Source organism: Bactrocera dorsalis, chromosome 4 (genome assembly GCF_023373825.1).
Source record: "Bactrocera dorsalis isolate Fly_Bdor chromosome 4, ASM2337382v1, whole genome shotgun sequence".
Classification (NCBI taxonomy): Eukaryota; Metazoa; Arthropoda; class Insecta; order Diptera; family Tephritidae; genus Bactrocera; species Bactrocera dorsalis.
Window position 1 is genome coordinate 41,192,777 of NC_064306.1, and position 240,522 is coordinate 41,433,298.

A 240,522-nucleotide genomic window follows, 5' to 3' on the forward strand; every position below is an offset into this window, starting at 1 on the left:
ACCGGCGAGTGATTAAAAGAGCTGGCAATTACTCGCACTGAGCAGTTGAACAAATAGTTGATTTAAAAATTAAAATAAAAGAAAAAAGCGAAACACTTTAATATACAAATTGCTTTGAATTGAAACGTAAAATAGTTCAACAAGCTATATACACACAAACAAATGTATATAAATTTGCATACATATGTATTAGTTAAAGCTAAATTCACTTTTATAAATACATATATAATGGCATATGTATGTACTTGCTTATTTGCTAAGCGTTATATGCACGTATACACCCGGTGCGACGTGGCGTATACGTAACACAGCACTTCTGACTGCTGCTGTTGTATGTAGCAACATTTCAAAAAGCCATAAAACAATATTAAAACATGAAAAAAGTCATTGAGTTCGTTTCGAATTCACATTTGTGCATGCGAATTGCAAAATTTGTTTGTAAATTATTTTCATAATAAAATTATATACAGGTATTTCAAAGGAATTGAATTTATCACTTCCTGTTACCGGCTAATTTCACACAAACACACATATTTTTCTATAGTTAAATTTGCGCGCGTTGGTTATATGATATTTTCATATTTTTCGTTGATAGTTTATGAATTTATTTATAGTGTAATAACGGTAATAATCAACGCAGCTAATAAGTTATTCATTCACAAGAGTTATTTGTCGGAAATATGAGATTTATTTTTTTTATATAAAAATAAATATTTTTACGAAAAATTAGCTGCATATTCATAGAGCTTAGGAATAAATATAAATAATTGGTTTTTCAAAGCAAAAAAAATTTAAAAAAATTTAAAAATGAAATAGCAGTAGTTCTTCTGAAATCTTTTTTTTTGTTTAAAAAATATATTTTTAATAAAAAAAACTAAATTAATGGAATAAAAAAGAATAAAATTTAAAAATATATTTTTTTAATAAAATAATAATTAAAAAATAATGGTAAAATTTAAAAATAAAAAATATTTTTTTGATAAAATAAATAATAAAATTAAAAATAATATTTTTTAATAAAATAAAAACGCAAAAAATATTAAAAAATTTCGAAAATAAGCATTAGTTCTTCTGAAATATTTTTTGTTTCATAAAAAAAATAGTTTTAATGAAATAAAATATAATAGAATAAAAAAATAATTAAAATAAAAAAGTATATATTTTAATAAACTAAAATTTCCAAAGAAAAACTAAAAATAAAAGTAAATACTTTTTTTTATAATATAAAAATAGAATAAAGTAAAAAAAATTGACATATGTATATTTTTTAATAAAACAAAAATTCCAAAAAAATAATAAAATTAAAAAATAGATTTTTAATACAAAAAAATTCAGAAAGTCAAATAAGCAGTAGTTCTCCAAAATTATTTCCTTTAAATATTTCTTTCTCATAGTATTTTTTAGTATATCGTGCTATTTTAGCAAAAGTATAACACTCGATCACAAATTACACCACTTATTGTTAATAAGCAAATTGATTTCATGGTTTCTATGTCATTGTTTATTTCTCTTCACATGTACCACCGTGTTTGCACCGTTATATAAACCACAAATAAAAACAACCACAACACATACAACAATTTACGTACACGTTTACCACGTTTGTTCGCCCATTGTATGTCGATCGTTTTGTACAACCGACCGCCCGTCCACCTGATCGTATTGCCCGTCCCACCTACATTACGAAAAACAAAATGTTTGAATGTATGTGTGCAAAAAAATATACACATCAAATCTACAATACACACGAAACGTATACATACATATATGTATTCGCATGTACGTCCAACGCCCATTCTGCCATGAACGCTATAGTTCCGAAGAGGAGGAGGAGGTTGTCGAGGAGACCAAAGAGTAAGTACTTCAAACTCATAAAAACCAAAAAAAATGTAAAAAACCATTTTATTGCACTCAAAAGAAATACATACACATACATACTCATTTGGTTGATTGCAATGGCAAATGAATTGGAAAAAAAAGAAAAAATTAAAAAAAAATTACTCATAACTGCATCCTTCACACACTCACTTCGTTACTTACTTCAATTAACCATTTCGTATTTCAAAATTTATTTTTATACTAAAAACGTATACACTACAAATTAATTTGAATTTATAAAATTAATTAATATTATATACATATTTATGTATGAAAGCACTGAACGATTGCAAATAGCGAAGCTGGCAAATTGATGAAAATTCCTTTCTTTTGATTGAATGAATATTATTAAATTAGAGAAATTATAATTATTCAATTAAATTACATTAAAAAATATAATTAATTTTTTTTTTTAATTTTTAATAATTAATAATTATAGAATTATTATTTTTCATTAAACCACATAATTAGTGAAACAAAATATTTCGGTAAAAAAAAATAATTATTAAACCAAATACAAAAATTAAATATATAAAACTTAACAAATAAATAAATTAATTTTCTTATTTTTTTTTAATGAGAAATAAAAAAAATAAGTTTTTACATTCATTAAAAAATATGTACAAAAAGTTCAAAAAGTTGTTATGTACATATTAATTAAAAAAAAAATAATTTAATTTAAAAAAAAATTAATAAGTAAAAAAAATATTCCGTTTAAGGAAAATTAAGTATTAAATTAAATAATTTAAAGTAAAAAAATATTTATCTTTTAATTTTTATATTTTTAATGAGTAATAAAAAATTAATTTTTATATTGATCAAAAAAAAAAAGAATGAAAAGATACTATTTATTAATTATGCAAAAAAAATATTAAAAAAGAATTATTTTTAATTTTTTAATAATTACATTAATTTTTTTATTTTTTAAAAACTCAAATTAAAAAGCTATATTAAATAAAAAATATTAATTTTTAGTCAAAAAATGTTTAATTTTTCATAAATTTTAAAACAACAATAAAGTTAAAAGCACTTTCTAGAATTTGAAAAAATATAAATTTTCGATCATATTTTGCAATCCTTCATAGCTTTTGTATTCGAAACACACAAAAAAATAATATATATGATTATCAAAAAAATTAAAAGGAAAAAAGCAATTTTAACAAAATTGTTAGAAGTGCAAAATTTTTAAATTTCAAAAAAAAAACATAGGGCAACAAAAAAATGAGTAAGGATTTAAATATTTTTTAGTTATTTCATGGCAAATATGCCTTTTTCTGAACAAAATTTCTAAAATTTCAAAAACCAAAAAAAAAATCCGCAAAATTTGCAAAATTCACAGTGTAAATGCAAATTTAAAATTGGCTGAGGTTTTCATTAATTGGCGAGGCAAAAAATACTGAAAAATAATGACAAATCAAATTAGATTACAAACTTTTATTGAAAAAGTAAACTAAAAAGCACTGTAATTGCAGCTAAAAAATGCAAAATTCAAAATTCGACGTACAAAATCAATCAAATTAAAAGCAGCAGTTGCAAATTGAAGCTATAAAAACTCACTCAAACTGGAAAAATTAAATTTAGATACCAAAAGGTAGCCCTAGCAACAGCAGCTATTGCTTAGAGCTGAACAATTTAAAACGAATCAAATGCAAATGAACCAAAATTGCCTAAAAGCGATTGGCAACGCTGCGCTGATGCAATATAAAAACTATTAATTTGCAAACAAGCAACAACAAAAAATTTACTAAACAAGTAAAACGAAATGCCAAGTGGCAGCCAAACAATTCGATTGTTCAAACTACCTACTAGACCCAAACAAATAATTTTCAATTGAAAAAAAATGAAAACAAAAATTGTTAACAACTACATACTGCTAACGGAAAATGGCAAAACAAATCAGCAACAACAAATTAATTTCTTACTAAATTCATACGAATTTGAAAACTTCTATTGACTCTACTATCTACTTGTACTTCCTACCATTACTCCACTCTTTAACGCTCTTTCACAACTCTCTACTACGTACTACTCGTATACTCACTCTACTACTCTCTAAACCACTTTGTACGTGTCTTGTATGTATATGTCTCACACGTATGTATGTATGCTCTTACTGCTACTAGCACAGCAAAATCCACCAACTAAAGCATTTAGTTTGAAATTCTTACAACAAAAATCTGGACAATTTGCCATTTCGTCAGCGACGCACATACATACCTACAAATCAACTTGAATATGTAAAATGTACATATTTACATATGCACATGTATTTGTGATACCTGGGTGTGAAGCTGAAACTGAACAAAAAATGTTTTTCCTTTGTTTTTTCTCTTTTTTTCTTTCTTTTATTTCTAATTGCAGGAAGTAAGTAGAGAAAATCCCTAAAATGCAAGAAATATGACAAAAAACCAATGAACAATAAACAGAGTATACAAGCAATATGCGCCACAAACATACACACTTACACATAAACGCGTTTATTTTTAAGTGTTGCAGAGCGGCGTTAACTATGAGTAGATGAGAGGACAGTAAAGAAAAATTGTTTATAAAAACATTTGAAAAAAATTAAAGAAAATCAAAGAAGAGTTAAAAAAAACATTAAATTTAATTAATTTAATTAATTAATTTAATTTAAAAAAATATTTTTAGTTAAAAATTAAAATTATTTTTTTAATTAAAAATTATTTTTAATTAAAGATTTTTGTTGTTAATTTTTAATAAAATAAAAAATTAAAAAAATTATTTTTAATTAAAAATTTATCCGCTAATGTAAAAAAAAAAATAATTTTTAATTAATAATTAAAAAAATTTGAAAATAATTAATTTTTAATTAAAAAAATTAATCATCAAAAATACTTAAAAATTCTCAAAAATAAAAAATTACCAAAGCGTTGAAAAATATGATGAAAAAGTATGTAAAAATACCTAAACAACTACTCTCATGTATGCACTTGCAACGAAGTAGCATACTCCTAGGCGTCGTACTGCACTTTTGTGCTATCATATAGCAGTTTTCAGGAAATTGTTATTTTTTGTTGAATAAAATTAAGTGCAACGTTGCCACAATCAATTTTCGCGTCTATATATATGTACATATATTTGTATATATACTTATAGCACACCAAATATACATACATTTGAAAATATATACATATATGCAAAAACTTATTTGTAAATATGCATATCATCAAAGAACAGCGCCGTTAGCAACAAACTAGATTATTTTTCAGCTAATTATTATGCATTCTACACTGAATTAAATACTTAAATGAGATCGTACGATTTTTGTTTGAATTGAAGCAGCAAAGTAAATAAGGAGCATACAAAAAGCGCTTGCCAATTTTATAAAAAAAAACTCAACGAACAACAACAACAAAAATCGCATTTGTAAAAACCGTTACGAAGCGTAAATTTAGCGCACTGTTTTTTTTTTCTTTTGACTTATTTTGAGACACATCTATTTTTGGCTCGTTTGCATAGTTTCCTTACTTTTTTCGAAAATAGTTTTAGCTTTGAGTTCAAGCATTCGTTTGTTTATATATATACATATATATAGTGCATATACATATACTTTGTATATACAAACATACATTTCAATACATTTACATAACTCTCTTTATATACTGTATATTTACCACGTATATATATAACACATTTTTAAACAAATATTTGTTTTTTTATATTCTTTCTTTTCGTCAACGTTTACCTTTTTTGTATTGTTGCGTGTGTGCGTATCTTGCAAACTCATGCGATTTTTTGTAAATGAATACGCCAAATTTAAACAAATGTAAAAAAAAAAACAAAAAATGTATTTGAAAAAAAAAAATTAAACAAAAAACAACAAATGCGTTTTTGCTAACATGCAAAAAATGTTGAAACACATCACCAAATAAATCAACCAACCAACCACACATCCTTCACTGTGGATATGCCAAAAACAAAAAAAAAAATATTATGAAATTAAAAAACGATTTTTGAAAAATTAAAACAAAAAAATATGTTGCAAATTTTATATCACACACAATTCAATCCAATCAATCCATCCACAAACTGTTTGCAAATGCCTCTTATGAAAACGTAGAAAGCCACCTCAAACACCAGCCGAGTAAGTGTTAGAAAATAAAGCCAAAAAAAAACTGTTTATAAATATTTTTAGTATTTTTTAATGTTGTGAACTCACCCCACGCCAAATTGGCTGCAAGTGAAGCGCTAAAAGCAAATTAAGCGAATCAAAAACAAAAACCGTGCCAAACGAGAACAAAAAACTGTTGCAAAAATTGTTGCACAAACTACCAAATTCGGCTACAAAAATTAAACAAAAAAATTTCCAGAAATTTCACCAAAAATTTGTTTTTACAGACACGAATTGCTGCACGTACTCTACCCAGGCAAATAAATTTAAAGTCAGCTGAACTTCGCTTGCAGCCATGTAAAATTTCCTTTCGCCCAAAGCCACAATTCCTTTGTTTGTTTTTGTAATTTTGCTTTATGTGTCATTTGTTGTGTGACCTAAATCCTCGCTAGCTACCCCCAAACCGGCATAAGTGCAAAATAATTTTGTTTAGTTAGTTGATTTAACCATTTTTGTACTCACCCAAAACAGTGATGTTTGAGTGTTGAACCGATAAGCAACAAAAAACAAGCATAAGTAAAAAAATTCAACAAAAAAAAGCAAAAATAAAATAAAAGTCACCAGCTATAAACTGCCCATTCGTCATCTATGTTATCAATGTGCATTTAGTTTATTTAATATATGGCATGCAACCAGGCCTGCTCGGCTCCATCTTGTACATACAAACACACACACATTTTAGCACCGAATTCTTAAGGCGATTTTCGGCTCTGAGCTGCACTAAAGTTGACAGCGCACAGCAAAAACAAAAATTGCAAAAAATTATCATTCATATCAAGTACTTTTTGTAATCGTAGCATAAAAATTCTGTGTTGTAATTGTATGTAGATATGTATTTAATGCGTACTTCATGTATGTGTTTATATTGATGTTGTTATTGTTAATGCATTACATTTGGTGTATCGCAGACATTCATTTCTAAAAGCTATCTTAGGCATTTTCATTTCGAAAAATAGCAAAGACAAGTCAAAAAGTGTCATTCATGTCAAGTAAAGACTATTACTTTATATACAAATATGTAGTCATTATTTTAACTTGACGATTTAAGTCTCAAGGGATGACAGTTCTACTGTTTGTCACAGAAGCGGTGCTGAGAGTCAAAAATAATAATCTTCAAATTCATTGATTTTATTGTTAAAATTACATAAGTAATTAAATAGCGCACTCGCTGCATCAGCAATACATGTAATGATTACATAATAGTAATATTATACAATGAAAATGTTTAAGTTACTAAAAAATGCATCAAAAAGGAATTTAAATTGCATGTAATTAAAATATAATTATTTACATGTAATCAAAAAGTAATTATAATTACATAATAGTAATCTTAGACAGTAAAAACTATTAAGAAACTAAATAAATCAAAAAAAAGGAATTCTAATTGCATGTAATTAAAATTTTAAAATTTAATTCTTTACATGTAATCACAAAGTAATTATAATTACATAACAGTAGTCTTAAATAATTAAAACTATTAAGACAGTAAAACAACTTTCAAAAAAAATAATAATTTTAATCGCATGTAATTTACTAAATGTAATTAATTACATGTAATCAAAAAGTAATTATAATTACAGAATAATTACAAATTTAAAATTTTTTGCAAATACATACGTGAAATTCAGTAAAAAGTAAAAAAGACATGATTACGTTGTTTATTACTTTTATGATTACATTTTGTAATTAAAATATAGTACTCTATGTTAGAAGATTTATTAAAATGCAAACCCAGTATAGACAGTAATGTATTATAATTACAAATAAATTTCAAATATCTCACTGTTTCTGCAACTTAATTTTTAATTAAAAGTAAACATCAACTTTATAAGCAAATCAAATACTGTAATTATTACATGTAAACATAATATTGAGTAATTTTCTAAATATTTTATATTTTTCAAAATTTTAATAAACAAAAAGCGACAAATATAAAAAAATAATAGTAAAGCATGTTCAAATAAATTTTTAATTACAAGTAAACATTACCATTACAGGCCAATGCAGACTATAATAATTACTTGTTATGCTAATATTGATTACCTTTACAAATATTGTAGCTAAACTCAATGACAAACAGAAAATAGTAATTTAAAATTATGTAATGATGTAATGATTGTCAGTAATTTATAATTATGTAATGATTACTGGTAATCATTATTATAACGTCAAGAACAAAGTAATCAAGTATGCTACAATAAGAAGTCACCACCAAACTGTCATCCCTGTGAACAGTAATTTAATTACATAAATTTGTAATTACAAAATTTTTTTAAGTAAATGTAATCAAGTATAAACTCATACACTCAATAACACATTGAGTACTTTCCATCATTTGTTTAACCATTGCATTATATGTGTTCACCAGTAAGCTATATATTATATGACATACGTTGACACTACTCACACATACTCATATTTAAGTATACTTACTCTCTTACTAAGTACTTATGTACGATTATCAATACTAAAAGTATTTGAAAACCAAATGTTAAAAAACTATTTAAGAATGTATATTTAACAGAATTTAAATGCCTTACTCTCAACTACTCTCTTATACTTTTAAATGTGAGCTCGTAAAACCGCTATTTTACCTCGCTCTCTCACCTATTTAATAACTATTAAAGGCACTGTAAAAACAACAACTAATTTATTGTTTTTTTCTCTTTCCCCCCACTCTTTCTCTATACTTGTTTGTACGGTACACTTAACAGAGGTGAGGGTGATCCAGAATTCATTAAGCGTCAGGATCAAAAGCGCTCCGATCTCGATGAGCAACTGAAAGAATACATCAATGAATGGCGTAAACAGCGTGCCAAGGAGGAGGATGAGTTGAAGAAGCTCAAAGAAAAACAGGCCAAGCGCAAGATCTCGCGTGCCGAAGAGGAACAAAAGATGGCGCAACGCAAGAAGGAGGAAGAAGAGCGTCGCGTACGTGAAGTTGAAGAGAAGAAACAGCGCGAAATCGAAGAGAAGCGTCAGCGTCTCGAGGAGGCCGAGAAGAAGCGTCAAGCTATGCTGCAGGCCATGAAGGACAAGGACAAGAAGGGACCCAATTTCACTATTGCCAAAAAGGAGGCAGGCGTGGTAATCCTTTCATTCTAATGCAATGCCTTATACTTATATGTGTTCCCTTGTTTTGTTTCTTCTCTTCCTATTTGCCGCTCTTACGCTATCCATGTCTCTTTCCATTTTCCATCTTTATCACAAACTATCACTATCCACATCTTCAAAATTCGCTGCCAAAAAACACACATTGGCTAAACGTATTCGAAAATCCAAAAAAAAAAATGAAAATTTTATTTAAAATACAAATTGAAAAAAAATTGTTTTTACGTGAAAAATTAACAAAATCAAATTTTCCGAACCAACTCACACACTCCAATAACCTCTTTGCTTGACTCACTGACCATTACCTTTCAATAATCCTATGCCTTTACCGCACCCAACAACTTTTCTCTGTGTCTTTCCTTTGTTGTTTCGTCAACTTTGCACCAAAAACGCAAATGCTTCTGTTGTTGTTCGATTCTACAACAAAAACGAAAACAAACACAAACTTCACAAACACTCTTTCGTGTTTATCTTTCTATCTTTCACTTTTATTTACGCTTCACAATTTACTTCTGTATTACACCCGACTCTCTATGGTCCATGCCATACTTCGGTCTTTATGGTCAACGCGATTATGCTACTGTGTGTTTCATCATCTCAAACCAAAAACCACCGCAAAAAAATAAATGAAAAAAAAATTGAAACAAAACAAAAACCAAAAAATCATATAGTTGGGACTCTCATCCGCTGCCATGGAGCGTAACAAGACTAAGGAACAATTGGAGGAGGAGAAGAAAATCTCTTTGTCGTTCCGCATCAAACCTCTGGCCATTGAAGGTTTCAACGAAAGCAAATTGCGTGAGAAGGCCCAAGAACTGTGGGAACTCATCGTCAAATTGGAAACTGAGAAGTATGACTTGGAAGAAAGGCAGAAACGTCAGGATTACGATGTGAGTAGCCAAGCATATAAAAACTATTAGCAAGAAACAAAAAGTGAAACTAAATTTCGTCATTCTATATGCAGTTGAAAGAATTGAAGGAAAGACAGAAGCAACAGCTCAGGCACAAAGCCTTGAAGAAGGGTCTCGACCCTGAGGCTTTGACTGGCAAATACCCGCCCAAGATTCAAGTCGCCTCCAAATATGAGAGACGTGTAGACACACGCTCATATGACGACAAGAAGAAGCTCTTCGAAGGTGTAAGTATCTTAATTCTAAGAGAACTCATAAAAACTGTTACATTTATTTACTTGTGGGTAGCTCAAGGGGATGATATTTATTATAAAATACGTTATAAGTCTATAGTTATGAATATATTTTATGTGTTCTTCCACGAAGGGTTATAATACGCTTTTCAAAGAGGCACTCGAAAAGCGCTGGCAAGAGAGGCAGGAAAGATTTACGTCGCGAACCAAATGTAAGAATACAAATCGGTTGTGTGACTGCCGAAGCTGAGACCTTATACCAACATCCCTGTTCACTTTCATTCACCATGACACAAGGCTTGGCGTGGGGTCTCATTTCTGCAGTAGCCTGTCCTTTATGTATTTGTCAATGTTGTGTTCGAAGAAAAATTAACAAAATGAATTGTTTGTATGTGTGAATTGTTCTCACAAGAAATGCGCTCATAGTTTGAGTGCTCCTCTATGAGTGTAATCACTGGAACATGTTAGTATTAACAATATTTTTATACTAAATTTCTGTTACTCCATCATCAAATAATGAACGAAACATGCACAAACCCCACAACTAGTAAACGATAGCGTTATTTGATTGGCATTAAAATGAAAAGAGGAAAAACGCACGCTAATTGGTTGTTCCAAAAAACAAGCGCTCTTAAACTCACTCGAAATCACTCACTCATTCAAAATGTTGAGAGTACAGTGAGCATACTGGTACTTAGTATTGTAGGAATCACGCCATCTCTAAAGACTTACACTCTTGTCGCAAGTATTTACGCTCTTTACAAAAAAATAATATTATGAAAGTAAATTTTTTGAATAGGACATAACGGTAGTTTTAGCAGTTACTTTAAATTGGTATTTCTACAAGGTAGACATGTTTACTCGAAACTTTCTTTCTACACTTAAATCATGTATGTATACCCACATTGTTAATAAACTATATATTTATACATATAAGGTCCACATTGAGTCAAACACATCCTAATACATACTCCTTAAGCATTCTACTACAATCATTGTCTTTCTCTCTCTCTTTTTGCTCTATTTCACTTGAACTTGGATTTTATGTATGCATTTGTTACGTGTTCCGTTATCGTCTGCATCCAAACGTAAACCACAAACACAAACAACAATAACATAAAACACATGTGTGGCCAATAGGGCTGGGAAGAAATCGGCAAGGAGGTGAATGAGAAGATCTGGAACGAGAAGAAGGATCAATACTCAGGCCGCCAAAAATGTACGTATGCAAAACAAAAAAAAAAACAAAAAAAATATATGATAACAACAAGCATAGATGCTTAGAACTTGCAGATTTTTTACACTTCAATACAACTCTGAAAACAGTTGCTCAATGTTTTGTCTTTTTGGCTAATAGTTAACTGGTTGTTAACCAAAAATTTCATGCGAAGTTTTTGCATTTTGACTAAACGCATTATTTGTTTATGCGAAAAACCGTTATTGATTGTTACTTTTCTTTTTCTTATACTTGCCATGTGCAGCCAAACTGCCCAAGTGGTTCGGCGAACGACCAGGCAAGAAGGCCGGCGAACCCGAGACACCCGAAGGCGAGGAAGATGCCAAGGCTGATGAAGATATCGTCGAAGATGAAGAAGAGGTCGAAGAGGAGGTCGTCGAAGAGGAAGATGAGGAGGCCGAGGAAGAGGAAGAAGAGGAGGAGGAAGAAGAAGAAGAAGAGGAGGAAGAAGAAGAGGAAGAAGAAGAAGAAGAGGAGGAGGAAGAGGAAGAAGAATAAATTAATTTAACTACATTTAATAAAATTTAAAAACAAAGAAAATAGTTATTATTAGCTTATTCGATCAACCAACAAAATAAAACACAAAAAAAAAAATCCAAAAACATATATATAACGAGCGAATAACAGAAGAAGAAGAAGACGCAGTAAAAAGAACATATTTAAATGTGGAAAACTGCTGAAATTGTCAAAGTACCTCTCTCACTCGAATTCGAATTTAAACTCACTCTGACACACTCTCGACTGATTATTCACTCACTCGAACACTCACACACTAGAACAACAACAACAGTGACAAAATGACGGCATTATCGCTCGCTCTCTCTCTGTCTTTTTTTTTTATATATAAATATATAGCAACTCAAGAACAAGAAAACACTGAGAAAAACAACAATTGTTCAAATTTGTTTGTAATAAATCTTTGAAAATGAGATGAAAATCTTAAATCAGACTTAATATGATAATTACATACATATATGTAGATATATCTGTCACATATTTATATACAGTTATATATAAATATTTAATGTTCACGTAGCAGGAAAGGTTGTTATAGGCACAACAACAACAACAACATACAACTACTTATAATAATATTTATAAGAGTGTAAACAGCAAGCAAGCAGTAACTAGAACATGATTACATAACACCTCTCTCTTAAAAATTCCTTTTCATTTAAGATATTTTAATTTTTTCTTATTAAAAAACAAAAAGTAAAAAAAATAATAAATTATTTTTGAAAACCAAAAAAACCGGAACTAAAAAAAAACAAAAAACAACAAAGCGAAAAAGCGTTGAATTTTTGCAAAAGCAAAGAGAGCAAAAGCAGAATTGAATAGCGGTAGGCCACAAATAGTAAAGAGATAGTAAAGCGAGATGACTCTCCAGAGCGCCGTTGTGCCACTGAGCATTACTCAACTATTCAAACGGGCTACTTTCACGTCCCTGCCTATTGAGCACATATTTATTTACATTAATAATGTGCCTCTACCAAAAATGTGTACTCAACTCCTAACCTAGAAAACCAGTTATCATTCGCAGCACTCTTTTGAGCGCAGGGCTTTCCTCTTACATTTCCATGAACATTTTTTACGCCTATTGAGCTGCGTAATTGAGTGGTCAAATTTAGTGTTTATAATGAGGGAATGAGCAAAAACAAAAATTTCAACAAAAGTCAAAGCAAAATGGCGGAAAAAACCAGCCAGCTGCCGCTCAAAAGACTAAACTGAAGCATAAAATAAAAGCAAATCGCTTTTATCGCCAAAGCCCACAGCAGTTACACCAAAAGAATTAGCCGCAACAGCATCGCAGGCATACAAATGAGAACAAAACAAAAGGATCGGCGGGTATTTCGTAGCTGACTGTCATTGCTGTGTGTGTGTGTGTGCGGATATGGTAAGCTCGTTGGATTTCTGGCACACATCAACAATGCTTATCACCAAATGAAAATCAAACTAACAGTCAGTATAAATTCCACAATTTTAGCTTTGACAAAGTATCTGCGTAATCATACAGCAATACATTCACGTAGGCTCAGTAGAACAGTGGCACAAAATGGCCTCAAGTTTTGGCGCAACACGTAAAACAGAGAGCCATTGAACTTTGACTGATACGATATAATAATGTGGCACGCTTTAGAGTAATCACAAAAGACAAGACCTAGTGAGCTCTCAAGTTGGCCGAATTATAGCTGCGAAGATTGCTTTTAGTTTGAGGGAAGCTGAGTATTATAATATAAAGTACCTATATATTATAGATCTTGTCTCAAGATTTTTCATACTCAGTGTAAGTCACAAGTAGTTCAGTAAGTCTTTTCTTTGAGTAGGATTCGCCTTTCCCTAACTCTAGGGTTGTAATCACTCGATAGTCAACACAAGCTTTGAGCCTACCTTTTTAATTTAAGTATATTGGTTCCAGTGTGGCAGTAACGTCAATCAAAACAAGTAAAAAAATTACTATATATTAGGATATTGAGACCAACGAAGGGTCTGGATCAATTTCATTTAGTTTTGGCAATAATAAAGCCATGTACGAGAACATAAATATTTCTATACTTTATTTAAAAAACAAGTCAACTAGAATAATCAAAATATAGGGGTTGAGTTAATTCATGACCGGACTTCACCCATTTACGGCACAAATCTGCAGCAGATCTTTCAAATTTCTATTGGAAAAGTTATTATATTTATTATAATGGGGCTAGAGAAAGTATTGAAACGATTTCATACAATTTTATGACAAGACAACATAATTGTCGTGATCATATGTGAATTAAGTTCCTTTAATATACCTTAAAGATAATGTTCACTATAAAGTCAGCTAAAGGCAATAAGAACCTTATATTCGGTCTCTAGTCCAATTTTAAGCTAGCCGACAAGGCTAAATTATATGGGGAACCCTTCTCCAAACTGCTGAACGGCAGTGAAAGAATAACATCAAAAGATGGTGAACCTGATTCCCCAATCGATGATGACCATGAAGAAGTTCGAACAGCAATTACCCCCTTGAAGCACAAAAAAACGGCGGGGGCCGATGGATTGCCGGCCGAGCTTTCAAACACGTCGGCGAAAAACTGATAAGGAACATGCATCAGCTTCTTTGTAGAATACGGTCGGACGAATACATGCCTAACGATTTGAATTTAAGTGTGCTCTGCCCAATCCACAAAAGGGAGACTCCACAATCTGCGCCAGCTACCGTGGGATAAGTCTCCTCAACATCGCCTATAATGTTTTATCGAACTAATTGCACTTTATCAGTGTGGCTTTAGACCTTAAAAATCAACAACCGACCAGGTATTCACCATGCGCCAAATCTTGAAAAAGACCCGTGAAAGGAGAATCGACAGCACAAAAAGGAGCTGCCTTTTTACCGCGATGTCTAATTTTGGTATCCCCACAAAACTAATACGGCTGTGTAAACTAACATTGAGCAATGCCAAAAGCTCCGTCAGGATCGGGAAGGATCTCTCCGAACCGTTCGATACCAAACGAGGTTTCATTCAAGGCGACTCCTTCCCTATCGTGCGACTTCTTCAATTTACTGCAGGAGAAAATAATTCGAGCTGCAGAGTAGAATCGATAAGGTACAATTTTTTATAAGACAGTTTAGCTTCCACGTCACTTTTGATAATCATAACTTCGAAGTTGTAGATAATTTCGTCTATCTTGGGACCAGTATTAATAGTAACAACAATGTCAGCCTCGAAATCTAACGAAAAATAACTACTGCCAACAGGTGCTACCTTGGACTGAGTAAGAAATTGAGAAGTAAAGACCTTTCTCGACAAACAGAGACCAAACTCTATAAGTCCCTCATTATTCCGGTCCTGCCATATGGTGCAGAGACATGGATGATGACAACATCTGATGAGTTGACATTACAAGTTGTCGAGAGAAAGGTTCTGCGGAAGATTTATGGTCTTTTGCACCTTGGCAACAGAGAATATTGCAGTTTATGAAACGAATTAAAAGACAGCGGTTACGGACATAGGTCGTGCCAACCGAATGGATGAAAATACTTCAGTACTTTCTGATACTCTGTTCCGAAGTGAATCGTATTACAGTGAGCATGTTCTGTATCGATCGGAACAAATGCTAAATAGTCTGAAGGGAAAAGGTCTGGGTTATAGGGTAGTGTGGGAAAACTTCCCAGCCGCTAATTTCCAAATTTTTTTCAACCGGTCTTTTAACTTGAGACCGAGCGTTGTCATGCTGGAGAATTTTTTGGCAATCGATCGCATTAGTCGGAATGTTCTCGCCCGGTTTTAGAAGCCCATAACACATTATGATCACGTCAAATGCCTTGGCGTCATGCCTATTTGGCTACGGCGTTTTCCATTTTTTGTCGTCAGATACAATTCGATACAAAAGTGAGTTATTTTTGTGACGCTTAAACATCATTTCCGACACGCAAAATAATCTTTCAAAATCTCTTGGGTTCAATTCATATGGTACACAATGTCCTTGCTTTTTGCCCTATCCGGCTATTTTTAAGCGTAATGAAGTGAATAACAAATACTCTGCGAGATTTTCTTGTCTTTGGCAACAATCTTAAACGAATAATGCTTTCAGTTCCTCATCTTTAAACTTTTTTAACCAAAATCATTATTTTAAATCGTGCAACCACTTCTGGCCCGTTCATTCAGCTAGAACATGTTCACGATGACTTTCGGCTGCGGTTTTCTTCATGTTGAAGTACTGAATAAGAACTCTTTCGCCTAGCAAAAAAACGCTCGGAGGCTTGCTTGAAAAAAAATCCATATTTTTATAATTCCACATCACAGTCCAACAATCCACTGATCACTAGTCATGAATTTCGTATATTTCTAATTATGATTTCGGTTGCGGCTTATTATCTAAGCTCAAAGTTTTGCAACCACTGACGTTTGCTAATCATCTTTCCAATACCGTCGTGATCACAACTCACTTCGCTGCAATTACCACACTATTTGTTGTTCATTTGTCCATTACAATTGCAGTGAGGTTAAGCGGATGTGCGCTTCGCAGCAGGCGTTGCACATTCGCGGTGGCAGTTGCTGTCATTTTCGATCCTTTCCTTTCCCTCCCAAAGCCAACGAACCATAATCCGTACAAACATGTTGAGTGCATTTCCCGCTTAATACACACACAGAGTCGCTTGCAGACTAGCGCAGTTAGTACGTGCATGTGTGCACGTTGGAGTGACTAGCCGGACAAATAAACATGCGCCAGCCCAACACCGTTTATCACTAAAACCGCAGTTGGCATACGCACGTGGAATTCCATATTTCGGTGGCCGACAAGACGGCAATGCGCTGCAATAAATCGGACTTATGCTGCTTCCTATATGTTTATATGTGTGTGTATATGTACGAGTATGTATGTGAACTACATGCTCATTGTTTTTGTTGTAGTGTAGAGCAATGTTTCACTTCATTGTTGCATGTTCTTTGTTTTTTCCACCGCGCTGAACTCAAGGTGATGAATCACATCACGTCACGTCACGTTATGCACGGCGTCCGCATCCGCAGCCACGTCACTTTTGAGTTGTACAAACACGATAATAGCACAAGGCCACGAGTGCGAGTTCGAGTGCGAATGCCAAAGTTTAAATTAAATTATGCGCAAATAAGTTTACCGCAATCGCAACTACCACTGGCAGCACACCTGTCAGTCAGTCCGTTAGGACGTGCGTGTATTCAACAACAAAAATAATATTTTATGAACGAGTAAGTGACCAGCTAAATAAGTCACTTCGGTAGGGCAATTATTTGCATATGGAAATGAGTTCCAGTGCTCCGACTTGTGAGCTTAAATTTTGACTTAGCGAGGATGATGGCCCGATGGCTTATCCCTGAAGAACAGAGCGAGGAAATATAATACAGCGGCACTCTGATGTTAAGTTATGTTAAACCATAATAACCCAGGTTTTCTTTTTGTTTTGTTTACCAGTTTACCAGAATTTGTAGGTGGAACATAGGACCTCAATAAACAAATTTTCTTTCTCTGTTTCAACCGGCGGGTACTGAAACGAATACTTTCAACGCTGGAGTGTTCTCATTCATCCGGGTAACATTACCTAGCCAGCGTAGGCGCTGTCTCTTGCGTCGTTGAATTATGAATGTACTTATGTATGTCAATGTGACTGAATATTGTATTTCACACAGCACATCTTTCCATCACCTGCGAAGACCGAACCAGTTCTGTCGTACAAATCGACCGTCTGAATTGAGACTGGGGCTGAAAGGTCAATCGAACCATCTAGTAGCTGGTTCCCTCCGAATTTCCCTCAGGATAGCTGATGCATATAAGTATTATGTAAAATAATCTTATCAGCTAAAGCGAATGATTAGAGGCCTTAGAGTTGAAATGACTTTAACCCATTCTCAAACTTTATGTGGGTAAGAACCTCATTTTTCTTTATATGAAGATTGATGTTATGATATAATGTGCCCAGTGGGTCACCTTTGCTAAGCAAAACTGGGACAAATGTTATGGTGCCTAAGGGCCGAAACACTTTTAACGCCGACTTAGTAGATTTTGCCATTGTCTGATGCCTCCGTATCCTATAGCAGGGCTTTTAGACTTTGGTCTTTATTCGTCGAGAGTCGAATTTTATTTCTAATTTCTTTACAACTTCAAGGCTGATATTGTTGTTGCTGTTAATACTGGTTCCAAGTTTGACGAAATTATCTACGACTTCGAAGTTATGACCGGCAACATTGACGTGTGAGCCAAGTCGCAAGTGCAACGACTGTCTGTTTGATACTATAATATATTTCTTCTTGTCTTCGTTCACTAACAGATTCATACGCTTCCCTTCCATATCCAGTCTGGAGGAAGTAGCACTAACGGCGCAATTGTTGAGGTCAATGATTTCAATACTATCGGCGTTCGCTAACAATTGTACACTCTTGTGGAGGATTATATGTTCTCTACTCAGCTCTGCAGCATTTTAATATGCAGATTGAAGAATTCAGTCGACAGAGTCTCCTAGTTTATAGTTACATACAAGGAGCGTTCCAAAGTAAATAGAATTTTTTTTGTAATCTAGTGCCCCCTGGTGGCGCCATCTGGTGCATTAGATTCTGCTATCTTTATCGATTTTCCAGTGAGAATTTCATGACATTTCATGGATTGGAAGCGAAGTTATTGGGTTTTAAGTGTCAGTATGTTTGTGTTAACGGTGCGGAAATGAGCTTCGAACAAAGAGCCAACATTAAATTTTGTTTTCAATTTGGTAAAACTTTTACCGAAACGTTTCAATTGATGAAACAAGTTCATGGCGATGATTGCATATCCCGTAGCAGAGCGCAACATTTTCACATTTTCAAAGTGGTCGAGAGGACATAAATGACGATGAACATGTGGGCCAATCAAAATCCGTGATCACCAGTAATTCCATCGAAACTGTGCGAGAATTTATCAAAAATCAGCCGAAATCATCATTGAAATTCTTGGAAATGAAATTGAACATCTCCAAAACATCGATTTATCGCATTTTGACCGAACATTTGGGCGAAAGGTGTGTGCACGGTTTGTTCCGCACAAATTGACTGACGACCAAAAATTGCTCAGAATCCAGCAGGTGATACCATTAATGAAGAACGTTACAGATAACAACCGAAACAAATTGAAATGCTCGATTGCCGTAAAAGGCTCGCAATTCGCGACTAGACACGAGACAATAGTTTGCCAAAATGATAACTCTCGGTCTCATGTTGTAAGACCGGTTAATAGAAAACCTCACTCGCCTATAGCCCAGGCCTTGCTTCTTCTGACTAAAGATCGGGTTTAAGCCCGAACAGAATTGCAAACATTTTATTGATTGATCGTAGATGTTTTTTTATCAAATTACTTTAAAAAAGAAAAGAACCACGAATATAGTTATACGATAAATACAAGTAACTCTTTATATGCCTGAAACATGTACTAATAACAGCAGAACTATATCAATAACGAGTGTTCAGTATACAGATTTGATCATACATTAGAAAAAGATTTAAAAATAAAAAAAACCTTCCACAAACCACAGCACAAAACCATAAGCAATTGCAACCGTCTCTCACAAAAACTAAAGGTCACCCCTTCACCACTCACAGCAGCCAATGGAGTGGGCGGAGGTGGAAGCAAGTCCATATATTTATACGCTTGACTGCTTGACCTATAAACAGAAAAACAAAAACATTCTTGCTGCCACTTTAGTCGCACAATGTCATTAATCTCTAAAATGCGGTCGTTGGAAAAACCATCATAAATATTCAACACATTTGTCATGTCCACATAGTGGAAATCTATCGAGCTAGAAAGTCAAAGCCAATGCACACGACGCCTACAAGCAAATACTTGTGCATACATGCATATAAACATACACACATGCGAGTATGTGCCGAATAATGTTGAATGGTGATGGTCGACATTTATTTTCGCAAATTAGAAACGAACGCTCCGCTTCATTGCTTCTACAACTCTGCTCTAGTATTGCTACTACTTACTACTTCGGTATTTATGGGTTTTCTGTGTATGCACCTATGGAGATAAATAAAGCATGACGTAAATGCTACAAAAAAAAATGCAGCAACAACAAAGCAAATTGTTTGAAAAATGAAACACAATTACTTTTGGGATAAGTTTAGTCGAATTTAAATAAGCACGTAGCGCCTAAGTGACGAAGCATTAGTTTTTCCGACATAATTCGATTCTAGGCACGTAATTTTCATTGTTGGCAAATCGGAGAATTTAAGGCAATCTTTTCCCCAAACAATAATGTTGCTATTTAGAAAACAGCTTAAAGTATTTTGGCCGTTCAAATGGGGTTATATGGTATAAAAAGGCATTTCACGTATACGTCATGGTGTACTCACTGCATGCAGTTGGCGTTTACGAAGCGAAAATGAGTTTTTGGTATTATTTTCAGTGAGGAATAAGAAAAAGGGTTTATTATGCTTTTTATATGTATATTTTTTTTTTGTTTTTTTACCGAAGTAATGAAAAACCGAGTGATAATATAGATTTTAGTAACTGCGAAAGGCACAAATAATCAATATGCCATGAGAAGCAGTCATTTGAAGTAAAGGTTACTTAAAAAGGATGGAATAATAAAATATTAACAGGAAGCTTAAAATGCAGTTTAGTACAAAGAAGTTTAATAGAAAAAGGAGTGGAGAGAGTAATTCTAGCAGAACAAGACAATATAAACCGGTGAAGCACAATAAAAAGTTTCCTTCGAAAAATGTGTTCGTTATCCTATTTCTGATTCCTAACCTTTCAATTCCTCATATAACAATAGTTTTCCGTGAAAATTTCCATATAGTCTATTTAAAATGAATATCATATCACTAGTATAGTTGTTGGTCAGGGCAAATGAGTAACCATACTATTTACACTCATTTTGCGACTGTGATGTAAGAGGCTGGTTCTAGCTAATTTTGGGTTACTAAAACAGAAACTTATAGTAAAAATTTCCTAACACGTGGGATGTTTTGTGTTGAAGTCATGGATTGTACCAAAACCATTTTTTAAAAGACAAAAATAGCTGTACGTGATGGAAAATTTTTGAACTCAAATTCGTAAACAGGACATCTCAAATACCCCACAGACCTTTTGCTAAATCAGTCGTAAATTTTTCCTAGTGTTCATATGTATAACTATGGAAACAATTTGATATTAACGGGTCACTACGGTAATCTTTTTTCAATTTTATTTTTTTTTTTTGCATTTTTTGTTTCCTTATACCCTTAGAATTAGTGTGGAAACCCACTTTATTATTGGAAGGTTTCGAAAGAGGCCCAAAAATAATAATACCGCTCGATGTTCGGAGCGCTCGGAGTGGACACCTCAAACTTTAAACTCGTTTTTCTCAAAACACACTTTTTTAAACTGGCGGACATGATTCCGGTCGAACTACTCAACCGATTTGCTTAATTTTTTTTAATGTTCACAAAACGCCTGGCTATCGTCCCTATAATTTTTTATAATTTATTGACAATGTTATGACAAAATTTATGTAAAAAAACATGGGGAAAAATTAAAAAAAAAACGTTAATTACTTTTTTATTTATCAACATTTTTTCATGATTCTAGTAGGGACGATAACCATTCACGTACTTTTTAAGAATAAATTGGGTTTTTGTATTTCAGATGATCCAAACATGAGAAATCGTGTCCGCCAGTGAAAAAACGCATCTCATTCACCCAGCCATTTCTCTGAGAGATGTCATAAAAAAAAACCGAAAAAATTGTTTATACGCTCACCGATATACCTCATGATATGTGAAAAAATTTTTATTGTAGAATAAAAATTTCTATGAAAAAAAATGTCAAAAAACAGGCCAGATTACCCTACTGACCTCTTAACATTAGTAGGGATTCGTTTAATCTCCTGAATGGTTATAACATTTCCTCACATGGAAGACATGGTAAAATATCACTCATTACGGGTTTATTTTATTGATATATCTTTCCTAATAATCAAGACTTATGCTATATAAGGACTGGTGGATCAGGTGGGGAAGGACCTGGCTACACTTGGTATCTCGAATTGGCGCCAAATAGCGCAAGGAAGAAATGACTGGCGCGCAGTTGTTAACTCGAACTAAGAAGGACTTAGGGATTACCAAATTTTACCACGCAAGCCACCAATGAAATTTGTGAAAATGGTAAATATTTGTTTATTAATTTATTATTATAAATATAAAAAAAATAGTTACAGTTTGATTAGATATACGAAAAGACTTTTTAGACTATCCAATATTAGAAGGTGGCACAATTTTCTACCAGTTGTGTCGTTGAGAGATAAAAGATAGATAACATGAAACTGTAGCTGAAAGTTACCCCAGGATTCACAAAAACCGATATTTCCATGTTTAAAATACTCTTTTGAGACCTAAAACATTATTCAATTATAGCCAACCAAAAATGTTTAATAAAGCCTGAAAGAGATAATTTCTTTTTTCTTATACTCATATTAAAGTCCAAGTTAGCGTGTCTTAGCTGTAGACTGAGCTTAACCGAATAATCCGTTACTGAGTTATGTCACTGTTCTTTACAGACAGCACTGAAATTTTCAGAGCCCTAAGGCGCACATGTATGGACATATGAAAAATTTTCTATACCCTGAACCTGGTATATTAAGCTTGCCACGATATCTGTAACATTCAGAGCGAAGCGTCGGAGACACAATAAACCATATATATATATATATATAAATGATCAGCGTGCCGAGTTGAGTCGCTTTAGACATGTCCATCTGTATACACGCGAAATAATCTCTCAGTTCTTGAGTTGTTGGTCTGAAAGATTACAAATTTCCTTTTCTAACTAAGAAGATGCTCATTTGTCGGAAGCGAGGGAATCAAGAGCTTGCATAGAAAACTATTTCATTTGAACTTAACGATTTTTCTTGTTTCTTTTTTTAGATTTATCTGAAACCAGTGGTAAACAAAATATCAGTATACGCCCTGTACTTGGGTTGCCTTTTATATTTAGGGATTAGAGAACAAAAACAAATATTAATGACTAAAATCGCTTTATTGTTTCGATCTATACACTTTTGCATGCGTTTGAACAATTGGCGAAGCACTTGTGTCACTCTGAGTGCGATATCTCCAAAACATGTGTTCTGAACGCATCAACCACCTCTTCAGGTATCGAAAAACGTTTACCTCTTAGTTTATTTTTACGTACGGGAATAAAAAGAAGTCATTCAGTACTCAAGACTATACCGAGGATTACTCATCAAATCGATTTTTGGTTGATCGGTTGGATCCGGATCCGGATTTCTCGAAAGACAACTGTCAACGTACCACTCAGAATTTACTGTTTTGCGTTGTTCTATTGGTATCGTTACGATATGTTAGTTTTTTCAAAAAACTGGTAACCAGCAAGTGCTTTGTGCGCGATTTTGAAACACCCATACAAACAACTGATTTTTACTTTAGGAAACATAGAATCATAAATACTTGATTCATCAACTGTTACGATGCCATAGACGTGTTTGGGAGCATTTTTTAACATTTCTCTCAAACAATCGGCGCAAATCTATTTTGAGCGATTAACAAATTATGTGCAGTCAAATGTTCAGGTAATATTGAATGTCTAGTCCCACTAATGCCTATAGTATAATCTTTTTTACGAAAAGTCGCACGACGATCTTGTAATATCAGTTTCCACAGGGCATCAAAAGTTTTTGGAACAAAAACTGTTTTTGTTCGACCATCATGAAATTCGTCTAGGAGTGATTTACGTCCTCCATTGAATTCACCGTACCATCGATAAACACTGGTCCTTGTTGGAGTTTATTAGTCAAAAATTTAATTAAGCCTATAGATGAACTGTTTATGAGTTAATCCATGTAGAAAGTTGTAAAAAATAATTGCAAGAAAATATTCGCGATTTAAGTCCATTCTTTGGCTGAGATAAATATTTTAAGTAACTGTAAGCAACACAAATATCGCTCGTATGTCAAAACGTTCTGAGTAAACATACCACCACAAATTGTCAAGCTCTTTGATGAAGTTGAGAGTTGCCAGATTGCAGCACTAGGGTTGCCAAATCGTGATGTATAGAAGGCAACCTTGGTGGCATATTGCTACCATACAAACTGCTCAGTCAAGATCAAGCACTTGTATGGAAAACTCTTTTATTTTTCTTGATTTTATAGATTTTTTAAGCAAATTTTAGTTTTGTGTCTATCAAACCACACATTGAACATACTAAACATTATGACAAATTGCAAAATTCGTTTTCACCAAAAAGAATATTAATAAAATAAAGAAACGTCATGACATTATTATTTCCAATAACATCTTTAAACATCAATGGTCAGTCTATGACACATAAACTAAAATATAAGCAATTAAAAAAACTATTGCAATAAAATTTCCATATTTGTCATTCGTACTTCATTCAAATATAAAAATAAAAATATTCTTGTAAATTTTTTTATCTCTCTGCTAAACTCAATGCATTTCTAATATTTTATTTTCCACTTGAACTGTCTAAATATTATATATATGTATGTATGTATATATATGAAACTGCTAACTTATAAACAATTCAATTTCTCGCCGCTAACCAGTTTTATACAACAAAAATGTATGCAGTGCAAACAAAAAGGCAAAGCAACTTCGTTTAAACTTACCAATAATTCGCTGCAAATAAATTTAATGCAAATAAATTCAATTATTTATGCAAATATTTTGATTCGCCTCATTCCGAAAAACACATGCAACAAAAATATGCGCAATTTCTCTAACACTATGCAACACATATTTGTACAGCAAACTTCAGTGGCTTTGCATTCGAATTATGCATATTTCTCACCCCACACATACAAACGCACACAAATTAGAGCTCGGACAATGTTCAATAAAATATGCAGATTCGTATTTATATTTATTTTGCTCGATATTCATGATTTTTCATAAGTAAAAAGGGAAGAGAAAGAAGTGCAAGAAAATGGCATTTCCAAGTACATATTCTACTTGATCTTTTGCTACTGGCATAATTCATGCATTATGCTGCGGTATTCGTGAGCGTGCGAGCGGAAACTTCAATAAAAGTAATAAAATAATAATAACAAGTAAGGAAGAGCTAAGTTCGCGCGCAATCGAACATTTCATACTCTTGCAACTTGAAAGGATTAAGCCATGGAAGTACCTTCATGTATATAAGGCTTGTTAGTTATATTGGATATAAGGCGAGTTTCACCCGACTTTATTCATTCTAAGCACAAAAATGCACTATTATTAAAAAAACATGCTCTCTCAATTTCATTAAGAAAACTCAGATATTGACCGATATATGCGGTATAAAACACTTGGAACTTCGAAAATATTTATATGGAGTATATAGAGACTCAGAGAAGTTATGACCCGATTCAACCCATTTTCGACACATAGACGTATATTATCAGCAAAGGATTCTCTAAAATTTCAATTATAACGGGTGATTTTTTTGAGGTTAGGATTTTCATGCATTAGTATTTGACAGATCACGTGGGATTTCAGACATGGTGTCAAAGAGAAAGATGCTCAGTATGCTTTGACATTTCATCATGAATAGACTTACTAACGAGCAACGCTTGCAAATCATTGAATTTTATTACCAAAATCAGTGTTCGGTTCGAAATGTGTTTCGCGCTTTACGTCCGATTTATGGTCTACATAATCGACCAAGTGAGCAAACAATTAATGCGATTGTGACCAAGTTTCGCACTCAGTTTACTTTATTGGACATTAAACCAACCACACGAATGCGTACAGTGCGTACAGAAGAGAATATTGCGTCTGTTTCTGAGAGTGTGGCTGAAGACCGTGAAATGTCGATTCGTCGCCGTTCGCAGCAATTGGGTTTGTGTTATTCGACCACATGGAAGATTTTACGCAAAGATCTTGGTGTAAAACCGTATAAAATACAGCTCGTGCAAGAACTGAAGCCGAACGATCTGCCACAACGTCGAATTTTCAGTGAATGGGCCCTAGAAAAGTTGGCAGAAAATCCGCTTTTTTATCGACAAATTTTGTTCAGCGATGAGGCTCATTCTGGTTGAATGGCTACGTAAATAAGCAAAATTGCCGCATTTGGGGTGAAGAGCAACCAGAAGCCGTTCAAGAACTGCCCATGCATCCCGAAAAATGCACTGTTTGGTGTGGTTTGTACGCTGGTGGAATCATTGGACCGTATTTTTTCAAAGATGCTGTTGGACGCAACGTTACGGTGAATGGCGATCGCTATCGTTCGATGCTAACAAACTTTTTGTTGCCAAAAATGGAAGAACTGAACTTGGTTGACATGTGGTTTCAACAAGATGGCGCTACATGCCACACAGCTCGCGATTCTATGGTCATTTTGAGGGAAAACTTCGGACAACAATTCATCTCAAGAAATGGACCCGTAAGTTGGCCACCAAGATCATGCGATTTAACGCCTTTAGACTATTTTTTGTGGGGCTACGTCAAGTCTAAAGTCTACAGAAATAAGCCAGCAACTATTCCAGCTTTGGAAGACAACATTTCCGAAGAAATTCGGGCTATTCCGGCCGAAATGCTCGAAAAAGTTGCCCAAAATTGGACTTTCCGAATGGACCACCTAAGACGCAGCCGCGGTCAACATTTAAATGTAATTTAAAATAAAAATTATCTTCAAAAAGTAAATGTCATGAACCAATCTAACGTTTCAAATAAAGAACCGATGAGATTTTGCAAATTTTATGCGTTTTTTTTTTAAAAAAAGTTATCAAGCTCTTAAAAAATCACCCTTTTACTATATCTCACACATTGGCCGATATTTTCGTTTAAAAAATCAACTGTAAGTACTGGGTCTACATATTCAGTTCTTAGGGGCTTAAACAGTTTTGGTTCGATCTGGACAAAAGGTGGCAAATCTGAAAGGAATTATTCGTGCAAAGTTTTATTGTAACATATTAATTGATTTCTGATTTGTATATTGGAAAATAAAGTTTCAAATGGAACTAAAAAAGGGTTACATGGAAGTGATATGCCATTTTAGACGAAATCATCTGGTCTCGAGATATGTGATTTCTCCTAAAAGTGGGTCGTACCATGTCCCTCCAATTTGATCCCAGCTCTTTCATACCATCTCAGAGGCAAAATTTAATGGGCTGGCGTATTTAGTTATTTTTATCGCGCTTTTACTAGTTTTTAACAAAACCGTTATATGGGAAATGAGCGAGGTTATCCTCCGATTTTACAAAATTTCCATTATCAGTAGTTCTTATAATACTTGAGTGGTGTAAATTTGGTTGTTGTAGCTTCAATAGTTTAGAGATATGGTATATAGATTAAACTTATAAGAGGGCGGGCAATGCCCAATTGGTGCCCCTTGCTAATACGATCCTCTATATCAGAATGGAGTTTTCCTAATTTAGAGCTTAGTACTTTATAAGTTTGGGTTAACGGCGTTTTGTGGTCGCGACAGTGGTCCGATTACGCCCATCTACAGAATCCTCCTAACTTTTTCATCAAGCAACGCGCATACCAAGTTGCATCAAGATATCTCTAGTTAAGTAAAAGCTTGCACGGACGGACAGACAGACGGATTTCAACTCCTATCGCAATCCTGATGATTTATATATACATACAGGGTTTATCCGGAAAGTAATAGGACTGATTTTCTTCCGCCACAACTGTAGTTCGGTAGAGGGCGTCCCTAGCTAACAAACGAGTGGCTGGTCAGTTGTCTGCGATGACTTTGAGAGGCAGGACAAACATTTTCGCGCATTTCTGTGAGTGGTGCAAGCCGAAAATGCAGCGTTCGTTAGAGCAGTGGTCCACGATTAAATTCTGTGTGAAAATCGGTAAATCTGTGACAGAGACTCTTGATATGATCGAGCAAGCTTACACAGATGTTGCTTTAGCAAAAATTGGTGTGTTTCGGTGACACCAGGCCTTTTTGGTGGGCCGGGGAGAGGGAGGTCGCTGGTAGAGACCGTGCTGGGAGACCTGCGACTTCGACAAACACCGACAATGTGACTCGTGTGCGCAAAGTCTTAAACTCAGACCGTCGACTATGTCGACCGTCGTCTGTGGTTTGTGACATTGTGACGGAACACTTTCCCTGCGAGTGGAAGTGGAAGGGCGGCACCCCAACACTTCCGTAGTCGCCCTACAGCCCAGATATGGAAAGCCCGCACTTTTATTTGTTTCCTTGCCTGAAAAGACCGATGAAAGGCAAGCATTTTGAGCCAAGCAGCATGCACCTCGGCTTTCAAGGCTATTCCGAAGAATGCCTTCCGAGACGCCTTCATTGGCGCAGAAGGTGCCTATTTTGAAAGTTTTTAAAGAATTGTAACGATTGATTCAATAAATTTTTGTAAATTGACTCAGTCGTATTACTTTCCGGACAAACCCTGTATATAACATTACATCTATCTCTTTAGCAACATTTTGCAAAAGTATAAAAATGAAAACAAGAAGAATGAAGCTATAATATCCTTCGCTGGTGCTCTCTAATTGCGTAAAGAGAATACCCTTCTGAGGTTTTCCGTCATTTTTTCCGTGTTATTACGGCGGCTGTATACTATACTGATCTGATCTGAACGATATTTTCGAAGTTTGTAAGGTTGTCTTGTACACTAAACCAGGCCAAATTTCATGAACATATTTCATCAAATGAAAAATTTTTCCTTACAAGCACTTTATTCCGATCATTCAGTTTGTATTCCAGCTATATGCAATAGCTATCCGATCAGTTTGTTTGAAGATTGTCACTTTTATTGGCTGTTAAGCCGTGCCTAATTTCGTGAAGATATCAGGTAAAATAAAAAATTTCTCCATACAAACTTGATTTTCGTCGATCTCTTTGTACGGCAGCTTTTGTATGATAGCCGATATCGCCAGCTCCGACAAATAAACAGCCTCTTAACGGAAAAAATGTGTTCTAAATTTCAGATTGATATCTTATATAATATCTAACTGAGGGGCTAGTTCCCGTGTATACAGAGAGCTGTTAGACGGACATGGCTAAATTGACTCAGTTCGTTGCCATGATCAGGGTACAATATTAAAAAGAAAAAAATAAATAAAAAAGAAAACGAAAATAAAATGAGAAAATAAGAATCGAAAATACGCGGAAAATAAAATGGCAAAAGAATGAAAAAGTGTGTACAAATAATAAACATAACGGCATAAGCCGACAGCGGAGCAATGAGGGAACACATTGACAAGATGATGCGCTGCTGCTGCAATGCACGCACGACAAGCGAGCGCTTCGAGTGGCAGTCACGCACTAACATTCAATTTCGGTTCAATTGTTGTTGCTGTTGCATTGCTGATATTGCTGTGACGCCGACATTGGCTTGAGAGCTGTCTTCAGCACGGCTAATGCCGCAAAGTAGTGGCAGCCGGAGAGATGCGCAACGCAAAATAACTGTAAATGGAGATTCAACAGCAGCAGCTGCTATTGTTGTTTTTGCTGTTGTTGCGGCTAAAGTAAAAGTAATACAATAGCTGAATGTTGTAGCAGCATTAGTGCGGCGCATTGCGAGGGCGAGGGAAGCGAACAATTGGAAAGAGGTAAGTGGCATGCGGCATGCGGCATTGTGTGGGTGGCTGCTGCGCTGACACAACGTTGACGTTGGCATGTCAACTGGCGTACATTTGATATGCAGGATGCAAAAGCTTTCAGTTGCATTACCATAATTGCATTCAGTGCGCTGCAGTGCTGCGGAGTGCATAAACTCTCTGCTTCGCCATTGCCGCTCACACGGCCGCACACCCACTCACTTTCACTCGCATTCAAACGGCACATCAACCGCTTTTACTCAGTCTACTTTGATAAATTTAAAATTCTGTTAAGTCTTTCTCTTTATAGTCGGGCAGAGCCAGCTACGAGACGGACACGCTCGAAGCCAATAATGCTGCTGACGGGCGATGGTGCAATTTCCTACTTCATCCAGCTCAGCGTAGCCAGGGTTGCCACCAGTTTCGCACTTCGTTGGTTGGTTCTCCCATTCGGCAGACAATAAGCGTAGACTGTGCGTCTCGCATATCTGCTATGGGTGTAGGTCAGCTTGGTGTGGGGGTTAAGTTCCAGTGCGCTACATCTCTGCTGTCGGCATAAGGAACGCAGCAATGCGTGGCATGCGGACAATGTTTCAGTGCTGTAGGACAATAGATTAAGTATGTAAAGTATTCTCAAATATAATATAATAATTTTCGACTTGATGTAGTTCGAAGAAAAGAAGCTGAAACAAATTATTCTTGACTAAGTTCACGTTACGTCAGGTAGGTTTGAGTAGCAAAGTTAACTTGCAGATTGAAAAATAAGTTCAGCATATAATTATCAGACCATTTTCTCGTTTCTTTAAACTTTTCTGGCGAGAAAAAAAAACAAGAAAACTTGCAGTAAGTTTGTATGTACATATGTATGTAACTTAGAGGAAATTTTGTTTAAAGCTGCCTCTTTATATTAAACCTGGAAATTCCTGTTCTCAAAATGATTTGTGGAACTTTGGCAAGCTTAGGAAATAATCATTAAGTTTGTGTTCCTCCTTTATTCTATAGTGATTCGATTTGAACAATTTCTTTTTAGCCAATGTCATGCCAATTTCTTAGAAGGGATCTATTCAAGGGATCTGAAAAAGCTTTCATTGCAAACAGTTGTGTCAGAGGATTCAGTTTCTAGTTGTGACAAATGAGCAGCCAAATGCTATTTAGTCCAATCTTACACTTATATGAATATAAACAAGTAAGGAAGTCTAAATTCGGGTATAGCAGATATTTTTTCCACTTGCAATTTTCAAATTAATAAACCTCACATATGAGCAAAAAATTGTAAGACTTTGTTCATAATTTTTTAAAAGAAGTTAAAAGAATAACTTATTCTTTAAAATATATGTCGTCTCGCTCAAAGTAGTCCCCCTTGGACCGAATGCACTTGGGTCAACATTTTTTCCAAACCTTGTTACAGTTGTTAAAGTCAATTTCAGGAATAGCCCTCAATGAGCGTAGCGATTCACTCGTAATATTTACAATTGTCTTTAAGCGGTTTCACCAAAGCGTTCGTTTGACTTTGCTGAATAGCCAGAAATCACACGGAGCTAAATCAGGCGAATACGCTGGCTGTAACACGATATTGGTTGAAAATTTGTCGAAAAACTCACGAAGAATCAATGCAGTATGCAACGGTGCATTGTCGTGGTGCTAAAACCAAGAGCTGTCGGCACAAAATTAGGGCCTCTTTTGAGGAATAGCCTCGCGTCAACGACGCATAATGATCAAGTAAATTCCTTGCCGATAGTTTGGCCGGCCGTAAGGAATTCGGAGTGCACCACACTTCGACAATCGAAAGGAAACTGTCAACATAACCTTAATTTTCCAACTGCTTCGTCGTGGTTTTTTCGGCTTCGGCTCACGTTTCACACGATATTCGGCCGAATGATCGCCTGTTTCCGGGTCGTAAGCATAGATCAGTAGCTGCCACACGTACTCCATGAGTCACTATTGCATCCTGAAAAAATTACGGTACGTTACTGTCAATGACAACCGAATATTTTTGGCACGAAATGGATATGGACCTGGACAACATGTAGTTTCAACAGGATGGCGCCACAAGCCACACAGCGAATATGACAATTAATTTATTGAAAACCAATTTTGGTGAACGTGTTATCTCACGTAATGGCACAGTCAATTGGCCGACTCGGTGGTGCGATTTGACGCCGTTAGCCTATTTCCTGTGGGGCTACGTCAGGTCCATGGGCTATGCCAACAAGCAGCCAGATTGACGAACTTCGTACGCACTTCGAACGTGAAATTGCAGCAGTATCGACCGATTTATGTTTAAAAACAGTTCAAAATTGGGTTCAGCGTCTGGACTCCAGCAAGCGTGCTCGTTGTGCCCATCAAAAGAAATTGGGTTCCATACATAGCAGCATCGAATGTATTTTCACAGGAATAAAGAAGATCAATGATATCCTAAACCGTTTTTCGTTTTATTTAAAAAAAAATTTGAAGCGATCCTTTTGGAAATCCCTTGCCTGCGTTTATTCAGTGAGTTAAAGGCAGTTTTCGCTGTTGTCAACTTAACCGCTATATGGAAAGTAAGCGTGGTTTTATTTGATTTCACTCACTTCATGGGCGTAGAAATGGACCGATTTCGCCCAACTTAAGTGTGAACGATCACGTGTACCAACTTTCATTAAGATATCTTAATATCTTTTACTGAAGTTATCATTTGCACTGAGGGACCGACGGATGGAAGAACAGACAGACAGTCATGCTTATCATCCTGATCGTTTAAATATATACATACTCGTATAACCCTATATATCTCAGGCTAAGTTTTATGTGATACAAACAAGCAGTGCAACATGTTGCGAGACCATAAATATATTGATTCTATTATGTTTATAAGCAAAACCGTTAGTTGAGTAAATCTACAACACGCCAAGGGGCAACATTGTAGCGCTCGAACATAATAATTCGCTGGTCATGGAGAAGCGTGGCGCTCCGCATCTTTTACCAGCCATTCGGGACGCTAATTGAATAAGTATACTCAATAGGATGGAATATTTTATCCGTTCCATTATGCAGCAAGGGTAAATGGGAGGCTACAGTGGTGCGTCGACTGTTTGTTGCGACGCTGCTGCGTCAAAATCATCAGAATTTATAAAGAGTAAAATAAAAGTTTTCTTCGCTTCGGATTCAATGAACACAAATTTCAACAACAACAAAAACAAAAAGGGTGGCGAAATTCCAAGCAGCAACTTGAAGAATTTCTGAAGGAATTTCGCTGCTCGATTATTTGTAGTTGGATAGTAGTTGCTTAAGTTGGCATGCAAACGAGTGAGTGCAAATGCGAATAATTATGTACTTGAGCGCGTGTGTAACTTACTTATGTACTATACTATATCTAAGTATATAGTCAGCATATAAAAGAATAAGTTTGTACTGAAAAGCTCAAGTGTCTGCGTTCGCCTTGGCGAGCAGTCTTCAATTGCCAATCGATGCAGTTGCACGCGGTTCGCTTGGCGTCACTCATCACCAGACTTCCTCTCCCCCCACCCAACTTTTGGTTGCAGCGGCAGTAATGCTGTCAATTTCATCGCCTTGCGGCGCGCACAGCTCGCTTTAATTACTCATCTTGTGAGGAGTTAACTCACTTTACGAACTGAAGACGCCTCAAGAGCAGCGCACGCAGGCCGCAAGATATGCGATGACGAGGTGTGCGCGCGGTGCAGTAGGGCCGATAAATAGCGTTGAGTCGGTGATGACAACGCGTGTAAATGATGTTTGTGTTATTGTAATTGTTGTCCATGTTGTTGTATCCGCTGATGCTTTTACTGTGTTGCGCTGTACGCCAACGAGTCGCCAAATTCCTTGCTCCATTGTGGATGCAATGAAGTGAAAGGAATTGATGAGCTTCATTTTCATCCATTTAGCCGCTTGACAGTTACTCGCTTATACAATTACCACTACATGCTTGCAAGTGTAGTGTGATGACATGAAGTACGCGTAGCTGCCACAAGGGAATATTGGAGTGTGAGTGGAAATTTAATATGGAATAATGCGTTTTAAGACACACATTGAGATGCAAAAGCAAAAATAACAAAAAGAAAAAATAATTCTAAGGCGATTAGTGAGCTTTTATAATTAAATGATTTTTCGGCGCGTCGTTTGGGGAAATTAGATTTTCTAATGAGAACTCGCTGAAACTGCAAGATGAGCATATAAGAGGAGTATCTTAACACAATTGCTTATGACGGTTAGGCTATTTTACAAAAAAGTATTCCGAGTATTGGAAGTTTAAAATTCGATTGAGGTTGCAGTGTAGAAATAAACAAGAAAAAACATAACATAATCTCTAGATTTATATTGATCAATCAGTTTGTATGGCAGTTATATGATATAGTGGTCCAATCTATACAATTTCTTCGTAGATTATGCCGTTTCCTTCAACCATAATCTCTGCCAAATTTCGTGAAGATACTTTGTCAAATAAAAATGTTTCCTATATAAGGTTTCCATGATGACCTTTCAGTTTGTATGACAGCTATATGATATAGTGGTCCGATCTGTACAATTTCTTCGTAGATTATGCCGTTTCCTTTAGCAATAATTCCTGCCAAATTTTGTGAAGATACCTCGTCAAATAAAAATGTTTCCCACACAAGGAGTTTTCGATCGATCAGTTTGTAATGCAGCAGATGCATAGATGTTCGGAGATTGTAGCAATAATCGCTGACAAATTTTGAGAAACTAATTTGTCAAAAAAAAGTGTCCATTCAAAGACTAGACTCTAATCGAAAATTGTAAATGTTAGCTAAAAGGTCAATTGAAAAGACCTCGGCCTAGCACAATTCCCTTCAAAGGTGATACACTGATCATAGCATCTACACGTGCGACATTATGCATTGGATTGGTGAAACAACACTTTCTTTTTCTTCAAATGCGGCAGTTTCTCAGCGATTTCGTCCTTCAAACGGCCAAATAACTCTATGTAATAATCGCGCAGTCCACACGGATGACTATCGATTGGACTTCGAAGTGAAAAGATGATCATACTTTTCATCCATTATCACATATCGACGCAAAAAGTCGGGTTTATTACGCTTGAACCTCTTCAAACACTGCTCCGTATCATCAACTCGTTGTTGTTTTTGTTATTATAGCTAGAGGAAAATTTGAGAACAGTCTCTGCGATATCGTGTAAAAGAGATTAGGCCTGGCTACGACATGGTGCCGTGGGGTTGGGGTGGAAAGATAGAGATGACTAGTATCGTCAAATATCTTGGTCTCACACTGGATTCCACACTGCTGTGGAAGCAACATGTTGACTTTACTTTGGTAAAAACTACTAAGATACTTATGATGCGCAATCGACTAGTTGGTAAATCCTGGATCTAGATGCCATGGATTGTCAAGTGGTTGCACACTATGATTGTGCTTCCGACTATTACCATCCTGCTGCAATGACTCGCCTGCATCTGCGTGTTAGGTGTCGTGCGCACATACCCGACGGCAGCACTTGAAGTCATGCAGGAACTCACCTGGTAATCAGTCAGATCGCCAAACACACACTGCTTGAAATGACAGCAGAAGGATTTCGCAGAGGCAAGGGAATCTCAACCCAGTGTATGAAGGACTTAAGTAGCGAAATACGATCGGCTCTTCTCCCAAGGGACAGCATTGTTAAAAGAGTAAGCTTCATTAAAGGTTCAAGGTTATCCAGTACGACTGAACTGAATGATTCTGCTTTCGAGCTACTGCTTAGGAGTATATTAGAATTTATCAGTATGCTGGGGTTAAGAAGTATCGTTGTGACTTAGGAGAGGTAACTGTAGACCTTAGGGCGCAGTGCAATCCTCATTTATATATATATTTTTTTAAATTGTTGTTAGTAGGTTTTGTCAGCGGTAGAACTAACTATATGCATTTAACTAAAAAAGAAAAATTATATCAAATGTGAAAGTAATTACAACACACGACTACGTCTAATAGCATATGTTGCACATTGTTAATTAAAGACCAAAACAAATGCTATGAGTTGTATAAATTAGTTGAGAACTAATAACTCTTCCAAAGTGTTGTTTTTACACATACTTTCTCATTAATTATGAAAACACTCGCGTCAAATGCAGAATTAACTACGTATGTGTACAAGTCTGAATGCACGCAGAAAGTTTCTCATTGTGGTTTGAACATTAGGGTGTAGCCAATTTTCCGTTTTTCGTTTTAGAACGAGTGAAATTGTCATTAGTTGCTTTTATAGCAAAGATTTTTTTTGTTTTATGTATTGAGTTTTCATTGTCTTCGATAAAATGACAAACATTCGGAAAATTAACTAAATTTTATTTATAAAGTTACCATCTCTTGAATAAGTTTGCAGCTTTCAACCTGTTGAAACCTTGTACCACGAGAGTTGAGGAGGGTAGCGAGACGCATTTGCAGACAAAAAAAGAGAAAGGCCGATATGTGTGAGTATGAAGAGCTTGACAAGCTGGCTCAAAATTCTACGAAAAGATGCGGCGACTAACAGAAGGTTTCGAGACCGGAGCATACTCTTATAGAACCCCCAGAAGTGACCTAGTGACTGATGCCCAGAACATACTGAAATTATGAAGGGAAGACTTCCCCAGCCTGCTGAATGGCAGATAAAGCATAACACCAGGAGGTGGTGAATCCGATTCTCAACTCGATGACGATGGAGCGGACACTGACCAGGAAGAAGTTCGGATAGCAAATACCCGTCTGAAGAACAAGAAAGCGGCGGGGCCGATGGATTACCGGAAAGAACTGATAAGGAGCATTATCAGCTAGAAGCAAAAAGGAATACCCCACAATCCGCGTCAACTACCGTGGAATATGTAAGCCTCCTCAACATCGCATGTAAAGTTCTATAAGGTTCTATCGAGTGTATTGAGTGAAAGATTAGCAAAGTCAACAAATTGATTGACCATTATCAGTGTGGCTTTAGGCTTGGAAAATCTACAACTGAGAAGATATTCACCATGCCCCAAATCTTGGAAAAGACCCGTAAAAAGAGAATCGACACGCACCAACTTTTCGTCGATTTAAAATTTTTTACGTGACCACAAAACGGGACTGTATAAAAAAACACTTTTTAGACTGTTTCGAATTTTTAAAAAATTGTAAAAATTTTAATATGCTTATCTATTGTGGTTATCTTTTTTAAAATAGAGTTTTGAGAAAAACGCTTTACGTTCACGTGCTTAGTAGACGCTGGTCGTCGACCCGCGCTTGTGCGATTGTAAGATCCTTTTTGCCTAGAGTAGAATGCAGGAGATATCTGAACTACTTACAAAGTACATCATTCATTTACCGCAATCGTATTGGTTTTTACTGGAAAATCGTGAAATAGACATACTAACGGTAAGGCTAAAAATCTTGTCAGACGTCAGTTTTCAGAATTATTTAGGAGAATATGGCTGAAAGATCAAGGCACTTTCTTTTCCCTTGTCCATCCATTGCAAAACTGAGATTGAAATAACTGGGAAGTCTTAACTTCGGTGAACTAGGAGATATAGCAAAAACTGATATTAGCCGTCAACAAATTCTGTGTTAGGCTCAAAGCGCTTTGTCGATATGATCCAGTGTATAGGAGTTTTAGGTAACACAATGAACCAGCGTTCTAAGTTGGCAAAGTGAAATCCCTGGTAGAATCTACGTCTTAACATAATCTTAGAAGTTTATGAAAGCCCTACGGACATTATTGGGAATATTTATAAAATAAAAATATAGTATATAGTTGCTGTTTGTAGAAATAATAATAATAAATATTTTTGAAACTTGAGGCAGAGCAGAATAAATCAAATTTCTAATCCTTAAATGGGAGAATGCTTTTAATCTCTTTGTAATAAGATACACTCGATTGAAAACAAAAAAACATTTGCACAAGTATGATGAACAGCTGATTCACCCATTAGAAAATTCGCACTGCATTTACATACATCACGGAAGTAAAGAATAAAACAAAAATTATTATAACAGTTGCTTGTTCTATTTATGTAAACTCATAAATTAAGAAAGATAAGGAAAATATGCACTTGACTACTTGCCAGTTGCGCCTCGCTTACTCAAACATTTTAAACTACAATAAAACACCAAAGTTTCCTTCTTTATGCATGTGTGTGTGTGTGTATGAGTATGACTGTACTTATGCACAAATGTGCTGCACGAATGCACAAGGGTTTTGCTGGTTGTCGGTTGCGGGCTACGGGGTGCAGGGTGCCCACATTAATGCGCCGCTTCTCTCTCCTCGAACGCCAAGAATCCACTTAATAAAGTCATAAATACGAAACGCAGCAGCTTCATATGCCATTCTTTAGCAATGCGCAGACAAACAAATACATATTTAGTTGAAAAGCAGGAAAAATAAATTGCTAAAAAATAAGCGGAGCAGAGCAGCGCCGAGTAGAGCACAAGAAAAGTCATTTGTCTTATTTGTTTGTATTATTTTTGGCATTTGACGCTGAAATTCGCCATGGGAAATAGAAAACAGCCACAATGAATTCCGCTGGGAGGCTGGCGTGCTGTTGTTGTTGCAGTGGTGCGATGTGTATGACTGTCTGTGTGTGTTTTTGGACTCGTCGACGGCGCAAACAAGTGGCACTTTGTGAAGCTGACACGACAACTGAGGCGTACAATGTCGTGGAAATTTGCAATGAATGCGTGTGTGCGAGAGTGTATATGCGTGTGTGTGCATATTATAACTTTTGATCCTCTTATATGCACACACACACTGTCATACATAAATTTTTTACTTCATAAAAGTCACTTTGGCAAAAGCAAAAAAAACAAAAAAAAAAAATAAGAGAATTACGAGAAACTCGTGCAAGCATGAAAAATACTCATAAACGAACGCGTGCGAAGTGGAAATCGACACACACTTATGCCGCTTGTAATTGACAATGCAGAAACAAAAACTAAAACAACAACAAAAACATTAACGTCGGCAAAAGTTTATGGCGTAAAAATTATTATTTATTTATTTTTTCCCACTTTTGAGTGGTTCATGAGAAGCTGACTGCAACTTTGCAAAGTTTAGACTAGAAATTTGTCGTTAAGTTTTCACAAATATGCAGCGACGTGTTATGGAGTAGTTTCACTATATTATAGGTACTAAGTGTGTAAGGAGTTCAAATTTGTGTGAAATATGCATTAACTATATTGAAGATAGTGACATATGATAGAGTATTCGACACGCTGTCGAAAAATAATGGTGAAAATTTTTAATCCACAAGACAGCATAAGAAAATAGTGAAACAAAAAATTATGAAATTCTTTATTTTTTAAACATATACCATAAAAGTTTTTTGTGGTGTATCGATCATACAAAAAAGCACACGGAAATTGTAATTATATTCCTCGGGTAGAAAATACTTTGCCAAATATCAGCGCGTCTGTAAACCTTTTTTGTTAACAGCAGCTACTTAAGTCGTTACACCTCAGTAGTCGGTTGCGCTTTTTACAAAGGATAAAAATATCGAAAAAAGAATTGGCCTCGAGTTTTGTATTTCTAACCAAATTTCGTGTGGAATATAACTGCCGATGAAACATATTTTATGAGTTTGACAAGCAAAGGTCAAAAGTGTTTCGAATGGAACTGGAAAAATCGTTGGCATGAGTGTACTCGTACATCTGATGGAGATTACTTTGAAGGCTACAAAATAAATATTGATGAAGAATTTCGCATTTTGCGTTTTATTTCCGGTACTTTTTTGTCACAATGTATGTATTGCTGAGTCTACTTCTTTTAATAGTTGGTAACTCCTGGAGCATGGGGGTCATGAGTAGAAGTTCACACAAGTGAAGAAAGTTCTCTAATCACCATTCACTTGGGAGTGGCCGAAACAATTCTTTTACATATGGCTCAAGCAGCTCACGACTTTCGTCCTAGACCAAATAACCTGTGGGTAGCCAAAGAACATCAGTTTTGAAGACGAGCTAAAATGAGAAGCCGAAACGTCGTCTCCACAGAGTTTGTGCGCTGGGTTTGGGACCCGACACGTAAAAAACGCCCGCAATGAAAAGTATTTACGACGCCATTGTCATAGTTCAGCGAATTTAAGAGGGTATTCTACTTTAGAATTTTGAAAAGTTCGATTTTTTTTTTTCAAATAATTTAAAGTTTGGACCCTTAAGAATATATCCTCCAAAGGATTTTTAAAAATTAAGATTATTTTATTAAAAATTAAAATTACTTTAGTGACGCAGTACCTAGCCCTTGTGGTAGCAATATGCGCCATTTGTTTTTTTTTACACCTGTCTCTCCCCCACCCTTATGCATTTTAATTTTTAATATTTTTTGTTAGAATTTTTTTCTGTATACTTAAGATATCAATAAAAACACCCATAAAGAAATGGATTGTAAAACTATTTTTGGTTTTTTTTTTTAATAAAATTCAAAAAAACTGCCCAAAAATTTGATTTCTAGACTAGAATACCCCCTTAATATGAAGAATGGGGAAAATTTCTCTCTAGATCGGAGTACTATGGCATATAGCAAACATACAGACTGAATGATCAAAGACAAGTTCTTGTGAAAACTTCTGTATTTTTGAAGGGTATTTTGACTTTGAAGCCAAAGTTTTTTCTGTTGTGTTTTTAATATTATGCTCAGTTTATTTTGATAAATAGGTGTCAACTCTGTTACAAATTATGTCCAAATAAAGATCAGCAGAATATTTTTTTTAAATTTTGTTCATGAATAACAATATCTCCGTCATTTCCACAAGTTGATTTTTTTTTGCTGACGGACCTAAAGTTTCAACAAGTTCTGCCTGTAAGTCGCCCCAGGACTTTAGCAATAGAATAGAATAGTTACTCGAAATACATATAGTTCGATTAATTGACTATTTCAGATTCGATTTTTTAGTGATATTTTCTCTTTATATTTTACTTCAAAAAGAAGTGCATCGAGTGATTTTAAAAATAATGAAAATTCGACCACTAGAAAGAATAATTTACTTTCGCGTTTAACATCCCCGATAAAACAAATTTGTTTTACATAAGTTTCGAAGTCAGTTACATTGAAGAGAGGTGATCTTAACTCATTTTCAGTGATATAAAGGAGATCATATTGACAGAAACGTTGATTTTGAATGACTTCAGTTGAACTAAGTCCTGTAACAAATTTGTACCGGAGTTTTTCTTGAGATATCCCTTTTTTATTCAAATAATAGGGTGTAAGGGCGGAACCAAAAATGGATAGTAAATATAATATTAATAGTAATACATTTTTACGCTATAAAGTGTCTGTCTTCTTGAAGTGTTTTTTCTCATAATTAGAACTTTTACCAGAAAAAATTTTGGTAGAAAATTAATAATTAATTCCCCATCAACTCAAACACTTTACAGCACGAAAATTTATTCAAGAGATCTTCATTTTACCAAAAGCATTAGCAAGAGAACGGAATCAATCTACCACCGTAGCAAAAGTTATCAAATGTAATGTTCTTCGCCTGAAGAATAACAAAGCTACAAGGGCCGGGAGATTACCGATCGAGCAATTCAAATGCGGCGCGAAAAACTGACAAGGAGAATGCGTAAGGTTTTTTACAAGATATGGTTGGATAAATGTATGTCCAACGATTGGAACCTAAGTGTGATTGGACTTTATGAGTGTGGCTTTAGACCCGGAAATTCAACTATCGACCAGATTTTCACCATGATTTTGCCTATCTGACCCAAGCAAAAAGCACAAACTTTTTGTCGATTTTAAAGCTACCTTCGACAGCACGAAGCGTATTGGGGTCAAGGGAGATAACTTTGAGTAGCACGAGATAGATTTTGAAGAATAAATTAAGTTTTTCAAAATTATGAAGTAAGTCTTACTATTTTTTGCTCTTAGTAGTATATATTGTTTGGAATATTTTATTGTAATGATATCAATGGAAATAAAAAAGACCGGGGACCATCCAAGGGTACGAAATTAATATAAGTATTAATAGCACAAATATGTTTGACTATTTCTACCTTCATAGAACTTTCTTTTTATTCAGTTAAACACAAGTATCCTTAATTTATATACTTTTCTTTGCTATCTCTTATAAATATTTATGTGTTTGCTACTCCTTAATTTTCCACACGCACATGCCAATCTATGCCTTGAAATTGACCGGTCACTCATACGACTAAGTTGCGCATACGCCACGGCACCCCAAATGCGACACTATTCCTTTGTTTTTAAGCAATGATAAAACAGATAACACAAACGAAAAGCAGGCATGGAGAAAAACAGGAAAGTGGAAGCGTAGAAACAAAAAAATATTTCCAAGAAAATTAGCAAAAAAAAATGAATGAAATAATATACAAAGTAGAGGAAGAAAATAAACAGATGATAAAATTCTTAGGCAACGCAATCTGGTGGAACTGAAAAAACATTGTAAGGGTGTATGAAGCAGCGTGCGGAACCAAATATGTGATAATTAACTTATTTTATGGAAGTAAAAAGAGGTTTTGTATGCAATATTTGCACCAAGGCTTATTGTGAGGCCACACTTTATAGGGGTGAGAACCGGAAATGGTGAAGGGTAAATGTTTTAGGTGGTCTATTATAACAGAAAAGCAAGTAGTTGAGTACACAATTATATAATATTAAACTATCTTCGGCTTCTTGCTGTTTCCAGGTACTCAAAAATTTGAGCCTGGAGACTCATTTTACCATACAAAGTTACTATACCCGTACCAAGAAGTTACGCCTGGGTATAAAAAATATACAAAGAAAGTGCAGTGAGGCGCAACACTGTCAGCTCTGTTGTAATTTATGCGTGAACACAATGATAAAATATCAACGCACCCCTCACACACAATCCACAATCCACCACCACCGACGACTTACGACAACAACACAACGAGCAGCGGGCGATGATGTGGTCAATAAATATAAACAAATGCGACAGTTGTGGGCTGCAATGGCTCCATTGATGCCAACACGCATAGGCAGCAGGCTGTCTACAACAACGGACTCCAACTTTTCTACTTCGTTTTTGCCACCCACCAATTTTCGTAAATCGCCTCCACACCACACATTCCCGGCCGATTTATGTCTCTAAGTGTGTGTAATACGCGCGTCGGGAATATTTAGTTAGTCGACTTAACGGCAATCTATTACAGATGGGAAGTACCTAGTTAGATGACAACAACAAAACAACAGCAACAACAACGACAATGCAGGTGAAGTAGGTGCGGCAGCAGGTCATGCCCTTAGCTGTCAGTTGTGGTGGTGAAGTGAAATAAATTACCACTTTTCGATTCAAAACCTACTACAAGCCGGCAGTGAGGCTGCCGTGGTTAAGCAACAACAAAAGCAACAGCAAACATATACACAACAATGCGCACATATTGTCTGCATAAATTCTGCTGTTCGCTGGCTGGCTGTTGCTGTTGCTGCGCATTCGTACATGCTGCTACGGTTTGATTGCCATTGTTTTGTTGGCTTCCAAGTTCGTTGTTGCCCTTATCATGTATTTGTTTGATGCCGCCGCCATCGCCACTGCCACTGCAGCTATTTGCGGCTAATATGGTTGACCGTAAATCATTCGACAATCGGAGCACGTTCGGCGGCACGAAAAAACATTGTCTGCCTGCCACCCACGTCGTGGCCTACACGTTCGCTTACGCCCGACTGCCCGACTGCCCGGCCCGTCTCCTCCGCTTTCAGCATCTCAGCACACTTTCCGCTTTTTCACTTTTATTTTGCCGTTGTCTTCCGTCTGTTTTTTCTCGGTTTCGCTTTTGCCAGCCTTTTGTTTGTCACCAACTGCCTTCGGCATTGAGCCACATATTTTTTCCTTTGCTCTAATGCAGAAGAATGCGCTAGGCTTGTTATTGCCTTTTCTCTTTGCCGGGAGTTGTTTACGTGTGGCGGTGACAAGCAGCTGTGTGCTGCTCAAACGTGCCGCTCACCCCATGCCCTTCAGTGCCGGAGGTTGAGTGGTTACGGCAGTGGAGGCGGCTAACCCCTAAGCTAGCGCGCTAAGCCTGTGCGCTTTAATACAACTTATTTTGGATAAGAAATACCTATAATCTATGTGCTTAGAGGCTATGTATTGAAATTCATACATACAGATATATTTACATACCTATATACACCCACAAATACAAAGATATTTTCACACATACCTCTTCACATTCACTTGCTCATTCCTGCATTGTTTCGCCTCACATTCCCATCCGAAAGTTATTATCTATTGCTGTAGTTACAAGAATTTAATCGGCGCATACTATGGACATATCTGAGATATGTAGCTACATATGTAAGCTCTGTATAAGTACTTGTTTGTGCTATTTTCTATATATTAGCATTGCAGCTAAATTGAATAGTTTCCAAGGCGTCAAAGGGTCCAATAATAGCAGCGCTTAAAGTTTGTTCGGCTTGCATAGCCTTTAGGGTTTAATTTAAGGCGAGGAAATATCCAATAGCATAGATTTTCGAATTCCTGTAGAAGTAAAACTAAATTGGGTACGAAGTACTGTCTTCCCCTACAACAAGTATTATATCCATATATACAGATAGTCAAGCGGCTGTTAAATCATTAAAGTTTCTTAGGTTTTCATCAAATGATCTCTAGGTGAGTCTAATATCCTGTTTCACGTTAAACTTACAATGGGCAGCAGAACACTGCGAAAACCCTGGCAACTGTGAAGTTGATAAACTAAACAGAGCAGGCACTACCCTAGAACTAGAATCTGAAAAAGAGGGAATGGCAGCTGGCTACTTGTCTTTAACTTGCCCCAAAAAAAACCAAAATACATAAATGGAATTTGGTAAGAACTTTGAAAGAGCGTTTACAGATCATTGTCTAATTGGCAGATATGCTTCCAAACTGGGAACACTATACAACGACTATTGTAGAAATTGTCAGGTGGTAGAAAAGTAGAAGGTTATAGAGTATCTTCTATGCGAAGGCAAAACTTTATATAGAAAGATATTCACAACTACTGGCCGAGGGATTCTTGATGATGTCTTGGAGGTTGTACACTTTTCGTACTGATGAATTTCATCAACAGCACAGCGTGGTTCAAAGAAATATCAATGATGAAGGCTTTTTTGGAGCCATTGTATATTAAGTTAAAGATGTTGCAGATTGGGTTGTGTGATTTCTTTAAAATACCGTTTCAATAAGAATAGTAGAGCAGCAAAACTCAATGATGACAAAACAAGTATTTTCTTTTATAGAATATAATGAGTAATTCTATGTGGTATTGACATTGATACGAGGTTTGACAATTAAGTAATGAGACTGATTTTATTGCCGCGGTTGTAGTAAACCTGTGACCTTGAAATTCCCTTTCTCTTTTTCCGGCAAAGATATGTTTGATCTAGCGTTGGTCTGATGGAAGATCAACCCCCTTTCTGTTGATCAGTTCTGGCCGTTTTTTTTCGATAACGAACTTCAAGCAGCTCATAGTGGATAATTCCTTTCCCATCCTACCAAACACTCAACATAATCTTTCTAGGCGTTAATCGGGCTTTGTCTCCATTTTTTGAGCTTCACCACGTTGATATTTTCGCACATTATTGTCATATTTGATCCACTGTTCGTCTCCTTTTACCATTCGCTTCAAAAATGGTTCGATTTCATTCCGCTTCAGCAAATAATCGCAGATGTTAATTCGGTCCATTAAATGTTTCACAGACAATTCATGTGGTACCCAAACATAGAGCTTCTTTTTGTAGCCGACCTTTTTTAAATGGTTCAAAACCTTTTGATAATGAATGTTAAGTTCCTTAACTTCTTAGCGATGCCATGGCTGACGGTCCTGGTCAATCTTTTCGATAATTTGATCGACTTTTTCAACGATAGATATTTCAAAGTTTAATTAAAACTAATTAAAAGTAGGTTTTTTAATTCCTGCAAGAAGAAATGAAGTAAGTGTAAGTATAACCAATAAACAAGAAATACTCATAAGTACTGCCGACGCCTCTGACATATATTGTAAATATTTTAGAATTAGAATTAGAATTAAATGCAAACCTTGTCCTAAAGTTAGGGATCAAGAGAACATAGAACACAAACAAAAAGCATACAATCGTTGTACATTTAAAAATTTGGGCAAAATCTATATTGCTGAATGAATAACTGAAGAATGTGCACGTAAGTAATATAGTAAATATATCTAAATATTTGTAAAATTTTAATTTACTACTCGTATTTTCATAAATCACATTCACGAAACCAAAAACTCAACACCAAAATCATCAGTATCAGTTAAGAATTGGCGATTTCACGAATAATTGCTACTTTCTTAATTTATACCATTTTTCCAAAACTTCTTTTCAATACTTTTAATTTGACAAAAATATCATTAAAATCGGTTAAGATTTGCCATTAATACAAAAAAAAACGCTGTTTTCTTCATTTCTTTCAAATTTCCAAAACTCCACTTCAATCCCATCATTTTAACACCAAAATCATCAAAATCAGTTAAGAAACACAAAAACTACGAAGAATTGCCTTTTTCTTCAATTTTCCAAAACTCCTCTCAAATCCCTTTAATTTAACACCAAAATTATTAAAATCGGTTAAGATTTGTCGAATTTACGAATTTAGGAACTTTATTTTTCATTTTGTTCAATTTTCCAAAACTCCATTTCAATCTCGTCAGTTTGACACCAAAATCATTAAAATCGGTTAAGATTTGCAGAAATTACGAAGAAAACCACTTCTGGTCCACTTCTGGTTACTTTGGGCACGTTTCATCAATTTTTTGCAGATTCACAAACCTCGATTTCTACCAGGCAACCATAACCAGCCAGTAGGTAGCTGCGGGAAAAAATTTTACTTTTCTGTAGCATACCTCCAAGGCGCAGTATGAACTGCGCTACCGGCATATGCAGGACAACCGGAACTGAAGGCTGATGCCACGTTTACTTGAATAACTTTCATAATTCAGCACCGATTTCGATCGTTCAAGCACCAAATGAAAGGGCAAGCGTGCAGCTACACGATCAAAAACTAAGGAATTATAGCAAACTACAAATAGAAAATATTTTTTAAAGCAAATGTATCGAAATGATCTATGATAAAAAACTGAAAATTCCATATCAATAAAGTAAGATGAAAGGATCTTCGTGTTACAAATCACTAGAAATACGCTTCATAAGTATATTCTGTTAACGGCAACATTTCAACTTCAATACATTCTTAATTAATGCATGTTTTTGAATAGCTTCTTTCTAGCTGAATTTCCATGCTTACGTAACAGATGAAAGTAAGTGCACAATACTAATGTGTTCTAGAAGCAATCACCTTTCATTTGCCACCAAAATCGTTGAAATCGGCTGGGGTTTAGCAAAGTTATAGCGTTAACGCAACTACAGGAAATGGTGGATAATGCAGTATTAATGCAGAACAGAGATCGATAATGCATAATCACTATAACTTTGCTAATATTCAGCCGATTTCAATGCTGTTGGTGGCAAACGAAAGGTAATCGCTTTAAGAATATAATTTTATAGCGCACTTTATTTCATCTTGTACGCAAACATTGCAATTCAGTGCGAAAGAAGCGCTTCTCAAAATAGCAATACAGCGGAATGTAGAGAATTTGAAATGATGCTATTTTGCAGACTATACATATAAAAGTATCTCAATCTATTAGTAGCACAAAGATTGTTTCATCTTGTTTTATAAATACAAAATTCGAGTTTTTCATCACTGTGTTGCTTGCTTGCATATTCCTGCAAAAATGTATTCTTATTGTGATTTGATAATGTTTATTTGTAGCTGATCGTGTAGCTGCACGCTTGCCCTTTCATTTGGTGCTTGAACGATCGAAATCGGTGCTGAATTATGAAAGTTATTCATGTAAACGTGGCATCAGCCTTCAGTTCCAGTTGTCCTGCATATGCCGGTACCGGTAGCGCAGTTCATACTGCGCCTTGGAGGTATGCTACAGAAAAGTAAATTTTTTCCCGCAGCTACCTACTGGCTGGTTATGGTTGCCTGGTAGAAATCGAGGTTTGTGAATCTGCAAAAAATTGAGCAAACGTGCCCAAAGTAACCAGAAGTGGACCAGAAGTGGTTTTCTTCGTAATTTCTGCAAATCTTAACCGATTTTCATGATTTTGGTGTCAAACTGACGAGATTGAAATGGAGTTTTGGAAAATTGAACAAAATGAAAAATAAAGTTACTAAATTCGTAAATTTCACAAATCTTAACCGATTTTAATAATTTTGGTGTTAAATTAAAGGGATTTGAGAAGAGTTTTGGAAAATTGAAGAAAAAGGCGATTCTTCGTAATTGTGGTATTTCTTAACCGATTTTAATGATCTTGATGTCAAATTGAAGGGATTGAAAAGGAGTTTTGAAGAAGTTGAAGAAAATTACGATTTTCGGAAATTTTGTTATTTCTTAACAGATTTTGGTGTAAAATTGAAGGGAGTGAAAAGGAGTTTTGGGAAATGGGAAGAACTGAAGAATAAAGCGATTCTTCATAATTTCGACAATTCTTAACCGATTTTGATAGCGCTTCTTCGTAGTATCGGTAAATTTTAATCGATTTTCATGATTTCGGTGTCAAATTGACGGGTCTGAAGTGGAATTTTGGAAAACTGAAGATAAAGGGGATTCTTCGTAATTTTGGTTTTATTAACTAATTTTGACGATTTTGGTGTCAAATAAAAGGAATTTGAAAATAGATTCGAAAAATTTTATCATTTAGTAAAATCTTAAATTTTGAAATCAAAGAAATTGAAAAACTACGGAAACAGTGTAAAAATAAATTTATGTGACAAGAAATAGTTAAATAAAAACATTTTTTGTTTTATTTCAATAATTTCTATTTTGATACCATATATTGAAATATTTTTACTAAAAAATTAATGATTTCTATAATAAGAGTTCGTTTTTGTTATTTTACATTATATTTGGTAAATGCATGCATGTCGTTCGACTGTTTTCATAAGGTATCTTTTTTTTACATTTTATTTTCTAATTCTAATTTACAAAAAAGTATTAATTACAATTAGATATAGAGATGTACATATGCAGTGAATAACGAAGCGCAGCGAGTGTGAAGAGTTAGTTAACACAGGCATGGGATGACGATACGTTAAGCGGAGATACTCTTATGTCAATGCTGCAAACCTTGTGAGCGCACGAGTGAAACTCGTCCAAATCGCTTTTCATGATTGTGTTTCCTCGACCCGTCTAATATACACTTGACTTCCAATTTTGGCAATATTAATTGTGCTGACAGGCTCTCTTTTGTCAATACAGCATATTCGACGTTATATTGTCCTACGAATGTGTATATGGAGGCGATCAGAACTTCTAAATGCCAGCAACAGATCCTCCGAAGTTACCTGAAATATGAGAAAAATTTTTATCAGTTGTAAAAACACATTACAATACATATACATATTATATGAAGTATATATGAGAAGTATAATTATTCAGTATGTAAAATAATGTTTTTGCATTAAAAATTCTTAAACGACTAGAAGGAGTATTATCGACAATTTGGGGGCTCTATAAAAGTTAAGGAAGTTTAGTGCAAGAATCTTGTAATGTTAAATCTCTTTCTTACGAATTTCATAGCATTGCATAAACCCATAAAGTATGCAATCTTGGCTTCTAGTAACTGCTAGGAGATCAACACTGAAATCTCACAATTTTAAGTGGTTTTGTAGTCTAATAATAAAAAAGTCGTTTTTATTTTATATTTTTAAATTTTAACTATTCAAGAATATTTTTGTAGACATGTAGATTTTTTAAACTCAAATTATTTTCAGACTTGCTGAACTGACATTCACAATAGTTCGGATTTTTTCGTAGAGTTCATCCCGAAACTGTCTTTTTCAAAACAATTCTCACAATTTATCTGGTTTTACTTAACTTAATTTTTAGGGATTATTTTTTATAGACTTTCTATCCACATCCCTAAATTTTAGTTTTTACTTAAAAAAAAACGAAATTGTTTAAAAAAGTGATACAAAAATCGTCTTTTTGTCAGGTAGTTGCCGCTTCGTGGAAAATTTCCAAATTTTCCGTAGAATCAGACATTGCGACATTATTACCGATGAATGATTTTTTTGATAGGTCAGTGGACAGAAAGAGTAGTGAGAGCCATAAGAACAAAGAGTTCGCAGTGGACCTTTTTCATTATTGAGGGCGTATTCAGCAAAGTTTCGTCGCAGTTGTATTGAATCTTAAGAACATCATCTTCTCTGTAATAGACGTTTGAATCGGATTGAACGAGCGAGTGGCTACAACGTAATCCGAGTAGACGCTGCTGAAAGCGACCTCTGCATAAATTAAAGCAAGCCCAAACTGGTGTTATTCCCCAAAAAGAATAAAATACCGGTGAGGCGTTTACCATGAGAGGAACGCGTCTTCAGCCTGCTGACAGTTTTAAGTACTTGGAGCTCATTCTAGACATGAAGCGCTCGTGAAAACCAATATCGAGGAAGGAGCAAGGAAAGTATCGGTTGCCCCGTATTGCTACAGGGGAGTCTTTGGTTAAAGATGGGGACGGTCTCCAAAGGTAGTTTTTTGGTTATATGAAACCATAGTGAATCCTATAATGTTCGACCGATTTTTTTTATTTGAAGACGCTGGAAAGTAAAACATTCTGGCAAAAATGGGCTTATATCTATATATACGCGAACTACTTAGTCCCTCAGTTTTGAAGATATTAGAATATCCCATGTCTTTTTCAGAACAAACAAAACTTTTTTATTTGACAAGATACGAGTACATTGGCGAAATTCGGCATAGATTATTATATTAGGCATCAGTACAAAAAATTGTTGAACCTCGGCTGTCCTCTCAAGGCTATCCCGCAGAATGCCTATTTTGAAGGTTTTTAAAGGATTGTAACGATTGGATCGATTAAATTTTTTAAATCGACACAGTCCTATTAAATACTTTCCGGTTAAACACTGTAAGAGGGAGAATCTTTCCATATTGACAAAATATTGCTCATAATAATAATACAGTCTTAAGATTTTTCTGCAGATATAGATTAGGGAATGTTGGAAGCACCTCTTGGCGTATCTTCGATATTCAAACGAGAAATATCAGCTAAATATTATCAACACAACAACACCGACTAAGCAAAAGGGGACTATAACGCCGAAAAAACCTGAAAATCAAATTAGGCAGCATATTTGGATATTCCGAAAACAAATTCGATTCTTTCTTATGACAAATATTTGACGTTGAACAAAAGGTCGACCTCAATGGTGATTCGAAGGAATTATTCAAATACATAAAATAAATATTTAGAAGGAATGGTGCATTTTCAAATTAATTTGAAAGTGAATTGATTTTCAGCAAGTAAAAGTTCAGTAGAATTTGAGAAAATATTGGTCGGACTTTCGGCTAAGAATATTAATTTGAAAAAATCGGATACTCTCTTGAGAGGCGTTATTACAACTAATCAACTTTAAGTTAAATAAGATGTTCAAAATTCGAAGAGTAGAGGAAAAGACGATGCAAAATGGGGAACGATGTTTCCATCTTTCTCTTATTTCGAAAATCGAACTAGTAATTTTATATAGCATTCCTAAACTATTCCAGGTTAAGAAACAACATGCCAAAAACAAAATAGAGATAGAACAATAGTCAATTCACTTCCGATTTCAACACAAACGATGGAGGCTTTAGCCACACTGAACCCAGTAATGAAGAACTCATACCTGAGAGCAGTATAAGTATTTGTAAGAACAGCAGAATTCATGGCAAAGGGAGCCTTCGATCAAAATAATAAATATTGCTGAATACCACAACGCTCTTCATGGCCCCAACGAAGCAACCACAAATACCGACGTAGTAAGCCCCCAGTCTATGACTCTAGAAAACGCCATGTTATTTTTCCGAAGTCCTTAAAATTTGTAAGCAAGTTAGATTAGCAAAAACTCCTACTCATCTAACTAAGACTAATTTTTAACGCAAGCGAAGAACTTTGCACTAGTTTACAGCAGGATACATTATCTCTACTATATATAAAATAAGTAAGAAAACAATAGCTTATTAATAAATGATGCAACACTATTGGGAACCCCTTTATTCTCATGTACATATATTTTTATCTGTATGTATACTTTCATTGCCTTACGACCTCAATAAAATGGGGCCTATTTATTGTAGTTGTGTTGTTGCAACAGCAGCGCACGATGTTTTATTAAACTCACAGCAAAATGAAAATTGTTATCTGCCCCATAGCCAGCTGCTCAAGCGGGTGGCCCATCTCGCCAATCAAGCCGCTTTGAGTCGTTGCGCTTCGTTTAACAAGGTTCAATATTTATTATTTAATTAAATTTAGCAAAGCGCTCGTTCAGCGCAATGACGCGGTGTATTAGTGGAGGGGGAAATTTGTTGCAGGGGCTGATAATGTAATGCCTTTGACTAACGGTTTAGTTACAGATATAAACAAAAATAAAAACGATTAAATATTTTATGAGCTCGTGGAAGATTTCATGTTTACCGGAGGTATTTAATAACAGTCCTTTTTGATAACAGTGAAATATTATGTAAGAAAATTGTTTTTGCTAAATTTGGATAGGCTAGATATTATCGCATTGTATAGTAAAGTATATTATTTATTTATTTATTTATAATAATTCATTTAACAAAAGGAGTTTTATTATATAAATACATAAACGCAGCACTGGCTACGAGGCCTTCAGCCGGTAAAGTATATTATTGTATTATCGTAAAATAAATTACGTATAATTATGTATATTTAGTCTATTAATGCGTTATAAATATGAAAAAGCGTTTAATACCTGTCAGCTTCTAGAAGAATAAAGCCTTACAGGTGATTCTAGGAGTAATTGTTAATATAGTATTTTGAGGTGCGCTAGCTTCGACTCTTGACACCACTTGACACCTTTGTGAAAGTTTCTATAATACTCATACTTAGAGAAGCGGAGTTCTTGGCTTTTAACTTTTATGTGTACCTCCTGACTAATGTGGGCCACCGAGCTAGCCTCATTTAATAATGGAGACTACCGTATTAGTTTTGCGGGGATACAAAATTTGCTATACTTGGAATCTCTAATTGGCGGCAAACAGCGAAAAGGAAGAACGACTGCCGTGCTGACATAAAAACGACTATAACAGCGTTAGCTCTATCTACGCAAATAAAGAAGAAGATAAGACTGAGTTGCCAGAGGATGGGAGCAGTAATACTCTTTCCTTAATGGTCCGCGTCAAAATCAAAAGTTTAATTTATGATGGCTCTGTTTGACCCTAGGATGACCCTATTAGTTGGCCAACTATCAGCTTAAGTTTCAGAAAAACCACTGACTTTTTTAGGGATTTTTTCAAACGTGAAGATCGATATTACAAGTACAAAAGCGGTAGATATGCGATAACTGCCTCCGCAATCATATTCAAGAAATGAGAAATGGTGATACCAGGCCAGCAATGTAAATAGCTTGGGCCTAATGAAAACTTGTTAAGGTTTGCCTTACCGTACCTTCAGGGTATCGAGCTATTTTGCGGTAAGCCTTTCATGACGGGTTAAAGCCGAATTGTTGGAGAAAGAGAATCTTACGAGATCATAAGTATTATTCTCCAGCTACTAGCGGATTTTAGTTCCCTTCAATTGATCCATTAACGATCCATTAGGACTTTACTTTAATTCAGAGTACGCTGGGAAAATGTCACTAATTTTTTAGTCTTAAGGTCAGTTTTTAGTTAAAACCGGTTTCCGCTTGAGTCCGAATGGAGATCTTGAGTTCGAAAGGCTTTCATATCTTTTGATCTGAAGAAAAAGTACATTAGAATTAGAAGCATAGTGTTTTTGCCTTATCTTAAACGAATATCACTAATTACATTTCGTCATAATATTAAAAAATAACCTTAGAAGAACAAAGATCTGGTCATACTATTTTCCAACGACTTGTTTTTTGAGTCTTATCAAGCTGAGGTAACTTGCTTCCATTCCAATCCATTCCAGGATAGTTTAGGATATCCCATAAGTTCTGAGTACATTAGACGGGTTTGCTAAACCTCATAGGCTCATTTCTATTTCGGGTCAGAGCAGAATATTGGGAAAATGGGTGATGTCATTAAAAACAAGATTATCAGGCTGGAAGCAGAAGCAAGTTCCCTTTTTCCGTTTAAATACATTCGTTCACAGTTGAGGACCTCACATAAATTCGGAATACGCTCTAGAGATGCAAGTAATTGAACAGTCTAAAGGTCAACTACTTATAGCTAAAGCGCTTATATAAATGTCATGAGGAAACCTCACAGGAAGCTGACTCTATTTAAGTAAAGAAGACATCGTGCCTGGACAGTGCTCAGGTGACTCTCACGCCTCGGTATTATGTGATTTAAAAGTCATGAAGTGATCTCACGAGAATCTGTCTGCCAGCTGGCTCTATATAAATAAAACAGGCACCGTGCTTGTGCTAATGGGATCCTCACTCCTCGATGTGATTTTAAAGTCTTGAGGTGACCTGATGAGAATTTGCCTGCTGGCTGGCTCTATATGAAAAAACCACAGTGCTTAGGTGACTCTGACGCCGTGATGTAATTTGAATCAATACCATTTCTTCAAAAATTGCATTACTTCCTTAGACAATACCCCATGTGATCGTGAAGACATTTAATCAATCGACAAAGTTTTCCCATAAAGGTTGTGGACTTGGCTTAATGTAGCAAATGTTGGCTAAATGTAAACAGTTAGGATTTTCAAAAAATCGATTTTTGATTTGACTAAATTTATATATATCTGAGTAAAAAACAAAATTTCAATCCGACGAATATTTTCGAAGTTATAGACATATTAGTGAAGGCGCGCCGACTACATGTAAAGTGCTTTCAAAACTTTAAACTCGTTTTTCTCGAAACGGTGTTTTCAAAGTCGGTGAGCAAGATTTCTCAGAAACGGCTGAACCGATCGGTCTGAAATTTTTCCACAAGCTTCTTAACTATATTTTTTAGTAATTAATCGAAGGATTTCCCCATCCGACGAAAATTTCTTATTTTTATAAACAATTAAAGACCCGAATTTTGGTCGAAAATCGAACCTTTAGCTTTGAGTAGCCGCCATTTTGTCAAAAAAATTTTTTTTGCTAATTCCTTCGATCAAACACTAGATTATTTATTATTATAATGAAATTTATTTGGTTTTTGCATTTTAGATGATCCAGTCCAGAGATATCGTGCTCACCGCAAGAGGCCTTTTTTTTGCGGACCTCTGCAAAATTGCCAATATCAACGTTCCCGATAATTATTTTTGGCTATAAAAAATATGTGAATATAGTTTAAGGTTGTCATAATATACCTGCCAAGTTTCAAATCAATAAACCGAATAGTTTGTTTAGAAAAAAATTTGAAAAATGCTTTTTTTTCGACCTCTTAACTGTATATAACCCCTAATGTAAACAAATGTTGACTAAATGTAAACAAAAAGTCAGTAGTCTCAAATGTAAAGAATGGTTGTTGATTTGACTAAATTTAAGAAAAGGTTGTAGACTTGACTAAATGTAAACAAAACTTATATACATTTCTATAGTAAATTTTCTTAAAAGATCGTTGGTAAGAGAATTATTGATCCGATTCAACCGATGTTTTGCACACGGACATATTGTTTTCAGATAATGACTATCTTTGAGTTTATCTTCTATATCTCAAAAAGAGGTGTAAAAAAATGCTGAAAAAATACGATCGCGGTGCTTCAAAAGACGTTTATAAGATCGTCACAGGTGACGAATCATGGATCTATGCGTATGAGCCCGAAACAAAACAGCAATCGACCATGTGGGTCTTCCAAGACGAGCCAAATCCAACGAAAGTTGTTCGTGGAAGAACTTCGAAGCAAATGGTTGCCTGTTTCTGTTCCGCTTGAGCAACGTAGGACAATTGATCGATTGAGTGGTACACCACCATTTGTTTGCCTGAAGTCTTCGGAGAAATTCGAAAAACGAACAAGAGAAGACGAATCATTGTGCACCATGACAATGCGAGCTCTCACACATCGACTCAAACCAGCGCCTTTTTGACCGGCCAAAACGTCGAATTGATGGGTCATCCGCCGTACAGCCCTGACTTGGCACCCAATGACTTCTTTTTATTCCCACACATCAAGAAAATAATGCGTGGTCAACGATTTTCGTCGCCAGAAGATGCTGTTGAAGCATTCAAAAACCATGTTTTGGAGGTGTCTCAATCGGAGTGGAAAAAGTGCTTCGGAAATTGCTTTGAGCGCATGCAATCTTATGTGTATAAATCTTGATGGAGAATATTTTGAAAAACAATAAAACCATTTTCGTTGATAAATATTCCTATTTTCATCATTAGACCAGAAATATACAGCCATGGACACATAAATAGCACACTTGGTCATCAAATAAGAAAACATTTATTAATTCCTTAGGTTTATCAATTACGGACTTAAAGAGGAATGCGTTTTATTTTAAAAATTATTCACTTTAATATAACTATAACACTAAAACAATAAATATTTTATTATCGCCAAAAAAAGACGAAAATGTCAATATCCTATATGACAGCTGGGACACATAAATAGCACAATCTGAAAAGGGGTTTAAAAAAAGGTACAAAAACTTATAAAAATTATTAGAAAATTGCAAAATATTGTTCATTTCGTTAGTACTTTCTACTATATCCATCATTTTTAAGCAACCGCTCACATCTTTGCTGCATGCTGTCCACCAGTTCTTGATATCGTTCCTTTGGGATTGAATACCAAGGCTCCTCAATTCCAGCCCATAAATCATCAAAATTTTTTAATTTTTTGCTTGCTATTTTGAACTTTATATCAATTCCATAATTTTTTCTATTGGTTTCAGGTTTGGATTTGCACAGGCCACTCATAAATTTTAATTTTTTTATTGCCGAGACCATACTTTACTACCTTTGCGGTGTGTTTCGGATCATTGTCTTGCGTAAATGTCCAGTTTATGGGCATGGATTGAAACACATTTTATTTTTCAGTATATCCAAATACTAAAACTGGACCATTTTACCATTTATTCAAACAACTGGCACGATGCCATGCCATGAAAACACGCTCCAGACCATGATACTTCCACCGCCGTGCTTAATGGTTTTTTTGGTATACCTAGGTTTAAGGGATTGACCTTGTGGACGACGTAAAAATGATTTTCCAACTGGAACCTTCCTATTTATCTTGGTTTTGTCGCTCAAAAACACCTTCTTCCAAAATTGTGTTGGTTTGTCTCTGTGGGCCTTTCCAAATGCCAGTCGAATTTTGATGTGGCGTTTTGACCGGAGTGGTTTCTTGCTGGTAATTTGTCCAAAAAGTTGAGATAAGTTGAGTCGTCTTCCTACAAGCTATTCGTCATTAATTTCGATCAGAATTTCTGTGGTTGACTTAAAGGATCCGCTTTGCTCTTCCGTACTATGTATTTGTCAACACTAATATCGGTTTTACGTGGTCTTGGTTTTCTTGGTATCTTTTTATTGACACAAGGTGGGTCTGTTTTGTTGCATAAAGAGCATTTTATAACATTTTTTGAGAGCAATATTTTATTTTAGCAATTTTGACAGGATCTTTTCCTTTTTTGCTCATATTGGATATAAGGACTCCCTTTTCCGGCGTGGAATGTTTTTTTCCTTCTCATTTTAACGAAATATCGATGAAATAATTATATATTCGCAGAATTAAATTAAAAATATGCGAGAACCTCACACAAAATTCAAAAAACACTACGAATTCAAAAATGTGCTATTTATGTGTCCACCTCAAATCAACGCTATACGCAATAAAATTGTCGCGTACAAAATTTAATAGAAAATAAACAGTATTTTTGTACAAGGAAATGAGCCTCATAACAGTGACAAGTAGATACATACCAAATTTTTATTGTTCAGCTACTTTAGGATTAAAAAAAAATTAGAGTTAATATGGGATTCAGATGTGTGCTATTTATATGTTCATGGCTGTATATTGCAGCCCTCGTAATATAAAGCTTTTCGAACTTTCGGGTGAGCGAATTATTTTAATAAAGTTAAGAGAGCGTCTTTTTCTTATAACGGTGAATATTTGTGCTTAAAATGAGTATCATCGATTTAAAACCCGCCCGGAACCCCATATAACTAACAGGCCTTATATACCTAAAGGTACTCCCTGGCTTTAATGCTTGCAAGTAGCATGAATGTGAAATGTTCGGTTATACCCGAATTTAGCTCTTCCTTACTTGTTTATAATATTTTATTAGGTTAAGTTATTGTCCACTTTAGTTAATTTTTATTCATAGATTTCTCAAACTAGCTTTTTTATAAAATAAATTTAAGTATTAAATAAATTTTAAAACCATATGTTGTCATACCTAGTATAATTTTGCGCACCTTTGTGCCACGAAATTATTAATTATTATAATTATTTAATTTTCAATAAATTTTTATAAAAGCCTAAATGGCAAATGGACGTAATTCCAATTAATTTCAATATATGTGAGCTTATAATTATTTGCATAATTTAAGAAACACAAGCGCACAAATTATTTTGACAAAGAATCAACGTACACAAACGCAAATACACACACGCGCACACACACATGTGCACCGCAATTTCGCAACAATACCAATTAATGAATGACCTTACGCATAATTTAAAATAATCACTTTGGTCCGTCATTATGCCACGCAGCGATGCGAGTGGCAAAAAAAAATAGCAAAAAAATAATAATAATAAACAACAAAAGTGCACAAAGGATCAGAGTATATATGGAGAATATTATATGTGAAGTAAAAAGCGAAATAAAGGCAAAAGTCGAAAATGTAAACAAAATTCAATTTGCGCAAATTTATGAGGCAACAGTGTATTTATTTGAACGTGTATATAATTAATAATAATTGCTCGCTTGTGGCAATCACAACAATAATAAGGCAAAAGGACGGACAAACAATAAAAAAAAAATAATGAAACGTGAAAAAATTACGTCGGACCGCACGCACACAGCAGCAACCTCATAAATATTATGGTACCGTTATTAAGCCATCGACCACTCATTGGAATTATAGCCCAAGCAATTTCCAAGCGAACCGCTTGAATGGCGCATTAAAGGCGCTGAGAATTTACTTCACCTTAATTAGTGGTATTGCTTATTGTTGTTGGTTCAATATTTGAGTAAAAATCAAGTAGCAAGTTATATGGCTGAATGGAGCGATCTTCAATTACACAAGTGTTTGTATAAGTATACTTATGAGTAAACACACAAATACACATAAACCAAAAGTTGTAGACAAGGAAAAGTATAGCATATTGATTGGAATGCGTGCATTTTAATGAAATTTTACGATTCCACTCTGTGTCGTGGATAGACATTTAGTTTCCGTTTGACGCTCTTTCATTTCTGTTTCGTAAGGTTTGCCATTTAATCGTGCGAAGATATACGATTGAACAACGAGTCGAAATTATTAAAAATTTACTACTGAAATTCGGAGTCAGTGGCCTCAACTTTAAGACAATCATCAACAATTGAGCCTCTAGTGGAAAAATTTGAATCCACAGGCACAGTACAAAATGTTCCTGTGCCAGTGAGACAAAAAAGTTCCGTAGTGTCGATAATATTGCTGTTGCTAGCGGATCTATTGAAGAAAACCCATATCAGTCTCTTACACGTCGTTCTTAAGCGTTGGGCAACTCTGAGACGTTGTTGTGGCGAAATTTGTGAAAAGATCTTGGCCTACATCCTTACAAGATCAAACTGAAGCAAGAACTGAAGCTGCTTGGCCACCCGTATCGGCGTATGTTCCAACAAGACGACGCTGCAAACCATACAGCGAATGTCACAATCGATTTATTGAAAACGTAGTTTGGTAAAGGTGTTATCTCACGAAATTGCCCAGCCAATAAGCCACCTCGGTCGTGCGATTAGACGCCGTTAAACTATTTCCTGTGGGGTTACGTCAAGTCTATGGTCTATGCCAAGAAGCCAGCGACAATTGATGAACTTCGTACGAAAATTGGACGTGAAATTGCAGCAGAGTCGGCCGATTTATGCTTGAAAACCGAGTATCGAATGTACTTTCACAAGAATAAAGAATATTATTGATATCCCAAACAGTTTTTAGCTTTATTTAAAAAAAACTTTCGTAGGGCTCTTATTGAAAAGCTCGTTAGCATGGGTATCGCAGCAGGTGTTGGCTATCTGGCAGCTTTTGATGTCCAAAAGGAAAAAAGGCCTTATGTTTAAAGAAACTCGGAGATCAGAATGTGTATTGGCATTTCACTAAAACAAGTTCTATAAATATAGTCTTATAACCCTTCCTAAATATTATATTGGAGGATAATGTAAACTCGACAAATGGGCCTTCAGATGAACTGACTACTTTACTTGAGTTGATATCAATATCGGGAAGTCTTTTGATTGTAATAGATATAAATCTATGATTGGCTACGCGAAGTTCTGAACATTGACTATAAAGTAAACCGGGTCAGTTTAATAGGAAGTTTGTTTAGCTTAAGAGACTGGGAGTTCCACCCCTAGGTGAAAGGTTTGATGTGTAATATCTTTATTTCGACCTAAAAGTTTCTAATTTGTCCCTCTAACAAAAAGCAACATTGTTGACTGACAATACCTACTCGGTATAGATTATAAAAATAACTACTTGATCTCGTAATGGAACTACTGCATCATTTCTTCCTAGCGTTTGTATAACGCTTTCCTTTCATGGGAAAATGCATTTTTCCGAAAAGGAAGAGCTCGCACGGTGCCATATCAAGTGAATACGGGATGTGGTTAATGGTTAAAATGTGATTTTTGGTCAAATAATCGTCCTTCGAATGTTGGACTCTGAGCAATTTTTGGTCGTCAGTCAATTTGTGAGGAACAAATTGTCCACCCAACTTTCGTAAGCCCAAATGTTCGGTCAAAATACGATAAGTCGATGTTTTGGAGATGTCCAATTCCATTTCCAAGAATTTCAATGATGATTTCGGCTGATTTTTAGTGAACTCACGCACGGTCCCGATGGCATATCCGGTGATCACGGATCGTCATTTATGTCCTCACGATCACTTCAAAAACGTTGAAACCCCTCGTGCACTCTGCTACTCGATAGGCAATCATCGCCATAAACTTGTTTCATCAGTTGAAACATTTTGGTAAAAGTTTTACCAATTTTAAAACAAAATTTAATGTTGGCTCTTTGTTCGAAGCTCATTTTCGCACCATTAACACAAACATACTGACACTTAAAACGCAATAACTTCACTTCTAATCGATGAAATGTCATGAAATTCTCATTGAACAATCGATAAAGATAGCAGATTCTAATGCTCCAGTCAACATATAGATGGCGCTACCAAGGGGAGCTGGATTCAAAAAGTCCTGTTTACTTTGGAATGAACCTTGTACATATATAATAACTTGGCTAAAATTACTGCATAGATAGAATCTTCAGAAGATGTTGTTTTCCTGTAATTATAACCAGAAAAGGTGAAGTTATGCTAAATGTTCGATTCTAACATTTATCGCACTTGCACGGCTACAACACCGGTCGGTTGTGTTACCTAGAACTCCAATAAGATTTATCATATATACCCTTATAAATCAACGAAGCTTTTTGTGCCGATCACAAATTTGTATCAGCGGCTAATGTCAGTTTTCCCTATGTCTGCTGGTTCGTAAAAGATATGACTGGCTTGACTGATAAGTGCTTGAATGTTTCCACCTAACCCTTCTCCATACAACTTTTATTATTTGACAACAATCCGACTGGATTTTTATGTTTACAGCATACATTGCTATTAGAAAACATCCAGTAAAAACTCCTACGATTGTCGCAAGATGAGTTCAGTAGATTGCCTGTAATCTAATCCAGAAGAATCTCGCGGTTGCGCAGAGGTTGGTTGTCGACTAATGCCTGCTATACACGCTGCTAGGACGCAAGATCACCCAAAAGAGCCTGATAATAAAGTAGCTTGCTGCTATCTTTAGTAAGTATATACATTCGTTGACAAACTTTGAGAGCACAGTATGCGAGCTTAACGCTAGTATTTTCGCTTTGCTGAAGGGTTGAATGCTCCACATCCAGAAATAAATAATTATATAAATATCTGGTATGTTAATAACCAAAAGTATTCGTGTAATTAGTCGTAATTTATTTGCCTTTTCTGAACTAAAGTCCATTCTTTGAGTGGCGAAAAAATTATTGATCTTATGCGGTAGCATAATGATTTTTGCTCTCAAAAGATACGCTGAACAGGGTATACTGGTATTATGGACTGTATGAAATGCTATTGCGGTCTTGAAGTTTCATTAAATGCAAATTTTTTGTTGACTGGCTTGTCTTTCTGGCTGAATGGACGCATATTCATCACGTAAAATAATTCCTTCTTTCAGCGAATTGTTAAGCGCTTGCACAATGGCCACACCGAAACTATGCGCGCTTACAAAATCTGTGTGCCGAACCGCTAAGCGCTTGACTTTTATCAATACACTTGCATACGCGCACACAAAACACTCGCCTATCAAAAGCAATTGAAACTGAATTGCAAAAAAAACACAAAAACCCAACAACAATAACAGAAAAATCACTGAAAGCGCGCACGAATCGGCCACCTCCGGAGGCGCTGCATCAATGGTCAACTGCCCGAGGTTGATTTCGGATTGAAGTGTATTAAACGTATGCAAACAATGAAATTGCGGATTTTTTTTTGCTCGCTCGGCACAGCGGACGGACGTGTGCATTCTGTTTTCACAAGTTAAATTGATTCTGGCAGCGAACCTAACCTGCCCCCTCGTCTACGCAGCTAAACTGGGACTGGTGATTTCTAGCAAACGTTGATTTCTTCGCTTTGCTATTTGCGATTGTACGTATGTGTGTGTGTGTGTGCGTGTGTCATACTGAGCATTGCTGCCTGCTGGTGGCCGAAACGCCTAAGTCATGCTTTCAATTTCGTTGCCGGTGCCATGGACACGAGTACACGTCCATGTCCATGTTTAGGCATTCATGCATTCATTCAATCATTTCTGAAATAGCTACAAGTATGAACGTTGTTTTAGGTTTATTGATTGCCCGCTTGGTCCATGTGTTGCTTTGTTTTTGTGTTTGTTGCTGTTGTTATTGCTTTCGTTGTTGCTGTTCTTGTTGTGGTTAGTGTCATTGCAACTGTCCATCAGCTGCAGCCCAAAACACAATATTTGCTCCGACTCTCGAACGTTTGTAATAGACAAATGTTTATCTGTGTTTCCTTCCAAACACACACACACAAATATATATATGTGCCCTTATATAGTGCTTTTAAGCTCACATGTTTGTACATATATGTGTTGCTTTTGGACCATTCGTATTTCATTTATTGGCCAAAAGCCATACTTCAGAAGTCAACTCAAATATTGCCCGTAATCTGAAGTGCACACATCAGTCATGCATATGAGTGTGTGTGTGTGTGTTTGTGTTATCTCTAGTCTCTCATTGTCCGAAAACATGTTGCATCTGCGTCACAACGCATAAAATAATATAGAATTGGGTATATATCTAAATATTTGCGAGATTCCATGCCAACATTGTTGAACATGAAAGGGATCAAGTAAAGTGCGGCAAATGTGCCAAAGACCGCAGGAATGATTGATGAAGCTCATGAAATATAAATAGATCTGAAAGTAAGACTTTGACTGGCAAATAAAAGTATGTTAGGAAGTACTTGAATAGAGCTTAAATTGTTTTGGTCACCACTGCTAATGAGACAAGAGGGAGATGAGAAGTCAAAACCGTGTTCAGCGATAAGAAACGATAAACAAACAAACTTTCATGAGGTGGGTGGTGGGGAAACTCTAAGTGGTTCAAACAAAAATTGGGCTTATGGTTAACAGAGTAAAAGTGGATGCAGTTAAGAAAGGGTTGGTAACATTTTGAAAACCCAAAGGAGTTGCCATAATTTATTATTTAATTTACATAATGGTAATAGCAAGATTAATGTGATAGCTATTTATAAAAATAGGACAAAGTTGATTTAGTTACACCGTTCATAGCTTAAGACAAGTGTAACAATTTTAACGACTTCTCTTCACAGAATATCGGAATAATTGTTACAAACTTAGAAATATTTACTTAGAAAGTTATTATAAACCAAAAGAAAATGTTAAGTTCGGTTGTACTTAAACTACAGTAACCATGACAAATACAAAAGATTATAATGAGAACTTGATTTGATCGGTCATTTTGTACGACAGCTTTATATTATAGTGGTCCCATCTGTAAAATTTCAACGGAGAATCTTTTTTCGTTTTGGCTAGTTCGAAAAAATTGGTTGATAAATACCTTCATGAAAAGTTTTCCAAGTTTTTTACCTCCAGTTTTAGCAAAGACACAAACCTACGAGTGGTCAAATACGGTCGAGAGATCGTTGAACACTTGTTCTGGACGACCTTCGACCTCTTCAACTGAAGAAAATGTTAAAAAAAAGTGAATGATATGGTGCTTGAAAATCGTTGGATAAGAGTTAGAAAGATTGCCAGAGAGCTCGACATCTCTCGTGAGTCCGTAGGAAAGATTTTTATAGATATTTAGGGTATAAAAACGTGTTCTTTCTGGACTTGTTTTGACAAAGCTGTATTTTTTTCAATTAGAAGTACCAAAAACAGGTCCCTTTGGACATGCTTGATCGCTTAAATTCCGATCTCAGATTGATGATGAGACATAGGTGTCTGAGTTTGACGTGCAAATAGGTCAACAATCAGCGGAATGGATTGAAAAAAAAACGAGCCGAAACCAATAAGAAACATGAAAATCAGCTCAAAACTCAATGTTTATTTCGAAATCCGTAGTATGGTAAGTCATGAATTCATTCCGGAAAGACACACGAAGAATAATGACGTCTATTTGGGCGTATTGAGCCGTTTGCATGAGAACGTCCGTCGAAAACGCCCGGAAATGTGGAAGAACAATTCATGGATGTTACACAATGATAAAGCACCATCGCATCGAGCCACGATTGTGATCGAATTTAAAGCCAAAAATGCAATGCATACCATCAATCAGCCATCGTTTTCAACAGATTTGGCTACGTGTGATTTTTTTCGTGTTCTCCAAACTGAAATTGCCGCTCCGTGCAACCCGTTTTCAGTCGTTTGAGAAGATAAAACAAAATTCGCTGAAGGAGCTGAGGGACATCTCAGAAAGTGCTTATGAAAAGTGTTTTGAGGACTCGGAAAATCGTCGTATAAGTGTATTACATCTGGTGAGGATTACTTTGAAGGCGACAAAAAAAAAACATATTGATGAAGTCGTTTTGTATTCTTTTATTTAAATTTTCCGTTTTATTTTTTGCTTTTTTGTTGATTTCTGACGCTGATTATCCCATAAACGCTTAACTTAATCAAAAAATTATATAGACTAACCTACCAACTACATAAGTATATGCTATAACAGTTCGATCCGAAAAATTTCTGCGTTACCTTCGACAATATCCAAGCCCAATTTCGAGATATTCTTTCAAAACAGAAAATTTATATTTTATTTAGTCACCGACGTTTTCTTGTGTGTATTACTTATATTGTGGCAAACTTAATACACTCTCCAAATCAACTTCAGAGCTCAGCGCTGTAATGTCTCTTGTGTTCCCTTTACCGAGTGTCACCCTGTACTTGTACAGTTTTGTTGTTTTATTACTTAAGACCGGCATTCGAATACTTCTACTCCCTCACCAATTTAATAAGTAACAGTGTTGTATAACTGTGTATAACTATTTCAACTCGTATGTAAACAAATCTCCATATACCATATATAAATATGAATACAAATGTATGTATGTCAGCATGGAAATTTGTTTTCTGCTTGGCTGCTATTTATATGAAGATTTATGACTTAAACTTCATCAACTTACAGATTTGGCAGCATTAATTACTGGACAAATATGAATTACAACATGTGGAAACAGTGGGAAGTCATAAACCAAGACAATGAAGACAATAGATGGTTTGCATATACATACATTCGTATTTGTGTGTGTGTGTATGTGTGTATGCGTAAATGCTTATTTAGCTCTACAAAGCTTTGGCAAATCTTGCCTATCAAATGTTCAGTAATTGATTTGTTGACATTCAATTAAAGATGACAGATAAACAAAAGGATTTTAAGTGACAAAGGGAAAAAGAAAATCATTTTATGTCGAGCTTTGAAAGAGCTGACAAATTATAATCTTGAAAAATATTCGAATTCAACAAACAACATGAAAGCCCGTAGTATAGAGCTGCCATATATATTTGGCAACCACTCGCTTTAAGTGCTATTCCATGTATGTGGCACGCATGTAATTAGTGAATAATGTGAATAATGCAATGTATCTTTATGTATTGTTATCGCAAACGGCATTGTATTCATGCATCTAATTAGTAGCAGACTCAGAATGCTGTAGGCTCATGTTGGAATATTCGGGCCGACGGCTGATATTGTACAATCGAATGGATATCCTTGGTTTCAGCCAATCAAACTAATTGCAAAGCATTTTATTGACACACACATGCTACTGCATAGCCACGTATAGTATAATGAGGACACAAGAGCGTACCCGTTAGGAGCAGAAGAGAAAATATCGAAGCTTTAGTACTGTACTTAGTGCTATTTATATATAATAGATACACATTTATATTGTGGATATGCGCTACAGATTTGGTCATTTTCACATTTGGTTAATTAATGAAGTTCTCTTTTCATGCTGATGGATTTTATAAGAAACCTTGTAATATCAGAAATACCATATACTTATATCACATATCCAGAGCGGGATTGGATTGGAAAACTACTAGTTAGGCAGCACAGAGCTTTAGTTGCACCAAAGCTACAATATTCTTCACAAATTCACAAAACTCCTTACGAGCACTTGATTCTGAATGTTTAGTTTATATGACAGCTATACGCTATAGCGGTCCGATCTGTACAATTTCTTAGGACAAAGTAGCGCTGTCTTAGGCAAACATTTATGATATACTTCGTGATGATAATTTGCCAAATGAAAAAGTTGTCCATACAAAAACTTGATTTTGATCGTTCAGTCTGTATGACAGCTATAGGCTATAGTGATTCGATCTGAATGATTTCTTCAGCAGCAGCACCATTGCTTTAGTCAATAACATACTCAAAATTTCAAGAAGATATCTTGTCAAATAAAAAAGTTTCCTATACACGAACTTGTTTCTGATCATTCAGTTTGTATGGCAGCTATATGCTATTGTAGTCCGATATCAGCGAATCCGACAAATGAGCAGCTTCTTGTGGTGAAAAAGATTTGTGCAAAAAATTTCAATGCGATATCTCGAATATACAGACAACCGGATAGACGAACATGGCTAAATTAACACAGTTCGTAACGCTGATCATTGGTTAATATTTTATATAGGGTCTCTGATGTTCCTTTCTGGCTGTTACCGACTTTATGGCAAATTTAATATAACCTATTCAGGATACAAGAAATACCACAAGTAAATGGCGTATGAGTAACATAGAATTTGTAAGGCATTTGTATGAATGCTCAGTAATGCATAGAACTTATAAAGAAATTTTCAATGGGAAAACTCCGAAGCTATATTTATATATAAGAACTATCGCAAAATCACATGATACTTTATTCAGAAATATCTGAATAAGCATTTTTTCACAAAACTTTTGAAACCCCTCACCACTATTTTCATTTGTCTGCCTTCTTTGTGTAATTTTACCACTGTACTGGTACTGTCATTAATATTATGGTGTATCAATTTTTTTTGAGATACCCAATTCTACTTTACAGCAGTTTGCTCTGTTCAACCATCTATGCCAAATAGAGGAACAAAATTTTAGCTTTGCGAAAAGAAAAGTTTAGCATATAGAAGATCAGTGAAAGCAGTCTTTATACGAAACAGGCTCCGGGATGCTGGTTTGAACGCTCGACGACCCGCAAAAAAACCACTTTTGACTAAGAAAATGCGACAACAACACTTCCGGTGAGCTTAAAAGCTCCAAAGCTGGTCTGAAGTCAATCGGCAGAAAGAAATCTTTTCTGACGTCTCCAAGTTCAACATGTTATTTAGACGGGATGTCGTACACAAGGAGAAAAACTAGTGAACGCTATAGCGAAGAATGCGTCCGAAGAACGGTTAAAGAAGGAGGCAGTCGAATGGTTTGGGGATGATTTTCTTAACATGGATTTGGAAGAGTGGATTTAATACATGAAGCAGTAAACGCAATGAAGTATCAGTAAATACTGGAGGAATATTTAAAACCGTCAATGGAAGAGCACTTTTCGCAAGAAAACGATCTGATCTTCCAGAATGATTCTGCGCCATGTCATCGTGCCAAAATAGTAATTGTCAAATTATTTCATTAACATTATTGATAGTACTGTTTTTTATTTTTTCTAGGTAAAAGACTTCAGCCCATTGAGAATCTTTGATATTTTATGAACAACAAGGTAGCAAAGAAGAGGTACTGGATCTCTTAGCTGAGTTGGATAAAATTCTCGAGGATGTCTGGTATAACAAAATCGCAGCACAAACATTGCAAAATTTGACAAATTCAATCCCCAGCGCATTAAAGCCGTTATAGAAAGCAAAGGAAGCTCAACAAAATATTAGTTTTAATATTTTTGGAGTAATATATTTGGTGTAAATGTAATATAGATGACTTTTTAACTGTCCGGATTTCAGTTTCCGCCACTGTTAGTTGGCAACTCTATTTCAATACATTTTCCGCTCTAACCAACGCTTCTCCGGATATTGTCATCATAATTTGACAATACCAAATCGGTAAGTTCCTCCACGTGAGAGGGGTTACAGATCGGTTAAAATTTAAGGGCATCCCTGATATATATCTAAATCAAATAATACGCTAAAAGTAGTGAAGAACAATCGGACTGTTTAACGACTCTCTTTTCCACTATTAAGCCGATATACTTCACGCTACCTCATTACCTCAACTCCCAGGAACAAAATTGATTTCATGGCTTCCCTACAAGTCACATCCTTATAAACACATACATACCATACATACTTACATGGTATATGTGAATTAATTATTTTGTTGCTCTTTGATGTGTTTTTCTGCTAATGAATTTTTCGTCGAAATAACGCAAATTATTATTGGCACTGCTATTTTCCAATGCAGAAATGCTTTTAGTGCGAAAACACTAGAATGTACCAACAATCCAAAGCTACTTATACAGTTATCTATTATGTGGTGAGTCTGTACGTGTGTGTGTTTGTGTGTGTACAGCTGACACTGATTGTGACAGAAACATGTCTCCCCAGCTGTGCAAACGCGCATTCTAATCAGCTGCCGCGCCACAATTGCTTGGTTATGCTGCATGCAGCGCCGTGTTTTCCACTTGGCCGCCTAATAAGGTCTGGCTGATTAGGCGAATGCGAATGTGTGCATAAGTCCACATGCATGCATGTGTACATATTCGTACAGGATGAATATAAGTGCCGAGCGCTAACGTTTGCAGCTTTGAACAATTGAACCGAATGCCAACAACGCAATTTGAAGCGCCGACATTTGAATGGGACTATCGATTGTTTGAAGCCGATCTGACAATTTCATAAGCGGGATTAGAGTCAAATAAACATATCAAAACGTTGAGCTATATGTAGTTAGGTTTAAGCTCACTTGAACTTTTAAGAGTTATCTGAAACATGATGACAGCGCTCATTTGATGTGAAATATAAGTGTTATGGAATAATAATATGACTTGACTTACCCCTGAATCTCCGTTGAATGTAGACAGTTACAGGTTTCCATAATATCAGAATGTTTGCTATTTTTTTCGTATTAGCTGTTTGTGCTTATTTTTGTTTTGATATTTATTCACTTTCCTTCGCCGGCTTTTGAAGCTGGAGCTTAAGCTTATACTAAGCTTCGATTCATCATTTCAACTAATCCTTAAAGTGGAAGAAAATGATAAAATATATATGTAATATTAAAATATATTATTTATAAGGAAGCAATAGTTTTTAAATGCTATTATTTATCTTAAAAATAAAGTAAGATTATACTGCTAGTTTGCTATCAAATGTTGAAGCCTTTCGTACAGCGAAATAAAATCCACATTTTTTCAAGATCCGGCTGACGCCAAATTGCACTAGACCAAGATAAAAGTTGGCCTCACTGTAGGAAAATTATACTTAAATAAAAACAAGAAAAATTCGAATTTGAACGGTCGATTTGTATAACAGTATATTATATAGTTATTCAATCTGAACAATTTATTCGTAGATTATGGAGATACAAGCGCTTGATCGGTCAGGTTATATATCAGCTAGGTGCTATAGTTATTCAATCTCAACAATTTCTTCGGATATTGTATTGATGCCGTAGATAATTACCTATACCAAACTTCGTAAAGCTAACTTGTCAAATAAAAAAGCTGCTGACGAGTGCTCGCAGAGAGCAGGAGTGCACGTCTAAACAACTGAAGACGTGCTTTGCGTCTATCACAACATGATCGATCTGGTTGGAGGCTTTTTTACCCTGAGACAGCCAGGTAGCTTGGTGAGTTTTCTCAAGCTGGAATCTAGTACAAAAAAAAAATAACTATATTTCGGACGCCGGCCAAGTCGATCAGCCTCAACCCATTTGGGAAAGTTTCATCATGGGGGCTTCATCGTCCTTCTCTTCCGTCGGGGCAAATCAGCCATATGTTGAAGAAGATCGCTTTGATGGGAATTATAGCTAGACGTTCATACACCGGGATGAATGCTAGGACTCGGCGACGGAGTCTCTCCCACCACTAACCTCACACCGAACTGTAGTAAATTTCACAAGGATCTAATCCCGTCTAACGCACTTTTTGGACGACGGTGATGTCAGCCTTTATTTTCACAAGACATCAATTAAAGGACCGGAAATTCCAGGTGCATGCCGCTAAATCGAGAAATGGAGGTCTCTCGTTCGAGGCTGTTGAAACTTTTTCATTGGGGAGTTTTTTTACGTGGCAGGTCTCAAACTGTGCGCACAACTCAGGGGAGGGGATGTTTCGCCTTCTAATGTGTGTTCGTGAATCATAACAAAAACGTTAATTAAAATGTATTGAGTCGATTCATAAGAGTTTTTGAGCACTGTTTCTTTAACCGCTGTGATTTTATCGTCTTTATAAGAGGTGGATGAGCAACTAGCATGGGGAAAGCTCTAGATGACTTCCTGACCTTCACTGAATGCTTTGTGTCACCCAAATACTTGTGATCGTGATAAAGTAGGTGGGAAGCTAAGTAAAGAAAAGCAGCCCCTCGGGTCTCAATTTGTGTTAGAGGCGCCATTTTGAGACACTATCGTAAGACCTTTTAATCTTAGTATCACGTTTAATCGTTGTGCTCATACTGTTTGATGCACTCAATGAAGCTGCTTATCTCCGTTATGCTTTTTGTAGATAGCTATTCAAGTTTTGGTACCATTATGGATTCCAAGAGTCCGATTTCTTCTTTGTGATAGAACTGGACACTCACAGTGCAGTGTAGAACCGTTTTTTACTCCATTCGAGTTTATAGCTATGTATTGTTCGAAAGCATTCACATTTTTAAAGCACATAAGACTGTATATACTTTTCCTGGACCTATAGTATGTAATAAGTCCTAAGTTTTTGTATTTTCATATTTTTTTGCAATTGCATTTGGTGGTAGATTTCCATCTATACTGGTCTATTAGCTCAAATTGCCTATTGAGCTGCCTCTTGATCGTTTCTAGCGGACACGGCACTATCTCTACCTTGGATTCGTATAGAGAGGCTTCTGAATTGGCCAACTCGTCTGGGTTTTTGATGCCGAAAATATCCCGGTAACTGGCAACTCAAATTAAGGCCAAGTAGAGCCTGCCAGTGAGCTTAAAACTTTGCTACCAACAACAACTACGCTGGTATTTATCTTTGGCGACGATAAGGCTAGTAGTGCCGCCTGGTTGTCTGTGGAAATGGTCTCTTACTGTATTCTCCTTCAGTTGTTCAGTAGAACTGCACAGATCTTCTCTATGCCTTGTACTTCGGCTTGGAAGATGCTAGCTGAGTTTGGTAGACGGAACGATAAAGAATTATCTAGATCCTCGGAGTATTTCCGCCGTGTAATCTAGGAATCATTTTACCGATTCAATTTGTGCAGTTTAAATGTACTAGTCTAGTTCAAATTTGATCATATGGTATAATTTGTTTAAAGATATATAAATATTGCACAAATGATAAGAAGCATAGACATACGCTCGCTTTATGGTTACAGACCTCCCGATTCAATTATCAAATGAAAAAGTAGAAGAAAATTCTGCTTATGTCCGGAGAGTGAGATAAGATAACGAACATCTTCTCGAAAATTATTAACAACATTTCCAAGAAAATTCATCTTCGCATTGGATTCAGTGTACCAAAAATATTATAAAGAAATTTCATTAAATTTGCACACACAGCATATTGTATTGTGTGATCTGTAAACACTTTTGGGCAATTAAACGTAATATGGCAACACTTGTGCGCAACGCAATTGAGACGCATTAAGTCCAATACTGTGCTTGAACGCGGCTATTGCCTTTACCACAAGCGTTACCACACCGCCGGCTCCAGATCCTGGCCGACACATGCCGCCCACGCACGCAGCGTTGATTGGAGTTCGCCGCATTTAATCCATGAAAATGGTATTTCGTTTGGTGTGACGCTTGTTATCCTGCATGGCAGCATCTGATTGCCACTACACGCGGCAGTGCGTGCAAACGTTCCTATTCGTATGTGTGTTTTAGTGCGAGTGTGCACACAAATGCTTTTCAGCGGATAAAAACAATGAAATGAAACACGTTTTGCATTAAACACACAGACACACCCATACATACAAATGCCAGGCGTGTGTGTAATCAAGTGGCAGCTGTGACAGAAACAAATGCGGCAGAGACAGTAGCCATGACAGCTGGTGCCGCCATTGGCGCTATCATTTCGCCCACACTATGTATGAGCACTTACAACAACAACAACAGGAACAACAAGTGTATGTATGTATGTATGCGTGCCTGCAGTGCTTTTGTTGTCGGTGCCAAATACAGCATTAATGGCCTTTTTAATTTTTTTGTTGTTGCTACGCAAATACGGCGCACATGTGCAGCTCTCACACCTACACACGCACACACTTGCCCACTAACCACCAAAAATGCCACGCAGTTGGATATTTTGTATTTAAGCCCACAAGCGTGGCCTTATAAAGCCGTTGTTCTTTAATATTCATAAAAAATTTTAGCACTCGTAATTTTTTTGCACCACTTACTTAGTGTGTATTGTGCGCCTAAAAGCTGCATAAGACACGAAACACTGAGTGGTGAATATAGAAAAAAAGAATTTGCATTTTTGCTTATATTTCCAAGCACTTTTACTAATGGCCACTCTGCCACAGCGAAAATTTTTCTACACATTTCACTATGCGGCGAATGTTTTTTTGTATTTTTTCCTTTCTGGTCTTTTGCTCAATATAATGAATATGGTCGATGAGTCGCGCGCATTCGGCCATGCAATGCATTGTGCTCGTAATTCATTTAATTAGGCAATTTCCGCCATTGTTGCTTGACAAAAACAGATGTGTGCAGACTCGGCAGCAACACGAGCGCGCATAAATACATATTAATTCAAGTGTAATATTTGTGCAAAATTCTAGACTTAGCTTTTGTAATAGATACGATAACTATTAAAGAGAAGAACCATTAAACCTTCCTCAATGTATTTTGAAGTTAAACTAATTTTGAGTGATCTGTTGAATCAAAAGCCATATTTGCATCGAAATTCGGTTTTTGAAAATAAAGTCCGGCATTTATGAACAATTTTCTTACAGAGTTTCGAATAAGGAATTTTCTCAAATAAATCTTAAAATTGGAAAATATTGACTGTAGAAAGGTTCCTTTCAACACAAGCATTTCAGATTTACATATATCTGTATATAGTACAGAAATCCACCAACCGGAAGCCAATGGAAATGGTTCCGAGGATCGCTACTCTCTGTATAACGGAAACTTTAAAAACAACTTCTACGTCAGCTGTTGAACTGGTAGTAAAATCGGCGGGACGATACTCAACATTGGGAAACCCACGATTACCTATCTATCCGAGGATCTCGACAGAAGCATGGTGAAGAAAATCAAAAAAAACCCCGATGGAACGGAGGCTACTAGGTTGCAAACTGCAAAAGTCGTGTGCAAAAGCGGTTGATCGGAAGTTCACTTAATTCCTATTGACACTCGGAAGAAGAGACTGTAGGAACATGATGAGAATACTAACTGATCACTTTCTGGTGGCGACACACATTTGCAAGATGAAGCTGTCAGATATAGAATACTGCAGGAAATGCCTAGAGCAGGGCACCAGGGAAACAATGGAGCATATCTTGTCCCGCATTGGCAAAACTACGCTTTAGACATCTGGGGTTCTGGAGGAGGTATGGACAGTGAGGCCACAGAGTCTATTAAAATTCGCGTCAAGCGCAGACATCCTAAACAATGACTACTCCTCCTCTTGGACTTAACAAATGAATTTCATATGGTTTCACAAACGACCAAACTGGACTATGCGTAGCTTATTGGCCTACCAGTTTAACCTAACCTAACCTATAATGATACGATTTAGGACAAATTTTGTTCGATTTTCACAAGCTTCTTCAGACAGATAGACAGGCAGGAACATTTAGTAATCACTTGGTGCCAGGTCGTGGAGCTTTTTGCGTTCACTCTTGTGGCATCCGTAGATCAAACATCTTCTTATATCCAGCCTTATTCAAGTGGTTCCAAACGGTATTTTGAGCAATGATAAGCTCTTATTGAAGAAATACTGTACAATATGGCGTATGTTCTCTTTCTGATATCTATCTTAGACGCGTGCACCTAGCAATGGCAAAGCTGTCTGAGAAATTTTTTTTAACAAAGTTTCTGCTGATTCTATAAAGAAAATCTTTAGAATTGAACTGTCATTGAAGGGGCGTCTATTAAAGAGCCTCATTGAGTTATTCAAAGACCAAAAAGTATGAGAAAAAGAAACTTGTTTGTGAATCAACACCTAAAACGAATTATCTTGAATTGAGTTTCAAAATAATTCGTATCTTTGGGACCTGATCTCTTATGACTTGTTCTCAGATCTCGAGAGATTAAGCGCTGGAAGGAAAGTTGAAGTCAATGATAGGAATATTGGTGAAACGGATAGTCCATTACACGAAAACAGGAATTAGATTCAAGCCTGACACTCTAATGTATTTATGGTATTAACTAATAAATAAACACAACAACAAATACAGACCGCATTCCATTCATGGTCTACGCCAACAAGCCAGCGACGATCGATGATCTTCGAACGAATATTAAACGTGAAATTGCAGCAGTCGGCCGATTTATACCTGGAAACCGTCGGAAAGCGGGTTCAGCATCTGGACTTCTGCAAGCTTGCCGGTTGTAGCCATGTAAAAGAAATCGAGTTCCATATATAATGTCATCGAATGTACTTTCACAGGAAGGAAATATGTTTCAGGAGCGGTTTAAACCGAAAATAAATAGCAATAAACTATGGTAATAACGGATTCCCTAATGCTTCATACTATATAAGCATCATATTGCCTCTCCTTGATTACCAAGTAGAAATTCGTGTTTCTATGAATATTGACCGCAACTACTTTGGAGTGCAACAAGCAACTATTAATTACTTTATCGCCAAAAGTTATAATACACAAGCACCGATATGCCATAAAACAAGTGAAATCTCCACCACTCTAACTCTCCCATTCTCTCTCTCTCTCTCTAGTAGATTACAACGAATGCGCAACTCAGCTTATGCCTTAGTTACAGCAAAAATGTGGCTCAATTATTTATTTATTAAAAGCGTGTAAACACAAGCAAAAAAAAAGAAAGTAGTTGTTTTTGTTAGAGGCTTTTAAGATTATCTACCGACCGATTCGAAAACTTTTGCCGGGTAAAACATTGCGCTTTTGGTCACGCACACAATCCGGCAGCGCTGGCGCCCTTGCTTCAGCCGGCCAGTACTTTGGTTATTCATATTGCGGGAAATGAGAAAACTACGAAGCACCTTCGGAACTAACGGAAATAAGTCAAGCAAAAATTTACTCAAAAACTACTAACTACTCTTAGTGGAAGGGTTTTGCGAATACCAACTATGTGCGTGCATATATTTGCTGTATGTTTATGAGTTCGGCAGTGTGTGTGTGTGTCTGTGTGAGTATGGCATCGGGTATTTCCGAAAATTCAGCAATAAAACTAGAAACTTTGTAGTCGCCAGCAGCAGCAGGCAAGCTGAACCGACGCAAAGTTGCAACCCAAACAAATTTTGGGTGTGTGTCTGTATGCTGGCATGCACATATTAGCACATACATACATACTCACACACTCACTCATAGCTAACTGTACAATTAATGAAAACTCATTTGGTAAATTATAGGCATTCGCACGATCATCAATGGCGCCGACTTGTGGCGCGCGCGGACAGAATGAGGTTGGCAGCGTGCGAGCGCGCTTTGTATGCGGATAAGCTGGGCTCGGCCGGGGTTGGCGCGAATTTATGGGCGCCAAACGCCGAAACTTTGAAATAGTCTGCTAAATGCGGTTAACGCTGCAGCGCCACGGGCAATGATGTTAGCCATCGATTGCTAATTTTAGCTGCCATATCCTTTGTTCGCTTTGTTTGTGTATGTGCGCGGGTGTAGGTGTGTGTGTGTGGTGTGCCGTTTGTGGAGGTGTGAGTGCATAATTGCTGGAGGAGGCGTATTCGACGCGGAATTGCTGAATTGCTCGGCAGCGATAGCATTTTATTGGACTCATCAGTTGTAACTGCAACTAGGCACACACATACCAATAAACATACATACGCACACTAACTACAATACAGTTATACTTACTAATGGGAGTTGGAGTTGCTAGATTTGGCGTGCAGTGGCGACAGTATGTCAGTTTGAAGTGCAACAGCTGTTGAACTCAGTGAACTCGTTGCACAAAATTTACGATTATTACCGCTATTTTTTTGGACTGCAGCAAACTTTTGAGAATTTTAAATATTTTGGTGCTAATGAATAATTTGAATAATACTAAAAAGCGAGTTGGAAAAGCGATTAGAAATGCATTATTTATTAAAGTCGAGCTTTCGACTTCAAATAATTTAAAGTAATAAGTAAATAATTGCAGTTTTCTAGGGGCAATACTTTGGAGAGTGACGAATCGAACAAACAGTTGGTCTAAATCAACTGGCATAATCAACTAGAATGAGTATGCCAAGCATTTATAGCACTAAAATGTGGTAGCCACATACTTTTTGGTGTTGCATTCGACAGGGAGTTATTGCCGCTTTTACTAGAATCATTTTTGTCACAAAGGTCCTTAACTTAATTTAAGTCTTAAAACAACTTAATTATTTTCGAAACCATGGTGTTCAATTCACCATGGCTAAATATTTTTCAAAAAGTGCAGATTATTTCGAATAGTGAGTTTGGGTAAAAACATTTATTAAATATAATCTAAAACAAGAAAAAATGTTAGCAAAAATGCAGAAGAACTGCATCGAGGCAATAACACCCTTCACAGGCGGATTTTTATAGCATAAAAGGCTATAGCTATACGCTAAAGTGGTCGAATCTGCGCAATATGTTCGAAGGTTATGCTTTGCCTTTAACAATAATGCCGAATTTCGTGAAGATATTTTGCCAATTAAAAAAGTTTTCCATACAAGGACTTGATTTTCTTCGGTAGTAGGTAAAAAAAATGGGTTTCAGATATATGGCTTTAAAGAAGACATAAAACCTATAAAAAGTAATGTTACGGCCAAGAATTAAGCTAGATGACTACATATTACTACACATAACACCACAAAAATGATTCAACGTAATAGAAAAATATTTGAGCCCATGTCACAACCCACGACGTGAGGTAATGTCCTCGCCTAAAGTCAATTTCAATAAATTGAGTGTTTCGTTGGCCGTAAGGCATGTAACGCCGCCTGGGTGGAGCCAAAGGTTCACCCTTGAATGTAACATAATGACCGGCTTCATTTTTGAACAATACGGACCTCCGCCTATAGACTACATCAAACCATGACTTTTTGAGGATGTAATAACGTTTCAACAATGGACTGAGGATTATTATCACATCAAATGAAATATTTTAACCAAAGGCGAGCTTCATATCGAACCAAAATTTTCTTTTTTTTTTAGACTCAACGTGCGACGCACTTTATGATCGTTCGACTTCAATTCTCGTACACGTTAGATTTTAAAGCCCACAGCTATCCTTTGCTAAAATCTCCCAAAAAGTGAATGGACGCATTTCCAATTGTTGAGCGCATTGGCGGATGGACTCATTCGGGTCTTATTCGATACTCTGCTCTACTGGAGCAATAGCTTGTTCGGTGCGTACTGTGCTGGGTCAAAAAATGCGTATTATTTTCTAGAGTAAACGTAGTGTCAAACCGAACCATGGTTGCTCAAATCACCGACTCTGCTGGGTGATTATGTCGACCGTATATTGATCGAGGCGCGCAATCCATTATTTTGCTAATAAATTTGCATGACTTGCAAACGTCACATGCTCATTTGCAACTCTTTGAGGCTTCAACTCGGTCTAATCGTGTTAAGAATATATAAGAAATAGTATGAAGTATATGTTTTGATACTTATTCTCCTACTTCTTTTTGCGATTACAAGTTTGGTTATAGTCCATAATGGGAAATGGTACTACGAGGTATGACAATTACATAATGGGACTGATTCCATAAAAACCGTATATTTGAAAATTATTCTACAACTCTGCCATCCCCTTCAAAGCAGTCTCCTTGGGCAACTATACAGCGATTTCAGCGCGTTTTCCATGCTTCGTAACATTTCTGGAACGCTTCGACTGGGATGTCCGCGAGTACCCTCGTCACGACCGTCTGAATGTCCGTAATCGACTCAAAATGGTGTTCCTTTGGCCACCGATTTTGTTTTAGGAAACAAAAAAAAGTCACAGGGTGACATGTGGGGTGAATAAGGCAGCTGTTCTGCAACACGGCGATCCCCTTCAGGGGCCAAAAATACTGGGAACACGCTGAGGGCGGCTTTGTGGCACGGCGCGTTGTCGTGATGAAGGATCCAGTTACGAGGCGATGTCTGGGCGCACCTGTTTGACTCGTATTTTCGCAGAGACTTGATTCACAGTTTTTCCCCAGGTGGAAACGAATTCTTTGTGGACGATTCCACGGCTATCAAAAAAGGCAATAATCATCTTTTTCACCTTCGACTTGCTCATGCGAGGCTTTTTTCGGGCGGGGGGCGCGCGGAGACAGCAATGTGAGCTTTGACGTTTGGTTTTCCGGGTCTAAGAGCACTATCACCATACACTCTTACAATTTAAGCGTACGTTTCCGAAGCTGTTTCGCCCAATCAGGGCGCAAAAAATTTTATCGCGACGTGTTTGCTCTTGATTTCGCTTTTCCCATTTTCGTGACGAGCACTACAAACACACGTCTACTCAATCCCCCTCTCTCTCTCGCAGCAAGCGAACTAACACAAAGCTAGAGCGATGGTACATATATCAATAGACAGGAGAGGGATGCCGGAAAAAGAGAAAGGGAATTTCAAGGTCACAGGTTTACCATAAGCGCAGCAAAAAAATCAGTCTCATTACTTAATTGTCAAACCTCGTATAAATTTCAATTTATGATCGTTTCTTGTTCACAAAACGTTTTCTAGAAACAAAAACAATTTAACTAATACTGGGAGAAACCTAAACGGTAATAGGTAGAATAGTTGCTAAAATCACTCTCAAACCAACTAGGTAGGGTACGTGTATGTAGTTTGCGGAAATGGACGGAATACTCCCTTTACAAAAAATACATCAAATTTTCTGGACATTCTCTTTCATTAAAAATTATACTATATAGAAAATATTTCAAATAGGTTATCATATCATTTTTAAAACAGGTCAAACAATTTTTAGAAAATATTTTGAATTCCAAAATTATTCTATATACAAAGAAAAGGAGGACTGTGTGAAGATAATTTTTAGAAAAAATGTTTTCACTTGAAAATTAACATCAATCATCATCCTAAAGTTATAACTCTTAGATAAAATTTATCTTTCGAAAAACTTCAAAATAATAATTTTAAAATTTTTGCAGATATCCTACAGTCAGTATCGTCCAAACTACCCATTGCTTCCATAAAAAAATATCTGAAATACACGAATTTGAAACATTTAGCACAGGGTTGTACGTTACGTATGAGTAATTGTGAACATCAATCATACGTGATTAAGGTTTACCGGTTTGAAAAATTGATTTTTTTTATTGCCTCACTAAATTCTAAAACACCTCTAGAATATTGCCTTACATTTTTAAATTGATCCGAGTACTAGTTTCGAAGAAACAGCCTTAAGAACTGGCGCGCTCGGGTGTAGTTAGACTAAGCGCGCTGTCTTTAAACGCGTTTTTTTCGAAACTGTGTTTTTAAAGTCGTTTGGCAAGATTTCTCAAGAACTAATCAACAGATTTTCAATAAATTTTGCACAGGCTTTGAAGATGCAATTTTTTAAGAAATTTTAATAAAATGAATATATGTACATTTTTTTCATTACATTTATTTGAAAAAAAAAAAAATCGAGAAATTTTCACTGAAATTTTATTGTTTTTGTAAAAATTTCTGCCAAAAATTAATTTTCAACGTTTGTTTTTTTTCTTTCGTCCGATTTTGAAATATTTTTTTCTAAAAATTTCGGAATTTCTTTTTTATTGGTATATGTTTGTAACAACAAAAATTATACTAAAATATTTGATTTTGTTGAAAAAATGCTGTTTTCTACCCGAGGATACATGGGTTTCCCTTAACATACAAGCTTATCAATACGTTCGGAGTTCCTTAAAATATGTTATACTTTCTAACATAAAGGATAGATTGCTTTTGAGGACATTAGAAGTGGGAAAGGTTACTTTTTCTAAGATTTACTAGGCCACATTTTTATACAGCCGTTGACAAATCCCAAGTCCTTGCTAATCTTTGCTAACTTTTGCCTTTCAGTTTTTTCATTAAATTTCCTCCTTCATCCTATTTATATTTCTTAATCGGTAACTCGCTTTCTAATATTCATTGCACGCCAGAAAATACCTCACAATCAGATTTTGTGCTGAAACTTAATTTTAACCCAACGTAACCTATAGCCATCCAAAATACGCGTTGCTTTTATTATGCCCATATATGGTATTTGATTTCAAGAAAATTAATTTGGCATGGGGTTGAACGGTGCGTATGACTAATTTTTTAAATCAATCATACGTGCCGCAATTTTACAGTTTACGGAAGCAGACTTAAGCCAGAGCCTAGCTCATTTTCATCAACTTTTACCCTTTACCTTATTTATGAAATTTCTCCATTCTTCCCATTCCTATTTCTTTTTGGGCTCTCTGCCTTTCCATACACATTCCTTACTAGGAAACCTCGATACACCCCTAACAGCAAATCGTAAAAATTTATGAATATAGGTTGGTACATTCGATATTTGAATTTCTAACAAAATCTCTGTTTCATGCAGTGTACAAAAACAACAAATCAACATATGGAGTTACTCATGCACCTCAGCGGCATCAACAAAGCCCTGCTGATACTGCGCGTGAAAAGGAGAAAAACTGCCACAAAGGCGGATAGAAAAGTGGCAGTATTATGGTGCACACACACACTCACATACAAGCATGCGTTTGCATTTATTACGTTGCCATCGGTGTTGTGTAGCAGGTTGTTAGAGCGCATAATAGGTGTACGTTGCCGTAGTGTAACATTCCACAGGTCGCTTAAATGAACACCGTTCTCATCTTGCGTACAGCTATAACACACATGTACACACATATGCTCGCTGGGTGCTTAGATGTACGCGCAGATAGTGTTTACGGCATCCTGTTGCTGTACAACCCGTTATGTGAATTTATGTGCGCGTGTAAACTCTGCGAACAATGCGTTCTGGGTTTCCTCAGTTCATTTTCCGTGCATCCCCTTTCTCCCTCTCTTTGCTAAGCGTAGCAATGAAACAAGCAACGGCTGAAGCCGTGCCAGACAATGCAGCGGAAATGTAGTTGCTGAAGGAAGAAAACATATTGTGAAAAGACAACGGTAACTGTGAGATGCAAAGAAGCCACTTACTGGCTTTAATTGCTTACACCTTCCTTACTGATGTGTGTATGTGTGTGTGTGTGTGTGCACATGAGCCAATAGGGGAGACATAAATATCAACTAGGAAACTTGGGGAGAGGATTCTTCTCTGCAAACTGGTTTGCGTATATTTCTAGATATGTATATGCCACATGTGTTATGTCTAAGACTGGGGATTTTGTAGTTTTAGTTGCCATGCAACCAGCACTAAGTTGCTACAGAAGTCTTTAGAAGACAAATGGTGTCGAACTCTCGTTATATTTAACACGTATCGAGAACAATGCGCCATTTATGCAGCACACGTGTGTACATATATGCGTATTCATGAAGGTAAACTACCGCTAGAAGCGTTTGAAAGAGAAATACTTTGAGGTATTTATACCCTAAACAGAAAATGTATATTAACTTTGCCACCAAGTTTGTAACACCCAGAATGAAACAACATAGATCAGTGTGACGAGCCGTTCCCATGACAGTCGGGTTTACGTAATAGGAACGGACTTGAGTTTTTATCCGGCCAAGAACTGTCAACCCGGCATAATTCGGCTGCTACAACAAAAAAACGACAGCGGCCGTGACGAGCTTAATCGATTTGCCATGTCCATCCCTCTGAATTCACTAAATATGACGAGGTGTTGTTCAAAAGTATCGCGAATTTTGTGTTTTTTCAAAAATTATTTATTTATTCAGAACATTCTATTTGTCCCCTTCAAAGTAATCCCCATGAGACGTTATACCAACTTGTGCCCAACGTTTTTCCAATCTTCCGAAGCACTTCAAAAAATCATTTTTTTTTTTTTATCTTCTTCAGCTCCTCCTTCGATGCCTGTCAAAGGAGAAGCGTAACGTCCTCCTTTTCATGGGCCTCTTCAGTTTAGGAACAAGGAAAAGTCCCAGGGGGTCAGATCTGGGGAAATACGGTGGCTGCGGCATCATTAGTGTGTTGGTTTTGACCAAAAAGTCGCGCACGCACAAGCAACGATATGTGAGCAGGGGCGTTATCGTTGTGCAAAAGCCAATTTTTGTTCTTCCACAAATCCGGGCGTTTCTGGCGGATTGCTTCGCGCAAATTGCGCATAACTTGCAGGTAATATTCCTTATTAACCGTTCTTCCCTGTGGCAAGAACTCATGATGCACCACGCCCCTGCAATTGAAGAAAACTGTCAGTTACGATTCGCGATACTTTTTGAACACACCTCGTATTGTCAGTTTTGAAAATGTGAATCGGATGGCTCCAAAATGTACAATCGAGTTGGTGCGGGAATATGCTGTTCAGAGTTAGGCATAAGCCAGTCTTTTAAGTTGCTGGACACCTTAAGCATATTTCAAGCTGAGGTCTTTGATATAACCGCGGAGCTGGCTTCTACTGCACCTGCAGGCAGTTTCAGATTGAACATCTACGCAGTCGGCCAAGCAGCAATCAATCAAGGCAGTAAGCTTGTATCGCATATTGGACAGAAGTGTCTCGGGAAGCAAGGCAGCAGTGAAAAATGTTGCCAGAAGCAAGCAACTTCGCCTCTACTGGGTGCCAGGTCACAAAGACAACGAGGACAATGGAATAGTGGACGAGATTGGCAAGAATGGTGTACGGTTAACATCAGAAAATGTGCTCCAAACATTGGGAAACCCATAGCACTGTCTTTTTTTTTTTTTTCTATATGATGAACTCGACATAAGAATGGTTTAAAGAAGATCAAAACATGATGGAACGAAGCTACCTGGGTGGGAAAATGTAAAAGTCATGTGCAAAAACGGTAAGATTGAAAAGTAAACAAAATATCTATTGGCACTCGATAGAAAAAAAAAAAAACTATAGGAGCATGATGGGAATACTAAACTGGCCATTATCTGCTGACGACAAACGCCCGCAGGGATGGGGGCTGACAGATCCCCCGAAAAAAAAATGCAGGAAATGCCCTATATCAAAGGAAAAGGCAAGGAGAAAGGGAGAAGAGTACGGTTTAAGTATCTAGGGTCCCCACAGTATGATACATTGGAGGAGGTATCGATAGAGGAACCACTAACTTTGTTAAAATACGCGTCAAGCGCAGGCATCCTAAAGGATGGCTACACTTCATGAACTGGTATCGTTAAGGACCAAACCTGCTCTCTGGGTGGCTTATCGGCCTACCAGATTAACCTAACTTAACCTAAAGATAAACAATCTGAATGACGTCTATACACCTCTTTTTTCGCCTAAAGCAGTTGCTTGGGGATTTTTTTTTCTTTTTTTGGAAGTGCCGATATCGGACCACTACAGCATACAGCTGTGATACAAACTTAACGATTGAAATAAAGCCCTTGTATGGAAAAGCCGTTTAATTTAATGATAGATAGCTTCACAAGTTTAGTATGTTAGTATTGTCCAGGCAATGCAGCAGTATCCCAAAGAAATTGTTTTCATCGGACCACTACTTTCAAATGCTTGACCTTTTTTTATACCTCCACAGAGGCTCGATAAGGTAAGAGCGGAGATAAGGAGGCCAATCTAGCGTTTTTTTATGTCCTTAAGCCATTATGAGTTGCCCTTGCTGTGCTTTTCGGATCTTTGAGCTATTAGAAGGCACTACAGAGCAAAGCAAATGCGAGCACAATCTCAATATAATCTCTGCCGTCATTTGTCCTGTCGGATTTCACCAAACCCACTAACACGCATCCCCATACACAATAATCGAACTCCTCAAACTTCAGAGTAGGGTAAACGGTTGTGCCTTAATTTCGTACCCTTGCTTCTCCCACACGACTCATTGCAGCTCATCTAACAACTGTTAACCAAAGATTATGTAAGTCAAATCTAAACGAAAATATTTTTAGTTTCGTTCATCTAGGAAGGTCTAATATTCACTTCTATTCTTTCTAGAATATAATCTGGTAACGTTAAAAGCTGAACTAGAAAACTGTATACAACAAAGATACTATCAATTCGCAAACTAATAATTTGGCATTTCTTCGGAATACAAGCATTGAAGTCTCACAAACACCTCCGTCGTAATAAAACAAAAAAAACCTTTATATTTCTGATAAGAACTGAAAACGCTTTTTAATAGCTTGAACTCGTGCTAAATATATTTTGAATCTATACTTCTATACAGGGGCTTCATTTTGAAGAATAAAATAGTATTTCACGAACAATCAATTTTTTCATTAGAAACTACAGGAATTAACTCATCAGAAATGTTCCGAAGCTCTAGTGGTGGCGAAAAAATACACAAAAATGCGTGTTTAATAAAACTTGGAAGGCAATAAACATTACTTTTTTCCATACTCTCTGGATAAATTGTTAAATTTAGACCTTTTACGTCTGCTCTAGATGGGCTAAAACCCTTAAAAAATATCACTTTATAAAATTTAATTAAAATTAATTCTAAATGAATACGTTTTACATTTATAAAGTCAATTTATTGTTCAAATTCAATTCCTAATCAATAACAAAGCAAACTTTTAGTCTACACTCCTTCACTCTCCTTGTACCATAAGCACTGCTTACACGATCACTATCTTGAATTATATATACTCGAACCACATGCATCGACACTGTAGCTATGTACAATATGTACATCATATATGTACATCATATGTGTATTGTAGGCATATAAAGTACTCATGCAAACATTTTACTCTGTGTCACTTAAGCATTACTCATACGCCCCTCCGCACAATGAGTTGTAGCCAATGTGCTTGGCATACAATCGAGCGTTGCTGCATGCGCATACACTTAGGCGGACTCAAGCGAATTGGAGCTAAAGCGAGACTCACACACACACATATACGCACTTGCACTATACTACCGCATAGACCTACTTATGCACAAAAGCCGCCGCACTTGAATGTGCATGCATTAAAAGCCTTGCATTTCCACAAATGTCTGTCGATATGCTGGTGCAATTTATGAATGGACAAACAGCAAAGCAGCTTAGAACGGCAGTTGCTATGGCATAAAATAGGCGTTTTAGAGACACACACACACAAATACAGCCACAATCACATGCGCACAGGCTTACAAACGTTTAACAGTTTATGGTGGCAAGTGCATTCGCTGGTAACTTGAATTACTCGACTAAAGTGAGGAAGTGCACACACACACACACATGCCCATTCGTATTTGGCAGCTACGTGTGCCCAGTGCAAATTGTTGTTATTTTACAGACTTGGTAAGTACCAGCTTTATGGTGGAGGCGGGTTTGTCATTTCACATTTGCGAAAAATGGCTTAAAATGTCGAAGCGGCAAGCAAAGTACAAGGCAGTCGTACACATACATATGGTGATGCATACATAAATATATACATATGTACATATATACATATGCTCTTGTGAGTATTTCACAGAAACAACATTGTTGCAGATGTTTTCGAGGCTTAAGAATTATTTAGAAATTTGGAAGTGGGCAAATCTCTTCAAATTGTTAAATACTAAATTTATTTGAATTGTATTAAATTGTATTATTTATAAAAACAAAAAATTAATGCAACTCAATTAATAAAAATTAATAATGTTAGATAATAACATTATTAATAGACCGGTTTTTATAGCCCTGACACAGTCCGCATAAGGTAAAATAAGTTTTTTCTCTGACGGTGTTAGGTTAGGTTAGTCTGGTAGCCCAATGTGCCACGCATAGACCAGTTTTGGTCCTTTGCGGTACCAGATGGAGTTTAGTTACTAAGTGGTTATATCCACTTGATTTTTTCCGCATGTATTTCTAACGTACATATTTTGAAGAGTCTTCACCAAAAGGTTTGAAATTGATCAGCCAAATAGTTTCGAAGATATCAACGTTTTTGCAAGAATTTTTGAAGTTATACTTTTTATACGACGCCGGAAAAGGTTGCGATAGATTCTGGTTGCGCAACCTTCCATATAAAAGTAACGCAAAGTTGCGCAACCTCGCTCCATCCATATGAATGTAACGCAACCTTGCCTGCGAAGATGTGCGATCAGCAAGCGAAGCTGTGACAATCGGCGATCGTTTGTTCGTTTCTTTCGGCACAGCTCGGCCGACACAACAACACAACACAATGTTCCATGCTTATGCTGGTTTTTGTTTTTGTAGAACAATGTTTCAATTTTTGGTTGGTGACATATTCACATGTGTGCGCATATGTATGTTTGTATGCTTGTGCATTATTGAAGTTATGCCGGAATTACATGTGCAGATATTCTGCATGCAGATCTGCACTATTTTTTCCAGCCAAAACACATGTGCAGTAAATTTTGAAAATCAGCTGATTGCAATAAATAATTGAAATTCAAATTGAAATTTAAAAATTTTAAAATGGAAGTGGAAAGAAAAAAAAGATTGCAACAATTGCTTTTACTTCTAGTTGCCAAAAAGAAATTAATTAATATTTTAAGCTTGTGCGCGATTTTCCCTCACGAACTCAATCAATTTTTCTCCATGTTTTATCTCTTTTGTTTATTTTGACTAAACAGCTGAGCGCAATTTAAAATGTTGCCGGACTTTGCTCAAAAATTAATTATTTGAATGTTGTCAGCACTGCCTCTGCGCAGAGAAATTCAAATTTCACATGCCGTGCAGATCTGCATTGAGGTGCAGAATTTGAACTGTCAAATCAGTATAAATTTTTTTCTGCACGCAGAATTCTGCACATGTAATTCCGGCATTATACTTCTTTTCTTTCGTTTGTCTTTCATTTCTGCGAATTCTCAACTATTTTACGTATGTTTTGGTTGAAATACTCTGCGTTGGCCTTTCAGAATCACACAGAATCATCAGAATCTAAATTTATTAAGACTATACTTCTCAGGGCATCACAGCAATGTTATGTATATGTATATACATATTATGCATATGTATTGCTGTGATAAATTTATTGCGAAAGCAAATGTTCTACAAAGTATGTATATTTCTATACTTAAACAAAATTATTAGAACATCGTATGTTTCTTGCATTCATAACCAAATCATACTTAACATCGTATACTATAAAAATAAATATTTTTCGCTCATATGAGTGTATGTATACGCATGTGCGCGCATTGACTTGCATGTTCATACATTCATATATACTTATATGTACACATATTTGCATACATTGCCGAACAAATAAATTATTTTAACTAAGTGTAAACGGCTCCGAAAATATTAAAAGCCTTCTCTTGAAACGCTCAGGGTCGCTGAGGAACTTTTCTCCGATAATACTACTGAACCAATCGACATGAAATTTTCAAAAAACTTTTACAAAATTGATCGAAGATACTAAATTTTTAAGAATAACTTCGATTTTTTAAACCACTGTGAGGTGTAAATTTTTCACAAAAAATATTTTTATTGGAAGCCACCATTTGTAAAAAAAAAAGTTATAACTAGTTTTACGGTCAATACCTGTACTACTCTATAATAATAATATTTTCTAAAAATTTTAATTTGAGATACTTTTAAGCAGAAAAATCTTCCAAACAGCCAGACACCTTTTCTCAGAAGTCCTGCTGGAATTATTTTTCTCTTAATTCTGCAAATGTTCATTATTATTTTTCTATATTTGAAGTTTGTCACCCCAAAGAAAATGTCGGTATAAATACCCAGTTTTGAGATATCGATCTGAAAATTTACACACTATTTTTTCACATCAAGAAGCTGCTCATTCGTCAAGTCCGTGTATTGAAAACTTTTTTATTTTATTACTGTCCAAAGTATCGCTACAATCTTCGCAGAAATTGTTTAATTGGAAGCAGTTTAGCATATAGCTGCCATACGAACTGAACGATCGGCATCAAGTCCTTGTATGGCAAACTTTTTCATTTCACAAGGTATCACCACTAAATTTAACACAGACTTTTATCTAAGTTAATGCCATAATAAACGAACAAATTATTCAGATCGGACCACTATAACATAGCTGCCATTCAAACCGACCGAACAAAATCATTTTTTTTTTGTGAAGAATATACCGCACAAAATTTGATAATAGCCACTCATATAACGATAAAAATACTAATGACTACTTTAAGTCGCTAAAAAATCAGATATATTGAATTTTACAGTAAGAAAAATATAGGCGTGACATCGCCCACTTTTTGGTATAATTTCATATTTCAGTAACTGCTCGACCAACCACAACCAAATTTAACGCTTGATATTATTCTGACAACTTTGTTTTACAGGTTGAAAATGGGAAAATCGGTCTACAGCCACAACTACTTTTCATATAACATAGTTTTAAATTTAATCTGAACTTTGCACAAGGAGTGTGGTCTCAGACTGCTAAAAATGGGCAAAATCGAAACGTAAACTCAGGTTTCAGCGCTTATAGCCGACTTTCTACCGAAAATGTAGTTATGTTGACAGAATAATAATTATTATTTGAAATTTCAAACTTCCGATTTAACAGTTAAGCTTATTCGTCATTCTCTGAGGTATTTTAATTAAAATCAGAGATCAATTTGGTACTATTTTTGAAAAAAAAAATCAGCTTTATCGGGAAGAGTCGAGCAGGAATACACAAAATTCCCACTAAAACCATACAAACGGACTCTTGAGAGATGTCGAGCTCTCTTGCCATCTCTCTAACACTTTCCTGACGATTTTCAAGCACCATATCCTTCCCTCGAATAGTAATTACCCGCCTGAAGAACAATAAGGCGGCGGAGGCCGATGGATTGCCAGCCGAGCTATTCAAACACGGTGGCGGAGAACTAATAAGAAGCATGCATCAGTTTCTTTGCAGAATAGCTCTGCCCAATCCACAAAAAGGGCGACAACAATCTGCGCCAACTACTCAACATCGCATATAACAAACTGATTGGACTTTATTAGTCTGGCTTTACACCTGGAAAATCGACAACTGACCAGATATTCACCTTGCGCCAAGACCATGGAAAAGAGGATCGACACACACCACCTGTTCGTCGCTTTTAAAACTGCTTTTGAAGCACGAAAAGAAGCTGCCTTAATGCCGCTATGCCTGTATTTGGTATCCCCGTAAAACTAATACGCCTGTGCAAACTGACGTTGAGCAAAACCAAAAACTCCGTCAGAATCGGGAAGAACCTCTCCGAGTCGTTCGATAGCAAACGAGGTTTCAGACAAGGCGACTTCCCCAATCTACTGCAAGGGAAAATAATTCGAGCAGGAGAGCTTAATCGAGCAGGTAGAATCTTCTATAAGATTGTACAGCTGCTGGCATACGCCAATCATAATTATATCATTGGCCTCAATAACCACTTCGTTAGTTCTGCATTCTCCAGAATGGATAAGTCAACGAAGCAAATGGGTCTGCTTCTTCGGACAGAGTAAGCAATTGAGAAGTAAAGTCTTATCCCGAGATGGACGATAACATCTGATGAGCCAGAGTTACGAGTTTTCGAGAAAAAGGTTCGGCGGAAGATTTATAGTCCTTTGCGCTTTGGCAACGGCGAATACCGCAGTCGATGGAACCATTAGCTGTACGAGATGTATGACGACATTGACATAATTCAGCGAATTAAGAGACAGCGGCTACGCTTGGTTGGGTCATATCGTACGAGTAGATGAAAATACTCCAGCAGAAGAGAAAGACCTCCACTTCGTTGAAAAGACCATGTGGAGAAGGACCTGAATATAATATTACCGATAAAGACGAAGAATTTCGTCCAAAAATTAATGTGGAGAACGACAATTTTTAATATAATCTTTTAGTAAAACGTGAAAAAATGACCCGAATTTAATCTTTGTAAATTGTGCGAAGGTAAAATTCTCGGTAACAGTCGAACTTAGCGCGCTCTTACTTGTTTTTATATAAAACTCGCGCATTTAGATGAATGAGGCTACAACACCGTTGCACAACGGCTTGGAAGGATAATCATTAAATACAGAAACACAAAATATAGTTAATATAAATCTGCAGCACTGGAATATTTTTAATAAAAAATAAACCAAAAATTATGCTGTAATGATATTCCAACAATAAATTGGTTTCTAAATTTATATTATATTAATTTTTGTTGAATTAGACTAATTAATTTGAAATTATGCGGCAAATATGCTGTTTGTGGCAACACAGAACAAAACCGCATGAAAGCAGATAGTTGGACAAACTGACTGAATACTGCGAATTTGCTCGTTTTTTTGGCAAAACCAACGGCCACTCCGCCCACACACACACACATACATAGAAATTTTCATTTCAATTAACTACTCACTCAAAACTGGCAAACATAGTAGTTGGGAACAGTCTGTCATTCCTTGTTGCATTGTGGTCACTAACCTGCATTGTGTGCCTGCGAATTGCATGCCAGGCTTCGCATGACTGTCCTCACTACATAGCTACATCCCAGCCTGCGGGCATAGTAGCTCCTCAATGGCTGGAGCAACAGCAGCAGTAGCAGCACACAACCTGTTGGGAAGTAATTTAGTTCAATTCAGGATTGTTGAGATTTTTGTGAATTCCTACAAGCGCACTAATGGCGAAAAATGCCGGCCACGTTCTAGTGCGGCATAGCTGACCGACAGAGTTAATACCGCTCTGGTGGCAGTTTGGGGGGGAGGGAGAGCAGCACAGTACCAAGAGCTTAAAATCAAATGTCAGTAGTTACTGAATTATTCAGCTCAAACCGGTTAAATGGAAAGTCGCACACCGGTGTGTGTTTGCGTGTGACCCTGTATATATTAGCTTTTCATGTACTCCACTGGTCCCCCGCGCGCGCCTTGTCGTTACTCCATTGCTGAAGTGTCAACATTGTACTCCACTCTGTGGACTCCGGCGCAGCTCTTTGTGTGTGCGCCGCTACAACTTTTATTCATGAGAACTGGGAGGCATTGATGTCAAATTACTGCGCTGGGAATAGCTATTACCGTCCTTGTCCTACTTTGAAATGCACACAGCATTGTACTAATTCACATTGAAACTATTTGCACAAGTACTAGCATACTTCTCTGCAAATGAAAGCGAAATTTATAATAATTAACAGTTATGCTCTGTTAATGAAATTCTTGAAATTCTAATGTAACTCTGTCACATGGCTTTGTATTTGCGGACAAATACTATCACTTACGAAGTGTAGAATGTTTTTGGCCTTACAATAATGTGTATTAAGTTACTTATCGAGTTATTTGATTAGTGAAAGCTGCCAAACCGATGCAAGAGTTCAGTGAATAAAAGATGAGGAGGGAATATTAATAGATTTCTCGACATTAATAGTCATGCGGTTAGGTGTATTAGATATTCATCGAATAAACATGGTTCTCAGAAATAAAAACTGTCTGAATGTTCGTTTGCTGTTAAGCAAATAGTTCTTTTTTCTGACTTTTCCATACTTAATGCGGAACGTAGTACAACAATGAATTGACATCAGTGATTTAACAATAAAGATTTGACACTAGCAGCCATTTTGACAACTGACAGTTATCAGATACAGCCATTTGACAGCAGACATCTGACACTTCATACTATGGAGCAATGTTTCTAAGATTTCATTGCTATTCAAATTTCAAATTTGATCCGGACTAGTCCATATAAAGAGACTAGGTAACTAGATCTAGATGTAAAGATAAAGATACTAGATTCGTACAATCTTATGGTTCAAAAAGTTGGTCTGACGATGTTTTGCCATAAAAAAATCGGTCATCGTGAGTCGTCCATCATCATAAATAAACAGTGCTTGAAAATCGTAGTGTGGGCATTAGAGAGATAACGAGGATCTCAGCATCTCTTATAGATCGACATATTTTGGGTAAAGTTTTGGTTGCGAAATGTGTCAATCCTAGACTCGAATCATTTGCAAAAACCGTGTCGAGTAGAGGTCCCTCACGAGATGCCTGACAACGTAGCTGCGGACTCTAAATTCACAGGATGCATCCTTAATGGCGACGAGGCTTGGACTTAAGAACATGTCATCGAAACTGTCCAACAATGTAGCGAATGGCGCTCCAAAAATGCGCCGAAACTAAAAAATCCAAAAACCGGCTAAAGGTAGTGAAGGCCATCCCAGCCGAGCCTATTTTTAATATGAGAAAACGTTTTTATACAAAACACGCATGAGTAATTATGGTTTTCTGTAGGCTGTGCTATTGAAGTTAACGAATATTTCGACGTAAAGTCACACAATATAGAGAAAATTCAGAAAATATTTTAAAATTATAAAGAAGATTTTCAAACTTGTCGAGCGCATACAAGGATGGTCCAATAATTACTTGGTCTCACTGCCTGTTGGCGCTACCACAGCAAGAAGTTTTTTTATACATGTCCTACTTCGACCGGCCCAAAACGTGAAATTATCTCCTCACCGAAGTGTTCTGTCAATAAATCCATTGATTGATGCGATGTCTGGGATGTGGTGCCGTCTTACTGACACGAAATATCCCCGAGATCACGAGCTTCAATTTCAATTATTAAATAGTCAATTATCGAGATTATTGTCGCCATTGACGGTTACGTTCTCACCGGCATCATTTCTGAAAAAATATGGACCGATGATTACAGCGGCCCACAAACCACACCAAACCGTTATTTTTTCTAGATGAAATGGCAGCACTTGAATCCTTTCAGATTCCTCTTCGTTCCAAATGCGACAATTGAGCCAGAAATAGGGCTAATCGCTGAACAAACTTTGGCTCGGGAACGTCGGATATTCATGGAACTTTTCAAGAGCCAATAGAATGAAAGATGTTGCTTAAGATATCGACTTAAAATGCGCCAAACTTTCCATAAGTCAGTCCGAGTTGTTGCGAACTCAACAGAATCAACTCTCCAAGGTCTTCGTGTACACTCTCAGCTACGGTTGATTTTCTTCACTGCCTACTGGACGTGGTTTATTCGGTCAAATATTATCCAATAATGAATGCTGGTTCATAATATGGGTGATGGTGTTGCGAATAGTACATTCAGGAGGCTGATTATGTTCACCATAAGTTGAGTAAAACGCGCGAAACACATTCTTTACAGAACGTGAATTTTCGTAATAAAGTTGAACGATTTCTAAACGTTGTTCAGTCTAGTCTATTCGCGATGAAATGCCAAACAATACTGAACAAAAATAACTTGTGAGCTTGACACCACTCAAGCCTGATCTGTCAAAACAGTCTATTGAAAAAAGTACATTTACTTGTATCATCCTTTTTAAAAATTTTGGGAAAAAGGGAATAATATCACAGTGTTTTTAGAAAGGTGAAATCAAACGAGGAGTGAAATAAAAGAGCTTTTGAATGTTGTAATCTTCCCTTTCGATAAAAACCGTTCCAAAACTTGGATTCACAAAATCAAACGTCTGTTTTAGGTGCGTCATGCCCAGATGTATTGAAATCGTTTACTAGGAGTATATCTCGTGGCCAACATCAATAGAAATTGGTTTTGAAATGGGATTTAAATTTTGAAGAGCAATGATGAAGCCAATTTCGCACATCTGTCTAATGGCTTTCATAAGCAGAATTTTCATATTCGATATATAAAGTTTAAACAAGACGCTATGAAAAAAGTTCCCTGCCGCCACAATGACAAAAATTACCTTGAATGGCTAACCAGATCTCCAGATTTTAGTATTTCTGAAATTTTTGTGCGTTTGTTTAAAAAGCAAAGACACTTTTTGCAAAAGTTCTACACGGTTTATAATGCAATATGAAAGTCGCCGCATCCTGTATATCTACTTACATTACTTTTTACGCTAAATATATTCTTCAAAGTCCTAATGTGAAATTAACCGTATAATCCGCTTTTAGAATGAACGAGAATTACAAAATTCGAAACCCTGCCACCATCACTTAAACCCTCTGCTGGCGAATGCTTTAGTTTTACAGTAAATTTAATTTCACTGCTGCAACATTCAATGATATGCTCTTAGCAATAAAGTTGTCAATGTAATACGAGAACGTTGTACGAAATGATGTTGAATATTTCCCTTCATATTGCCGCGAGTACTCCCCTCCCCTTCTGCTTTGTCATAACGGAATGAACAAATCTGCTTAGTCTCAATCAAGCTAAAACACTTAATATCGTAACGGATTTAACATATTCATACCTTAAGGCGTTTAATGTTCAAATCAGTTACTGTAAACCGATTGACAAACGTTGTTAAACGACGGCATGAACCGTTATGTAGAGGTTAACACACAGGCAGAAACATATGAATATATTTAGATTCGCCTAGCTTCTCAAGTGTAGCAATCAATTTTCGGATATGCTTATGCTATGCAATATCTACATAACTGTACTTACATACATATGTAAGGCGGACTTACATTTAATCCGGCTAACCGCAGCTGTTTGAGATGTTCAATATGTTAGACAGTCAAATATTTAAACGTCTATATTTACCGGCAGTTTGACAGTCATTTACCATGTACGCTTATGCTATCTACACAATTATGTAAATATAAAAGCTGTACAGTTGTGAGAAATTTATTAGCAAGAAGTTGACTTGAAAGCTATCTTTTTTCATTTACAGAATGACGCTGAGTACAACCATCAGCTCCGTAAAAATTGGGAAGTACTACTTTCAGCCGAATCCAGACGAGATTGTCGATAGAGTGATACTCTTGCGTGGCACTATCTTCTATGAAAGGACAATCCATAAACCCGATAACATTAAAATCAGAGCGAAAAAGATCGGCTTAATGAACGAGGAAAGACGAAATACGTGGATACCAACCACAAAGACCAATCGCAACTTGAGAACTACGTCACTATAGGCTGGTTATTAATTTGAGAAAGTGAATGACTTTGTCTATTCGGAACCAGCATAAATACCACCAAACTAAACCTGGAGATCAAGCACGTAATAACTCTTGCCAACTTGTGAACTTTCGAATCAGTAGACAATTGATAAGTACATATATCCCTCTCTCGAAGAACTAAAAGTGCGCTCAATAAGTCTCTCATCATTTCGGACCTATTATACGGAACAGAATCATGAGCGAAGACAAACGGAGATGAGAAAGTGCTTGCGAGAATTCGAGAGAAATGTTTTCGCAAGGATTTTGGAGCCGTTCGTATGGGTAATGATTACCGAAAAGACCGAAATTAAGAGCCGAAAAAGGGGATACAATACGTGCCGTGAAGAGGAAAATTTGACAATTTTTGGAAACTGCAATGGGTCCGTCAAAAAATGATAAATCAATGCGTGCTTTAAGAGTTACAGTTTGGTGCGAAATTCGGAGCGAGGAAATTAGGAAACTAAACTTGGCTAAGCATTCGTATATTCTTACATAAAGACGTAGTTTTAGTTTGCTAGTTTGTAGAATTGATATAAAGTGGCCGTGGCAAACACATGTATAAGTCTACTTTTAAGACAAATAAATCTCTTATGAATGTTTTAAAGACGAGAAATGAAAATTTTGTTGAATAGCTTGTCGATTTTCATAAACTTTTCGAAGTGAATTTTTAACCAGCAACATCATTCGCTATTGACAGGAACGTATAACAATCACCCGGTGTCAGATCCGGACTATATTAAATTCATAAGGACCACCCAACCAAGCTGACGGAGCTTCTGGGACGATCAAAGCCGGCCACTTCAGAGCGATTGCTTCATTTAAACAGTCCAATTGTTTACAGTACATATTCACATTAAGAGTTAGGCCTATATATCTCGCCAAAACCGTCTTGACCCGCAATCGCGGCCTGGCCACCGTTTGCACCAGCTCAACTCAATTCGACCACTACTACAATTTTAATTTAACGTTGTTGTAATTGTCATCCGTAGTAAGTATCTGTTTTAGAAACGGGACAATTTTGTTGTAATACTGCAATGATTCGCAGATGTAAAGTCGGTCCATGAGGCTTTTTCATTAACTCTTGTGTGACTCACACATCGAACCAGGAATTGTGCACGATTTGACTCAGGAGTATCAAGACCATAAGCACTATTCACATTTTCATGGCCATTAGCTCTTGAGCAATCGAAAGATTTCGTCTTTATCGAAATGCAGCAGTTGGCGTATTTCTTCTATCTGCTATCTATCTTTTAATTCTTAAGCTGTATCCACCGCACGGCTTCTGTCAGAGTCATTACATCGCGGACAGGCGGTTCCTAGCGAAGGCTGACGTATTTTCCTAATCATCTCCTTGTGATGGACTGCTTTATATGTATCCTCAGAAGTAGCGAATGGCTAATAAAACGGCGATTGCTAACGAGTTACCTGAGGTAGGTATAAAATGCTAGGTTCGTAGAGACCGCCGAATCATAAAATTCAACATGGAAGTCAAAAAGAAACAAATCGGACTGGGATATCAGTCTAAACGTCGGTGGGAGACGAGGCTGCTACTACGGCCCGGCACAGCAATCATATGAGCTAAATGAGGACGACATTGCCATCTTAATAACGTGCAGATTATGAGACAGGCCATAAAGACATCAAGGGCAATAAAATAGTGGACAAGATTGCCAGAACATTGGGAAACTCTTATAATATATATACGATGATCTGGGCAGAAGCATGGTAAAGTAAATCAAAAACCGATGGAACAAGCTACCTGGGTGCAAAACTGCAAAAGTCATGTGCAAAACAGTAGAACGGAAGTATACTAAATACCTATAGGCACTTGTTAGAAGAGACCGTAAGAACATGATCGGAATACTAACTGGTCTCTGCCTGGTGTCGACACACGCCCGCACACCGAGGCTGACAGATCGAGAAGACATCAGGAAATGTCTAGAGCAAGGCATCAGAGAAACAATGAGGCATTTCTTGGACACTTGCCCGCATTGGTAAGACTACGCTGTAGGCATCTGGACATCCACGGTATGGTACACTTGAGAAGGTATCGATAGTCAGGCCAAAGAGACTGTTACAATTCGCGTCGAGCGCCCAGTAACTGAACTCCATCTGATATCGCAAAGGACCAAAACTGCTCTCATTGGCCTACAAGATTAACCTAGGTTATATATAATTATATAAAATGTATTATAAAATTATTATTATATTTCCTATTCATGTAGTTCCCATAAATAAAAAATCAGCATTGGCTTTGTATATTTCTACTTCTACAATACGACCACTCCTAACTGTATTTTTGCCACGTGCATATAAAAACACATGTATTATCCATGTGTCTAACTGTCGCCATCCTTTATCGAATTAAACGCCAAACGCTAAAGCCAATTACCGCCCACAAGGCGCAATGACGGCGACAAACATACATAAATTTTGCGGCATCGCTTAGCGTTCCGCCAGCGGCGTAACGACTGATAACTGCGCTGGATTCACCAATACATACCTATACACACATAAGGGTGGGGATGTAGCAACATTTTCGGTTTCTTAATAAGTGTGTGTGTATGTGGGTTTGATATGTTTATATGTATCGGAGTTTCTGTGCCACCAAACATATGGTAAATGTGCCACCACATGCGCGATGGTTGATTTGCCTGCCAGGCATTTATGGATTGTATATGTGTGTATGTTTGTATATTTACAGTATACACAAATGGCTTCCCCTTCCCGGCAGCTTTTGATATGAGCTTAATAAAATGACTATAAAATTTAGCTTGAGCTTAAAAGTTCTTCAAATTAATCAAAATTATTTAATGCTCATGCGAGCAGTAAAGCACATCAATACTGAACCTTGGCGATAAATGCTTTTATCAAAGCACTCGAGGACAATGTAGGCAATGGCTTTTTGCATATATGTAAATTGTATACAAATTTCAGGAGTTATTTGATAATGATCTTTACATCAAAAATATATATAACAAAAAATATATCTTCAACTAATTATGAGCGCTTGAATTTGTTATTGAAAATTGCCTAGAAAATGTTCTTTGATGTTAGAAGGAATAAAAAAAAATATTTCAACCCAAAAGCTCGGCCTAAACACTGTCACGATTACGCTTCTCTACTGTTATCATAAAATTTATATATAAACATTCTCACTCGCCGCAAATATGGCACACGCTTTAATCTCTTCCTTTTAGTCCATTACTGGCGGGAGGAAAAAATTTCGTCCAACAATGTGTGCGTTGGTATTTTAGCGCTTCAATGACTCCAACGCATGTAAATTTATAAATTTATGGTGCGTCAGCATCAGACCAGCGGAACAAGCATAAAAAGCTTATATTAACGCACACATGTGCAGCTGCACTTATATACCAAGCGCCGAGGCTCAACTGCAGCTAGTCCACATGCGAAGTGGACAGCTTTTTGACTGCTTGGCCTTTTCGATTTACGATATTAAATTGCAAATTGCTAAATTAGATTTAGCAGTTTACGTCACTGGTGCGGCAAACTGGCAAATCTGGCGTATATTTTGTAATATTTTAGCAGCAAAATGCAGAACTTATAGTGAAAATTATACAAATGAGAGATATCCTAAACTAAGTTTAAGCACCTTCATTTCAGCGATACGGATTTCATTTGGCACTGAGAAGCCTTAGGAGGCAATTTAGTAACAAAAATGGACGAATGCTGCGACCTTGGTTATGTTGTACGATTGAACAATATGATTCCATAGAAGTACGAAATTATCCTTAAAGACAGTCCATCAGATTTGAACAAGAATCGGCAATAAAATTTAACAATGGGAAGGATACAGCCCAGTTTTAGTTGATATTTCATATCTGAATGCTCCGCTGGAATAACTTAATACATAGTATACTTTCAAGATCCTCAATAAACATATGACAATAATATGTTGCTCCAACGCTAGAATACTATTTACCAACACAACAAATTCATAACAAGAACTTTGATCGATCAGTTTGTATGACAGCTATATGCTAAAGTGGGTTGAAGGCCAACGAATCACCTATGCCGGATGGGATCCCAGCAGAAATCCTTGAACTAATCGCGGCAAAGCGGCCGGCAGTACTACTTAACATTTTCAATGCCTGCTTCGAAGCCGGAATATTCCCTAAACCTTGGAAAAAGCAACGGTTGGTGCTAATCAGTAAGGGAAAAGAAGATCCCAACTTGGCATGAGCATACCGTCTACTTATATGCTTGACACTGCGGGGAAGTTCTATGAAAGGCTACTTAAACCCAGACTCGAAGCGGCTATCAACAAAGCTGGAGAAGTGCACCTAGACAGCACGACTTAATTGCTAAATTAGATTAATTGAAAGCGTAGATGGCATAAATGCAAAAAAATAGTGTTGCTGGCGACTTTTGATGTCTGAAACACCTTCAAAATAATCGATAGATATAATCGACGCATTCCAAAAAAGCTTTAAGATTCTCGACTACCCCAGAGCTGTGGTGCAACTGGAAACTTCTGTACCCAACTAGAAGAGGGCTTATGACAAATAGCGGGCACGTCAGGAGCAGCACAAGGATCCATTCTAGGCCCAGACCTGTGGAACATTAGCTACGACGCTGTATTAAAACTAGAAATGCCGGACGAATTGTACCTAATTGGCTACGCGGACGACATTGACAACAGTAATTACAGTAGAAGATACAGAAGAAGCGCGAAGAAAGCTTAATCAGGTCATGATACGGACGAAAACATGGCTCGACTCACACAACCTCCAGCTCACTACGGAAAACAGAGCTACTGCTGCTAACAAATAAACATATACCATTTGAAATAAGTATGCAAACGACTATGGGTAGTCTTAGGAGACAAAAAGCAGTAAACTAACTAGGCGTAAGACCCTGGACCCAGAATAACCTTTTGGGTACAAATCCAGAACGAGGCAGGAAGGGCAGCGAAGATCACCTCCTAACTTAATGGCCAACAGGGGTCCCAGCCAAGAAAAGAGAAGCATCCTAATGTCAATGACAATCACCGTCCTATTTTACGGAATTGAGGTCTGGGCAGATGTGCTTAAAAAGGAAAACTAGTGAGGTATACGTAGTGGCCAGAGTGCACCGCACCGCAGCCCTAATGGTGTCAACCGATTCAATATTACTTATAAGCGGTAATACCACAATTGACTTTCCGGCATACGAAAGGAAAAAGCTGTGGAAGCTAAGGAACACATACGAAAATAAAATGAACGCTGTAGAACAATTGAAGAAAGATACAATAACAACGTGATGGGAGAATAACAATCGGGGCAGATGGACAGTCAGACTAATAAGAGATCTAAACTTATTGGCAAGCCGTAAATTTGGAGAAGTCGACTTTTACACTACTCAGCTGTTATTCGGTCGTGGATAATTCAAAAAGTATCTCCACAGAATAGGAAATGTCGAAGAACCATCATGCCTATACAACGACGCGACAGAAAACGGCGCTGAACATACATTGTAGGCATTGAAGGCTTTACCTCGCCTAGAAAGGCAAAACATCCCCTCCACATGGTTGTGCGCTGGGTTTGGGACCCGCGACGTAAAAAATGCCCCCAATGAAAAATTGCTACGCTGGATGGGTCATATCGTCCAAATAGACGAAAACATCGAAATTTTTCGATGCAGTACCCATCGGGGGAAGCAGAGGAAGAGGAAGACCTCCCCGTTGGAAAGACCAGTAGGAGAAGGGCCTGACTTTGCTTGGAATCTCCAATTGGCGCCACATAGCAAAAAGGAGAAACGACTAGTGCACTGTTGTTAACTTGGCTATAATCGCGTAAGAAAAATCAAGTGCATATATCGTTGCTGTGGCGACAGCACTGATGATTCCGAAAGCAGTTTTAGGTGAGCTTACACCTTCCCTCCACATTCATCATCTTGGATTGAGTCCACAGCGCCCTTTTTGCCTTCACATCTGAAGGGAAGGCTTATTAGAAGAATAATTAAGATGTTATCTTCAATTTAGAAAACTAATTGTAATCGAGAGATAAATCGTACTACGAACTCGGGCGATCGCTTATTCGGTGGTTTCGAATAAAAATAAAGGTAGCATATAGGAACGGAGAGTTTTGAGCTTTGAAACTCAATATTTCAAATAGTCTTTCTACAGTAACGAGTAAAGAGGGTACGAGACGCACAGATCTTCGTAACACAGATTTAAAACTCTGAATGGTTCTATTCAAAGGTTTAAAAATAAATTGCTTGAAGTTTTCTTCAAGAACTTGTCGTTAGCTTCTTCCATATTTCATTTTAAAAGTTAAAGTGAACACAAATAATACAAAAACACTTGCTCCGCTCGAGAGTATATTTAAGCAAATACATATACAGATATATATGAAGACAACGCAGGCACAAGACTCTTTCATCTTGACTTTTTAATTAACATGGTGATTTTACAAAAAGCAAACACCTAAAAACAAACTTTTCGCAGACAACTTCAATAAACTTCTTTGGAAAAGACTTCATTGTGTCAGCCCAGCCAATACCTGCGTGAATATTGACAAAATGGCCGATAAACGTCATTACCAATACACAAAATACACACGCGCACATGCACTAACAAATAAGATAGACAGCAAAGTAATAATTCAATAAGGTTGCGTATACGCACCGCTGAACAAGGTTGACAAACAGCCGGCATATGGAGAGATTACCGACAACGCCTGTTAATAGGCTACGAAAAATTCACTTGAAGCGTGTGCACTGAAAGCGCCTAACGACAGTAAAAGAAAAATAACGGCATACCTAAAAGTGAGTGTGCGTTTGTGTGGATGTGTGTCATATTCAACGCCTCTCATGTATTTATTTAGAAGGAAAAGCAGTGACACACCAATACTTCCGGCTTGTTATGCACATAATAATAATATTATTATGCTTTTTTCACGTCAACTCACCCCTCCACACATTTAATGGTGCCGTATGCACGCATTGCTTTGCTGTCAACACGTGCTTTGCTCGTTCACCTTTCCATTTTTTCCATTTCTTGCGCTTACTTGAGTTCATAATTTAATGCCTCTCAAGAGTACATAGGTATTTATAACCTGAACAGGGTACATTGAATGAAATTTGTAACACTCAGAAAGAAATGGTGGAAAGTTAATAATGTTCATACAAGTATGTAAATGAGAAGCGTGGCGAGATGAGGCGATTTAGTCATGTCCATATGCATATATGCGGATTAGTACTCCATTTTGTGAGATATTGACCTGAAATCTTACACCCCAAGAAGCTACTCATATGTCGGAACCGTCGATATCCGACTAATATAGCATATAGCTGCCATACAAACTGAACATTTGGAATCAAGTGTTGGTATGGAAAACTTTTTGATATGATGAGATATCTACACGAAATTCGGCATGGGTAATTTTCTAAAGCAATAATGCAATCTCCAAAAAAATTCTACAGATCGGATCACTATAGCATATAGCTGTCATACAAACTGAACGATCGGAATCAAGTGCTTGTATGGAAAACTTTTTGTTATGACGAGATATCTTCACAAAATTTAGCATGGGTGATTGCCTAGAGCAACAACGCAATCTCCAAGAAAATTGTTCAGATCGGCTGACTATATCATATAGCTGTCATGTAAAATAGCCGAACAAAATCAAGTTCTTTCATTAATCTTTAATATTTGTGAAGGGTATTTTAGCTGCGGTGCAACCGTACTTAACATTTTTTCTTGTTATATTTTACTTTTTCTTTTTTTTGCTTTTAACTCACCTCACCTCACCTCAACGCACCTTCGGCAACAACGCAACTAAGCCTACTTTTCAGTTTTCTTTTTTAAGCACACGGTCATAGAATGCGTACAGCCTACATGCATACATACACACACAAACACAAAGGGGGGCGCAAAAAGTAAATAATTGTATGTAAAGTATGTTAGTACAGTGGTGGGGAATGCGTTACGACAATACGTTGACACAATAAGCACTCGACGGCTCCTTTTAACCAACTTATACAATTCGAAGGCCTGCACGGTTGTTATTGTTGTTGTTAAGGTTGGCGGTGTACGTGAATCTTTTGTGATGTTTTTCATAACATATTTCTTCATATACATATATGTGTATGAGTGCTGTTGTTTTTTGTTGCTTTCTACCCCCCTGGGGCGAGGATTTAAGTGAAATTGTGGTAAGTGGGTATTAAGCCGCTGTGTAATACAAAACCGAAAGTAGGTCCATATGATATTGAAAAGCGTTTTGCATAGTTGCAGGCAACAGCAACGCACACACACACATTTAAGCAACGGGATATGCCGGCAGCATGTTCGGGACAGTAATTCAAATTTGTTGCTAGCGTAGAATCCAATAAAAGTTTCGTTGAACTTTTATTTAATTTTTGCCCTCGTTTATTTCGCTGTTTTCGCTCTGTTTTTTTGTGTTGTTGCGGCTTACGCTTTTGTGCTCACGGGCGTAATAGTGTTTCGAAAATAAATATTTACACAATTTTCATGAATGTTTAGTGTGCTTTTAAATATTAGCTTTGTCACTGTTGTGCAACGTGTTTGTGTGACGCACAGAATGCCGAAAAATGTGTGCATAAAATCTAACGGTAATAAATATTCATAGACATGCGCTCGTGCATATCGAGTGTGGGCGAGTGTAGCCCGAATATCGACGATGAAAAAGTCTGAAATAGAAAAGGTGTTGCCTAAAAACGCTCACACCTCAACGCACTACGCCAACACTCCCGTGTGTATACTGAAACTAAGAGCAATGCCGTCTAAAAGTGCATCAACACGAGCGAGTGTTAAAAAGGTGCTAAATTTAGTTATGAAATATCAAAAACGCCAACAATATTTCGTTGAGCAGCTAAATCCAGCATTTGACAATGATATGCTGTGCATTAAAGCATTGCTTTAAAATGTATACGCAGTTAAATTTATACAACAAATATATTGAGCCTTCATAAAAGTGTCGAATAAATCCCGCGTTGCTCATACGACATGGCGTACATTCACACAGTGCAATAATTGATGCATGAAATTAACGATGCATAATTTTTAAAATCAATTTTATGGAAAACGTCATTCAGATCTTTTTTCTAGAGCGTAAAATTATGTCTTTGGCCGACATTATTTCAAAATTGTATGTTTATTTTTGTACCCTGAAGTAAATATAGCAAATTTGTTACGTAGTTTGTAATACCCAGAAGAACGCGCGATAAAGAATTTGCGATAAAGATCTGAAATTTTGAAGACGTATTTTTCTCTACAAGAAGCAGCTCATTTGTCGAAAACGACGAGCGGAGTCGAGTGCTTGTATGACAACTTTTTCTTTTGACAAGTTTTGTTCAGGAAATTTGGCAGAGTTTATTGTCTAAGACATTGGTGCAATCTACGAAGCAATTCTTCAGATCGTATTATTATACATATAACACGTGGATCAATAACTCCCGGGACTAAATAAGAAAACTACATTTTTTAGCAAAACTCGACTTTATTCATCTGTCTCCATGTAGTCTCCTTCAAGAGCAACACAATCAGTCCAGCGCTTCTCTAACATTTCAATACCTTTCTTATAGAACGATTTATCTTTGGCCTCAAAATAAGCGTTCGTTTCGGCGATGACTTCCTCGTTGGAGTAGAATCTCTTTCCTTTTGAGGTCTGCAAACAGGTAGTAGTCGTTGGTGGCCAGATCCGGTGAATATGGTGGGTGCGGAAGCAATTCGAAACCAAATTCATGTAATTTCGCAATTTCATAATCGACGACACGTTGTCGTTTTTGATCCACCGTGAGCAAACGCGGCACCTACTTTCACAACAGCTTCCTCATAGACAAATGTTCATGCAAAATAGTGTACACACTGCCGTATGATATCTTTAAGGTGTCAGCTATTTCACGCAATTTCAATTTACGGTTTTCAAAAACTATTTGGTGGACTTTTTTGATGGTTTCCGGTCTGATTGTCTCATTTGGCCGCCCAGAGCGTTCACCATCTTCAGTGTCTGTACGACCACGTTAAAAGTCAGCATACCACCGACAAATGGTTGCTTTTGATGGAGCAGATTTCCTGTAGCACTTTTCAAGCCATTGCTGAGCTTGCTCTGTGTTTTTCTTCATCAAAAAGCAATGATAAATTAACACATGAAACTGTTTCGAATTTTGAGAATATTAAGACAAGCGTCACTTAAATCACTGTAACTCGTGGACTTATTGATCCGCGTGTTACTGTAAACTTACGAAAAGTAACCGCGCACGGTTGGAATAAGTATATAAGAATTGTCTGTAGGTTTAGTGTTAAAGTATAACAACCTGTAATTAAAAACTTCTGAATTATACAGTAGAAACTCAGAGAAAATCCTTTCCAACCACTACTTCCAAGATTTTCGAACTTCCTGATGACTTTATGCAGGATATACCGGCCAATATTTGAGTTATCTCAATGAAAATTACAGTGCAAGTTTCGCTATGTAGCTTTGTGCCTAAAATAGATAAAATTGGGCAACAACTTGACCTAGCCCCAGATCCCCTATTATCAGGATTTTCGAACCCCCGCCGGCTGACTTTACTGCATGTGATTAGTGACTGTATGTGAGGTGCCTTAAAGAGGTAAAGGGTGATTTTTTAAGAGCTTGATAACTTTTTTTTAAAAAAAAGCGCATAAAATTTGCAAAATCTCATCGGTTCTTTATTTGAAACGTTAGGCAATTGTTCATGAAAACCTTTACTTTTTTGAAGATAATTGTCATTTAAATGTTTGACCGCGGCTGCGTCTTAGGTGGTCCATTCGGAAAGTCCAATTTTGGGCAACTTTTTCGAGCATTTCGCCGGAATAGCCCGAATTTCCTTCGAAATGTTGTCTTCCAAAGCTGGAATAGTTTGCTCCTTATTTCTGTAGACTTTAGACTTGACGTAGCCGCCACAAAAAATAGTCTAAAGGCGTTAAATCGCATGATCTTGGTCCCAACTTACGGTCCATTTCTTGAGATGAATTGTTGTCCGAAGTTTTCCCTCAAAATGGCCATAGAATCGCGAGCTGTGTGGCATGTAGCGCCATCTTGTTGAAACACAATGTCAACCAAGTTCAGTTCTTCCATTTTTGGCAACAAAAAGTTTGTATAGCATCGAACGATAGCGATCGCCATTCACCGTAACGTTGCGTCCAACAGCATCTTTGAACAAAATACGGTCAATGATTCCACCAGCGTACAAACCAACACCAAACAGTGCATTTTTCGGGATGCATGGCAGTTCTTGAACGGCTTCTGGTTGCTCTTTCACCCCAAATGCGGCAATTTTGCTTATTTACGTAGCCATTCAACCAGATTAAATGAGCCTCATCGCTGACAAAATTTGTCGAACAAACACATTTCGAACCGAACACTGATTTTGGTAATAAAATTCAATGATTTGCAAGCGTTGCTCGTTAGTAAGTCTATTCATGATGAAATGTCAAAGCATACTGAGCATCTTTCTCTTTGACACCATGTCTGAAATCCCACGTGATCTGTCAAATACTAATGCATGAAAATCCTAACCTCAAAAAAATCACCCGTTATATGAGTGCGACACTTAAAAAAAAACTGTTTTTTTCTGTTTGCTTTTTCAATAGCTTATAATTCCTGTGAAATCGGCAAGGTCGTATCTTGAATAGATTTTGAATGAAGATATTCATAACTCAAAGAGAAATTGACAGATCGTCGTCAAATTAAAACTGAGTATTGTTGAATAAAATTACTATATGTACAATAATGCACGATCTTTTTGATTGCTTCAAAATTGTCAATATGGCATCAAAAAACGAAAATTTTTTACCTAAAAATAAAACGATTTTTTTCAGAACTATGCAATTTTTTTTTTAGCTTTTGATATTTTTTCAAAATATGTAGTAGGCAATGGTATAGGAAATACCTTTAACTTTAATAAACTTTTTGAATTTTTTTGTTCCAACTACTCATTCGGCCGGAATCATGTCAGCAGTTAGGACACTTTTTTTGGCACATTCGAAGATAACACATAACTCCGTTATTTTTCAACACTTTAAAAAAAATCTTAAAATATAGCTGAAAATATACCTTATTATATCCAAAGAACTTTGAAACATTCGATTGCGTATTGTCTTTTAAAAAAATTCACAAAAATCGGTTAATTTTTCATGCGTTGCACTGGTATAGCCCCTGATAAAAGCCACGGAATATTTTTTTAGTATCTGGCATGATAATAGTTAATAGATAAAACCGAGTCGATCTACCCTAATACCCATATACTACGTATAATGATATTCGTTTTTCTAACAAACCTTATGTTAAATTTTTCGGTCAGTGTACAGTTATGAGTTATATGGATTATATGTATGTATATATAAAATTACTTAGATTCCGATCCTCTGGTCTTTTATCTTAAAAGAAATCCCTGGCTTTGATTCTTGCAAGTTGCAAGTCTATAAAATGTTCGGTTGCAACCGAACTTAGCTCTTCCTTACTTCTAGAAAAAATATGAGAAGATTAAAGTAATTTTATCGAAACGCAAATATGTTACATTTTTCTCTAAAACTAGCTTATTAGAAAAACTTACCTTGCACGCACATAACCGAAGAGACTACTACGAATCGAAGAAATAACCTTTTTGCCTACAAATTCAATATCAATTGAGCCTTGCAACTAAGTGGCATATGGCATATGGCAAAAAAATATAGAAAGAGTGAAAGCCTTATCTATTCTTAGCGAACATTAGGGAATATTAACAAATGACAGCTGTCACTCAAGGAAAATGACAACACAAAGCTAATGCAGGGAATTAACACGTACAAAGTCATAATAGAATGGAAAATGAAAGAGCGAAAAGAAAGCGGAGAGAGAGAGATTGACAGTAAGTGGGAACGGCAGATAAAATAACGATAGAAAAATATAAGAAATACAGAAAAAGTAAGATAGGGAAGGGTACGGATATTTTTAAAAACTAATGGCTTGCGCGCTTATCAAACGTCAGCTGCCTGGGGAAAAAGAGAAATTTAGATGAAAATTTGGCTACAAATGTTGTAAGGCTTCAATCTTCCCTGACTACACCTACTATAAGCAGAAATATTTAGAAAAACAGCGCACAAAGCGTTTCAATATGAATTTTATATTTTTTTATTGTCAGCGATTTTTAGAGTGAGAAAAATAACTTAGGTGTAAATACATACAAATATACAAAGTAACATAATAATAATTAATAATAGTGGGCGATTGTTGCTTTTGTTGTATTCTTGGTGGTGGTGGTGGTGGTGGGGGCTGCTGGTCGTATCGAAATAACGGTAATTCACACTATATTATAAGAGGACATACAAAATTCATTTTCATAAGTATTGTTGTTATTGTTCTACACTATTTTTTTGCTGTTGTTGTAATTCTGCATGTATGTATAAAAACTTCGGACAGCTGCCTGAGACTCGCCGAAATATATGCAAATTAACGGTATCCATAGTTGTAAAGTTATATAAATATTCAGTTGATTTGTTGTTTCTCATGACAGCAAGTGTATATTTGTAAGTACATACATACACACACATACATATACATATATATATATATTTACCACATCATTGCGGTCTAGCCGCTGGGCTGTCATTATGCATGCCGCCGTTACACATTTATACACTTTAATTCATTTGTTTTTGTTTTTGTAATTTTTTGTTTTTTTTTGTTTTTTTTTTTTTATTATTTCTTTGCAGTTTAACAAGATAATATGCTAATGCGGTTTAGCGGGTTTATGGGACTATCAAATGAAATTAATTTGTTTCAATATAAGTGTATATATGTTGTGTATATAAAAAAACGCAAATAATAATTAACTTATCTTTATGTTTAATAGCAATTATAAAACTCATTTGCATTTTGTGGACGATACTCATGTATACAATTTGACATTCATTAAGTATTTGTTAGGGTGGGAGTTATTTCCACAAGTTGATGCTTTCAGTGCAGACGCCGCTTGGAATTTCAGTTTTTGTTGCAAAAAACATTATTTTATGTAAACAGGTTACTTACTTTCACTTTAAATCGTGTCTGAAATATGAAAAATTTTTCTATTTTTATATGAAATGTCATTTTTTGACATTTTGCATAAAACAAGTAACTCTAAAACTTTGGAAAAGCGTTATTCTAATACAAAATTTTCCGCGCTACAAAAAAGTTCTTAATGAATTTTTCCATAAAAACAATCCTTCAAAAGTTATACGCAGTTAAAGTGCTACATCAATTGCACTGAACCTTCCCACAAGCCTTCGATAGAAATTCTGTGTTACTCATACGTCATGGTGTACTATCTGAAAACAAATAAGTCTACAATTTTCAAAAACTGTTATTCTAATACAAAATTGTCTGAGCTACAAAAAGGAGTTTTATGATTATCTCCACAAAACACATCAATTGCACTGGACTTCATACAAGCAGCTTGCCTTACAAATGCTACTCATGTTACTCATACGTCATGGCGCACTGCTTGAAAATAATATTGTGGAAATAACGCACACCCTGTTATTTAGCTACAATATTTTCATTATAATTTGTTATTATTTTGTATTTTATTATAACTAGCGCTTACGCTAAATACAAATATATGCACTTGCATGCAATTTCTCTTACTTTATTTTATATACCACACGCACTTACACACCTTTTATGCTAACTTTTTTGTATTTTTATACTAACCACTTTTATTTTTATGCACTTTTTTGTATATTTTTAGTTAATTATACACTATACATACATATAGCTATTTTTTTTTATATTTATTTATATTTATTTAGGTATTAAAAGCTCCTTAAATTCTTTTTTCTCAGTTGTATTAAAAATATTAAAGCATATTAAGTTAAGAAATTCAAATAAAACTATTAAAATTATATGTTTTTATCAAACTATGTAAGTAAAATCGCATTATAAAATACATATACACACATGTATATATTTGTCGATATTTAAAAATATATAAAAATAGCCATACACTCATTACGCGGCTGTTCAATATTTACAGTACAAGGCAGCGCAAATGATATTTCATTTTTAATTGGAAAGTAAATTGATTTAAATTTATGGAAATTTCGTCAGCTTAAATAAGAATAACTAGCATTAAGCCTTATTTATGCATTAAAAAGTCAGTTTAAATACATAAATTTGCACAACAGTCGCTGGCATATACCAATACACTTACAAATAGATATGAAGATATTCATACGCATAATAATAATATAATAATAATTAATAATAAATACATACATATATGCAGTCGTAAATGCATTGGCGCTCGTAAGCCGCTTTGTTTGATGGAAGTGCACAGATTATTAGGAATAATAATTGTAATATTAAATAAATGAAAATAATAAAATCTTTCGCATTGGTAAACAAAAAATATGGCTGTGTTTTAAGTGGCACACCCTAAAATTTAACTTTAATAAATTAATAAATAAATAAAATTAAAAAAAAAATAACAAACCACTGTCAATTTGTCAATATTTATATATTTTTCAATATCTTCTGGTGCGATTTTTTTTTGTAAGTTTCATCTACAGTGAAGGCCGGAATCACTAGAGCTTGGAAGGGCCCTCTTTCAGCACTGTCAGAGATGGCAAGTAATTTGAAATTGTATATTTTTCCATCAAAATATTCACTGTGTGTTTTTAAAATGTGTGTCACTATATCCAGAAATTTAAAACAATTGATATAATATTTTTTATTTTTTTTACTTCTTTTTTTTGGATTCCTAAAAATCGCCTTTCAGCTAGGTCACACTAGGTATGCCCTTTAAGATATTAAATGCCCTCCAAAAGGGGCGGCTAATTAGGAGAATCATTATTCAATATTTTTTAAAATTAAATGTATATTTATAAATTTTTTAAATTTCATATATATTTAATATATTTATTATATATTTTTTTATTATTTTAGCATCAATTAGTTTTATTTTATGTAGTATTTACAACTTTTGTAAAAATTTCAAGAATTAAAAATATAACTACAAAAATGTATTTTAATTTAATTTCACTAGTTATTAAGCTTTTCTAATATAATTAGAAACAATTAAATTCTTTCTGATCTATTTAATTTTTGTTCTTTATTTTATTTAGTTTACTTTTACTAAACCGTTTTTTTTTTTTAATTTTTTATTTTATAATCGTATAATTTTATTGCATAACATTTTTTAATTTTTTTTTTTTTATTTTTAACGAAGTAATTTTTTTATAGTAGTTTTTTCTTTGTTGCATACTTTTCTATTTAAATCTATTATTTTTTAATATTATTTTGTAGTTATTTGTGTTTAATATTTTTATTTCAAATTAAAATTTTATAAAAAAAATTAATTCTAATTTAGTTTACATTATTATTATAAAATTTCATATTATTGAATTTTATTTTCACTATTTTGATTATTGTTTTTAATATTTTATCTTATTATTTTATTATTCTCAATTTAAAAACGGACAAAAAAATAGAAAATAATAAATAAAATTGAAAACCAAAACGTAAAAAAAAAATCAAAAATTTTTTAATAAAAAAAAAAAATAAATTATAAATATTATACATATATATTTTTTAAATTTAAAATATTACAAAAAAAAATTAAAAACTAAAATTAAAAAAATAATATTAAATTAAAAAAATGTATAAAAGTCAAACTTTGTTTAATAAAAAAATATAATTAAAAAAATACAAATAATTTTAAATTAAGAAAAAATAAAAAATTAAATTAAAACAAAAAAATAAAATAAACAATTAACAATAAAAAATTTAAATAAAAATAGTCAATTCTAAACAAATAATTATATATAATTTTTTTTTATTTAAATTTGTAATTTTTTTTTATTTTATTTTGTATTATTTTTTTACGTTATTTTGTTTAATAATATAAAAAAAACACTTATTTAATTTTTATTAATTTTTTTATTATGATTTTTTACCTAAGTTTATTTTATATTTTTATTTTATTTCCAGTTATTTTTATAATTTATTTTATACTAAATTAATTTTTTATATATTATTTATAATTTATTATTGAATTATTTATTATTAGTTAATTTTAATTGTTATTATTGCTTTGATTTTATTTCTTTTTGTTATATTTACTTTTTCTATTACATTTTTTTATCTTTTTTGTTTTATTTATTGCTTTTTGTTATCTTCCTTTAAATAAATATTTTTAATATAAAAAAATTTAATGTTAACTTCTTTAATTGAACAAAATTTTATTTTATTTTGTATTATTTAAGTTATTATTATTTAGTTTTGTTTTTTCATTTTTAATTTGTTTTTATTTTTTATGTATTTTTTTTAATTCTTATTTTTATTTTTTATGTATTTTTTTTTAATTCTTGTTTTTATTTTTTAAGTATTTTTTTTTTAATTCTTGTTTTATTTTTTATCTATTATTTTTTATTTCAAATAAATATTTTTAATATATCGAACAATTTTTTTTCTCTATTTTGAATTATTATAATTTATTAAATTTTTATATTATATAAAATAATTTTTATATTTAATTTTCTTTATTATTATTTTTTCCTTCATTAAAAATTAAATTTTTTCTACTGAATCATATTCATTAGTTTTTTTTATTTTTAATTCTAAATATTATTTTTTGTATTTAACTTTACTTAATTTTTTATTTGATTGTCCACCATATGCTATTTTCCTTTTTATTTATTAAATTTTATTTTATTTTCTTCAGGCATTTTGTTGAATAATTTGCTTTATTTAATCCTTGAGTTTATTTATTTGTTCGTATGAAAAAAAATATAACTGCATATTTTGACAAGAAAAAAAATCAATTAAGCTGCCTTTTCGCTAATCAGCACTGCCATCAAACAAAGCCTTTTTATACGCGACAAAAAAAAATATATATAAAAATATTTAAATAAAAATGAAAATAAAGACGAGTAATTTAAAAGTTTGCTACTTATTTTATTGGTAGGTTCGCTTGTTAGTCGGTCGGTATGTCGCCTATACAGTTACTTATGCATGTAAACAGTTAGTTAGTTGGGCATTTTCACGCAGTTGGTCAATTAAAATTCGTGCGGCCGTCACAGCTAATCCCATTCACAACAGTTAGTTTAACATTTCCGCTACGTTTCGCTGAGCCAACCTTTTTTCAGTACAATGGAACACAACAAAAACAAATGACTTTACACAAACGCACACACACATACAGAGATGCGCAAAGTGGAGTTTCACTTTGGCATCTTGTTTTAAATTAATTTGCTTTCATGCGCTTCTCCCACACTTTACAACACTTTTTCGCCATTCTTTCGCACAGCACACGTTTACATTCTATATTTACTACTTTTTTTGCATTTTTGGTTTTTATTTTTCCATTTGTGTTTTTTCTAGTGTTTGTTGTTTTTTCTGCTTTCTGCTGTCATTCCGCAGCTATTATGGCAGCAAACCATTCAATTGAAAGTTGCGTTTATTTCTCATTTATTGTAAACTGCCGTTGTCGTCAGCGTCGTCGTAGACTTCCGCTTCCGCTGCGCGCGCGCACACACTTCCGCTGCGCGTTTTCCACTTTCCACACTCAATGGGATTGTCACCGTAGTACGTAGTAGTCATTGTCATTGTCAGAGTGAATGCGGCTGCGTTGGCCGCGGATCAACACCTCAGTGCACTTCAGTTCATTTTAGTTCAGCGCCATTCAGCTTAGTTCAATGCGCGTTACAATTTTTTTCAATTGCGTGTATATGTGTTTATGTGTGTGTAGATATATAACTTTTTTAGGTCTATTGGAATATAAGTATAAAAGTGTGAGTGTTTGTGTGCGTGTGTGTGTCAATGCGGATTTGTGTGCGCTTTCAAAAGCCCGTTCAATGATTGCGACGCAAACGACGCCGATAACTCGAACGACGTGGCAGCACTATCCGTTGTCGGTGGTACTGTTGCTGTTGCTGCTGCTGTTTGTTTTGTTGTTGTTGTTTTAGCTGCTGTTGTTGCTTTAGTGGAGGCTGTGCGATGTCGCCAAACGGCTGATATCATGTGCGTGTATCTGTATTTGTGTCTGTGTCTCCGCCTGTGTCCGTGTCTGTGTCTGTGTCGGTGTCTGTGTCCGTGTCAGTATCTGTGTCTGTGTTCACATTGTTGCTGTTACTGTTGTGATGCGCGCCTTTCGCCGCACGCTGCGCGTTCATACTTTTGCCGTTATTTAGCGGCTTCACCCACACAAGGTTGCCGTCGTGCGCCTGCGGCGATGGGTTGTCATTTTTATTGATATTATTGTTGTTGTTGTTGTTGGTATTAGTGTTGGCATAAGTGTTGTCATCCTCATAGTCCATTACCGCTTGGTTGGTATTATCATTTCGGTTATTATTCTCATTGTTGTTGTTGTCATTACTCAACGTGCCTACGTAGCGTCGTCGTTGACTGTTGATGTTGTTATTGTTGTTGTCCACCTCCTGCGATTTGGTCTCCTTGGGTACTTTATGCTCGACCAGATGCAGCTCGTTTCTCGCCTTATTTTCCCATAGTTGCTGGTTGGCCTTTACCTAATTGTTGTTGTTGTTGGATTATGCATGCGTTTTTGGTTGTTGTTGTTGTGGTTGGTGTTTTTTCACGCAGCACAGGGAATAAGAAAATTTATGTGAAAATCCAAATCAATAAGAATATCGCTAAATGAGAGCAAATTGAAAGCAAACAAAGCCAAAGCCAAAGCAGCAACCAAAACCAATGAAAAGTAGCAAAGAAAAAGAACACCGAAAAACCAAAAACAAAATAAATTATATGAATTTTTCAAAAGTATTAGTGAGCTTGTTAGTCAATAGTGCGAGTGAGAGGACATGCGATTAGGCAGCGAGCAAAAAGTGCGCCGAGACACCTCGTAAGATATGCCGCTCACGCACACATACACACACACACATAAACAGACATAAATGCCTCATAGCTTATGCAAAGTTCAAAAGGATAAACCGTTATATAAATAAATGCATAAGTGATCAGCTATTATGTCCCTATGTATAGGTGTATGTGTACTGAGCAGTGTATGATTGTGAATGTTTGTTTGTTGGTTTGTATGCATGCGAGTAGGTGAGTAGGTATGTGCGTGACTGAATTGATTAAATACAAAGCTAGCAATAATAAGTCTACAATATATTTACACACACGCCTGCGTCTAGTGGCTGACAGACTGCACCCCACCACCCCTTGCCGGCTGCTGGGTGGAGGCTAAGACACAATTAATCTCTAAAACATATACATTCCCACTTGTGTGCGTGCGAACAGCAATTGACAGATGACGAATTGATAACAAGCAAGGCAAATAACTAAACATTAATAAAACAAATTTGCCCTTAGCATTAGGCTAAACTAACATACGAGCGTGAAATAGCGCCGCTAAAGATATTTTGACAACCTTTTCTGCTATGGAATTTATACAATACTCCTTAAAGCTGACTGTGTTGGAAAGCTGCCAAAATCGAATTTTATGTCTGATCAACAGCAACAACAAGAAAAATCGATAACAAGGTTGTACCAAAGCTACAGGATCCTTCACAAATTAAAAAAATTATAAGAACTTGCTTTTGGTTGGCCACTTTATATGGCAGCTATACTCGTATGCTACAGAGGTACGATTTGAACGGAGATTGTAGAGTTGTTTTTTTGACAATAATCCATGCAAAATTTTTTCTAAATAAAAGAGTTTTTCACACGGGGACTTGATTTTGATCAGTTTACATGGCAGCTAAATGCTACAGTGCTGGGATATCCGCGGTTTCGACGACTGAGCGGTTTCTTGGAGAGAAAAGAACTTGTGCAAAATTTCAGACCGATAACTCAAAAACTGAAGGACTGGTTTCGCGTATATTAAGACAGGTAGACGGTCTTGTCTAAATCGACTCAGCCTTTTCGCTTATCATTTATAACAGGTAATCCAAGTAGAGGTACTTTTTGAATAGCCTTTTCGGATTGACCAAGAACGTGTGATATCACACCGTTAGATTTTTTCCTGTGTGGATATGTAAAGTCTAAAGTTTATGCGGACAATCTCGCTTCGATTCAGGCCTTGGAGCAAAAGATATCGCGAGTCATCCGCCAGTTACCAGTCAATGTAGACCATCTGAGACCTAGCCGCAGTTAACATTTGAAAGAGATAATAATCGCAAAATAAATGCCAACGAATGTAATTTCGAATGAAAATAGAACATTCCCCCTTAAATTTAAAGTATCTGTCCTTTTCTTAAAAAAGTAGGAAACCTCGTAATGGATCACCCTTCATATTCATTATTTTTGTGCTGGAAGAAGGCATAGAATTTTAGTACTGTCATACGTAAACTAAAGGAAGCTTTTCACTTTTAATTGTGTTGAGATATCTGGGACTATTAATTCTGGTATTAATAGAGTCAGTCAACTAGAAGGGTTGAAATTAATTTACTAGGTAATTGGCGTTTGTAAGCCGACTTGATTGATTTTAAGCACAAAACCAAAGCATGCTTAGAAAAACACAGCCACTTAAAGCCTTTGAGCTTTTAACATACTGACCAAAACTTGCAGTAAAAAAGTCAAAATAAAACTAAAAATAAATTTGATTTAAAGTCAGTAGCAGTTTTTATGCTTTGTGATCTTCTATACTAAATTTGAAGATTTGGTAGTGGTCGACTACCAACTTTGATAATGGACCAAGAGTGGTCAACTTTCGCACATCGGCATTCCAACTTTCTCAGAGTGGCAAGATACATGCGCACAGAAAGTTTCATACAGATATCTCAATTTTTACTCCAGTTTTGCTTGCACGGACAGACAGAGAAACAAACAAAAACAGCTAAAACAACGAATTGGTGAACCAAACACTTTTATAACTCAGTGAACCGATAACAACATTCAAAAAACGAGAAAAACAATAATGACAAAAAAAACTAATAATGCATTTAATAACATCAAATTAAAGTAATAAAGACAAAAACAAAAAAAAGATTCAATTACATTAAAATTGGGCTAGAGCAGAAAGAGGACAAAGAATAGGTATTCCATACAAAACAACAGAAAAAATAATTAAATTTAAATAAAAAAATTTGCGTAAAAAACAAGCTTAACAAAATTAAGAAAGCAAACAGAAGTTAAAACTAGAAAAAACGTAAAATATTAAAAAATAATAACACCTGAAAAAAGCAACGAATTTAGAAAACAAAGAAAGTAAGGAGGAGCTCAGTTAAAACGTCAACCAGAGGATCGGAATCTAGCAATTTTATATATACATATACGCCATATAACTCATACACTAGTCGACAAATTCGGTATAAAGTTTGTTAGAAGAATGAAAATCATTATACATAGAATATGGGATTTGTGGTAGTATCGACCTGATTTTATCTATTAACTACTATAATCTAATAAAATGTTTACAGGATTTCATTAAGGTACATACAACCACCAATCACTTGGAAGTAAAGTCAGCCGGTTGTTCTAAAATCCTGATATTAGTTATATGGAGGTTAGATCAAGACCACCAAATTTTATCCATTTTAGGCGCAAAGGACACACATTGAACGATATTTTCGTTGAAAAGTCAACAATAGGTACTTCGAAGCTTGAAAAGTTTTGGGCTGATATGCATAATTTCGGGAAATATTATTTACGTACTTGAAAGTGAAGGAATCAAAAGGAATTTAATATTATTTTATATGGAACGGAGGCGTGGTTATAGTCCGATTTCGTCCCTGTGACAGAAGAATGTTAGAAGCTAGTTATTTACATATCCTATTTGATTAAATTCAAGCAGGTCCCGAGATAAGTGATTTTACTTAATACTTGTATAAAGCGCTCTCATACCACTTCGAGGAAAAAAAATTAATGTCTACAGTCTCTTAAATGTCTGGTCTATAGGGAGAGAGCGGAGTTTTCCGATTTCATATATTTTCACATTGTCGATAAGAGTTCTTATAAATGTCCTAAACGCATTTGACTATTGTAGCTTTGGTGGTCTCGGAGATATGTACATTAAACATATTAGAGGACGGGGCCACGTGCAATTTTTGAACATTTTTTGAATTTAATTTTACTCAAGTTACAGCTTACACGGACAGACAGAAAGACTGTCACCCGGATTTCAAATCACCCCGTCATCCTGATCATTTTTATATATGTATACAATCTTATATATATATAAGTCGCTTAGTTTTAGGTTTAACGTACAACCCTTAGGTAAAAAAAACTATTACGTATATATAGTCTGTAGTAACATTTAATGTTGAAATTGTAGAAAATTAGTAAATAAACAAAAAAATTTTTTAAATTGTGATTTTTTACAGGCTACAGAAATATAGGAAACAGCTCTAGATGGGAAGAATATTGAAAAACACAAAAATTGTATTTAGTAAAATATATGAAGAAAATAAAACGACTGGAACAGAACGACCCACTAACTGGTAGTAAGAAAATATAGAAAAGTAGAATTAGTCAAAGCAATAAATTGTGAATTTTCTTTGTTAATTTTAATTAATTTTGATATATTAGACACCAATTTTAGTTTTGCTTGTTCCAAAAATTTATGAGAGAAGAAGAAGTTTCAGCTGAAAGTACGCGATGCCACTTCCTTTCTCAATTGTTGCATCTAAAAGTCTGCTATAATAAAATCACTCCACTATTTGATCTCTTATTGGTTAAAGGTTTATCATATAGTATTAATTTTACAGCCTTAAAAAACGGTGTTCTATGGATGGTGAACATGGTTATTAACGTATTCGCGCCTGTAAAGGCTCCTTGAAAAAGGCGATTCCGATCTTTTATGCCCTTTTAGTCGCCATTTTGCAAGGGGTGTATGTATTTTTTTATACTATCATGTATATTTTTAATAAAAAAATTCCATTTTTTTTACTCTCCGAATAATTTTTCTAGCCTGGCATAACCCTGTAAAGCTATTTCAATTCAAGCATCTATATTAAAGTCAAATGACAATATCTGAAGGACGTGCCATGCAGGTGACCCATTTCTTTAGCTGTTAACTTATATACCTTCTTATTTATTTACATGGATATTTCGATTCTTCTACGAGTAGTATCCACACTATTATCTAACCACAAGTACAACAACCAAACTAAAACCACAACTGGCTGGTTATCAAATTTACGAGCAAAATAATTGATCAAATCAAGCTAAAACAAAGCCCTGACAAACATTTTGATACGCGCCTTTTCCAGTCACAAACCGGCACATAAATATTTAATGAGTATGTGTGGGTGTGGAAAATTTTCGATTAACTCGAGTTGCCACTAAGCGTCAGCCTATAGAAAGCGGCTTTATTCGCAAAATAATACTACTGAATACTGAATGGTGAGAATGGGAATGATTGTGGTATGAACATGTGACTGGATGTGTGCGAGTATGCGTGAGTGTGTGTATGAGTGAGAATGGGTGTTAGTTCATTTCCATGCAATAAATATGTCTGAAATCTGAAGTCTATCATCAAAGACTTGGAAAATATAGCGCTAAGCATATCCTTACACATACACACACGCACACAAAAGCAGTGGCAAGTGTTTGATATTGAAATTATTGTGTTATTGTACATATGTTTGTAACTTGTGAGCAATCAGTTATTCTTACTGGTTATATACTTGAGGAATTACGGGTAGTTAAGTATGTGTGCGGGTGGGTGTTTATGTGTAATTTTATTCAGAATACGTATATTCATATTTAATGGACTGGAAATAAACCAAAAATATATGTAAGTATGTAATTATATAGTAGAATGTGAGTAAATAAATAAACGAATTAAGGAGTTTGTGTGCATTTCGCCATCACGAATCACAAATAATAATAAATTGACAAATGGCAGAGCGCAGAGCGAGCGTGGGGCGCACGCTTAACGCTGTCATTCAACTCAGAGATGAGCTGTGTTGTCAGACAGGAGACAAGTCTATCAGCAAGTGCTCAAACGAACCTTCAATTTATATTTTTTTTATTCTTTTTTTTTAAGCTATATTTTTTGAATTTTCTTTTTTTTTAAGATTTTTTTTGATGGGAGCTATCAGTGGTGGTTCAAAATGCGTAAAATGAGTGCTACAAAACGGATGAGAAATTTTAAACAAAATCAATACTGAACGAATTATTGGATAATTTTGTAAAACACGTAGCAAAAACACTAAAAACACACAAAAAGTAAAGAGGACAAGTTTGACGAAAGGACTGTGGCGCACATACCTTAAAAGTATTATCCTGTACCCAAGCATCTGGCTTACCATAATCCGGCGGATTCGCATAGGGATCATAACCGAGCACCGATAACATAGGCGCAATGTCGGCCATATCACGTACCACATTTTCAGGTATATTGCCTACCCATTTGGAGAGTGCTTCCAAATTCACCGGTTTGATAACCTGATCCGAGGAGCGTTCCACTCTGTAAGAGATAGGAATAATGGCAGTAAATATTGATGATATTGTTGTATATTGTTATGTAGTCGTATATAATTAACGAATATTCCAATAAAGTAACTATTCGAAATTTGGATCTAAAAAGCATGGGCTAGGGCGTTTATGTAATGAGAAAATAACAAAAAATAATAAGACGAGTTTAAAATATTTTTTTGCTAAAATTTCAGAATTTCTTTGTTAACAGTGTATGTTTGTAACAATAAAAAATCCTAAAATATTTTATTTTTTATTTGAGAAAACACTTTTGAAAAAAACTCTATAACCCCATGAAACCCCTTAAGGGGTATTTTAGTATAGAGCCCCGAATTTCGAGCGGCTTTTTGACAACAGAAAAAAAACAACATATACTTTTTACTTTAAATTCGTGAACTAAAAATTTTCATAAAATGCGGCTACTCAAAAATAAAAATCGAGTTCTTCACTAAATTTCTCACTTTCTCGAATTTTTTAGAACAGTTCCATATATAAATTAAAATTTTTTTATTAGAAGTTTAAGAAATATTCACAAGTATATTGGCTGATTAGCACTTTGACGACCGCATCGACAAAAGTAGGTTCTGACATCCAAAGCTGTAGGGTCTCGAAAGAACTACAAGACGGTTGTTGGTTTAATGACAGGTCTCAACCTACTTACATCACGAGCGACTCTAATGACCAGGTGTAGGGTGCAGGTGCAGGTATAAGAGAGACATTGGAACACCTCTTATCCAAGTCGCACTTAAAGTTCGCAAAAAGCGCTGACGTCCTGTATGATACGTCCTGTACTTCAGCTGAAATTAAACTGAATCTCCATCTGACATTACTAAGAACCGGTATATGTATAGGGTGACAGTATAACCCCACCTAACCTAACCTCTTGTAGATCTTTCCCACGTGAATCCATAGGATACAACTATCCTATAACTAAGAGGCAAAAAACTTTAGATTTTCTACTTTGGTGAGCAAAACTTTCCTATCTTGAGCTGATTTTACGAGTGTGTCTTCGTTTTTATAGAGCAGAGTTTCCGAAAACTAAATTTAGAAATTGAGATTAAAGCCTTTCGGCGAATAACATGATCCAAGTTGAGGTACTTTTTTCAATAGCCTTTTTTTCTTGACAGATATCGCTTAAGTTGTATCAAGCTGTCATGTTATTTTTGTTCAGTTTTGTTTGACATTTCACCTTGAAACAACGTTTACAAATCGTTTAACTTTATTACTTTGTTTCGAGCACTTTACTCAACTTATGGTCAACATAATCGGCACCATCACCCATCTTGAGACCCATCATTCATTATTATTTAACCGTACAGACCACGTCCAGCACATAGTGAGGAAAATATTGTGAGAGTGTAAACGAAGACCGTGGAAAGTCGATTTGGCGCCGTTAGCAGCAACTCGGACTGACGTATGAAACGACTTGGCGCATTTTAAGTTCGCCCAACCTTTTCAAGCGACATCGCTTCGCTACATGGGCCTTTGAAAAGTTCCAAAAAAAATACGACGTTTTCGAGCCAAATTTTGTTCAACCCATTTATGGCTCAATGGCTATGTAAATAAGCAAAAATTACCGTATCTGGGATGAAGAGCAACTTGAAGTGAGCCGCAATTTCATCCAGAAAGAACAACGGTTTGGTTTGTGGACCGGTCGAACTCGGCGATATTTGGTGACCGGTCCACAAACCACTTCACAAACATCGCAGGAATCAACACATATATTAAGAGAACACTTCGATGAGCATATAATTTCATGTTTTCGGCGGGTAGATTGGCCACCAAGATCGTGTGATATCACACCGTTAGACTTTTTTCTGTGGGAATATGTAAAATATATAATCTATAGGGGCAGTCTGCTTCGATTCAGGCTTTGGAGCAAAACATTACACGTGTCATTCGCCAGTTACCAGTCGAAATGCTCGATAGAGTAATCGAAAACTGGACTCAACGGACGGACCCTTTGACATATAGCTGCGGCCAACATTTAAAAGAGATAATCTTAAAAAAATAAATGCCAAAGGATATTCTTTCTAATGATAATAAAAATTAACAATAAATTTGAAGTTTCTGAGTGTTTTTTTTTTTTTTTTTTTTGGAGAAGTAGGGAACCTCAAATGTATCATCTTTTATATTTTAAGTGGTCATTAATAATTTAATAATAAAAATTAATAAAAAAAAAAATTAATATGTCACTCAGACTTACTTGGAGAGCGGCACACCATTTGGCTTATTGATGAACTCCTCGTGGTGTAAAACCGCATCATTCCATGGAACATCCAGGAATTTCAATATTTTTCGCATCCACTCCTCGGGATGCAGAACCAATTGTTCATAGTAAACCTGCAAAAAAAGAAGGAAATGTAAACTATTGACACTAGGTAGAAAGCAAATATGAAAAAGTGGACAATTTGAATTTTAATTCAATTAAGCGATCAAATGATATGTGAAAAATACAATGGTTTTTTACTAACGAACTCGCATACGAAATGATAAATGCGGTTGAAGCAATTCGCATTTGCATTCACAACCGACTAAACCATTAAGTCATCAATCAAATGGAAAATGTGAATTGAAAATTAAAATGTAAAATTTGAAATGAAATCGAAAAAAAGTGAAATGTAAAATCACTAAAATCAGCTAGTGAATTGCGGCAACAAAGCGCAAATAACGGTAGAGTATTACAATTTGATTTTTTACTAGATTTTTTTGACACGTCGCACTATCAGTTCGTTTTGAAGGTAACTTTTTTGCAGTCGTTCGTTGCACGAACGCGTACTCGACGTATTTGTCAATATGCTACACGTTTCAATCAATCAATGACTGAAGTTGCCGCGCCAAACCTACGCCATTTGTAAGCACTTGAGAGCTCGCAAGCGTGCCTCCCACAATGTACTTTATATAGTAGGGTTTCGCCTGGAAAAATATAAATTCACGCAGAAATGCACATAGACATATGGACTTACCATCATGCAGCGCTCCTTGCCGATCTCCTTGCATTGGTTGTGCATCACTTCGATGGCGAAGTTCCACTTCCGCATACACTGCCGGTAGCTGGTCAAATCGAAGCCGGTTATCGTCACATGGCGCGAGATGATTGAATGCACTGTGGCGCGCCCATCTCTTACCATAAACAGGAACTTCGCCTAAAAGCGAAATTATGTTGCAACATGTAGCGACGCCCGCGCCAACCGGTTGACAAGCCAAAAGAAAAGTGAGATAAAAGTGATAAGAAAAAAACAGAAAAAATAAAAGAGAGGAAGAGAAGCGACGGTATACGGTTAAGTGACATGTCGAGTGTAGTAGAGTTACAAAGTATGTTCGTGTCAGATGTGCCAAACGACAACGAACGATAATTACATTTGGAAATAGTTCTATCACGTAGGAGCCCATCTTTAGCGTCAGCGGATCCTTATTGCATAGACGAGGCGCTGGTTCGCCATGTTTAGCGATGATTTCGAGACAAAATTGCGCTATTGCACCGTTCATCACCTCCTTGGTGATGCCCGCCTCCATTAGTCGCATCGATTCCTTCTCCGATTTCATCCAATGCGAACGTAATTGCAGTATACGTGGTATGACACGTGTCTCCTGGCCACATCTATACAATTTTTTTTCCGTTTACGCCGTGATGCGGAGTGTGGAGGAGGCGTTGGCAGTTGGCAGCAGCAGCAGATATCGTTGTTGGTAGGCGGATGTGTGCACGTATGAAATGAAAAGGAAGCGGAAGAAATTGCTATTAGTTTTATATTGAGTGTACTTCCGGCCATCAAGTTCGCACAGGCGATGGGCGTTAAAAATAATAACTGATAAATAAGTATTAAAAATGAAGGAAATGTGCAGTTATGATTAAAATTATTATTATTTTTATTTAATTGGGCTTGATTGGAATATAATTATTTCTGTTTGCATGTGTAAAAATTGTTACCGATTTAACTATATTATTTGTTATTGTAAATACGTTGCTATGCCATAGACGGATAATGCTAATGATCAAAGGATTAGTCAAAATTTTGATTTCCGACAAGGTGGCGGCTTCCCCCCAAAAAAAAACTCGTTTTTGGTGAAAGGAATTAACACTTCACAATGGTTTAAGAAATCAATATTACAAAAAATCTTACTTCTTCGATCATTAGCTAACAAATATATCTACAGATGTGCGAAAAATTCAAGTCAACCGGTCCAGCCGTTTTGGCGAATACTTCCTCATCGATTCTGAAAACAGCCTTTCAAAATAAAAGCGTGTAAAGGTTGCAAGCCGAGGTTGAAGCCTCCTTCAGAGATGTGAGCATCCATTTAGAAAGCAGAGCGCTGATACTTGCCTTGAACTCATTACAGTGCATTGAGGATTGGTCGTAGAGTGTCAACCTCGCTATCAAAAGCATCAAGTTTCTTTGAGGTAAGACTGGTATGGGGGCCAGTTCACAGCGGAATCGCAGGAAACTATAAAGCTGATGGCATAGCAAGAAAAGACACCCTGAACCGCTATCGGTAGTATGGGAACGGATCCGTGCTACCGTATCCTCCAAAGGGCACTATTATATAGCTGGATTTCGCGGAGGCTTGGCCAGCGCTGGGCCACATGCACTGTCGCAAAAGCCTTTATCCCAAGATCAATCGCAAGGGATCTAGTGATGTCTTTGCCCTCAGTAAAGCTAGCGTCTTCCTAGTTTTAGGGCTTTTAATGAACCATTGCCTTATTGGCGTCCACGTAGTAAGGCTGGGAAATCTGGTGGGAAACTGCAGAAGCTGTAAGGAAGAAGATGAGGTGAAAACAATTCAACACTTTCTTCTTTACTGTCCCACGTTTAGGAAGTCAGGACTTAAACACTTGGGAGCGCATACGTTCAGACATCCGACCAAGCTAGCAGGTATATAAATTATACGCTTGTGCAAATTTTTATTGGCTACTAAGCGTTTTGCTAATTTATAAAAAATAACAATAAATTCTTACAAATACGCTTATATCCCTGAAGCCCGAATTGCCGAATTTACTTAAGGGGTTACATGGGTTTCACAGTTTCAAAAAATCGAAAAAAATTTTTTATCTTATTAAATTCTATAACATTTCTAAAATATTGTCCTAAATTTTCAGGTTGATCTGATCAATACTTTCGGAGATAAAACTCTGCGCGTTTTTCTCGAAACCGTGTTTTTAAAGTCGGTTGTCAAGATTTCTCGTGAACTACATACTCAACCGATCTTAATGAAATTTTACACAGGCCTTCGATAGATAATTTACAAGGTCTTTAGTGAAGTATTTCTTTTTGTTCAATTACAACTATTAAAAAAAAATGTCGAAAATTTTCATCGAAACTTGCATTTTTTTATAAAACGTCTGCTAAAAATCCAATTTTCATTTTTTTTCTTTTTCCTTCGTCCAATACCCAGTTTATTGTCTTTACAAAAACACGTATTTTTTATTTTTATTTCTGATGATCCTGAAAGAAGTTCTGCTGACAACTCAGATGCACCTTTTTTCCGAGGGACTGCCGGAAATGGCGTCGTAATGACTGCCATTTTGATATTTTTTTTTTTTTAAATTTACAAAATGTTTACTAAATAGGAGTCTTTTAAATAAAAAAAAAATCATTAAAATATTTTATTGTTTATATGTAAAAAAAAATATTGAAAAAAGACCGTTTTTTGCCCGAGGAAACCCATGTAACCCCTTAAAATTTTCGGAGAATACTCGAAAATAACATTCGATATATGGTAAGAGGCTTCCAATTGAGAACCGATCGCAAATAAACTTTGAAAAATGTTTTCCGAAAAAGAAAAGCTCTTTAGCGAAAAAGTTACTCTGCCACTTGGATCAGAGGCCAATCCTGACAAACTACCGATTAAAAAACACATGGTTTTTTTTTAGGATAGTAAAGAAATATCAAGTTATTTGTCAATGAAAAAGAGAATTTGGAAGCTGAGAACCGATCTGTTCAAAAAATTGCCTGAAAGGTAATCCCCTTACATTAAAAAATATTAAATCTTTGTACATAAGAGAAGTCTACTGAAGTACAAAGATACTTTATTACACGGTTTTGAAAGGACTTAAAGGCATCATACATATGCTAGCCGGATGGACGTTAGTAACGATGGCACATACATGGAAGTAGGCACAAAGGAGACGCTGGAATACCTCTTATGATACTGTCTATCCTCATCTATAACGGGTCTTAGACACTGGTATTGAAACCTGATATAAGAAAGCTTGGAAAAATAACTCCAAAAATTGGAGATGTCAATGTGTTTAGCACTTCGGCAATGGATCAAAATTTGGTCTCTTGAAATGGAAGATCCGCTATTCGACTGACTGGGAGTATTTTGATATTACCCAAACACAACAGAAGCAAAGAACAAGATCTGAAAATAACATAACTAGGACTCAAGATGGCGTAGCCATAAGAAGTTATGTGTGGGCGGAGTTCCCAGCTGGCCTTCTCATCTACTCCTATATGATAAGCAAATTTATGAGAGACTTTTAAAGCCAAAAATACATTCATATGCTTGACATTTTCTATCGAGAGCAGACAATCTGTTAAGTCAACGAATTGTAATAATGTATATACCAAGAAACTACGGATTGGATGAGCATTCGCAATTATTTCGTGTTGCGTGGGAATCAAGACGTAATCCCAAACACATAGCACTTGCGCTGAGACCATAGAAAAACAGCAAACGGAATTTTCAAATAAATTTTCTATTTAGCTCCGTTTGTAACCCAGTTTATATTCGACATCTTTGAATTAGTCCGTTCATGTGAAAATGTATCGATTATATGCAATCAAAGCTCGCATGCGCTCCCACATGTAGTACTATTGGCATTCAAGCAAAGCATGTAACGAGTTCAAGGAAAAATGTAAGCTTCAATAAACTTAATAGAAAAGCAAACTAATATGCCAGCTTTTCCTCTTTCTGCTAGACTTGCAATAACTTGTAATACAGGAAAATCTACATTTTAATACCCATATTGTAAGCGCATAAATTCTTCGGAAGTTTGTTGTTGAGTAGGAGAAAACAAACTCACAATACCTGACACAATTTTATATACAGATGTACCATAAAGCAAAAACTTTGTTCTCTTTTGATGTTCTTTAAAGGAAAGCTTTCTTTCCTTAATAATAATATTTTTTCATTTTTTTAGTTGCTTCACTTTACGGGCAAAAATAGAAAACAAGAAAATAAATTAAACTTGAAACTTACACCTGTGGCTGTGGCTCGGTGGCGGCTCCTGTCGACATCCTGCATACGAGCACATACAAACACGAAACCTCAGGAGAGCAATTGAAAGTTCAGATTTCATGCTTTTATACAATTTTCTAGCAATAATAAGATTCTTAGAGGTGGCCCAAAGGTGGCTTCGTAAAATATTAAACAATAAATTTTTGTTTGCTACAAAATTTTGTTGGAAATCCGTTTTCGATTTGGCGAAGATGCAAAAATTCCAGCGAAAATATTTCGAAATATTTGTTTATCTATGTATTTATTTTAAACGGGGTTTTGTTTGAAATTATAGAATCTTGGCAGTGTGCTAGCATGTTATTGCTGGGTCTTCAATATTTGAGGAAAAACTCTATTCTATCACTTCAGTCAACATCCATACATTGTAGTAGTCAAAGCCGTGTCAAATTCAATGGCAACTGAAATTACTTCTTGTTAGTTTTTGGGTTTCCCAATTGAAAATTCAGAACTAAGTCGGAATTAAGACGCAGTACTGGACGATCAATCCCTCTGTGATCATAGGTATAGTAGGAGAATACTCGGCTAGAAAGTATTTTAGAAACCCTGGCAATACAAACTGGAAAATGAACCGCAACAGCACGGCATGTTAAACGAGCCATAAAGCTCCTGTCCTGTCCTGAAAGGCAGAGAGAAACCTCTCTGGTGGACTCTAAAACTATCGAAATTTGAGCGTCCGGGCGTTCAGGCGTATTATCGCAAAGAACCCCGTCCTTCCGGGTTATCTTAAGGACGCAAATGGGAAGTGGATCCTAAGCAATGAAGGTACTCTTCAGATGCTCATTGATGCTTACTTCCCGAGCAATACGTCCTCTGAAGATATAGCTTTTGGAGTGCTGCAAGATTATTGCGCGCACTTTGTCGACCTTCTCAACGAACGGCACTTGACCTGGGCGGTCACTTCCCTCAAGCCTTTCAAGTCCCCGGAACCGGATAGCATTATACCAGCGCAGCTACAGCAGGCTGTTAAGGTATCATGCAACTAGTAGGCAAATATCTACGCACGGTGCACTAAGGTCCACTCTAACCATGACACTTAAAGCCATCTTGCATAAACTATAGTGCCCGTAGACATAGTCGAAAGGTGTATGACTGCGAAAGTTCCTATCAGACTCAGAGAATCTGGGTTCTTAAATATGTCGCTCGCCAAACCGTACTCTTTCGCTGCCCATATACCGACGAGAGAGTTGTGGGTGGGAAAACCCGTTGGAGGAGAGAGGAGGAGAGCAGCTTTACGGATGGGTCAAAGCTGGCAGGGATGGTTGGGGTGAGATTTCTATCAACTTCAGCTTCAGACTTTCTCACTATTGAAGTGTCTTCCAAGCCAAGGTGTCAGCTATGAAGTTAGCAGCAGAGCGGCGATACTAGCCGTGAACTCATTAACAATGCGTTCAGGTTGGTTGAGGAATGCCTAACCTCGCTATCAATTGCATCGAGTGTCGAGAGCTCAGGGCACCAGTTAATATCTTTAAATTATGATTTTATTTAGATTCTTTTTTAATCATTATTAAGTTGACACTAAATTCGAACATCATTTAAGCACCGTTTCGATTAACCAGCAAACAGTTTCGAACCATATTAGTAAGGATGTATACAAAAAGAAGCTTGATATATGTGTGACCGTCTGGTTACTATTGACGCTTATAAATAGGCAAGCTATGATTGACGGTCAGAAAGACTTTGTTATCTATTTGGAAGGATTGGCATGGAATCATCTACTTTACGCTGTTCCCTCACGGCCAAACTCTTAATTCTGAGGTTTGAACAATTGGATTAACTTAAGGAAGCGAACGCCCACAAACGGCCAGTATTGGTCAATCGGGGAGCAATTGTGTTCCATCAGGACAACGCTAGACCACACATATTAATAGTGACTCGCCAGTAGCTCCAAAGGTTGGCCGGGAGATTATGCATCCACCTGTAGTCTGAACCTCAAAACATGTTCATGTCTATGGCAAGTGATTAAACTGCTGAAAAATTCGCCTCAATAGAAGCTTGCTAAAATCGACTGTGCCAGTTCTTTGCTAATAACAAGAAAGGCTGACATTATGAAATTGTTTTTGAAAATGGTAGCAAGTTGTCGAACAAACCGATATGTATTTCTCCCAGATTATTGTAAATATCTTTAATTTTATTGAACATTTTTGGATTTATTTTTAATAGACCTTATAATCCGTAAACAAGATAGCTTTTTTTGCATTTCAAAATATCAGTAGATTAGTATAGTTTTCAATGAGAAACTACTTAACTTAGTTAGATGATTCTCTGTCTATAACAATATCTAGGAAAGACAGCCTCAAGAACTATGACTATTTATATCGTGATTTTAAAACGCAGTGATCATTTAGAAAAGGAGCTGCCTTTGTGCCACTATGTCGGAATGTGGTATCCCCACAAAACTAATACGGCTGTGTAAGCTAACGTTGATCAATACAAAAAGCTCCGTCAAGAACAGGAAGGGCCTCTCCGAGCCGTTCTATATCAAACGAGGTTTCAGACAAGGCGAAATTCGAACTGAATAGAGAAAGCACGACCTTTTATAGGAGTGTACAGTTGCTGGCGTATGCTGATGATATTAATATCATTGGCCTCAACACCCGCGTCGTAAGTGCTGTTTTCTTCAGACTGGTTAAGGAAGCGAAGTAAATAGGTCTGGTAGTGAACTAGGGAAATCGTCATCAAACAAACAGTCGGACCGGCTCCCACCTCACTGTTGATAGTCATGACTTCGAAGTCGTAGATAATTTCGTCTATTTTGAAACCAGTATTAACACCAACAACATTGTCAGCTTCGAAATCAACGCAGAATAAATCTTGCCAACAGGTGCTACTTCGGACTGAGTAGGCAATTGAGAAGTAAAGTCCTCTCTCGACGAACAAAAACCAAACTCTATAAGTCGCTCATTATTACCGCCCTGCTATATGGTGCAGAGGCATGGTCGATGACAATATCTGATGAGTCGACGTTGCGAGTTTTCGAGAGAAAGGTTCTGCGGAAGATGTGTGGTCCATTACGCTTTGGCAACGACGAGTACCACAGTCGATGGGAGGAGCTGTACGAGTTATACGACGACATTGACATAGAAAAACACTCAAAGTTCTGATAACAGTCAGATAATACGCTGCCGACAGTCATTTCAGATACTTTCAGCAAATATTTATATTAATATTTATAACTCTTCGGACCATTGTCAAAATCCGATAAATTATCCAAAAATGCTTTTTATCACTACAACAACAAAAGCAAGGCTCCAAGCTATTAATAAAATGCCTGAAATTCTCAAATTCAATTTGTACGCATTGCGAATTTAATCGAAATTTAAAAGGACACTCATTGCATTTTCGATTTCGACTTCAATTTCGACATTAAATTTCATTTACGGACACACGCACGCAACACATACGAACACAACAATGCACACATACTAGCAAGTGCTCGCACACGTTCAGCTACATTACACATTCCTCAATCGCTTTCGATTTCAATCGCTTTGAAAACTCGATAGCTGCAGCAATTCCTCAATTTCGCTCACTAGCTTTTACGCTTAATGATCTGCTTTAAAAGCATGTGTGTGAGTGTATGTGTGTGCATTGCACGTTTGTTTTGCCAATTCGGTTTGCTTTTGCACAGCTGCTTTGTGCAATCAACACCGAAAAAAAAAACAATAACAACAACACAACCACATCACTAGGCAGGTAGACAAACAACCAAAGGGAGGGACAAGGGGCGCGGTAAAGGCAGGCCAAGAGGCGTGCTGACAAACTGAGGCGTAAAGAGCCAGGAAAGAATGATAAAAACCAAAACAAAAACAAAAGCAATATTATGAGGAAATAGTAGTAAAGCACACACACACGCACACAAGCATATGCAACGCGCCAGGCAATATCCTGTCAGCGCGCAGAAAAGGCAAATAGAGCAGCTGTGCGCTGGTGGCAGGGCAGTGAGGGTGGTGGGAATGGGGTGCGGTGCCATCACATGCTGTGCGTCGCGTCGTCTTACACTTCATTTCACATTCCTTCAACTTGCAATGAGTGATGTGTGCGATGCGCGCTGCAAAAGAAAATGAAGAAGATAAAAGCGTTGCTGAATTTCCTTATTACGCGCTCACACAGTGTTCGTGTTCGTGTACGTGTATGTGTGTGCGCTGTAGTAACGGTGGAAAAAAGTGGATAGGAAAATTTGCAATGAATCTAGAAAACAAATGACAACGCATAACTCGTGCCAAATAGCCAGTCAGCCAACAAACCGACCGTATCGCCATGCACCACTACACACACATATATATATATATACAGAACATACACACACGCTCATATCCCAAACACATACTCAGGTATGTTTGTATGGAAAGATTTGTGCCTCCATTATTTGACGGCACATAAATTTCTTGCTGTGTAGTTTTCTTTTCTTATAGTTTCTGCTCTTCTTCTGTTTTTTTTTTTTTTGCCGATTGCGAAGAGAATTGTAGTTATCAGCGGCAATGACCATAAATTCTACTGCAGACTACCGTTGCTGTGCCGAGCACATATGCGTAATTTTATTAAATTTCAGCCATTTTGTTGATACTAAAATTCAAATTGGTAGGACAGGCTAGGGAAACCCGAATTTATGCGGTTGAATGAGCTTGGGTGCAGTGCAGCTGTTTGTGCCTCAATATGGCAGACTTGTGGTCGGACTAATCTTACGGCTCGTTTGCTTTTAAAATATATCGCTATTTCAGTAAGGATATCTGCACATTTTCTTACAGATGCTGACCATTTATTGCTTTTGAAAGAGACAGAAGTAGTCGCCGATATAGTCTACTCATCTCAAGGCCTTCTTACTATATATCAAAAACTCAAATATGCCGTTAGGTATATATATAATAGATTATTGTAAAAAAGTTCGCTTTAAAAATCTTGAAAAAATTAGACAGACTCTAAGACGTGTTCAATTTAATGCCGTTTCCAAGGATATCTGTCAATATGGCTGGTCTTCTTAACCAGAACGCGTTACATGCAGGATGGAGTCATGTGTAGAAGTTCACGCAAACGAAGAAAGTTCTCTGAGCGAAATTCCCTTGGGAGAGGCCAGAAAAGATTCTCCTACATATGGCTCAAGCAGCTCACGACATCCGATCTTAGACCAAGACTTCTCTGGGTAGCCAAAGAACATCCGTTTAAGGCGAGCTAAAATGTGAAGGCGAAACATCTCTCCCCAGGACTGTACGCTGGGTTTGGGAGAATCCGCTATACGTAAAAAACGCACTCCCCCTTGCAAAGAAAACAATACCTTCGGATGAGAGATGATATGACGACGCCTGTAAACGTATTTATAAGATTACACGATTTAAGGGAATGCACCTGAAATTGGCGAAATGGGAAGGTGCCCTTGCTGGGAAGTGGTTTAGTCCCAGTCTGAGGTTGATGTATCACCGCGTCCATATGAATTGAATGCAAAAATATCACCGCCGACCAAGAAGTGTGATGGACGGGATAAGGGCTGAAACGAATAGGTCCTTGCGGCATTGTGGCCATATAAAGGAGCACAAATTCGGTGTGAGAAGAAGGGAGAAACTCTAGTCACAAGTCGAGGATGATGTAAATAGTAGGTTAGATTGAATTGGCAGCTCATGACTAATACCACTTGGAGCACAAGACTCGCCGTGTTTTCCGTTGTATGACTCAACACTTCTAAATATGAATAAAACAACCCCTCGTATATCGACAAAGCGTCTTAAGCCAACCACAAATTTATTGAGACAGCTTATATCAATTCCAGACAATTTGCTTAGTTGGTAGACGGTATGTAAACCGATATATTTCAAACTTAGGCTGAAGAAAGCTGAACAGTGCAAGGAGCAATAATTCAGTAGACCCCTTAATTCGTGCCTTTTATTACAAGCTCAGCGTCTTTACAGTTTCCAACGATTCCGTTGTGAGGTTTTGAGAGTAACATATACAAAAGGATGACTGGAATATGTGATCATTGGTGTTTTGGTTATACCATCATTCTAAATCTTAACAATTGAATGAAGGCCGATCCTATCTATGCTAGAATATCATAATGCCGATGAGACATACAAAGGTTCGCTATTTCGGCATTCTATGACATGAGCAGAGTGTTCTCGACCAATCTAACACCGATATGACGAGCAGATGTTGCTTGTTACCGAATAGATTCTCAATCCCTATGTGATCTGCATTTAAGAACTACGACTTTGGTGGTTAGATGGTCGAAACAATGTTACAGGCATTTATTTCTTGATGAAACTCTCTCTTCGCTCTCTCCCTCTCTTTTTCGCCATCTCCATTTCTCTCTCTCTCTCAGCTCTCTCTTTTATTCTCCATCTCACCCTCTCAGCTTTCTCTCTCCTTCCCTCTCTATTTTTTTCTGTCTCTTTCTCTCTCTCTCTCTTTTTCTTACTCTCTTTTTCTCTCTCTCTCATTTTCTCGCTCTTTTTCCATCTTTGTCGCTCTCTTTCTATCTTTGTCGCTCTCTTTCTGTTTTACAAATTTCAAATAGATATAGAGCAAAGAAATTACATTTTGAATGCTGAATTTAAATAAAAGAACTCTTTTTTTTATAATGTGACTGAATCGAAACCCAAGGATCGAATGCAAAAGAACACCACTCCAAACAACTGGTATCCTAACGTAACGTCCCGTTTTCCAAATTCGCGAAACCAAAGACGATCACCCAAGCAGCTTTCTCAGGTTGTAACAAAACTGTGTAGCGTTTTAGGCGTTGGGCATAAAAACCGGCAACGCTTGAATGCACGCCAGGCACTAGGTACAAAAACCAACACAAATCTACACCTCACAAACAGAAAGGTATGAGCATTTATCAAGCAGCCACCAGAGAACGCTTAGGCATTGCATTTCAGTGACGTTTGCCAAGCGAGGCGGCCAGCAGCTCAGCAGCGCTTCAACTTCAACAAATGGCATGCCACCCGCATACATATCGTTTTGTCTGTTTCGCTTCCTCAAATAGACATTTTTTTTTTCCAAAAAAAAAAGTGAAAAAAATCTGTTTTACTTCAACTCCGCACATTTCGTGGAAACTCGCACTATATTTGTATAGGATACCTTTTTTGGCCAACAAAGAGTAGCTCAAGCAGAGCTATCAACATTCGCCGGTGTTTGCCATGGGCGCGCGCCTGTCGGTATGCCAGGCATTCTACTATAGTAATATACAAATTTCAAGCTATTTTTTTTTTGGTATTGTATTTTTTGGCTGGTTCCATTTTACGGTTGGTGGTGCTGCTGCTGGCCTCGCTTTCAGAGACCATAAATATACAAAAACCGTACATCACAACGAATTATCTTATCCGTCCATTTTGAGAATGCAATACAAACGAGGCAAACCAGCGCCAAGTTGGCACAATTCAAGCAAACGAAACTACCGTAGCCAGTGAGTGGTGTGGAGCAAGCAGTGGAACAAGCAGCAAGACAGCTAGCTTACATAGTTGGAGAGCTTCAACAGAACTCAGCTCAACTGAATTTACCATGAATAAAGGGAGGCCTTTATGCTTGCGCCGCTCGCCTGGCAACTGTTCGCCTGCTCACAAAAGCACCAAGTACTCGAGGAAACAGGCACATACACACACGCATACATATAATTGGGTACATATACTGCTAGCATAAATTATATGCTATGACAAGCTCTAATCTGTAAAATATAAAATATGAAATGGAAAAATTAGTATGGAGTTACTCGAGCATAAGGCGGGCCCTTCGCCTTATTATATCATATTATATAATATTTTTTCTTATTTTGCTGAAGTAGTTAGCTGCGTGCAGAAGCAGACGCGCTGAGGTCATCAGATTTCCCAAGTGTACTCAGCAATTGTGTATGGAAATAGTTAATACAATAAGCTGATATTCAATATTTTCTTTGAAAATTATGCGTGTGTGAACAATTTGTGGCAAGAGTGCATATTTGCTTAGTCAATAATAGAAATATTGTGTACAAAAGCAAATTTAATGCCTAAAATAAATATATAAATTAGCATACACTCATATATTGTGTAGTTAGTCCAACAATTATCAATTTGCACTTAGCAATCTCTCAATTTCAATATTTATATTTACAACACATTCGTATAAAACAAATCAGCATTGACAAATCAGACGAAAAAGGGCCGGAGTTTCAGCTGACTGGAAGGCTGGACATATTTATTCTTTGAGCCTTCAGCATGAGCGATGAAGCTGTAGAAAACCAGAGTGAAATCGGTTATACCCTTAAATATAACACACTAAATATTCATATCGATATCTCAAAAATATTGGAGTTACAGCCTTCTAAAATGTAACAGCTCAACCAGCTCAAATGATGACAAATAAATTTTATTAGTTCTACATGTCCTGTACATAGTTTTCCAGGAGTTTGAAAAATTCAGCTTTAAAGCCCCTCCATTTTATATATTTTTACCCTGAACAGGGTATATTAGGTAGGAAGGTAGAGTGACTTTAATTACAAAGAAAACACTTCTCCAGCCTGCTAAATGACAGTGAAAGCATAACTCCAAGAGATGGTGAACCCGATTCCCCATTCAATGACGATGGAGCAGACGTTCCATTGCCCGAAAATGCAGAAGTCCGTATAGAAATTACCCGCCTGAAAAACAACAAAGCGGCAGGGGCCGATGGATTGCCAGCCGAGCTATTCGAACACGGCGGCGAAGAACTTATAAGGAGCATGCATCAGCTTCTTTTAAAATATGGTCGGACGAAAGCATGCCCAACGATTGTGCTATGCCCAATCCATAAAAAAGGAGACCCCAAAATCTGCGCCAGCTAACGTGGGATAACCTTCCTCAACATCGCATATAAGGTTCTATCGAACGTACTGAAGATTAAATCCCACCGTCAACAAACTGATTGGATCTTATCAGTATGGGTTTAGGCCTGGAAAATTAACAACGGGCCAGATATTCACCGTGCACCAAATCTTGGAAAAGAACCGTGAAAATAGGATCGACATACACTCCCTCTTCGTCAATTTCAAAGCTGCTTTTGACAGCACGAAAAGGAGCTGCTTTTATGTCGCGATGTCTGAATTTGGTATCCCCTCAAAACGAATACGGCTGTGTAAACTGACGTTGAACAACACTTGAAGCTCCGTCAGAATCGAGAAGGACCTCTCTGAGACGTTCGATACCAAACGAGGTTTCGACGAGTCCCTATCGTGTCCCGAGACCCTATCGTGCGACTTAACAATTCAAGCTGCAGAACTGAATTGGGGAGGCATAATCTTTTATAAGAGTGTAAAACAGCTGGCGTAAGACGATGACATTGATATCATTGGCCTCAGCAACCGCGCTGTTAGTTCGGATTTATCCAGAACAGAAAAGTCTTCTTTCGACGAACAAAGACCAAAATCTTTAAGTCACTCATTATTCCAGTTTTGTTATACGGTGCAAAGGCATGGACGATGACAATATGTGATGAGTTGACGTTACAAGTTTTTGAGAGAAAGGTTCTGGGAACATTTATGGTCCTTTGGACATTGGCGACGGCGAGCATCGCATTCGATGGAACGATGAGGTGTACAAAATATACGATACCATTGACATAGTTCAGTGTGTTAAGAGACAGCAGCTACGCTGGCTAGCTCATGTCGTTCGAATGGATGAAAACACTCCAGCGCTGAAAGTATTCGACGCAGTACAAGCTGGCTGAAGCAGAGAAAAAGAAAGACCTCCACACCGTTGGAAAGACTAGGTGGAGAAGGACATGGCTTCGCTTGGAATCTCCAATTGGCGCCACATTGCGAAAAGAAAGAACAACCGGCGCGCTATTGTAAATTTGATTTTAACCTACGCTAATAAAGAAGAAGATAGAATGACTGTCTAACGAGCCACATAGGCCCTTAGAAGGCCCCTTGTGAAACCACTGGGACTAAAATTACCGCACCCTGTTGTGTCTTAACTGAATCACCCTATGCTCGTCTATATACACGCAAACTATACCTTCAGTTTTTGAGATATCGTCCGGATTTTTTTACATTTATATTTTTACCTCAAGAAGCTACTCATTTGTCAAGTCCTTGTGTGGAAAACTTTTGTATTTAACGAGATATCTTCACGATAAACGACGTGGATTATTGTCCAAGGCAACGATATAATCTCCAAAGAAATTTTTCAGGTCAGATCACAACAGCATATACATAGCTGCCATACAAAATGATCCATCAAAATGAAGTTCTTGTGTGGAATCATTTGTATTTCTGATGGGCATTATAGTTTAGGTGCAAGCTTTTCTTCGATTGTACATAAGTCAATGTAACCAACAATATATGCGATTTTTTTTCGTTAAATATATGTGACCTGGTCTATGAAAAGGGAGCTAACATGCGAAAACTAGTTTTCTGGGAAACAGCTGTTAAAAATAAACAACTCGTTTCGTCAACTAATAAGTGAAAATTGATTTTTTGACACCTAAGCCCCCTTTCCGTAGACCAGGTCACATATGGAGAAGCCTTGAGTAATTTCAGCGGTGGTGAACCGGTTTTTTGAAATTGCCAGAGATTTCATGTAACAAGAAAAATTATATTAATTTTATATTCAGAACTTTAACTGGGTATTTTGAAAATGTGTTCAGATATAAGATTGAAATTGATATAGTATTTTTTGAACTATCAAAAATCACATTTTTGGGCTGTGCTACGTGGGCAAGGAGCACGTTAAATTTTTGTGCAACATACCGCACCTCTACTCACATTTTCTCCGCAACCATCAGAGTATTTGCCTTTGTAATTATACTAGAATAATTTAAGGAGACAAATGCGCATAAATTAGAAGTCATGAAGTACTAAATGCTGGCTAAGAAGGTACTTATACAAGATATACATATGTACACATGTGTGTATATATGAAAACCCAGTTTGCACCGAAGTCATTTGTCCGCAAATCCGAGTGCTCGCACATTTCGGCTTGCTAAATTAAGTTTGTTGATTTGAATAGTGTCATGCTGTCAGGATGGTGAGTGTGCAAACAAGCGATGATTTACATTAGCAGCCGGCGTCTTAACTGGACTCCACTCACTCCAGTATTTGTGCAATTAAACAGTGTGTGTGTTTCACGGACAACACAACCATATTCATATGTGTAAATGAGGCGAAGAAGAGAGACAGGAAGATAGAAAGGGAGAGAGAAAGGAGGTGCAACTGCGTAAGCTTAAAGGAAGATTATACAATTTAAGACAGATTACATCACTGCATAGCTGCAATTTGCATGACTGAACAACGGAATATTATCTAAAATTTGTATAATGGAAAATTATATAATACATTTAGGTAGTTAATAAATTCTGCCTGTAATTAGTTTTATTATATCACGCAATATGTGTAGTGAAAACGTCACGAATCACACATTCAAGTTGGACAAATGGAGACGGTACAATGAACATGATCTGTTCAAAGACTGTAGTGAATTTTCCCCGAGTAATGAGTAAATAAAATTAGCTCTGAGCTCTTTTCAAGATATTTGAACGGGTTTTATGAAGAGTAGTGCAGAAGAAAACTACTCAAATCTCTTGACTACTGAGTCACAAACTTATAAACTCAAAGAGAGAAGTTTGCGTTTTTCATAAAAAGAATTACAATCCGTCTTTATAAACGCCAGTTAGTCCCTTAGTTTTTGACTACCGATCTAAGGTTTGGAAGTCGTTCTTTCCTCCTCAATCAGCTGCTCATTTCTAGAAGCCATCAACATCATGTCCTTGCATGAACGACTTTTTTATTTTACGAGATTTCTTCATAAACTTTGGCACCGACTATTATCCACGACAGCGGTACAACCTCCGAAGAAAATATTCAGATTGGACCACTATAGCGTATAGCTGCCTTTCAATTAAAGGCCAGTCCTTGTATGAACAACTTTTTAAAGTAAAAAGTTATGTTCATAAAATTTGGAGTAGATTATTATTCATACCAATGGTACAATATAGGTTTCAAGAGCAATTGTTTCGATCGGATCACTATAGCATAAAACAATCATACATTGTGTGGGGTATTATAGTTTTGGTGCAACAGAATTGAAATATTAGTCAAAAGCAATGGTAAAGACCTGCTCTAGAAATCGTTTGGAGACTAGGCATAAACCGTCTGATCTAAGTCAACATAATCGGCATACTGAGCGTATTATTCGCAATACCATAACCCATCTTGAAACCCATCATTCAATATAATATTCGACCGAAATATAGCAGCTGTAGCTGAAAGTGTACATGAAGACGACGTATGGAACGACTTAACGCATTTTTTATGTCTAGTTTTTAAATTGAAAGCATACAAAATACAGCTTGTGTAAGAACTGAAGCCGCTCGATCTTCCCCAGCGGCATAGTTTCGATTTATGGGATCTTCAAAGGTACCAAGAAGATCCGAGTCAAATTTTGTTCAGCGATGAGGCACATTTCTGGCTCAATGGGTTTGTAAACCAGTAAAAATTGCCGCATTTGGGACAAAGAGCAACCTAAAGAGATTCATCGAGAAAAAACAACGGTTTGATGTTGTTTGTGGGCCGCTGGAATCATCAGTCTATATTTCAACAATAATGCCAATGAGAACGTCGTAACCGTGAATGGCTAGCGTTATCGCGCCACGATAACCGACTATTTGACGCCTGAAATTAAAGCTCGTGATCTCGCCGACATTTGATTTCGTAAGACGGCGGTGAGCAGATAATTTCATGTTTTGGGGCGGGCGTAAAGTATAAAGTCTATTCCGCGGCCAACATTTGAAAGAAATAATTTTCAAAAAATAATTTCGAATGCTGAGTTTTTTTCTTTAAAAAAGTGAGTAACCTCGAATGGATCACCCTTTGTATGGTATGCATATATTATATATGTATATACCATATTTTATGTCATACAATTTCACTCTTTATTCAGTGATATTATTAAATTTTTGTTGACTTAATAAAAATGTGAACTCTTTCAAAAAATGAGGTAATGATTGCTCATATCTGTTTGCGTCTACTTGCAGTAATGATATTTACACATTTACAAAATGATATTGTGTAAGTGTAAACATGTTTATACAAGTATTTATATTGACACAAGTGTGCATATTTTTATTTTCCATTTTCTTGGCCTAAACAAGCACTTTTGAAATTTAATCAAGTGTTACAGAATTTCAAAAAGTTATGCCAAAGTTGTGTCAAAGAACTCAATCGCCCACATGGCAAAGTGTTTACCAACTTTCGTTCGATATAAAAAAGGGCGGTATAAAACAACTTTATGCGCTTACATATGTACATATGTAAACCGTTTCCACATGTCATATTCTAAATAGGCCAATATTAAATGCGCTTGCAGGAATCGCTTAGTGATACAAATCTGCATTTTTAGGGTTGCCAAAGTGCAAAATCATTAATATAAAAGTTTATGGGGTTTCTAACGTTTTCTTCTGGGTTGTTACAAACTTCGTAACAAAATTAATCCACTCAGCAATATTGTATCGAAGGACTTAATTCAGTTCATAGCGATGAAGTCCAATTAAGGACCAGTGCTTAACAATGTAATAATTTACTCCAAAACAAATTTTGTGGAGGTCGCCCAAAATCAGGCTGGTGTCGAATAATTACGAGAGCGGTGCTTCGAAACCCGTCTCAGACAACGCTACAGATCTAGTCGCAATAAATGATGGTGGCTGATCTAGGAGCATGCGATCTGCCAGCGAAACGCATACACGGACAGATCAAAAATTGCTAAAGAAATATTTACAGGCGACCCTTAAAGTTTCCGGAATACTGATTTATATTACAGTCGGAAGCCTTTGCGGCTAGGAAACCACATAAAAGCAACTTATACGTTGATAGCTAAGCGGCAACTAAGGCAGTAATCCATACATAAGTTAGAGAACGCCCTTAGAAGTAGGGAAGTGTAAATGTGGTGGCTGAAGGAAAGCGGCTGTGTACTGAATACCAATCCACAAGAACATTCCGAGAAGCGAAATAGCTGAAGAGAATGCCGAAACACTACAGGAAATACGCAGGCGCTTAAACAGATATACAACGAAATTTCCGTAAGGACTGACGGAAGGATCAAGGGAAGATAGACTGCCTTAAGGACATGCCAAAATCATGTGCAAGCTCCCCGAAGAAAAACACGTAATAATGACGAGACTGCGGAAAGTGCAGGAAGTCATGAATTTTTACAAATAAGCCTGAAATTGGAACGGGAATATACTGTCCAGAGTTAGGCATAAGTCAACCTTTTAAGTTGCCGAACCACTCCAGTATATTTCAAACTTTGCTATTGTGAAGACCAAGGGCTTGGCCTTTAAAGCACCTGCAGACAATTCCAGAGTCAACATCTACGTAGACAGTCAAGCGGCAACCAAGGTAGTAACATAACCTCCTATCGCATATCGGCCAGAAGTGTATTGGGAAGCAGGGCGGCAGTGGAAGGTGTTGCCAGAAGCAAGCAACTTCACTTCTACCAGGTCATAAAGACATCGAGGGCTGTGAAACAATGGACGAGATTTCCAAGAATAGTGTACGGCTAACACCCGAAAACGTGATCAATATTGGGAAACCCATGCGTGGTCTATACGACGATTTGGACAGACCCTTTAAAGTAAATCAAAACCCGATGGAATGAGCTGGTTACCTGTCTGGTGGCGACACACGCCCGCAGGGTGTTGTTGACAGATCGGGAAGACTGCAGGAAAGGTCTAGAGCAGGGCACCGGGAAACAGTGGATCATCTCTTGTGCACTTGTCCCACATTTGCAAAATTTGCTGTAAGCATCTGGGGTCCTTACGGTATGATACACTTAATGAGGCACCCATAGTGAGTCCGCAGAGTCTGTTAAAATTCGCGTCAAGCGCAGGCATCCTAAAGGATGACTACTCCTCTTGGACCTAGCAACAGAACTCGACCTCTTATCGCAAAAAACCAAAACTGGTCTATGTGTGGTTTATTGGCCTACCAGATTAACATAATTTAACCTAACCTTTGAGTACAAAAATAAGCTTCGATGTATTAGCCACATAAACCTCCAGGCGATATAAACTTAACTGAAGAAGCCTGGGAAACGGGTGTATTTTACGTTTCTTAAGCTCTTTTTAAGCATAATTATATATAGATATTTCTGAAGAAGGCAAATACTTGTGGCATAATGCATACATATATACAATATGTATGTACGTATTATGCCACAAGTATTTGCCTTCTTCATACGTACTTATATACGGAATACAGCAGGCTTCTCTTTGACACCAAAGTAATTAAATCAGCAAAAATGACGTTGCGTTGTCTAAACTTCAAGGCGAATAAATATAGGAATGCTGATAATCGCTAAGTAGAATTTGATTATCATATCTGCTGGCATATTTTAACCGCACGTAACACGTGTGCAAATTGATATTTAATATGGAAGGCGGGCGAACGGCGCTGAATTAACGCACGCAAATTGCTGATGCGGCGAAATTCAAGGAATAGATTGCCGAACGAATAACGCTTACCAGGGGTGTACACAGCCATACTCATATATATACAAACATACAAATATAAATGCATGCTTATATACAATATGTTGGCGTAAGAAGAAAATATGAGGGTGCGAGCAGAGCATGAAATTGAGGCATAAAAAATTCTGATGTGAAAGTAATTTGCATTGGCAGCTGAACTGTTGGCAGGCGAGCGCAAAAAGCTCACACACAGGTTCATACAACCGGACGCACACATACACGCAAACTCGGACTAACATAATATGTTAATAAATATATTTCACTGTACAGTGCATGCCACTCATAAACCAAAAAAGTACCAAATGCGAACCAGTTGCTTAGTAACCTGCATTTACACCACTTCCAAAGTAATGGAATTTCGTGGTATTTCGAACGCATTAACATTTTCGTTTGCATTTTATATTTGAATTATAAAGGGTGATCCAAGTAGAGGTACTTTTTTCAATAGCCTTTTTTTATAATGAAAGTGAAGAACATTTAGCAGCCGCAGCTAACAGTGGTCGATTCGCGCCGTTCGCAGCTCGGACTGACGTATGGAACGACTTGGCGCATTTTACGTCGAGATTTTAAATTGAAACCATGCAAAATACAGCTTGTGCAAGAACTGAAGTCGTTCAACCTCTCCAAGCGACCTCACTTCGCACTATGTGAAAACTTCAAAGAAATTTTGTTCAGCGATGAGGACCATTCCTGGACCCATGTGTATATAAGCAAGCATTTGGGACGAAGCGAAACCTGAAGAGCTTCAAAAGCTGTCATTCCGTTCAGAAAAACTACGGTTGGTGTGGTTTGTGGGCCAGTGCAAATATCAGTTCATATTTCTTCAAAAATGATGCTGGTGAGAATGTAACCGTCAATGGCGACCGTTATCGCGCCAAGATAACCGACTATTTGATGCCTTAAATTAATGCTCGTGATCTCAATCAACGAATTTATTGAGAGAACACTTTCGTGAGCAGATAACTTCACGTTTTGAGACGGTCTTTGGACACTAAAATGAAATGATATCACACCGTTAGACTTTTTCCTGAGGGGATATGTAATATCTATAGTCTAAGCAGACAATCCAAGATTCAGGCTTGGAGCAAAAGATCACGTGTGCCATTCGCCAGATAACAGGAGAAATGCTCGAACGTGCCAACGAAAATTGGACTCAATGGATAGATCCGCGTCTGAGACGTAGCTTCGACCAACATTTAAAAGAGATAATCTTCAAAAAAAATGTCAAAGAATATTCTTTGGAATGGTAATATGGTAATATTCCCTTTCAATTTTGTAGGTTCTTTGTTTTTTCTTAAAAAAAAAGTAGGGAGCCTCGAAATGCTCAGCCGATTGAACCATTTCCGTCTGTCGGTATATACAATATCAATCCAAAATTTTTCAAACGCCCTTTTCCACGTAAGAAGTTGCTGATTTGTTAGAACTCCGCAATTCGACTACTTTAGGATATAGCTGTCATACAAACTGTATGATCGGGATCAAGTCCCTGTATGAAACATTTTTTTATTCGAAGAGATATCTTCACGAAATTTGATTTGGATAGTACAAAGCGACTATTTGACTTTCAAACTTATTAGCACTAACTTAACAACTTACTGGGTGTGTGCCTTCGGTACGTATTTAGAAGATGTAATGTGTTTACAGCCTAATTGTAGGCAACGTTTGAGATTTTGCAATTATTTTAAGACGTATACCTGGCGTAAAATCTTGGAAAAGTTATTTTTTATTTTTTTACATATTTCGATAGTCTATATCTTTAGAAAATATCATACAAAAATTTTAAAGGCATATCTCAAATAGTTTTTGAGTTACAGGCTTCTAAAGTATAGCCGCTCAGCTATATCAGTTTACTTTTGAACGTGTTTTTCTCAAAACTGGATTTTTCAAAATTTCCGGAGTTATTACTCGAAGAGCAGAGATCGGATAAAAATTTATTTTCAGAGCATATCGATTCGTAGGTACTTTTCCAACCATAATTTAAAAATATACGCTGATTTGGTTGAGAAAGCACAATTTTTCAATCCCTTTTAACGTTTGGAGGGAATACGGGCATATTCATGGATAAAAAACACTAACATAAAACTAAAAATGTTGGTTATACATATGTATATACATGAGTACATATGTATGTATAAGCATCCGATATTGCTAGCGTCTGCCAAAGAACTTCACAAGTGATTGGAGAAAAGCACTCGTTTCAAAGCTCCTTTGTGTGTATGTGTGTGCAATCGTATGTGCTCGCATGCGTGATTTTTGCCGGTCGAGGGACGCTTATCGCGCACCTGTGGAACGGAATCGATTAAACTGTTCAAAGGCAAAAGCACAGCACAGACTCCCGCGTGTACGTTTGCCGACAAATTCGTGCAATTATGCACAGAGACACATACATATGCGTTTGGTGAGAAAAATCGTCCGCATAGACAGGGGTTTGAGTCTGAGTAAAGTAGACGCGTTTTCTTTGTGGTCTAGGAACGACGCATTACAATAGATGGGATGCAAACTACAAAAAATATGCGAAAAACCCGAAGCGGCAATCAAATAGTCCTTATATGTCTACTCGCTGAGGATGCCAAAACCGTATTTAAGTTCGGTAAAGTACAGATCGGGTGGTCTATCTGTCATCTCCGTCAGTAATTCCTCGAGGGGAACGTTGCAACTCTTTTCTGAGTACGGCCTCTCCACAGAAATTATGAAGTCAATGAAAAATTAAGATATTGCAACCGAATCTTAACCACAGTCGGTGTTAGAAGAGAACATAGATGTCACCCTGTTAAGCGAGCAATATTATCAGCGTTCGGAAAGCACTTGCATTAAAGATATAATTGACAAGGCAGCAATATGGTCTTTCACACCATGCTCCAAAGAAGCCCAAAACAGCTTTACATTGGCGAACATAGGAATAAATTTTCCAGGAAATTCAAAAATAAGTCACAACAACTTAAGAACGCATCATTTATGAGAAATGTTGTTGAAGCATTATTCCTTACATCTGACCCCATTTCTTATGTTAAGGGAAACGAAGCTAAAAAGCCAACGCCATTAGTCACAGAAGAAGAACTATTGGCTATTGTGAAAAAAGTCAAAAACTCCAAAGCGCCTGGAACAGATGGTATACCAAATAGAGCTCTAAAAGAAGTCATGACTCTAAGACCCAGTATGTTTGTTAAAATGTACAATGCGTCTATAATGAAAGAGGTGTTACCGGTTCGTGGAAGGTATAGCGTTTGGTTCTATTTCCAAAACCAATAAAGCGAAGGACCTTTACGGACCTCTGTGCATGGTCGACACGATTGGAAAAGTGTATAAAAATATAGTAAGAAACCGCTTGGAGTTAGCCATCCAAAAAGTCAGCGGGGGATTATCAGAGAGACAATAAGGCTTTATAAAAAAGAGGTCCCGAATATTCTAGAGTAACACAAAGCTCGATTTTAGGCCCACTACTATGGAACCTGTTGTACGACGGGGTGTTAAGAATACATCAACCAAACATCAACCAATCGTATTTGCGGATGGCCTAATAGTAGTAGCCGTAGCTAAACATCTGGATTACCTCCGGATCAGAAGCAATGACTGCATAAATGGTTTGGGAAATTGAAGAAAAGATATTACTCACATAGGATTACTTCACAGACACAGTTGAAGTACCTTGGTGTAAAAGTGGACTCAAGACTTAAATTCAAGGGACCATAACAATGTGACAGCAACGGAGGCAAACTTCATGCAAAGGACAATGCACTCACAGACTGATTTCGGTCATACATTCGTGAATAGATAGACAACATGGGAAACTGGATTTTCACCTGACTCACTCAATGCCATGGGTGCTTCAGAAGCTACGTATACAAATATCTCCCACGAAGTAATACTTAATCCAGGCCTTAAAACAACAGGTCCCGTGCGAGAGACATGAGATGAGAGTAAGTTAGGTTTATCGGCTTCCGCGTTCCGGCTTTCGCTGCTTCCTCCTACTATAAAAAAACCACATATAGTACATATACACAAATACACAAATATAGCCGCAATTATATAAACATGTTTATGTATTCTTTGCTCAAATGCCAATGCATATGTTTGCACTTGGATATTTCTCAAGCGTTTCTAGCCCCACCGCCATTTGTTTTGCATCCGCTGAGATCGCTGATGGCTGCCAACAGCAGCACGTCAACACAGTTATTACAATATGTAAACACAAATATACATACGCTTGTTTGCAATTGTGCTTATCTACATATGTACATGTGTATATGCATGTTTACATATGTATGTACATACATATGTTTATGGAACTGCGCGCCCAGCAACCACTTGACTTAAGTATTTGCTCTATTATTCAAACATACATACACTCTATGTAGCTGTGTAGCATTTATAAACGATTTAGGTTCACTCACCTCACATCCGGATGTGCATCCAACATGGCGCGCATCAGCGTTGTCCCCGATCTGGGCACACCGCCAATAAATATTAGCGGCATTTCGCGTCCATATGAATAAGTCTTTTGATCTTCACCCATCACATATTTCTGAAAGCAAAATACAGTTGAATAATAAGCGATTTAATGACACAAATATATAGAAATATCTACTACATACTTATATATGTTTATATTTTAAAATGCACAATTTCAGAATTTCTTAGAAAATATTCTGATTATTGCAGTTTTTGTATTAGCTAACAGTTCGTTCATAAAATTTACTTAAGAGCACATTGTTCCGTCACATTATCCGTTTGAAGTCCGTGAGTATATATACTCAGAAGGAAAAATAGTCAATGTGGTCTATCGCACAAGGGTTCGCTTGCTCCAAAACTGGTATTTGAAGCTATTCATATGCATAAAAAAAAACAAAAAAAAAACTTTAAAAACGCTACCAGAAAGCCCAGATCTCGTAAAACTACTCCAGCAGAAGACGAATCCAAGTTCAATTTATTCCAATCCGATGGAAAATCATAAGTAAGGCGTCCCCCAAACATAACCCTAAAACCCAGGTAGACTGAGAAAACAGTAAATCGTGGTGGTGGAACTGTTAAGGTTTGGGGAGCCTTTTCCTGTCGTGGTGTTGTCCCAATTGTATGTGTTCAAGGCATAATGGACCAATATCAATATAAAAGCATTTTGGAGAATGAAATGGAACCATATTCATTCGAAAATATGAAACTCCATTACATTTTCCAGCATGACAATGCCCCAAACCACACTTCGCGGATAACGAAGAGCTGTCTTTCGAATTTAAATATTGATGTTCTGGGCTGGCCTCCACAAAGTCCTGATCTCAACCCATTTGATAATTTATAATTGATCGGCGGTTCTGACAAATGAGCTGCTTGTTGTAGAGAAAATGACGTTTTCAAAATTCCAGACCGATATCTCAAAAACTGAGTGATTAGCTCGCACCACGCTAAAATTTCGTGAAGATATCACGTAAAACGAAAAAGTTTCCCATACAAGCCCTTAATCCCTATAAGTCCATTTGTATGACAGCTGCATGTTATAGTGTTCCGATATCGGCCGTTCCGACATTATGAGTTTTCTTACCCCTGGTAAAACCGTTTTTTGTTATTATGGTCGACTTTTTATCGTATATAACTATATAAGGAAACGTAACAAAATCAAATCCACAAATCTTTTTCGATATACTGTAGTGTACGTAATGCCGAAAACGGATCAAGTCAGGCCTTGTTATACTCCAACCTTCATATAGTGGAAGTAGTATTTTCGTTACTCTTTTCCACTATGTAGCGAATATATCGGCTAATGCTTAAAACAATGGGATTAATTTAATTTAATACGAAATTTAATGAAATCAGTCAAGATCTAAAATACTTTAGTAATTATCGCCTTCCGATTGATTTCATGCCACATATATCGGTCAATCTAGATAATATAATGATGAAATAAAACGAACATGTTTTCCAAAACACCATATTAGTGTTAAATATGGATTCAATCGATAAGGAACATATACCTCCGATAATGATTTCGTCTGGTTGACTTTTTCCTCGTATACCCGATATATCGAAATTCGTTCAACTTGGTTTTGTTTGTAGCGCATCAAAATTATGTCCCTCGGTAGAAATATCAGTGATATGAATATTCACTATACCTTCAAACAACTTGAGCTATTCAAACTTAGTAAGTCTATGACCTAAAATACTTGTGTAATAAGATGCCAAATATGATTGTAAAATACTATAATAATTTTATCTGTATGCATTATAAACAGAACCATCAAAGACAAGACACAAACAGCATCGTTTTTTATTTATTTCCACCACAAGAAAAAACCTTATAATGACAACCGCTTAAAGCTTTAACAAGTGAATGGCAAACTAGCGTTATCTGCATGCTTTCCGTTAACATTTTTCTTATAACTAATTGATATTGACACGTAACTACATCTGTTCCGACAATTAACGTGAGTATTTTCCGGTTTGCGAACAAAAAATTTTTATGTCAGTTTCAGATTTTTTCTTTACAACTTTATTCAGAAATATTCCCATTAGCTTTTTAAGGTCGCTGTCACAGTTCGGTTTTTAATAAAAAGAGAGCGATATTTTTATGCATTGGTGCGTAACATTATAAAGCTGATGGAGGCACAATTTTTTCTCCCGAAGTACAGGTAAATACCGGCACACAAATTTATTATTGTTCATAACCGTTTCATTAAAAAAATTAAAAGCAAGTTTTTCAATATCAAATTTTTTTGCTGAGCAAAAGCTGGGTTAAACAAGCTGTTGTTGCATAAGAGCATGTTTTCTTTTGTTCAGGTATGCAAACAGAAGAGAAAAAGAATAAATTTAAAATAAAAACAAAACAAGAAAATGTTAACTTCCGTTGCGCCGCAGCTAGAGTTTCGTTCACATATAAAAAAGTTTCTATACAAGAACATGATTTTGTTCAGACGGTTTGTATGGCAGCTTTATACTATAGACGTCCGATTTCTAGTCAGATATTGTAGTAGCATTATCTCGAAAAATACTCTGTGCCAAATTTTACGTAGGTATCTTGGTAAATAAAAAAGTATCCTTTCAAGGGCTTGATTTCGATCGTTCAGTTTTTATGACAGACGACATTCGTCATTCAATTAACTCGTCATATGGTTCAAATTTTTATTTACTTTTTGTAAAAATTTCTGCCAAAAATTAATTTTTCAGTGTTTTTTTCCTTCGTCTAAATCTAAAGTAAGATCTTAACTAAAACATGTTATCCCGCCAACGCGGGAGCATCTTTTTTCTGAGAGGCCAGCGGAAATGTCGTCGCAATGGCCGAGTTCAAAATATTTTTTTCCAAACAATTCAGAATTTCTTTGTTAATAGTGTATGTTTGTATGTAATATAAAAAATTCTAATAAAATATTTCATTAATAAATTATTTTGAAAAAAGCCTGTTTTTACCCGAGGAACCCCATATAACCCCTTAACCTTTTCGTATAATTCCTAGAAATTTCCAACTTCTTCAAAGATCTTCGATTGGGCTTAAGTCCGGGCTGCATGAAGGCCAGTATAATGAGTCACCATATTTTCCAGAAACCATAGCTTTGCACCACGCTCCTTGAATTTCGGATCATAATCTTAACTCGTCCTCCAGAAGAGTCGATTTCCGACCTCTCTTATTTCTTTGAACTTGTTTTGTCATTTTATTCATGTTGAAATACCTAGCTGCATTAAGAGACATAGGTTTGGAGGTATTTAAGGTCCTTGCAACGTCTCGTAAGTTTTTCATCCTTGCGCATCTATAGGATAATAGCCTTTGTGTCCTCAATTAATCATGGGATATGTTCTTTACCGATTTCATCCATATTTAACACTAATGTGGTGTTTTGGAAAACATGTTCACTTTATTTCATTAATATATTGTACATATTGACCGATATATAAAGCATAGAACCGGAAGGCGAAAATTACTAAAATAGGTAAGGTATATAGTAGGTATTAAAGATAGGGGACGGTCTGGACTGATTTCATTTAATTTCGCATTGTATTAAACTAAGCCCAACGTTTTTACGATATCTCTCAAAAGGAGTAACGAGAATTCTACTTCCACTATATGGAGGTTGGATTATATGCAGGCCTGACTTAATCTGTTTTAGGCATTAAACTACAATACAGATTCAAAGATGTTCGGTTTGAAACAAAACATAGCTTCTTAATTTAAATTTGACTTTATGTAATCATCCAATATAACATATATCCACAGCAGATACAGCCGAATAGGCTTAATATGGGACTCTTAACTAAGAGAAACACAAATTATATTTTCTCTTTCAGATGTACAGAAACTGCGTTATCAGAAACTACAAGTTCTCTCTGAATATTATACCATGACTCTTTTTGAGATAGATTTTCTATGTAAAACCACCCCTAAAGAGATAGAAAAATATTTCTTGTCTTGAGTATGCAGACGTCACTGTATATATACCAAGGGGGAAAATCAAGAACACTATCTGCAATACCGTGCCAAGGAGATTTTCGCTGGCAAATAGATAGCGCAGTACGGTTGGACTGAACATCAACCCGTTTAAAACCACCAGCTTCCTGTTTGTCAAACGAAGGTCCCTGCCGGGACATAGAACCTGAACCCTTGGGGGTAGATAGTTAGTTTTACTTTGGATTCCTCTCTTGGATGGAAGCAACATCTGACGATATCGCCACAAAAGCACTCATGGTGTGCAATGGGATTGAATCAGGTGGCTGAAAGCCATGATGGTGAGATCGCTTGTTACATATGGAGCGTTGGCTTGGGCTTCGAAAGCATCGCACATTTCAGTAGAGCTTCAATGTCGAAACTGCAAAAGCTTGTCTGCATTTGCGCATCGAGTGCTAAGGGTACGTGTCCAATATCAGCACTAGAAGCTTCAACTTTCACCGCTTCACTTAGTAATCAATCAAACAATAAAATATAAAAGAGTTTGTCTATCAATCAGAAGTCTTTGCTATTAGTCGGTGCATAGAGATAAATCCAACGCAAATATCGCAATGAAAATATTGAAATAATTAGCGGTAGTCAAGCGGCACTTAAAGCAATATAAACTTATGGGATTACATCGCTACTGCTACAGAAGTGCATAAAACAGCTGAATTGTCTAACAATTCGCAAAAAAAATGCACCTCATCTGGGCGCCAAGTCACATGTGGTAGGTAGAACATACGATCGGAACTCTACATTACGAGTATGGTTGGTCCCCATACTATAAAGAAGCGGCTCCACAAGGAGAAAAGAGTGAGCAGGGAAAAGAATTGACAGCATCTAGCGTGTACGCGCCAAGCATTGTTGCTAATGGCTGATTACAACCCCGGATTAGAAACGTAATCAATCTGTGAAAAGATAAATTCCGGCTACTTGTGGCTCTGTCAGTTCTGGGACAAGGAGCCAGAAACTCCCAAGTTGCTCATGCTAGTCCCTTGGATCTATCTATCTGAATAGCGATCACATCATCTCAACAACACCTAGCAGAATAGTGAAACTTATCAGTGTGCTGGGCCTTTGTGATTCGTTGTGACACAATGGAGAGCACAACAGACCGTAGATCCCTGTGCAAGTCTCATTTTATTTATACTTATGTCTGGTCAATGTTCAATTGCCTTAAGATACAAGGTTTGTCTGGAAAGTAATATAACTAATTTTCTTTTGCCGCGACTGTACTTCGGAGTGTGCGCGCACCGACTGGATCCGGTAGAGGGCGTTCCTAGCTAACGAACCAACGGCTGGTCAGTTGTTTCCGAGGACCAGGACAGTCAGGACAAATATTTTCGCGCGAAGCGTTTCTGTGAGTGGGGCAAGTCGAAGCGTTCGTTAGAGCAGAGGTACGCGATTAAATTCTGTGTGAAACTCGGTAAATCTGCGACAGAGACGTTTGATATGATCCAGCAGACTCACCCAGATGTTGCTTTAGCAAGTAGTGGTGTGTTTCGGTGAAGAGGTCGCTGATGAGTGAGCAAATAGGAATTGAAAACGATGTTCATTGTCATTTTTGACATCAAAAGCATCGTCCAACATTTGTTTCTCTTGGACAAACCGTCAATGCCAAGCCGGAAGTCTTCAAGAGACTCAAACGAAGGGTCAATCGGGCCCGACAAGGTATCGCAGCCGATTGGGAGTTGCACCACAAAAACGCCACGGCTCACACCGCCTTTCTTGTGAAGAGCTACCTAACCAAGGCCGGAATCCCAACGCTTCCGCAGCCGCCCTACAGCTTAGATGTGGTTTTCCGGAATTTTTTTTTCGGTTCCATTCCTGGAAAAGCAGATGACACAGGGGATCCAAGCAGCATGCACCTCAGCCTTCAAGGCTATTCCGGAGAATGTCTTATATGACGCCTTCAATGCGTGGAAATCGCGCTGGCAGCGATACATCGACGCAGAAGGAGCCCATTTTGAAAGTTTTTAAAGAATTGTAAAGATTGGTTCAATAATTTTTTTTAAATCGACTCAGTACTATTACTTTCCGGACAAACCAAGATTGATAAGGAATGGTATAGAGCAAAGTTTTGTGATATTTTTTTTTAAGATGTCGATTCATAAAAATCTATAAAATGAATAACATTTTCGGGCTCGCAACTCCATATGTGTGCGGCCACTGTGCAAAGTACTTAAATATTATATATATATGTATATGTATGTATGTGATAATAATAACGTTAAATTGCTTTCAAGACTTGTGCCCACTTACCTCTTCGCGCACCATCAGCGATCCATCCGGCGACGTAACGTCGTTCTTGAAGAAACACGTTGGCGCGAATTCGGTGAATTTGAAGAGGAACATGGTGACAACGACTATGGTGACCATCAGCCACAGCGTCGCTTTCTTGTTGCGATATTGCAGACGCATTTTGAGGCAAATTATTATCCTTTACGCACACACGAACGCACACAGAGAGCGGGAGAGAAAGAGCCGGCGGGTGAACAGTCACACACACAGAAGCAATTATTGGTATGTATATGCTAAGCGTACAAGTTGAAGCACATGCACAGGCACAGGAACGTGGTTGTTTGTTATTATAGTTGTTGTTGTTATTGCTGTTGCTTACTTATATGTACGTTACACACTACTTAAACACTATAACTGTAACTGTCACTGCAACGTGCACTTCTTACGCCAACGACGGATATGTTACAAATCTATTTATGTTTATATATGTATTTGCGTGTGTTTGTATATATGTGTGTGTGTATTTACAAAGTTATGAATTTGAAGTGTGCAGCGACCGACGAAAAAGCGCTGAATTTGCTGCAAAGCTCAAAAAGTAGTGGCACTGTTGAACCACTGCGGCGACGATGACGACAACGATGACGACGCCGACGTCGCTGGCGACGACTACTCGTAAGTTGTGAAGTGTCGGGTCTTTTTGCCTTTGAAATTTTAGCTTTTTCGCGTTTTTATTTTCCACTTTTCAGGTTGTGCGTTTAAATGCTTGTCGCTGAGTGGGTACTATGTTTGTCGTATGCTGTGTTTTGCGCGCCTTATTTCCCTTCTTCGTGCTGCTGTCTTGCCTTATTTTTTGCTACTTAATATTTGACTTGCAAGTCAGCGCTGGCGAGTCACCCACTGCGGCGCGCGTTGACTTTGTGGCGGAAAAACGTTGTGCAGCCAACTTAACTCGCCAAACGAATGATGACAAATATTAATATTTCATTTAAGGCTACACGAGATTTGATTTCTACGTTCGCTTATATACTAGCTCTAATATTGGAACGCTTCAGCTCCTGCGGCGCACACGCTCTAGTCGAACTCTGTAATATATACTAACGGACGCAGTGGCGAGTGCACAACCGGGTAATGATGATGATCACAAAGACAAGTTGAGGGCGAAGACGAAGACGTAGAAGTGATACAGAGGATGTGGATAACAGTGTGTGGTATAAGTATGAGGACAACAACGGCGACAATGCTGCTAACGACGCCACTGATGACTTGGGCGCGCGGGCGGACGGCTTAGCGCTGCTATGGGTTGGCTTTATGGCGCTTGAATTGACTTGCCTTGCTGCTGTTGCAGGGAATTTTGCGTCTTCTTATTGTTCGTTTACGCTTAGCACCCACTGTGCATGTGTCTTATACTGTTACAGTTGCTGGCTTTTGTTGTTTTTGACGTTGCTGTAGTTCTTGCTGTTGTTGTTGCTGTAGTTATTGTTGCTGCTGTGCTGCTCAACAACATTTTCAGTTCAAAAACGCGCACTCATATTTCTTCATTTGTATGCCAAACGCGGGCGCATAGCAATGAGCGAAAATCACAAGCACACATACACATATGCAGCTGTATGTGGCAAGAATTGCATGCACTGCGGCCACAAACAAAGATGACGCTGCACGTACGTAAATGCGTGCGTGTGTATGTGTGAGAATGTAAAAAAGCTGGCTAAGGAAATTACTGTGCCGCTGCCCCGCCGCTAACACCACTCGTGTCTTTGCACGTGTGTATGGGTGTGTATGTATGTGTGTAGCTGAGTACTGACTGGTACTTGGACCAACTGCCAACTGCCAAGACGCTCTTGTGCCTGCTCGTTTGCTTATGTAGGTGCCAGTGGAAATTCTTTCACCACTTAGCTGAGCCACGGCAGTAACGTTACTTTGGCGACGGCGACGACGATGACGACGAGTGACTTCCTCGCGTGCTTACTGTGTGCTGAATAATTCTTCGCACACTCACCCACACGTAAATAGCATACAAACAACAACCGGTTTACACTTTGGCACTTGCACTGCTTACGGGATTCTACACACACCTTTTTCACGTAGCTGAAATTAGAGGTTTTTTGTTGTTCTTGCTTTTGTTTTTATTGTTCTTGCTTTTGTTTTTGTAGTTAGACTTCGCTTTCTTTCTGCCACGCTGCTTGCCAAGCGTTTCTTGCACTCACTGCTTTGGTTGAGCGCAAGACATTGACTTTACTCTCTTTTTTTACTCGTCGCGGCTTTTTTGTTTTCTCTTTTCTTTTGACACTCTAAATGCCGTAAATGATTTATATTTATTATTTTTATTGTTGATGGTGAGCTATTACTCGATCCTCACCTATTCACCGTAAGTTGCTCGTCTTATCCTTAAGGTGTTATTAGAGTCATTCATTTATCTGAAACAATAAAAAGGTGAGAGTGAAAGATATAAGAAGCCGTTAAATTGCTGTTGATTAAAAGTATTTAAAATTTATGGTGCAAATAAAAACGTGTTTGCCATTTAACCATAGTGGCAACAATAACAACAATATAAAGGTGCGATTTTTAGAGCTTGATAACTTTTTTTTAAAAAAAAAACGCATAAAATTTGCAAAATCTCATCGGTTCTTTATTTGAAACGTTAGATGGTTCATGACATTTACTTTTTGAAGATAATTTCATTTAAATGTTGACCGCGGCTGCGTCTTAGGTGGTCCATTCGGAAAAGTCCAATTTGGGCAACTTTTTCGAGCATTTCGGCCGGAATAGCCCGAATTTCTCGGAAATGTTTGTCTTCCAAAAGCTTGAATAGTTGCTGGGCTTATTTCTGTAGACTTTAGATTGACGTAGCCCCACAAAAAAATAGTCTAAAGGCGTTAAATCGCATGATCTTGGTGGCCAACTTACGGGTCCATTTCTTGAGATGAATTGTTTGTCCGAAAGTTTTCCCTCAAAATGGGCCATAGAATCGCGAAGCGTGTGTGGCATGTAGCGCATCTTGTTGAAACCACATGTCAACCAAGTTCAGTTCTTTCCATTTTTGGCAACAAAAAAGCTTGTTAGCATCGAACGATAGCGATCGCCATTCACCGTAAACGTTGCGTCCAACAGCATCTTTGAAAAAATACGGTCCAATGATTCCACCAGCGTACAAACCACACCAAACAGTGCACTTTTTCGGGATGCATGGGCAGTTCTTGAACGGCTTCTGGTTGCTCTTCACCCCAAAATGCGGCAATGTTGCTTATTTACGTGAGCCATTCAACAGAAAATGAGCCTCATCGCTGAACAAAACACGCGCGCGAAACACATTTTCGAACCGAACACTGGGGGGGGGATTTTGGTATAATAAAATTCAATGATTTGCAAGCGTTTGCTCGTTAGTAAGTCTATTCATGATGAAATTTCAAAGCATTGACTGAGCATCTTTCTCTTTGACACCATGTCTGAAATCCCACGTGATCTGTCAAATACTAATGCATGAAAATCCTAACCTCAAAAAAATCACCCGTTATTTATTTCTTAGGAGACGCAGATAAGTTGCATTTTATATTAGCCAACCGTCAATGGGGAAAAGTTTGAAATGTGGTGGCAACACAAAAAAAGTATGATACTTTATTAACATAGCCTTTTTGAGGTTTAACGCAGACGAAAAAGTTACAGACTTATCAGAATTCTGGACAATAACAGGATACCTGTGTTTGTTGTTTTAACGCGTACCTAATCCCATTAGGGCATATCTGAAGTTAGTTGCGACCGAAATCTGGTCGGCGAATTGTTTTATGTCATCGACGTAATTAAGAAAGGACCTCTTGGCTCTAGATCTAACCCAGTTTAGATCAGTAAGTCTTCTAACAGGATACCTCTCTTCATGTTTCCCAACGAATACCTGTACGGCTCTGGTTAAGACACAGTACAAGCTCCTTTTCAGGCAGTTCTTACTAGGATACATCAGCAAAAATCACCCTTGCAGTAATTGGTTTGGAGCTAAGCTGCCACCTCCTTGATTAAATCGGGTTATTGCACAACTCGTCGAGCAGACTAAGGACGGAACTGATTTCAGACAAGCACTAAACGCCATTTAAGGTATAGCTATGAACATCTTCACTGACTCCATCACAATTAATGGCGTCTTTGGCATTAAAACATCTTCCTTGCAGTAAAAGAAATCCAGTTAACTCGCGAATTTAATGTGACCCTAGCGCAACTTCGTTCGCAAAATCGACCTCAACATACCAAATCTACGACTTGCATGCAATGAGTTCCAAACGATTCTAACTCCTTCTTTCTATGGTCTATTAAATAAATTCATCTATGGTAGCACCCCTTTCTTTATGGTCGGACCCCTACTAAACAGCACGATTACTGGACATCCGTTAGGCGATTTTGAAACAGACTGTAGTACAAACAGCACAATAACAAACATTCTAAAAACTACCCAACTTCACTTAACTTGAAGATCTAGCTATTCTTTTTGATTAAGCATATCAAAAATATATATATGTTTTTCTCTGACATACAACTCAGTAACCTTTTAGGTTAGAATAGCAAAGAAAATACAAAAAAGATAATATCGGACCATATAATGTTGTATCATGTAGAACTCAGGAACCTATTAGCTAGATTAGCAAGGAAAAGTAAGCAAAAAACAGATAGTCTTAGACCATCTACCATCTAATGCGTATCATGTACGGATCGAATATGGGTCCATATCTAACTACTAGATGTTGCTTTTCGGTGTTCTGGTCTTCTTTAAAAAGATATGTGATCAATTAGCAGAATCATTAAGCTATCGTCTATGATACCTTTAACATAAGGCAATCTGGTATAAAAAATGGGCAAGCATGGAAAAACTATGATCTAAGAATAGTCACTAAAAATATCCAGTATATTAATAGTAAATGAGAAGTACCATAAGACTTTATGGTCGAATAACCAATAGCAACTACAAAAGAAGCAAAAAAAAACAAGAACGATTATCTATCAAAATAAGATTTTCAAAATTCCATTACGCAGACGCTACTAATTTCAAAGCCAAAGTAAACTATAAAGCTATTGATTCAAAGGACACGGAAAAGATATTAGTTCTCTATTAGCGCAAAACTAAAATAGTGTAAAACGGCATCTCCGGTTGCATCGAAGTCATAATACCACTTACAAGTGCAATTTTTATAGCGTAAAAGGGTATAAAAAATCTTTGGATGATTGTTGTGATGCCTTAGATAATCATCTATACTAAATTTTGTGAAGATACCTTGACAAGTAAGAGCCTTTCATATAATGACCTGAGTTTGATCGCCAAGTTCTCAAAAATTGAAGGGCTATTTCGTGTTTACATTGTGACAAAAGAGCACCCGGAAATCGTAAACAAAACTCAAAATATTTAAATATTCACCAATATTTAATTTTTCGCTTTCAAAGTATCTACGCCAGACTTATGCCAATGATTTTTCCAATGCTCGAAACACTTTTCAAATCACTTTTTGGGATGGTCTTCTTCGGCGTATTTTGGTTTATCTCATCGATCAACTGAAAACGGATTATATGGAGCGACAATTTCTGTTTGGGGAACAAAAAAATATAACAAGGATCCAAATCTGGAGAATACGGTGGCTGAGCGATGGTATTCAATACGTTTTTGACTTTAAATTCGGCCACAATATTACTCTTTTTGAAAAAGATTCAGGTTTATCGGGACGAGTCGAGCTAGAACGCTCGTTAAATCGAACGGACTGGCGCGAGTTGTCGAGATCTTTTGCCCATCTCTCTAGCACATTTGCTGACGACTTTCAGGCACCATATTCCTTCACTTTTTTAATATTTTCAATCAGTTGAATCACCGCTCGGTTTTTGATAAAACTGAATCACCGTAAGCCTGGTTAACAGATCTTGCTCATATTTAGCATAGTAATTAAGGACAGTAATATCAACTTATGCGAAATACATTGCAAGTCCATAATTAAAGGTACTTTGCTTTGTGAGTACCCTTAGAATTCATAATAGGAGATTTTCTTACTATTTTCTACGCGAAAGCTCACGACATGGCTATTAATTGCAAAGTCTATATGGGCCCGTTAAGCTTCCATATTCTTATTTTGCGAAATTTGTATGATTTATTTTTTGAATTTACCATTTTGAATAAAATTCTATTTCATCAACGTCTAGTACTTGAATTCTGGATTTAGCTCGGTTTTGATTTGTTATCCCAAGGCAGCTAAACAGAAATCTCTCGTTTACACACATATTTATATTCGAATTTTATGAACAAGGTATAAAACAAGAGAGATTTGAGATGACTTTTTGAAAATCGCGATTTGAGACACCAATACTAAGAATCCGTTTAGTTAAGAAGCTCTCGTTGGCTATCTACCTTTATCCTTCGTACAAAGTAGCTCGATATCCGAAATTTTCGCTTGGAAGCTGCTAGTGAAAATCTTGAGACAACAGAGAGGGAGAGAGAGAGATAAGGAGAAATATGCCTACGACAACATTTTTAAACACTTAATAATATTTTTGTAGACAATTTTTGCTATTTCAGCTCGCTTCCAAGCACTTTTTGAAGAAAATCTCGCCAGGAGCTCTTTTCAAAAATAAAAAAAACAAGGGGGTAGCAACAAACATGGAAAGGATCTCTAATAAAAATATTTACGTTTTCTTTGTTTTCATTGATACATTTTATACAGCGGTTGAAATAGCCAAAGGTCGCGATTTTATAATCCAATTTTTTCTTATTTTCCTCAAAGTTGAACGTTTATACAATTTTCCGCCGTAATTGCTTATTAAAAGAATAGATAAAAGGAAAAACGTATTATCTCTATCAAAGCATCAATTCTCGTGTGTTTATCTTTCTCTTGACGCCATTAAATGAAGGAAAAATACGAAAAGGTTTAGAATTAGGCCAACAATCCTTCTCAGAAATAAAGGCGACGTTCAACTATGCAATTGGTTATAAAACACGATGCTTTTTACAAATATACATTCATGATGAGGAAAACATAAGAACCATTAGTTAACTTGAAGCTTTAAGCTTCAGCGTCAACACAAACGAATGTCATAAATAACGGACACTTGCACTTTTCATTTATTACCGATAATAGACCACAAGAGTAGCCTCAGGCGATAAACTTCAACTCAAATGTAATAACACCAACAAACACATAAAGTATATCATAACCATGGCAATACACATACACACGCTTACACATACATGTACAACAATTCTTCATTCATTTAGTATTTTTTCGTATTTTTTTTTTTTTTGCTTTTTTTACGCTGAATTTAATTCAGTTGCGTTGAGCTGCAAGGAGTCTGGTGTGAACAGAATGACAATGTCACCGCTTAATATTCTGCGGGAGTATAAAAGCGGCTGAGAATGCCAAGCGATTGGGGTCAAGCGGGTGGCTGTCATAACAATCGCTGTTCGCACTCGCTGTGGTGCTGTGCTGAGCACGTGGTTGTGGCAGTGGCGAGCACGTTTAGACGCGGAGTCGTCACCGCTTGATGGCTTTGTGTCAATCCTCAGTTGTTTTCGATACTCACCGGCGGGCAAATGATTGGTTGGCTAGTTGAAAAAATGGCAATGGAAGACACACGCACTTACTTTTTTACGACTAGTAGTGGCATAACTGATATTAAATAAATTTATTGTATTTTCTTTTATTTTCCTAACAGCGGTGAAATCAACCGACCGGCAGAACAGTTATGTCGCAACTGAGCCATAAAACGAAATTAACACAGCGCTTGGTTTTTTCTAGGTGATGTTTTTTTCCCTTTGGTTTCTCTATTTACTCAGCTGTTTAACGTCGCCGGTTGAAATATGTTAGGTTAGAATATAAAATACTGCCTTCTCGTTATTACGTTCAATTTGGTCTAACATTTAATCAAAAAAAACTGTATTTTGGAATGAAAATCGTAAATATACCTCGATGTAAGTTGTATCTTCTAATGTTTTCTCAGAAAATCTTGGGGTCGAACGGTCCAGCCGTTTCGGACAAATTATCCGCTAAAGCATCGATACGGACTCGTCAGAAGCCTCTCTAACTTCGTTGGGATAATCTTATCCATCTACTTTATAGTTTGGATCAGGCATCAACTATTTCTGCCTATGTCGAATGATTTTACTTCAAGAGGAGCTTTTGAAAATCGACTATATGTTTGCCTATAGGGACAAAGGTTATTGAAATTCAAGCATTCTTAAAATTCCTTACAAAAGTTTGCTTTGGGTAAGCATATAATAGTATCTGTTTCGCGTATATACAGACAGAGCCAGAGATGGATAGACCAACGGACGTCGCGAAATCGACCCAACTCGTCAAGCTGATTACTCATATATTTACTTTATAGAGTTTTAGACGTTTTCTTTTGGCTATTTCAAACATTGGGGCAAACTTTTATACTACGGGATTTAACAACTCTAGTTGCAATCTGTCTCTCATCATAAAGTTTGACATTTTTGATGGTATGCATACTCATAAAGTTACGAGTGCTATTTGTGTTGTTTACAGTAACATAAAATAATCTTCTCGGCCAAAAAAAAGGAATTAAATGGCAAACTTTAACGCGCGATTATTTTTTGCAACTTTCGACATAGATTAACTCATCAACAGTGCACAGAAGAACATATTTCAATTTTTGATTATGAAAGTCCATTAAGGACCAGAGTTTATCGATGGTTCATTGGATTCCATCGAGATCATAGATCACTCCATGACGAATTTCAGGAAGGTCGACCAATATCAGTTGTTGTTCCGGAAGCTATGATGCTGTACGCAAACTGATACTACAAGATCATCATGTGACCTATCGTGAGATTGAGACAACTATGGGCATTAGTGGGACCAGCATACATTCAATATTGCATAAACATTTGACTCTAAAAAAATTTTTCTGACGTTGGATCCCACACAATTTGTCAGCTCAACAAAATGATTGTGTCTATGACTTCCAAGCAAATGGTTGTATATTTTTTTTTATTTTTTTGGAAAAACTAAGCATGTTACAACCATACTAGAACAACGAAGAACAGTATACAGCCTTTTGTTTGCCAATTGCCTTTCAAGAAATCAAGAAAACCATCGACCGAAGACGGATCTCTTTTCTCCACGACTATGCGTTGGCGACAGAGGCTCTCATACATCGCCTGAAATAACTGCATTTTTGAGCACTTATAACATCGTATTGAGTAATCCACCGTCAGTTATTGATTTGGCACCGAATGACTTCTTTTTATTCGCGTGCAAAAAAAAATAAACTGGAAGTCATCGTTTTTTCACACCTGAAGAAGCAGTTGATGCATTTAGAAACGGTCGTCGAAGAAAGATGATTCAACGGGAAGAAGGGATTTGGTACGAATATCTATGAGGGACTGCTTTAAAACTACTCCAGAAATTGCTGCGGAGCCAAGAGATGTTCACTAAATAGAATCGCAGCAAAAATGCGTCTGACTAAATTGGAACAAAGAGAGAACAAAGTGGTCCAGAAATGAATGGTCTCAAATTATTTTTCAGACGAAAGCAAAATAAACCCTATTGGACCAGATTCGGGAGACATGGTTCGTCGCAGAGTCACTGAACGATACTACGATCAATATGTTTAGCATATTGTCAAACATCCGCCATACATTATGGTTTGGGGAGCATTCATATATTATGGTGTTGGTGAAATAATAATAGCAGATGGTGTTGGAAACTCAGCAACATACACAGAAATAAGAAATAAAAATGTGTTTAACCTATCATCGAGGCTTTAACTGAGCACGTAGGAAAAATAATTATTCAAGATGATTTTGCATAAGTTAACGAATTAGCGGGATTGAATCGCTTCCATCGCCTGGAAATTGTCGATTTTTTATGAGCGGACAACTAATTAACTGCTATAAAATCTGTTTATTGATCTTAACAACAATCTACAAAGAAATTATCCTAGAGTTGTATAAAATGATTTATATTTACCATAGACCTTAAATCTACAGCCAACTGTACTCATTTCCATACTTCTTCACTATCACGTGGGCCAGAGTTTATAACGGGTGATTTTTTTGAGGTTAGGATTTTCATGCATTAGTATTTGACAGATCACGTGGGATTTAATCAGTGTTCGGTTCGAAATGTGTTTCGCGCTTTACGAGCGATGAGGCTCATTTCTGGTTGAATGGCTACGTAAATAAGCAAAATTGCCGCATTTGGGGTGAAGAGCAACCAGAAGCCGTTCAAGAACTGCCCATGCATCCCGAACAATGCACTGTTTGGTGTGGTTTGTACGCTGGTGGAATCATTTTTTCAAAGATGCTGTTGGACGCAACGTTACGGTGAATGGCGATCGCTATCGTTCGATGCTAACAAACTTTTTGTTGCCAAAAATGGAAGAACTGAACTTGGTTGACACACACAGCTCGCGATTCTATGGCCATTTTGAGGGAAAACTTCTGACAACAATTCATCTAAAGAAATGGACCCGTAAGTTGGCCACCAAGATCATGCGATTTAACGCCTTTAGACTATTTTTTGTGGGGCTACGTCAAGTCTAAAGTCTACAGAAATAAGCCAGCAACTATTTCAGCTTTGGAAGACAACATTTCCGAAGAAATTCGGGCTATTCCGGCCGAAATGCTCGAAAAAGTTGCCCAAAATTGGACTTTCCGAATGGACCACCTAAGACTAAATGAAATTATCTTCAAAAAGTAAATGTCATGAACCAATCTAACGTTTCAAATAAAGAACCGATGAGATTTTGCAATTTTTTAAAAAGTTATCAAGCTCTTAAAAAATCACGTGGGCCAGAGTTTATACATATAATATGCAGTGAATGTGGGATAAAAGCAAGCTTTTATGCAATGACAAACTTCATTGCTTGTTTACTTAGAACCTTTCTTGTTTTGCTTTCTATTTTGGCTTTTATTTTTTCGGTACAAAAAAAGGAATAAAATAAAAGCTAACTACATAAATATTTATACAGCCCGTTGAAAAACACATACACCGAAATTTGACATCAACGCAACAAAACATCACGGCTTTTTCATTTGGTTGAATTTCATAAGAATGTGACAACGCCGCAAAAACACACAGATACTAGAAATATGATTGCTTCTATAATAGGATGATTCTTAAAAACATAATATTTGCTGACTTATCTTTTTAAGCGGTGAGATTGTATTCATTTCAAGACCGAAATAGGCTCTTAAGTTATTGAAGGGGAGCCAAAACTTCAATTTTTCATTCACTTTTTATAAACCACGACTGAGATGGCGTTCGGTGTCTTCAGAACATTTAGATTTCGGTTAATTTTTGCTGCGCCATCGCTAGATTGTTGGATAGTTTCGACGTTAAACTTGTACTACTTGTAAATCTACGTCTCGTCACCAGTAGTGATGTGTTTGATGAATGTAGGGTATTCAGCTACGTTGTCAAGCATCTCTTGTGCTACGTTTCTGTATTTTAGCAAAATATTTAGGTTTCATGCTCATTACATAAACCAAAATGAGTTGAGTCGCTTCCTAAGCAATGCTTAGATGCTCTCTGACAACAAAACGACGATTTTCAAGCACCGTTCTTTAAATTTGTCGATGTCATCAAAAGAGGCAAGTTTTCGATGACTTTACGGCCTTCTTTGTTGCTCTCAAATATTTGTGTTCGGATTAAATTAGACAGACATTTTCAACGATTACGTAGCCATGATTCCATTGGAAACACAAATTTCTAGCAAACTCGTTTCTCAATATTTTCATGTTTAAACATAACATGAACATAAAAACAGGTTGTATAATGGACCAGTCCGGGTCTAATTTGATATGTTTTTTTTTTTTTGATACTCAGTTTGGATATCATGAGGGCATGTCATATAGGTCTCCAAGCGAAAATAATTTTAGTTTTTTTTACTTAGTACCCAAAATCCTTACTACTGAACGTACATTAGACATTATGGTAGGTTGAAGTGAAAGACGTTCGTTTCCTTAATAAAGCTGATACCCATTGTGACACGCCTTAAGTAATACCATTTTGGGTCATCTTTAAGAATATCAGTAGCAACATTATGATTAAGTTTTCAGTTTTAGTTTAAAAAAAATTCTTCCCACACTTAAGGGGTTAGATGGGTTTACGGGTTTAAAAAAATCGTTTTTTTTTATTGACTTATTAAATTCTATAACTCCTCTAGAATATTGTCCTACATATTTAAGTTGATCTAAGTAATAGTTTCGGAGATACAGCTTAAGAATTTGTGCGCTGGAGGCTAGCTAGGTTTAGTGCGCCGTCTTCAGGCGCGTTTTCTCGAAAAAATGTTTTTGAAATCGGTTGGCAAGATTCATTGAGAACTACTCATTAAATTTTACACAGGTCTTTGAAATACAATTCCTAAAGAATTGGCCGAAGAATTTTTTTCGACTACAACTAGTTGAAAAAAAACGAGAAATTTTCACTAAAATTTTAATTATTTTTTGTTTTTTTTTTTGTAAAAATGTCTGCCAAAAATCCAATCTTCAGTTTTTTTCCTTCGTCCACGTATTTTTTCATTTAAAATGATGCTGTAAAGAGTTATCATGCCAACACCGGCGCATCATTTGAGGGGTCACCATAAATGGCGTCGCAATGGCCGAGTTTAAAATATCTTTTTTCCAAAAAATTCAGAATTTCTTTGTAATAGAGTATGGTATGTTTGTAGCATAAAAAATTCTAATAAAATATTTAATTTTTTATATGAGAACAAATTTTTGAAAAAAAAAGCCTGTTTTTTATTCGAGGACCTCTTAACCTCTTAAAGGGTTATATTCACTTGCAATTCGAATTTCTCAATAGAAAATGTGTGAAAATGAAATTTACAGAACTTTAATCATCGGATTAACATTTTGGATGCCCTTGATCACGAGCCGATCTTCCAGAGGACCTCCGAAATATGGTTTCCGATGACGAGGATGCTTTTTCTATTTAAAATTATCTGAAATCGCAAAGCAAAAAAAAATTTTTAAGGCCATGCGAATATTTCAAGTCGATTCATTCGGCCGTTGGGGAGAAGTTTCTTTCACGAAAACTGACACAGAATAGAGCGTCTCAAGAACGCCTTTCAAGTTTTGGATTACAACAAGTCAGAAGTTCATAGAAATACGCTCATATCTCGGAAACTACGAGTATTTGCCGCATCCACAACAAGCGTCATCGTTTCGGAAGAAAGTATATATGTATTATAGAATATTGGAGGACACTAGTATCCACGTTTGGGTTTCACGGTTTAGTCTCACAAAATATTTTCTTTCCTCAATCAGTACAACCCTAATTTACTGACATGTTATTATACATATGTATGTATATATCTACAAGTAAACTGTGACATTCCATTTGTAGGCGCAAACACTTTGTTTGACTTTTAGCAAATGAGCCTCAAATATTTATACACATGCAATCGAATTTTTAGGCTTCTCTTTTACTTCAACCATTTACCAGTTACACTAACCTATTTATAACTGTGAAAAACAGTTTTCGGCCGCAACTTTGTTGACGTCTGCATTTTGTGAACCGAAAATAAATGCTATGCATATATTTACTACAAGTACCTACTATATATGCAGACATACATACATATGTACATATGTTATGCTGACAGCCAATAAAAATTTGTCAACTCTATCTATATCGATAGCTTGAATTTGCTGTCACTGTGTATATGTGTGTGTGTAAGCGCTTAAACCTCAAGCTGTCACTCAATCAAGTGTTAAGCGCACAAGTCAATTGAGACACCTCAGCCATAGACGCCGACAAATTTACACCACTGCCTAGCTGGCGGCAGGGCTAACGCTATATATAATCTGCAGCTAACTTAAATTACTTTCACAGCTCGCTCAGCAGTTTTAACCACAAAAAGTAAACGAAGTAGTCAGGGTTCGGCGTGAAGTGTCACTTTATATGCACGTACACATGCACATACACATATGAGGTATGTAGATATGTTTGTCTAACTACGTTACTCGTTAGTGTTAGGTTAAAGTGAAAATTTCGTCTAAGCCATGCGTGTTGTTTGTTACGTCAAGTGACTTGAACAAGTGTATAACTCGCCGCAGGACACGGATGGAACTTCTTAACGCAACACATGTCCGTCCGCCAACTTCTATAACCGTTAGCGTGCGGCACTGCCAAAGCAACCGTTATACACTTACAAAGCACATAGGTTGGCACCGCAAGTTACCGAGTAACAAGCAACAATGCAGCGCTGGGCGCGCCCACACCACGGCCCGGCAAGCGGCAAGCAGCTGCTCCGTGGCATCCAAATCGCTTTGGAAAACTTCACGCACACTAATCACAAACATCCGCAGTTTGTGAAAAGTTTTCGCACAAAGTGTGCTTGTGGGTTTATTCATGAAAAATTGCATGGCAGTGGCACTCGGTGAACCTCCAGCGGCAGCGCACGAAGCACGCTGCTGGTGGAGCACGTGTGACAGTAGCGACTGTATGTGGAGACACACAAGTGAGTAAAAAGCGCTGGCATGGGTGCTCATATGTGAGGCAGTAGCACACCTGTCGGCCCTGCGTCGACCACACTCCACCGAACTGGAAAAGTTTCTGCCACGAAAAGGTGCTAGTTGCCACGCATTTCGGAGGTGTGTGTGTGTGGCAGGAGTGAACATGTTTGGAAGTTGCGTGTTCTATGTTCTATTATTATTGTGCGGTTTGGTTGTGGTACCTCCCAGCTCATGTTTGCTTTTAGATATATATTTTTGTTTTTGTTGAAGAAATTTACCACTTCAGTGGATTCGCAAAGCAGAAGTTTTTGAATCCATCCAGACAAATTAGTGCGGGCTACAAAGCGTCAACTCTAATTATAAGTGCGTAGTGGTGTACAAGTATAGATATTTACATATATTTCTGTATACCAAAGGATATCTACCAATGCACATTCCTCTTTTATTATGTTCCATCAGCTGTTGCTCTCGGCAAAGGTATTTTTCTCCTGAAAATATTTTATTGGATAAATTTTTTAAACAAGATTTCGAAATTTCTAACAGCAGAACATTCTTGTGGACATAGGAAGCTATAATACTTATCACATATGCATTTCTTATAACATAAAATGGTATAAAAAAAGATCTTTACGATTTGTATGACAGCTATATGCTATGGTGGTACGATCTCAACAATATATTCGGAAATTGTAGGGTTGTCCTGAACAATAAACTCTGCCAAATTTCACGAAAATATTTTGTCAAACTAAAAAATTATGATCGATCAGTATGTATGGCACTTATATCCCATTGTGGTCTCATATTGGCAGTTCCGACAAAAGACAAGAAGGAACGTCTCCGAAACATATTCTCGTAAAAGTATCGGTAATAGCTATTATACAAGCTGTCAGCCATTTCTTAGCTGTAATTTTGCAAAGGCTGCACAATGGAGAAAAAAGTCTGTTGCTCTTTACACCTCACCCTCCTCTAAACAACTTTGACAACAAAGTTATACAAAAAGGCTTCACGCATGAATGCCCATTGCACAATGTCCCATAAGAATCCCTATGATTGTACAAGATGAACTTTGCTTGGATAAGTAGCTCAGAAGATCTCCTATGTTTTACTCTAAGGCAAAAGGATTTGGCGGTCGCAGAGGAGCGGGTCGTCGACCACCGCCTGCTAAGCGTACGCGAAGCCCTTTGGACTAGTGCTAGAACCCAAGATGCCAACAGTTGAGATCCAACTCGGTCTCATTCCGATGTGTTTGCAAGGGTACTCCCTCTGGCTACCTGACTGGCTTTGAAGCTGCCAGCGATTCCGCTATAACCAGACACGCAAATAGGGCTTATATGCTATTTGCAGTGAGAACAGACACTCCCTGGGCACTACACTAGCTTTTCTGCTAACGGAGTGAATGCTCACCTCTCTGAAAGAGGCTGTACTTCGTTGCAGTACATCTAACGCTACCTTAATGACAGCCACTTCGGCCTGAAAAACACGAAAGTGGTCCTGCAATCTAAAGCTAAGATTGACAGAGAGCTGCTTACCGAAACCTGCCTTCCAAATTTCCCTCCTAGCTTCGACTTTAACTTATGTAGTGTAATCGGTTCCAAAAATTTTAACTCGTTTCTCTCAAAATGCTGTTCCGAAAATGGTCGGACCGATCGGATTGAGTTTACACACGAGTTCAGAAATATATTTCGAAGAAATATGACAGAAGGAACATGATATTTGATAATTGTTTCGATTTTTCTAGCCACTCTAAAGTAAACATTTCTATACAAAAACGACGTTTTTTTTTGCGACACCGACAAAATTTTTACCAGTCCTTCCAACATTATTATATAGTAATAGTATTTACTTGTTTCTGTTTTGGGTAGACGAAAATTTTTCGTATTTTGTCAATAGATGTCGTTGTAGTCGTATATCTCTAGTGCTACCAATCACATTGTGTCATACCATATAATGTTGGAAAGGTGAGATTTTAAGCTTCATTTAACCAAAAAAAAAAATCGGGGAAGTCGAAAAAAAAGTTACAGCTGTTCAAAAATGAGTGAAAATAATGAAGAAATTAGCTATATTTCGAAAATTTTGTATAAAAAAGGGAAGAATGCCACGCAAGCCACCAATGAAATTTGAGAAGTTTACGGAGGCGATGCTGTATTTGTTTGTGTAGTACAACGAAATTTCGAAATTTCGAATTACACTGATAGAATAGTGTCTCTAGCGGAAAAATCGCAAAAAAATAGTCGACCAAAATTTTACTTTTTTGTTCATTATTGTTCATTATAAATATAAAAAAGAAAATTAGTTGAAGTTTGATTAGAAATACGAAAAGAATTTTTCGACTTCCCAACATTTGAGATAATTTTAAGGAGAAAAATCTTCCTCACCACCAGACACGTTTTTCCGGAGGTTCTCTTGGATATCGGATACAATATCAAGGGGAAAAAAATCAAAATTAATCACCGATTATTTAACCACATTAATGTCTGTAAATGTAAATTATTCAATGTATTTATAAAAAAAATTCCACTTCAAAAAAAAAAAATTACGAAAATAAGGGTTTTTTTACACCTGCAAACGACTTAATTTTGAAGAAACAGAGGTATTCGTGTCACATATGTATATCCTAAATATGTACATTTTCTCACCATACATATGTACTCAGTGACGTTCAGAAATCTCAAATAGGATAAAATTATTAGAATTCAAAATAATCTTCTAAAATCTGACTGCTGGTTCAATATGCAAATTTTAGCAAGAAATGCATTAGATTAGTACCATGACTGTGTGTGTGTTAGTACACAAAAGCTGAAGATTGCTGAATTCCAACTATCAGACTGAATGTTTAAAGCTTACAATAAATACTCATAAATTTATTATCTTTGCCTTTGCAGTTACACTCACATACCTACTATGTGTACTCGTATGTGCGTGTATGCATACATATATGTAAGAGCCGCAGCTTGTAACCGAACATGGCTGCCCACAATAAATATATATACAAAAGAATATTATGACCAGAAATGAAGACCGGTAGTCGAGTTGTTGGCTCAGACACACATACAAGTGCATACCATACAAACAGAGAACGTGCTGTACGGCGTAGAGCGGGTCAGCAGCACAAAGCCACCTTGCCATGTGCTGCGTCGTGTGACCGACGTTCTGGAGTCATGTGCATGACACCTTTTGCCATGTGCCACATACAGCCATACATGCAGACAGTTACACACATTTGTCTTTTATTTACATAGTTTGTGTGTAAGTGTGTGTGTGTGGACAGACGGTGTCATGTGCAAATCTACGACTGTCGCCTGTTCAACACTTAACTATTCTAATTACGAAATTCCGACGCTTTGCGTGCGCACAAATGTTGTTGTTGTTGTTGTCTGTTGTTTTTGTTATTATACACTGAAAGGAAACAGCAGGCATAGAAAGTGCCAACGACACCAACAGGACAAAGCACATGGTTACCTAGCGACCACACACATATACATGTAGGCACATACAAACACACATATACACTCTCAAACATGAAAACTGCGGAGAGACTTATGCAAACTTTTAACTCAACAAAATGTGTTTGTAATAATAATAATAATATTTTTTGCACTTTCATTTTTATCCACCAAAGCAAGCAGATGTGCTGGCAGTCGTCTAACTACCGGCCAGTCGAACTCTCGCAGTCGCACTCACTTGGTCGCTGGGTACAAAACCAGCATTTTGCGCAAAAATGCAAATGCCGCAAAGAGCAGAGCCACACGGGAGACCTGGATCCAGCAATATGCGAGAATGAAGTGGAGTCGGGTGGCTGGTGGCTGGTGGCAGCTCTCTTTGCTGTGTCTTTTTTGTACAATTTCCTTTGCTTTGTGCTGCGTGGATGTGTGTTTGTGTGTGTGAGTATGCAAGCAATTAAACTTTGACCGCAATTTTAATAGTAGAAAATGGGGAAAAACTTTGAGGCCATGTATTCATAATTTCTTCCACTCAAATTAGTACTTTTGTTTCATTTGTTGGCTTAAATAGATTTCCACAAAATTTATGCGTTCTGATGCAGGCGCTGGAAGACTGCAAGACTTCATGGCTCTGGTCGGCAACAGACCACTGCATACATGGAAGTATAACTTTTGAAAAGTAACGGTATAAGTAGAAGTTTTAGTAAAATATTTCTGCAGCAAATGCCAATACGAGGGCGGTCAGGTAAGGTAGTGCTTTTCGGTGAAGGATTCGCTTCTAAATGATGCCAACAAGTGCAATAAGTCGGTGCGAAATACTAAACGAAACGTTAACTCCTGGGGAGTGATGTTTCGCCTCCTCACTTTAGCTTACCTTCAGCGAATTAATAGACAGCGGCTGCGCTGGCTGGATCATGTCGTCCGCATGGATGAAAACACTCCAGCTCTAAGAGTATTCGACGCAGTACCCGCTGGGAGAAGCAGAGGAAGGTTAAGACCTCAACTCCGTTGGAAAGATCAAGTGGAGTAGGACCTGGCTACACTTGAAATCTTCGATTGGCGTCAAACAGCGAAAGGGAAGAATGACTATCGCAGACTATGAGCTCGCTAACTGTGTGCTCAAAGCTAGTTGAGGAGTTCATGGCCTCATTAGCAAAACCTTCAAGCTTCTTCCATATTAGACTTCTTTAGGATTTGGGAGACCACCCTTTCCCTTTTTTATCCGATTGGAAGTGAGTAGGTTTTCTGATATCATCATGCACTCTGACGTTGGACCTTTGGTCCAATGAGATCAGCAAGCAATGGCAAACAACGAAAACTTCTGCGCCTTCTAACCCAGTGTAAACCGTAATAGGTCTTCCGATCTCTTAGCAAAATCAATATCGCTGTTATGGAAAGTACGCAGTGCAGCTAAATATATTGTCATACGCTCTATGTCACAGCTATATGAATTATGGTGAAGTGTTCGTCAGTTTCTGATATATCCGAATGATCGGACCACTATATCATGAACCGAATTTAGACCCATATTCCTTTGTTCAAAATGATCCATAGAACATTTCCCGCATACGCGATTTTATAGAAAAGAATGGACCCTCTCTGATGCATAGAACTGCCTGAGTGCAATAAGTTATGTAAACTTCTCTGTTCAAGTCACTGTCTTACTTATCAAACCGCCCTTTTAAGCATGTATGTGTATCTCTAGCGGTCAAATGAACTACGAAACTCAACATAGAAATTTCTGTGCTTCAAAATTACTTTGCATCGCTACAGTTGTTGTTAAAATGTTCATAATTATCGCTCACAGTTTCGCAAATTTGTTCAACTGTGAAGCTTTAATTAAGCGTTGCAAATGTCATTATGAAATTAGGAAATCATTACAACTTTCAATAACAACCGTAGTAGCACTATGGCTAAGTTTAGTGAAAGCAAAAAATTAAATGCGAATAAAAATTAAATTAAATAATTAATAAAAAACAGCAATTATAGCAACCGAACTTTTTTCATTGAAATTATTGGTTAATTTTGTATTATTAATTTTTTTTTATAAAAGAAACACTGGTGATGATATATCATATAGAAATAGGATGCTAATAACGAACAAGTAAGGAAGGGTTAAGGTCGAGTGCATTTGAGCATTTTATACTCTTGCAACTTACAAGAAAGAAAGTCAGGAGAATACTTTAAGGTGCAAAACGTCAATCAGACGATCGGAATCGAAGTAATTATATATAGGGTGGGCCATCCAACATTTTAAATTTCGAAGATGGGGCGTAAAAGATTGAGTTTAGCGTTTGCTGTATGGCACGTAGCGCCGTCCTGCTGATACCAAATGTTTTCCAGGTCTTCCTCTTCAATTTGCTTGAAGAAAAATTCGGTTAACATTGCGCGATATCGCTCACTACTGATGGTTACGGTTTCTTCTTCATTTTCGAAGAAAAATGTGCCGATGGATCCACCAGACCAAAATCCGCACCATACAGTGATTCGTGCTGGGTTCATTGGCTTCTCGACGATTACGTGCGGGTTTTCTGTGCCCCAAATGCGACAATTCTGCTTGTTAACGTAACCATCGAGGTGGAAATGGGCCTCGTCCGAAAAGATGATTTTTCGGTCAAATTGACCATCCTCGGTCAAACGATCTTCTGCTCAATCTGCGAACTATAGAATAGTGAATAGCGACCCATTTCGTAAATTTTAGACTTTTTACTGAATATCTTTCACTTTCCGAATGGTATTTGATGTTTCCAATGTCGAAATATAGATAATTCAAATTTAAACACATACTATTAACATGCAACATACTAATAAAATGTTGTCTGAGTTTCATTAGGGTTTCTCACAACCCATCACCAATCATATAGAGTAATGTCACCCGGATATCATATGTTAATTATCAAGTATTTCTCCCAATTTTATTAATTTGAAGCACAAAGTCATACAGTGATCAATGAAACACCCACTCTCACTTTCATTGAGATAACTCACATATTGGCTGACATATGCGGTATAAAGTCACCTGGAAGTTCGAAAATCTTTTTATTAGGTACTCGTATATAGGGGCTAAGAGCAATATTGACTCTATTCAACCTATTTTTGACACAGAAACAAAACATTGTCAGGGAAGAATTAACCGTTAATTTATTATATATCTCACACACTGACCGATATCTGCGGTAAAAAGTCAACTATAGATACTACTGTCCACATATTCGGTATCTAGGAGCTTAAACAGTTTTGGCTGAATTTGGATAATTTTTGGTTATATTAATTGCTTCTTGATTTTCTGTACTGGAAAGGGAAAGAATCAAAAAGAATTAAAAATTGAGCTATATATTGGTTTGCCATTTCATCTGGGGAAAATATTCGATCCAACAACGAGTCGAAATTATTAAAATTTACTAACGAAATTCGGAGTCAGTAGCCTCAACTCTAAGAGCGGTACGTTCAGTTTACGGTCGTCATAATCGTCCTGTCAGATCAACAATTGAGCGTTTAGTGGAATAATTTGAATCCACAGGCAAAAAAAAAAAAACAAAAAATGTTCCAGTGCCAGTTAGACAAAGAAGTGCTCGTAGTGTCGAGAGTATTTCTGTCACTAGCGCATCAATTCACTTTCTCACACGTCGTTCTCAAGTGTTTTGCATCTCTGTGACGTTGTTGAGGCGAGTTTTGCGAAAAGATCTTGGCCCACATCTTTACATGATCAAATTGACATAAGAACTGAAGCCGCTTGGCTACCAGAATCGTCGTGTGTTCGTGAATTGAGCTGAAGAAAAACCTGAAAATTATCCCGTTTTCATCGAAAAATCATCTTCAGCGATTAGGCTCATTTCTGGCTGAATGGCTTCGTCAATAAGCAAAATATGAATTATTGGTCAGGTAGCAATTCACACGTACTCCATGAGTCACCATTGCACCCCTAAAAAATGGCGCTTTGTTGCGGTTTATGAGACATTTTACTATGGATAGGAATCGCTAACGCTCAATGATAAATTTTTGGCCCAAATTGGATGATATGGACTTGAAAAATACGTGGTTCTAACAGAACGGCGACACAAGCCACATAGCAAATGTCAACAAGTTTGGTGATTTGTGCTTAAAACCGTCGAATATGCCATTAAATGTACTTACACAGGAATAAAGAATTTCAAATTCCAAACTGTTTTTGTTTTAATAAAAAAAAATATATTTGTAGCTCACTTATTGAAAAACCCGTTTACTGATCGTCAGAAAAATAGTACACCACAGGAAAGCAATACGGTAGACACGTCGACTGATCAGCTGATTCATTATCAAATTCGGACCACAAAGGAAACACCAAGTTCTCCGATAGGTGGCTTACATACGGAGAAAATCGGATTTGTGGTTCAAATACCAAATAAAATTGTTGAAATCACGATGCAAAAACAAAAACAGAAAAAACATTAATTTAGGTTCCATCGAAGCTGCCTCTGACTCATTTACTCAAGACCATCACTTTCTCTACTTATTAGCATATAATTAAAATTTAATCAGAGATAATATTAAATTTTCCTCAACGGAAAATTACCAATTTGCTGAGGCATTACATAGAGTTGCTGCCACACTTTTAAGCTTAAACTAACGGTAAATGTCAAAATAGCACGTGATTTTGAGTAAAAGAATTGATTACGTGAGAGAACTGTTTAATGTGCACAGCATATTTAGTTTTCAAACAAAACTTTGCACCTCAAACAACAAAAACAAATTTGGCTACTCACATTTTGTTAGACTGGAGCTTATTTGTGCTTTATCAGCTTCCACCAGCAGTTAGGCACGGCTAGAAAACACTTTATTTTTTCACTTGTATTTGTTATTGTTATTGTTGTTGTTGTTGTATGTAGTTTGTGTCAGTTGTTGACAAACAATTCCCAGCCGAAAAACTTAATTAATTGAAATGCCAAATAGACTGGAACCAGTGTCAGCAGCACGTACATATAATAGGTCCAACTTTCGGTAATATTTTCCATCATCACTGTAAACAAACGAAGGGAAAAACATGTTAAATAATGCCTACATACACATGCATATACAAAAATACACAAACAAAGATATTGAGAGGTGAGGCTGGGTGGACGTGGGTTTAAAGCCGCTGCAGCGGAATTACGCAACACAGGTAGACACACACACTGTTAAAGGTAAACATATATGTATATCTATAGTTATATATGTATTTGTACTCATGCCTGTACTGCTGCTTATAATCAGCGCGAGTTCGTATGAAATATTATGCAATTCGGTGTGGGCTGAAAAGAACTACGAAGAACTGTTGGCGAGAAGGATAAAAATTGTGCTAAAGTACTTTTAATTAAATGTAAATGGTAGCTGCGTGTAAACGTGTCTACGCGTGTGTGTGTATGTGTGTGTTTATTTGCACGTGGTAGTATGTGGATAAATCGCCGCCTGCAAAGCTCAAAGGCTAAAGCGCACGGCTGGTCGGGAAACGCTGTTGCGGCGGTGGGGCTTGACTGCTTGCTCGCCATAAAAGTACTGCACGCGGAGATAGGATTAAAACATAAATAAAATGTGGAAAAGGGAAAACACCGATTATACCGTATTTACAAACACATACACTCACAGGCGCCAGCTTTTATATTTATGTGTATATAGCTTTGTATGCTTGAGCGTTACATACAAATACATTTAATGACGTGCGCGGTGAAAAAACAGTTAAGCGACAGGTGCAACGCTTTTTTTTTGTTTTTTTATACCCACGCAACATGCTACGTAGGGTACAACAGTTTTTTTGAAGCTGACAGTAGTTTTTACAATATAGCAAACGATCTAAAAATATCGACTTATAAAAGTGAAGAGTTGACTTGATTAGCAGAATTCTGTCGACTTGACAGTCCCTGACCGGATACAAAATCCGGGGCCTTTCCGGTTACGTAGATCCGACTGTCGTGGGGACGGTGGTGTCGGCCACTTGATCTGGTGGTGTTGGCCTGTCTTGCCTATCGAGCAGAATTGTAGACATTACACCTTAGATTCACAATAAGATATGTATGTTAAAGCAACCTTGTAGCCAGAAAAATTTTATCTGTCATACTAGTAGGAAGACCCAAATCGTCTTCATGTAGATCATCTACACTTCAATTGGGTCTGCGCTGCCGGAGTGATCTCGAATTTTTTATTCAGTCAAGAACTACTAACTACTTAAAAGTATTTACAACAAAACTTACGTAGTAGGCCGACCTATAGATAACAAAAAATTGGATTATCAGCTCTGGAACCATAGACTTTTGTTTGGAGTCCCATAAATCACAAACCACATGAGTAAACTCACCAAAAATAAATCTGATAAATCTAAAAATGTAAAATTTGAAACAATCAACGACATTTTGAAGCCCTTCAACAGTGTCACGAACAAATGAAATCGATCTATAACTCGTCTACTTTATTCGCCATAGTTAACTGCACGAAGCATGGAGCTTTGTGCAGAAGTTCACGTAAGTGAGGAAAGTTCTCTGAGCGCCATTCACTTCAGAGTGGGCAGAAACGTTTATTTTACATAAGGCTCAAGCAGCTCACGACTTCCGGCCTTATACCAAGTATCCTCTAGGTGGCCAAAAAAACATCCGTTTTAAGGCGAATCATCCCTCTACTGGATTTTGCGCTGGGTTTGGGACCCGCCACATAAGAAAGCACCCCTAATGAAAAGGACACAACAGCCTCGGATGAGGGACCCTCTTTTTGATAACGAATACTGCAAACGTGTTAAGGATTACGATGTAAGGGCATACAACTGGAATTTCCGGTCCTTTAATTGAAAAGGCGACGCTGCCCATCTGGTTGATGCCCTCGTAAGCGTATAAGCTGACGTCACCGCCGTCCAAGTATTGCGATGGACGGAACAAGAACTGAGACGAGCAAGTCCTTGTGGCATCTACTACAATGAGCACATAAAGGAGCGCAAAATCAGTGTGGAATTCGTGGTGCGAGAGAGTCGCCATCGCCAAGTCCTGACACTGATGGATAAACGTCTTTTTTTTTGCTTTTTGGATTTAAGATAATTTTAGCAAACTAATCTTCTCCTCCATGAAACTCTCTTAAAGGGGTTTAGTATCAAAAGTGGAAAATGTCAGACATCTTATTCTTAATATGATATTTATAAATTCTTTCAGTACAATTTATTAAAATTTGCTTCGCCTGGAACTCAATAAATTATTTGATAATAAATAAGCAAAGTTAATAAAACTGTTGCAACCAGGTGTCAGTTCTAAACTTGATAGGGTTCGATAAATAAAATAATTTGTGTTTATTAACGTGCTGCGTGGCTTCTTATACGGCCTTGTTCAAACTATTTCGGACTACCAGAAGTTGTACTTATTCGACATGCTTTTCAATATTAACGTTCAAAAACTAAACCTTAGAGTTAAATGCTCATAAGATTTTAATATTGTTTTGGTGTAACATCTGCATGACAATTTGCCATAATATATTCTTTAATGTTGATTTGACAGCTATCACTCCGCGAAATTCCTTCCCTCAAACAAAAAAAAAATACCCTATATTTTCCCCTTTATCTTCCCACAACTTTCGAGAGTATTCTACGTCTGGTTCCACACGAACTTCGCCTTACTGGAGTTTACGTTTTTATTTACCGTAATTTTCCACAATTTTCCACGGCATTAGTGAAGCGCTGCTACCGCTCACTACTGCTCACAACTTTGTGTATACATTGTTAAGCTAGCAAATTATAATAGGTGTAGCCAGCAGTTAAAGTAACCACAACAACAACAGCAACACAAAGCGGGACATCAACAGCAGGAGCAGCAGCAGCAGCGACAGACATAAAATGTGCAATAAACTCTGCAAAAAAAACTGGTGTATTTATGTATTTACTTAGCAAACAAACGCAGCTGATAATCTCTTTTTACATCCGACCAACCCAAATGAGAATGGCCAACCATCAAACGCCCACGAAAACGAAACAGCGCGTCGGTGAAACTGACAGCGGGTCACAATTTTATCTGCATACGCGATTGTGACCGCTTACAGTGGTGTTCCAAAAAATGGCAGCGCCTAAGTTGACGTCATCTATGACGAGACTACCATGCGGAGACGAGTTGTTTATCGGATAAACCAACATTTGAAAGAGATGATCTTCAAAAAATAAATGCCAAAGAATGTTTTTTGGAATGATAATAAACATTCCCCAGTAAATTTGAAGTTCCTGTGTTTTTTCTTTAAAAAAGTAGGGAACCTCGAAATGGATAACTTTATAACGGGGAAATGAATTTTAATATCAGAAATATACTGGGATATTTCACAATGCTTCTAGAATAAACTTTTTTCTATAAAGGTTGTGGCTCGGTCGAACCAGTAACACCCACAAATCTTCGACTAGGGTACTTTATCACTTTGACTTTTAAAATGATATTTTTGGTGAGCATTATGGGAATGGCATTATAAGAAATACATGGCGAAGATTCTCAATTAGACTGTTTGCACAGTCGTCTTCGAAGCCAGGCGGAAAAAACTATTTTTTCCAATAAGACGACCCTGAATCTTTCAAAAATCTGCGTAGGTCTTTCTTTCTTTTCCGTTTTTTCACCTGGGTGTCTGAAAGTATCGGATTCGAGACGTATTTGCTTTGATTTGACCAAAGCGGGAAATTAAAGCATGAATGGTTGAGATGATACTAGCATCCGGTAAGATATTCAATCTTACTCTGAATCTTGATCGAACAGTGCGCAGTTAGAACTCCGACTACCACGGAAAGGTGAACTTCGCTTAGTGTGAAGAGTTCCCTGGACCTCTTACGATTTACCTTGGTCAGAAGTATCCTTCAACTGCACATCCGCTGGTAGTTGACCGCCTGTTGGTTTGATGTATCCAGTACAGTAGTAAACCACCAGATGTCAACGGAGCTCATACTCATTCCTAGTGATTGAGACTGAAGTACCCGTCCAGGCAGCCTCAGAAGCCTTACGTGTTCCTGCAATACCACTTTTGCCAGGCATCCAAACCAGTCTAATCATAAAGTAACTCGATACCGAAGATAAGGAGTCTTGACATTCTTTCACTAGTTTGTAGCGCACAGTCAGCGAACCCAACCTTAAAATGACTGCCCTACTATCGGAGTTAATAATAACCATTCCTTAAAGAGACTGCGCTCCGAAGCAGTAGATTTACTGCTACCTTTACGACAGCCACCTGCGCTAGGAAAATGCTACAAAGATCAGGTCTTAAGATGGGTAATCAAAAATTTTAATTTGAATATTGAAGCGAGAGATTAGAGGAGTTTAAAACATAAACTCCTTATTTGAAGAACCATGTGGATAGCTTTTGGTCTTCGCAGTAGTTTTTAACACCCACAAGGCAATATCGAGGATGGAACCATGTATAGAAGTTCACGCAAGTGAGGAAAGTTTTCGGAGTGCCAGTCACTCAGAACGATTTCTTTACATATGGCTCCAGCAGGTCACGACATCCGGTCGTAGACCAAGTAAGCTCAGGGTAACACAAAAACATCCATTTAAATGCGAGCTAAGGTGAGAAGCCCAATCATTCCTCCCCAGAGTTGTGCGCTAGGTTTTACAACGTAAAAAACGCCCCTAATGAAAAGCAATAAACAGCCTCAGAAGAGAAACCTCCCTTTTGTTGATGACCACAGCAAACATAATAAGGACTATGATTCGCCGTCCACATTGCGATCGACGGTACTACTGAGGCGAGTAGATCCTTGCGGCTATATAGAGGAGCCCAAATTCGGAGTGGGATTCATGGTGGGAGAGAGACTCCGTCGTCGAGTCCTGGAATTCCCCCTGATGGATAAACGCAACAATTCGCATCAAGGCGACGTTCTTCAACATATCGCTGATTTGCACTCACGCCCCGACGGAAGAAAAGGACGATGTGACCAATGTCACGATGTCAAAATCGTGTTTGGCGACTTTAACGCCAGAGTAGGCAAAGAAGGTATCTTTGGCGCAACGGTCAGTAAAATCAGCTTCCATGATGAAACATCTCCACATCGATTGAGGCTGATCGACTTCACCGGGCCCGAATTGTAGTTATCTGCAGTACTAGGTTCCAGCGTAGGAAAATTCATCAAGCTACCTGGCTGTCTCCGGATTGAAAAGCCATCAACCAAATAGATCATGTTGTGATAGACGGAAGACACGTTGCCAATGTTTTAAACATGCGTACGCTCTGAGGTCTTAGTTTGGACTCGGACCACAATCTTGTTGCAGCGAAGATACGCACCCTCCTTTATGTTGCGAAAAACGCAAGTCAACAAACACAAGGAAGGTTTGACGACGAGACCCTTTCGGACCCCTCTACCTTTCGGATATCCCCCAAAAAATAAAAGAAAAAGCACTTTCCAACCTGAAAATATAATTAGAAACCAAAATGTAACCAACTTTATGTATGTAAGGCATACAACTCAATTAACATTTTTCAATTTGTTTTAACACAACTGTAGACAACCAAAGTCAAATACCATACATACACACAGACGTATGTATCGTTGAAGGTAAATACAGTTTAACGGTGGAAAATGAATTCAGTTAATGACCACCGACGAATTCCGCACGTTTATCCAACAGATGTTGCATGCAACAGCAGCGGCAGCAGTTAACTTTGTACAGCTGTTGTTAGACGCGTTGGCTTTTATTTAAATAGTACACCTATTTACCGCTGCATAGCGCTTCTATTTATATATGTATGTATAAACATACATAAATGCATATGTAGCTGCAAGTTTTAGCCCTTTCTTTACAAAGTACGAAGCGATTTGCATACACATATACATATTTACACTTGCAGAATGGCGATGCAAATACAAGAAATTTATATATAGCTGTGTATGTAGTATATTTATACATATGTACACGCCAACATAGCTCAGCTAGTTTAGCTGCGTTTAATCCACGTAAATGCAGCACAAGTGTGCGCCATTACCTTCGCGAGGTATTAAGCTACAACAGCAATTTCATCGTAAATAACATTTGCTCGACAAATACAAATGCAGTCAAACATACATACATACATGCGGATACAAAGCCGAAACTAGTTGAGTAAAAATAAGTAAGACTTTTATAAATAGCAGTTTCTAAACTTGATGAGCACAACTTCCCACATGTGAAATGCACAAAATAGCATTTTAAAAATTATTTGGCATAATTTTAGGCGCTTGGAAAATTTTTTGATCGCTTTCTCAGAAACGTATTATTTAAATTAGCTTTAAATCTATATTATATATATTATATATTTCTTTTTTGTCGGTAAAATAACGTATAATCACTGAAGCAGTCGACAACAACAGCGATTCAGTGAGATTCAAATGGATTCTACTTCGTTGTTATGAAAAGAAGGGTGTCTGACCTAAATAACCCAATGGTACCGGCTGGTAATAGATACCAGAGATTCACGTCGTAGTCAGAGACGAGCTCGTAACAGTTCGCCCCTGATGCATTGAGAAATATAGCTAAAATCAAACCTTCTACCTGGTTGTTAGTTAACTCAACAGCATAGCATTCAGGAAAGGAGTTTTATTAAGTTTGAGGATACAACAAAGGCTGGATCAAGGTGTCTTCCGATCCGTGTCGTTGATCAACCTTGCTGGTACATAGCCTTACTTGCGTAGCATAGGCAATGCGCAAGTGGGCATGCTTTCCCCTACACTTAGGAGTCTAAAATATGATATGAATAAGGAATTAAAAGAGTCCGGATCTCCAGTAAAAAAGCAAAAAGGGGCCAATAGCTCCTCGAAGAGAGTAGGGTTTATAAAGGGCTCGGGAATGGCCAGCGCACAGGCAGGAGTGAAACTTGATCAGAGCATAAAGGCGAGCACTAGCAAGGAAACTGAAGCTAAGGTTGGCTCCAGAAAAGCAACAGCAACGGAGGCATCCGGTACCAAACCCTGTAGCCAAACTTAGACGATAGAGTAAGGAAAGCAGCTACAACACTTTACACGTCTAAAAATATGCTGGCTCCTAGATAACGCCTTCCATAGCTCATTGGCTCTACTTGCAGTTGTAATGCCGAATATGACTTAAGGCATATTGGTATGATGGCAAATAACAGAGGAGAAATACGCGGTAAAACAAAAAGTGGACAAAAAAGCAGGCAGTATCTGTATTTAAGAACAACGCCAAGCCAAGCAAAAAACTTAATTCTAAACTTATTGCCTCCAACAGACTTGTTTTGTAAGCAAATAGAAACAAGATCAGTTCTTAGACAGAGGGAATCTTTCCTATTAGGCGCTAGCAACAACGGACATTCTATGATTCTTAAAAATTATTAATATTTATATTCCAATATTGCCTTCCTTTCCAAAGCAGAGTGTTAAAGGTAAGAGGTGGACATGGACAAAGAAACAAGCATCTATACGGATGATATAAAACTAGAAAACAGAGTGGGAGGTGATGTATTCTCAGCATAACTAGATACGAAAATCGTCTTCCGTCTACCAGACCAATGCAGTGTATTCCAAGCGGAGATAACAGCAATAAGAGAAATACTTCTTTTTTTTGACAAGGAATGTGCTGACAATAAAGAATATTTTTTAAATATAGATAGACAGACGGCTGTGAGTCTCAAAGGTTCTCGTCTTGATCTCTTGGTGAATCTAGCATTCTACTTCACAATCAACCTCCAATGGGTTCCAGAACATAATGATATCCCTGGGTGCGATGAAGCAGATGAACTAGCCAGAACATCATCATACAATTAGACTCCAGAAAAGAGAGAATTTTCATGCCTTTGGCTACTTGTAGATAATTAGTTGGCAAATATGTTATAAATATAGCTGAGTCACAGAGGAAACAATCCCTAACTTGCTCAACAAGCAGACAAACGATGAATGGAATATGAGTCAGACATGCCGACTATTAAAATGTAAAAGTAATGATATAAGAACTCTAGTAAGTAAGTGCTAACAGATCTATGTCTAATTGGCGAACATGTCAGTAGATTAGGATTTCCATATAACGACTACTGTAGAAACTGTCAGAGCCAGAAGAGGAGAACACTATCAAACATATTCTATGGGACCATAAAGCTCTATATAGAAAAATAATCGCAAATATTGGTCGAGGATTTCTCGACGACGTCTCGGAGGTTACTGACTTAAAACCTTTTGTATTGATGGACTTCAACAGAAGTGGGGGGGTGATTCAGAGAGAAAACAATAGAGCGAGGGGACTTTAGACGCGTCGGTATCACAATGGGTATCTTAAAGGCGCTGGATTTCGGATGCAGTTTATGGGTGGGCATCCAATATAGACTTTAACTTTTACTTTCTCAACTTTTGTTAAAGAAAACTATATCACTCATTACTAAAGCAATCATTATATACTGTTGTCCTCTCCTTTACTATGTCGTTAATATTTGCTCGCTGATCTAAAATCTGAGAGCGGAGAACTTCAATAATGCTATCAAAATATTTATCTTCAAATCAAGTCTTTTTCACTTGTTCATTTTCAAGCTTTAGTTGGGGTGACTTAATACTTTAATCCTGAAGTAAATAAAACAAATCCCTCGAACTCTGCTAGGGTGGTTGATCTCATTAGGTACATTCGATTCGGAGAGTACTCAACAGATTTAATTTATCCGCAGCGGATTTAATCAAGCGATACACGATTTTGTTTTATCGACAATGAGGTCTGCATTACCGGAACCAATCTAAATCTATTATTTAATCAATTCAAGTTTTCCATGGCTACACGACCTTCACCTAATGCTTTGTACAATTCAAATAATTTGGTTCATGATTAAAAAGATTTCATTGTAAACACAGAATGTCAAAAAACTTGTTTTTTCAATTTTTTCATGGCTCACCCGCCAGAAAAACCAAGATGCCAGTTCAAATGAAGCAGTCCGAGTCAGATTTGATCAGATGATGTATACTTCCAAGTACTCTTAATTCGGCAGCTTTTCCCACAATTATTTGGGAAACATATTTTGAAGCTACAACAACAACAAAATTCGGCTAAAAACTGGCACCTCGTTAAGGTTCCCATAAGGTTTGGTTCCCATAAATATATTCACACACTTTAGCCAGATCTTGCTATCTTATGAGGGAAAATTGCATGCATAGCTAATATCTTCTTTCTAGAGCTCGGAGTAAAATCCGACATTCGTGTGGAAAGAAGGGGATATTACCCATCACAGACATTGGAATGTGTACTTAGCTTCTTCGAAGTCGGAGACTTTCGTACTTCTTTAAAAATTATAGCATATAACATGAAAAAATATGCATAACAACTCAGCCATTCAACTTGCTGAGAAACTAAGCCCCATACTTTGTATAAATATTTATTATTATAATATATTCGCCTTGACATACAAATTTACGCTCGCTCTTCCAAGCTTAATTTGCAACATCATCATTATTGCCGAGATAATTATTTTATTGCTTCATTACATTATCATTACAACAATCTGCACTCTCAGCTGGATATTTTATTAAAAAGTAAGACACCCACATACACACACAAACTATTACGTACACATCCGCAACTGTGGTCACAAACCCCACAAGCGATTCTAGTGGACCAACACCAAGCAGCAACAGCCGACGCCAGCACCAGTGCTATCGCCTGTAATGACAGTTTGAACGGTGGTAACATCAACAGCAGCTAGGGCAGCGACTAAAGCTTCATTGCTTCATCGCTTTCATGCTGACATTTTTAAGGCCATTAAAGCTAGTCGGGCTAGTGAGCAAACGAACGAACGGGCCAACGACCAAGGCAGCCGCCACCGAGCGCGGGCGTTAACGCTGTTGACCGAACGGAGTGGAGCATTGAAGCAATCAGCATCAGCAGCAGATTTGCTTCAACATCCATATGTTGCAAATGTAACGAATATGGCGCACATACGCACACTAACATCATATAGTATATGTGTGAGTATGCCACACACGCACACAAGTGCACTCACAGCGTCCTCACCACTTGCCATCACATCCAGCTTAGCCGCATATCCTTGCATAGCCACATAGCCTTCAACTGCAGGCACCCACACACACACACATGCAGCTACACCCACACATATACAGACATAAATATGCCGAAATGCATATATGCACATTCACTTTGACGCTCAACACATATGCACGCCCACTCACACACAGACACAGCCGGCGTGGTGTAACCATCAAGCATCCAAACGAATAATGGCTGACAGATTTTAAGGTTCACTGCAGGAAACCAAAAAGGAAAATTCAATTATTTCACGTTAAATTGCAACTTAAAAACGAAATGAGTTAATTGCACAAAAGTGTTTACCGTGTTGTGTTGGCATGGCTTGGCTTGGCTTGGCTTGGCTTGCCGTCGCTCGCCTTGCTTTGGTTTGTTGCCACTGTCCGTCCGCTTGGTTTGCCGGTTCGTTGGGCGGTCTGTTGATTGCTTTAAGGGATTTCAGTAATTTTAAATACTCACTCACTACACATATTTATATATATTTACATGCAGACAGACAAACATATGCAGTTATGTGCATATAAATGGGCTTATATCTCCTACCAAGTTTTTCTGTGCATTGTCTGATTCCTGTTTTCGATGTATATGTATGTGTGTGTGTGTAACTTCATTTCTGTAACTGCAATTACGGTTTTCCTGGTTTGTGGCTTATTGTTGTTATTGTGCTTTTCGAGCTGTGAGAATTTTTGTAGCTCATAGCTGAAGGATATTAGTTGGTTGGGATTTTCCAAGTGAGAGATAGTAACATGGATTTCTCAAAGAAAAAATCATAATAACAATAATTGGTGAAAGCAAATGGAGCAAGTGTTTATTACTACATACAGGAGCAAAATCCGATAACATGCATACAGTTGATATATTCTACTTTTCTAATTCGGAAATAGGTTAACGAACTTATCCACAAAGCATTGATCGAAATGCACACCGGAAACCACAACTGTGGATTCCAAAGTGAGTTACTGGGGACTTTCGTTTATTAGTAAAAAAGAGAATAAATTTTTGAGATATCGATTTGAGATTTTACACACGTCTGTATTATTATAACGGCGTTACAAAAGTTTTTTAAATAAAACACAAACCATTTGGGATATCAATGAAATTCTTTATTCCTGTGAAAGTACATTCGTTTCGATTCGTTTTCCAGCATAAATCGACCGATACTGATGCAATTTAACGTACGACATTCGTACGAAGTTTATCAATCGTCGCTGGCTTGTTGGAATAGACCATAGGCTTGACGTAGCCCCGCAAAATATAGTCTAACGGCGTCAAATCGCACAACCGAGGCGGACAATTGACTGGGCCATTTCGTGAGATAACACGTTCACCAAACCTGGTTTTCAATAAATCGATTTTCGACATTCGCTGTGTGGCTTGTGGATCCATCCTATAGGAACCATATATTGACCAAGTCCATATCATCCGATTCGGGTCATAAATATTCGGTTATCATCAAGCGGTAGCGATTCCCAATCACAGTAGCGTGCCGATCTTAATCATCACGGAAGAAGTACGAAACAATGAAGCCGCTGACCCATAAACCGCACCAAACCGTAATTTTTTCGGGATGCAATGACTCATGGAGTGGATTGCTGCCTGAACAATAAGACATATTTTGCTTATTGAAGAAGCTATTCGTCCAGAAATGAGCCTCATCGCTGAAGATTATTTTTCAATGAAAATCCGGATTATTTTCAAGTTGTTGCTCAGCCCAATTTACGAACATACGACGATTCTGGTGGTCAACGGCCTCAGTTCTTACTTCAATTTGATTTTGTAAGGATGTAGGCCAAGATCTTTTTGTAAAGTTCGCCACAATGATGTAACAACATGCGCAACGAGCGGGCGCATTCCGAATGTTGACTGTAGCGTTTGGTGAAACTAACTTGGACAAAAGAGCTTCGATTATCGGTGGTACAGAATATTCGCAGAGGGTCGAGAACATGAGAAGGATTAATGAGGAGAACAAAAGAGGATTTGCCAATCGTGTCCAAAGGGTCCTACGGCAAACAAAAAAATTTTACGTGTAAGCTATGCGTCATTTGCCCGAAGCAATCGGCCAGAAACACCCGGATTTGTGGAAGAACCAAAATTGCCTTTAGCTTCATGATAACGCTGCTACTGATACAATGTAGCTTGTGTGCGAACAAACATAAATTGTGCCGTAGTCGCCGTATTTCCCAGACCTTCACCTGTGAATTGTGAAAGGTGATGATTCGTAGATTTACGCGTATGAGCCCGAAAATAAACAGCAGTCGAGTGTATGGTGTTTCAAGATGAGCCGAATCCAAAAAAAAGTTGTTCGAATATCTAACACTTCCAAGCACCTACAAAGGCGATTGATGCAGAAGAGGATTTAGAACACATGTTTTGGAGATACCTCAATGCTCATCTCAGTGACAGAAGTGTTTCGACAATTGGTTCACACGCATTCAAAAGTGTATAGATCTTAAAGGAGAATATTTTGAAAAAATACAAAGATTTTCGATTACTAATATTTGTTTTTAGTTTTTTTTTGTTTTTTGGCAAAGGACTTGCTCATTCTATTTACGACAATTCTCTGAAGGATTTACAGGTAAATAGACTAATTTGATATGACTAATTTAGGTTTTATATAATCACAAGTTTATGTGAGACTCCATTATTTTCCAATCGAGTCACCTCTGGACTTCAAAAAATTAGTTTTCATATAAGTTTTCTCTAGTTGGGTTAGTAAAACATTTAGAACTTTGCACGGTCTAAAATACGTTGTTTTACTAGTGATTTAGTTTTATCAATAACACAAGCCTACGAGTGGTACAAAGCCTTCAAAGTCGAAAGATCGTTGAAAACATGGATAGTGCTGGACGACCATCGACCTCTCCAACTGATAAAAACATTGCAAAAGTGAAAGATATAGTGCTTGAAAATCGTCAGGCGAGTGTTAGAGAGCTCGACATCTCTCGGGAGTAGATCTGACCTTTTTCAAAAAAAAAGTACCGTAAACAGGTCTCTTTAGGCATGCTTGATCGTGCGAATTCCGATCGTACATTCATAGAGAGCATTATAATTGCCGATGAGACATGGGTTTATGAATTTGACATGCAACAAAGTCAACAATCATCGGAATAGAACCCGTTTTCAGTCCATCGATAAAAGAAAGCGATAAAAAAATCGCTGAAGGAACTGGAGGCAATCCCAAAAAGTGTTTCGAGGAATGGAAAAATCGTTTGCATAAGTGTATATTATCTCTGGAGGGGATTATTTTGAAGGCGACAAAATAAATATTGATAAATATTTAAAGATTTTGCGTTTTATTTACAATTTCCGGGTACCTTTTTGACACAATGTATGAAACAAACCAACTAGTCTCGTTAAACTGTCTTTTTCGCTCTGTATTCTAAACATTTCTATACTGATATATGAGTCGTCTCTCTTTTTTGTAACATTATAATAAACCGTCAGATGAAAAAACTATAACACTTTAGGCAACATGTTGCAAGAGTATACAACATTTTTTTTTTTTAATTTTCTATTTCATAGATAAGCATGTTAGGCCTCGTAAAGTTATTTAGTTAACGAGTTTAAAGCAGTAAAATTTTTAATGCGACAATTTTACGATTTACAAGCAATGGAAAATATTCTGTGGCTAAATTTGTAATTTCGCAAACAAATTGCACTGTGAAAAACGAATATTTTCCAGGGCCTACAACAGACGAACGGGAGGTTTTTTTAGACAACAACCACGACAACCGATGGCTTTATCAAAAAAGGGTACCCAAAACGAAATCATTAATCCAACATAAAATGTGCAGCTGTATGCGTAATGTATGTAAACTCCGCAAAAAGCAAAGCCAACCAAAAAGAGACTCTTCGAAGACTTTTCAATAGAAGACAGAGCGGAACGTTGCAACTCAGTGGCCTGCAGCTTAACTTGACTTGCCAAGTGTTTACTGCATTTTTAATTATCCACTTTGCATCCAACCGATAGAGGTGGGCAAGAGTAGCATAAAATGCTGCCGAAACGAAACTGAAGGGAAGGAAAGGAAAGGAAACGAAAGGAATGGATGACAAATTTTCAACGCGTATGCAAACACATTTAGCTCATTGTATAAACGCTGACGAAAATTATTTGACTTGGCCAACTTTTTGTCGCTAAGGAAGCAGAAGGAACACAAACACAAAATACAACAAAAAAAATGGCGAATGAAAAATAAAGTTAGAGCGCGGGTGGAGAGGGAGTGGTAAGAAGGACAAGCAAAAAGCCAGGCAATTAATAAAAAATGGAAAAATGGCGATTCATTAAGAATTTCATGGCGACGGTGAGATTAAATATTTGTCGAACGTCAAATTGAAAAATGGAGTAGAAGATCTAAGAGACTTTGGAAAATAAGGATAACCAAACAAAACACAGCGGGAGACATCAAAAAGTGTAGATAATAAGGCTTGAAGGACACTAAAAGAGCTAATGCTAATTATACTTTAAAGATAAGGATGTAGCGAGATTAAAGATATTTTTAAATGAGATAAAAAGGCATGGCGAATATTGAAAATATCAAAATGATTAGATTAAAGCTGATTTCGGCTAAGCGAAAAATTAGGAAAGGTTATCCATTATTTTTCCAATAGCTGGCTTTAGTGGTCGGTATCTCAGATCTTGTAAGTGTAAACGGGTTACGCTGTATGACGTTAGAAAGGTAAGATTTCGTACTATTTAAAATATTCTGATCGCTGTACTCAGTAGTTTTTGATCACGAGTCAAGGATGGACAGACGGATAATAAATATTATTCGAAAAAAAAGTGAAATAGTGGTGTTTACGGCACGTAACTGTGACAACCAATCAGGCGCAGTTTTAGTTATGTTGATTCCGTTCCGGTCCGAAATATCGAATATCCTTGCTTTCATCCATACGAACGACATGACTTAGCCAGCATAGTCGCTGTCTTTTAATTCACTAAACTATGTCAATGTCGTCGTATATCTCGGACAGCTCATCGTTCCATCGACTGCGGTATTCGCCGTTGCCAATGCGCAAAGGACTATAAATTTTCCGCAGAACCTTTCACTCGAAAACTTGTAACGTCGACTCATCACATGTTGTCAGCGTCCATACCTATGGACCATATAGCAGGACGGGCATAATGAGTTACTTGTACAGTTTGGACTTTGTTCGTCGAGAGGGGACTTTACTTCTCAACCCCTACTCAGCCACTTGCCTTCGATCAGAGAGTTCAGATTAGGTGGTTACTGCTGATGAAAATTGGGTCACTTACGACAACGACAGGGGAATGCGATCGTGGTTGAATCACGGTGAGTCGGCGCCAACGGTGGCCTAGTCAGGATTCGGGAGAGAAAGGTTTGATGGGATTGGCAGGAAATCTTCAACCATAAGCTACGGCTTAACGCTTAATTCGAATCTGTACTGTCGATAGATGGACCAGAAGCGGCCAGCTTGACCAATAGAAGATAAATTGCGTTCCATCAGGACAAGACTACACCACACACATCGATAGTGACGCGTAAAGAGCCCGGGAGCTCAAGCAACTACTTTATAATCAAGTAATTATTATTCACTTCAGATCAGCTCTATAGCGGATGGTTTTCGACTCAAGAGAAAAATAAAAATCGACCATTTTTTACCAATAGGGACGAGAGTTTCTTGTTATTATGGAATTACCTACAAAATGACACGTTATCGAAAAAATATTGCACAGTTGACCTAAATCGGATTTAGACCCCATGTTACAATAACTTCTAACTTTTTTTGGTTCGTTTGATAATTGCATTTAGGGATGTAAAGTTAGCAAAGTTAGGAAAAAAAATCGGGTTTCCACGTCAGCCAGGTCTAACTATCCGGTACGTTTCTGGATTTAGCAGAAAACCTCAAAATTATTTCGAGAATATTAAGAGTAAAAAGAGTTCAATCAAACAACAGCGCTGAACACATGAATAAGTTAGGGTTCTGAAGCTGTGTCGTCGGTTCGAATACCGATCTAGGAAAGTTTATTTTTTACATTAAAAATATCAAGGAAACTCAACAAATCTGCAAAGAATAAAAACTCAGATTACCTCACATTATCTCTCGTTCTACTATCGGATTAACAACTTCGCCAACATTTCCGACACAATTTGTATAAGTAGCTGTTTAAGTAGCCGTATTATTTTTTTAAAAGCATTTTGCGGCTAAAACTTAATTACCGCAAATCTAATGGCAAAAAATTCCCACATTAAGTGAATCAGCAAAAACAATAGTAAACACAAAGCACTTCATTACTTACGCATATAAATTTAATAAATGTAGCGAGGAATAAATAAGAGTCATAAAAAAATTAAGACTAATCTTCGCATTTGTTTTGCTTCTTTCCAATCTTTTACACGCCAAATTGTAACTGTAGAAACAAAAATAAAAACAAAAAATAAACGCAATGAAAACCAACAAGACCAAGGCTAAATGGTGAAGATACACGCTTGGCTAAGCTCGAAACTAGTTCTTAATTGCCAAAGAAGATAGTGTGGTCATTGTTGCTGCTTGAGAAACCGCAAGTTTCGAGAATTTTAGATTGTTTCGTTTTGCACACTGGGATGGCATTGGCAACCGAATGAAAAACTAAAGAGTTGAGCATATTTTGCATAATTTATTTCGCATATCGAAAGATGCAGGGTCAAGAACCTATTACAAAATATGATGGCGAAATTTTGCAAAAACAGAGAGAGATAAAAAAAATTTATTTTGAAAAATTAATTAGAATGTATAATTAATGGATTTTTATTCTGAATTTATTAAAAGTCTTAAAAGAAAGAAAGAAAGAACGTCAACTTTGTCTGCATTAAAGCTAAATCGAGATACCCTCCAGGTGGATTGCTTATAGCATAAAAGCGTAAAAAAATTATATTTTGCTTGAGTCTAATCGATCAGTTCGACTATATATGAGCAAAAAATAGTAAGACTTTGTTCATAAATTTAAATTTCTTAACTTATTCTTCAAAATCTATGTCCTCTCCCTCAAAGTAAAACCCCTTAGTATTATAGTGGTACAAAAACCAAGAGTTTTCGGCCCATAATTCAGATCTCTTTACGAATAGCTTTGCGCAAACAACGCAAACACTCAAATAATATTCCTTGTTAACAGTTTGGCCGGTCGAAGTGAATCCGGAGCGCACCACACCTTGATAATCGAAGAAAATTGTCAACATAACCTTGATTTTTGACCTGCTTTGACGTGGTTTTTCGGATTCAGCTCATCTTTGCCACGATATACGCCAGAATGGTCATCTATTGCTCTATGCTTATTATAGATTCAAGAATTTGAGTGATTTTGGAAACAATCGTGCTTTCACTTTTCTTAGGCCCAAACGAGATGGTTGAAGAACAGAAGATCTTTTCGTCTTTTAAATGGTTTCAACGGTAGACAGATAATGATTTTGATGTGAGAAAGGCAGAACATGAAAGACCACCAAAAAAATTTGAAAACGCCGAACTGCAAGCAACGTTGGATGTAGATGATAAACTGAGTCAAATGGCAGCAATGTTAATTGTTGCACGACAAACAATCCAAAATGATCCAAAGTAATTGCCACATGAATTGAATAAAAGACAAATGGAAACCCGAAAAAATACTTGTGAAATTTTGCTTCAAAGACACGACAGAAAAATATTTTTGCATCGATTTGACACTGGCGATGAAAAATGGATTTATTTTAAGAATCCTAAACGGAGAAAATCATGGGTTAAACCAGGATAACCATCAACATCAACTGCAAAAACAAATCAATCTAGCTAAATCGGTTCAAGATACACTCGAAGCACTTGACTGGCAGCTGCTACTCCATCCAACGTATTCACCAGACATGGCCTCTTTCGATCACCATTTTTTTTCATCGATAGGACAGACATTAGCCGAGCAGCACTTTGGTTCCCACACAGAAATCGAAAATTGTTTGACTGGTTAGTTTGTTACAAAAGGTGAACATTTCCATTGGCATGATAGCCACAAATTGCCAGAAAGGTGGTCTAAAATTTGTAAAAAGCAGTGGTCAATATTATTTTTGTACTTTCCCATTCAAATATATTATATTAGCACAAAAAACGCTTATTTCATACCGGTATATCTGGTATTTGGTAAAGAGGCATGTGAATGCTGTAGTTTGGAATATATTTGCGAAAAATATTAGGTATTTTATTGCCGAGAAACAAATTGAAGTTAGTTACAAAAGTTTAATAAAATATAAGTTTACAATTTATCGTTACAAATATTATACATTTGTGGAAGAATTTTGTGAATTAGTAAAGCTAGAGAAAACAAGAAGCATGATAACCTATTTTAGGGTTACTTTTCTAGTTTTATTTGGGATATTGTTAAACTTTTCCCTTTTTTTAATTTTTTAGTCCAACAACAACAATGCTAAACTCTTGCTTTATCGAATTTATCTCTTTCTGACGATTAATTAAATTTACTCGCGGGTACCCGTTTTAAATAAATGAAAATAAGCGATTAATATTTGCATAAAGCAGCAAAATTATTAAACGACAATGCATTTAAAGACCTAAATTTCCAATTAATATTTTATAAATTCATTTTCAAACTTTTTCTGATTTTCAATTTTCTTAATTTTTTGCATTACAAACCCACAGTGCATGTTAGCTTTGGAATTTACAAGCTATAAATCATCATGAGACTAAAGTGATGAGAAATATAGAAGAATGCGACTAGCTAAGAAGTAACGTTATACAAAATATTAGCATATCGCGTTTCGTTCCTTAACTCCCCCTCGCTAAGATGCGGTCAAAAAAGTCTTCACACAGATTTGTTTAACTTCGTCGTGTTAATTTAATGTTTGTGCTTGCTCTCAGGCAAAGCCAATCTAATACCTAGCTGTCTCTTCAACTAGAATTATAATATTATGTAGTATATATTATATGTATGTATTTATTTTCGACGAAATCGATTAAAATGCGAATAGAGAGTGGACACGTAATAAAACTTTCCTAAATGATGACGCTTGATTAAACACGAAAATTATACATACATACGTATATAGCATGCAAAACAATTATAAAATAATTATATATTGCTTTTTTCTTCAGTTTAACTTATTTTTTTGTTCGGTCATATTTGCAAAAAAAAAACAGCAAATTCATTGCAAAAACAAATAAAAAACAACACAAACAAATATCAATCAATTTTGTTAGTGTCAAGAAACGCTTTTCACAATTCGTTCCTTTCATTACTTTAGCATGTATTACACGATTAACATATGTACCGTTAATTATTGTATTCTCCTCAACGACATTTTATGTATTTTAGTGATTCATTTTTGTTTTGTTCACTAAAATGCCTGGTACCGTCGCTTTAGAATGCCGGCCAAAAGGTTATCGTTTGAAGTGGTCTAACTATTGTACTATTTATAGCCACAAAATGGGTATAAGTGTTAGAGAATTATCAGTAATGTTTGCTGTAATTCGTGTATAAAATGATGAATAGCGCGAAAAATGAGTGAAGACTTGAACCAAAGCAAAGAGAAGGTCATAAACCAAAAATTTCTGTTAGGGCCTATACGAAAAACCATCACGTAGGAGCTCAACGAAGCGTGCAATATTCCTGTGTCTCATGAAACTGAGCGCCAGGCCATGTTTCGACATGAATATGCAATAAGATCTGCTAACAAAAAACCACTGCTGTCTGAACAAATTGTCGAGAGACTTTTTTCATTTGCTATATTCTTCACATACTTTAGATGTTTTTCGAAGAAAAGGGACGTGATATCCCATAATCATTATTATAAAGGGTGACCCATTTCGAGGCTTTCCACTTTTCTAAAGAAAAAACACAAAAACTTCAAATTTAATGGAGAATGTTTATTATCATTCGAAAGATTATTCCTTGGCATTTATTTTATGAAGATTATCTCTTTCAAATGTTGGCCGAGACTATGTATGTCTCAGATGATCCATCCGTTGAGTCCAATTTTCGATAACTCGTTCGAGCATTTCGACTTGCAACTTTTGCTTCAAGGCCTGAATCGAAGCGGGATTTTCCGCATAGACTTTAGACATTGCATATTCCCATCTAACGATGTGATATCACACGATCTTGGTGGCCAATCGACCGGCCCAAAACGTGAATTTATCTGCTCACCGAAATGCTATCTCAATAAATCCACTGGTTGATGCGATGTGTGGAAAGTAACGTCATCTTGTTGAAACCAATGTCGCCGAGATCACGAGCTTCAATTTCAGACATTATATATTCGATGGACATGGCACGATAACGGTCGCCATTGACGGTTACATTCTCACCGGCATCATTTTTGAAGATATATGGACTGATAATTCCACCGGCTCACCAACCACACCAAACTGTTGTTGTTTTTTTTTTTAATGACAGATTTTGCATCTCTTCATATCGCTCTTCGTACCAAACGCGGCATTTTTGTTTGTTTACATACCCATTAAGCCAGAAAGGCCTTATAACTGAACAAAATTTGGCTCGAAAACGTCAGATCTTCTTGGAACTTCAAGAGTCCATAGAGTCCATAAGCGATGTCGCTTGGGAATGTCTAGCGGCTTCAGTTCTTGCACAAGCTGTATTTTGTACGCTTTCAATTTAAGATCTTGACGTAAAAGGCGCCAAATTGTTTCATACGCAGCCCGAGTTGCTGATCAGCGATTCGACTCTCAACGGTCTTCGTGTAGTCTCAGCTACGACTGCTATATTTTCTTTACAGCATGCTGGACGCGGTCTATTCGGTCCATATATTATCCAATAATGCATGCTGAGTCTCAAGAAGGGTGATGGTGTTGTGAAGCTTATGCTCAGTCGGCCGAATATGTTGACCATAAGTTGAGCGAAGCGCTCGAAATACATTCTTTAGAGAATCTGAAATTTCGTAACGAAGTTGAACGATTTGTAAATGTTGTTCAAATGTAGGTTTATCCATGATGAAATGCCAAACAATATTGAACAAAAATAACATGACAGCTTGGCACGACTCAAGCATGATCTGTCAAAAAAAGTACCTTACTTAGATCACCCGTTATTATAAATATACCCAAAGCTTTCATATTGCTTGTCGATTTGCACCGATTATTATAAAAGCATTGTTTCAGATTTTTTTGACTCTACCTAACAACGACCGTTGGACACGAACTTAACTCACTCCAAACGCAAATAAATAAAGGAATATATGTCGTGTGTGTTTCTTAGAAATGCCGGACGTTGATAAGCTAAGAGTTATATTGAAGAGTTTGTTTTAAATATACATATGTACATACGAGACAAGTTATTGACGCTGTCAGCAAAATTATAATAATTATCTATGGAAATTTCAGCAAATTTATAGAATATTTTGCTTCATTTACCATTTATTAAAAAGTAAGCTGAGGAAATATATAATATATAGTATCATCATAGATTCATCCTAATCACGCTAGATTTTTAGGTCGGTTCCTGAGAAAACGATTTGATATTATTCGAAAACTTTTTTCATGTTCGTATGAAGTTTGATTTCCAGAGTGCCTGTTTAACATGTTTTACCGTGGAAAAAAATTTAACATACAGTTTGTTTGAAATTTTGTGTTTCTATATAATGGATTGATGGACTATGGAAACGTTGAAGATGTTTCAGATGTTTCAGAAGAATTTCGGGGAGACTGCTTTATCTCGAATACTAGTAAAATATAGTGCCACAAAACATTCATTGAAGGTCGTGAAGTCATCGAAAACAAGCGAATCGTCCGACCGGCTCTCCTATTGACCATAACATGGAAAAAGTAAAATCAACAGTCATTGACATCGCCATGTTAGCAGCAGGGAATAACAGGAGAACTCAACATCTCTTATGGATCGACTTAACAAATTTCTGTTGACGTTTTAGTTATGAAGCGTGTCAATGCTAGACTCACTCCAAAAGACCTGAACCTTTGCCAAAAACCGACGTCCACTAGAGATCGCAAAAAGATATGTTAGACAACGTAGCTGAAGACTTATATATTCCTCAAACCTATTATTACAATTAATTAGAGATGAGTTTGTGAATATGGACGTCATAACTGTCCAACAATCTTTCTAATGGGATGGCCCAGTCGAGGCTTTTAACAAGCGTATGAAGAATTGGCCTAAGCGTTGTTTGTATGATGTATACTTATTTTGACTCAGGATCCTGTTTTACAGACGATAATAAAGAAGTGTACTAAGAAGCTTAAAAATTTACATAGTTATTTTGTCAGTCTAGGTCAAATGGATGAAGGATGGAGCCATGTGTAGAAGTTCACGCAAGTGAGGAAAGTTCTCTGAGCCCCATTTACTTAGGAGTGACCGGAAACGATTATTTTACATATGGCTCAAGCCACTCACGACTTCCGGTCTTAGGCTAAGTATCGTGTGGGTATCCGAAAAACATAAAAAAGGCAAATCAACCTTCTTCAGAGTTTTGCGCTGGGTTTGGGACCGGCCACGTAAAAAACACACCACATGAAATGATTCGAACGACTGGCGCGCTGTTGTAAGCTCGGCCATAATCGCTTACGTGGATTTCGACGTCAATAAAGAAGAGGAGGGTCAAAATTGATTTTTCCAGAACCTGGAAAGCATTAAGCGCGAAAGAGAGATGTAGACCGAAGTCAGCTATTTTATAAAATATCTCTACACTAACCCAAAGTTTTTTTTAATTATTGTGAATCGTTTTTTGATATATTAGGGAACAAAATGCTAGACAAAAGTGGGCGTGGTCATGACCCACATTTGCTTAAACAGGCGCATTTTTAAATTGCATTACTTAATTCTGATCAAATTGCTCTTTTATCTATTTTATCTGCTTTGATTAGATAAATATTTGGTTGCTTATCTGCCATACTGTAGATATCCAACTAATTACAATGAACACACACATAAACAAGTATACGAGTATGTGATACTTTTTCGATCGAATTGCAGTGCGTAATTTGAGGTTAGCGGATTTCGGGAATTGCTTTGTAAGTGAAAGGTGTCACTCAAGTGAAATGAAGCGGGTTAATTAATTGCTCAATGGTTTCAGTAAGTGTTGAACACTTTACTTGAATAATTAATTGCTATTGATGCGAATTTGAAGTACTTTCATCGTGAGTTCTCAGAAACCCCATTAAACCCAACATATGTGTTGGTTGGTTGGTTGGTTGAAGAATAGACTTAAGTCGAATATGTCTTATGAAAATTAAGACAGTTTGCCTTAAACTTTGCGTTGATCTGTTTTAGTGAAAAAAGCCAATCAGCCGGAATCTTAGAGGAAGTGCGTGCCCATTTTTTCAACTCATGTTCTACACAATATGTTTAGTTTAAAATTTAAATTTATACTGTCGGAATATATGTTAACAAATGATAATAAACTTAAAGCTCTACCTCTTTAATGGTCGTATAATACATAAAAAAAAAATAAAATAAAATCTCTAAAACAAAACAGACCGGCAGGCCCCTTAAACTGCTTTCCAGGAGACCACAGCTATTATGTCAATAATCAAAGCGATAAGAGTTATTAATATGACTGGTATAATACAGAAACGCTTTACTTAACAATTGTTTACTTATTATACAGCCAGTGTTCATTGAAATAGTAACGCTATAAAAAAGATTAATTTTAACGATCAAAATCAGGTTCTTGTAAGTAAAACTTTTTTGTTTAGTAAGGTATCTTTACAAAATTTGGCATGAATTATTGTCAAAGGCAACGGTAAAATTTTCGAATAAATTGCAGATCGGACCATCACAGCATATAATTGCTGTTCGATCAAAATCAAGGAAAAGTTCTTTTTATACCCTTTTATGATATGATATGTACCTGTAAAAGGTATTATAGCTTTATGGCTTCCGCAGCGAAGTTAATATTTTTTATTTTATTTTATGAATCTTGTGTTGTTTTTGTTTTAGAAATTTGCGTATGTACGTGATATAGCAAATAGTACGTGATATAGAGTAATTTTTATTTATTTTTATGTAAATACGTAAAATCGTTAAAAAAAATAATGACTGAGGTAAGGAGAAGTGACTCTAAACGTCGCATTTGGACGTTACAAAAAATGCTAGCAGCGACATGATAATCTTCCTATTTTACTAGCCACATAGCTGTAAAGGGTTATTCATTTCTATGTTCCCTACTTTTTTAAGTAAAAACACAGAAACTACAATTTTAATGGAGAATATTTGTTATCATTCGAAAAAACATTCTTTGGCATATATTTTTGAACTTGCAGGTAATATTTATATTAAGCTTTGGTTTCCACATCATAAATCCAACATATTCTGAGCAATGTCAACGCGACGTTTTTTTTTTCTGTCGAAAGTGAGCAAATTTTACGCAAATATCGCGCCTACCCACCTCATATTCAAATCATTAGTTAAAATCGAATGGCACGAGCCAATCGATATGTTTAGTTAGTCACCAAAAGAGTTTGGTGACTCGACGAGTATCCAATAGTATTTTCTTCACTTCGCTCAATGTTCTCGTATTTTCTTGACGTGCTAGGGCGTCCGGCATGTTCTTTGTCGTTCACATTTCCTCGACCCTCTGAGAACATTTTGTACCACCGATAAACGTTGCTTTTGTCCAAGATAGCTTCACCATTTGCTACAGTCAACATTCGAAATGAGACCACGCACTTAATTTTGTTTTTCACACAAAATTTTATACAGATTCTTTGATAAATTTTTTGGAATAAGTAAAAAAAAACGAACCGAAGCTGTCAAAAATTAATTAAGCATTCGAAATAGTCGAACTTGTCAGCACATGTCCTCTTTCTGAATTTCATTAATATTTCTTACATATTGACCGATTGAAGTCCATGGGAAGTTCGAAAATATTTATCTTTATATATATAAATCTTCTGACCGTGACCGTTTGCATTTGAACTGCTCCTAAACGGATGGACCGATTTTGATGAAATTTTGTGTGTATGTTCAAGGAGAGTCGAGAATGGTTTAGATTTACAATTTGTTCCACCGGAAAATGTTTTTAAAATTATTTTTCTATTTTTAATCAATTGTTAATTTTGGAATGTTTGACTGATAGATGGCGCTACCATCGCAGTATCCAATATTCAAACCTTAAATTGGCGTACACGTGTATTAAATAAAACGATGCCAAAGTAAAAGACGACATCTGTGGATTTTTATATTGAGCACAGAGTTCGTTCTTAAGTAATAAATTGGGTGATTCAATACATCTATGGGTAGCTATAACATTTTTTTCATACCTGCTAACTATTGGAGGGGATATCTTGACAGGCAATTTAAAATTGCAAAAGGTCTGGCATAAAAAAATAGCGGCCTAACTGAAGTGTTAATAAAAAATTTGATATATACAGAAATCTTTTTGAAGCATTGCACAGAGCAATACAATATTTAAACGCGAGCGATGAATACATATGTATATGCGTGATCCTTCCTGAACAATAATAAAATTGCTAAATATTAGGAATGGGAGAATAGAACTGCAATCAAATACACAATGCAATGAATTAAAACTGGCGCATTTATCATTTGATGAATAATATACCACGGGCATCCCAAAAGACTGATGCCATAACCTTGCCAGCCGTTTTACCGTTTCTTAATATGCAGTCCACCAGGCTGACAATCGATTGGACTCGATTGATTTCACTGATGCACAGCCCAAATTCAATAGTATTTTTACCCCAAAAACCAATTCCTTCTTAACACACGAAATGCTTTTTGATTCATTTTTGTTGCTTCATCAAAAATGCGATTATTCCTTAACTAATACTTATAATTTAACTAATAGAAATCATATACGAGTAGATGGTATTAGTAGTACTATCTATGTATGAGCCACAGTAAAACGTAAGTGGGTCCTCTAGTTTTCATATAAATACCAAAAATCGTTAAGAAAACAATTACTGAGGCAAGAACAAGTGACTCAGATATCCAACATCATTTTTTGAAAAGATTGTAGTGCCCATTCAAGTGTTATCATTATTGAATTATAAGCCGAATTATCGTAAAAAAATTACTTAAGTCCACAGAAGAGTTCATTACAAAACTCTAACGGTTTATTAGATTTATAATAAAACGAGTTAAAAAATACATATATGTATATTTTCGAATATCCTAGCTGATAGCATCTAATAGTGTTAGAGAGATGGCGTGAGAGAAGTCGAGAGAGTCCGTTCGAATGATTTTGGGTATGAAACGGTTCTTGCTCGACTCGTCCTGATTAAGTTGAATTTTTTCCTACAAAAGAAACATCTTATGTTAGATGTATAGTATAAAATCGATCTTAATATGTAAAACATTCTAAATAAAGAACCGAATTATCTCATGTTCTAAGTCAATAATCCATAATATAGTACACTAAGCACATTGCAGTAAAGTTTTTCTGGACTAGGCAACACAATAAACCGAGCATAAATAATAAATAAAGATATTATGAGAAAATTGTTATACAAAACGAGCATAAACTGTTATAAGCTAATAAAGATACGAGGAGAGTAGGTTGTAGCGGCTAAACATGCTAATTTTCAAAGCACGACTTTATTACATATTTACACTGACGCTCAAATAGGTGCACACATACATATGTATGCATGTACTCAATAACAAATATTGACTACAGATAGACTTGAAGTGAATTCAATTTGCGTGTTTCTTCAATTGCCGTCGACTCTTATCTATATTTAGAGTGTGATGGGCTTAGAAATTACTGAGCTAAGTTTAGGTATAATGTCTTTATTGTTGATTTAAGTATTTACAACAAATAAGTGCTTGGCAGACTATAAAAATATATTCTTAAATTATTATTGAATGTTGAACAGTATAAAGGAAATAGGAAAATTGTGGATTTAAGTTTTAAATGGGCTCAAAAACTTTGTTAAACTCTCTACAATTAGAAAACAAAACAATAAAAAATATCAATTAACTTGTTGCTTCCATCAATCCAAAAAATTTAGTTCTTGAATGCAAACTATTTTATCTGTGTAAAGTATTATGGCTTCGATGTAACCGAAGTTAACGTTTTTTTTTTTTAATTATTGACTGCGACTTGACTGCCGACAGAAGCTGGCAACTATCGTCAACAGGTCACAATTTATCGATTGTTGAACTTTAGTTGGCGAGAGACAATGGTAAAATCAAAACAGCAAACGCGCGCAGCACTGAGCTAACATATGCCCGTGGGCCTATCCAACCGTTGGTTGCTTGCTAGATCCCAAGCGCATAGTTTGCAATCATTAGCGTGCAAAATAGTAGAGAAAGAACAGCAAACAATGCGCTCAATCACGATTCCAGCGCCTGTGGCCAACGAATAAGTATGATAAACGATAAAAAAAAACACACAGAAAATAATAATAATATTTCAAAGTCTGCAAATGCGATGGGGGCATTGAACCGAGGCAGAATCATAATAGCGCGCGCCACTTGCCAGGTAATTTCTTTTACTTTTTTATTTGTGTTTTTAATTCGATTCTTTCGTGCGTTTCTTTTGCAGCATCGGCGAGAATATGCTAATGAATCCAGTAATGGAAGGCGACGAAGTCGGTCAAAACAACAAAAACAGCATAATAAGCAGCTACAGCAGTGGTATAGAGAAGCGGAACCAATAAAAACATTCGAGTGGTAACATAAAAACAACAAAAACAAAAGGAGCAAGTGGAGAAGCAACTGACGTGTCACATTTACTTTTGAGGGAATGAAGAGCGCATGCACAAGCGGCAAATAAAGCAACACATTTTAACTTCGCGCTGCATTAAGGAGTGCCTACCGCAATTAGTGACAGTGCCGTACAAATTCTTTCTGTCCCTACCTAGCTATGTGTATAGTTAAAAGGTAGACCAAGTCGACATGTAAGCGAAATATTGCGCCAAATTTTGGCGACAACCCACAAAATTGAATAAAACCAGCACAATGGCCAAACAATATGACGACCACAACAAAAAGCGTTGCCTAACGACGTAAACTTTGCCGCTCCTCGACTTTTAGCATTTTTTTTAACTCTACTTTGCATTTTGGAAAACGCAGACCGCAACTAAGGTTGACAGACTTGCAAGTGTTTTGCATTTAAAAACGCTATGCCGCACCTCCCTCGGGAATTGCATTGTTTGCCACAGCTGCCCAATGCTTCCACGTGTTCCGTTTCCGTTGTTTCGGGCATGAGTTTACACTGGCGCTGCTTTTCCTGCTGCTGGCCGCCACTGACATTGTACATTATTTATTTTTTTCTTTTTTTTTGACGCAGTTGCTTTAGCTTATCTTTCTCAATTGTTGTTATTACAATGAATTAATTGATCAAGGTTAATCTTCACATGTAGACGAGTGCATTATTGGGAAAACATAAACAAGAAAAATTGCTACACAAAACAAGAAAATTCGAGCACTTACCTCAAATTGTTTTCATATCTCTTAGCGAAATTTTCAAAACTTTCTGTTAGGTACGCCTCTTAAAATAAGTCACACTCAATGCAAAAACAAAGTTGTTTTGCGCCGGCACCTTGAATGTACAACCTGCAATTTGCCCACACCGAAAATCATCTATCATCTGTGGCTGCCCACCGCCACCTGCGGAGGGGATTGTTTTGGTTTCAATTTCCAATTGCTCGACGCAACAATTTAATATGAAACCCCATCAACACACCAAACACACAACATAAATCACTTATAACCGTAAAAAAAACACAAAATTGCACTTAAATTTCTTTATTTGCTAAATAGGATGCACTCGAAATTTCTTGCACATACACACACTCACGTGTGGCGCTTCTTCACTACACCACATGCAAAGTGAAATTTCACTTTTTCATTTAGGCAAAAGCATAAATTCTACGCGATTTTTATGTAAATTATATCAATCACTTTACGCGATGGATGCTCTTTCTATCCGGGGAGCTATCTACTTGGACCACACGCTATGTTTTGGTGGAAATTCTGTTTACGACTGGCGGAGCTGCAGCGCCAAGGAAAAATCAACAACCGACAACTGACTAATAAGAAATTTGACAGAAGACTGACCGCCGCGGAACGTTTGTTTTTCCAATTCCAATTGGTGGATTTCGCACACGTACGGTGTTGCCAGCATATAAATGCTTGTATTCCTATTAGAAAATGTATCTCCAGTTATAATGGGTTTTGTTGTTTCGAAATTTGTATTTACTTAAATATATGTCGCTCAAATTGCAAAATTTTCTTTAAAATATTGAATAATTCGTATGCCACGTTTACTGTGTTTCGTATAAATAAAGTTCTTTAAAAATTATAAAAATACGACAGGGTGTTGTAGAAGATAATTTTAAAAATTTACCCGAAGTACAGAGTGACATTTTTTTTTTTATTTTTTATTTTTTGCTTATTAGGGTATGATTTAAAGTATATAAAGTTAACACGAATACATTTTTTGCTTTGAAATTTATTTAAACAATAAATTAACACTAAAATATTTTTTTTTTAATAACTGCACATAGACACTTTTAATATTTGAAAATTGTGGTTAATTTAGAATAACAGCAGGGATATTTAAGTACTAGGAAGACCAAAGGGGAATTGCAAATAATATATAACACCTCAGTGTCTAGTCTTAATCTCTCTGTTATATTCTGGAGTAGGAGAAAGGCGTGAAAACGAGTTACCCGCGAAATGTCCGTCCCAAGGTTGTGGTCGAAGTCTTCGATGTATAGAATGGCAGTGCTTAGGAACCCTTATGCTGTAAACTCTAAACTATAATATTTTTTCTATTCAAGATGCCCAAATGGTGGTCAAAATCTTAACCCGAGTAGATCGATAATGTTCTGAGCTATAATGACTAAATCAACGGACCACAGGATCGAAGTTCCCATGACACTCGGGTCCGGAACAAACCAGAATTTTGATTCGTCCAAAGGTTTTCATCTCGACAGAATTTCCTCTAATTACTTCAGGGATGTTTTCTATCGCTACAATGACTAAAACGTCAAAGTTCCATTAATCTTCCTTCGTTTCAAGATACCGTGTTTATCCTCTTTAGAATTTGCACGGCAAAGGCCAAGAACTTGATTACAGTCAGATAGACAGATAGATTGAAAGTTGTGGAATACCTAACGACCTGTATTGTGCCCTCTTTTTTTTATCAAACACTTTAAATAATTGTTGTGATGAGTTCTCTCTCTACTTCTTGCGATTACAGGACAGTCAAGGAGCATGTGCTCTAGCTCTTTGGTCACAGAAACGATCGGTGAAACAGTAACCCAGCCTGTGAGCTTGTACAGCTGACACCTTACCCGACAGCAACCTATATAACAATTGAACCTTGAATCACACTTTTCCAGAAATAACCCAGTTTTTCCGGTATTTTCGGTCAGTGGCGATTTCTACAAGTCCTTTCCTCTTTTCGTAGTTCCTCTCGTATTGTGTGAAGCCCGCAGCGAAGACCGGTTCCCACGACAGTCGCGTCTACGTAATCGGAACGGACCCGGATTTATATCCACCCAAGGACTTTATACTTCACAGCATTCCTCGATATCTTCAGGTATGCTTTCTGCCGTTACAATACAACAACAATAACGGTCCCGGTCCTTCTGACTTGCTTGCCGCAACTTCTTGCACAGTTACTTACCACTCCCCTTGCAACATTTTTACGTGTATGTACATTACGTTAAGTTGTTTGATGATAAGTTTCGCGAAATAAAAACAAATTTTGTTTACGTTAAAACGCTTAATCGATTTACTTAAATAATTATCTTATTGTTGCTTCAATATTCAGAAATCGGTTATACATATATTTGTATAAAAAATTCTTTTATATATTATATATATAGATTGAACAAAAAACATAAACAAAACAAATACAACGAAATTGTGAAATAAAACGGTAACTGTAAATAGGAAAACAAAACATCAAATATATAGTTACTATAACTGTTTTTAGTTCAACACCTTTGCATTTCGCTTGCTAGAATTTATTTTTATTGTTGTATTTTATTTTTTGCAATTATTTATAGCAACAATTCTGATTGGTAAAAAACAAATACAAATACAAATACATTTTACATACAGCAACGTACAAGCACATAAAGAGTGTTACATTAATGCTTTTGTTTTTGCTTTTCAATGCCCTTATTGAATTTCGCATTTCTTCCGACGAGTGTAGTTTGTTTTCTCACTGCATTTGCAATTCAAAAAAGTTTTTGTTTTTTTTTTTGTTATTCTCAAAATTCAAATTTCTTTTATTACTACTAAATTTAAATTTGTTGTTGTTGTTTTGTTTACTTAATGTACCGCTAATGTGCGCGTACGCGCTTTCGTGTATATAAATTTGTATGTATTTTTGTATTTTTTGTATTTTTTTGTGTATGTATGCGTTATGTTCTATATAATATGTAAGTATGTACAATTTTAACGGCTACGCTTAATATTGATTTGGTATATGCTTGACAAGATTCTCACGTTTGCTTCGTTTCTTTGTTTGCTTTCAGTTTCACTACCCATTTCCTCCTACTAGCACATTCGTTTGCTGTTACTGTATTTATTACTTTTTTCAACATTTTTCAGCAATTTATTCTTTACCGCGCTATTTTTTGATTCTTTTTCTACTTTACGTTATGTGTTGTTGTTGTGTTCAACTACTGTGAAATGCGTTGCAATATTTGCTTTAATGATTATTTCGTTACTTTCTTCGCTATTTGCATATGTATGTCTGCTGTTTATTGTTTTTTAACTTTTGTGATTTGTATTTGTGTGTGGGTGTGTGTTGTAGTTATTGTTTTCATTTTCAATTTACATGCGATTACTTGTTATTTGTTTCTTGCTTAATTTTTGTTGGACATTTGATGACCACAATAATTTTTCGAGCCTAAACCTAAATTACATAGCTATGTATGTATATATATGTAAATATAGTTGTTTATATGTATGTATGCTTGTATATTCAGTTAAACTTAATATTTAACCATCATCCATAGAATTATACCACAATCGCTTAACTTTAATTGTTGATTTTAGTTTTTTTTATTATAAATATACATATACATGCATATGTATGTATGTATATATATTGTTAAATTTATTTATTTATGAAATGATATTGACATTTGTGTAAAGTGTACTGTGTCGTCCATGTATGCTATACGCTTGCAACCACCTCCCACCTCCCCAACCAGTTGAGGTGGCGTTACTCAACTAACAGCATTTGTCTCACATACATGCATGCACATGCACATTTCTGTACATTCATGTACATTTCTTAATTTCTTGATTTGTATTTTTGTGTTTATGTTTTGTTTGATTTATTGATGATGGTGATTTCTCATTGCGGCGGGGAGTTATTGGCTCAACATAAACATTTCTTACTTCTCAATTACAATTCACAACATTTCCTATACTAAAAACTATTTTTTTTTTGTTTTTATTTTTGCTTTAGTGCTAATTTTTTGTTATTTTCTTATTGGTTGCTTGTTTGCTTGTATGAAAGTGTTTACAATTTAAGCCAAATCAAAAACAGTCAACATGAAATGAGCAAAAATCATATACAAAACTTATATAGACGATCACAATTAAATAACTAACGCACACTGGGCTGCAGTGCACAGCACCATTTTGTTTTTTTTTTTTTGTTTTGAGTCCTTTTACATGCGCCTTCATCGTTCGTTACTTGCCATTATATATTATCGTTGTTATTGTTGCTGCAGTTATTGGTGTTCCATTGAGTGTTTAACGTTTAACGGTGTGCGAAACATGGCTTTGCAGTCACCCTGCATCGTATACTGCCGCTTTGGAGTTCAGTTGAGTTGAGTTGATTTGAATTCGGTTGAGTTGCTGCTGCGTTGGTTACTTCTAGTTTGTAATATTACTGTGATTACATGAGCTCATAATGCCCTCATGCCCTCGTGGTTAACACACCTCGACTTCACCTCATATAATATATATACAATACAATTTAAATCACAACAAAACTATTGCATATTCATATTCGTAAACGATAAGACACACAGAAATTACGAACATACAATATATATATATGTATATATATCTTATTTTTTCATTTTTTTTTTAGTTTTTCACCATTTCTTTGTTAGTTTTTTTATCATTTACTTGCTTATGTTTCTTTTTTTATGTATATAATTTAAAGTTTATGTTATTATGTTCACCTATTTTTACGTCACAGTATAAAAAAGAATTTACAACTAATTTCTATTTTATTATTATTTGCTGAATATATATTATATCACTAGATTCATTATTACTCAATAAATTGATTAGTTATGATTCCAATTCATCGCTCTCTTTCTATAACTGTACTGTATAATTAATTAACGTGTAGATGAAACGTAAAACGTAGAAAACAAGAAGAAAGAAAAAATACAAAAACGAAAAAATATTTAAATTTGAGTTATCGTTTTATATTAAAATTATTATTGACTAATTTACTTAGTGAGGTTTAACTAGTCGCCTGGATGCTCGGGGCAGGATCGATTCACCTCGAACCATCGATCGATGCAGCTGCAAGTGAGTAACGCTTATTAGTGGAGTATTTCAAAATGTTTGCAAAAGTAGTGTAGACTTACCCTTTATGATAAATACATAAGCACGGCAATCGTGCAATAATATCACCGGGATTCAAATCTTCTAAGCAAATTACACATTCGCCCTTGGCATCGGATAATACATCCTCTGAAAGGAATGAGAAGAGAAATCGAATGAGTAACAGTCTTTGGAATAGAAATCGGTTAAGTGAAATATGTATATAATTGAAAAAATATGTGAGACGTAAAGGTAATGCGAGAAATATAATAACCTATGAAAAAAATAATACCAACAGCCTCGGAAGAGAGACCCCCTATTTAATGACGACCATAGCAAACACATTATGGATAACGATTTAAAGGCATGCTGCAACCTGGAATGTCCGGTCCCTTAATTGGGTCGTCCAAATCCAAGAAATACGATGGACGGCACAAGGAATGAGGCTAGTAGGTTTTTGGGGCATTTACTACAGTGGCCATATAAAGGAGGCAAAGGCAAATTCTGTGTGGGATTCGTGGCGGAAGAGAGGCTCCGTCGCCGAGTAGCACGGTGGATGAACGTCTAGCCACAATCCGCATCACAGCGAGGTTCTTCAACAGATCGCCCCGACGGAAGAGAAGGACTAGGTGACCAAATATGCCTTATATGAGGGTTTGGAGCGGACCTATGAAAACTACCCGCTCTACGATGTCAAAATCGTGTTTGGCAACTTTAACGCCAGGGTGGGCAAGGAAGGTAACTTTGACACAATAGTCGGTAAGTTTAGCCTCCACGGAGAAACATCCTCAGATGGGTTTAGACTGATCGACTTCGCCGGGGCCCGAAATAAGGTTATCTGTAGTACTAGATTCCAGCATAGAAAAATTCACCAAGATACCTGGCTGTCTCCGGATCGAAAAGCCACCAAGCAGATCGATCATTTTTTTATAAACGGAAGACACGTCTCCACTGTTTTAGAGGTGCATACGCTCCGAGGCATTGACTCGGACCACTATATTGTTGCAGCGAAGATACGTCCAAGAGAGAGGTCGAAATGCGTGAGTACGAAGAGCTTGATAAGCTGGCCGACAGGAGTAATGCTCAAAAATTCTACGAAAAGATGCGGCAACTAGCAGAAGGTTTCAAGATCGAAGCATACTCTTGTAATACCTCCAGAGGTAATCTAGTGACTGATGCCCAGAGCATACTGAAATTATGGTGGAAACACTTCTCCAGCCTGCTGAACGGCAGTGATAGCGTAATACCAGGAGATGACCAACCCGATTCCCCAATCGATGGAGTAGACGTTCCATTACCCGACCATAAAGAAGTGCGAATAGCAATTCCCCGTCTGAAGAACAACAAATGGATGGATTGCAGGCGAAGCTATTCAAACACGGCGGCAAAGAACTAATAAGGAGCATGCATGTCGGACGTAACATGAACGACCATTGGAATTTAAGTGTGCTCTGCCCAATCCTCAAAAAGGGAACCCCCACAATCTGCGCCAATTTCTGTGGGATAAGTCTCCTCAACATCGTATTTAAGGTTCTGTCCAACGTATTGTGTGAAAGATTAAAGCCTACCATCAACAAACTGTTTGGACGTTATCAGTGTGCCTTTAGGCCTGGCAAATCAATAATTTACCAAGCGCCAAATCTTGGAAAAGACCCGTGAATAGAGGATCGACACACACCATCTCTTCGGAGAAAATAAATCGAGCTAAAGATCTGGTTAGAGAAGCTACAATCTTCTATAAGAATATACAGCTGCTGGCATACGCCGATGATATTGATATCATTGGCCTCAACAACCTCGCCGTTAGTTCTGCCTTCTTCAGACTGGATAAGGAAACGAATCAAATGGGTCTGGTAGTGAACCAGAGCTCGGTATCTTAAATTGGTACCTATAACCGCGTAGGCGGTGTCTACGCCAGTAAAGAGAAAGATGTATTTGGGGTTAAGAAATTATTTTTAAAAATTCAAAAAAAAAAAAAATATTTTAAAAAACAATTTAAGAAAATTATTTTTAATTTTTCATTACATTATTAGAGATTAGATTAAAAAAAATTAATAAGATTTTCGGCATTCAAGCTGTTAATTAAGTATATTTTAATGCATTATTTGAAACTTTGCCTGGCATTTTTAATTAATACTCGCTTATGGCAAACCAAGCTTGAAATATTTCGCATTGTCTATTCCACAATTTTTGTTTACAATAGCCAGTAGTCATGTGATTGGTACTGCATAGTTGTTTGGTTAAGTTTCCAGGGACGACGGGGCGTATACGTGTTTTTTTTTTTCATATATTCAAATGCAGCAAAATGGCGGAACGAGCATCCAGAAGTTATTTTCGGTTTACGAAGTTTATTATTAATATACATATCGTCATCTAATATGTTGTTTTGTATTTTAGGTGACGATACAATTTTTGTATCATTTTATTTCATTAGACTGTTTGATTAGACTCTAAAGGGTCAAATTGAATTTAGCTAAAATCATAAAAGTTCTTTTGTTAAAAGTACGCCTATGCCTCAAGGTGATCGCAGCGGGCATGTAATAAACAAGGGCGCATAAATCAGCTCATCTCTTGGCGCTGTATTATAACCGTTATGTACGTTTTATTGATTTTCTGCTAATTTTCACACTTAAAACTGAATTCGTTCGATATGTTTGCATAAATGTAAATATGTAAAGGCTGGGAGACGCTATAGAAAAGTGTAATTAACTAAATAATTGCTTTGAATATTTGCCACATAAGATTGAATACTGCTTGCTAACTATAAATTACACCAATAATTGCATATTTCGCTTATATAATGAATATGTATTGCTGAAAGTAGTTTCATTCGTGTAATAGAATTTTTCACAATTTGCATAAATTAAAGTTACAGTAAATAAATAATTAAAAATACATATATTTTATGCAAGTTGTTGCTGCTGTTTTTTGTTTTAAGCAATGACTGCACAATATTTTTTAATTTTTTAATTAAATTACGCGACTTGTAAGCGCACATTTTAATAACAGCATTTTAATGGCCGATAATCTTGTTTTCACTCTTTGTTTTTGTTTTTTGTTTGTGTTATTTTTCGTATTCGTAATTATTTCACTCACCATTGTATGACAGTCGCGGCTTGGTGAGGCACATAACTAAATGGCATTCAATATCGTCGGGCAACACAAATTTGTTACATACTGGACACTTAATACCTGGAAGTACAGAAAAAGAACGGAAAACGGTGAGCGTCACACATTTATAAATATGTAAAATGTATTTAAACAAATGTTAGTTGATGTACATATGGATTATTACGTAAATGCTATCTATTAGCGATGACTAATCGCTGGGAATGCAGCGGAAAAGCGACTAATGCGCCAGCTGCACTGCGCACGGGAAGCCATCAACTTGTGGTTGTTGAGCCAAATGTTCACGCAGACTTCACGATGGTTTGTTGGAGTTAAAGTGCACACACATACATATGTACATGTACAAATACATAGAAACATGCATTTGTGGTAAAAGTTAATTTTACAATTGGGCTTTGAACTTATTTAAAGGTCATGCGCGTTTTATATGGTGTAGTACTAAGCGATTTATATTAATATGTTCTACATACCGTTATTAGCATTAATTTTCTTAATAAAGCAATATTTGCGCTTCGTGTTACCAGCAAGTTGTGAGAAGTAGTATTTTTTTAGGTTAGGTTACGTTCCATACAGACCGTTTAGCGCATTGCGCGTGTTAGTCCCACCAGCAGGAATAATTTTTGACGACGCAATTAAAATTTCTTTATTAAAACCAATTGTACATTAAATTATGGAATTCGAAAAATGCTATAGTGATCCGATCTGAACAATATGTTACAAGTAGACATCAAAGCTTTTTCTTGAACAATTGTCTAGGCCTAATTTTTAGATTATATCTTGTCAAATAAGAAGTTGAACAATTTCTTTATAAATTATAACGATGTCTTGAGCAATGATTTCGAATCCCGAATTTCGCGAAAATTCCTTGACAAATGGATGGGGCCATATGTAGAATTACACGAAAGTGAGGAAAGTTCTCTGAGCGTCATTTACTTGGGAGTGGCCACGAACGGTTTTTTTTTTACATATGGCTCAAAGCAGCTCACGACTTCCGGTCTTAAACCAAGTATTTTCTGGGTAGCCGAAAGACATCTGTTTGAAGGCGAGCTAAAGTGAGATGACGAAGCATCCCTCTCTAGGACTGTGCGCTGGGTTTGGGACACGCCACCTAAAACAAACCCACTGAAAAGATCAAAAAAGCTTTGGATAAGAGATTCTCCCTTTTGATGACGACCACTGCAAACGTATGTATTAACGATGACGATTTAAGGGAATGCACCTGGAATCTCAGGTCTCTTAATTGGCAAGGTGTCGCTGCCTATCTGGTTGTTAGAAGGATCTGGCCACACTTGGAATCTCCAAGCTATAACTTTTCAGACCGATATGTCAAAAACTGGGAGACTAGCAGTTGCATCTATTATTCGAACTTGTCTCGGAAAAATGTGAGGATTATTCAAAATTAAAAAATCACGGTTCATTCGTAAGACAATACTTTTCAGAAGGGGTTCTGGTAGGAATATTCTCAGAGAAACATTAACATTGCCTGAATGGTTTTGTTTATCGGGAATATAAAAAGTAGGGACTAAAGAGATTATGGAATATATACGACTTCCGCAGTTAAACGAAAACATTAATTATAAACGTAAACAATAAAACCGTTAACTGCAAATCTGAACAAAACAAAAATGTTTTTATGTTTTATTTGACTGCAACGGGCGTGACATTGAAATAAACAATATTATTATCAAAATTGTTCAGGGATTAATCGATACTCAAGACAACAAGTGCACATTCCAGAAATATTGCATGAATCGTAAGAGTCACGAGAGATAAGATTTATTTGTTGCGTAGTTTGCTATCCGATCTATTCATTGAATAATATCATGTGCTTTTTGGAGACTTCCAATAGCTCGTCGCTTTACTTTGAAGTTCTTGGAGGGATTCTAATAAATACTTAGGTAACATTGGGTGAATACAAACTTCGCAAGAGTTGTATAACTGAGACGAAACCCATAAGAAATCCATAGATCGAATCAGCTGTATAACGGTTATCATAAAATATTTTAAAACGCTGAAAACAATTAGAAAAAACACAAAGCTAAAAACTTTGGTTAAGTTAAACAGGAAGAAACTATTTTATGCAAAAGAATTTGAGGTCCTTAATACTTATGTATATGATTCTATAAAAACTGCTACTCTCGAAGTCTATGAGTAGTTTTCTTAGGACATCACATACACTCCTTAGTGAGTTAGATACTCGAACATACATTTTTTCTCCTAGCACAAAAGTTAGACTCAACAAAGCGAACTGCGAGGGTGAACTCTATCGATCTTTATGGTAGCTAGTTTTACAGTTTCAATTAATCAGGATTTTAGCTGAACTAGAGATTCGTTCCGACGATCTAAACCTGTATGTATCGGTACGTAACAAATACTTGTATAAGTGATCTATGGAGATCAAAAACACTCAACAAAGCGAACTGGGATAGTGAAATCAATCGATTCCCACGACAACCGGCCGGTCCTTAACTACGCCGCACCAATATGGTCGCCTGAATGCTGTGAAATACAGATGTTGAAGCTAACAAGTCAGAATAGTGTACTCCGGACTACGACAGGATGCCTCTTGATGTCTGCCATCGAACGCCCAGTTAAGGAGCATAATGAACTACTCTCCAAGCAGTTTCCGCTGGGGTGCTTTCGCAGAAATCATCTCTGCAGACACCTGCTTGGAACGAAAGAGCCTCCTAGGGGCATCAAGAGGTCCTTCCTCAACTATGTCGACGACATAAAATACGCCTACCAAACTTAGGCTGCAACAAACTTCAGACATGCACTGACTGCCATTAAAACCTTCACCGACTTCCTTTCAGTGAACGGCGTACTCGGAGTCAAACCACCACGCATTGCAAACGAAGAGTTCGAGTTGCTGCAAGAATCAAGAGGTACCCTTGCACAGCTTTATTCTGGATTCCAGAGCAGGTTAAACTCCTACTTATCCAGCGTGCAATGAGTCCCCGCATGGCACTAGCTACCTCTTTGCATGCCCTGCTAACCCTGCACATCTGATACCCTGCTCCCTTTGGTTCGACCCCGTCGAAACAGCAGGTTTCCTGGGACTACCGTTGGGTGACGTCGATGACAACTTATTTAATTCTTACTATCCGGAATTCCTGAATTGAGAAAGCTTATATACGGCCAAAGACTGTCCTTTCGATCCTGTGTGGATTTATTATCAAATAACAAATGAAGACCGAAATAGTCCTGGTTAACCGACTGCATATATTGTAACCCCACAAGATTACTAATCAAGAGATGATGAACTCCAATCGTATGTTGTAGCGGGAGAAAATATCTCATATATAATTTGAATGATTGCTACCGAGTCGTCAGTTCTTGGCGGGATAAAAATCCGAGTCCGTTCCGATAACGTTAACCTGACTGCCGTGGGAAGGGTATGTAATTCCTTATATATCGTATATAGAGTATGTTTCAGGGACCGAGCTGACAGTTCGCGGCAGGATAAAATCCGAGTCCGTGCCGTGGGAAGGATATGTACATAATTTTTCACATATAACGTATATAGATACCGTGTCAGGGTTTCATCAACGTGGCACGTGCAATATGAAAGAGAGTTCATTATACGTTTTTGGGTACTTCACATAGTAGTTTAATGAATTGTGAAATCACAACGTCGACTTAAGTGCTTGTATTTATTTTTGCAATAAAGCTGCCTGCAAAATATTTACACAAGACTTTTGTTAAGTCATTTATGTTTGTATGCAAATGCGATAAAACGTTATCTGTATGATTAAGTGGTCACGAATACCGAAAGTTCTCTGGTTCTATATGCAATGGCCTAAAATAAATGAATGCGTAATATGCTAGGCCGACATTTCCACCCCCCACCCCCCTTGGTTTGGCCATTTCTTGCTCACAACACGTTCTTATCAAAAGCGCTTGACATATGCTTTGTTTCACGCTGCTTATCGCTTTACGATCGATTCAAAACACTTTTTTTTTATTGCGCCGAGGAGGAGAAGAAAATGCAAACACTCAAGCAAATGAAAGGCAAAAAGTGTTCTATAACTATTTATAGACATTAATTGCGATCTGTTCTAGAAAATAATTAGCGCTTATAAACATGAAATACATTTACATACGTACATACATAAACATATATATATATAGTATATATATAGGTGCTTATAAATAATAATATCGCATTAGAATGTGCCATTATTTTGACCGCCTAATCGGCTGGCGCACAATCGATACGATACCATATAGCGGTCATTTGCACTTGCCCCTGCAGCGCTTGGCCGATTACGGTGTTTTGCCTTCGCGACGACTGTTTACTGCTATTGATCGTTATTGGGGCTTAAGTATGTAGGTATTGACCATTATATTTAGACGGGCGTGTTTTTAGCTATTTATATGTGTACGTATGTTTGTGTGAGGGTGTGTGTGCTCTGTATGAATAAACAGGTGCATAGGTATACAAAAAGTCATTAAGTAAGTCGTCAAACTATTTTTTTTTTAGATTCTCTTTCGCTCTTTGGCTGCACTTTTAATTGCGTACTTGCAGTTGTCCGATTACGGTCTACTTACTGTACATTTCAATTGTATTTTCGATTTTTTATGCTTCTATTTTGATTCACTAACGTTTTTGTTTTTATTTTATGGTTTTGCTGTTTCTTTTTCGCTTATTTTTAGATTATTTCTTAGATTTTTATTTATTTTTTTTATTTTTTTTCTTATTTAATTTTATTTTTGATTTTTATTTTATTTTTATTTATTTATATTTTTTTTATTTTATTTTATTTTCAGATTTTTATTTAATTGTAGTTTTATTTAAAGAGTATCTTTTATTTTTTTGTGTGTTTAAATTTGTATGAGTAATTATTTTTCGATTGTCTTTCTATTTAACAATTTATGTATTTTTTTATACTCTTGCTTCATGTTGTTATAGAGTTACTTAATGAAAATTGGTACACAGGTTTCTCAGCATCGCAAGACGGTTGGTATTACAGACGGGCGTCATCGGACCACTGCCACACCCACAAAACGCCATTATGGAGTACATGGGCTTATCGGTTTCTAAAAATTTTTTATTGCCTTATTAAATTCTACAACACCTCTAGAATATTGCCCTAAAATTTCAAGTTGATCCGAGTAATAGTTTCGGAGATACAGTCTTGAGAACTTGAGCGCTCGGGGCTAGCTAGGCTAAGTACGCCGTCTTGCAACGCATTTTTCTCGAATTTTTTGAAGTCGGTTGGCAAGATTTCTCGAGATCAATCTTCATGAAACTTTACATAGGTCTTTTAAATATAATTCTTAAAGACTTGGACTCAGGATTTTTTCTCGATTTGGAAAAAAAAATTCGCGAAATATTCACTTTTCTTTTTTTTTTGTAAAAATGTCTGCCGAAAATCCAATTTTTATGTTTTTTTCCTTCGTCCAAGTTCGAAGTTAAGCTTTTAACTAAAACGCGTATTCTTCACTTTAGATGATCCTGTAAGGAGTTATCCTGCCAAAGCGGGCGCATCTTTTTTCCGAGGGGTCACCAGAAGTGCCATCGCAATGACCGAGTTTAAAATATATCGGGGCGTGCTTCCTAGCTAACGAACGAGCGGTTGGTCAGTTGTCTTCGAGCATTTGGAGAGTTATGACAAATATTTTCGCGCGACACGTTAGAGTACGCGATTAAATTCTGTGTGAAACTCGATAAATCTGCGACAGAGACGTTTGGTATGATCAAGCAGGCTTACCAAGATGTTGCTTTAGCAAGAAGTGGTGTGTTTCGTTGGCACCAGGCCTTTTTAGAGGGTCTATAAGAGGTCGCTGATGAATGAGCAAATCCAAAGTGAAAACGATTCTCCTGGATAAACCGACAACGCCAAGTTTTACGTGGAAGTCCTCAAGACACTCAAACGAACAACACCTCGTCTTACAACGCCTTTCTTATGAACAACTACCTAACCAAGGCCGGCATCGCAACGCTTCTGCATTCGCCCAGATGTGGCCCCCCGGACTTTTTTGTTTCCCTGCCTAAAAGGGCCGATGAAGGACCGACGCATAAGGAGCCTATGTTGAATATTTTTAAAGAATTGCAACGATTGGTTCAATAATTTTTTTTAAATCGACTCAGTTCTATTACTGTAAACCCTGTATGCTATGCTAATGGAAAATTAAATTTGTTTTCTGTTTATAGTAACACTAAACGTCGCTTTATTATATGCTCAAGGTGTGTATTTCTCTGTCCATGACTGTGTTCTATATTTATTTTGTTTACTATTTTTTTTTTTAATTTTTCTCAATTTATTTATTTCCTTAATTTTTGGTATTTGTTTAATTAATATTACTTTTTGTTAATATTTTTTGTATCTTACATACAGACATATTTTTTTATTTATTTAATTTTGGATATTCATTTTATTTACTTTCCCTTTATACATACATATTTCTTAATTTATTTATTTCCTTTTTGATATTTGTTTTATTAATATTACTTTTTGTTAATTTTTTTTCATTTCACATACTTACTATATTCGCATTTATTTATTTCTTTAATTTCGAATTTATTTTTTTATTTATTTTATTATTTTTTATTCGTTATTTTTATGGCTTATATACATACATATATACATTTGCATTTATTTTGTTGCTTTTTTATTACTTAGCGCCATAACTTACCAACATATTTGCTCGTGGTCCTCGGGTATTCGCCGTGCACATTGTTCGGATTGCCGAAAACTTGGCCCATGTTGATTGTTTGTTATTATTTTTGTTTTTGTGATTTTTGTTTTGTCGCTTTTTGCAGCGCCTCTTCGCTTATTGTTAAATAATTAAACTTTTTTGTTTCTAGAAATTTTCTTTCACAATAAATGTCTGCTTACAGAGTCTTTGCTGAGCTTTACACTTGTTTTTTTATCAGGAAAAAATTATTGTCTCTCCTTACTGCCTTTGTTTGTTCTTTGTCTCAACGACGGCTGGTGCTACGTGCGCGAAAAAAATATTATTAGAGCGGTGAAAAATTTACACATGCTTACGAAGTCACACACACACATACATGTACACAAAGATTGTTTGTATGTATGTTTGTTAGCAGAAAGAAATATAACTCGTTCATGGCCGCCGTGGCTATATGAGCTTCACGATCACTCGAAATAAATACGCAATTCTACGCCGATTGTGCCAAGCCCCCTGGCACCTCGCAGCACCAGCTCTTAAGTGGTAAAGGAATGATTACCAACGCACACACACATACATATATGTATTTGCTGCTAACAACTGATCGATGCGCAGCCATAGCGCGTACAAGTCGTCAGCGTGTGCTTTGCGACCCGGCCAATTTTAATCCTTCGCACTCGCCTTATCTTATGCAAACACTTTGCCGCGTATATAGTAACACATGCGGGAAAACACAATCGACCGCACACTCACACACAGGTGAACCGGGCGCACACCCATACAGGAGACACATGTAAGGCGTTGAATAAACAAATCGAAATAGTCGAGCGCGGCGACAAAGGCAGGGGTGGCTGGTGAAGCAGGGTGCTACCGGTGGAACAGACGGACGGACGGTGTACATGGGCACACGGGCGTATGCGTGTATTGAGAGACATGCGCTGCAAATAATGCAGCCATGCAGTCACCACACACCGAGTGAATAAGTCACTAGCTGACTGCCTGACTGGTGCGCCAACAACTCCGTCGCAGTGCCACGCTACGCCGAAAGCGAAAGCTTGTACATATTACTATGCTATATGACTGTAATTATATGCATGTTTGTGTGTCGGCGCTCAACCCTACCCGGTTGTGCTTTGTTCTGTCAGCGTTCAAGTGAATGATTGGCCTTTTCATTATTGTTGCTGTTGTTGTTGCCTTATAATTGCATGACTGCGTTATAGCGAACGAACGCCTTGGCTATCTTCCTGTTTAGTCGCCGCCGTTCAACGCTCCCGAAAAAACACAAAATAATAATGCGTTTCAATGGTGCGAGTGCCAAGTGAGCTGTTTTGTGGACGCGCTTCCCGGAAGATTCTACGTCGCGTGTGTGTGTAGCGGTGCAGCGACCGCCGCTACGGAGCAATTGTGTAATGGAGTGAGCACATCATCATAATTACGCTGCTGTCACCGGTGGCGCGGTAGGTCAAGCACCAAAAACGAAACAACAACAACAACGAATAACTAAAAACGGAGTAAAAACTAATGCTTTCAAGCGACGAATGACGTGCAATCGCAACGTTTACGTCAAAGTGTCGGCGAGCATTGCACTAAATTAGGAAATTGAATTCAAGTTTTTCTTTTCGCCGCAAATAACACGTTGTACATATGTATGTGTGTGTATATGTATGCATTTGCATTTACGCACAATTAACGAATTCACAATTGCGTAGATCTGTTTTCTATTCTCGCTACGTCAAAACACAACACAGAAACAGTGTGTGTGTGTGTAAAATAAAAACACGTTAAAAGTTCACTTTTCAATTTGTTAAAATCCGCTGTGAAAAATCGAATTTTTCGCACTCGAATATTCGCTGATCAACTCGGCATGTAGCAACTGACTGACTGCCAACTGACTATTTGCGGTGACTACAGCTGTCATGAGTGTGCTGCTGTCAGCTGCGCTGCTGCTGACGCGGACGGACGTCGGACCTGTTTGACTGGCTGGCTGGCTGACTGGCTGCTCGCTTGCTGGTCTGGTTGTGTAGCCGGCACCGTGTACGTATTCCTTCTTCGCGACACACTACTAATTGAGACACACACGAGTGAGCGCCTACGTGCCTGCTCCGCGCGCCCCTCAGAAGTTTGTTCTTCGCTAGCTAGCCACCCTTGCTTGTCTAGTACGAGCGCTCGTGTACACGCATCACCGCGAAACACTCGACAAATCAAAGAATCAGCAGCGCTGCGATTGTCTGTCTACATCGCTAGGTACATAGTATATAAATATTTATAAGTATATATACAATACATATGCAATTATATTTATAAATGTGTATTTAAATATTTGTGAGCATTTCCACCAATTTGGTTTACTGTGGTACAAGTTATCTGCTGTGTATAGGTGAGTTGCACAGTGGGACGAAATGTGAGATTTTATTGAAAGCAAGAAAAAATTTTACTTTGCGCCGAAACTATAAATGTCTCAAAAACTGGGGACTGGTTCGTGTATATACGGACAAATGGACAGACAGACAGATAGATAGACTTGGCTAAATCGACTCAGCTTGTCACGCGGATCACTTACATAGTAGCTAACTTCCAGTAGGGACTCTAACCTTCACAGGCAAATCAAAAATTTTAAGACATCCTAAAGTCAGGATTTTATATGAAGTTTCGGGAATGAACTGGCTGATTAGCTTGCCCGCTCTGTAGCATCTATCAACATGGTAGGTTCGAGACCTTCCGCAATGATGAAGCAGTGGGTAGGGATAGGCATTGGCAACAACTCCAAGGCATCCGCCATGCAAAGTTGCTGTGGTGGTTACAACCTCAAAAGGTTTAAATATGTAATCAATTCTCCATGGCAAAAATTCAGGCTATTTGCCGCATTCTACACTTGCAAGCTCAAGAAGAACTTACTTAACATGGGCCTAGCTTCTTGTGCAAATTGCTGGTTCAGCGACTTGCAGTCTGAAACGTCACAGCAGGCGTAGGATTAAGACAGTTGGATCCATGTTTGCCAATAGGGATCACTTCGCCTCAGTGGCACCTAGCAGTATATCGGAACTCATCAATTTGCTGGGGCTAGTTGAAACGTTGTGAGTTAGGAAAGGGCACAAAAGACCCTAGGTCGCGGGGCAATCCTCATTTACTTATCTAATCTAATGTACATGAAATTTAAAATGTGATCGAAATAATGCGCGCAAAATAGTCGCCCAGCAATCTGAGCAAGTAATATAATATTATTCGTAGAAGCCAAACATCCGATGTGTAAGTCAACGTCGCCGGAACCAGAGTAGATTGACTTCCGGTTTTAAGCGGAAACGGATGAAAACTGTCAAAGGTTACCAGGAAGTAATTTCAGAGACAGAGATATGTGAGTGCGAAAGAGATGGTAATAGGCTCTTCTTCTTTAGACCTATTTTTTGAACTTTTTTATTTAGTAATAAAGCGGTATCTATAACGGACTTTCTACTTTAGTCTTTTTATATAACTTTTTAGGTTCCAAATCAAGGTTTTTGTACTTCTTTAAACCAAGAATTATTTCGCTGCCACCCAAACAATCGTACAATCGACCATAGTTATTATTTGATAATACGAACTGACGGATATCAATCAGTATTTTGGTGTTTAGTGATTGTTGTTGTAAATCATAAAATATTAAACAAATTTTTTTGAGAAGAGTCAATGGAACCAGTGTTGATCTATTTAAGAAATTCCGAAACAACTCCTTAGTTTACGACTCGAAATCATGGATCGAGATGACAACACTTAAACCGATTTATATAACTGATAAACACAAGTATGCTTTTAAAATGGGTCACATGGGAATATGATAAGACGCTCCCCTGTCAGATATTGATTTGAACACATTTAATTTTACATGAACCCACAGTCTTATGACACGTTTCTGTTACTGTATAGGTGGGCAACAACAAAAGTGTTTTTCGTAGTGTGTATACATAAATGAGTTGGAGTTTTTTCCGATTAAAGCCCATAGAAAAAATTAAATAAAATACAAATGTATGCATTATTGAGGTAATAAACGACGTTAAGAAGCACAACACACGATCACAACTTTTATAAGCGACCAACGAGACCAACGGAGCGCTGCTCTGTAAAGTTTATGATTTACACACAGCGCAAAGTGGATATTATATTAAATACATATGTACATGTACACTACAACAGTCACCAGCTGAGCCAACAAGAGACCCACGGACTTGCCAATCAGATACTATGCACACACAATCAAGCCAACAAAATAATCACTTCAGATTGCTGTGCTGCTGCTGTCGCCGTCAACGTCGACGTCGCCTTTGCTTTTGTAACCTTTCATTTACTCCATCCGTCATACTGACGCTGCGCTGCGAAGTTAAGGCAGCCGACAGAGTGCTCACAGCTCACTTGTGGCCACCACTTAGTAAATCAATTTACCTATCGGGCCGAGAATCTATGTATATTAACTGCTTTTTTTTTGTTAATTTCTGCCGTTAATTATAAGCACTTGCAGTCAACAGCTTTAACTCCAATATTTGTACGCATATAGGCACATAAGCACATAACTCGGGCTTTTAATTTTATCACTAGATCCATTAATTACACTGCTCGGTGCTGCTCTTTTATTCGCCTACCACACATAATTCTTTTAATATATTTTTGTTTCTGCTAGCACTTTACGCTAAAGCTCTTTACTCGTTTGCTGCGAACACTTATGTTTGTATACATGTTTTTATGTACATATGTGTGTATATGCGTTGTCTGCCATGCATGTTCATTTCACTTTTATTTAAACTTATTAATACCAATACGAATAGTGAAGCTTAGCGACGACAAAATCAGTGACCAGCTCAACACCTATTTGGATTATGTATGGTACTTTATATTTGCAAAGCTTGTCAAATCGCTAGACGAAGTATCTGCTCGTAGTCGGTATACTCGCATTGAGAGGTAGTACACTGCTATTCTATTTATTCCTGTATTCGTTGTTGCTCGCCGTATGTCGATTGACTGCTGTTACCTTCTTCCTGCTTTTCGCACTACTCGGCTGGTGGGCTACCTACTGTCTAATAGCACACACGCAAGGGGGTCGTAAATGATTTGACGGCGTTGCCAGCTGCTCCGCATCATATTACAATGGATCTTTGGAAAGGTTCACCAAAACAAAGTTATCTTATCAGCTGCTCGCAAAGAGCAAACAATTTGAATTATTTTCCACTTAGTATTTATTTTCTTCTTATTTTAATCATGTAACTTATCTGCCAAATAAATATTTGTATATTTGTGTGTGTATAGTATTTTCCTAGCAGCGGCGACAAATAGTAAAATTAAATATATTTAATTTGCTTCTTGTTGAATTAAGATAAGAAAAGTACTTATCAACAAGAACAACGAATGTAATACTTTGAGGAAATTAAAAATTCAAGTAGTTGTAACTCCTTAGATTGAAGTTAATCATGATTGATCTCTTCGAAATGGAGAGCATACTTCATTATGTAAAGTCTTATGACACAAAAGTGAACCAAGTATAATTTAAGAGGTTATATTCACATGTGAATATCAAAAAATCGAAAATTTTTTTTGCATGTAAATCGAATGTATATACATACAACTATATTCTCCGAAAATTTTAAGTATTTATTAGTAGAAGTGTATAGTAATAATAGGTTTGGGATTAAGATAGTTTTAAGCAGATTCTTCTGAAAGCAGCTACGGAATCCAAACGCCCTTTATGATTAATTTTGAAAAAATGCCTGATTCCATAGCTGTTTTTAGAAGGTTCTCCTAAAAAGTAGTACTTTAAATTCTTGAAATGCATATTATCTTGACTTAATTATAAAAAACGCCTATTAAATAATGCTTTTTTTCTCACTTGCAACTGGATACAACCACATAATTCACAAGACAATATTGACAACAACGCGAAATAATGGAATATTAGTCCAGGAATAGTTTATACTATAACAACAACAGTAACTGAAATTTGTTTTGATCTTTTGAAATAATTTCGAGGTCTGAAGCCGAGTTGACAGTTCTTCGCTTAGTAAAAATACTGCTCCGTTTTGGTTACGTAGACCCGACTGACGTGTGAACAAACAATAGATTAATCATTAATTGGCTTGACGAATTGAAGAAGAATATATTGCAAACGAAACGTAATAGTTTTATTAACAAATACACTTGCAAGAAAATAATGACACCTTATTGCAATGAGTTAGCACTTATTATAAACATACAAAAATAATGAGAATTATAGAAATTAAATATTAATTTTTGGAATTTTTCTACAGAACAACCATTTAGGAATCTCCGCAGCACAGATTTATATATTTCTGTTTTGGTTAGAAAATGCATTCTTTATAAAATTATTAGTCATCACTCAACCTAACTCTAGACGGCACCAGGTACTTAATTAGTCATTTACATACCTATAGTTGTTTTACCGTAATGTGTTGTAAGTAGTGATACAAGAAATTCACTTACCATTAAATGACCAAATGTGCGATGGTAGCGATGTAGCTGTGTAGACGCGACCAATACCGCTCGCGCCACTAGATGAGGATGCCGCCAATGCAATGCTCTCCACAAAATTTGTGCCCGTTGCAGAAACATCCTGTAGATCTTCAAAGTTGAGTGTATGAGAATGTGGTGCACTCACCATGCCGCGACCACTATTGCCGCCACCGTTACCGCCATTCAGCATCAGTGAGTTGTCATGAAAAGAGCTACTACTGACCGGCACACTAACACGAATACTACCTGAACCCATAACATCACCACCCAGCGGATAATGCGGATGTTGCAAATAATTGGTGGCAACTGAAGAATGCGCTTGTGAGGTTACACCAAATGCATTGCTACTTGGCGTCGTACCGACAGCTGGATGCGTATGCGGTCCACCAGCGACACAACCTGCATGTGAGTTGCCATGTTGTTGATTGTGAATATCCGGCACTGAGCTCAAACTACGTGCACGCTGTCGGTCGATGCTTGAACTCTGGACATGATGTTGTACCTGTAGGCTGGGCAATGTACGCAACAAGTTAAAGCCTTGACCACCATCTGCGCTGCTATTGCTGGCAACTTGTGCAGCGTCCGTCCCAGTTGAGCTGCTGGAAAAGGTACGCGAACGTGGGCTTTGGCCGCTGGCTGTCGGTGTACTTGCCTTAGCGCCCATTCGTTGGGTTTCACTTTTGTTCCTCTCGAATTGGTGTAATGGCGAGCAGTGTGATTTTCGTTTGAAACAAGATATATATTCGACTGACGATTTGTGCGATAGAAATTTATATTGTGAATACCGAAAAGGTTTTTAACGCCTCCAGTGCGTCATTAGAAATGTCAAATTATTCCATTTATAATCAATTCTTTGCGAATCACAACAAGCGCGTATGTTTAGGACAATCAGCAGCCAAGTTCTTTATTAAGAAGAATAGCATTAAACGCGATATGGCAAAAGACTTTGTTGGTTAGGATAATGACCTGTTTAGAAGGGTGGGCACAGAGTCGCTAACCGGCGTTGTTTACAGATTACTCAGATTCCAATAGAGTGCGCTTTGACATCAAACAAAGGAAAGTAACTAACCTTTGTGTACGTTATTGATACCAATGGTGTGAGTTTGATGTTGGCGTGTGTCTTGTCTCCTTGTCTGCTTAACTTAGTAACATGAAATGTGTGCGTTCCTTATTTGTTCTTGATTAGTTTTTTTTACTGCAACAAGACGAAATTGCTAGCGACAGCTATTGTCAACAATATCAAAGTTTGATTGCTTTATCGAGAATTAAAGGAGAGCCGTAGATTTTCCAAATCTTCAAAATAACCTATTTTTTGCCGAAAACAATTTGCCAATTTAATGATTATGAGTGCCCTCTTATGAGCTATCATTGACACCGCTGATGTGCTGTTGCCTCTTACACCACCGTCGCCTTCGTTTTTGTTGCTGTTCCACTGCTAGTTATTTCGCTAATTTGCTGACCGTCTGTTTTTCTGCTATGCGTTTTGTTGTTGAATATAGAATAACTTCTTTTTACTGGTCGTACTTCACGTTTTCACTAGCTTTGACATTTGCTTTTAAATTTTGTATGCGATTCGAGCTTTTTGTATTACTTTTTTTGTTTTTATTTTGCTTGAAATTTTTCAATTTACGGAGGAAACATTTGGTTAATTTACGAATTCTTTGTATTTTTGTAGCAAAATTTGACAGCGAGTCGACATTTTTCGGGAAAGATAAAAACGAAATTGACATTAACGGCGTTGCCAATTTGCGTTGTAATGTGAAATTCGCAAACAAAAGATTTGCAGTAAAATATTTATGATATGCAAAGAATATAATTGATTGTTGATGAACATGAATGATATAACCACTATTATGCTTATAGATAATAATAAATTATGTTAGCTTTTGGCTTGTATTCGCTTTATGTGTTCTTTGTGCACTTCCGCTTCGTATTGAAATTACAAAATATCACATCCGCCATGATCAGCCGGCCATTGCGAAAGTGGGCAGAAAAGGAAATGTGTAAATTTGCAGCGGATTTCCCTTAGTGTTTTGAAAATTTATTTAAAAGTGTGAATTATTGTGAAATGAAGTGAAAATATTGCATATATTTAATTAAACGGACTAATTTGAAAAACATGTCATAAAGTATTGCAAGGAAATATGGATAATTTAGTTGCTTCGTTCATTTGTGTAGGAGTCCTCAACTGAGTAAGTTTTTATCATAGAATTTCCTGCTAATGAGGGTTTTATACATAAAACGACGAAAATATTTCTGCATAATAATTTAACACTTCCGCTAACACACTTTTAAGTCAACGCCATTGCATTTAAGTTTCTTGCTATCGTTCCCAAAGCAAAAGGCTGCATATAACCTAAAAATGTATGTAAAAGTGTACAAAGCAGTTTTTGCGGATGTTGTATCGGCAACTTAACCCAAATAGTTTTGCAAAATGTTGTTGGTTTGATTCCGAATTCACGGATGTAACTTCTGTTCCATTTCATAATAGCCCGTTTATCTGGGGAGCGAAAGATTATTAGACCTTGGGCAATTTTACAAAACCACTGCAACTGAAACTCATTCTGAAAGTATTTATAAGGTTTTGTTCGAGAAAAAGTTTCTTGCTCTGCGTATTATATATTAATATGTATACAACCGATAATATAATACAAACACATTACCGATTCCACAACAGTCGGGTCTACGTAACCGGAAAGGACTTTTATCCGGCTAAGGACTATCAACTCGGCAGAATTCTGCTACCACAACAACAATAAACACAATTCTCCTCAATAAAACTCAACGCTGATTTCTTAATTTTTCTTTTATTTCCTAAAAATTGCTTACAACATTAATTTCACTACATTTTAGGATTGATTAAGAGAAAAAATGTCACTTAAATGCTGTCTTAAAGATAACAACAACTAATCGAAAGCAATCTTGTTTTGGAGGCTTGCTTCCAAATATTTAATATTATAAAAGTGGGAATAATAAAACACTATTCTCATAACCGAAATTATCGAATGCTAAATAATTGATTAGTAAAAATAAGGTGCACTAATATTGCAAATAAATTGTTTTTGTATTGCAGAACAGTAAATAAATTGCAACTTAACGAAATTTCAGAATATAACTATAAATATATTGACAAAGCACTTGTATTTCATACATATACATATGTATGTATGTGTACTCTCAATTTAAAATATTACTGAAAACACCATTTGTTGTTCGTCATTTCACAAACGTTTGTACGCAACAATTTTTTTTCTATTTCTACTGAAGGGACAAAATAATTGCTTTTTTCCGTTAGTTTCTAAAATTCCGAGTTGCTGTACGTACTTCATGTATATCTCAAGAATTAGTTATTTAATATATATATTTTTTAGCTTTATTGCAAATTAAAATTCATTTACTGTTTACATGTTTGTATGCATGTATGTACATATTAGTATTAAGAAGCACGTTGGCGTGTAGAATATATTACCATCCGCCTTAAAAGTAAAATGAATAAAATTTTAGTAATTTAATTAGCATTATAATTTGATTTTTTGATTATTTGAACTTTACATATACATAAATATGTACCATTATTGTTATTAATATATGTTTTTTTATCAGAAAATTATTATTGTTTTGGAAAACGCGTTTATTGCTGACCCAGCAGTTGTTATTTGCTATCGTCATTATGCTTTTGTTAATGTTTTTGTTTTTGTAGTTAGCATTGGCGCGACGCTTTCTTTTTTGTATAGCTATAAACTATAGATAATAAGAATTATAATAATGATAATATCTATTATGTGGTATAGTCGGTAATTGTTGTTGTTGTACACCAACGTATGCCTTGCGTTGATGCGGATTTTGAAAGTTTTGTTTTGACAACGTCATTATATTTGTAGTGTTTGTAGTCTGTTTTTGTTTTTGTTGTAACTGAAATTGTTTCTGTTGCTGCATTAAGATTTGTTGGTGTTGTTTGAAACGCATTTTCGGTGTTTGTTAGCATTGTACTTTGCCATATTGCGCCCGACGTTCCAACACTTCACGATACTCTTTATAGTTCATTTGAATTTCTTGCGAGCGATAACGCGTCAATTTGATTGATTTTCGTGTTTCCGGGGTGATTGCTGCACGGTAGCCCCCCTTCCTGAGTAGAGAGTCTATAGTTTGGGTTTGATCCCAACCTGTGAAAATCGAGAACATATTCAGTTTTTAGATTACATTTATTACGATAACTTTTTGCGAAAAATCTTATCACAAATTCATGCTCACCTTGTTCAGTAGCCACTTGTGGCAAATAAGTAGCAGTCCTCTTGTAACCACGTTCATTCAAAAATTCAATACGTATGCCATGTACGCCTAATGTCCAGTCGAGATACCCATGTGCTTCTTCGAAATTTTGCAAAATCGACACCGACACAGTCAATTTGGGTAACTCTTCCCTAGCGATGGGCGCAAAGCGCGAATCCTTTAAAGCACTCGTTAATGCATATTCACGAAGTCCATTGTGCAAATGCATGGCACTGAACGTACCAATACAACCACGTAATCGCTTATCACGCCCTGTTTTCCAGGTTACAAATAATGGACTGCAGAAACAAAAATCATCATTAACATATTTTTAAAATGCATATTAAGCGAATACTCACTAAGCATCATTTGTGAATTTGGGTGTACCGGGCGCTTCTACATTGTTCAGTTCACAGTCAAGCACCTCAAAACAAAATATGCACATGTCAGGCACCGCCACATTGTCCAATGGCTTCACACTATAACCATTTGTGAGGCGATTTGAGCCACCACCACGGCGATAGCAATCACCATCGTCGCCACAATCACCGTTCTGCAGGTGATGTGGCCGTAGTCCATTCATCTGTTGTGATGTGCTTGAGCCGCGATAATTGTTGTGGTGCTGATAGTTATTTGACATTATTGTGCTTGGTGTACCTTTATGCGCTTTACCCTCAAAAGTATTTGGTAAACTTACAAACTGAAATTTTGTATGCTTCACTCGTTGCGTTAAATTTTTTTTTTTTTAACAACAATGCTACCCAATGTGGATTGCAAGTTCTTAAATATATTTTTATAGTAATTACTATTTATTTTAATTTTATTGTGGACGCAGACTGTGCTAATGCCGATCTGCTTTTGTATTTGTTGCAGGACTAATCGAATACGCTATATTTTTTATACCGCTAAGATCTCTAGTAGTAATGGCAGTGCGTAACTTGATGATGTGAATCTAAAAAAGTTGTAACCTGTAAATATAAAGAATTTCGATTAGTTATTTTTCAATATTTACATTTTTGTCTTAATTCAATAAACTTAGCAATTAAATTAAAGTGATCGTACGTAAGTTCAACTAAAATATGTATCCTACAAATGCAGTTGTCTTAACAGTGCGTAATATTACACAAAAATACCAGAAGGGAGCACGGCGTAGACAAGCAAATTGCTAAATCACAAGTTCAGTCTCCTATGCTTTGTTTACGAATACTCGTTTGCACTGCATTACTTGACGCAGTGACAACAATAACAAGAGACTAGCATTTTGTATCAGCCATAGGCTTTTGTACAGTGACTTTCAGTTTCCCTACACTTCTCTCCCACTCTTATCTGGCACACGAGTTAATCGTCTGTTGGTGCGATCAACGCGTCTATCTTTGGTCCATTCCCGTTTGGGTGCAGCTACTGCATTTAGCTTAAGGCTGATTTTTTTATTTGTTCATAGCACAATCACCTCATTCTCTATATTTACAATTATCACTTTCTATCTGCATTTGACATTCTTTGGCTTCATTCGATACTCGGTACGTTTGACCCCTTGCACCCCACCGCACACACATATAAACACAATTATTCAATTCTTCACTTCTCTTCTTCCTTGTTACTACTCCTCTTTTAGCCTTTGGCACACACACATTTTTCTTCGTCTGCGACTTCCACAACTGCTTCCTTGAGCTTTTGCACTTCAACTCATGTGAACTTTGACGAAATTTTGTTGCAAATTGTATCAGAAATTTTGATCACTCACAGAAAATATATGAAAAAAAATATTAGAAAGCAGTTGCCAAATACTTTTCTTTATCGTTCGCTCGCAAATCCGCGTCGTTCGCAGTGTGAGTGACGAATGAAGAAAATATGTCAAATGTCAAAAATACCAGCGCAACCGAGGGTTGCATTTGTGTGAACCGGTTACGTGTTCAGTTGACCCGATTATTGTACAGGCATTATGTACACTAGAAATTGCTGCAATAATTTGTACATAAATTTATGTAGAAAATAATTTCGGAGTAATAGCAATAATTATTGCTTAATTTTATAATTTGAGCAATAATATTTTTTTAATATTTATTTAATATAAATTCGATATATTTCAGTAAATAAAGTGAATTTTTTTTAAGATCAAACTTGTTTGTAAGCATCTTTACAAGAAAATCGCGGTTAGATTAGTTGAGGAGATATTAATATTTTTCTAGAATTAGTGATCGTCTAAGTTGCCATCTTCAATTATTGTTGCTATAGCGAACCAAATTTTTACCGAAGAGTTTTATAGTTGAGTTGAGAATTCTTGGTCGGATTATATTGGTGCCTGAAGGTCTTGACACTATTATTGTATTCAAAGTAAGATGCTATCTCTTTTCTCTTTGAAACCAAAAAAAAAATTGTTTCCAACATTTTTTGGCTTTGGACAGATAATATTAAAACCACAAAATTTTGCGGTCACCTCACTGAATTCAATCGTATAAAGATCTAATATTTGATTTTATGACTGAAGTTCAATTTAACAGTACTTCTCTGTGGGATTGCAAAGGCCTGCTTTTCACTGATCTTTGTTTTTGGAATAAAATTTGGTTTCGGAATTTTCTTTATCCATCCAAATCAAATCAGACGAAGTAGGTAGTTTCATGGTGGCGTCTACTAAAGCAGTGAATTCTGTTCCGAAGTCGTTAGAAAATTTGCATAAACAATCCATGTAGACGCATTTCCGTTGTCCTATATACCAGTATGGTCAGAGACCCAAATGTTGTTTTCTTTTATCCGGTTAACCCAGTTAGTCGATTAGTCGAGTATCAAGAGCTCTAGTAGGCATACTCAGAGATACGAACGCTCTTTGTGTTGTGTACAGTAACTTAAAATATTCTTTCCAACAAAAAAATGGAACTAAATTGTGAACATTTTCCCACGTTTGATGCTGTGCCCACAATTTGTTAAACGCTCATAAAAAGGCCCGTGTCGATTGGTCGAGAGAAATGTTACCAAAATACGATAGCGGTGCTTCGAAACACGTCTATAACATCGGGACAGGTGATGAATCATGGATTTACTCGTATAAGCCCGAAAGTAAACAGTAGCCGACTGTATGGGTGTTTCAAGATGAATCGAATCAAATAGAAGTTTCAAGCAAATGATTGCCTGTTTTTTTTAATAATTAGATATATCGCAACTTTACCACTGGAACAACATAAAACAGTAAATTCTGAGTGATATACAACCATTTGTTTGCCAGTTGTCTTTCAAGAAATCAAGAAAAAACCGCCGAAGACGGAAGCAACTTCATTTTAGAGTACTCAAACCATCTCTTTGATGAGTCATACACCGTAAAGTCCTGATTGGAACCGAATGCCTAGGCCTACCTTTTTCGACACCTGAATGGCGGTTGATGTGTTCAAAAGGCGTCTGTTGGAGATACCTCAATCAGAGTGGCAAAAGTGCTTCGAGAATTGGTTCAACCTACGCAAAAGTGGGTAGATCTTAATGGATATTACTTTGGATATAAATAAAGCGATTTTCGATAATTAAATTTGCTTTTCTCTCGTATCCCGAAATTTAAAAAGGAGGACTGAGGTAAGGGCTGAAAAGTCTGGCTAAAAGTCTTCTCAATGTTCGTTGGAGCTTTATATAAATTTTCAACCTGCTTTGACACTGTATAAATTCATCACGCCCTCTCTGTTGGAGCACCGAATGAACGACAACGATTTCCAATAGTTGAATAAGTTGTAGAATACATTCTGCAGCGAGGAAGTCAAAATTATCGCCGTCCTAATGATCTCTTTGAAATTAGTGATTGACGTCGCATACATACCCTCCCAGTGTGGGTTGAAGTTGAAGCTCGGTGTTGAAATGTTGAGTTCTGTAGTTTCGGACTGAATGGAGAAGAGCAGTAGATGAGCAATAAAGGTGAAGGTTAAAAATAGCTTTGTATGTCTGTGAATCGCCGCATTATACCATAAGGTTCATTGGTTCATTTTTTTTATGGCGCCTGATCGACAAATTATTGTTTTTATAACGGCAGGGGATTGGCCCAAATAATTTTGCGAGGGTGCTGGAGAGTTGAGATTCTGGTCGGATAGAAATTCGAGTCCGCTTCACTTATTAGATAAGATCCGTATTAACTTTCTCGACAATACCGACAGGTCACCTCTGGTTAGACGGATTTTTTGCAGATTGCTATGAAGATATTGAGGATTGTCATCGACTCGAATATTGAGGAAACTATTCGTCTAATGACTCATATGAATTCGTCATAACTTCGAAGTCGTACATAATTTCGTCTATTTTGCAACCAGCGTTAACACAAATAATAACGTCGGCCTCAAAATCTAACGCAGAATAACCCTAGCCAACAGGTGCTACTTTGGCCTGAGTAGCAAATTAGAATTAAAGTCCTCTGCCGACGAACAAAGACCAAACTGTAGAAGTCACTCATCATCCCCGTCGTGCTATATGGTGCAGAGGCAATGACGATGACAACATTTGATGAGTCGGTGTTACGAGTTTTTAAGAGAAATATTGTGCGGAAGATTTATGGTTCTTACGAGATATACGACGACTTTGATATAGTTCAGCGAATTAAAATGATAGTGGCTAGGTCATGTCGTCCGAATGGATGAAAGCAATCCAGCTCCGAGAGCATTCGACGCAGTGCCCACCGGGGGAAGTAGAGAAAGACCTGCACTCCGTTGGGAAGACCAGATGGAGAAGGACCTGGTTAAACTTAGAATCTAGAATTTGAGCCAAACAGCGAAAAGGAATACGACAGACGGGCTGTTAAGAAGAAGAATTCGTGTAGTAAAGCCAGAAACATTATCAAAGTCTTGGGATATAAGGACAGCAGATATGACAGCCAGAGCTTTAATGAAACTATTTTCTAGGAAATATTTTATATACTAAAAAAAGACCGAAAATTAATTTCTAAAAGACAGCCTTCATAAGGCACCCTATATTTCGTAATGGATGTATGTAAATTTGCGAAAAAATTGTATTAAAAATGGCGAGTCATGGATTTGCGCTATGCATGTGGTCCTCTGCTTAACTACTTAAAGCAAAGGTGTGATCTTCAAAATCAATGCAAATGTACACCTGCGGATCAAGCAAACTTGACTTAAACGACAAACGAATTACCACTTGCAGATGCCATAAGTTCACCGCGGCGCGCCGTAGACGTCCTGGCAGCGAACCAAACGACACAAAGACTGGAACGCAGCGCTGGCAAACTGAAATGTCCCATAGCCAATCGGAGCCAAAGGCAATGTGCTAATACATTTGCAACTTGTTGCGCTTAAACAGCATTTAAGTCAAGCAACAATAATAGAGCAACGCCATCGAAATGACACTTAGCCAGACTAGCTAGCGCAGCGATTACACAGCGTTTCGCACAATGTGTCAGGCACCTTGAAACAATGGGCCGACCAACTGTGCTTCGAGTGTTTCGACGCACCCAGGCATTGTCCGCCTCCCTCGGCCATCCACCATACGCCGGGCATTTTCAAGTGTCCTGCCATTGTTTTGCACCGCGCCGCGTCCAGCTGAGCGCTGGTACTCGAACCATTCACCACACAGACAGACATACAAACATAGTGCACGGCTGGTCATGCGGCACAATGGTATTTGCTTAATAACCACTCGAGTTTGTAAGGCGTAGAGAATCACATAACGACGCCGAACAATAGCACACACTCGAAAACGCTGCGGGTACGCTAGTAATTGACTACGCAGACAACGCAGAAGACGAGGACGAGGACGATCTTGCAGATATGAGCGATCAGGACGAAAACCTCTGTGTCTACACGGTTCGGCATAATAGACACAAGAGAAATGAGGAAAAAAATAACAACACACAGCTAGAAGAACAATGGAGCCGTACAACATTCGTATGTATGAGTGTGTGTGTGTGTGTGTGCAGATAGTAAATGCAATACACGGCAATTCCAGTGAAATACTCAAGGACCTCAAGGAGCATGAATCAAAGGTGAGCTGCAATGAAGTGAGCAATTGTACGACCTGTCAGACCGACAAACGCACGAACACACACACACACACACAGACCACTATAAGAAATTAGTGTAGCGCAAGCAACAACAAATAACAAAAACAACAACACAAATGGCAACTGTAAACAACAACATTTATATGTACGCAGTTGCATTGGCTTTCCGACTAATCGCCTACAACAATTGCAACAACAACTACGACATGAAGTAGCAGTAAAAATGCAGTCATGAACGCACACATAAACACACAAACAATATTTATATAGCATAAGTACATTTGTAGTACATATTTATCAGCTACATGCCGAGGTACTCGAGCGCTGGTGAGGACATTTTCGCTGAAAGAATAACAATAACAATAACAACAACAAAGTTGGTTTCTACGAAGCCATTGTTAGACCGAGAAGCGCCACAGTAATTGCAGATGCATTTTCAATTCATTTGCGTGAGGGAAAAACCATTCGCACGACAACTGCCGATTGTCGATTGCCGACCCTCGACTGTTGACATGCCGATTGTGAAATGACGAGTGCAGTGCGAATATGCGTAAAGGGTGGGTGATGGACTTAATGGCATGAACAGTTGGCTTCTTTGTTGTTTTTGTATGTACATACATATGTATATGTAAGTCACTATTATATTGCATGCCGTTACTCGTAACCGATTCCACAAATAATAAATATTTTCAAACGATAGAGAAGTATTATTTATTGTTATTGTTGTGTTCATTAACAATAAAATACAATTGAATTGACTAAAATGTAACAACATGTAATGCATTGTTGTTGTAAATAATGATTTGTTAACATCAGACCATTAATGAAGTCCGTGGCAGGTGTTTGGTTGGGATGTCATTCCAATTTGGAGAGTGGGAACTCTGATCATTATTCTAGTATAGAACACTATGAAAAATTCAAAGTAAATTTAGTTTTTAAACTGAATTTGTTTTCTCCATATCTGGGATTCCCACGAAGAGTTGATTAACATCTAACAGTGGACAAATGGAGCCCCGCCAATAAGAGTCTCTTTGACTCGTTTCCTTGGCATAGTGGTTTAAGTTTTGTATAAACGCTTGTATAAGTATGTCTCTGTATGTACAAATTAATATGATTGGAACGTTGTATTGTATCCTCAGTCAGGGACACACGTAAACTCTTCAATCTTCGATAACTCATCTTACAATTTAGATCACTGCAGCGAGTAATCTTCCCCTGGCGGCTCCTTCTCTGCTTACATAAATGCGAGGGATTTGTGGGTGAGGCGAAGCCAAGATGCAGTGAGCTGTTTCGGATGGATCGAGGTTAAGTGGGAGAGTAGGAGGTGGATTCTTCTGTCGCCAACTCTCAATTCACTGTATCGTCTATCAATCGGAGGTGGCTGCCATCAGGGTACTGCTCCGAAGTGCAGCATCCTTCAGAGAAGTGTGTATTCATTCCGATTCCCGAGCGCCTGTACTGGCTTTGTAAAAGAGTGCAGTACCTCATTTTCAATAACTTCACGCTTCTTTTATATTAGACTTTTATGGGTGTTCGGTCACAGGGGAATCGCCGATAACGATAAGGCCAAAGAGCTTGCTTATTGCCGATTGTAAGGAAATCGGTTCCCGATGTCTTCCTGCCTACTGGCGTTGGACCTTTGGAATTTTAGTGAGCGCAGCAATTGCTTTTCAACAACGAAATCTTGTCTGACTACGAGATCCTTCTGGCCCATAACACGTCTTCCGAACTATTGGCCCTTAGCAAAATCAATTTCCCGAAATTGTTAGTGTTCTGACTGGACACTGTCGGTGCGGTTAAATAGTCTGGGAAAATATTCTTTGCCAAAGATGTATAAAGTAAGGCGATATAGAATCATCTTGTCAGTTCCTTCTCTATTGCCCGGCTTTCGCCGGACTGCGATTGAAATATTTCGCTAGAGATACCTTTGAAGACCTATGAGGATCCACTTTTACTAGTTTATGAGCAACATAAAATTCATATCTTCCCAAAGTGAGATCTATCAATTTTAGAACAACCCAACGACCCAACTTAACCCAAACTTCCGAGTCGACAGTCCTTGCCCGGATGAAAATCGAAGTTCGTTCCAGCTACATAGACCCAACGGCTTGACCTCCTTCTTACATTCTCTTTGAGGTAAGGTCTTCTTCTTTACTGGCATAGACACCGCTTACGCGATTATAGCTGAGTTAACAACAGCGCGCCAGTCGTTTCTTCTTTTCGCTAGGTGGTACCAATTGGATATTCCAAGCGAAGCCAGGTCCTTCTCCACTTGGTTCTTTCAACGGAATGGAGGTCTTCCTCTGCTTCCTCCGGCGGGTACTTCGTCGAATACTTTCAGAGCTGGAATGTTTTCGTCCATTCGGACAACATGACCTAGCCAGCGTAGCCGCTGCCTTTTAATTCGCTGAACTATGTCAATGTATATCTTGTACAGCTCATCGTTCCATCGAAATCTTTCGCTGAACTTTTCCCTCGAAAACTCGCAACGTCGACTCATCATTGGTTGTCATCGTCCAAGCCTTTGCATCATAAAGCAGGGCGGGAATTATGAGCGACTTATAGAGTTTGGCTTTTGTTCGTCGAGAGAGGACTTTACTTTTTAATTGCCTACTCAGTCCGAAGTAGCACCTGTTGGCAAGAGTTATCCTGCGTTGGATTTCCAGGCTGACATTGTTGGTGGTGTTTATGCTGGTTCCCAAATATAGGTAAGGTCTATGACCAGAAAATTCTGTACGACGCCACTTCATGCATCAGTTAGGTGCAGAAAATTGATTCCGTTATTTGTTTGAGTTCGAAAGTAGTGTTTCCTGATTGCAACTGCTGAAAAGCTATTCCGAAAATTGCGAAAGTTACAAATCCCGCATAATTTTGAATAGTTTTTTGTAATTATTTCCAATTCAGACCTTCATGCCGCTCTTGAATAATGTTTAAATTGGAGTGAGCATTTCAGACGTGGGAAAGACAATCTCGAGAAAGACAAATCTCGAGATTTTTTACAGAGTTAGTTCAAATTATCTCAGTCTGAGATTTGACTAATTACACAAGGAGCATGGCCATCTAGCCTTAGATCTTAGGCTTGTCAAAATTTTAATTTACCTTTTGAGATTGTATAAACGTGGGAGGCGCCACGAAAGTTTAATGGTTTGACGTTCAGGGGCAGAATTTGTTAGAGATCCGCAATTATTTGTAAAATTGGAAGTCCAACGATGCCACCAAGAATGATAGCATAGTATACTTGTAGTATGTAAATTATAGGGTGGGTCATCTAACGTTTTAAATTTGAATTATCTATATTTCGACATTGAAAACGTCAAATACCATTCGGAAAGTGACAGATATTCAGTAAAAAGTCTAAAATTTACGAAATGGATGGTCAAAAAAATCATCTTTTCGGACGAGGCTCATTTCCACCTCGATGGTTACGTTCAAGCGGAATTGTCGCATTCATAGAAAATCGATCGTCGAGAAGCCAATGCACCCAGCACGAATCACTATGATGCGGATTTTGGTCAAAGGCTCATTTTTCTTCGAAAATGAAGAAGGAACCGCCATTCGCCGTGGTGAGCGATATTGCGCAATGTTAACCGGATTTTTCTTCAAGCAAATTGAAGAGGAAGACATGGACAACATTTTGTTCCAGCAGGACGGCGCTACGTGCCATACAGCAAACGCTACACTCAATCTTTTACGCCCCATCTTCGAAATTTAAAATTTTATATGGCCCACAATAACAATAGGAACAGGCAAAAGGGTAAAACTCTCAAGCTTTTCTCGCAATTGTAAAAAAACTCTCCTCTTCCTGATTCATGACGTTACAAATGTACTTAACTGTCAAAGGCACTTCGAAAAGAGTGATGGATTGAAACTGTCGTAATCTCTACAATTTTGCATGGGGATCGCAGAACACTAAAGACATTACTTT

The 240,522-nt window shown here is 36.8% G+C and overlaps 5 protein-coding genes across 25 annotated transcripts in view; 1 reads left to right on the forward strand and 4 right to left on the reverse strand.

Annotated features, from left to right (window-relative positions):
• The window catches only part of LOC105222396 (troponin T, skeletal muscle), a 20,580-nt gene extending 8,134 nt beyond the window's left edge, over positions 1–12,446 (forward strand). For 2 of the 13 annotated variants that reach the window (XM_049455518.1, XM_049455519.1), the window contains exons 3-9: positions 1,816–1,854; positions 5,960–5,983; positions 8,725–9,094; positions 9,793–10,011; positions 10,086–10,259; positions 11,406–11,484; positions 11,747–12,446. In XM_049455518.1, coding sequence (XP_049311475.1) covers positions 1,816–1,854; positions 5,960–5,983; positions 8,725–9,094; positions 9,793–10,011; positions 10,086–10,259; positions 11,406–11,484; positions 11,747–12,000 — 1,159 coding nt within the window. In that variant the 3' untranslated portion in view covers positions 12,001–12,446. Of the gene's footprint in view, positions 1–1,815; positions 1,855–5,959; positions 5,984–8,724; positions 9,098–9,792; positions 10,012–10,085; positions 10,260–10,398; positions 10,478–11,405; positions 11,485–11,746 lie in introns of all 13 variants that reach the window. The other 11 variants (XM_049455520.1, XM_049455517.1, XM_049455516.1 and 8 more) reach the window with 11 other exon arrangements.
• Positions 12,447–69,230: 56,784 nt separating this feature from the next.
• LOC105222395 (protein-tyrosine sulfotransferase) lies at positions 69,231–205,709 on the reverse strand. Of its 7 annotated transcripts, none has more exons than XM_049455510.1 (9): positions 204,989–205,709; positions 156,171–156,228; positions 153,836–156,102; positions 147,561–147,691; positions 123,835–124,075; positions 123,441–123,620; positions 122,681–122,817; positions 120,268–120,466; positions 113,832–114,620 (listed from the first exon to the last, which is right to left on the reverse strand). In XM_049455510.1, exons 3-9 carry the CDS (start codon positions 153,992–153,994, stop codon positions 114,111–114,113), a joined length of 1,557 nt encoding a protein of 518 aa, XP_049311467.1. In that variant the 5' UTR covers positions 153,995–156,102; positions 156,171–156,228; positions 204,989–205,709; the 3' UTR covers positions 113,832–114,110. The 7 variants fall into 7 exon arrangements, with proteins under 7 accessions (XP_049311469.1, XP_049311468.1, XP_049311467.1 ...); XM_049455507.1 differs by lacking the exon at positions 204,989–205,709 and adding an exon at positions 176,437–176,513; XM_049455509.1 differs by lacking the exon at positions 204,989–205,709 and adding an exon at positions 161,351–161,494.
• LOC125778363 (uncharacterized) lies at positions 176,520–176,688 on the reverse strand. Its single transcript, XM_049455536.1, has one exon. The coding sequence runs from the start codon at positions 176,686–176,688 to the stop codon at positions 176,566–176,568; it is 123 nt and encodes a 40-aa protein (XP_049311493.1). The 3' UTR covers positions 176,520–176,565.
• Positions 205,710–207,479: 1,770 nt separating the features above from the next.
• LOC105222393 (E3 ubiquitin-protein ligase ZNRF1) lies at positions 207,480–228,043 on the reverse strand. 2 transcript variants are annotated; one of them, XM_049455531.1, is made up of 5 exons: positions 226,319–228,043; positions 213,191–213,286; positions 210,139–210,244; positions 210,002–210,073; positions 207,480–209,871 (listed from the first exon to the last, which is right to left on the reverse strand). In XM_049455531.1, the coding sequence occupies exons 1-4, from the start codon at positions 227,010–227,012 to the stop codon at positions 210,016–210,018; spliced, it is 954 nt and encodes a 317-aa protein (XP_049311488.1). In that variant the 5' UTR covers positions 227,013–228,043; the 3' UTR covers positions 207,480–209,871; positions 210,002–210,015. The 2 variants fall into 2 exon arrangements, with proteins under 2 accessions (XP_049311488.1, XP_049311489.1); XM_049455532.1 differs by having other exon boundaries at positions 207,480–209,866; positions 226,319–228,006.
• Positions 228,044–229,136: 1,093 nt separating this feature from the next.
• LOC105222392 (uncharacterized protein CG5902) lies at positions 229,137–232,455 on the reverse strand. 2 transcript variants are annotated; one of them, XM_049455533.1, is made up of 4 exons: positions 232,249–232,455; positions 230,977–231,585; positions 230,600–230,916; positions 229,137–230,511 (listed from the first exon to the last, which is right to left on the reverse strand). In XM_049455533.1, exons 2-4 carry the CDS (start codon positions 231,255–231,257, stop codon positions 230,327–230,329), a joined length of 783 nt encoding a protein of 260 aa, XP_049311490.1. In that variant the 5' UTR covers positions 231,258–231,585; positions 232,249–232,455; the 3' UTR covers positions 229,137–230,326. The 2 variants fall into 2 exon arrangements, with proteins under 2 accessions (XP_049311490.1, XP_049311491.1); XM_049455534.1 differs by lacking the exon at positions 232,249–232,455 and adding an exon at positions 231,680–232,079.
• Positions 232,456–240,522: the final 8,067 nt, after the last annotated feature.

Excerpts from the sequence above, each read along its gene's own strand:
- LOC105222392 (XM_049455533.1), bottom strand. The coding sequence starts at position 231,257 with ATGTCAAATAACTATCAGCACCACAACAATTATCGCGGCTCAAGCACA. Across the intron at positions 230,917-230,976 it reads AAATTCACAAATGATGCTTA|TCCATTATTTGTAACCTGGA; the intron begins GTGAGTATTCGC and ends TTGTTTCTGCAG. Across the intron at positions 230,512-230,599 it reads ACAAGTGGCTACTGAACAAG|GTTGGGATCAAACCCAAACT; the intron begins GTGAGCATGAAT and ends CGATTTTCACAG.
- LOC105222393 (XM_049455531.1), bottom strand. The coding sequence starts at position 227,012 with ATGGGCGCTAAGGCAAGTACACCGACAGCCAGCGGCCAAAGCCCACGT. Across the intron at positions 213,287-226,318 it reads GCACATTTGGTCATTTAATG|GTATTAAGTGTCCAGTATGT; the intron begins GTAAGTGAATTT and ends CTGTACTTCCAG. Across the intron at positions 210,074-210,138 it reads TTATGTATTTATCATAAAGG|CTGCATCGATCGATGGTTCG; the intron begins GTAAGTCTACAC and ends ACTCACTTGCAG.
- LOC105222395 (XM_049455510.1), bottom strand. The coding sequence starts at position 153,994 with ATGCGTCTGCAATATCGCAACAAGAAAGCGACGCTGTGGCTGATGGTC. Across the intron at positions 123,621-123,834 it reads TGATAGAACTATTTCCAAAT|GCGAAGTTCCTGTTTATGGT; the intron begins GTAATTATCGTT and ends TTTCGCTTTTAG. Across the intron at positions 114,621-120,267 it reads TACAGGATAATACTTTTAAG|GTAAAGGCCAACCAGCAACT; the intron begins GTATGTGCGCCA and ends AACAACAATTAG.
- LOC125778363 (XM_049455536.1), bottom strand. The coding sequence starts at position 176,688 with ATGATGGAAAATATTACCGAAAGTTGGACCTATTATATGTACGTGCTG.